The 288,358-nt window shown below is 41.9% G+C and overlaps 4 protein-coding genes and 1 non-coding gene across 6 annotated transcripts; 3 read left to right on the top strand and 2 right to left on the bottom strand.

The window, feature by feature from the left end:
• The first annotated feature begins 12,042 nt into the window (after positions 1 to 12,042).
• LOC103696541 (DEAD-box ATP-dependent RNA helicase 58, chloroplastic) lies at positions 12,043 to 64,925 on the top strand. Of its 2 annotated transcripts, none has more exons than XM_008778206.3 (10): positions 12,043 to 12,360; positions 17,519 to 17,612; positions 31,109 to 31,222; positions 31,303 to 31,422; positions 37,571 to 37,675; positions 55,543 to 55,701; positions 55,848 to 55,916; positions 56,110 to 56,199; positions 59,847 to 59,987; positions 64,380 to 64,925. In XM_008778206.3, exons 1-10 carry the CDS (start codon positions 12,110 to 12,112, stop codon positions 64,653 to 64,655), a joined length of 1,419 nt encoding a protein of 472 aa, XP_008776428.1. In that variant the 5' UTR covers positions 12,043 to 12,109; the 3' UTR covers positions 64,656 to 64,925. The 2 variants fall into 2 exon arrangements, with proteins under 2 accessions (XP_008776428.1, XP_026656738.1); XM_026800937.2 differs by having other exon boundaries at positions 12,105 to 12,360; positions 31,113 to 31,222.
• LOC120113100 lies at positions 24,016 to 27,851 on the bottom strand. The gene is made up of 4 exons (XM_039133887.1): positions 25,828 to 27,851; positions 25,621 to 25,751; positions 25,467 to 25,542; positions 24,016 to 25,368 (listed from the first exon to the last, which is right to left on the bottom strand). The coding sequence occupies exons 1-4, from the start codon at positions 27,557 to 27,559 to the stop codon at positions 24,128 to 24,130; spliced, it is 3,180 nt and encodes a 1,059-aa protein (XP_038989815.1). The 5' UTR covers positions 27,560 to 27,851; the 3' UTR covers positions 24,016 to 24,127.
• A 4,682-nt stretch (positions 64,926 to 69,607) lies between the features above and the next one.
• Positions 69,608 to 164,840, top strand: LOC103696538 (ribonuclease H2 subunit B). The gene is made up of 12 exons (XM_039133888.1): positions 69,608 to 69,804; positions 70,176 to 70,240; positions 74,575 to 74,640; positions 79,624 to 79,725; positions 88,794 to 88,870; positions 102,513 to 102,636; positions 154,559 to 154,623; positions 158,726 to 158,794; positions 161,070 to 161,075; positions 163,787 to 163,857; positions 163,922 to 164,024; positions 164,170 to 164,840. The coding sequence occupies exons 2-12, from the start codon at positions 70,192 to 70,194 to the stop codon at positions 164,290 to 164,292; spliced, it is 855 nt and encodes a 284-aa protein (XP_038989816.1). The 5' UTR covers positions 69,608 to 69,804; positions 70,176 to 70,191; the 3' UTR covers positions 164,293 to 164,840.
• Positions 164,841 to 168,133: 3,293 nt separating this feature from the next.
• Positions 168,134 to 184,929, top strand: LOC103721227 (inorganic phosphate transporter 2-1, chloroplastic). Its single transcript, XM_039133999.1, is given in 6 exon segments — positions 168,134 to 168,196; positions 174,854 to 175,405; positions 175,407 to 175,523; positions 178,718 to 178,723; positions 183,359 to 183,550; positions 183,696 to 184,929. Coding segments are annotated over 6 exon segments (1,749 nt in total). The 3' UTR covers positions 184,515 to 184,929.
• A 101,916-nt stretch (positions 184,930 to 286,845) lies between these two features.
• LOC120113203 lies at positions 286,846 to 286,954 on the bottom strand. The gene has a single exon (XR_005515005.1). It is a non-coding gene; the product is annotated as a small nucleolar RNA R71 (small nucleolar RNA).
• Between the last annotated feature and the right edge of the window lie 1,404 nt (positions 286,955 to 288,358).

Raw genomic sequence — 288,358 nt, forward strand, 5'->3', positions numbered from 1 at the left:
AAGCCCCGACCGGTCGCCTCGGCTTGCGCCAGCCTTGGCCGACCAACGAGCGGAATTTCCCGAGGCTCGGCCCTCGGATGCCAGGCTAACCCGATGATCATCCCGGGAGCAGACTAGCCTGAAGCCCCGACCGGTCGCCTCGGCTTGCGCCAGCCTTGGCCGACCAACGAGCGGAATTTCCTGAGGCCTAACCCTCGGAATGCCTGGCCTAGCGCCGGAAGAATATTTCTAGAGGCCTAAACCCTCGGATGCCTGGCTATAGCGCCGGAAAATTTCCTGAGGCCTAACCCTCGGATGCCTGGCTTAGCGCCGGAAGAATTTCCTGAGGCCTAACCCTCGGATGCCTGGCTTAGCGCCGGAAGAATTTCCTGAGGCCTAACCCTCGGATGCCTGGCTTAGCACCGGAAGAATTTCCTGAGGCCTAAACCCTCGGATGCCTGGCCTAGCGCCGGAAGAATTTCCTGAGGCCTAACCCTCGGATTGCCTGGGCTTAGTGCCGGAAGAATTTCCTGAGGCCTAACCCTCGGATGCCTGGCTAGCGCCGGAAGAATTTCCTGAGGCCTAACCCTCGGATGCCTGGCCTAGCGCCGGAAGAATTTCCTGAGGCCTAACCCTCGGATGCCTGGCTTAGTGCCGGAAGAATTTCCTGAGGCCTAACCCTCGGATGCCTGGCTTAGCGCCGGAAGAATTTTCTGAGGCCTAACCCTCGGATGTCTGGCTTAGTGCCGGAAGAATTTCCTGAGGCCTAACCCTCGGATGCCTGGCTTAGCGCCGGAAGAATTTCCTGAGGCCTAACCCTCGGATGCCTGGCTTAGTGCCGGAAGAATTTCCTGAGGCCTAACCCTCGGATGCCTGGCTTAGTGCCGGAAGAATTTCCTGAGGCCTAACCCTCAGATACCTGGCCTAGCGCCAGAAGAATTTCAAGAGTCGGGAGTCAGCGAGACGCTACCAAGAGTTAGAAAGAAGAAGGACGAAAGTGAAATGAAGAAACTCTATTTGCATTAACTTTCATTGTTTCAGGGCCGAGACCCATACAACTTGGCAAAACGCCAACACACAAAGAAAAGTACAGAGGGTCAGCTTGGAGGAACCCCCGGGTCGGGAACGCCCGGCACGTCTGCAAGGGGTAGGGAGACGGTTGGAGAATCAACAGGCAATGGCGCCGGAGGGGAGTCGAGAAGGGAGATCCCACTCAGGTCAATTTCGGGGTACTTAGCCGACACCCTTGCCAGGCCTTCCTCGAAGCCTAAGACAAAGGAGTCGGACCCCGCGTCCGACATGTCACGGACGAACTCGTCAGACTGACGATAGGCCTGTACCGCCCCCGACATGTCACGGGTGAACTCGGCGGACTGACGATAAGCCTGTACCGCCTGACGCCCGATCTCCGCACTCTTCTCGGCCAGCGCCGCCTCTGCTCGCTCCAAAATCTGAGCTTTTGCCTCCAAGACCTTCGCCACAATCCGGTCATCCGCCTCGGAGGAGACCCTCAGCAGATCAGCTTGGGCCTCCTTGTGCTTCGCCTCGGCAGCGATGCGAGCAGCCTCAGCCTCCTCCAGGCGCGAATGAAGCTCCTGGTCGCTCGCGCGGGACTTCTCCAAGGCCGACTCCAATTCGCCCAGCTTGGCTTCAAGAGACCGGGTCCGGTTGCGGGCGTTGTCGGCTGACCGCTGGGCCTTCTCCCACCTCTCCCGGTAGTCGGCAGCCTTCCGGGACTGCTTCTCGGCCCGCTCCTCCGCCTTCTTGATCTCGCCCTCGAGACCCGAGGCAACCTTGAGTTGCTCCCGAGCCTCCAACAGTTGCTTCTCGAGGGTGGTGAAGCCGAGTGCCCGCTCTTCGGCCACCTGGAGCCTTGTCTCGAGGTCCCTGGTCGTCCTCCCCGCCGCAGCCTGACCTCCCTCCTCTACTGCCTTCAGTTGGCTCTCGGCCCTCGCCAGAAGCCTCGCCTGTTCCTCGTAGCACTCCTCCAGGCGGATCATGTACTGGGCGAGCTAAGAGATAGGAAAAACGAGGGCGTCAGGCGGGGATCAACAGAGCCTATAAATGATGAAAGCGACCGAAAGAACACTCACCGACATGAGACAGACGCAGCTGGCAGCCCCAACGTCAGGAACCCTCATTTCCCGGACCTGCCTGCGGTCCTTCTCCAGCAGTACCGTCTCGATGAGGTTTCGAGCGCCGGCGAAAGTGAAGGCCGACCCCGACTTCTCCCCGGAGTCGGACGGTGGTTCCGCAGCCTTACCCTTACCCATCGCTTGGGGAAGAGTCATGCTGACCATGCTCGGGGCGGGGACCGCCCCTAGAATTGACAGGGTCCAGCTCGGCCGGGGCCTCGGCGCGTCCCTCCTCGTATCATCCGGAGCCGACCGAGTCGAAGGCTGGGCTGGGGACCGATCACGTCCGACCCGTCCATCTCGGGCGCGCCCGGGTGATGCCTCCGGAGAAACGGTAGTTTCGGCATCGGAGGGCTGATACAGCGTCAACTCCCGGTCCGCGCCCGCGGCGTCCCCCTGATCGGTGGGTCCGGACCCGTCTGTCGGCGTCGGAGTCGCCTGCCGGCGGGACTTCTTCGCCGGTGGGGCCCCGCTCGGAGGAGCTCGTTTCTTCCTCCGGACTGCTTCCAGTAGGGACGTCCTACCAACAGCCGTTGCCTTGTCCGACCGCATGACGTCGTCGATCTCTGCAAAAAGGACGAGGTGGTCGGAGGTTGAGAAACTGAAGGAAAGAACGAGACGAAAGAGGAGAAAGGAGCTAAAAAAGAAATGGTGGCGGGCTCACGGTCAGCGGGGACCGAGCTCAGACCGACGTTCACCAAGGTATCCTCGGAAATAAGGCGAGCCACCGGGGGGAGCCGGCCCTCGGCAACCAACTCCTTCAAGACGGCGACGCCATCGGATTCCTCCCTCGACAACCTCGATAGGCCAATCGGGGACTTCATCGGCGTCTCCCAGGTTGCCCTGATTCCCCAAGAGGGATCTGCGTCAACGAAAAAGAAGCGCCCCTTCCAGCCGTGAATGGAGGTAGGAGCCTCCTTGACGAGGCCGCACCCTCGCCGCGCCGCAAAGCACCACCACCCTTTATTCTGGGGGTGGCCGCTCAGGCCGTAGCATTCCCAAAAGACATTCAGGGTGGCGGGAACCTCGTGCATGCGGCAGAGAACCTGAAAGGCCGTCAGGGCGCGCCATGAGTTCGGCACCAGTTGCGTCGGCGCCACTCTTAAACCCCGAAGCACCTGAACGACTAAGTCCGAGGGGGGAAAGCGAAACCCGGCCTGAAGAATGCCCTCATTGATGGCAACCTTCCCTGGAGGAGGATGGGACATCCTCTCCTCAGGCCCCAGGAGTGTAACATTGCAGGCCTCGGGAAGGTGGTATCGAGCCACGAACCTATCTAGGTCTTCGGCGACCAACTCCGACTTAATGCGGTCTGCTCTCACTTCGCCCATCCCTAATGGCCAGTGAATCTACGGTCAGGACAGGGTCAAGAAGGGGGAAAGGACCGGAACGACTGGAGTACACTAATACAAAAGGAGAGTATGGAGAGCCCTAAATTAAAGAATGGGGCAACTCACCGGAAGAGAAGGAAGAACGGCTCCGAGAGCGTCAAAGGAGGAGCAAGCGAACAGTCCGACGGCGATGACGGCAGCGCAAAGGAGAAACTCGAAGATGTCTGTAAAGAGAAAGGCGGACGGAGGAGGACCCCCGGTTAAATAGGCGGAAAGGTGGGTGACGCCTCGGTGACGCCAGAGGACGCCTGGCTGCCGAAGGGTCGCTCGCGCCCCAAAGGCGAATTGACGCCATTAAGGAAGGATGTCCGCCGAAATCCTCAGACTGCCAGGTCAGCAACAACCGCCATACGCCATAAAGAAGGCGGGGAGCTCGAAGCGCGCGCGCCTCTCCGAGGGATGGCGGCAATCTCGAAGCATCACTTCCTTCACCCGTTCCCCTTCTGGTTCCAGGCTCGGAAGTGGGGGGCTACTGTTACGGGGGAACTCAGCCACCATGCCCCACGTGACCGGCACGCACGCCCTAGAAGACTACAGCTGCCCCTTGATCCAGTAACCCGACCCCGAGTCGGATATCTTCGGCCTCGCAGCCCGACCCCGAGTCGGCTGCCCCTTGATCCAGCAGTCCGACCCCGAGTCGGATATCTTCGGCTTCGCAGCCCGACCCCGAGTCGGCTGCCCCTTGATCCAGCAATCCGACCCCGAGTCGGCAATCTCTCGACAACGACAGGCTGTTCCCCTGGAGCACGCCGCGACCCTCTGCTCCACTACTCCCTGCAACGGTCGTATCCGGCGCTGCTCCACGATCTCCTGTAACAGCCGTACAAAGCGGAGCTCCACTACGCCCTGTCATGGCCGTACCCAGCGCTGCCCCACGACGCCCTGTAACGGCCATGTCAGTGGCAACTCCATCGTGCCACACGATGACCAACCCCCCAGAAGGACCCCCCAGCCTGGTATATATGCGGCTGGGGGGAGAAGGGGGGAGGTAAGCAAGAACTTCCAGTGCATTCTCTTACTTGCTACTATTATCTCTCCTTCTCCTCCAATCTCCTCTGACTTGATCGTCGGAGGGCCCCCACTACCCCAGTGGTGGTGCGAGGCTTGCTTGCAGGTTTCCCGGTGGAAGGTGGAGCGCAATCAACACCAACCAAGGCAACTCAGACGGAATTCCGTTCACACCGCTGTGCCAATCGTTCTCGGTTTGGACCACCAGCAACAATAGTGTATAGTTACAGTCATAGATCCTGTTGTGGATATGGGTTGACTATGGAAGGATTGGGAAGCAGGTATATATATATGTGCAGATTAGTTGTGTGCCTGTGATAATGTATTGCTATATATTGTCCAGATTTATTATGTGACAGATTATGTGATTGCTGCTCTGACAGGTAGTGTTGTTGTATGTATTGAGATAATCCTAACAGGTCAATATAGGAAGGGTGATCATTTTGTGCATGCATCATGCCAAAATTTTCAAGATTTATTGATGATTGATAGATAGTAGGGTTCTACGTGGTGGCTGGTGACCTTATGCCTACCCGCACCCTAGGACCGTCGCGGCGGCCCGCCGGAACAGGGCGGGGGTCGTGACATAAATATAATAAGCAATATAGCAAGCCGAAATTGCTTCCACCTTCCAATCATTACTAAAAAATCTCTCCTTGATAATGCATAGATACTCTTCAGCAAATAGAGGTGAAAAAGTGGCTGAATTTTGTATTGGAGCCGGTCTCCATACCAAAGATGCAACTCTATGCTGAAGAATCACAGCAGATAAAGACTCTTCAACATCTGGGTATATATTGCAGTGTCTCAAAATCTGATAACCAAGTTGATGTAATACAGCTCTGCATGGTGGTCAAATCCATACTAATTTCCACATAAATAAAGCAATCCTGAGATGAACTTCTAGCTTCCAAACCCAAGCAATGCTCTCCACTGGTTGGATTTAAAAAGAAAAAGATGGTAGAAATCAAATACCTTGGTGGTCAGACCCAAAGACAGACCCCAACCCAACCTGTCGCCAACTGGTATTGGAATCGACATAACTCTGTTTAGCAATTCCTCCAAGAAATATTGAGAAATATTGACTCCTACAAATGTTCTATTTAAAAAGCAACTTCCTTAGCTTATCTTTATTCATTTATTTCAAATAATAATCTTGTGCCGCTTCTATTCATCATGAAGGTAGCTGTCAACCTCATCTTCATCGATATCAAAAAGATTTCTGGTATTCTAACAACACCATACCCTGGTCAATAGCCGCTGAATTGATAGGCCCCATAGCTCGACATGTTTGGATGGTCAATAAATATGATTAGGCTCTCCAATGAAAATATTAATAATTTATTATTTTTATTTTTATTTTATATAATTAAATATATTTTGTATAAAATCAAGCTTGATTACAAAACAAGCAGAACTTGAATTAGGCTTGGTTCGCTTGAGCTCAACTCATTCGAACCTCTAGTTACTAGAAGAGCATCAAAACTTGCTTAAATAAAGCTAACCACAATAACGAATGGAATGGTGCTTTTCAAGGTGCTTAAGGAAAAACTTGTTAATCATCGACTATATTAAATTAAATTCATAATAATAATATACTTTCACACCTAAAATGGTTATTTTTAACCTAAGTTTAATGGAAAGGGTATCATTGCCCAAGCAGGATGATTAGAGAGGTATGGTACAAATAATGAAATTTGAAGTATAAATGTGTAATAAGCCATATTGCCAAGGATATATGTGTAAACTGTCCTTTTTGTTATCTTCATTTTTACTCCCCCGCGCTTTAATTAGGGGTGGTTCTATATACACCCCCCCTATTGCTCAGGACACCCCCCAAAAATTAAAAAAAAAATAAATACTCTCTACACCCCCCATTTGCTAAGGACACCCCTAAAAAATTAAAAATACCTAAATTACCCCCCACCCTCCCCACCCCCTCACCTAAATTGCTCTCTACACCCCCCAAACCCCCCCCCCCACCCCGCTCTTCCCCTCCAAAACACCCGTAACCCTTCCGCCCAAAAAACCTCGCCGGCGGCCAAACCCCCTCCGTCTCCCCCTTCTCCCTCTCGTCGCCGGTCGGTGCAGTGCACCTCGCCAACGCCCAAAACCCCCCCGTTCCCCCTTCTCCCTCTCGTCGCCGGCATTCTCCCGATCTCCGACCACCTCGCCGGCTTCTCCCGGAACCACCTCCCCGGCCATCTCCCGAGCAACGAGAACCTCGCCGGCGCCTCCACGACCACCTCGAGGTAGCTCCCCCCCCCCCCCCCCGCCTCCAGTGCTCCGTTCGGCACTGGATCGCCGAACAGAACCCTTCTGTTCGGCTGAACAGTGCCGAACAGAAGCCCTCTGTTCGGCAACCCTCAACCGAACAGAAGGCTTCTGTTCGGCTGCACGGTGCCGAACAGAAGCCTTCTGTTCGGCTGCACAGTGCCGAACAGAAGGGTTCTGTTCGGCACCGTGCAGCCGAACAGAAGCCTTCTATTCGGCTCTGTGCAGCCGAACAGAAGGCTTCTGGTGCCAAATCGCGTGCCGTGCTGAATTTTGTGCCGAACATTTATGTATGCAATTGAATTATTTTCTTTGATATAGCCTAACATTGAATTTCTATATTTTCAGACATGGATCCCCGTCCCGCCAGAGTTAGACCTACGGCGTCAGCTAGGAGACGTCGTGCTAGGATTGCTTCTCCCGAGCCTGCTCATATGCCATCGGACTCTCCTGAGTCAGAGCATGATGATATGCCCGCTAGGGGCGAAGACGATGAGTCCGTTGGACCATGTCCAGGAGGTCCAGAGGATGAGTCCGTCCTGATCAGTTTCAGGACGCATATAGCAGCTTCCATCTGGAGGCAACAGGTATTGTTTATACAGCACCCTCTCATTCGGATCCAGGACCCTCTCATTCGGACGTACAGCAGTACACGCGTCGACGATGGCGTCATAGGGATTGATGATGGAGCCTTTGTAATCTTTGTAAAGCCTTTGATATTAATGAAAAATATATATTTTTGGTACATTTACGTGTAATCTTTGTAAAGCCTGGCCCGTTCTATTTTACACAAGTATAACAGTGCACATAACAATCAATCTAACAATGCGAAGACAGATATTTTTTGATTTATATTGATGATGGAGTTTCAAAAATTGTACATATATAAACAATCAATCTAACTCTACTGTCGTGCCTCCACCTCCCCCTGAGGAGATGGAGTCCCGTGGGGGGTTTGACCCTGAATCTGATACGACTGATGTTCTGCCTCCACCTCCCCCTGAGGTACCTCCAAATGTTGTTCCAATCAAAGCTGACCCTGGACAAAGTTCCCCTCCAAAAAAGGCAGCAAAGCCTAAGAGGGTGCCAGTGGCAAGACCTGGCCTTGCAAGGAGAGGGCAGCCGATTAACCTCTTAACCAAGAACATCACAAAGCCCTCTTTTCCAACAAATGTGTTAATCATCTGCTCAAGCTTGTCACCGTTAAGTTCTTGTACATCAGAAAGGTCTATTAGTTCCCCTGTTTGATTTGTTTGCTCCCACCAGCTCTTAAGTATGTTTCTGTTTACATCTGAAATCTCAACGGAAACAACAGTCGTCATATGTATTCCCAGCTGATGATGGAGTTTCACAGTACATGACTCTAAGAGCCCAAAAAAATTTACAACTTTCAAAAATTGTACATATATAAATAATCAATCTAACTCTACTGTCTCGCTAATTATAACATTAGGTGAGATGCTCTCTTTGAACTGTTGAATCCGTGCTTCATATGAATTTTTCCATCCGGTAGCACAAGGAAGATGATATTTTCGCAAGTTGGTCGCTACTGGCGGAACGGGATGTCCCGGCAACAAGAACACCTTCAAAATTAGAAATAAGAAAATATTAATAGCTACAAAATTATAAATAAGCAAAATTAAATAAGCAAAATTAAATATTCGCAAGTGTTGTGAACGTAGTACCTCAACAAAATGATTTCCATTTACGAATCCGATAGCGATATCTTTGCGGGATAGAAGAGGTACTGGCACAGAACGGAGAGGTAGGAAGGTCAGACATTGTTGCAACGAGAGATGGTATAGGACAACATTATAGCAGGATGCTATAAGATGACCCATGTCCGGCATAGTCATCCATCTGTCATATGGTGGACAATCATCATAATATGATAATGCATGAGTGATCTCAGCAATCGTCCCTTCCACACCATATAATGTGCGATAGTGGTCCGAATGACATTGCAACTCTTGCAATAAATCCTTCCTAACACGCACCCAGTCATCTTCTCCAAATCCCAGTAAGTCAGCTATTGCCCTAAATCCGCAATTCCCATCAGCTTTTACATCCTTGATATGCTGGATGTATGGTCTCAAGGCAGAAGGAATAGCATCAATATAGATAATGGGCGTATGTGACTGGGCTCTAGTACGAAAAACCTGCAAATAATATCAAATGATAGAAAATATGTAACAATGGCAGAACATGTCCCGTATCGGCACATCTCGGCACGGCACATCCCGTATCGGCACATCTCGGCACGGCACATCCCGTATCGGCACATCTCGGCACGGCACATCCCGTATCGGCACATCTCGGCACGGCACGTCCCTACATGTCCCGTATCGGCACATCTCGGCACGGCACGGACCGTCCCGTAGACGTTGTGATACCTATTGTAAGGAAATAAATATTTGGTACTTACCTTTTGCTTGGGCCGCCTCTTTTGAATCTGAGTAGATGGATTGCGGATGGTAACTTTCTCAACACCAGGTGAATAACTATCCTGTCCAGATAGAACCAACTCAAACGCAGACGGGTCACGTCGAGTAGACGTATCAACCTTCATTGAAGCGCGCCCACGTGAACCGGTCTTTCGTTTTGCAGGCTCTAAAAGAGGTGTACTATCTGGACTTGCAATCTCTCGTAACTTCTTGATCATCTGCAATTGAGAAGCCCCATCTAACTTCTTGAATCGTAGCGCAATCAAATCTAACTCTGCATCACAACTCAACTGAATTGGCTGCACGGGGGGGGGGGGGGTAGGCAGAATATCAAGTTTCCTCCAATGAGGATCTATGCAGTCGAGAGGAATGGGCCGACCTTCCACCCTGTACCGCGCAATCTGGTGAGCACATGGTATACCATGTGTGCGTCGAATAGCGCACCCACAATTTGAATCATCAAACCCAACTGAATTGGCTCGTTTCGATTGGGCGAGGACATGATTTAACGCACTTATAGATATGAAACCTCGCAACTCTTTGAATTCAGCTGGCTTGAAGTTGTGCTGCACTACCAATAAACTCTTCTCCAATGAGGCTTTAACGGAGCTGTGCTGCAACTCAATCAATCCATGTATTCTAGTCCAAGATGACTCGAAACTTCCTTGGCTTGATCCAAGCTGCTTTTTGAGCTTTGCATGTGCACTCTCGACCCTAGTAAACAAATGAAAGTTAGATATAAGAACTGAGGCAAATTAAAATTAAATGAGTCTTTATTTGTGATACCTATTTGTCGTCACATTTCCGTAGTGCCTGCATGTATCCGTCCACGCCGCAACAAATCTTTCCTTGTATTTGCTCAGCCAAGTATCTGACACATACTGTAGTGCATCTGGATAGGTACCGAACTCTCTCTGCAGTGCACTCCAGCGATCATTATACTCGTCTTCCGTGGAGGACAGCACTAGTACATTCCAACTCATAATAAATTTATCCCATTTCTCCTTCAATTCGAAAAATTTTTTGCACTTGGCCAAAACATTCCTACTAATATGCCATCTACATAATAAATGTCTAGCAGTAGGAAATACTCTATGAATTGCATTCATCAAAGCCAAGTCTCTATCTGTAACAATCAACTCAGGCAAAACATCATCAGCTATGACACTGCGCAATCTCTCTAATGCCCAAGTATAGCTTTCTTCCCCCTCAGAATTTAAGTATACAAAAGCAACTGAAAATGTCATGTCAGTAGATGTCACCCCCACAATCTCTAAGAGCGGAAGACGATACCTATTCGTCTTGTACGTGCAATCCATTATCAACACACGGGGAAATGCACGGAACAAATCAATGCTGCCAGGGTGTGCCCAAAATAAGTCATGCACAACATCCGTATTAGTACAATTCCTATGCCACTCAATATATTTAGCCTCTGATAATTTACCTAATAGATGTTGCATTTCAGACCTCCCGGCTTTCTCTGCAACCTTAAACCGTTGACGTACATTGTAGATAGTCTTGATAGTCGTAACATTGAGGGCATCTCTTTCCTTCAATGTGGATAATATGTCCTTTGGACGAACCAAACTCTTCGACATATCCACTAACAATTCCGTCTCCTGCTCAGATAATCTCCCTGCATATGAGTGCCCCTCCAGATTCTCTGCAGCGGGATGATTGTGCACTCCACATACGACCAGTAATATCCAATCATCCGCAGTATCCAATTTCTTTCCTCTTAATGCAAAAGGGCATCCACACTTCTTTGTCCCACAGGCAGTCTTTATTCGCTTTTCTTTTTTGGTTCGGTACGTCCCACCCCTCTCACAACCTAACGTAATTCTGGGTTTCTTAGAAATGGTACCTGCATCAGATGATTTGATTACAACAACAAAACCATTTCGCCTCCCAGCTTCACGACACCAATTACACAAGTCCTCTCTACTCTTGAAGATCTATACATTAAACAATTTATGTAAGTACACAGTTGTAAAAATAGCTCGCTAAACTAATACAAAATTGCACAATACATTATAATACCTCGTAAGTTGTAAATTCGCTTGTGTAATCCAGTACAAATTCTGATCCAATTATACTCGATTCGGTTGTAGCATAGCCCTACATATAAAATAATTTATCACCAAGAATTAATGAATCAGAGGATCTGTTCGGCACAAAATTCAGCACGGCACGCGATTTGGCACCAGAAGCCTTCTGTTCGGCTGCACAGTGCCGAACAGAAGGCTTCTGTTCGGCTGCACAGAGCCGGACAGAACCTTTCTGTTCGGCACTGTGCAGCCGAACAGAAGGCTTCTGTTCGGCACCGTGCAGCCGAACAGAACCCTTCTGTTCGGTTGAGGGTTGCCGAACAGAAGGCTTCTGTTCGGCACTGGTCAGCCGAACAGAAGCCTTTTGTTCGGCGATCCAGTGCCGAACGGAGCACGAACCGTGAAAAAAAAAAATTTCGAAACAAGGTGGAACACGTACCTTTGCGGCCGATTCTTCGTCCCAAATCACTAGTTGCTTGTCCATGCTTCGAATGGGGCTTAAATCTCCTTCAAAGATCGCCTAAACGATGTAAATGGATCGAGGGGTTTAAGGGGGGTTTGAGGGGGGGTTTTTTTTTTCTTTTCAAAACGAAACGGAGGAGGAGGAAGGGGGGTGTATGAGAAAATCTCAAGGGCAATATGGTAATTACACTAAAGGTTAGTTTGGGTATTTTTTTTTTGGTTTTTGGGGGGTGTCCTGAGCAATAGGGGGGGGTGTATATAGAACTACCCTTTAATTAGCTACCGATTCCCTTCTAGTTTTCGAGGGCGTTCATTCTGTGTCTCGCTCGCTCTCTCTCTTTCCCCCCTTTCCCCCTAGAGCGTCCATGGTCTGTTTCTGCGGTGCTCCTGCCTGCGCTGTACCTTGCAGGCCCAGTATATCTAACATCCTCCTCTCCTCTTCCAGAAGCCTTAGTCCCGGACTCTCAAATGATGTTTCGCTTGCAAGCCCCTTTCTATTCTCTCCTCTTTCGGCACTGAGAGCCTCACCTGCCCTTTCATGCAGAGCTCACACAGCCGCGACTCCAACTATCCGTGAAATCTGCAGCGGGAGTGTGCCAGAACACATACTGCAGAGGTGCGATTTCTCTAACTTTTCTTGTAATATGGCCTCATTGAGTCCTCTTTTCTTATCATTAAAGTGTTGGAATGGTTTTATGGGAAATTATACCTTGCAATAATTACGTTTCTTTGGCTATGTTCATGGCGATTCTTGGTGGTAATGGATTTAGTCAGGTTTTATATTATTAATTACTTGTTTACTTCCTAGCCGGTATCTTGGAGTAACTTGCTTAGTTCTGTTTTACTTTGATCAAGATTTGACTTAGATGTTGATCAAAATTTGCTATAATGAGATCAGTGCAGACTGTCAGGTTGATTGATTACTGAAATCATGATCGCTGAATGAAACTTTAGTTAGTATTTGGAGTAGAAAGCTAAATACTTGTATTAGATTCGTCATGTGGCATAGTGTTGACTATGATTCATATGATGTGTAATGGAAAAAAGTAACATGATAGAGCTAGTCAAAAAGAAAGTTTTTTTTTTTTAATTGAGAATGGAGGTCTAAATGCATAATGAAATAAAAGGGGGAATGAGACTGGAGGACCTAGCCTGGAGATGTGCTCACCCAGTCAGGAGGAATCGCTAACTCCCACACAAGCCCTTTGGAATATATAACAATAGTTAAAGAACTTCTCTTGACCTTGCAATAGTATGTATAAATTAGACCCCTCATGCTTGTCATATTGAAGACAACAACCATTTGAGGTAGCTTATGTGGAGATCAAACAGGAAAACATTGTCTCGAAACTAATTTGGTGCATGTTTTGTAGGATGAAAAGAAATAAAGTAGCAGTAGGAGTACGGCAGGCTTCAATTATGAGAAGATTGATAAAACTAGAATGTGAAAGAACAATAAGTCTTGAGAGGGATCAGCCATAATTGAGGATATCCTTGTCCACTCAGAAGAATTATTCCAACTCCATAACCACTAAACAAGCTTCAAAATCCCCCAAAATATTATCATAGCGGGTAACCATCCTCTTTTTTTACCAGTAAATAATATATAAGCATATTTGGTGCATTGAAGCCAACAATTATCTTGGAAACTTATAGTTTTAAATACTATGACTTTGAACTATGGTATGTCGTACTGGCCCGAACCGAGGGGCAGTACGTAGCATACCGCACCATACCAGTTTGGTATTAGTACCTGGTACGGGTGGCGTACCGACATTTGGTATGCCAAAAAAATTTTGTACTGTACCGTACCGACACTGTGCTAGCGGTACGGGATCCGGTATCGAGACAGCGAACCTTGCTTTGAACCATACTATTTCTCATTTTGAAACTCCATCATTGTCTTCTTCTTTGATGATCCTAGAATTCATGAATGTTTGAAGGGCCATGCTCAAGGTTTGTCGTGCCAGCCGGTACCGTACCGTTTCGAATGTACTGTACCGAATTGATACGTAGTACCGTACTATACTAATACTTGGTATGCCGAATTTTACAGTATTGTACCGTGTACTAACACTGTAATAGAATGGTACTAGTACGGAGTTCCGTGCCAAGATGGCGAACCTTGGCCATACTGTTCAACATCCAATTTGGCATGGAGCTAAATTGCCAAAGGATGCATATTTATGCGTTAAATATTTACTTTGATATTTGTTGGATCACTATCAAGCGAATAACTTGATATAGGCACATATCTGGATTGGCTTGTGTTATGATATTAAAAGTTGAGGATGAAGAACATTTTTGTTGAGTCATCTGATATTGGAAAACATTGGATGAATGAAACTTGAAGATGAAGTGAAGCACTTTATATATTACGTCCCATGCAATAACAGATTGGCTTGAGACTGAATTATCCAGCTGGTACCGAAATTTTAATGGAAGATGGACTTTGAGACCAATTAATATCTGCACTAGTTTAAAATAGGGAGTTCAACATCCATAGCTTGAATAGTTATGCATAACATTATAAAAGATGGGTCATGCATCATGGCAGTGAGTAAGAGCATTTTGATTGTTGCAAAGGGTAAGTCAAGTGATCATCTTCAAAGTGGGGAAGGCCAGAAAGATTAGAATGATAGATGTATTTTATTAGTGGCACACCGGCCTGGAACTAGTATGGTACGTATCGTGCTTTGTCATGCTAATGCTTGGCATACACTATCCTAGCTTTGTGCCATGCATTGGTATATAGATGGTATTATGCTAGTGCCACATGCCACTGAGGCATTGTCATGATATGTGCCTTATCATATTTGTGTGTGTTGACTTGACAGTTTATACATGATCCAAAAAAATGTGCAAAGAAAGCAAATAAAACACAGGAGTTTGGGGAGGAAAAGAACAGCCTAGAAAACTCAGGTACCCGATAAGAGTGTTTGCCAAAAGGCTTAAAGAAAATCAAGAAAGATTCAAGGCCCCTGTTTAGTATGCACTAAAATGTATTGTAATAAAATCTTATTATTATATATGTAAAAATGTTGTAGATGTGTTATTGTAGAAACTTATTGTGATAATGAATTCCATTTTGTAATATCATATGTTGATATGCCATCTTTGTTTTATAATTTCAATCATATTCTATAAATATTAATATATAATATAACATATTACAGAAAATATTACTTCGAAATATCATAGTATATGATCATTTAGTTATCAAAATGATATTGATTACGTACAAGATAAATTATAGATATAGATATTATAACAATATTTTTTTTTAATTATTCAATACATATAATATGTTAACAATATTTCTAATATGTAAGTAATTTCAGTAATACTGTTGGTAGTTAATACATTATATCATAATTGCAATATTGATCATCATACTGTATTATGATATTTATGTAATGTAGTTGTTATAAAGTTAAAACATGGCATGATATTAAATGGACAAAAGGAATTGGCATAAAAAGTGGTCATAAGGCTATTCCAAGGTAGACATGAAATAGTTCTGTCAAGAAAAATGAGCCTAAGATAGTTTGACTAGGCATAGCCTATTCTAGGCTTATGCTTGGTTTGTGGTGTTTGGCTGGCTAAGACCCTATTCCAGGTTCTATGGCCTACCAAACACCACCAAAGTTTCAAAAAAAGAAGAAGGGGAAAACCCAAGGAGTTTTGGAATAGACTAGAGGAAGAACAAACTATGAAAATTAAGATAAATGTTTAAAGAAAACAAAAGAAACACCTGAGAAGGCTTAGGGATCAAAGGGATGAGAGAAAGGGCCATAATGGTTCTGAGATAAGAGAATCAGTTTATGAGACCCCAAAAAAGGCTTATGGATGGAAAAATTTTGGCCAAAGTCTTGATAATCCAGTTTTAGTTTATTTTAGTTCATTTGGTATGGATTAAATTTGTTTCAATTTCAGTTGTTTAAATGGTTTCAGCAATTTTGGAAAAAGTATAACCGAACACCAAAAATTAGTCAAGAAATCATATTGGACATTATCTAAAGTTTTTTTTTTTTTTGGACCTTTGAGTGTATTGTTTTGGTGGTTTGTGCTGAAACAACATACAAGCATGCGTGTGTATATGTTAATAAACTTTGTGAACACATAAAGTGTTAATAATTATATTTTCTGTTGTTTTAGAGTGTAACATATCAGTTTATCATTTAATAACAATTTAACACATAAAGATTTAAAATGTTTATTACATTTAGGCACCAAGATATCCATGTACATTTCAAAAAAAAATACTTCTCTAAATATAATTTGAACCCAATAGCACTAATATCGCTTGAACTTGCAAAATTCAAATTTGCTTTTAGGAAAATGGTTCTTGAAATCAGAAGAAATGAACACAACAATAATTTATGCTTAGTCATGTGTATGGCTGGAACCTATTAGATGGTTAGATGAGGTTAATTATGTGGGTAATCTATCCTTTAATATGTCTTGGCATTCTTAGAGCAAAAAAGTATTTGTGCAAATTACTGTTGTTTTATTGTTTATGGTATTGTTCATGCTCACTATGCATTAAAAGTTACCAGTGTCATATAAGGGTGTTTTAGGAAATAGAAAATGTTACTTTAGAATTTATATCTAATAGGGTCTTTTGCTGTGTATTTCTCAATTTTCTGGATGATGGAAAATAAGAAAAAGGAACTTCTTTTATGGCCAATTGGTGCCATCTTTCCCTTACTTTAACTTCTTGTTCTGATCAGATTGTGAGGATTGGATGGCTTAGTTTATTTTCACTTCTCTTTAGGCCTTTCTCCCTCTCTTTCCTTTTTGCAGTTTCATATTATCTTTTAGGATCATTTTGCTAACGTGTTTGAGTCCTGAATGAGCAAAATAATCGTCTAAAGGTGATGTTTGGGAAAGGATACGAGTTTACTATTTTTGCTATTTTTTATTCATCTTTATCTAGGAAATTGATCAGTTTTAATATAATGAAGTTTTAGGCTGTTTAAAAGTTCTGGTTGACTCAAACGTTACAAGTTAGAGACCTTGAATCATCATAAGCAAGTTGGGTATCCAATAACAAGGAAACATTGTTTTAGGTTTTGTAGCAAGGTAGGCCGAACCGGACCGAACCGCTTGGTTCGGCCCGTACCTGTCGACTTGGTGGGGAACTGGGTTGGTTCGTCTATTAAATTCGGTTTCGTCCCTGAACCAGCCGGAACGGATTTCGAACCGGCTGGAGAAGGCTGGAACCGTCGACCCGATTTGGAACCGGACCTGAGTCGACCCGGCTAGATCTCCACAGTTTTGACAGCACAACTTGAGTGACAATCCTAGATTTTTGGTGGAAGCAAGAATGTTGTCAAATCCACTAAATAGCATAGAAGGCTCTGCAAGTATCCAATTTACATGGCAGTTCACTAATATCTCCAAAAGTGGCATATATTGGTTGACCATCTATGTTTATTGTTATACTATTATTAGAGGGAAATTTAACCTTCTTCAATGTAATATTTAGAGTTGGAGATTTTCATTGGCATCTCATATGTGTATGCAAGGAAGATTGATCAGTTATTCTTATTTTACAGCATTTAACTGCTTGATTAATAAGGTTGAGACTGCTTTTCAAAGAATATATACTTTGTTCCCAAATGAAAATATGCTTTCTTCCAAATTAAGAGTATATGACCAAAGCAATAAACTTCAATTCTCTGTCCTTTGCATGCTAACGTTCTCTGTATTTAGCTTTTAAAATAACTTGTCTTTCATCTGTATGTGTCCATTATGTTTTAATTGTGCAGAGCTGAAGAAATTGGATATGTTTTCCCTACTGCTGTTCAACATCAATCTTTACCACTTCTACTCTCTGGACGGGATTGTGTGCTACATGCTCAGGTTTTTTAACACATATCAACTAATTGTCTTCTATCAATCTTAATAGTCAAAACTATATGGTCTTTGATTGGTAGTTATCATATTCTTTCAATTTCTATGGAAAATAATGTATTGTACAATCTGGATAAATGAATGCTCAATTCTTGTGGTTTAGTATAAAATAAAATTTTATGGTGTAACGGGCCTCCGGGAGGGGGGATGCTAACAATGGCCATGTGTGAGCTGAAAGGATTATCGAAAAATAGATAATACATTCTTCTTATGAGTGAGATCTACAAATAGTTGAATAATATGAAAGGGGATATTTAATCTTGTCAAACCTTTTTATTTGTGTATTCTGGTCAAGTGGCAATTCAAAGTGGCATCACTAAAGGACCAACATATGGTATTGACCATGGTTGGCCATACCGCCCCAACTGGCTGGTTCGGGATGTACCAAAGTGACTCAACAAGGAACTGAGATTGTTCGCCTTGTTGGCTTGGTAAATAGGCCGAACCTCTCTAATTCAATTATAAACCCTCTCAACTCTTGGTTCATTTATAAACCTCACCCCCCCCCCCTGCCGCAAGCATCACCGGTAACTGTCCTCCTCTCTTCCTCACTTTCTCTCTCTCACTCTGCTAGGGTTAGGGTTAGGGTTTCCTTCGGCCATTCCCCTTCCTCCTTCCTCCTTCCTCCCACCCTCCCTCCTCTCCCTCTCTCTCTCTCTCTTGCTCCGGTAGGGTTAAGTTTAACCCTTGGCCCTCCCCCTTCTTCCCTCGCTCCCTCTCCAACTCTTTCTCTTCCTTTCCTTTTCTCCCTCTCCCCCTCCCTCTTAATGTTTTTTGTATGCCCTAGATGGCATGGTATGGACTCATGCTGTACCAAACTGATTGTTGGCTAGTATGACCTCCAGTATTGGTAGAAATTTTGGTTTTTCATTATTTTATCTTTTTAACAGTCTAGATAGATAGGAGTCGTTGCTTGGTGTAGTGGGAAAAGGCTTGGGTTGACAAGCGCAATGGTGTGGGTTCAGTTCCTAGGGCAGCCACTTTATACAAAAAAATAGCAAAGGTAGGTTTATCCTAGGTTTTGCCCCTCCCAAGACCTTGGATTGATAGGACTATAACTAGGTAATGTACTTTTAGGAATCTAGATCCTAGTTAATGGCTGATCAAAGGGGATTTTAAAGGGATTTTGTTGCTGGTCTAATTGAGCATTTATTAGACCCCTGGATTGCCAGGATCATAACTGGGTAATGTATTTAGGAATCTAGATTGTAGTTAGTGGCTTTGATCTAGATCCTAGTTAATGGCTGATTAAAGGGGATTCTAATGGATTGTGTTGCTGGTCCAATTGAGCATTTATTCGACTTTAGATTAGGAAACAAGAATGGTGCAATTGGCCTTTCTAAAGCCAAAGAGGAGCCTGGTACCTAGATTTACATCGAAGAAATAAAAGAGCCTTGGAGATATGTTTAGGAATCTAGATAGTAGTTAATGGCTTTGATCTAGATCCTAGTTAATGGCTGATCAAAGGGGATTCTAATGGATTGTGTTGCTGGTCTAATTGAGCATTTATTCAACTTTAGATTAGGAAACGAGAATGGTGCAGTTGGCCTTTCTAAAGCCAAAGAGGAGCCTAGTACCTACATTTACATCGAAGAAATAAAAGAGCCTTGGAGATATGCTCTGCTTCCTCTTTGGTGTCCCCATCCTTTCTTCTTTCTTTTTGTCTCTTTTCTCTGTTCATTACTTAATAATTATTACATCTTTTCTTCTGTATGCTGCTTCCTAATATATATGATGATTGATTGCTTGCTGCTTTCAGCAGTCTAAATAACAATCAGTTTAATTTTCTCTTTAATTCTTCTTGTGGTATCTTATTAAATTTAAGAATAAGTATTCCTGCAGGATTTGAAATCTGCTGAGCATTTAATCTCTTTGATGTGTATCAATATCTCTATTAGTTTTTAGCATTTTGATTTTTTTGAGAAATCTGCTGCTGTCTATTTCCTCACTCTTGACTTACTATTTTTGGATTATAAGATGATTGTGGAACCTTCAATTGAATTCTAATCACCTCAGGTCCATATATACCTTCTGTTCTCCCAAACCAATAGGACCCTAGAATAGATAAATTAATCCTCTGTTTGCTTTTAAATTCAAAATTAGGTTGTTGTTGCCCCCATCTTGGATTTTGGACCACAAGCAACTACTTTGACTAAACTCTTGTCTAACCTATTCCCTGGGTCCTATTATATGCTGCAGCTATCCACAGGTGAACTTGCATTACCTTCCCACATGAGTATTCTGTTTGAGAAGAGAGTGGAAATGTTATTTGTATTTGGACTGACAGACAGGTACTTAAAGATCTGCTTACTTCTTTTCTGTTGAACAAGAAATATTACGACATGACCTATGAAGTGATATAAGATTATGAAAAAACAATATTGTATGGGGGTTATAGTGGTTATGGTATGTTCCGAGCGAATGAAACAGCTGAATCACTGTAAAAGCTGCCAATCACTTAAAATTCAGGAATTTTTAATATTTAAAAATGATGGAAAAGTCGTCAGCTTTCTTGAATCATTCTATATGATTTGCTATGCCAGGGTGGTTGGTTTCTGATGTAGATTTTAGTGAAGTCAATAGCTATTAAAGCTGAGGTCTTCTATTGGGGGCAACATGCATAAAATTCGTTCAGAACTTGCATGCATATGTGTAAAGCAACAATTTGAAATAGAACAACTTTTGTGATTGTTTTACATTTTTCTATATATTAAAAGATATCTTTTTATATAGTTTTATGCATGGCTCGCCGTATCGGCCTGAACCAGGCTGTACAGAGCGTACCATACCGTATCGGTTTGGTATTGGTATTCTGTATGGGAGGCATACCAATACTCAATATAGGAGGTGTATCGATACTCAGTATGCTAAAAAGATCCCATATCGTACCGTACTGACGTAGTGCTAGTGTGGCACTGGTATGGGGTCTGGTACCGAGACGGTGAACCTTGGTTTGATGGATATTTGTGAATTTAGATGTCTAATTTCCATACTACTTGGTACCCTTGCATGGTGAGGTTTTAGGGTTTTGAAAAGGAAAAGTCAAGAAATTTAAGATCTAGTGTTGTTTTCATAATGAAAGAAGCTGATATAGACCAGCTTACTGTAGACTTTCAATTGCTGGATGATAGATGAAAGGCGCATAAAAGGGAGAATAATGCCTTGATAAGCAAACACAATGGAAAGAGAATAAAAGGGCCTACCATGTTACCAATGTTACAAGATTGTTAAACACTATATTAACCATTCAACTAGTATTCTGCGCAAGGTCTACTGTACCGCCCCATATTGCTTGGTACGGGGCATACTGTATCGTATTGGGAGAAAATCGGTATGAAACACATCTTCAAGTTAGTAGAAGTCCCATACCAGTTCGTACTGAGGCATACCGTCCCATACCGAGGTGCGTACTGGTCCATACTAAGGCGTAACGAGATGAAAATCGAGAAAATAGGTAACAAAGCTATTTCGGCACAGAGGTGTACTGCACTGTACCATATCGAACCGATAAGGTACCGTTACGGTACCCGGTACCGAGATTGCAGATCTTGATTCTGCAAACTATCATGAAGCAATTAGAAAAAAATGACTGAATAATTTATGAACTAAGTTGCTTTGTATGATCAAATATTAGAGATGGGAAACATTGAACATAATGACTTGACTATCGGAAGATAATTTGTAGTCAATAAGGAATGTGATGTTAGTATGGAATGAAGAGTAAAAAGAGAGTAAAAACATATAAATCAAGTATAGGTATACAGAAGTTGTACTGGAAGAAGAAGATGATGTGGAAGCAGGGGCAAAAGAAAATTTTGGTTGGACCTCTGTAGATAAAAGAATAAATAAAAGATAACATACATATGAAAGTGAAGGAACTATATAGAGGGAAAATGGAGGGAAGGAGGGAAAGGGCCTGTGACTTTCTCTAGCCAGTGTTGCATGTACATGAATATGAGGATCACATTAGGATGCATATCCAAATGTCTGAATTGGCAAGAAGGAAAAAAGGAGATATGGAGATAAGTAGCGAAAATGTAATGTTAACTAAATTATATATTTATACCTCTAATTTTCTTCATTTAAACATCAAAAACAAATGTTAAGAAGATATTCTTTGTTAAGGTCTTTCAAAACTTCCTAATTAACTTAAGAGTATAAGAAAATGACATTTTCCAAACTTATTTTAATATCTACATCCTTGGACAATCACTAGGAAAAAAAAAAATCGCTTCTAACATGAAAATTGGAGGATCATGCTCGTTGTTCTCCACCAATCTTTAAAGGTAAGTATCCTAATGTTTGATACATTTCTGACTTGGATACATATCTGACACTAGTTTTTTGGAGCCGGATGCAAGTATGCAGGTAACATGGAGTCTAGCATTTGGAGGGAGGAGAGGGAGTTGTTTTTCTGAGGGGGTTTGGGAGGGAGGGGGCTGATCATAAATCACAAAAAAAAATTGTACAATGGATTGCTTAAAAGAGCTTATTTACCAAAAGCATGTGTAGATTTAGGTGTAGTTGCGGCGAAGCAGGTTTATTAATTTTTAATTTTGTATTTTCTATATAAGGAAGTTGGTGCAGGGATGGATTTATAGGGAGATTCTAAAGCAGGTGCAGCACCCTAAGCAGAAGAGTCCTGCCAGGCTAAGTGCTTATTTGCTTGTTCCAAGTTATTGCGCACCTTGATAAAAAAAAAAGCAACATTGAATAGATATATAACATAATTTAGTCTTTAAACTGTGTTGGTAATGCATTTAGATTTTGGATTTTGTTCAAAAAAGATACAAAACATGGGAGAAACGAAGTCTTCAAATTAATTTCTAGATCTTGTTTTGGATTGTTAAATGGATTATGTTTTCCTCGAACAATTAGATTATTGTTTAGACTGCATCTTAATTGCAGCTTGGAAAGTAGTTTGCCACCACATGGCCATATAAGTGGGCATTTAGGCACTTAAGCTGTTGTGTTTTGCAACATTCCTGCTTTTATTAAATGGTCTTTATGTAGCAGGAAAACTGATTTCTATTTCATCAAATGAAGGAGTGAAGGGGACAATTTGGGGCTAAGAAGACAAACTGATTGTAATGAAATTACTAAAATCAAGGTACTCAGGAGATTTGCAAATCAGAAGTCTTCTAACTATGTTTGGAGTTGAACCACATTGATGTGACCTCTTATATTATGGAATTTGGGAGTTGAACCACATAAACATGAGATTGCTTTGGATGCACAGGTGTGAATTAGATCAGAAACTATAATCTACCAGATTCAGGCATTCCAAATATTGATTTCTTTAAAGAGTGCTTGGAGCCAAGGACTCAAGTCCCAGTCGGACGTCCTGCAGGATATTGGGATGGGGTACTGTCCTGATTATCAGGACAAGACTGTCCCACTACTGTCCCATCGCCCCGATCAGCATGTCTTAGGACATCCTGTTGGGTACCCGGGGACTTGCGGTCCCGATCCCCGGCCCAATCCTCCGATTTGATGTGGCTCGGTTGCCTTGTTGCTTGGGACCGACTTGTGGGTAACGTGGCTCTTCTTGTTGTCTTTGGCCTTCACCAATGCATAGTCCACACAAGGGAAATGGCGAAGGAAATGAATCGATGATGTGGGGAAAACAAACTGAGATTCAATTCCAAGAGGACAACGAATACATGGAATGGTTGGCCAAGGGACGGGAAGTGTCCTTGCCCTATCCTAAGAACAATCTAAGGGGAGTGATATGCTCCTCCTTAGCCCAAGCCTTTCGGCCGAATGACCCCTAAGGGACCTAAGGGATGAAACCCTTTACAAGACTCTAAGTCAAAATGAAATATGATGAAATGATGCTAACTCGGCCTTAAGGGCCTCTACTTATAGGCCTAGTGCCTTATTGGCTTCATGCCTTCGGAATTCAAATTGGAGTTGGCCGACTTCATTTGAATTTGAATTCAAATGTATTCGGCCATGTGCTTCATGAGTTGCTTGGCCGGCTTGGTTTGAATTTGAATTGCATCCTTCTAAGGAAGGTCTTCAAGTGCTTGCGCCGGTTGCCATGTGCTGCAGGTTTGAATGCTGCTGCCGTTGGGCTGATGTTGTTCTTTTGTGTTTGTTGCCCCTTGACACGGATCCTTGACATGGCATGTTGCTGGCCTTTGGTTTGGCAGCCGGATGCATCTTGGCCGCCCCTGGATCTGCTCGCCGGATAGCTATGGGAAAGCCTGCAGGCAAGGTTCGCGGTACCGATGGTACCGACGTACCGGTCGGCTCCGGTATCGGTACGGTACCGTTGCCGAACCGAGCCGAACCGAGGCCGTACCGATAGGGTACATTTAGCGACCCATCGTCTTTTTTTTTTTTTTGGAGTTTTTTGGATGTTTTTACTTCCAAATGATTCAAATAATGAGATGAAGAACATAAAAAATTTTCAAATTAAGATGCAATCAATTACATACGTTTAAATCACTCTCGAATATCTAAAATCGGGTCGAATGGCGATGCTTCTCGTCAATATCTGGATCATCAGCATAATATGGAGGCAGATCAACCCATCCCTCTAACCAAGCAGCATTGTAGTCTTGTATGCTCAATCCTCGAGGAATGCGCGTTGGATCATAAGAACTCTCGGATCTCTCGCTGAAGCTCTGGCTCTGAGAGGTGTCTTGATAAGGGGCCCATCCGAATATGCCGGCACTAAAATCCGATCCGTAAGATCCTCCGGGCTGCGCAGGATAGTAGCTACCGGAAGATGACTCTGATGCACCATATCCATAGGCTGGCTGAGGCCGCGGATAATAGGAAGACTCGGAACTTGATACATCAATGGATTCGACTCCATATGGAAGGTCATCTGCAGCGGCATCCTGGCCTCTTGAACGACCTCGAGGAGCTCTTCTTCGATATGCAATGGTATCTGACCGGCCTATATCAGACGGCCTACCGTGGTCCGTATCTTGTGTAGCATGTGTAAACTGAGACTCACCGGTGTATCGAAAACCTCCCTCCGGCTGTGTCTCATAACTAGTACCATACTGTCCTCCACTTCCTCCATGGCTAGTAGATCCATCACCACCAGAATCTTCATCGCTGCTGGTCCAAGTCTCCTCGACACTCTCCATTGGGGCCCTTTCCTTTCCTTTTCTTGTTTGTTGGGATTGACGCCCTCCTGATCGAGTCGACTGGGTAGTAGAGCGTCCTCGTCCTCGTCCTCGCATGAGAGGATCATCTCTCTGAACCGGAGCATCGGACCAGTCATGCGGTGACTGGCTCCCCTCTAGCCACGTCATATCAGCTGTAGGAGTGCGTGGAATGTTGCGCTCAGCCCATTGCTGTGGATCGACCATAGCCTCGGTGGCTATGATACTGGCTGGTCGTGGAGGTGATCCCGGCTCATCAAGCTCGGGCTCCTGCTGCTGGGCCGCAAGCCAGTCGAGCATAGGATTATCATCATCATCTGTAAAAGTTCTATAGATGGGATCTGCATACTTGAGCTCCACTTCCTCTTGAATGCATTTTAGCCTCAACCGTAGATTGTAGTGCACATAAACTAAGTCGTTGAGGCGCTTTTGTGTCAAACGGTTTCTTTGTTTGCTGTGGATGAGGCCGAAGGTGGACCAGTTGCGCTCACAGCCAGTCGAGGAGACCGTTTGGGAGAGAATCCGGATAGCTATCCGCTTAAGATTTTTTGCGGATCCGCCAAAATGAATCCACCATTCAGCTGCAAAAATATTGAAGATAATTACATTTTATATATATGATGGCCTCATAGTTGAAGATAATTCAGATGCAAAAATGTCTTGCAGATTTGTATTGTACCTGGATTCATAGTTGTCTTGCTCACGACAGCTGGTCGTTGTCCAAAGCTGTGGCTACCCTCTCTAAATAATTTGGTCTGTGGAAAGAAGCTTGTTGTAGTATGTCAATAATATAAGATCTGATATATTTACATATGTTACTAAATCATAGTTACCTCTTCTATACATAACGCGGCGACTTCTGGATCAGGCTCCATCTTATAAATAACATTACGCAAAGCATGAAGAAGTTCATCATCCATACCAATTCCACTCTCGTACTGAAACCGGGGATTCAGATAGTATGCTGCACATAGATGACACCATCTTAGTATAACTATACAAATATATCAATCAGTATAATTATCAATATTATCGCTTACCTGCTAGATGCAAATCCCTACCCATTTGGGCTCCCCACCGCCGCTCAATGATGTCGATGTACTCCTGGGCATGGGCTACATCTGCCTCCATGATCTGAGCCTTTGCCTTCTCCATCATGTGATACAAAAAGCCCATCTGGGGATACCTCTCGCTATCCACGGCCCGCAGCACTTCATATAATGGTTTGATAGCCTTGACTATCGCATTGGCCCGCTGCCAGAATGACTGCCTGCTTACCAAGTCTTCCATCCTGCTTCCTTCAGTGCCGGCCTGGGCATATCTACTTTCCTGCCACTCGGGACTAACAAACATCTGACGTAGGGCTCCTTTCTTCTCGATAAGGCTATCAAGTGCAATGTAATTCGTAGCAAACCGTGTGACTCCTGGTCTAAGAATTTCTCCCCCTGCATACCTTCTCATTAATGAAAGAACCCAAGTATGGCTATAAATATACCTGGTGATGCGTTGGGCTATCTCCACCGTATGTTGCACCCTACGGATCTTTCCAATATCCATCAGGATGAGGTCGATGCAATGTGCAGCACATGGGGTCCAGAAAATTTGTGGTCGCCGCTCCATCAAGACCTGCCCGGCCAACTTATATTGCGGTCCGTTATCAGTGACGACCTGCACGATATTCTCCTCTCCAATCTGATCAATCACCTCCTCCATAAGTCTGAGGATGTATGAGGCGTTGTGCACCTTATCCGAAGCATCAACTGACTTGTGGAAGAAGGTCTTCGTATCACAGTATGTCAGAAAGTTGATGATGGCCCGCTTTGTCGGACCGGTCCAACCATCACACATCAGAGTGAGCCCATATGTGGGCCACTTGCTTTTATATGAACCAATCCAATTCTCTAGCTCTTCCTTATTGTTGTCAAGAAGCTCACCGTAGATGTCCCTCGGACCTGGAGGGTCAACACCGGGACCGGCAGTCTGTATGGCAGAAATGGCAGACTTGTAGTATGTATTGTCTGCAGCATTTGCTGGAATGTGGCTGAAGTGGAACCAGGATCCAATAGCTCGCCACATATCCTTCTTCTTTTCCTTCTTCCACATTGTGTCTACTCTTTGCGGCTTCGAATCTCTTCTGGGGAAGGCATGCGGATCTACATCATGGATTGACGCACCTGGTGGAATCCCTCCGAAAGACTTCTTTCGGCTACCAAAACCACCCAGGATAGATGCAATCCGGCTACGTCCTCTGCCCTCGCCCTCCCTGGCTGATGTTGTCCTTTGAAACTCTGGATCTTGTCTGCTTCCACCAGAACCGGCGCCCGACTCAAAAAACGAGGGCCCAAATCGAGCCCGATGCCTCGCCACCTCCTCCTGCTGCCATCGATCATCCAGACTCGCCCGCATGGCAGCCTGGATCTGTGCCTCCTCCTCATCTGGACCCTCGGCCTCCTGTGACTCCATCAAGTGATAGGAAGGTGCTTCTGCAGCTTGGCGTTCCACCTCCGCTTTCTGCTTGGCAGCCCTCTCCTTGGCTGCTTTGATCTCAGCGAGGTTTTTCCTCATCAGCTGACGGGTCGTCGGTGGGCACTCCGAGCATGCAGATATCTCACGAGAATTACCGGCTAAGTGCTGCTTTAATCTGGTTACTCCTCCTCCTTTGAAGCACTTGTGACAATAATTGCACTGAAACTGGTGACGTTCACCGAGCATCTTCCCATGCTCCCAGCCAATATTACGCTCTTGGGGTTGCCCTCTCCTTGATGGCTCCATTCCTACGACCACATTAATTTTTTTCAATTTTTATTTTTTTGTAATTAAAAATTAATTTTTAAATTTATTAATTAAATTATAAATTATATAAATTCTGTAAAAAAACAGTTAATGTCATTGAATCATTGAATCATTTCCTAATTTTTGGCAATTAAATTAAATTATATATCAACAACATATAAAAATTTCAAAACGAAATGGAATCATTGAATCATTTCCTAATTTTTGGCAATTTTTGACTTAATTTTTTTAAGCAATTTAAATGAAATATTAAAAAAACAATGTAGGGGAATTTTACCTTATTTTGTTTTTGCTGGATTTTCCTTCAAGAAAAACGATGCTCTCCGACCTTTCTAATTTTTTTTCATGCCTTTGTCTTTTCCTTTCTCTTCTTTTCCTCCTCCTTTCTCTTTGCCTTTCCTTCACTTAGTCTTAACTCTTAAGCTCATGCACTTGTGGCTTCAGCCTTCAGCATTCGGTTGGCTTTTATAGCCAACCGTTGGGTCACTGTGGCACTTTGAAAAGTGCCACTGTGAGCCACAGCGCGGCACTTTCGAAGTGCCGCGCGAAGTGCCGCACAAAGCGGCACTTTCGGCCGCATTACCGTTCTAAACAGCAATTTAAACCTCGAGTTTTCAAAGTGCCGCACAAAACGGCACTTTGAAAACTCAAAGTGCCGCACAAAACGGCACTTTGAAAGTGCCACAGTGTGGCACTTTCAAAGTGCCTGAAAGTGCCACACTGTGGCACTTTGAACCAGTGCTGTGGCACTATCATAGTGCCACAGCGCTGGCACCTCATTGCCAGCACCGAACCGGTGCGAACCGGCTCGGTTCGCATCGGTTCGATCACGTACCGGTGCGAACCGAGCGGTTCGCACCGGTATGGGCATGTACCGGTGCGAACCGCCTCGGTTCGCACCGGTACGTGATCGAAACCATCGGTTCCGACCCATATTGGGTCGGAACCGATTTCCACACTGGAACCGGACCGGTTCCAGTCGGTACCGGTCCGGTTCGGGCTGAACCGACCAGTTCAGGTCGGTTCAGCAGACCCTGCCTGCAGGCTTCCCCTTCGGTTTTGCCTTGGCGCACATGGGATTTGCTTGGGCGGAGCCTTGGGCGCCGCTGCTGGGGCTGCTGCCATGTGGCGCGGCCAGTTATGGCCGCGCGCCTGGCCGCGCGCCTGGTCGGGCGGCTCTGCTGGGCGCGCTGCCATGTGGCCCTGCTCGTGCGCTTGGTTGGGCGCTTCTGCTGGGTGCGCTGCCTTGTGGTCCTGGCTGGGCGTGATGCTGGGCGCCTTGCTTGGCTGTGCTGCCATGTGTCGTGGCTTGCTGTTTTAGGCAGGGCGCACATGTCTTGATGGCTGTATTGCTTGGTCGGGCGCCACTTGGACTTTGGCCAGATCCTTGCTAATTCTGTCGGGCGCACACATGCCATTGGTTGTGCGCTGGCTTGGCCTACCCTTGGCTGACTTGGGCGCAATGTGCGCGGGCTCGTGCCGGGTTGCCTTGCTTGACCCTTTGGCTTGGATTGTGCTCGGCCGCTTGGTTGGCTGACCGGACTGTGGACTTGTTGCGCTCGGGTCTTCTCCTCTTGTGCGCGCGTGCCTAGGTGCGCGCGCACGGGCTGGTGCCCCTGGACATCGGCCATGTCCATGCCCATCATTGGCACGCGTGTGGCAGACTGCTGCGCGTGGCCTGGTGTCCTGGCAGTGCACTGGGCCACTGCGGCTGAGGCGAGGTTCGGCTGGCAGAACCTCGCCAGGACTCTGCTGGCGCGACCGGGTCGGCCTGGCGCTTGGGCGCGGGTCGGCCCGGCTGGAAGTCGGACGCGCGCATGGGCGCGCGCTGCTGGCTGAGCGCGGGCGCGCGCAGAGGCGGGCGCGGCAGGCTGGGCGTGGGCGCGCTCGGGCGCGCGCGCTGCAAGGTGGTCGCGCTCGGGCGCGCGCGCTGCAAGGCGGGTGCGCTCGGGCGCGGGCGCTGCGGAGCTGGTGCGCGCGGGTGCGCGCGCTGCTGGGCCGGTGCGCACGGGCGTGCGCGCTGCAGGGGTGCGCGCGGAGGGCCGCGCGCCTGCTGGGGCCTGTGTGCGCGCGGTTGGCCGCGCGTGGCTGGCATGGGCGCGCCGTGGCTGGCGCGCTGCTGTGGGCGCGCGCAGGGGTCTGCGCGCGGCTGCTGTGGCCGGGGCTGATGTCCTCCTTCCAAGCAGTGAAGGTTGGCTTCTTTGGGACTTGGCTTGGCCATGGACTCCGGATTTGGGCTTGGCGGGCTGAGGTCCCCATCACATCCCCCATCCTAAGTGGCGGCATGGGGTGGGAGGGTGGTGCATCCATTAAAAAATTGGGACAGCCCCATCCCACAAGATATAAAACCTTGCTTGGAGCTTGGTCAGATTAATATATCCTCTTGTCGTTGGGCTTTTCCTGTATGCCTTTTGAAGTAATTACCAGTGTATGGTTCATACAATGCAATGCTTCTTTCAGGGTGCTAGTTGATTCCAGATGTGTGCTATGTTAGTCAGGTGTTGAGACAGATTATTTATATTCTGGCTATTGTTGTTCTTTATTTTTTTGAACAGTTTTAAGACATTTGTCGGGTTTTAAACATAGGGCTTCTTGCAGTCTTTTTAGGAATTTGATTGAATCAAATCCTTGTTTTCCAACAAAGAGCAAACTTTTATTTTCTCTACACACTACTATCATCAACTATTTGCGAAATTTGGGGTAATCATATTTACTGCATTTTTAGAGCATGAAATCACATTAACAATTCTCATCCATTTCTATAAAACTTAGATAGAGGTCATCAAAGAGGCAAACTTTACCATTGAAGAGTGTTTTTGGACAGGTGAAATGCACTCTGATAAATTAGGCAGCACCAGGTGCAGTTTGAGTTATATATACTAGGAGAAATTTATTACTTATAAAATGAACATAGGCTAGTTACATGGCTTTTACATGTCAACTTAAGCAACCATACTGTTAATATGATCCTAAGAAGATTATCTGGTGCTGATGATAATTGGATTGCATGGATACCATCATATCTTCTATTAGTGAGCATGAAGAATCTTCAAGATACAAACTGCTTGATGAGTTTAAACACAGTATTCCTGGTGCTAAATTAACTTCATTGTGCCTTAAGACAGGGTGATTCCCTTTCCTTTATACAAATGATCATCATTGACTGCAACTCTGACTGAGCTGGCTGCAGCCACAGTTGGATACTTAACCTTGCAAAATCTGATTGTTCTCCATGACAATTACCCAAGTCTGCATCCTCTTTGACTATCCATATTTTGGAATATCTGTTCAATTTTTCTGTATCTTCCAACAACAACAGTACATGCTAGAGATGTAATACATTTACAAGCTAACTGACGTGATCTATATGCACAAACTCGGATCGTTTGGCACCTTTTTTCATGAATATCGTCACTAGCATGCTTCTTACATTACTCTGGTTGTCTAAAACTTCTTTTCATTTCTCTAGAATGCTTAAAATGATCTCATCAACGATATGTTAATGCAGTAACATATTATACTGTCTAGACAGGTTCAGGCAAAACATTGGCGTACCTATTGTTGGTACTTTCAGCCATAGACTTTCATAGATCTGCTGTACAAGCGCTGATAGTGGTGCCAACTAGGGAGCTTGGTATGCAAGTAAGTATATTTCTTCTAGATTACTTTCAGTTGGTATTAATATATAATTCTTGCTTATATTTTCTCTTTCTTTTTTCAAGGTCGCAAAGGTTGCTAGAGCGCTTGCTGCAATGCCAAAGGAATATGAGGGAACCCGTACATGTACTGTCATGGCTTTGTTAGATGGTGGAATGTTGAAAAGGCATAGATGCTGGCTAAAGGTATGTTTCTCACATGGTCATGTTGAATTTCAATCTTGTGATTGTACTGTAGTTATTTCTTTGATAAATAAAAAAGGGGTGAGATGGGGAATACATATGAAGAAAGAAATTCTGAAAGGAACAAACTAAACTTAGGTTAATGAAACACAGTTGTACTTTGAGTTCTGAAATTTGTTTCTAATTTATTCCTCATTACATGATGTATGGCATATCCAAAAGATTAACTCTTCATATTCTCTTTGTATTGAATGAGGACAAATTCTCAAATTGTTGATGGCACGCGATTAAAGATTGTGTATGATGGAGAAAAAGAGAAAGCCAGTAAGGTTGCATTTGGTTGCAGAATAAATTTTGAGGGGATAAGGGTAGCTTATCCAAGTACTATTGGAGGGGTAAGATTTATTCTATGGGATAGGGCTTTCTTGGCATTTGGTTGGAGGGATAACACACACTTATCCACTCTCAAGATATAAGCTTGTCCTAGCTCCCTTTTTTAAGTGTTTGGCAGTATATTCCTCACTTCCACCATCTAGGCCGACTAATACCATCCCTATTTTCCTACCAAACATGTACTATATGCAGTAGGGTTTTTGGGCTCTAGTTAATTAGCAAATGTAATATAACATAGATCCACCTATGTTGGTTGGCCACCTAGAGCTATCCAATATCCTTTTTCAATGAAAAATCAGAGGAGGAGAAGTTGAATAGATGAAGCCCCTAACTTCTAGTTGAACTCAGATGGCCTTCGATTCTGCTGGAATTGGAAGAGGAAGAAAACTTCTAACTGGAGTCTTCTTCTCCTTCTCCTACATGCAATAGCGCATGCTTAACCTCCTAATGGGCTCCGGCCTCTCGGGTCGGCCCATTAGCCCAAACTGCTGGGCTATTACATAGAATTGGAAGAGGAGAAAGACTTCTAACTGGAGTCTTATCCTCCTACGTGCAACAGGGCACGGTCAGCCTCCTAATGGGCTCGGCCTTTCGGGCCAACCAATTAGCCCAAAGTGCTGAGCTATTACAATTGGGCTGGAGGAGCGTTTACACAACACCGGAGTTGATTTGCAACTAGAGAAACCAATCAGAGAGTCGTCGGAATGTGTCTGGCTGGGAATCCTTCAATGCTTAAGTCGAATAAAGATTCGAGAGAAAACAGGAGAGATAAAGAATGAGAGCATGACGTCCAGATTTTCTCATATCTAGGGAGTCCCTATGCTTCGTATTTATAGAGGAGAGGGTGCAGAGTCGGTTCTATTTTCAAAGCATCGTGCGTACAGGTGGGATTTTCGCCGTTGCAGCCATTCTTTTTCGCGGTTCTGACTTGTAGGAGCTAGCAATTACTGAATGCCGAGCTTATATGTGGTGGCCGATGGATGGATGATTGGACGAGTGCCGAGATCGCCACCATTTAGAGCTCTATTTAAGGGGGTGGAAGCTTGAGTTAGTTTCCCTCTACTTGGTGAGTATTTTTCCATCTCTTGGTGTTCTTCATCCAGTGGAAGTTCATTTGGTGGAAGCTTTGACTCTATTCTCTTTCCTTTCTCCGATGTCCTTCGATCGATCGCTCTCGGCAAACCTTCATAGGTTGGCCTTTTCTCCTTTCTTTCTTCTCCATCTCCTTTGGCTGCTATGGAGCTTCAATATACAATAGTGAACTCCCTACCAGTTGGTCGATTCAGCTGCTTTGTCCTAGTGTTCTGACGGCTCTAGCTGCACTAGACCGAAGACCTTCGGTCCCGACGCTGAGTGCATCCTGGACTAGGATGACTTAGACCAGTTTCGGATTGGCTATCATGTTTCGATTGGCTTCTTCTTTAGATTGCTTGGGGCTAAGGAGAGGGCGAATGCCTGCTATCATGCCCAGGTTAGCCTTTATGAGGAGCCTCTAGAGGCTGGGTTGAGGCTTCCTCTTCCTTCCTTTATAGTTCTTCTCAATAGTTTCTGATTAGTGCTTGCCTAGTTGGTTCCCAATGCATGGCGGATTATTATTGGCTTTTTGTTTCTTTTGGCTTTGCATGGTATTCAACATACGATCGAGTTGTTCCATGCATGTTACATACTCAAGGAGCACTCTACCGAGCAGGCTGGTGGTACCAAGGACCGCCGAATCGGTATCGGGATCCGTACAGGTTGACGGCCGGTAGGGCTCGGTACCGTTCGGTACCATACTATGTCGGTATGGATAGGGCATGCTAGTTTCGTACCTGCACTTTTTGGAGTTTTCAAGAATTTTTAATTGGTAGTCACTTTTTTTAAACTTTTTCAATGATTGTAAGTATAATTTGATATTTTTTATATTTTCTTGATATTTTTTGATATTTGTATGATCCTGGTTTAACCTAAATGATGCATTTTATTGCTTTAAAATAATACAAATTATAAAATTATTAGTGAGATGTTGCATGCTATAAAATATTCTCAAATCAAGTAGTGATGTGAAAATTATAAAATAATACAATCAATTACATACATTTAAAGTATAACATACATACCGATATCTAAAATTGGATCGAGTAGTGATGCCTCTCATAGAGATCCGGATCATCAGGATAGTCAAGAGGCACATCAGCTCACTCTTCTAACTAAGCAACGTTGTAGTCTTGTATGCTCATGCCATTAGAAACGCGCGTTGAGTTAGAAGCACTCTCGGATCTCTTCCTAAAGTTTTGGCTCTGAGAGGTATCCTTTGGCTAATAATACGACTGTGGAGGGACCATCCGAATATGCCGGTAGCAAAATTCGATCCATAAGATGCTCTGATTAGCATAGGATAATAGCCACCGAAAGATGCCTCAGATACACTATATGTATATCCGTATTCGTATGGGTCATAGGCTGCATGTGGCTGCGGATAATAGAATCCAATATCCGACTCAGAATCTGATACGATTATAGATCCTACTCCACGTGCGAGGTCATCTGTAGCTGTATCACATCCTCCTGAATGATCTCGAGGAGCTCATCTTCTATATGTAATCGTATCCTCGTGGGCTCTATTAGATCGTGCACCGTGGTTTCTATCACGTGTAGCATGCATAAACTAGGACTTACCGGTGAATCGAAGACCACCCTGCGGCTCTGTCTCATAAATAACTGTCTTCTGTCCTCCACTCCTGCCTAGCCAGCATATCCATGACCACCAAAGCTGCTACTTCTAGTCTCTGAATCCGAGTGAATTGACTCCTCTTGGACACTATCCATGGGGCAGCATGTGTCTTTTATTTTTTTTAGCATGCTGGGCAGCTACCTTTCCCTTCGTGCCCCTCTCTCTATTGGGGCTGCAGGTGCTTTTTATTTTTCTTTTTTGGTGTGCTGGGCAACTGCCTTCTTACCCTTCATGCTCCTCTTTGCCTGGCTATGCTTAGAGGATGTATGTCGCCCTTCTGACCGAATCGACCAGGTAGCGTAGCGGCCTTTTCTAAGCATCTCTCGATCATATCTCTGAGAGGATATCTCGAACAAGGAGTCATATGGTGACCGACTCCCTTGTGGCTGTGGTTAATCAACTGGAAGGATGAGTAGAATATTGCTCTCAACCCATTGTCCTGCATCGATCCTAGCTTCACTGGTTACGAAACTAACCGGTCGTACAGGCGAATCTCGCTTATCAAGCTCCAGCTCATGCTGCTGGCCCACAAGCTATCCAATCATAGAATCATCCTCATCATCAACGAAAGCACTATGGTCGGATCTATGTACTTGAGCTTCACTTCCTCCTGATTGCACTTTAGCCTCAATCTCAGATTGTAGTGAACATATATAAGGTCGTTGAGGCGCTTCTGTGTCAAACGGTTCCTCTGTTTGCTGTGGATGAGGGTGAAGGTGGACCGGTTGCGCTTACAGCCACTCAAGGAGACCGTCTGGGAGAGGATCCGGATAGCTATTCACTTAAGATTTTTTTGCGGACAGCCCAAAATGAATCCACCATTCATCTGCAAAAACATTGAAGAAAAAGAACCAAGCCAATCATAGGAGACCTCCTGATGCGTAACATATCTGGATTCATACTTTTCTTACTTATGACAGCTGCCGAGTCTCCAAAGCTGTCGCTGCCCTCTCTAAATATTTTGATATGTAAAAATGAATCGCGTTGTACTATGTTAATAATAGAATATACCAATTAACTTACACATGTCAGTTAAGTTAACTTAACTCTTTTAGACATAGGACTGTGACTTTTGGATTTGGCTTTATCTTGTATACTGAGCTATATTGGCGATATAAAGGCATATTGTGATAACCTGGTATGGTATTGGTATAGGTGCTTTGACTACTACAATAGTATTCCCTGTATTGGAATGGTCTCTTTAGGATTTCCAATTGATATTCCATAAATTTTAACTAAATTCTAATGTTTTCTGAGTCAAAAATAGCCAAAATATTTTGCTATAATTAAAGCTCTTAGTATTGTTAGCTAGCTAGTGGAAGGATTGGAGATGACTTTGCTATGAAATACTGTATTGTTATGGGGGACCAAACTTTTTCTCTTCACCTCCTCTTTCTCCCGATTCTTCCTTTATCTTCTCTCTCGGTATTATTCTCTTGCTGAATACTCTATGGCTTTTATATTCTCTCATGTTGCGTTGAACAACCTTAAATGCTTTAACACTTTTTGCTCACTGTCTTGGTCAGTGTTTTGAGTTCCATGCACCATTGGAGCTCTCAAACACCATACTCCAATAGAGAGAAAAATATAGGAAGCAAGAGAAATGGAGAGAGAGGGAGAGGGAAACAGAGAGGTTAAAGGAAGTGATCAAGCAAGAGAGAGGTGAGGAATGGAGGTGCCAAGTACCTATATAGGGTGAGGCAGGTCACCATGCTAGTGGCTAACTAGGTTGGGTGGCGATCTTGGTGCCTTGGCAGTGGTTAGAGGACCTATTTGTTGACAAACAAAATGGGAGAGAAAAGGGCACAATCAACATAGATCATGATGGGTGCATTGTCAAAACATGATTAAGGATGGGGTTTTATCTCGCTTTGATCATGTGTGTTCCACGTGTTTACAAGAGAACATTCGATGAACAACTATGATCACATGGAAGAAGAGGTATTTTCATGCCCAAATTAATATTCAGTCCCAATTTTATATTCTATTTTGAGATAAAGTCTTATTTACCAACAATTTTTATTATTGTCCTTTATTTTGATGTCTATTTAATTTTTAGTCTCTGGCTTGTGTAAGAAAGAGAAAGGTGGAGTAAACTAGCTACTGTAATAACAAAGATGAATATGTGAAGAAAAAGAAATATTAAGTATATCTCGGAGACTAAAAATTAACTAAAACAAGATACTTCGCTACAAGTTTAGGTGAAGTACAATATATCCACATGCAGCTATCCATTTAATGGATCCTTTTTTAGCCAGGTCTCTGAATCCTAATATTTGGGAATAAGATGGATGCAAATCTTAGATTGTTAGATTTACACCACCCAACACCCATACCCAAACCCTTGTAACATTTTGCAATATCAATAGGGATGTCATAACTATCACAATCTGCTTGTAGTAATCACACTATATTAATCTACTTTACTTATTCTTGGCCTTCCATATCATTGTTGACAGACCCTCAGTGGGACTTACATCTGGGTGCTTTGAAATTGCCTATTCAGATTATCTCCTAGCTAAGCATGTATGAGAAAACATGGGGATATAACTTAGAATGTCCCTTGACTTATTTGTTTTTATAGAATCTCCAATAGCATGGTTTGTTGTGCCAAGGTCTGCATCGGTTTGGTATGGTATGGGTCAGTATAGTAGGTATTCACCCCGTACCAAAACAGCTCTTGAGCCATTTTTCTTACTTTTTATCTTGGTACACTTTGGTATGGATAGGTACGAGGCCTGTACGGCTGTACCAACCTGAATTTGAGTTTCGTACCAATTTCGATCCAGTATGGTATGGTACACCCCCAACTGGGTGGTTTGGGGTGGTATGGCAGTCCATTTGCCGCACACTCAAGAATATATACAACTACCAGACAGCTCTCAGCTGATTCCATTTCATCTAATTTATTATAACAATTATTTTCTTATGTATAGTTATCAATGCCTTTGCTTTAGCTCTAAATTGTATTACGAGGGTATATAATTACTGCATTATCTTTCATGGTAAATATTCTGCACTCATCATCTTTTATTATTCTTCCAGGCGGAGCCCCCTCAAATAGTGGTCGCAACCATAGGGAGCTTATGCCAAATGCTTGAGAAACATTCTCTTAAACTTGAAGCAATGAGGGTTTTGGTTATTGATGAGGTGATTGGAATTACCATTTTCTTTATGCATGTTCAATTGTCACTATTCCATGATGGGTGTTGGGGGCTTGGCCGAGATGATTTTGTAGCTAACCTAACTATATAACGAGTTTCAAATGCTCCCAGCCTTTTCGAATAATGAATTTGGTCAAAGCCAAATAGTTGTTGTCATGACCCTATGTATAATAAATTGCATTCATCTTTCATTGCCATCATCATCTGAGCATTCCTACATCAAACTAAGGTTGGTCGAAAGCAGCAAGCGTAAGCCATGAAGGTTTTACAATCAAGTGAACATTTCTACATCAGAACAAGGTTGGATTAAAGAAAATCATAAGCCATGAAGGCTCCACAGAAGAGTGCAGTGCAATTCTGCATATAACATATATATTTTCAAGCCCAAATATTGTTAGTGGCATGGTCTGCCGTACCGGTCGGTATGGGTCGGTACGGGCCGGAATCGGTACGGTACAGCTATATTTTTTGATTCCGACCATTTGCAATCCGTACCGGTCGGTACCGGCCCATACCAGCTCCAAATTCTTTTTGTCATTTAGCCCGGTACAGTACCGGTTCGGTTCGGTACCGTACCCCGTACCATACCGATACTAGAGCCCACCGGTACGTCGGTACGGTCAGTACGGCAGATCTTGGTTAGTGGTTTAGTGCAAAAGCCATGATGGTTCTTTAAATTGAAAATTTGCACATGATAATTGACATTCAAAATTCTCTAAATGTGAACTTTCTTATCTATGAAATGGATAGTACTAATAAAGTTGGTCTGCCAAAGTGTATGGCAAGCCATATAATAGATGGTTGACATTGTTACGGATGATTTCTACATCTTAAACAATTACAAACCAGAATTTGGTGCACTTGGATCCTTGTAAACCATAAATTAAATGAATATGTTGTTTCATGTTGTGAAAATTGCCCATTTGGTGGCCACCTTGCAATCTTAAAAATGTTTTTTTTTCCAGTTTTTCAGCTTTATTAATGTTGTAGACTTTGTTCAGTAGTGTAGGTCTTTCATATTACATGGCCCATACAGATTGTGCATAGGCAAGACTTCGACTCAAAAATTGTCATAACATTCTAGCTCGACATCATAAGCACAAACATTTTCCACAAACATGAACTCTAACATCGGCGGAACCGATATTGGGCATCGTACCGGTTGTCACTCCCTCTCCCTCCCTCCCCTGCTCTCTCTCTCTTTTCCTTTTCTCCTTCTTCCCCTCTGGCGAGACGTCTCGGATTCAATGGCGGAACCGTCCCAGTCCGCCGCCAGTACGGCCCGGGATGCCCCTGAAAGTGAATCCTAGGTTCTTCGGTGTTTAGCATGCTGAATTTTTTTTTTTTTTTGAAAACCATGGCTGAACCTGATCGGGTCACTTATGTACCCCTTCATAAGGGGGATCAAGCCATACGTAGTTCTTTTTAAGTTTTAAAACGCAGCGGAAAAACCGAATCAAACAATTTAATTCATGCATGCTTACAAGATCAAATCTAGAAATCAGCACCTTAAGAACACATAGGATTATGCCGGAATCGTTTAAACAATTATGCTAAAACTTTTATGCGTGATTAACTATCAGATCTGAAACTTAAGAACTCTATTCCAATTAATCTCCGAATATCCATCGAATGGATTCTGGAGATATCTCCGTGAGGAGCCCCAAAAGAGGGTAAAACCTCGGGGAATTAGACCTAGACCTTGACACCATAATAAATGATTAATGCTAGATTAATACCTTTTATGATGGATGAAAGTTGTGAATCTGATTCTTGACTTCGCAGCCACGCACACGAATGGCCTCTACGAGAAGTACACGCGAAGTCCTGAAGGATCTTCTTCCGCAACAGTGCTAGCAGCTGCAGAACACTTGAAAGCTGAAATCTGCCCGCCGGGATTCAATCAACTCTTGATCAATCGTCTTGAAGCAGATAGAGATGAGGTTTGTAAGGAAAGTAGAGGACTCAGATCTGATCTTGAATCTTCTAGATATTCACCCTGAAAACCCTATCTAAAATGGAGACGAAGAGGAGGAGGAGGCGGGTGAGGAAGAAGGCTGCAATGGATGTGTTTTTGGTGCCCATGTTTGACCCCTTTTAATGGCCTCCGAATTTTTATTCAAAATTCGAAATTTATTTTCAGAAAACCTCTTTTAGTTGGCACATGCAAAGGAATAGGAACAACCCAAATCAGATCTCAACCAAATCTGATTTAAATTCAAATTTTAAACACATGTGCAAGAGGGAAGGAATTTGAAATCCATGCGGCAAGGTAAAACACTTCATAATTTCGAAATCACCTCTTGAAATTCGAATTTAATCCATTCAAAAACTCAGACGCCACCTTGGCTGATGGTTTGAGTGATTAAAATCATTTAACACATTGCTTAATGTTTGAATTTAAATTCAAATAACAAACAATGTCGCCATGTGTCAAGCAATGGGTCCATGTGCCATGCAATAATTTTGGTTTATTTAAAATTCATGAAATCCAATTCCATGTCACCAATAATTGCCACATCATTGAGCCTAATCCCCTTGGGTTGCACCTAATCAAATTTGGTCAAACCCGAATTAAAACAAAGCAATTTGGTTGAACCCAATCTAATCAGGTCAGACCCTGATTGAGCTCAAATTGAATCCAATTCAATTTTGGCTCATGCAAACTCAATCAAATTGAATTATTACTTTGCGTTGGACCTAATTCAATTAGGTCAATCCCCAATTAAGAACAAATTAATTTAAAATTAATTTGATCAGCTTAAGTCCTTTTTGGTTCTGACCTAATCCAATCAGGTCAAAACCCTGATTGAGCCCAAACTTGAATCCAATTCAATTTGGCTCATCCTTAGCACAATTACTCAATCAAATTGAGTTTATTAGTAATTTAATTACTAATTAATCCTTCAATAATTACTTTAATTATTTTATAAGATAATTTGCCAATCAAATTGACCAAATTACCCCTGAATGATTCTTAATCATTCACCAGCTTTCTTGATCAATCAGGAATCTTCTATGCGTGTGACCTCATAGGTTCGAACCTAAGCCGGTAGTATAGGAACAATTTTCTACACTAATCGATGTGACCATCTAGCAATGGTACCCGACGTCCGGATAGGTCGAATATATGCGAAGCAAATATTCTGGAACCCTGAACTATGGTTACTGTATAATTCAATCCCTTTGACTCCTAATGCCAGGATGACTTAGAGCTCACTGTCAACCCTATAATTAGTACATCCATTATGTGATTAACTTTAGATATCCCGTGACTCCTCACTGGGATTACCCTGGCCAAGGTTTTGCTAAATTAATCACAAGACATTATCTCCTGTTTTCAGGAGGGGTCAATTCCATCTTGACTCACAACTGACTACGCAAGTACTTGACTGCACCCAGTGACCTTCCGTCACTGAATTAGAAATTCAGGTAGTCCGGTACCAAAGTACAGTGAGTTGCTTGCTAGTCACAGGTTGCGGTCTCAGGTCAGAGGGCCAAACTTATACCCATATCCACTCGGAACATCTCTCGACAGTAGAGCGTTCCGGAATTGGTCACGTTTAGTGAAATGTACTTCTACACTTCACTTGTGTGGCATACCAGTGTCTCCACACTCCTTGGTTAAGAGGACAACCAACGTATATGTCACACAACGACCTAATCTCGATAATGTTGTCGTCCTAGTAACAACATATCATTTCGTCGCAAACAAGTTTAAGGACTCAAAGATAAATCCTCCTTTATCATAACATAAGTCCTAAGGACTTCATCATATAAGAGTTCATTTGAAGATGAAATGATGAATAATGCCAAATAACACTTTATTAATTTGTCAATTCATTTACAAAATTCAATCATCAATATGCTGACGATTGACATTTAGGATACAAATTCCAACAACTCCCACTTAGCCTAATGCCAATCGGCATAGTATCTAATACCCATCTTCGACTTGTGTTCGTCGAACTCTTTGATGCCGAGGACTTTGGTAAATGGGTCAGCCAGATTTTCTTTTGTGTCAATCTTCTGAAGATCAATATTACCTCGATCAATGATCTCTCGAACCAGGTGGTAGCGACGTAGAATATGCTTGGTCCGCTGATGTGCTTTGGGTTCTCTTGCTTGAGCTATGGCCCCAGTATTGTCACAAAATACAGGCACTGGACCATCAATGGAGGGTGTCACTCCAAGCTCGGTGATGAACTTCCGCAACCATACAGCTTCCTTGGCGACATCAGATGCTGCGATATATTCTGCTTCACATGTAGAATCTGCCACTGTATGCTGCTTGGAACTCTTCCAGCAGATGGCCCCACCCTTAAGAGTGAAGATATATCCTGACACGCTCTTGCTATCATCTTGATCTGACTGAAAACTTGAATCAGTATATCCCTCAAGTTTTAAGTCAGAATCACCATAGACAAGCCACTGATCTTTAGTATTTCTCAAATACTTAAGGATGGTTTTTACAACCTTCCAGTGGTTGCTACCTGGATCAGACTGGTATCTGCTCACTACTCCTAGTGAGTATGCCACGTCTAGTCTAGTACATGTCATGGCATACATTATAGATCCCACTGCCGAAGCATATGGAATTCTATCCATACTCTCTCTTTCTTGAGGGCTTGTCGGACAATCCCTTTTAGAGAGGTTAATTCCATGGCCCATCGGAAGATAGCCTTTCTTGGAATTAATCATACTGAACCTCTTCAGTATAGTATCAATGTATGTGGATTGGGATAATCCAAGCAATCTTCTAGATCTATCTCTATAGATCTTCATCCCTAGGATGTAAGATGGTTCTCCCAAATCCTTCATGGCAAATTGAGATGATAGCCAAACCTTTATTCCTTGTAATGCAGGAATGTCATTCCCGATTAAAAGAATGTCATCCACATACAAAATAAGGAATATAATAACTGAACCATTTGCCCATATATAAATGCAAGGTTCCTCTTCATTCTTAATGAAGCCATATGTTTTGATTACCTTATCAAAACGTATATTCCAACTCCGTGAAGCTTGCTTTAATCCATAAATGGATTTTTGAAGCTTGCACACTTTAGACTCATCTGCAGATGTAAAACCTTCAGGTTGTATCATATACACTTCCTCTTCTAAATCTTCATTTAGAAATGCGGTCTTTACATCCATTTGCCAGATTTTATAGTCTAAATGTGCTGCTATCGCAAGTACAATCCGAATGGACCTGAGCATTGCCACAGGAGAAAACGTCTCGTCATAGTCAATATCATAACGTTGACGATAACCCTTGGCAACCAAACGGGCTTTATAGGTCTCTACCTTTCCGTCTGCGCCCCGTTTCCTTTTGAATATCCACTTACACCCTATGGATTTAATTCCTTCGGGTGGGTCAACTAATGTCCAAACATCATTGACCTTCATGGATTCCATTTCGGATTGCATGGCTCCAAGCCATTTATCAGAGTCATACCTCTGCATTGCATCCATATATGTGATCGGATCCTCATCGTTTTCATCAAGTTCGATAGGATCCCCATCCCGGACCAAGAAACCGTAGTATCTGTCCGGCGGACGTGGTACTCTACCAGATCGCCTTAATGGTGCATCTAATATGGGTTCTGGATCTGATCTAATCAAATCCGACTCAACTGGTTCAGGAGATGGTGTTGGATCTTCTACATGTTGAACTTCTCTAAGCTCAACATTAGAGCTATTTGTTCCTTCACCAAGGAATTCCTTTTCTAAGAAAATTGCTCTATTGCTTACGAACAACTTTTGTTCTTCAGCAAAGTAGAAGTAATATCCTTTAGTTTCTTTAGGGTAACCAACAAAGAAACATTTGTCAGACTTGGGTTCAAGTTTGTCTGTCTTCAAACGTTTGACGTACGCCGGACACCCCCAAATCCTAAGGTGAGAAAGCATCGGCTTACGTCCAGTCCACATCTCATGTGGTGTTTTATTTACAGGCTTACTTGGAACCTTATTTAGAATATAGCAGGCTGACTCAAGAGCATATCCCCAAAAGGATATGGGCAGATTAGCAAACCCCATCATGGATCGAACCATGTCTAACAAAGTTCGATTTCTCCTTTCTGACACACCATTATATTGTGGTGTACCAGGAGGAGTCCATTGGGAGAGAATCCCATTTTCTCCTAGATATGTCAAAAATTCACTGGAGAGGTATTCACCTCCTCGATCTGATCGAAGAGTTTTAATACTCTTTCTAGTTTGTTTTTCTACTTCATTACGATATAATTTGAACATTTCAAATGATTCAGATTTATGTCTCATTAAATAGACATAACCATACCTAGAAAGGTCGTCTGTAAACGTAATGAAATATGAATACCCACCTCTAGCATCTGTGCTCATTGGCCCACATACATCAGAATGTACAAGGGTCAATAAATCACTGGCTCGTTCCCCTTTTCTGGTAAAAGGTGATTTGGTCATTTTACCAAGAAGACATGATTCACAGGTTGTCAATGATTCACAATCATTAACATCAAGGATTCCCTCTTTACTTAACCTGTTCATCCTATTCTTGTTAATATGACCTAGCCTATGATGCCAAAGGTAGACATCCGTGACATTATCTATTCTAGGGCGCTTATTGGATTTATACATTACATGAACAGGCTGTGACAAAATGTAAATGCCATTACTCAGAATTCCATTCATTACAACAACACCATTCCAAATGACATTGCAATAATCCTTTTTTATTGATATTTCATAACCATTTTTGGCCAAAAGGCCTACAGAAATGATATTCAATAGAAAACTTGGACAATAGTGACAATCACTAAGGACATTTACATGAGAGCTGAATTCAAGTTTAAGAATTCCTAAAGCTAGAACTGGAACTGGTCTTCCATCTCCAACATTCAGGAACCTTTCTCCTTCTTCAAACCTCTTACTGACTTGTAGCCCCTGCAACGAATTGCAAATATTAAAAGGACTACCGGTATCCAATACCCAGGTCGAATTATCACAAATAGAAAAATTACAAGGTGTTATCATATAAGTACCTTGATTGGCAACTGATTGCCCACTTTTCTTAGGCCGGTTCGGATCGAGGGATGCAATGTAAAGAGGACAGTTCCTCTTCCAATGTCCTTGCTTCTTGCAGAAGAAGCACTCCGCCTTGCTCTGATCAGCCTTTTTATTCTTTTTCTGACTAGGCTGAGCATGGTGCACCTGTTTCTTTTGGATTTTATTTTTCTTTTTTCCTTTCTTAAAGGAGCGACCCTTGGATGAACCTCCCACTAAATTCACCGTCTTCTTAAGAAGTTGGTGATCATTCTCAAACGTCTGTAGTAACCCCAACAATTGGTGATAATTCACTACAGGTTTCGTCATACGAAAATGAGTGAGAAAAGGACAGTATGATCCAGGCAATGAGTTTAGTATGGCATCCTTCCCCAATTGATCATGAAGGGGAAAGCCAAGAGAGCTTAGACGCTCGATCAACTCAATCATGTACAGTACATGATCAGTTACCGAGGTCCCATCTTTCATTCGGGCGCTGAAGATGGCACAACTAGTTTTGTGCCTCTCAACGTCGTCAGGAACCCCGAATGATTCATTCAACACTTGAATGATATCTTCCGGCTGCGTATTCTCAAAACGCCTACTAAACTCATCACTCATTGCTGCCAACATGATGCATTGAACAGTGATCCAGTCACTGAGCCACTTCTGATAAGTGTCTCTGGCCGATCTTGATGCATTAGCAGCGGGCTGCTCAGGTGCTTGATCCGTTATCACATAAAGGATCCTCTCATGCTCTAGCACTATTTTCAGTTTCCTATGCCAATTATTGAAATTTGGACCAGTCAACTTGTCATTGTCCAACAATGAGCGAAGTGATAAATTAGTGGCCATTTCTGCATAAAAAAAAATTTGGCTATTAGTATATGAATTGACTAAACACAGTAGACTTGGACTTTAGTCTAAAGATATTCCCACTATTTTATACAAATTGGTAGCCTCTACCTCTAATTCGAAAAATTACTCCTAATTCTTTAGTGGACACTAGAACCCAATAGATCCCATATAGGCCCGAGTGTGGCTCGGCCAACCCATATGCACCTATTGGTAGGTTCTTAACCAATTGCTTCACCAAGCAACTTCTAGTGATGATTTTGCCCTAGGTTTTCCGGCAGGCGTGTGGCGCCTCCACCGAATACCCTAGTCAGGTCCAACCATTAAATGATAGGGTTAAGTCTAATCAACTAATAGACGACCAAGCCCGAGTGTGGCTCGGCTCACTTGACCGCCTATTGAAGGTACACTTAACTCATCATATATTGAATGACAATTCCAATGCTTGATAAGTACCAGGCGTGTGGCGCCTCCAATAATTATCCAAACATTGGACCCATTATCACCCAACTTAATGGGAGGCTATGACCTAGTTATCTCCATAACCATTTCATTTTAAGGACCTAATAATTTTAGAGGATTTCATAATTAGGATAGATGAGAAGATCCGGTTAGTCTAATTTCTCCCACTGACTTCACCAAATCAGATTAGACTCAAACCGGTTAAGGAGACACCTAAATCAGTCATACTGATTTTCCTTAAGGCATGGGCTAACTCGAATCATTAAGTGATCCAATCAAAATGTGATTGACCATGTCGGCCAGGTAAGTGAGATCGGTGGAAGGGATATGCCATTAACTCGACAAAGACGAATCAGTGCGAGTAGCTCCCAATTAAAAACCACCGGTCAAAACTGCCAAACTTACCTTAGACACCGACTGGTTAATCAATTTCGATTTGATTACTCAAATGACTCGGGCTACACCTCTGAGCCTAAATCAAGTTCCATCTTGGTCTAATCAAAGACATGGAATTGATCAATCTACAACTATTGTATTTAACCTAGAGTTTCCTTGACCTAATCTAGTTACTACTTAATTAGATTTGATCAATTAACTCTAATTAGACCATGTTTGATTCTAACCTTAGGTCTAACCCAATCCTAAGAACTTGATTCAAGCTAACCCATATGCCCAAAGAATTATGCAATGTCAATTAATTGAGTTACAATTTTATTTCATAACACTTAATTCTCAATTAAGTTTAGACTTATGAAAGTTTTGATCATTACATATTTCTTTTTAATTACATATTAATTACAATCTTTCAGTTCTTAAAATATATTTTCAGATCTGAGTTTTTGTAATTAATCACATGTAATCAGATTTAATTCATGTTTAAGTCATTATGTTTTATGTTCATGCATCACATATACATAACAACATGAATTAATACAAACAACATACATCTTATGTATTTGTTTTTTCACTTTTATTTTCAGATCTGATTTGTTCACTAAAATCAAAGATCATATGAATCATAAACTTTATTTAGATCTAATCTAAACAATATTATGATTTCAGATTTATTCATGTTACTAATCCTAACACAAACATGCATCATATGCATCCAAAATTTCAGATCTACTTAATCATGCATAATCAGCAATTAAATCAATCATAAAAAGCACTTTAGATCTAATCTAAACATGTTAATGATTTCAGATTTAATTGCAAGAATTAAAACATAAAAGTTTAAACATAAACCTGGCTCTGATACCACTGAAAGTGAATCCTAGGTTCTTCGGTGTTTAGCATGCTTAATTTTTTTTTTTTTTTTGAAAACCATGGCTGAACCTGATCGGGTCACCTACGTACCCCTTCATAAGGGGGATCAAGCCATACGTAGTTCTTTTTAAGTTTTAAAACGCAGCGGAAAAACCGAATCAAACAATTTAATTCATGCATGCTTACAAGATCAAATCTAGAAATCAGCACCTTAAGAACACATAGGATTATGCCGGAATCGTTTAAACAATTATGCTAAAACTTTTATGCGTGATTAACTATCAGATCTGAAACTTAAGAACTCTATTCCAATTAATCTCCGAATATCCATCGAATGGATTCTGGAGATATCTCCGTGAGGAGCCCCAAAAGAGGGTAAAACCTCGGGGAATTAGACCTAGACCTTGACACCATAATAAATGATTAATGCTAGATTAATACCTTTTATGATGGATGAAAGTTGTGAATCTGATTCTTGACTTCGCAGCCACGCACACGAATGGCCTCTACGAGAAGTACACGCGAAGTCCTGAAGGATCTTCTTCCGCAACAGTGCTAGCAGCTGCAGAACACTTGAAAGCTGAAATCTGCCCGCCGGGATTCAATCAACTCTTGATCAATCGTCTTGAAGCAGATAGAGATGAGGTTTGTAAGAAAAGTAGAGGACTCAGATCTGATCTTGAATCTTCTAGATATTCACCCTGAAAACCCTATCTAAAATGGAGAAGAAGAGGAGGAGGAGGCGGGTGAGGAAGAAGGCTGCAATGGATGTGTTTTTGGTGCCCATGTTTGACCCCTTTTAATGGCCTCCGAATTTTTATTCAAAATTCGAAATTTATTTTCAGAAAACCTCTTTTAGTTGGCACATGCAAAGGAATAGGAACAACCCAAATCAGATCTCAACCAAATCTGATTTAAATTCAAATTTTAAACACATGTGCAAGAGGGAAGGAATTTGAAATCCATGCGGCAAGGTAAAACACTTCATAATTTCGAAATCACCTCTTGAAATTCGAATTTAATCCATTCAAAAACTCAGACACCACCTTGGCTGATGGTTTGAGTGATTAAAATCATTTAACACATTGCTTAATGTTTGAATTTAAATTCAAATAACAAATAATGTCGCCATGTGTCAAGCAATGGGTCCATGTGCCATGCAATAATTTTGGTTTATTTAAAATTCATGAAATCCAATTCCATGTCACCAATAATTGCCACATCATTGAGCCTAATCCCCTTGGGTTGCACCTAATCAAATTTGGTCAAACCTGAATTAAAACAAAGCAATTTGGTTGAACCCAATCTAATCAGGTCAGACCCTGATTGAGCTCAAATTGAATCCAATTCAATTTTGGCTCATGCAAACTCAATCAAATTGAATTATTACTTTGCGTTGGACCTAATTCAATTAGGTCAATCCCCAATTAAGAACAAATTAATTTAAAATTAATTTGATCAGCTTAAGTCCTTTTTGGTTCTGACCTAATCCAATCAGGTCAAAACCCTGATTGAGCCCAAACTTGAATCCAATTCAATTTGGCTCATCCTTAGCACAATTACTCAATCAAATTGAGTTTATTAGTAATTTAATTACTAATCAATCCTTCAATAATTACTTTAATTATTTTATAAGATAATTTGCCAATCAAATTGACCAAATTACCCCTGAATGATTCTTAATCATTCACCAGCTTTCTTGATCAATCAGGAATCTTCTATGCGTGTGACCTCATAGGTTCGAACCTAAGCCGGTAGTATAGGAACAATTTTCTACACTAATCGATGTGACCATCTAGCAATGGTACCCGACGTCCGGATAGGTCGAATATATGCGAAGCAAATATTCTGGAACCCTGAACTATGGTTACTGTATAATTCAATCCCTTTGACTCCTAATGCCAGGATGACTTAGAGCTCACTGTCAACCCTATAATTAGTACATCCATTATGTGATTAACTTTAGATATCCCGTGACTCCTCACTGGGATTACCCTGGCCAAGGTTTTGCTAAATTAATCACAAGACATTATCTCCTGTTTTCAGGAGGGGTCAATTCCATCTTGACTCACAACTGACTACGCAAGTACTTGACTGCACCCAGTGACCTTCCGTCACTGAATTAGAAATTCAGGTAGTCCGGTACCAAAGTACAGTGAGTTGCTTGCTAGTCACAGGTTGCGGTCTCAGGTCAGAGGGCCAAACTTATACCCATATCCACTCGGAACATCTCTCGACAGTAGAGCGTTCCGGAATTGGTCACGTTTAGTGAAATGTACTTCTACACTTCACTTGTGTGGCATACTAGTGTCTCCACACTCCTTGGTTAAGAGGACAACCAACGTATATGTCACACAACGACCTAATCTCGATAATGTTGTCGTCCTAGTAACAACATATCATTTCGTCGCAAACAAGTTTAAGGACTCAAAGATAAATCCTCCTTTATCATAACATAAGTCCTAAGGACTTCATCATATAAGAGTTCATTTGAAGATGAAATGATGAATAATGCCAAATAACACTTTATTAATTTGTCAATTCATTTACAAAATTCAATCATCAATATGCTGACGATTGACATTTAGGATACAAATTCCAACAGCCCCGAACTGGGCGGTTCGAGATGGTTCCATAGACCTTGATGAACTCACTTATTATGCTTAATCGATCATTTTTTTAGAAAATGAAAAACATACCAAGTACTTCATTTCCTTGAGGAATGAAAGAAATCTAGACAAAATTGATGTGTTTATATGTATATATATATAGCTATACATATATGTTTGCATACACATGCACATATTTTATGTAGGCATCCTTCAAACCCCCTTTCAGTTTTTAATTCTTCAATTCTAGTTAATTGTATGTGTGACCATGATCTGTGCCATGTTTAGTTAAACAAAGTGAATTATGACATGGATAATAATTGGATTTGCTTTTGCTTCATTTCACCGAGGAATAAAAAGAAAGCCATACAAAGTTGGTAAAATTTGTTATATATCTAGCCTTACAATATATTTTTATTTTTACATGATTATATTATATTATATTATATATATATATGTATATATATATATATATAAAGGGTTGGTTAGGCTGTTGTCCATAAATGACCTGCTAAAATGTTACCCAATTGGAGTGACAAATGAGCAATGATTATTTAGGACTAGAGAGGCTTCTTATAGTAATTTGGTAAATCGTTGCTAGTTGTAGTAAGCAAATGAAAGTGCATCATATAAAAATGGATATTGTACACAAGAAGAGAATTAGATTTGGTACTTGGAATGTCAGAACTTTGATCGAAAAGAATAGAGAATTAGTTGATATAGTGGCACGTAGGAAAGTCAATATTGCTTCTTTGCAAGAACTAGTTAGAAAGGTAGTAGATCCAAGGATATTGGGAGTAGTTATCAACTATTATATATAAATGTTATAAGTAGGAAGGATGGTTCGCAATATGGCTTTCCTATGGATGCCCTAGCTTGTGCTGGACTAGGGGTAGGATAGGGGGATGCTGCAGACTGTAGCTTTGTAGGAGAGAGAATAGTGTCGACCGGTTGGGGTGAGGCATACATAGAGAGAGAGGATGAGGTGGTTGATCGAGAAAGGGGATGTATAGGGGTAGAATGAGAGGGGGGGTGCGGCTGAGGAGGATCAGAGAGAGGAAGTGGAGTTGTCGATGAGTGGAGGGAGAGGGAGGAGGGAGGTAGAGGGAGAAAGATGATTTAGGGACAGAGGAGAAGAGGATGGAGAGGTGGTCATGGATAGCATGGCGATCATTATAGCCGGGTTTGTGGAGTAGCGGATTAGGAGAAATGTTATCATGAGCAGACCAGAGAGAAGGGAGAATAGGGATTATGGCTAGGGTTTCTTTCATTCCCAAATCCCAAGCCATACAATAAATCATATATATTATAAATTATATATAATTATATATTATAATCTGAAATATAAAATAAATTTTGTATATAATATATAATATATTGATTGGGTCAGGTTGGATTAAAAAAATGTAAAGCCCAAGTCTGACCTAATTTTCGTCAGGTCTGGAGAATTAAGGCCGGGCAAAAACCGAAGGACTGAAAACTCCAGTCCAAGCCTAGCCAAAATCGAGTCAGGCTGAGCTAGGCTAGGCATACTTCGCACAAGTCTACCCTAAACTCTAAGCCCTCAAAAACATCCTCAAAATCTGAAATTTTGATATCAATAAATTGTAAAAAGCCTCCAAACAACTATTAAAAACAAGCAACAAGAAAAAAAAAAGTGGTATCCTAATGAATTATCGAGATGCTAGGCTATCCTAGGTGTCAGGATGGTCAAAATTGGTTGTTGCAATCAGTTCATAGTGGTCAGCATAACCAAGATGACCCAATTTTTCATTTATAAAGGTCTTAGATCCATCCCAGGATCTAGTACTCACCGGTCGATTTGAGATGACTGAGACTTATTTAAAATATATATTTAAAATTTTAAAATATTTTTCATCTGCCCCAACTTAGGTCTTTATTGGGTTGGTGGACATGGTCCAACCTAGATTCTCAAAGCTCATTGCATTGGACATGGTGGTCTAGCTTATTGTTTTCTATGTTGAAGGCATACAAGACATACACCACTGAGATGCTATTGACACTGCCAATAAGCACAAGGGCCAATTTGAGTCTGAATGTCATCACTCTCCTTCATACACATACTCGATATGGTGGCCACACCTTCCCTCCACATTTTAGAAGGTGAGGTGCAAATTGCAGATGTCACTAGGAAATGTGGAGAACTAGAGATACTCGGTTCTTTTGGCTTGCGTGTTTGCTTGGGTGGATCGAGTGGACTTATCCCACAAGTTTGTGCATATTGCTTTTATTAGATACATTGGCCCTAGTGACTACTTGACTTAGGTAACAATATTCAGAGAATTGAAGAATCTGCAAGTAAGATTTTCTGTATAAATTGTTTATTTCACGACATTCATGAATAAATTGCAAATAGTTGCTTTGAATGTATGGGTTTTGGGAATCCATATTCTTGAAAGTCACACTATAAGTGAAATATATTAATTGTTAATTTGTGGAGTGGCGCCACAGATTGCATTCAGATTTAGCTACTATCTTTGTCATAATTTCTACAAAATCTCGTGTAAGTTTCAGCTAGTTGAATCATTGAAATTGGTTAATATTTAATTTATTTTTTGATGCCTCTAATAAGTTGATTGGTTCATTAATTGTTGAAAGTAAGGTCCGCCGAACCGGTATCGGGACTTATACCGGTCGGCAGACTGGTTGGTACGGTATCAGTTTGGTACCATACCGACACACGGTACGCTTGGGCGGCAAAACCGGCATGTCCAATTTTTTTTGAGTTTTTCAAGTTCAATTAATTGGTAATCAATCTTTTTCAATGATTTTAAGTCTAATTTGATGTATTTTGATGTTTCTATGATCTCGGTTTAACCTAAAGATATATCTTGTTGTTTTAAAGTGATACAAAACATAAAATGATTAGTGAGATGTTGCATGCTACAAGAAGCAACATGAAATATCCTAAAATCAACTAGTGAGGTAAAAAACATAAAATAACACAATTAATTACATATATTTAAAATACAACATACATACCGATATCTAAAATATCGTCGAATGGCGATGTCTTTCGTAGATATCCGAATCACTAGTATAGTCAGGAGGCATATCAGTCCACCTCTCTATCTAAGCGGTATTGTAGTCTTGTATATTCATTTTATAAGGAACGCCTCTAGGTTATAAGCACTCTAGGCAAGGTCCGCCGTACCGGTCCGGACCACTTTCTTTCCCATCAAAAAAAAAAAAAAAAACCACAGCGAGGCGCTGTGGTTCCCCCCCCCAAAAAAAAAACACCGTACCGGTGCGAACCGGCCGGTTCGCACCGGTACGAGGCCGGTACCAAGCGGTACCGGCCGGTACGGTCTCCGTACCGGCCGGTTCACAGAAGAAAACTGGAAATACCGGTTTTCATCTGTGTCCGGTACCGGTCAGGGACCGGACCGGTACGTACCGGCCCGTACCGGCCGGTACGGGCCGGTACGGCATTCCTTGATTCTAGGATCTCTCGCTGAAGCTTTATTTCTTAGAGGTATCCTCTGATTGATAAAACGGCTGTGAAGGGGCCCATCCGAATAAACCGGCAGCAAAATTTGACTTTTAAGATGTTCTGGGCGTGTAGGATAGTAGGCACCTTTCTGGTGCCTTAGACACACCATATCCATATCTGTATCTATATGGGTCATAGGCTGCCTGTGGTTTTAGGTAATAGGATCCAGCTTTTTTTTGGAGCCCAAAAAAATTAGAGGAAATAAGATGAGGAAGAGGATGCACACCTTATTTAGGCTTGGATCTTCCTTCAATCGTGCTAAATCGCTGTGATTTTGTAAATTGGGGAGAAGGGGGAGCCTTTAGAGTGTAAGTGTTATAGAGGAGTAATATTGGGAAGGCCTCGGGCCTTGCCAACTTCTTTTAACAAAAGGTGGAAAGGGCGAGGGGCCCCGGTTCCGAACGGGGCCAACTCGGTGCGAATTAGACGGTTTGCACTGAGTTCAAACGGAACTGGCCGGTTTTGAACGGCTTCGGCCGGTTTGCGACTGGTTCTGACCGGTTCGGTTCGGTTCCGACCGGCTCGGTTCGGTTCCGACTGGCTCGGGACCCATCCTGCCGGCTCGGGGCCGAACCCAATTTTATTTGAAGAACCGACCCAGTCCCTGCTTGGGTCGGCTCGGTACAAACCGAATCGGACGATTCGGTCCGGTTCGGTCGACCTTGATTGAAAGCAAGATCTGCAATGTTGGTATTGAGTACCATATTGGTAACCAGTTCTCTACAGTACAAGTCTATATGATATAGTACGCAATCCGTACTGAAACAACCCTCAAACCATTTTTATCACTTTTTATTTTAAAACACCTCGAAACGGATTAGTATGCCTCAGTGCGGGTCAATATGCACCTTGGTATAGGGTGGTATGGACCCTAACATGAGTTTCATACCAATTTTGACCTGGTATGTTACGCCCCATATCGAGCGGTTTGGGATAGTACAATGGTCCATGGTTGAAAACATAGTTGATTTTTGCGTATTGTTGTTCCCGAATCTGAGATATAGTTAAAGAACCACTTCCATTTCCCGCCAATCAACCGGCTAACCTTATTTTCTTGTCCAGTCCACCTCTGCCTATGCAGACCCTTTGTAGTTGTCCTGTGTCATGTGATCCCATTTATGTGGCATATACTATTCGATCAATATATAAGCTGTCAATTAAAGATAAATCCTGAACCTTGCATTAACTCAGTGCCTACATTGCTGAACTCTTTGTTGTGTCTTATTTTGACCAAATAGGGTTCTGAATGTGCAACTTGAAATACAATCTGGTAGAAATAAGCTATTTCCTCTTTGGAGCATGGTACCAAGAGTTAGGAAAGAGAACTGGAAAATATGTTCTGTCCGATGCAAACAGTTAGGAAGGGACCTGGGAAATATGTGCTGCCTCTGCACACAGATAGGAGGGGATGCCTAAGATTTTTCAGCTTATGAAAGAAGGGGTAGAATTGGAAAGAGAAAGTGAAGAGACAAATACAAATTACAAGCCAAATAGACAAAATTGAAAATAAATTCACAGAATATGGGTATCCAGATGCATAAATATATTGCCATAGTTCGTCAGTCAGAACTCAGAACCTTTTTTATTGATGGTGTTTGTTGTTTGTTTACTTCAACTGCAATCATCAAGCCTTGTCCCTATTATTTGGGGTTCGCTTGTAGTTTCTTGTTGTTGAAAGATAACCTTCCCCCCCCCCCTCTCTCTATAGGGAATGTTTCAATATTCACTGTAATTCCATAAATTGGGATATGTACTGTCCCTATACTACATTTTGATTCTTACAAGGGGTGATCATGACTAAAAACAACCCAAGATTCTGAAAACCCAATGCTTCCTCCTGAACGATATTGATTACTCTTAATAAGTGAAAATTTTCTCTATCTGTTATCTTTCAGAATTTGCTGAAATGTCTATGAGCTTTTGTATGGTTTCATATCACTGCTTCTATTTTTATGAGATATAAGGGGCTTATTGTGACACTGCTTATGTTACTGCTCAAGCTTGACTTTTGGACTAGATTATGAATTTTGTTTATTATTTCATTAAGTACACAAGTTCATCAATTCCCATCAGATATTTATGTAATCCGCTAACTCATAATGCATGGATTTTCTTGCTTGGCAGGTTGACTTTATGTTCAATACATCAAAACAAGTGCATTTGCTTCGAAAACTCTTGACATCATATTCAACAATTAGTAGTCGCCAAACTATTCTTGCTAGTGCAACTATCCCCCAGCATAACCGTTTTGTACATGACTGTGTACAACAGAAGTGGACTAAGGTTTTCCAATTTGTTTTCTTGTTCATCAAGCCTACATTATTTGTATTATACCTGATTATAAATAACAGATGTTTCTTAACAACACTCTTGGCTGAAGTACAATGTTAGTCATACTTACCTGAATGTTCATCTCTTTGCTGATACAGAATGATGTTGTTCACGTCCATGTCAATCCTGTGGAGCCCATGCCTTCAAACCTATGCCACAAATTTGTGGTGAGATATTTGATACAGAGAGAGATGTTTGAATTCAACTACTTTGTAGTTCAAATATTTTCCAATTCAAGTCATTTTGAAGTTACTCTCCACAAGTTCATAAAACTTCATTGCACAAAGTTATCTGTTGTTATTCAAAAGATTAACAAAATCTGATGTGATTATGGATATATGATTTCATGTTTTCTTGCAGATCTGTAGTAAGAAAGAAAGATTGCAAACTTTGGTATACTTGCTTCAGAAAGACACACCTAAATCTGGCATAGTTTTTGTCAGTGAGCAGGTTTGCGTCCTGTAACTTGGTTAATTTTGAAGCTACTTAGGTTAAAACATCATAATGCATATTCAACTGCTATGCTGTTATGAAGCTGACAATGGAAAACATTGAAAAATTCTTGAGTGATGAAATGTATGCTACATTGTGATGCCTCCTGTAGTTCTTGCAAGTATCTGGCATAGGAGGTGGACCATGTCTCATTTCAATGAGGATGTACAAAATAAATATGATCTTGAAAGTGCTGGAAAATCTCCTAGTTCCCTAAATGTGCTGGATGAAATCAATATTGCTTGGATAAATTGAGGTTTGATATAGGCGTAAAAAAATGTGTCAGGTGATCTACTTGTCATCATCAGGATTAAATGATAGACTTTCCTTTCATAAGATACCTGCTTCCATCCGTTGGCACACACGCTACCTTGTTGTTATTGAATTTGATCATGGTTGTGCAGCAGTCCCCTTGAGACATTAAGTCCCTTTTGACTTTTGTTAAAAGGAATTAATGATTGAAAGTGGATTACGTTAGAACTTAGGCCATCAGCTATTCGTCTCAAGATTAAAACTGATTTTGGAGACAACGAGATGACCAATAGATGAACATATATAGCTTAACATGCATAAGGTGTGAAAGCTTCAAAGACTTTCATAAACAAGGTATCTGCTGAATGCTTAACTTAATTATATGCATAAATTTTTAAGGTTATAAAATGAAAGATGTTACAAGGTAATCTTTATCAAGATGTTCACCTCATTTATACTTGGCTGCTGCTGCTTTTATGTTAGTGCTGACTTGTTGAAAATTGATTAACTCATATAACAATGATAATATTACTTTTTATTTCATATGTTGAAAGTGGCCAAAATTCTGTTAAAGGGTAATGCTGTTATATTTGGTAATTATAGACTTTGAAAAGTGATTATTAACATAAGTCTTCCCATTGCTACTGACATACATGTGCCTTGTTGGAACTACAAACCTAGTTCAAGTATAAAAAATAGATGACATTTCATAAAGCTTTTAATTTCTTCATCCTTAAAATACCTCAAGTATGAAGTCAAGGCCCCATCTAATTGTCATGAAATTCATCAAAGAGCTGTATCGAAGTCGGGTCTAGAATAATCCAGCACTGCAGAGGTCTTAAATATGCAATGTTCAAAACTTTGATATTTGTAGCGTATCTGATGCACATCCGATACCTGGACACAAGGTCCGTCGAACCGGTACCAGAATTCGTACCAGTCGGCGCCCGATACATTTCAGTACTGTATCGAACCGGTACGCATAGGGCATGCCAGTTCACGGACCGACACGCCCATTTTTTTTGAGCTTTCAAGAATATTTAGTTGGTAATCACTCTTTTTGGATTTTTTCAATAATTTCAAGTCTAATTTGATATTTTTTTGATGTCTCTATGATCCCAATTTAACTTAGAAGATGTATTTTATTGCTTTAAAATGATTAGTGAGATGTTACATTATACAATGAACAACATAAAATATTCTTAAATCAAGTAGTAACGTAAAAATTAAACAATAATATAATTAATTACATACATTTAAAGTCCAACATACATATCGTTATCTAAAATCGGATCGAGTAGCAATGCTTTCTGTAAATATTCAGACCATCAGCATAGTCTTGTACGTTCATCCTATAAGGAATGTGCGTCGGGTTATAAGCACTCTCAGATTTCTCACTGAAGCTCCGGCTTTGAGAAGTGTCCTCTTGCTGATAATACGGCTGTGGATTGGCCCATCCGAATATGCCGACCGCAAAATCTGACCCATAAGATACTCCAAGCTGCGTAGAATAGTAGCCACCAGAAGATGCCTCAGATGCATCATATCTATATCCGTATCCGTTTGGGCCTGTCTGTGGATGCGGCAAATAGGATCTAGTATGCTATTCGAATTTGATATATCTACGGATCCTACTCTACGTGCGAGGTCATCTGCAGCTGCATCGTGTCCTCCTGAATGACCTCGAGGAGTCCATCTTCTATATGCAATCATATCTTCGCGGGCTCTAACAGATTGTGCATTGTGGTTCCTATCCTATGTAGCATGTGTAAACTGGGATTCACCACTGAATCGAAGACCACTCTGCGGCTGTGTCTCATAAACGGTGGTCTCCTGTTCTCCACTTTCTTTCCGGCTAGCAGATTCATGACCGTCAGAACTGCTGCTTATGGTCTCTAAATCTGAGTGAACTGACTCCTCGACACTCTCCATTGAGGCTGTAGGTGCCTTTTGTTTTTTTTATTGTGCTGCGCGACGGGTAGCGTAGTCATGTGGTGACCGGCTCTCCTGTGGCTATGACTGATCAGCTGAAATGATGTGTGGAATATTGCTCTCAGCCCATTGCTCTGCATCGACCCTAGCTGGAGGCGATCCTCGCTCATCAAGCTCTGGCTCCTGTTGCTTACCCACAAGCCATATGACCATAGGATCATTCTCATCATCTACGAAAGAACTATGGATCGGATCTGTATACTTGAGCTCCACTTCTTCCTGAATGCACTTCAACCTTAATCTCAGATTGTAGTGAACATATATAAGGTTGTTGAGGTGCTTCTATATCAAACGGTTCCTCTACTTGCTACGTCAAACGGTTCCAAAAATATTTTTTTAATTTTTAAATAGTTTATATAATTCAAAAATTAAAATTTTCTATGTCATCATGTAGATCGTCCATAGATCTACAACATATAATAAAACCAAGCTCAAATCGAAAATTAAGGAAATGAGATAGGAGAGAGGAAATGCACCTGATTTAGGCTCGGAACTTTCTTCTGAGCAAGATTTGCTGTATCGTGCATATTGTACTGTATTGGTACCGAATTGGTACATAAAAAATGTTATAACTCAGTTCTTTCAGCTGAAGGCTCTGTAGGAACCACTAAGGATTTGATCCATCAATGGCCACTATTCTCTCTGGTTAATAGTTTTTTTAACTCTTTCTAAGGAAGAGGAGATTGGAGAAAATATCTGAAACTTGATAAGTAAGTTCATGTAAAGCCTCTGGAAAGCCTTTCAGGATTAGCTATTCTCCATGTGGAGAATCTCATATGTTCACCTTAAATATAAGCTTCCTTGGAGAAAAGTTTGTTTTGCTCTTTTGTAACCAGTTAAGCTAGTCTTCACTACCAGAATCTTTCTAATACCTGTAATGGTATGCTCACACCAGTTTTTTGTGGGATATAGAATCAGAACTAATAGAAGCCTAAGAAGGCTGCAGAAAAACATTTTCAAGTTTAATATTTGAACCTTTTCTCCATAAAACATACATTCTTGTGACTTTTACCATTGCTAGGATAGCGAATTCGCATGTCATTTAATTTTATGTTGCTGAATTATGGCTGTGCTGTGAAATACTCACTAGGACAGGTAGATGCTTAATAGATATTTGAATATGGAGAGAAGCACCCTTTATAAAGTAGATGGTGCTTCTTGCTACAAAATGTGTACTGGCATTTATTATTGAGATGCTGATAGTATGTTCTTTAAATGAGATTACATTATACTCTGACGTAATTAGCCCTTTATATGCTGATCTTTTTTAAAAAAATCTACAATATACTACAATTTAACAATATATTTCTTACAGTTTCAACGTTGCTTATGTAAATTTCTTGCTTATCTATTCTTATCAGTCTGAGAAATCTAAAAAGCTTGGACAGCCTCCTTCAACAACCTCTATTATTGAATTTCTTAGAGCATCTTATACGGGATGCCTTGAAGTCATTCTCCTAGAAGAAGAAATGAATTTCAATGCTCGAGCGACATCATTCTCTGTAAGTTTGCTTTAGGTGCTAAGGTTCAAAATTGACTAAATATACATCATAATCTTCCAACAGAACTGCAGGTCAAACTACAAATAGTTATTTTTCTACATATATGCTACCAAATTATATTTATCATGTTGCATATTAAACATGTTCTGCTAGACCACTGCACCATGATGAAGTAAACTGATAAACTGATGTTCATTTTTTGGCAAGGGTTATGTGATTATTTAAGTATTCTTATAGTAAGTATATTGTGTAAGCAGTTATTTTCCTTTTATTTTTTCGCTTGAAAGTTGGTTATGTCACTTTTAAAAAATATAAAAGCAACATTATCTACTACCTCACTTCCTTATTCCACTTTAGTTATGTTTTTCTCACAATAAAACCATAGCAATTACAAGTATGTTATCATCACTCATCAAAAGCCTCAAATGATGGTATTAGTGCAATAACCCTTACAGTTGTAATTTTGCAATACCTTTTATAATATCTAAGGATCTTTTAAGCAACCCAAGGAGGCTGGTGTAATCGGTTATGCCAGCCAAAGCCATATTACCAGTGAACAGTGGGCATGAGCACAGGTTTTCTTGGTTGGTCACAAGTTTTTTTTTTTCTTTTATTTTATTTATTCATATTTTGAAGCTTTTATTTTCCTTGGTGTCTAGTTAAGAGATTAGAACAGTTTTTCAAACTCCACAAATTGGATTAATTAGCAGTATCTCTGACAAAAAAATAATCGATCTGTCTAGGACTACACTGAGTTCCATAATCAAGACATCTTCCTAGGGATTTCTATGGATTATCATTTAGTGTTTATGAAGTACACTGAAGATCTCCACAACAGTATTTGGAAGGATCTGAAGTTTTCGAAAGTTAAAAGCACTAGTGAAACCAACGTGAAGGCCATTGGGATTGAGGAAGGAGAGGTGACAAGTCAAAGAACTTGGATGTGATGAAAATTCTAATAGAAAGGAGGATAAGAAGCAAACCCATACAACGCATAAAAATATTTGTGATCATTATAAATATAGTGGTTACAATGAAGAAAAGTGTTGGAAGCTTCACCCAAAGTTGTCAAAAGGAAAGAAAAATAAGGAGGGAACCAAGAAATAAAGAAAGGTGGCTCTTAACGTGATTGAAATTGAGAAGTTGCCTAAGCTCGAGCAAAACAAATTCTAAACTAAGGCCGATGTAGAGAAACCTTGAGGTAGGGACTATACACAAGCATAGGAAGAGCTCTTCTATGTGAAGATCCAGGTGAAGTAGAGCATCATTAATGTCATCGTAGATCTTGGAAGGAAGAAGAACCTCATCTCTGAAAGTCCAGTTCAGAAGCTGGGACTGAAGTCTACTTGACATCCATGTCCTTACCCTCTCGACTAGATCCAAAAGAATGTTGAGTTGATGATCACTAAGCAATGTACCTTCAAATTCGCCATAGGCATGAAATATATGGACAAAGTAACATCTGAAGTCATTCCTCTGAATGTATGTCAAGTAATCCTATGGAGCCCCTACTTATGGAACCAAAATGTAATCTTTTGTCGATGATAGTGAAGTACCGTTTTGTGAAGGACCGGAAAGAATTTTTAACAATGCTACCAGAACACAAGAAAACCTTGACTTTGTGACTATTGTGCAAGCGAAAAGACTAGTCAATGTCTGCAAGAAATTTGTTCTATCGATGCTGAAAGAGGTAGATACTTCATGGTAAAGGATGAACTTATTGACAAATCAAAAAGCCAAGAAGTTTAACCAAGGAAATCAGCATTTCCCCTTCTCCAATTTTGATTTAGTATCCCAAACAAGAGGAGACCTGATCTAGGAGGACCACCAAACCTGTTGTGCACTACTTTTGGTCATTTTGAATTGGGGTGGCAATGCTTAACCAGTTTAACCCATTTAACTTGATGTTGTAGGCCGCGTTTTGTTACCTATTTTATAAAATGGTTAGGTTCGAGTCTAGATTTTTGACCTGTTTAATAAAGGGATTGGGTTCGGGTTGACAGATTATTGACCTAACTTGTATCCCAACTTATATTTGGTCCGACCCAACCTGATTGTCACCCCTAATTTTGAGGAGGCTTGGATAGATTAGAAATTGAGTCATGTACCTAACAATGTTCAATCGAGGTGATCATTTTTTTGAAATTGTGTAACTTTTCGAGATCTTTAAAGTTACATCCATCCGTGTGGGTACGACACACCCAATAATTAGAGGCAAATCCCCTTGTTTGGACCTCTAAATTGGTTGTTCAAAGTAAAAGTTTCCTTTTAAGAAAAAAATTAACTAGGTATATCTTTCAATTCAAAAAGAATTAAGTGAAATGGTTGAAGACAGTGGATGCTGAAGCTGAGATCTACATTTGGAGGATTTTAACTTTTTCATACTTTTTCCACTATTCGTGCATATTTTAGAGGCCATTGCTTGTAAAAGGCTTGGGCTAACAAGTGCAATGGCACGGGTTCAAATCTCAGAGCAACCACTTTTCCAAAAAAAGGCCAAAGATTAGGTCTATCCCCAATCCGCTCCTTTCCCAAGGTCGTGGATTGTGAGGACCATAACTAGGTAATGGCTTTTTTTAGTCATGTCTATTTTGAGTAGGTTGTAACCTCTTCCAACTAGAAGAGGAGTCCGACCAGATTTGTTACGTGGACCTCAATAATACAAGTAGAGGTATTGTAATCAATTTTCCTACAGAGTTACTAAGAAAAAAGGGACTTGGAACCGTACTTTCAAAATTCTCTTGTTTTTCTATTATTCTTTGAGAGGTCCAGGTAGAGGTGGTTGAAAGAAATCCTTTCTTCTCCTCGATGTTTTTCCATTATTCTTCTTCATATGAGATCTTTTGGCTAAGCATGTCACTTATTCAGTGCACAATTTGTGAGAGGATTGTTTGAGAAGCTGCCAAAGCAACTTACATATCTGTATTTGGCCAGATCTTATTTATATATAACATCTTAGTGCATGTTAGATTTAGAAATGCTGACTGCTCACAGTTACTTCTTGTGGTTGACTAGGTATCATCCCTGTTGTATTACATTATGGACAAAATCTCTTCATCTTTAAGGGTTATTGTGGTTTGATATCTAATATTCAAGATTCATGGGTTTCTGGAAGCCATATCATCCAAACTTATCATGATTGTAGAAATTGGAAAAGAGACAAAGCCATAAATCAAAATGCAACTAATAATGGAATGAGGACGACAACTAGTTCTTTGAGCCCTAGGAAATTAGGATCATTTAATTTTGCGGACAGGAATCGTGATCAGTTATTTAGTTGTATAAGAGGTTGCTGTGTTTCTTCTTTTTGAGGAAAGGTTGCTGCTATGATTCACTGACTCCTGAATGCATCTTTTGCTTGGTTGGATTAATAATGAACTTAGAGTGGTAGTGAAGTTTTATTTGGCAACATAGATTATATTTGAATGTCTGTGGTCGTATATGTTTGAGTGAGATGAATGCTGGGTTGCTCATGAATTGCATTTGTAGTAATCAAGTTGCATGGCACATTCCGAGTATTTTATTACTTGGAGGACTAGGCATATTGAGCTTAACCTTTATTGGGGGATATTGAGTTTAACCTGCAGCTTTAAATGACATGTTGAAGATTATGGTTTGAAAAATGCTTTGACGTGCAAGAAAAGTTCTTTGGGGGATATTGAGTTTAACCTTCAGCTTTAAATGACGTATTAAGATCATGTTTTGAAAAATACTTTGAGGTGCCGGGTAAGTGCACAAGAAAAGTTCCTTGATTCATTTATGTTGGCTTGCAACTCAATTTTCAACCACCCTCTGGGTATCACACCAATTCCTACAAATTATACCAATCCTCTCAGGCCACATGACACAAGAACTTTCTGTGTGCATGAAATGAGCACCTGTCAGCATTCATCTTATATTATTGATCCATCACATGTACTGATATGTTGTTCTCAACACAATAGTAGGCCTGCTTTAATTTTTTTCCAATTTTTCCATTGGCCCATGGCTATTCCAAAACTATAATCACGCAATCATCAAAGGCAGGCCACCAATGAAGAGTATTTTTTTCTCCATTTTGCCATTTAAAAAAAATGTGTTTTGATGAAATCCGAAATTTATTCCATTTAGTTCCTGTCATGTTGACTGAATACAAAGGATGAAAAGGCATAATTTGCAACTACTTCTGTCAAGATTATAGTCCTCTACATCATCTTGTGCCAGTAAGTTTGTGACATTCCGATACCACACGGTTATTAGATTGCATCTGCTATTCTCTCTAGATTTGAAGTGTTAGCATGCACCACATATTTTGAAATGCTCCTGTTATGATTTTTTACTGAGAAACGAAAAACTTGTTCTCTCCAGAAGGGGGCATGTATTCTGAAACTGATGCCAGATGTAAATGTTCAGGAACTTAGAGAACGAGGTTGCCTTCTTGTGTCGACCGACATAGCAAGCAGAGGATTTGATCTGCCGCAGACAACGCACATATATAACTTTGATCTTCCGAGGAGTGCAGTTGACTATCTCCACCGTGCTGGAAGAACAGGACGAATACCATTCTCCAAAGATAAATGCAGTGTCACAAGTCTCATCACCAAGGAGGAGCGCTTTGTGCTGCAGAGGTTTGAAAATGAGTTGATGTTCCAATGTGAAGAGTTGGTTCTGGAGTCTCTTACAAATTAGCCTTTTTTTTTGTGTGTGTGTGAGAGAGTGAGAGAGAGGAGAGCCATTCTGGATCTACCGATTCTACCCCTTGGCAACATTTTCTTGTGTTTGTATAGGCCCTGCCTTATCTAGGTTTGGCATGGTCTGGACCAGTGCTTTAATTTGATGATTAATAGAATTTGATGTGCCAGTTAGTGAAAAGAAGAAAAAGTTGTGAGAACTTTGCGATGAAAGAAATTTGAAATCTCTCACCAAAAATAACATATGTTGCTGGCTTTAGCTTTTGGAGATATTTCCATCTAGGATGGAATTTTGAGAACTCAAAATCTTGGCGTGAGAAAAATATTTCACCTCTGCCTGGTTAAATAGTTTATCGACCAGAGACGAACAAATTAAGTTTATTCTGTTTTACCAATGGCAAAAACTATGATTTGTAGTATCTTTTTTTTCAGGCATATAACAGCATGTATTATCGTATATTTATGTAAAACACTGTCGGTCATATTTACAAAATGGCACCACAAGAAAATCTCTAATAACAGAGCACGCTTCCCCTAAACTCTGCTTTGTGTTGCATGGGATTTAACAAAAGACTCATGGTTAATCTTCTTTTTTTTGTGTGTACATCATGGTAAATCTTGTTAAAAAAATTAAGTGTTATACTAGCATAACTTGTGTAAAATCATATCTTGTTTTACTTATATAATATTAAACCTGTGACTAATTGTGTCGTAAGATTGCATGTCGATGTTTGCAAAGGAAATCTAACCTACAAAACTAGCCGTAAGGATGAAACCTTTTTTAGCACCCACAATAACTTAACCATGGCTTTTTGTCAAATTTCTAGTAACTTGGAGATGGAACTATAAAGGGTTTTCTTGTGTTGAATTATAAACATGCAAACATGCCAAAAGTACTTTTCTAGTACTTTTTCATAGTCAACCAAATATGCCAAAAGTACTTTCCTAGGCATCCTCTTCCTAGAAATTTGTTTCCCATGAAGGAAAATGTTTCCCATGATCCAAACGAGCCCTAAAGGAAAAGTGGGCTTTTGTTGAATTATAAAGGGTTTTCTTCTGCTGTTTAATAAATATGAAAATGGATGGGTGTTCCCAAAAAAGCACTGAATTTTGATGCTGAAAAGGTTAATAAGAACTTAGGTATTTCGTGGGAGATTTATTTCGACAACGTCTTACTGACACTTGTACAGTCAATTCTCTTTATTTTATATATTACTCATCTTACTGATCAGATGATTTCCTGAATTGACTCAATATGTCAACCAACTCCATAGAGTACTGTTATATTGGCTAATTGGGGTATGCTCTTTACTTGAATCCGTTTTGCTGAGAATTGAAATCTCAGACTTGAGGGTTATAAGCTAAGCGTTGCTAACTAACTCAAGATAGATTAGTGGAAGTGTCAATGTAGGAGATTATATAACCATTGGGAAAACTCTTACACTGTATACCTTTTGCCAATGATCACCTCAAATTTGGTGAAATGGTATTCTTCTTTTCTTTTTAACTGGACAGGAAATCCAGATTGAAAATAGGATGAGTTGGCACTTTAAGTGGATTAGTTGAATACTAGATAGGACGTTTTAGACCGGCGGTGGTATGCTTCTAGCACCTTTCCTGATGAGTTTGTCTTCACATTTCTTGATAGCCTAATGACATGGTGGTTAATCTAATAAATATACAATTTGAAATGGCTCCATTTAAGACCTGCCTTTCCACTGGCTCCTCCATGATCAGGAGTTGAACATATTAGAGATCCTCCTCAACAGGCTATGTACCCGAGAAAACCTCTCTTATGTTTTCCATACTGGAAGTAAAATAGCAAAGTGGTTTTCTTTTTGAATACATCTATTATCAATTTTGGAACCATGGAGGGTGTGGAAGTTCTGTAGCTTATGATTAACAATAAAATTGCTAAGTGGATAGAGGATGGTGGTGGACGGAGCGGCGTTTCATGCGGGGGAGGTTCCCACTGTTACTGCTAGATTCACTTATGAGAGGGTCAGGGACATCTGGGGTACTCATTCCGCTGTCATAGCATCCAGATTTGCCCTTGTTTCTTGGGTGCCCTTACCTCTTGGTAATCTCAAAGTGAACTTCAATGGACCAGTCATCGGAAGAGGTCGGATTTGTGATCAGAGACCATCTCGGCAGGTTGATAGCGGCGGGCGGTCGGCGTACGCCTGATCATACTGCAGTTGGTGTTGAGCTATGGGCAGCTTGGGAGGGTATCTCCTTTGCGAGGCGGGTACTGGGTGCTGAGTGTATATGCCTCGAGAGAAACTCTTCAGTGGTGATTGATTGGATGCAGGGAGTAGATAAATATGGTGATGGTCATCTTCTTATCCGCGACATCCGCAAACTGATTCAGGAGTTGAGCTCTTTTCAGGCGCTACATGTATTTCGGAAGGCGAACAGTGCTCCAGACTGGGTCGCCTCCTTTGCCGGGGAGATCATCTTGACTTCTTTGGGGGACATTCTCCCTTCCTTGTACTCTTTATGTTGTTTTGATCTGGGAGGATGTACTCACATAAAAGCTATATGAATTGCCGTTTTCACCAAAAAAAAATATACTAAGGGGTTATAAAAGAATCTTTCAAAGAGAGCTCGAGATGACCGATAAGGAAAAAATTGTGGCGAGGGTTTCCTCTGCCCCCTCTGCGGAAGGAAAGGAGGCTATTATGGATGTTGATTGGCCGGATTTGGTGAGGGCTTCTTTGTCGGGCATTTCTATAGTCCCAGATCTGAAGGCAAAAGGGGCGAATGGTTTGCCTCTAAGAAGCACATCGAGTCAGAATAGTGCAAGGGAGACAAAGTCTGGCAAAGCGGTAGTCACTTCTAAGGGCTTGTTTGGTTCGCGGGAAAAGGAGGGGGGAAAGTGTGGTCAACGGAAAAGTAATAAGATACCTCTTATTTGATTGGAGTTTTCAAAGGAGAGAGATGGAAAAGTTGTATTCCTATGGGAATATGATTCCTACATTTTTCATGAGGCAAAAATCACTCCATCTTTATTTTTTTCCAAAAAGACCCTTCAGCATTAAATAAGCATTAAAGACCTAACTTTTATTAAGGGTATAATAGGAATTACACATAACTTTCCCAAGAAAGTAGATGGTCAACCAAACATAAACACTCTAAAAATTTGTCACTTTTCCATGTTAAACCAAATATACCAAAAGTACATTCCCAGGCATTCTCTTCCTCGGAATCTTCTTCCCATGAATCATATTCTTAGGGGGAAAATGCTTCCCGCGAACCAAACGAGCCCTAAGGGTGACAATGTCTGGTTGTCTAAGGAGCTCGTCACTTCTAGTGCCTTTTCCCCTGTATTCTCTTATCTTTTCTAATTTTATTGGTTGCATTCACACCCGTCGTGTGTGAGCCACCGTTATACAAAAAAATAAAAACCAAAGTGAACCATTGAACTGTTAGTATATAAAATAATTAGAAAGATGATGAATCCTTTTTCAAAGAAGAGTCTCCATCTCAAATAGTTATTTTATTCAAAGGAGGAGTGAGAAAAATCCTTCTAAACTAGAACAAAGCTTGATATAACTTGGTGCAGGTAGAATGAAGTAAAAATAGGCGTGCAAATAGGTCGGGTTGGACTGGGTTATGAGTGATCCCGACCCAACCCGGTTCCTTATTCGAGTTCTAATGTTGGATCCAGATCCAATCTAATAGAAAATCGGCTCGAATTGGGTCGGGTCAATTGCTAAAAATTCTGATCCAACGAGTCATTCGAGTCGGGTCGAATCCATGTATAATTCGGTCCCAATCAAAAAAATTCGAGTTCAGATCTGGTTCAGGTCGAATCTAGTTCGGGTCTTCCTCTCTTCATTCCTTGTTTCACTTTTCTTTTTTCTCAAGTTATTTTACCTTTCAAAAGGTGCCTTCAGTCTCCTCTTAGAACCAGAAGCTACAATGGTCAGAATATCATATCCCAAAACTTCAATGCTGAGATTCATGTTAATATACCAAGCTCTTGTTTGCCTCCTTTATAGTGCTGCAAAATATTGAAAAAGTGACAGCAAGAATATAATAAAATGTTTCAACTCATATTAATTTCTATGTGAGATAACAACAACTACCATATAGAATCCAAGTAGATGTGGAATTTCATGATTGTTAGCATTAGAAAGCTCTTTTTCTATCTTGGAGATACTAAGAGAAGCTTTCAAGGAACTTTTATACTTCGGTTGCTGATTTACTGATGATGTTCAAAGCTAGCAGGTTAATTAATAAAACTTATGCTAGTTAGCATCTTTTATAGACGAACAAAGATAGGTGGGTTGTGATGTGTTTGTAAATATTGAAACAATAAATTATGATTTCACAAATGTATATGTTTGGTTCTGCAATTAGATTTAAAAGTTTTCTAATATAATGAAATTAGAAATTTCAATTCTTGTAGACCTTTCTCATATCTTATCCTCTTGTTAATTTTCATTCTATATCTTTATTTATGTGACGACCAGACGCCTCATATTAAGGGTTTCGAGTACCGGTGTTCTACTGCTGAAGTAGGCGCATCAAACAGTTTTAACCAATCCATTTAACTAATTCATATTTTAACTTGGATAGTTCAAATTTGAACGCATACGGTCAATCAACTTAATACTAACATCCAGGGTTGGAAAATCCAGAATTGTTCAAAATTCAAATAGGCTGGGGTGGGTTGGATCTGAATACAGGAAACTCAAACTTGATTCGAAAAATGGAATGGATCTAATTTTAAAATTCAACTCGGCCCTATAGCTTTCCAAAATAGGGCAGGTCGGATCTCAGCAGGGTCACGGTTTAATCTGACGCGGTCTCAAGTAAAAACTGTTTTAAACAAGGACAAAGTACTTTTTCGTATCTAAGCAGACTGGGTCACGGTTTAATCTGACGCGGTCTCAAGTAAAAACTGTTTTAAACAAGGACAAAGTACTTTTTCGTACTCAGCAAAGCGAAGGTCGGGGAAATCTCTCTGGTGACTTTCCGTTTCCCGCGTCATGGGAATTTGGGTTTAGGGTTGGGTTCCATCCAATCTTTCGACTCGGTTCGATTTCTCTCCTGTCTGCCGTAGTCTCTTTCTTCCTTAGAGGCGCTTACAGAGGACGGACGGCGGAAGTCAGCCGGGGGCGCCAGCACCGTGGCACGAAGTATTTCCTCCTCTCTCCCTCTCTCCCCTCTTCCTGCCGGCGGCAGCATAACCCCCTCTCCTCTCTCTATGTGTGTCTCGCTACCCTCCCGATCTGCGCTCACTCTCATTCCTTCTCACCGTCTCACATTCTCTTCCCCCTTTCCACCCCCCTCCCGCCTATTCACGAAGCTAGCAATTTTTGATTCTTTTTACAATTTTTCATATATTAATAATTTTAATCTATTTTTTCTATATCTAGATGTTATGTTACTACGGCATCATGATGTTACGGGTTCAATTTTAGGTGCATTTTCCGGTTCGATAAATTAAAACATTGCTTCGGACGATTTTATTTAGCATCCTTCAAACTTTGGTGTTTCATTGAAGCAGTAGGGATCCATTGGGCATGGCGTGGTTTGATGGATTGGAGGAACCGCGTCTCCTTATCAGTCCTCGTAAGTTCCTATGTGCAGCATTACTTGAGTATTTGAGTCTCGATGCTAATCTCTCTCTCTCTCCCCCTACTCTCTGTCGGCACCATTTGCTCTCCTCTTAAGCTATTTTCGTTATTTAGCATTTCGCCCGCAGTTCTTAATTTTTATTGTTTTTTTGGTTTGGATTGGCTTTTATATAGCTTGCATATTTTTTTGCCATTGAACGAAATAGAGATTAATTAGTCAGCTGAACTGTCTAATTTATCGTTCATAGAAGGTTAGAATAAACAAGGGAATTAGCAGATGTAATGAGTATCCATTGTTTGCTAAAAAGAAAAAGAGTTTCCACTAGATGTTGGTGATGATGGGAGGTAATCAGGACTTGGGAGACTTCAAAATGCTACTGGAGTTTTTTTAACAGGATGAATAAGCTCTTGAATGCTAGTGCATTGGAGCCATTTGGAAGGAACATCCTAGATAGGATGGAGGACTACATATTCAATAATTGATGCTCAATTGGCACAAACATCTATATTTATTAAGATTCATACATGAAGGTGATCATGTTGTTTGAGTCACATGGGAAATATCGTTGGGTCCATTTTATGTCTTTGAAGTCTGTGCATAACTAACTTTTCTAGGATATAAATTCACACTTCTACTCCTTAGCCTTGTGCTTTCCTGAACTAGCCCCGAGGTCATTGGAATAGGCTTTAACATTTTTTGACTTGAAGGTAATGGTGCTAATGCTTTCATACATCCATTCATATCTCAGAATATTTAATAAACAACGACAGAAGAAAAACAAAATTTTCTTGAGAGAGAGAAAGCGAACATTGTGCCACAAAGTCTTATAGCCAAGGAATGATTTGTGAAAAGGAGTTAAAAAAAAATAAAACTCTCACCTAGTATTCAAAAGATAAAATAGTAGAAGATACAAGTATTAGAAGGCTGTTTTGAAAAGAAATGTAAAAAATGGAAGTCAAGGTTGGTTGCTAACATTGAACTAACCGATACAGAATATGCTGTAAAATGTTATGATGGTTCCCCCCATAATTTAAAACAAAAAGAAACCCAAAATAATAGAATTTTGTATCACATTTACCATGTGATGTTTAAAAATACTTGTTGAGCTTTAACCTTTAATTAATAGATCCACTGCCATCAATTATAAGAAACCATGATAAACTGGAATTCTTGAGACCATACCTTTTAAGACATTTTTTTCTTCGGAACATACTCAAGGTATTTGTCTCAGAATCTACTTAGAATTACTATAAAATCCATGCACTTTATACCGAAAAAAGACCACATGCTAATATATGATATTCATGATTTTGCTTGGTTTAGCCCTAATACCTACAGAGGATGACCTATATTACCACAATCATCAAAATGAGTCCTCCAAAATTACCCTGTAATTAAGTATGTTGCAAAATTTTGCCTGTTGCTTATTTAGTCAAGTAACTTTTCCTAAAAAAAAAAACCCTACAAATAAGCACAGATCAATTAGTGCCGTAACTTTCTCAAAAAAACCTTGCAATTGACACCTAAAAAAAAGAAACAAAATCGTGCTGTAAGCATAACTCAGCTAGGGGATGGTTAGCTCAATAATTTCAAAGTTCTGGTTCTCCTAGTAGTTCAATTACTTTGATCTTACCCATTGAATCTTCGGTCAAGGTGTCTTTTAATTAGAAGTTAGGTCTCCTAATTTCTCATCTTCTTTACATGTTTGCATAAGGACTATAACAGGACTCTAAAGGCAAGTAAGACCAAATCTTGTTTACGTATAATCTAACAAAAAAGGGACCAAGGAATGCCCGTACCGGCACCGACCGGGTTGGTTTGGTCACAGAAAACGGTTTTGGCCTTGTAGGGGCCGGAACTGGCCAGTATAAGGCCGAACCGGATGGAACCGGACCGGTTCGTCCGATTCGGCCAGGATTTAATGCCACAACGCGCGTCTTTTTGGCCGGTTCGTTATCGGTTCGAACCAGACTGGACCAGTACCGAACCAGTCCGGTGGCCGACCGGTACCGGTTCGGCGATCCTTGAAAGGGGCAAACTAATAATGGGAACTTCCTAAAGAGTAAGGTATGCTGTTAGTTCCCAAGTGTCTAACCAAATCTCGGTTAGACCGAGCAAATTTCAACACCCTCTAACATATTTCTATTTAGAAGTTACCTTTCTGAATAGTTTTCAGATTTGAACTTTATCTTATATGGAGATTGTGTCTGGTGTATCAACAAATTTAGATCCAACTCAAATAAGCATTATCGAGCTTGAATTGTAGTATAAGATATTGGAATATGATTTCAGATTGGATTAGAATCAAGAGCCTTATATTACCAAAATAGCCTAGTTGTGTGCATATAGACACATCCTGTATGTAGACATACAATGCATCACGTCTTCTTACTTTAAATTTTGGAAATTAAGATGTGTGCACTTATGACTATGGGCTTATAATGGACTTGCATACAGTGAGATCCATTTCTGGTGGCCTCTACCTTTAAAACCTTATCAGACTTGAAGTTGTGCATCGGACAAATCTCAGTTTGTTTATTTCTCCAACCAAATGGATCCATCCATGTATTGTATCACTTCTCTTTTTCTAAGAAAGGGATAATGATGCAATATATACTCTGGTATTAGGCAGGCTGTTGGAAGTTTGATATCCATTTAATCATGGAACAAAAATAAGTTACACATTCACATACATGTTTTGGTTCTTTCATCAAAGAGAAAAGTAAAATACATATTGGTTGTATTAATTCATTATAATTTTGTGATGCTGCTTGTATATCTAAAAAGCAAGTTATGATTTAATGACCTTAGGGCTTTATTTTTCAAAAAAGGAATTCTAAAGCATGGCATGAGAATTTTGTACTTTAACATCCTTTAGCAACCTATTGGCCCCAGATCTAGTATAGGCATTTTAAAAGTTCATAACTCCAATTTTTCTCTTTAGCATGGAGTAGACTATCCCATGCTGCAGGTTGAAATATTTATCTCCACATCGAAGTGAGTTAGGGATGGTTTAACCCTTTTATTTTGTGCTAATATATGCTGCAAGCAAACTGGGCCATGGAGTACAGTATGTGAAGAAACCTAATCCACATAACTAAATGTGAAGAAACCTAATCGACATAACTAAGATGAAGCAACATCATCATAGATTGACGAAATAAACAAAGGTTTGATGCTTAAACGAGACTAAATTGTGGAGGGAGATGGAAATTTAAACATGCTAAATGATAATATTATTAATTTTGGTTGGTTATATTGGACTTCTGCAGTCTATAAGCTGACCATTATCAACTTGTAGTGTAGCATGTCTCTGTTATTTGTTAGTATGTGGGTTTATATGGGCTAAAATATATTCATGAATCATGTAGTGTATGGACCTGTCCTGCTATGATTTTGTGGCATGAAAAATCAAATCACATGGTATACAATGCATTCACATAGGACAACAGGGTAATAGATTGACTCTGTTCAAGAAGCATACACATTTAGCATTCTCCTTCAGACTGTGATAATTAAGACTTGACTAAGATCCACATCATTAGTTGTTATCCTATTTTTCCCACCTAAACAGTTTTAAGTTTCATAACATGTTAGAGTTTATTATTTGGATGATCTTGGTGCTTAACCAATGATTTCTGATGGAACATGAGATGCAGAAATTGATACTTGATGCTTATCTAAATGATGCACTACATTATGCTGCTCCTTCATAGAGAGCCTACTGATATTGATTCTCCAGGGTATCAAGTATGTCTAATGTCCTCCATGTGGACAAGTTTGATGAAGTGACCCTAGTTGATGTTGTTTCGACAATTGAAAGACCATGGCTGCTTTAGATGGTTCAGACATGTAATTACATTGAGAAAAGCTAATTGTGATCATAAATGTGTTAAAAAAATTCTAAAACAGATAAAGGAAGGATCAATGGATTATCTTGCATGATATTAGTGCATATTTGATGAATTTTCTGTTTATATCTACATCAATGAGTGCAAAAACTTGACACGATGAGGTGCAATATGAACCTCTAAACTAATTTAAAGGTACGTGACAGTTTCGCCATACTTTAAGTTGAAGATTATCTAGTCATTTTATCAAAATATACTTTATATTGCCTTGTCACCTCAACTTTGTTATGTACTAATGATAATATCACTTTTTTATTAATGCTTTGTCTAGTTTGATATATTTTTGTTAAATTCATAATTCTGTACTCCACAAAGTATATGTTAATCATGATGATATTTTGTAATGTAAATGTCAATGAGTTAAATTCATTGATTTTTCATTTCACTTACTTGTGATGCCTTGTATTTTGAATGCAGAGAAGGATACGACTACAAATGTAAATGCAGAAGGATGTATCCTATCTTTATGCCATCCAAAATCAGGTCTACTTATTATTTTTGGCTTTGTTTAGCGTAGTTGAAACCATGGAGGCTAAATAAGGATAAATTTGATATAATGATGCCTGATAGTGTTAATTACAACACTCTATGTTGTTGCTTTGCCTAGTAGTGATCTATTGGTATTTTGCTAATACTTGTATGATACTAATTTTGAATTTTCATTAATTGGCCTTTATTTCACTAAAAGAAAACTAAATAGAAATGACGAGCAAAAAATGTGCTGATTGTGCATGTTGAAAGTTGTTGCAAGTAACTTTGAGCACATTCTATATACAGATGTTGCGACTACAAATGTATAAGCATATAATTAAACTATACAAGTAGTATATTTGGATAATTCATTGCATGATTTGCCTAACTTTGTGAACTGGCTGGTTTGGGCATATCGAATTAGACTGGTTAGGGATTGGCATAGCCTCTTGAATCAGGATGGGGCTAGTTCGCCCACTTGTGTTCGCAGTTCACCTATTAAAATAGAACTCCCCGGTCCACACCCCTTGCATTTGTGTGGGTCGCCTATTAAAACAGACCTCCACACCCCCCCCCCCCCCCCCAAGTCCGCTTGCTTGAGAGACTGTTCAAGAGAGTGAGAGCGCTCCCTTGCCCTGCCCCTGCTCATGAACGCAACCCACGTTCGATGATTTCAGAATGTGCCCCCCATGCTTCGCCATCCTTGTTCAATGATTTTCGGTAAGTCTCTACCTCCCTCCCTCTCCCTCTCCCTCCCCCTCCCTCCCTATTTTTCTCTCTCGCTCAGGTTAGGGTTAGGGTTAGGGTTTCCCTCCCTCCCTATTTCTCTCTCTCGCTCGGGTTAGGGTTAGGGTTTCCCTCCCTCCCTCTCCCTCTTGTTCCCTCCCTTCCTCCCTTTCCATCTTCCTCCCTCTCTCTTGCCCCCTCTCCGCCCTTGGTGATGAAGAGGGCATTTGAGCCCTCTTTCTCTCTCTCAACCTCTCTCTCCCCCTTCGTCTCCTCTCTCCCTCCTTTCTCCCTCTCTCTCTCCCTCTTCGTCCCTCTCCGATTCTCTTTGTTTTGGTACGCCTCAGAATGGTGTAGTACGAACTTGTACTATATCGAACCGATCGCCAGTCGATACACCCTTCGGTGCTGCTTTTATGAACCTTGATATATTGTATAATCATAGATGGCCTATGTGCAGAACATTGTAAAATATATTTTAATAGCAGAAATGCTAACATGTAAATGTAGTAGAACCCTGCCAGAAATTGAGCTAAAGTAGAAAGATACTGGATATATGGCATTTGGTGCTTGAGATAACACTCCAGAAGCTCTCCATGGAAAGAAGATAAGACTTTTCTATAGGCTCATGAGTTAAATTTGTTGCTAGGTTAGAGTCTGTTTGTTGCAAGAAAACAACACAGGAAACCAAGAAATTGCTGCTCTTTGGAACCAATGAATATTTTTGACAGACAAATATGTGAAGGTAACTATCGGTCAGATGTTGCTTCAACTTGGTCATCTGTTGTCCTTTGAACTCGATGTTGTAGCACTTGCGCCTTTAGGATTGCCGACTCGAAAGCATGACTGGATGATCCCAATCTATATCATGCTTCGGCCCCTTATGGAATCCATTCTTACAAGTTTAACGAACACATGTTATGCATTTTACATCAATAGATAACTACTTAATTAATTATTTAAAAATTTATGAAATTACATTGTAATAAAAAATTATTGAATTAGTCCAGAAAATACTTTTACATTATCTATATGTAATTACCAATCTTTAATAATTTTTATAACCAATTATATATTTTAGTTATTTTTTATATAATACACTGATATTTAATTACAAAATACCTAGAATATTAATTTTAATTCAGATTAATGTAGAATCCTACAAGGAATGCTACATATATTTTTATCTCAATTGATTGTTATTTAATTAATTATTTATAAATTATGAATTTTCATTGTAATTCAAAATAATCAAATTATTACGTCAAAAAATACTTTTAATTTATCCATACATAATACTAACATTTCATAATTTAAATATTTTAAATTATTTTTAAGCAATACAATAACATTTAATTATAAAATATCCAAAAAATAATTTTGCTTTGAATTAGTGTAGCACATGACCAGGAGTGCTACATATGTTTTTCTTTGCCCATTGGTATGCACAAATGACCACTAAATTTTTAGTTTCATTTAAAATTGGGCCTAGATCTTTACGAGAATGATCATGATCAAATTTAAATAAATTAGTATCAAATATAGGGAGAAAGTAACATCATACCCCCAAATATGCTACCAATTTTACAAAAAAATGGATTATTTTATTTAATATTATTTTTTAATCTAAAAATATATTTCTAATGTAAACATTTATAGATTTAACAAAAATTATGATTTTGGCTGCATTGCATAGATCATCTATAGATCTACATCATATTTGAAATCATGGCAAAATTTTTTTTGGCATGATCTCTTCTCATTTTCTCCATTTTTTGCCAATTTTCGGCATGAAATATTAAAAAAAAGAGAGAGGAAAGGGGAGAGGTCTTTTTACCTATGTTGGTTTGAATCTAAACTGAAATCCATAAAAATCCTCCTTTTCTCTATTCTTCGGATGGGAAAAAAATAAGAGAATGAGGCAGAGAAGGCAGAGGAGGCTTTCTCTGCCTCCCTCTCAATTATTAAAGGTCCTTTGGGGCAGAAACACCCTATATTGAGTGGAACCGTGTGGTTCTACTTGGTTTAGGGCCGAATCGCCTGGTATTGGCTGGAATCGCCTAGTTCGGGCCCTGTTCTGAGCTGAGAAGGCATCATGTCTCAGTTCGCCCTTGATATGGTTTGATACGCCCTGAACTGGGTAGTTCGTCTAGTACTGCCGACCTTGTTGCATGTATTTAACATAGAGGCAAATACACCCTCTAAACCTTGTTGCATCTAAACCTGTATTTGGCACTCATACCAGGGTACATATGCCATAGTGGTTGATAATGAATGCTTTAGAGTGGTAAGCTGCTAAAGGAAATGGGTTGAGATAGTTCCACATGTGCAACAAAGATTCAGGAAGCTTTGATTAGGAAAGTTGATCAAATATTTACTAGGAGAGCTAAAAGGATGGGAGAACCTAAGATGACATAGATGGTTATTATTAATAAGAGGTTACGATGACTTGTTGTAACGTCTGAGGTTGCCCTTGGTGGAAGTTATTGGCCAGTCACAATGCCTGCTCAAATAGCTGGGACTTTATCATGACAAATTAAAGAGTGGTATCAATCCCTTGATCTTCCTCTGCACATTTTAGTATTTCCACCTATTTTCAAGAAGCATGTGTGTGGTGGGTGTTGTTTGAAGTTGGGCCCACTTGTCGGAGGTCTAGCATCTTTGATACATGTTTTTTAAGTTTTATATGTCTTTAGTTTCGAGTATCCATGTTGCATTTCATCATGAAAAAGTTTTAAACATTTATTCATGTTCAGAGGCTTTAACTGAAATAGCTTTTTCTTGTATGTAATCCAGCCTAGCTTTTAAGTTAAGGAACTGAATTCATGGGACCTGACATGTCAAGGATGCCTCAGTTCTACTTCAAGTCAATTAGTTAGAAGACAACTAGGAAAGAATCAAAATATAAATTAAACATTGGTTGATAGTGCCACACTAGACTGGCTTACCTATTCTGTGATATGGAGTCATCAACTTAGTCCTAGAACAAATGATTTTTATTTTTTTGACTCATTTTTCTGCATTCTTGCCAACAATTTTATTGGTTATGGTCATTGCTTTTTGATGTTAGATGAAAATATGCAAATGTTACTATTTTTTTCCCTCCACATTCCTTTTGTTATTTGCATGTGTTCACCAATCAAAGTTTGCTGGTGAGTAATATTGAACTATCCAAAACGTAGCAGCAAGAATGTCAATTTGCTTAAATAAGTAGAAAATGATAAATGTGAAAAGCATATTCTTGTGATACTATTGGGGTTGGAATTTGAGTTTGTGTTAAATAGCTGAATTCTTTTGCCACATGGAGGACATGGAACTTGTCTGATAATTTGAAGTTGTTATATGATAAATTAAAGTTGGGTGGATGAAGTGGTGAAATTTTGAGCTGCTATATGATGGGCATATGCCTTGGTAATTTATGTAAAAAGTTTTGTGATTGGTTACAAGTTCCCCAGTATTATATAATGAGTGTTGGGTAACAAATAAGCTTAAAGAAATAAAAGTTGTGGCATCAATTGAAATTTTTTTGATGGATCTGGGAAAAGTAGGAAGGATAGACCAAAGATTGAGGATATAGTGGAGGCATAAAAGCTGCAGCACTTAAAAAAGAAAATGATGTAAAATGGACGGCATGTTAGGGAAAGATGGAATTAAGATTCGAGGAGGCTCCAACAAGAAAACATGCTCTTAGCTATGTCAATTGGTCGAGAGGATTGGAATATCAAACATAATATGTATGGAAGTGCAAAAAAGGATTTAAGAAACTTCACAACAGCATTTGTCCAGCGTTAATATAAAGAAATGGCTAGCATATGATATAATGGTAATGGCAACAAACATCATGCCAATTTTGCTTTTACTAGATTTTATACTTAATGCATGTATACTTGTGCTCAAGGTTCACAGTCTTGGTATTGGACCCCATTTCGATGCCACACTAGCACAATGTCGGTACGGTACGGTACGAAATTTTTGTGGCGTATCGAGTGTCGGTACACCATCCGTACCGAGTACCGGTACTGAACTGGTACGGTATGGTATGCCTTGTACTGCTCGGTTCGGGCCGATACGGCATACTATGCTTATGTATGCACCCTAATAACTTTCTTTGGTTAATAGTTTTGTTGTGTCATTTTTTTTACCAGATAATCATGTGTTTCAGAAGAATGTGCCTTTTATTTACTCCATTGAAGTCATTCTTTGACATTCCTTAATAGCTTTTTGTTTAAAAACATTTCGATCATGTAATAGTTTTTGTTTATTTAACAGGCAAACCAACAAATTATGTCTTCTCAGCTGGAAAGTTGCAGGAACTTCATTGGTTTAAGCAATCCTGTGGATCTTGGTTCCTAGGGGACTATGTATGTGAAGGTATACTTAAATGTCTCACTATATTTTCTGGTTAATAGCATATAGTGCTGCATCAACTAGTAATGATGAAATGATGATCTTCTTGCCATTGGTTTTCCATATTCTAATCAAGTATTTACTCTCTTATTGATATTTTCACTGCATTACACTTGAATTCTAGCAATCTGAGGGGTTTTAAATATCAGTTTTGTACAAAGGTTTAAGATTTTGAGCTAGTTGATGTTTGCTTTCACAAAGAAAAAAAAGAATTAGTTGATGCTCAGGATGATATTATTTAGATATCTGTTTAGTTGTGAATGGTGAGTCCATTGAGCAAATCACTTCCCTGCCAGGCAATGTAGGAAGTAGGATCGGTAAGTTCAAGGTGCCTGTTGGTTAGTTTGATGCTGCTTCTTAGCATATGGTATGGTTTCATGAGCTGCTTGAACATAGGCTTTTCCTAATATTCAGTAAACTAAGGAATTTTAACTTTAGTGTCATATAATGTTGATTTATAAATCTGAACTAGTTGATGCTCATGTTGAGATTACGTTGAAGATTTATTTTTTAGTCCACACATGATGAGTTCAAGGAACCACATTGATGCCCAATCAAAATAGGATAGGTTAGCTAAAATGTCTTGTTTAGTTTGTATTTGCTCCACAGCATATGGTTTGCATGTGACAGATCCAAGAAAGTGGGCATATCTTTGATTCACCTTGAGGTGGATCGAATTGGTTCAGAAGGATGTTCTGAATATCTTTAGTTGCTTATGGCTTGGGAAGTTACAATCTTATCAGTGTTTTAGAAGCCAGTTGCAGTATGATGGTAGTCATGGGGCTAGATTTAGCTAGAAGACGAGTGTTTAGGCAGAAGCTTAAGTATGTTGTATAGAATATTAAAATTAGTGATAATTTTTTATGTGAATATAAAAATCAGACAGATTATAATGAAATGCCTTCGTAATTATCTAAAATTACAATTTTTCGTGCAAACTATACAGTTTGTTAGTTGATCATTCCAAAAGAATATGCCCCTCTATTCGCACAAAGTTATTCAGACAAGAAAATTATATTATATGATGAAAAACTAATACAAATATATAAAACAGATGTTGAAGAATGACTGAAACATGTAATTTGTAACTAAGCAAGGTCTGGACATCAATAAGAAATGGCGAGGAGCACGAGATTGATATTGTTCCTCCATCATGCCTAATGTATTGACCTACCTTCTCTAATGCTTAACCTGCCTCAAAATATAGTCCAAAGTTGACTTGCTTAACTAGCTAGCCAGCATGCATTTAGGTAGTTAGGCCCTAAAGTACAAGATCAAGCTTGCTAATTTCAATTAATTGAACTTGGTTAAACCTAGTTTTGAGTCAAGCCAAATGTTTTGAATGGCTTGATACCCTTAAATATAGCTGGATTCAAATCAAACTTGATTCAAGCTCATTGAGAGCTTCAAATGCAAGACCTTGTTTTAACAATGAATACCCGTGATCCATTAAAACAACAAATTGCCAAAGTCTACATCTATGTAACCGACCACATCTTAAATTATAACAATATGACAAAACCATCATATTAATTTTAGCTGTCATATTTATTTTAGTAGCTGAATACAAATAAACTTGATACATTTTAGAATATGTGTGTATTTGTACCTGAATCTGACCTGACTCGACAAATGCTCAAGTGTGGTTACTGTAGTATTTGATATTTTGTTTCCATTTTTTGCGCATTCAGACTGTGTTGACCTTGTACCATTGTATGTCCTATACTGATTGGTGATCATTATAGGTTTGTAGCTCAGTCTTTAATTCCCTCTATACATGTACTAGGGCATTAACAAATTGATGGGGGCAATTATTTGCTCAGCTCCAACTGGACCTGAAGTCTTTAATTGGCTTTGCTAAACTTAACTCTTTAATTTTCTAAGTAACAAATTGATGGGGGCAAATATTTGCTTAGCTCCAACTGGACCTGAAGTCTTTAATCGGCTTTGCTTAAACTTAACTCTTTAATTTTCTAAGCTTGGTTTTGATACTTTCTCTATTGGCTTTTTGGCTCGGATTCAACATGGCTTAGATCTATGAAGGTGAAAACATTTAACTCATTGTCAAAGAAGTTCCAACCGGGATGGCGAAATCGATAACATGATTGCCAACATAAACATTGTTAACAAGCATGTTGGGTCTAGTTCCATCAAATGCAGCCTATATGTTTTACGACCAATTCATCAGCAATGGAATCACATATTTCTATTTAACTTATAATACTAGATAATATTTAGAATGGTCGGTGATTGTCAAAACAAAGCAATCAAAAGTGGACTAGAATTTGAAAAATTTCTAGTTCTAGAGGTTAATAACCCTTGATCTTTTGTTTAGTATTTGGAAGAATATGAGATGTTACACAATGATATGCCAATCCTTGGCTATCACTAGCTAAATAGAATTATTTAAATCCTTAAAATACAATATCTCATTGTCCTCGTCAACCTTATGGATAGAGGCCAGATCCTAATGACAATTGTTAGATTGGTTTAAGGCTGGAATTATCAAGGTATAAGAGTGTATTGCTTAAAGGTGGGTAGGATATGTGCCATACGAACGATCGTGCTGACAAAGGGTATTGATCAATATGATCTTTTTGCCCTTGATATAGCTACTTTTACCCTCCAAAATCTAATTTTGCCTTTTTATTAGATTTTTTATACATTAATGCTATGCTTTTGCAAAAAAATATGGCTGAGATATTGAAATTATCCTAGTCATGATTTACTTGGTGTTGAAATCTATCAGAATCATTTGTTTAATTCTTCTCTGTAGAAACATGCAACATAAAACATTTTTCAGTTGTTTGGTAGCTAATATGCTGACCATATTAGTAAAGTACAGTTAAGTCCTTATGATGGAGTATTACATATATTACTTATCTGCCGGGCCTTCTTTGAGCTGAGCAATCTTGATCCAAGTAACTCGGTCAAGGTCCTTTCATCTAGCTTAGCTTAGTCTAAAGTTCCAGATTGGCTACTGAAACCAAAGCCCAATGTCTGCCGAACCGGGCCGAACTGCCCCGTTCGGCCTGCTCAAATTAATGTTTTATATTTAAAAATAATTTTTTTAAGTTAACAATAATTAAAAATATATGATTAATACCAAAAATTATGAAAAATTAGTAGTAAGTAATACAAATTTCAGAAGTATTTTTTGAAGTAAAAATATATTTTTTCTAAATTTATGGTATTTAAACATATTTTTTAATTTAAAAATTATTAAATTTATATAAATATATAAAAGAATATGAAAAATTAGTATTATGTATTAGATAAATCAGATATATTTTCTAAAGTAAAAATATATTTTTTTATTGTAACTTAATTTTGCTATTTTTAAATAATTGAGAAACGATAAACTTGCCGGAATGGAACAATCAAAGAAAAAGGAGCTAGAGCATGACATTGGTTGGGATCATGGGCAAATGCTCTCGGGCCGGCACCATTAGAAGTGCAACTGGTGTAACACAGTTCAAAGGAGGGGTAACCAGTTGAAGCAGCACTTAGCTGGTGGTTACCCAGATGTATCTGTGCTGAAAATGCCCATAGAAGTTCGGCAGCTGATGAAGCACTTCACTGATTTCAAAGTAGCAAAGAAGAGGATTTTCAAGAAGGCGAAGGTGGACTGCTGAGTGGCAGAGACAACTTTGTATCACTCCAAGGCAATGTTCATCGAATCGGTCGGCAGATGGGACGGTACGGTACTGACATGGTACGCTTGGGCATGCCGGTTCTACCGGCATGCCCAATTTTTTCAGAATTTTTCAAGTTAATTTAATTGTTTTTGATGTTTCTATGATCTCGGTTTAACTTAAATGATGCATTTTATTATTTTAAAATGATATAAAACATAAAATGATTAGTGAGATGTTGTATGCTACAGGAAGCAACATAAATTTAAGGGCATGCAAGCTCCTCTCCAGCTAAATTTGGTGTCCATTTATTCAAGTTTTGATACGATCATGCACATATTGGTCTAGGCCTAAATTTTGACAAAATTAAGAAGTAGCCTTTGATGCATGCTGACAAGTCTAAAAAATATATATAGCATTCATTATAGGATTCTACATGGATCTGAGCTCAAGAAGCAACATAAAATATCCTCAAATCAAATAGTAAGGTAAAAAATGTAAAATAATATAATCAATTATATATATTTAAAGTACAATATATATACTGATATCAAAAATCTCATTGAGTGGTGATGCCTCTTGTAGATATACAGATCATTAGCATAGTCAGAAGGCACAGCAATCTATCCCTTTAACCAAGCAACGTTATTGTCTTATATGTTCATTCTATAAAAAAGCGCTCTGAGTTATAAACACTCTCGAATCTCTCGCTGAAGCTCTAGTTTTGAGAGGTGTCCTCTAGCTGATAAACTGTCTGATAAAATGACTGTGAATAGGCCCATCTGAATAAGCCGGCGGCAAAATGCGATCCGTAAGATGCTCTGAGCTGCATGGGGTAGTAACCATCAGAAGATGCCTCAGACACCATATCATATATGTATTCATATGGGTTATAGGCTGCCCGTGGCTACGGATAATAGGATCCAGTATACGACTCGGAACTTGATATGTCTATATATCCTACTTTACGTGCGAGGTCATCTGCAACTACATCGTGTCCTGAATGACCTCCAGGAGCCCGTTTTCTATATGCAATCGGACCTTCGTGGGCTCTACTAGATCGTGCAATGTAGTCCTTGTGTAACATGTGTAAACGGAGACTCACCGGTGAATCAAAGACCACCCCGAGCCTATCTAATAAATAGTGGTTTCATGTCTTCTACTCTCTTCTTGGTCCGTAGATCCATGACCACCATAACTGCTTCTCCTAGAGGGGCACGAAGGCTAAGCAAGCAGTTGCTCATCATGCCAAAAAAGAAAAAAAAAGCACCTGCAGCCCCCATGGAGTGTGGAGGAGCCAGTTTACTTAGATTCAGAGACCAGGAGCAGCAACGATGACAGTTCTGGTAGTCATGGATCTGCTGGCTAGAAAGAGAGTGGAGGACATGAAACCACCGTTTATGAGACAGTTGTAGGGTGGTCTTCGATTCAACGGTGAGTCCTAGTTTACGCATGTTACAAAGAATAGGGACCACAATGCATAATTTGACAGAGCCTGTGAGGATACGATTGCATATAAGAGATAAGCTCCTCGAGGTTATTCAGGAGGATACGATGCAGCTGTAGATGACCTCATACGTGGAGTGAGATACATAGACGTATCGGCAATGACTATCGAATTGGTCCAAACTGCCCGGTTCGGGCAGTGCTGAACCGACCTGGTGCGAGACCGGGTCGGTTTGCTTGTTACATTCAGTTTTGGCCCTGTACTAGCCGGAACCCATATAGAATCGGCCAAAATTGGTCACTTATCGACCATAACCGGCTAGTAAGTACCCATTAGGAGTATCGGCAGCTGTCGTAAGTAAGAAAAGTGAATCTAGATATGTTACACATTAGGAGGACATTTATCTGGTATTAGATGGTTACTAATATGATACTATCTTATAGGTACTTTTTTTCAATATTTTTTGCAGCTGAATGGTGGATTCATTTTGGGCTGTCCACGAAAAATCTTAAGTGGCTAGCTCTTTTAAATCCTCTTTCAGACGGTTTTCTCGAGTGGCTGTGAGCGTAATTAGTCCACTTTCGTCTTCATCCATAGTAAGTAGAAGAACTGTTTGACATGAAAATGCCTTAACGATCTTGTATATGTTCACTACAATTTGAGATTGAAGCTGAAGTGCATTCAGAAGGAAGTGGAGCTCAAGTATACAGATCCATAGTGCTTTTGTTGATGATGAGAATAATCCTATGATCGGATAATTTATGGGCCAACAGCAGGATCTGGAGCTTGATGAGCGAGGTTCACTTCCACGACCAGCCAGTTCTGTAGCCAGCGAGGCTAGGGTCAATGCAGGGCAATGGGCTGAGTGCAATATTCCATGCGTTCTTCCAGCTGATCAGCCACAGCCACAAGAGACCCAATCACCACGACTCCTTGTTCGAGATATCCTTTCAGAGATATGATCGAGAGATGCTTAGAGAAGGCCACTATGATACCTGATCGACTCAGTCAGGAGAGTGACATACATCCTCCCAACATAGCTAGGCAGAGAAGGGCATGAAGAGTAAGAAAGTAGCTGCCCAACACACCAAAAAGGAAAAACAAAAGGTACCTACAACCCCAATGGAGTGTGGAGGAGTCAGTACACTAAGATTTAGAGACCAAGAGCAGCAGCGGTGACAGTTCTAGTGCTTATGGATTTGCTGGCCAGAGAGGGAATGGAGGATAGGAGACCATTGCTTGTGAGACAGCCGCAGGGTGGTATTCGATTCTCCAGTGAGTCCTAGTTTACGCATACTACGTAGGATAGAGACCATGGTGCACGATCTATTAGAGCCCGCGAGGATATGAATGCATAGAGAAGATGAGCTCCTCGAGATCATTCAGGAGGATATGATACAGCTGCAGATGACCTCGCATGTGGAGTAGGATCCATAGATGTATCAGGTTCCGAGTCGTATACTGGATTCTATTATCTGCAACCACAGGCAGCCTATGATCCATATAGATATGGGTGTTGATATGGTGCGTCTGAAGCATCTTTCGGTGGCTACTATTTTACATAGCTCGGAACATTTTACGAGAAGAATTTTGTTGCCGGCATATTCGAATGGGCCCGTCCACAGCTGTATTATCGGCAAAAGGATATTTCTCAGAGCTAGAGCTTCAGCGAGAGATTCGAGAATGTTTATAACTCGACGTGCGTTGCTTATGGGATGAACGTATAAGACTATAATGCTGCTTGATTAGAGGGGTGGGCTGATGTAAGGATGGCAATCGGGTCGGGTCAGGCATAAACAGGTCGGGTCAAATACAGGTCGGGTCAGAAAACTATAAATCTGAACCCGACCTGTTTATTAAACGGATCAGGAATTACAAACCTGAACCTGACCTGTTTATTAAACAGGTAACCCGACCCGACCCGTTTAACCTGTTTAATAAACAGGTAACCTGTTTACCCAACCCGACCCGACCTGTTTAACCTGTTTGCCCAACCTGACCCGTTTAACCTGTTTAGACCTGTTTAATCTGTCCAACCCAACCTGTTTAACCTGCCCAACCCGACCTGTTTAGACCTGTTTAGACCCGTTTAACCTGTTTAGACCTGTTTAACCCGTTTAACCTGTTTAGACCTGTTTAACCTGCCCAACAGTTAAACGGGTTAAACGGTTTAAACGGGTCAGACATCTAAAATCCGTATCCGACCCAATTAATAAACAGGTTAAACAGGTCGACCTGTTTACGACCCGAACCTGTTTAGGCCAAACCCAAACCTGTTTATGGCGGGTCGAACACGGGTCGGGTTGGCGGGTCGGGTCATATTTTGCCACCCCTAGGCTGATGTGCCTTCTATTATGCTGATGATCCTGATATCTACAAGAGTTATCACCAGTCGATCCGATTTTAGATATCAGTATCTATGTTGGACTTTAAATGTATATAATTTTTTAATTTTCACATCACTACTTGATTTGAGGATATTTTATGTTGTTCATTTTATAATTTGTATCATTTTAAAGCAATTAGATGCATCATCTAGATTAAACTGGGATCATAGAAACATTAAAAAACATCATAAAAACTTTAAGAAAACATCAGAACAATACAAATTAGACTTAAATTTATTGAAAAAGTTTAAAAAGAATGATTACCAATTAATTTTTTTTGAAAACTCCAAAAAAAATAATACCCATACCGGTTCGTTATGGTACCAAACCGGTATCGAATCCGTACCGGGCGACAACCGTTATGGGTCCCGGTACTGGTTCGACGGACTTTGCATATCAGGTTTTTAGTCTTATACTGGATTCTATTATACGCAGCCACAGGTAGCCTATGATCCATATGGATACAGATTTGGATATGGTATGTCTGAGACATTGTCTTCTGGTGGTTACTACCCTACGCTGCCTGGAGCATCTTACGGGTCGGATTTTGTTGCCAGCATATTCGAATGGGCCCCTCCACAGCCGTATTATCAGGAACACGTCTCAGAGTTAGAGCTTTAGCGAGATATCTGAGAGTACTTATAACCTAAAGCGCGTTTCTTATGGGATGAACTTGACTACAATGCCTCTTGGTTAGAAAGGTGAGCTAATATGCTTCTTGACTATATTAATGTTCCGAATATTTACAAGAAGCATCGTCACTCAATGAGATTTTAGATATCGGTATGTATGCTGTACTTTAAATATATATAATTGATTGTATTATTTTATATTTTTTACCTCATTAGTTGATTTTAGGATATTTCATGTTGCTTCTTGTAGCATGCAACATCTCACTAATCATTTTATGTTTAGTATCACTTTAAAATAACAAGATGCATCATTTAGATTAAACCGGGATCATAGAAATATCAAAAAATATCAAAAATATTAAATTATACTTAAAATCATTGCAAAAGTTGAAAAAAATTGATTACCAATTAATCAAACTAGAAAAGCTTAAAACAAAATTTGGGCATGCCGGTTCGGAATTGGCACGCTCAAGTGTACCATATGTCGGTATGGTACCGAACCGGTACCGTACTAACTCATCCACCGATCGGTATGGGTTCCGGTACTGGTTTGGTGAACCTTGCCAAAACTCATTGAGACCTTATGCTTTGATGTGTAGGGAAAAGATACACAGGTTCATTTTGATTGTGCTTTAATATGTTTCGAGCACTTAATGACATTGTAAATGGAAATTTCAAAACTGACTATAAGCTTTGAAACTATAGGATAAGTTTTTATCCTTGGGTAATAAAATGTAATTACGATTAAATGTAAGATTGTGGCCATGTATGATTGAACCCTTTTACTGAACTACATATTCAAGGTGATCTGCAAATCCAACAACTTATGCAATATTATAGAGTTAAAACTAATAGCTCCGTAGATGTTTTAAAACCTAAATAGTTATCTGAAATTATTTTTTTATTTTTCCTTGTTTTTCTGGTATAGCAGATGGCAGCTTGTATATTGCGACTCCTATTGACCCTATTTTCATCCTCTTGCCAGTTTTTGAGGCTGCCCGTATGACGGTAAATGCAATACAAACTTAGAGATCTTTAGCCAAAGTGAAAAATTATGGTGTTTCTTATGCTCTGTTGTAGGTATGCCTACTAATTGATCATTAATGAGAAACTAAACTAGGCTTTATCTTGTCTTTGAGATTTTATTCTTTACATGAATATCTTTTGCATATGATTCATAATGCTTCTATTTGCTTTAGTATGCATAATATGTTAGGTTACTAATGTAAAAACATAATCAAGCAACCGTATATGTTTTTCTTCTCAGTTAAAATTTAAATTGAAGTAATGAAATGGATTCTTATTAACAAATTCATTATTACATTCCTTACACGCAAGGTGTATTGTGTATTGTGCTAGCTGTAAGTACAAGGAGAAGGCTGGCCCCATATGATCAAATGCCATTAAAGATAGTGTCAATATTCTCTTTTCCTTATTTTCTTTACCTTGCATTCCTTTCTTTGACTAGTAAAACTAACTTGTTTATGGTGGATTTTGCATTAAAGTTTCATTTTGACTTTAAAAGTCAAAGGTCATTTTTTTGGTTCGCAGGAAAAGAAGGGGGGAGAGTGTGGTTAATGGAAAAACAAAAAATGCTTCTTGTTTGGTTGGAGTTTTAAAAGGAGAAAGATGGAAAAGTAGTATTCCCATGGGAATATGATTCCCATGTTTTATGAAAAAGAAAAATCCATGAGGGACATGGGAAAACTACTTTCTCATTTGTTAGAAATTGAGGTCCTTTTTTGTTTTCCAAAAGTACCTTTAAGCCATTAAAATTCTTGGGTAAGGTTTTTTTTCTTTATTAAGAGTATAATAGGTATCTTTGTTGCCCAAGGTGACAACCCAAGAGGGGGGGTGAATTGGATTTTCTAAAAATTATGTTCCCTAATTTTTACTTTGAATAGAATGCAGTGGAATAATAAGATGTTATTTACTTAAGCTCTAGGCAATTACAAGTAAAGCAGTGGAAAATTAAGCTAGAGCAATTATACTATGGCTTTAGGGTGCAATTGATCTAAAATTAATTTTTAGTTGTATGATCAATTTTAATCTATGTGTATGGTAAGAATGGAGTGGAAGCTAAGCAAATTCTAAACAATCACTTATAACTCTATAGAAAACAAAGCTAGAGATATTACACAATCAAGCATGAATGTAAGGCATGAAATATAAGAGATAAGGCATCACAAACACAAAGATGTATAGTGGTTCGGTGCACCCCAGCACCTACATCCACTCCCCAAGATCTTTTGGGAATTTCACTATAATCCCTCAGATTACAGTCGGTTGTTTTACAAGCTCACAACCCAACTTGTTGTTTTGCGAGATCACAACGAACTCGGTCGGTTTTCACAGGCTCACCGACTAGAACCAACCGATTGTTTTCACGGGCTCACAATCCAACCCAGTTGGTTTTTCCAAAGGCTCACCAACCACAACCTTACAACGATTGTTTTCCGGGTTCACAATCAACCCAGTTGGTTTTCCCAAAGGCTCATCAACCACAACCTTACAAAGTTGGTTTTTCCTTTGGCTCACCAACAAACCTTAACCCCTTGATTCAATCCCTTGATTGAATCAAGTTACAAGATAATAGAGCAAGAGTTTAAATCAAATACAAGCTTCTCAAATAAGCAAATATAGCAAATATAAATAAGTAAAGTAAAGAGATGAAGCCCTTAAACAAATTTGTAGATAGAGGAACTCGGCTTCTTCTTTACTTGACCCTCTTCTGATTTTGCACGAAGTAGAGGATCACCGAGGCAGCACACGGATGGAGAGGAAGCTTTGGGATTCACTTGGATGCTCTTCTTCTCTCTATTTTACTTTGAATGGCCCTTTTGTGCTTATGGGAGATTTTCCTTGTAATCTCTTTGAAATCTCTTTCCTAAATGTTCTCTCCCACTTCCATACCTTCTTCTCTAGCTCTCCTCTTGATTTTATAGCTTTAGAGAGAGTGGAAACAAAAATCTAGCCGTTAGAGACAAAAATAGAGCCGTTGGAATCGAGAAAAAACTAGCCGTTATGCCTCCCAGCGTGCTCGAGTCGACTCGGCTGAAGTAGGAGTCGACTCGGCTGAAACAGGAGTCGATCTGTGAATAGTAGTCTGCCGACACTGTAGCTGGGAGTCGGCTCCGCACTGTAGCGCTGAAGTTGGAGTCGGCTCGAGATCACTGTAGCGCTGAAAATCAACTTTCTGTCTTTTTGTTTGTTCTCAGTCGGAGTCGACTCGTAGAGTGCCGGAGTCGACTCGAGCACTGTTTCTTGAAACTCTAGAGTGCCAGAGTCGACTCTAAACTTTCCGGAGTCGACTCGAGGACTATTTTTTTGAATCTTTCTTTGAATTTGCTCCTCCAACTTAAATCCTTTGAACTTGAAACTTGGGCCATTAAATTGTAGCTTTCTTCTAACTTTTCTTGAGAGCTTTTGAGGCCTTCTTGTATTTTTCCAACTTGCTATGTTCCTTGCAAAATAAATTATCTTTTCTTCTTGCAACACAAACATTAGTAATTATACTTCAAGGTTTTGTGATCATCAAAATCAATCTTTAACTTAATCTTTGGGTCATCAGTCTCCCCCTTTTTGATGATGACAAAACTTGTAGTATGTGCAATATAAAATATATTGTGTTCTAGGACTAATGCATAGCTAAGTTGCATGAAGTAGAAAACATATATATTTAAAACATACTTCATGATAATGCTTTAGATTTAATCAGCGTAACACAATCAACATATTTCAATTTAAGCTGATTTGTATTCAATTCAAAACATAAAGCATTATGAGCATATACTTAGATATTTCTCCCCCTTTTTGACAACATTAAAAAGGTTGCAAGATAATGAAACATTAAGCACAAAGATAAGAATACTCAAATATTTCTTTTTCTTTTTGTACTCTGATTTGTATGTCAAATTATTGCAAGAATATGAATCATATAACTCAAGGCAATAATGTTAGAAAAAGATAAATAGCATAGATCAGAGCCATTTTGGATAATTTCAGAGCAAATTATGATGAGAGCACATCTAATGTGATTCCAAGGATAGTTTTCAACTCAAGTGTAGATGGAATCTTTCTTAAGTTAAATCAAGAAGTACCACAAATGATATTCAAGGAAAGCACGAATGGAAATCTAACCTCTCTTCAATAATAAGTATGAAAGCTTGTTCATTTAAGATCTTTTGCCCAATATATTAAGTATTTTATCCACATGAGAGCAATTTAATTAATTTTCAGAGTATAAGATCAAAACTTATATACTTGAAAAACATATCATCATGTTGGATCATTAATTCTTAATGACTTCAAAGTTCTTTTATGATAATAAGAGCATTGGGGCACAAATACCAAAATATGGATCCATGCAATTTTTGATACATCTTAGAGCATACATAAAATTCAAAGCTTTGAAGGTTCTATTAAAGCTCTTTTAAAGACTTTATTCCTTTAGAGAGAAACACATTTTAATATAAAAATAAATTGGCACAGGATTGAAACTCTAAAGAGCAAGCCAATAAGAACTCATTAGTGAATTCCAAAATAGATTTTCTAATAGAGACAGATGAATATATTTTTTTAAAAAAAATAATTTTCAAAACAGCTGATTTTCTGATTTTAAAAACTATAAATCTATCATATGTAGCAGCTACTTTTAAAATTGTGTTCACAAGAGATACTCAAGAAAATTCAACATTATTCTCCCCCTTTTTCATTAAGTTAGAGGCTCTTAAGATCAACTGTTTGAATTGCAATTTGGTTCATGATTTATGTATAAGATATATTAACCAAATAACAAGCCTCAAGGTGTATCATAAAGATTTTCAGATTTAAATTTCAGATGATACATATTGGAGAGTATTAGGATCACTTTTCATTTAGTATTCTTTCTCTCTCCTTTAGTTATAGATTAATGCGATTAAGTTCCATAAGATCTCTCCTTCTGAAATTTTCTTTCTCACCCTCAATTGATCATTCCATTTAAGAGTTTAGAATTTGAAGATAATGTTCTATAAAATTGTCAATCTCGAAAATATATTTTCTATAAGTTTCAGCTTATTTTCATAAGACTCAAGGTTTGAGATAAGACAACCTTTATAGAACTCATCTCAAGGTATAAACTTATTATATAATTAAAGCAAGTCTTGCAATATAAGGAGGTTCATCAAAATCAATTTATAACGTATAGAAGATATTTATCAAATGGACGTGATATTTTGCATTTAGATTGAATATCCAAAGCTCCCCCTCAAAAGATGCATTCTTCTTTAATCATTCTTTTCTTTGTTGAATTTCAGATTTTGATGATAAGCATGAATAGAACTGAAATTCTATGATATCAAGAATGTAGAGTGATCTAGAATTATTCAAAATTTATAGCAATCACTCTTTTTTAATCTTTCAAGAGCAAGTTATTCTTTGTCTTAATCTTTGAGAAGATGTAATGAAATATTAGTCACAAAATAATTCTTTTGAAGCTCAATTTCTTTCAAAAGCAATTACATTTTCTTTCTTTTAAGAGTCATTTGAGTGAGTTAAAATATTTCTAGCTTTAGGAGCATTTACTCTACTTTTTTAAAAAATAGCTTTTTCTTTTAATGATAGAAGCATAAGACTAAAACATATAGAAGATCATTCAAGTATATATATTTATAGAATTCAATGATTTTACAGCAATGTATATATATGAAACATAATAATTTTTTAATATCAAAAAAAAATCATATGTTTAGAAACATTTCTTTGCAGTCAAGATTATTGAAAATACATCATTTAGACCAATTTTAGTACACTTTAAGGATAAGAAAAGATATGTTTCGGATGCTTATCGAGACAATCAACCAAAGCGTCAAAATTAATTATATTGAGTTATTCTCCTGAATGACGCGATCATTGAAGCATATAACTAAGGTTACAAAGATGTGACGATATAAGCATTTTTAAGTTAAGTTTAAGCTTTTATACAAAATCAGATTCTGAATTTTCATAAGAATTTCCAAGAAAGCTTTCAAAATTATAATTTGAGATATGTATCTTCTACATTGTAGCTCATCTTAAATCACTAAGATTGAAAACACATATTTCAATAACATTAAAGCACTTTCAGAATCTTTGTATTTAATATTGAGTTTCGATACAAAATGGAAGATATTTTAACAAGTATTAGGACATTATGTATCAAAGTTAGGCAAGTAGAAAGATAGATCAAGATCAATTCATTTTGCCTAAATAGAAATATCCTTCTCTTCTTCTTTTTGTAAATCTATTAACTTTCAAAGATAACCGTGAATGATAAAACTGAAATTTCTTTTTTATATTACTAAAAAAAAACTTTATGTAGTATTTCAAACATTCAAGCATTGGAACACAAGTTAGTTTGAGGCAAGGGTGAAGCAAGGACTTGTGAGCAAAGTTAAAACACATTCCAAGTTATGAATATCAATTTGTTGTTGATAAAACATATTTCAATCAACTTATCCAAGCATAGAGCATTACAAAATATTGAGAACCCATAATTCAAAACATCATGCCACATGTAAAATATATTATGTGTTAAGTCATGCATTATAATATTAAGAACAAGCATGTCAAGGATCAAAATCAATTCTTTTCAAATAAACTTCCCCTATTTAAATATAATCTTCCAATAATTTCATCCTTAAGATGTGTTTCCAAGTGATTAAAACTTGACTTGATTCTTCTTATATACTTTCATTTACTTTGTCAATCATTTCCTCCTTTTTTTTGAATTTCTTTTCTTAACCAATTAACGAACATTTTGATATTGTTTTTCGTTTTTACTTTCTTATGCTCTATACTCTATTTGCTCCCTATCCGGTGGAGTTGGAAGGGGCACGAGGTACTACCACTAGCCTCCCTCTTGTGCCGTCCCTAATATACCCTACACCGAATAGTTGGGTCAAATAGTACCGGGTACTACCACTAGCTTCCCCATTGGCACCATCCCTATGATGAGCAATATAGAAATGTTAAAATGTTTACTTCAAACTCTCCCTGTTTAAGTGTAATTAATTACGGATTTTATCCCTTCCAAAAGAATGCTCACACAAGTCTCACAAATGTGCCGAATATATTATGCTTGTTTTGCTTTTCCTTAAAATTGGAGTATTTGCCTTTACTTAGATTTTACTTCTCTTGAATAATATCCATTTTCTTTTCTTTATCTCTCTCTCTTTTTGTTATTCTCAAGTAAATTACATGAAAGAGCAGAATAAAGAAATAATCTTATGTATCATATAGATGTATATCATGCAAACAACATTTTCATTGTGCTCAAGGATTCATAACTTCTCACAAGTTATTTTAAATCAAAATTTTAAGCATATACTTGTGTATTTCATGGTTATGATATAGGCAAAGAAATATTTTAGTTTGAGCAAACCATAAAACAATTTCTAAAAGCATAAGTCAATTAATGCATATATTGACATGATATCTAAAAATTAATATTTAAAGATTTTAATCATGCCACAATAAGATTTAAGTTATTGACTTTGCTTAGCTAATTTATGAGAGAGGTATCTAAAATTACCGATTCATTCTGCATTCTTCAAATCAAATACCTACTAGATTTCTTATGTATGAACTTTTGGCTGAAGAAGGTCCTCTCTCTTGTTTGCATGTGAATGTTTATTGTATCTTACATGGAGATATCCTTCAAGTTGAAATCTCTCATTTTCTTGCTCAAGGATCCTGCATTATTAACAAAATTCTTTTCTTTCTTGAAGGAAAGTCATTAGTTTCTTCAAGATACAAAACATTCATATAGCATATTTCTTAACTAGGTGACTCAATCATGACAACAATTGAATGTTGAGTCATTTTACTCAAGAGATTGCCTAAATATAAGCAAACAAATGTCACTTGAACTTAAGAGATAGTTTCATTAACCAAGAAGGTTCAAGGACAAGCATGTGAAGCAATAGGAAGATTTATCAAGGTTAAATCAATTTTTTATTTTCAGAATCAATTTAGCTTAGATTTTATTTGCTTAAGATAATTATCAATAAGACATGTTAGCTAAGTTTTAATCAATTTATCTTAAACAGTTGTTTCTATCAAAATTTAGATTATGAATCATTAGAGTTAGATTGAAGTCTTGCACAAGGGCACATAATGAGCATACAATCTGGTCTACTAGCTGTATGATAAAATAATTATTCTATCATGCTTCAATACAGCTTTAAAACAATAGATCTACTTTGCTCATCCTTTTCAAATTCTACAAGATGGGGTCATAGACATACCTTCTTCATGCCAATCTTCTATAAGAGTTTTCTTGTGGACTAACTTTGATCAATGAAGATCCCCTTTCTTGTTTGTCTTAATTTGGAGTTCGAGAGAAAATGTTAATTCATTCATTATACATATTTCAAACTCACCTTGCATGAGCTTAGTAAAATCTTCATATAAATCTTCATTAGTAGAACCAAAAATGATGTCATCAATGTATACTTTGAGCAAATAAGATATCACAAATTCTTCTTTTTGAAGCATAGATTTATCCATTACTTTCTATCAAAAAGGTGACTTAATTTTTTATATCATGCTTTTGATGCTTGTTCCAAATCATATATTGCTTTATCATATTTGTAATGGGTGTTTTCAAATATGGTGGTTATTTAACATATATCTTCTTTAATAAAATAAGCACATAGGAGTCCATTCTACGCATTCATTTGATAGAATATAAAGCTCATAAAGCAAGCAAATGATGGTGATTTTTACTTCTAATCATGCAAGAATTTCATCAAGATCTATTTCATCTTTTCTTGATTTAGTCTTTTAGTAGTCATCATTTTTTCTTCATTAAGTGCATTTCTGAAAAACTCAATTTGGTTCTAATTATTAACATGTTTTCAGATTGTTATATGTAAAAGATTAACCATATACATATATAATTTTATTTTAGTATTTTGATAATAAATCATTAGTCTCATAAAGAATAAAATGAATTGATACTTCTACACCTAGAATCTTTTCATGAATGTTCTATATGCATTGCTTGAGGAATGATATCCAAGGATAGAGATATCTTTATCAGATTTGGCATTATTTTCATAAGAACATATCAAGCATAACGTGTATGACTGAAAAATATGAAAGATATGCAATGATTCATTTTCCATTTTTCAGAAGATCAAAAGGAGTTTTCATCAAGAATAGATCTAATAGAAATCATATGTATGACAAGCAGTGATGATAGCTTTTTTTAAAAATTTAAGTAGATGACTATCATACACAATCGTCTTTTTCATTTCTTCAAGAATTCTATTAATCCTATTTTACTTAAGGTGTCCTTGGTGCTGAAATAATTAATTTCTGTACAAACTTTATCAGGATTTTGGTTTTCAACACTATGCCATGATACTCTTTATCTTCACAGTTTGGAAACCTTTATCATTTGAAACACTTTTACAAGATTTAGCAAATACAGAAAATATTTCAATTTTATTTGCCAAGAACAAATCCAATGTAAGCTTTTGAAAACTTAGTGATGGAAACAACATCTTTAGATTTAGAAATTGATTTTTGTTTGTTTCCTTAGTTAGCATGCATAGCAAACTTTGACCTTTCAGAAGATAATCTAAGTAAGCCAATGGCAAGGTCTTTTGAGATTAAGTACATACTAGCATGAGTTGATTTTATATGCCAAAGATGGTTTCTTTAATCTTGGTATTCATAGTGCATATATTCAAAAGCACACCAAGTACACATTATCATATCTATGATCAATAAACAATAATGCCATGGATAAAAACTCTCAATCAAGCATATAGAGAATTCATAGAGTTATTCTTAATAAATTGATTAATCATTTAGCAACTTATCCAATAGTGAGTAAAGTATACTATAAAATGAAGTGATTTGATTATATTCCCAAAAGTATTTTCTTCTAGTCCTTTTTTCGAGCATATCTAGAGAAAAAAATACTAAAGAAAAAATAATGATGAGATGCAAGGGTTACTGATTTCATTATTATTATTTTTTAATTACTTTTCATAAGTATATTTCAAGTTTCATTTTTTTTGATGTGTGTCTAGAACACCCATTTGTATGAAAGTTCTATTTGTTCCATAGGTATCTTGGCACACCTACATCTACATCCTCATATTTTCATTTTGGGTACCCAAGCTTGCTTGGGTCCTTGAGAGTTAGGACATATGGTTCCTTTTGGAACCCAAATTTGTTTAATTGTAATAACTTTACCACTTGATTTAATTATGTTAGAACGATAGGTAAAGTTGTTATGCCCATTTTTTTCATGTTTGAAATAAGTTATCTTATTTAATGGTTTGCTTGGTGAATTGATAACCTTTTTCTCTAGAGATTTATTGTTAAGTAAAGGAGTCAAGCCAAGTTTTGATTTATCATAAGCAACATATTGGCTTTCAAACATCATTTTTAATCTTTCTGAACTTACAGTGAATTTGTTAATAAAAGATTTTAATTGGTTAATTTCTTTACTTAAGTTTTGATTTTCTTTAATTAAACTCTGATTTTTTTGAATCAATTATTTTAAATTTAACCTTAAGCTTTCATTTTCAGAATTTAGTTTATCTTGTATCTCATCACTAGAATTTCTTTCTTTTAAAATTTTCAGATTTAGTTTCTTAAGATTTTTATTCTTTATAGCTAATTTTCTACATTCACCATACAAATCATGAAAAGCATTTAATAATTCATCATAAGGGAATTCTTCTTGAGAATCATTTGATGTAAAAGTAGATTCAGATTTTACCTTATCTTCTTGTGCCATAAAGCACAAGTTAGTTACCTTTTGTAGTTTTTTGGAGCTGAACTGCCTCGGAGTCGACTCGGATCGTTTTGGAGTCGACTCGGCTGACTTGGTCTGAAAATCTGAGTCTCTGCCTTTCAGACTGTTTTCCTCTAGGAGTCGACTCGGACAAACTGGGAGTCGACTCGGCTGATAAGGGAGATTCTGCAGTTTCACTGTTAGTATGTAATTGAAGCACATGTGAGCTAATCTGAGATTTATCATAAATATTTTCTAAAGTATCCCAGATCTCCTTAGCAGATAAGCATGCAGAAATCTTATTAAATATAGTTTCATGGATAGCACAATATAGTATGTTCATAGCATTATCATTCAATTGTGCTAAGTCTTTTTCATTAACAGTTTGAGAGAGTGTGTGAAGGTCATTTATTATGATATTCCATAAATAATAGTTTTGTGATTGAATAAAAATGCGCATGCGTGCTTTCCAATATGTGTAGTCTATGCCATTAAATAGTGGAGGTCTATCAATTAATTGTCCCTCTTCTAGAAAACTATCTATTTGAGTTGTCATGATCTTTGGCTCTGGATCGTGAGATCAACAATTAACTTTAGAGCACCTGCTCTAATACCACTTGTTGCCCAAGGTGACAACCCAAGAGGGGGGGTGAATTGGGTTTTCTAAAAATTATGTTCCCTAATTTTTACTTTGAATAGAATGCAGCGGAATAATAAGATGTTATTTACTTAAGCTCTAGGCAATTACAAGTAAAGCAGTGGAAAATTAAGCTAGAGCAATTATACCATGGCTTTAGGGTGCAATTGATCTAAAATTAATTTTTAGTTGTATGATCAATTTTAATCTATGTGTATGGTAAGAATGGAGTGGAAGCTAAGCAAATTCTAAACAATCACTTATAACTCTATAGAAAACAAAGCTAGAGATATTACACAATCAAGCATGAATGTAAGGCATGAAATACAAGAGATAAGGCATTACAAACACAAAGATGTATAGTGGTTCGGTGCACCCCAGCACCTACATCCACTCCCCAAGACCTCTTGGGAATTTCACTATAATCCCTTAGATTACAGTCGGTTGTTTTACAAGCTCACAACCCAACTTGTTGTTTTGCGAGATCACAACGAACTCGGTCGGTTTTCACAGGCTCACCGACTAGAACCAACCGATTGTTTTCACGGGCTCACAATCCAACCCAGTTGGTTTTTCCAAAGGCTCACCAACCACAATCTTACAACGATTGTTTTCCGGGTTCACAATCAACCCAGTTGGTTTTTCCAAAGGCTCACCAACCACAACCTTACAAAGTTGGTTTTTCCTTTGGCTCACCAACAAACCTTAACCCCTTGATTCAATCCCTTGATTGAATCAAGTTACAAGATAATAGAGCAAGAGTTTAAATCAAATACAAGCTTCTCAAATAAGCAAATATAGCAAATATAAATAAGTAAAGTAAAGAGATGAAGCCCTCAAACAAATTTGTAGATGGAGGAACTCGGCTTCTTCTTTACTTGACCCTCTTCTGATTTTGCACGAAGTAGAGGATCACCGAGGCAGCACACGGATGGAGAGGAAGCTTTGGGATTCACTTGGATGCTCTTCTTCTCTCTATTTTACTTTGAATGGCCCTTTTGTGCTTATGGGAGATTTTCCTTGTAATCTCTCTGAAATCTCTTCCCTAAATGTTCTCTCCCACTTCCATACCTTCTTCCCTAGCTCTCCTCTTGATTTTATAGCTTTAGAGAGAGTGGAAACAAAAATCTAGCCGTTAGAGACAAAAATAGAGCCGTTGGAATCGAGAAAAAACTAGCCGTTATGCCTCCCAGCGTGCTCGAGTCGACTAGGCTGAAGTAGGAGTCGACTCGGCTGAAACAGGAGTCGATCTGTGAATAGTAGTCTGCCGACACTGTAGCTGGGAGTCGGCTCCGCACTGTAGCGCTGAAGTTGGAGTCGGCTCGAGATCACTGTAGTGCTGAAAATCAACTTTCTGTCTTTTTGTTTGTTCTCAGTCGGAGTCGACTCGTAGAGTGCCGGAGTCGACTCGAGCACTGTTTCTTGAAACTCTAGAGTGCCAGAGTCGACTCTAAACTTTCCGGAGTCGACTCGAGGACTATTTTTTTGAATTTTTCTTTAAATTTGCTCCTCCAACTTAAATCCTTTGAACTTGAAACTTGGGCCATTAAAATTGTAGCTTTCTTCTAACTTTTCTTGAGAGCTTTTGAGGCCTTCTTGTATTTTTCCAACTTGCTATGTTCCTTGCAAAATAAATTATCTTTTCTTCTTGCAACACAAACATTAGTAATTATACTTCAAGGTTTTGTGATCATCAAAATCAATCTTTAACTCAATCTTTGGGTCATCAATCTTATACAACTTTCCTAGGAAATTAGATGCTCAACCAAACATAAGCCACTTTGGAAAGTTCCACTTTTCCATGATCAACCAAATATGCTAAAACAATTTTTTCAGGCATCATATTCTCAGGAATCATCTTTCCAAAAAAATATTTCAGTGAGAAAAAAGTCTTCCCGTGAACCAAACGAGTCCGTAGGGATTCCCAAATATTTTGCCTTGGATCTAAGTACAAGACAATTGATATACAAACAAATGTGTATCATATATTTAAAATATGTATATTAGATATTCAATAAATGTGTATTGGATGGTCACTATATGTGTATCACTCACCTCATACCTAGATCAAGGGGTAAAATCAAGGTTCGCCGTCTCGGTACCAGACCCTGCATCAGTCCCATCCTATTATAATGTCGGTACGTGGTACAGTATGAGACGGCGAGGTATGCCGAGTGTCGGTACGATATGAGACAACGTATTGGCTTGGTACCGGTACGACAAACCTTGGGTAAAATTATCTACGAACCCCAAAATATTTATCATTCTTCCAAAAAATTTAATCAATCTCTTCTTGCAAAATCAATAACTAATTAGATTTTTGTACAAGTTACACATATTGTACAGCTGTGATTTTTACCATGATTGTTCATGCTGATAAATGGTAGCAGGACATTTGTTCTTATGATTGGAAAGGAGGATATATTGAAGATTTTATGAAATGAAATATTGGCAAGTATTAGAAAAGGATGTTGAACTTCTAAAAGAGTGATAAATTGATAGAAAATGACTAATGAGCTTATGCGGTGGTTAGCTTGTTAATTCCTCATTCTGGACTGGATGGTAAGAGGAAGTAGGCTTAACCGTGGTTCTGGGGTTTGGAGAATTATTAAGGTTGTCTAAGAGTTCAGTGATTTCTCTCTTCTAGATGAGGGAAACCCTGCAACTTTCTCTTATAGCTTGCCCTGCCATCTTTTATCAACAAAAGTTTTCCTTTTCTTCTGTATATTCTTAATTTGTCTTTTGGTATCTTGCCATGTTTCCTATTATCAACATATTTTTCCATGCCCTCTTCAATTTTCTGTTTATTTCTTTTCTTTTTTCTTTTTTCCCTTTGCATGATTGCACCTTTGTATAGGCCCGAAAGACATTATTCTGGAGAACTAGGACAGACCTGTGGCAATCTAGTGTCATGTATCTGCAGTTATCTGCTTGTCCTGTAGTGGAATGTTCTTTTTTTTTTTTTGCTTCAGGCTTATAAAGTGCAATCTAGATGTGGAGGTTGGAACTAAGGTACTTCAGTTACGGATTGTCATAAAATGATTGAAATACTTTGCCTCTTTCAATTTAATATTCATGAAGATTAATTTCATTGTATTGGGCTTATCTTTACCACTTGGCTGTAGTTGATTGCTCCAGTCACTAATTTGCAATATATTGAACTTTCTAACTGTTCTTCATACATGTATTTATGACAAAATATATTTTATTATTTAATTCTCATTTTTCAAATACAGAAGGGGAATGATCAAGGAATGTTTAGGCAGTTAGATGAAATCTTATATGTTGATGGTTATCCAGGCTATCAGCACCTGATGTCTGTAGCAGAAGATTCTATGCAGCTAGTTTCTGAAGTGAAAGGTGATTGTCTTGTATCTCTTCTCAGAATATTTATTTTATAGTTTGTCTTACTTTCCTTTTTTATACTACATGTTAGTTCATTAGTGAATTTTAATTTGGTCTTTTGATGCGTTAATTTACTTGAGTAGCTCATTTAGTCCATGAATCTTGGTTGTCTATAATGTGATATATCTGGGAAACATTTATGATTGGAAAGAATAATACTGAATGTTGAGATGGTTATATGAGTTCTATTTTGTGAAATGAAATGTGCTTGTCTGTTCTCAGAATATTTATCTTATTTTTTTACTACTTTCCATTTTACACTAGATGTTAATTCACTAGTGAATTTTAATCTGGTACTTTGATGCATTATTTATTTAAGTGGCTCATTTACTCACTGAACCTTGGTCATCCATAATGTGATATATCTGGGTAACATTTGTGATTGTAAAGGGTAACCCTAGATGTTGAGATTGTTGTATGAGTCTTTTGATTCTTAAACCAGTGAAGACTGTAAATTGTGGTCTGAGCAGTTGTTTCCAGGTTATGGTAAAGCATTTACTGTTTAATTAAATAAAATATTCCCAATAGTATTATTGATATAAAACAATCTTACATTAATTCTTCAATTGAGATTTGTGTTCATGTTTAATTTTTTTTTTCTTCAGTTTCTTTATATTGTTAAGGTCAGCAGTTTTACAGTTTGTAATATGCTTCTAGTTATGATCTGTTCAATAATATACATTCTTTTTGTATGTTTCAATTTGATTATCACTTCTGATGGACTATGATAGTCAAAACTTAGGATTCAAATAAGTTCAATTTTTTGGGTTGTGACTCCAAAGATGCAGAATGTGATTGGAAGAGGCGAGAAGGATGAACTGTATACTACCTTGATCTAATTGTTTCAGATCTTTGTATCTTGCATCAGTTATGCATTCTAGCGTATTAAACTTCTTGGATGTTCTTTGTTGGTCAACCTTAAGTGTCTTGTATAGTTTTCTCAAGACTCGTGTTCCAGGAGTGTCAACTAGGAAAGCACCGTAATCTGTTTATGCTTAGAGAAGGTAGTGATTAGGAGGTCTCATTCATGTTAATCTTCTCGAATACCTGGGAGATTTGATTGATACCTACATTGGGAGGTCAGAATACTAGCAATATCTATTGCTGACTTCTTCCATTTGACATGGGTTTATCTTATGATAAGTTATCATTGTTTTAGAATTTTCATATCTTTTTTAAATTTTATATTGCTATTAAGTGACTTGGTTTGTGATTTTCAGGAATAATTTTCTTCCAGTGCTGTAAAATGATTTTTCATCAAATGTTGCATCGAGTACTCCCAAACCCAAAAGGGATAAAATTGTTAATTATAGTTCGACTTTGTAGAGAGTCTCTTTTTAGCACAGTTGATGCACAAGCAAATGACCTCAAAATATTTTTGGTTTCTATGCATTTACGATGATGTACATTGTGGAGTGATTGATCATAACCCTATTTGATTTTGATGAGCTCAAAGCATCTGAGTATATCTCTTGTTTACTAATGAATTCAATTGAGTGTTTCAGTGAAAATCTTGTCTAAAGTGTTTCTAGACTTGGTTCATAATATTTTGGATAAGTTAAGAAGTCAGTTTGAACCAAAGTCTGAGACTCGAGTCGACTCCGGAGTATTACGAGTCGACTCCAAGCGTATCAGAATCACTGGCACGGGCTCGAGTCGACTCCGGATCATTACGAGTCGACTCCGACTGAGAACAGACAGACGAACAGAAGGGCACAACTTAAAACCTGTCAGCGAGTCGACTCCTGAAGTGCGCGAGTCGACTCCAATGTTTACCGAGTCGACTCTGGAGTAGTATGAGTCGACTCCAAGGAGTTACAGACAGAAAAGTCAGAGAGCGAATTTCGACCCTGAGATTCGAGTCGACTCCTGTGGAACGCGAGTCGACTCCGATGGTTGGTAGGTCGACTCCAAAGAAAGCGAGAGTCGACTCTCAGTGGTTTACAAGGCAAAAGTCAGAGAGCAGTTTTCGGACTCTGAGATTCGAGTCGACTCCCGCAATGCGCGAGTCGACTCCGAGACAGCGCGACCCCAAAAAGACAGAAGACCGATTTACTGTCTCTGAGAGCCGAGTCGACTCCCAGACAGCTCGAGTCGACTCCAAGGCAGCGCTACACCAAAAAGGCAGAAGGCTATGTTTCGGAAACTGAGAGCCGAGTCGACTCCGGGGAAGTTCGAGTCGACTCCAAGACTGGACGAGCCAAAAGACAGAAGATCGGGAGTTCGGGCTCTGAGCGCCGAGTCGACTCCCAGGATTGTCGAGTCGACTCGAGTGGGCCAAGTTGAAAATTAGCTCCATGGATTTCATGAGATGAGCTGACTCCGAAAATGCCAAGTCAGCTCCAGAAGTTGGCGAGTCGACTCCGGGTCAAGACGAGTCGACTCCCAGTCGATGAGGCTACTTTAATTCAAACCCGGAACAGTTGTCGAGTCGACTCCAGAAAAGCATGAGTCGACTCCCGCTACAGTCGAGTCGACTCCTGATCGCGCGAGTCGACTCCGACCCCCAACGGACATATTGTCAGGTTGTGCAGAGTGTGCAGAACGGGCAGAAAAAGGTGTCTAACGGCTAGTTTCCGTGGGGGATGGCTTAAATAGCCACAGAGGACTGTAGCAAGGCAGAGAGGCACCATTCCATTCAAAGAAATCAAGCATTCATTCTCTGCATACTTGTCTTCAACGAAAAGAAGGAAGAGCGCCATTAACTCCATCCAACTTCCTCTTCCCAGCATTTTAAAGAAGCCTCCTCCTGCATTCAAGTCGACCAGACATTCCAGAGGAGACTCAAAGTTCAAGAAGCCCTACTCTACTCCAACTCAAAAGTGTTTGAGGGCTCTTAACTTCTCTCTAGTTTATATTGTAGCAAATCTGCTTTTTAAGAAGCTCAGTTTTTCTGTTTGTTTCTTATTCTTTCCATATTATCTTTGCTTGGTTCAATCGGGGGATTGAATCAAGGGTGTAGAGGTTGGTTGGTGAGCCGAGTGTAAAACCAACGTGTAAGGGTTCGATTGTGATCCCGGGAAAACAATCGGGGTGGTTCTAGTCGGTGAGCCAGGGAAAACCGACCGAGTTCGTTGTGAGCTCGTAAAACAACAAGTTTGGTTGTGAGCTTGTAAAACAACCGGCTGTAATCCGAGGGGTTATAGTGAATTCCCAAGTGAGACTTGGGGAGTGGACGTAGGAGCAAGGGTTAGCTCCGAACCACTATAAAAGCCTTGTGTTTGTGATTGTGTGTCTCTTTCTTTTACTCTCATTTCATTCACAGCACATAGCAATTAATTAATCATCTTGGTAAAGCATTAATTAGTCATCCACAACGTTTTAATTGCAAAATTATTTTAAAACCCAATTCACCCCCCCTCTTGGGTTGTCCATCTGGGCAACAAGTGGTATCAGAGCCTAAACTCTTCTACCCTAAGAGTAAAAGATCAAAATGACAACCCCATTTGGATCTTCCCACATTGAGGGTCAGTCCACCCAAAGACCCCCATTCTTTAATGGATCCGACTACTCATATTGGAAGGCTAGGATGAGAATATTCATCCAAGTCCAAGACTATGAGATGTGGACCATTGTAGTAAATGGACCATACATCCCATCCACCTATGTAGAGGGTGTCACTGTACCTAAACTAGAAAAGGATTGGGATGAACATGACATGAGAAAGGCACAACTCAATTCTAAAGCAATGAATGTGCTTTACTGTGCATTAGATAGGAATGAATTCAATAGAGTCTCTACTTGCAATTCTGCAAAAGAGATTTGGGACAGACTTGAAGTGACCCATGAGGGCACGAATCAAGTCAAAGAATCCAAAATAAATATATTAGTTCATAAGTATGAACTATTTAAGATGGATTCTAATGAGACAATCACTAGCATGTTCACTAGGTTTACTGACATTGTCAATGACCTAAAAAGCCTTGGCAAAAACTATACTAACAGTGATCTTGTCAGGAAAATTCTTCGCTGTCTACCAAGGTCATGGGAAGCCAAGGTGACGGCAATCCAAGAAGCTAAGGACTTGAACAAGCTTCCACTTGAAGAGCTCCTTGGATCCCTAATGACTCACGAGCTAACAATGAAGCAGTACAGCGAAGAAGAGTCCTCCCATAAGAAAAAGGTAATAGCTCTCAAATCTACATCATCTAACAAAGATTTGTCTTGCAGTAGCAGCAGTGAAGAAGAAGATCATGAGGGAGATGATGAGGCTCTTATTGTGCGCAAGTTCAGAAAATTCATCAACCACAAGAAGTCCTATCATCAAAGGAGAGGGCCCTCAAATTCCTATCGCAAGGATAAAGGTAAGGAAAGGGAAAATGAGGGGATTGGGTGTTATGAGTGCAAGAAGCCGGGGCACAAGTACTACAAATTCCTATCAGAGCTGAGTGTCCCTTACTAAAGAAGGGCAGCAAGTACAAGAAGAAGAAAGCCCTTGTCACCACCTTATCGGACTCCGACGCATCATCTTCATCATCGGATGAGGAACAAGAAGAAAAGGCCAATTTCTGTTTCATGGCCAATGAAAATGAGGTAACATCCAACACGCATTTCGATTTTACCTTTGATGAATTGTATGATGCATTTAATGAATTAATGATTGAATATAAGGCCATAAATCTTAAGAATAAAGAACTAAAAATAGCTAATCAATCTTACCTACATAAATACGATAAGTTAGTTAAGGATAAGGATTGTATCACCAAAGAAAATGCAGAACTTAAAACAAGCAACCAAATCTTGATACAAAAGAATAATACCTTAACTAAAGAAAATGAAAGGCTGAACAAAGAAACATTAGAACCCAAAAACTATAAACATATAAATGAGAGTATCACAAAAGAACTAAATGATCTAAAAGCAGAAAAACAGACACTAACTAAAGAACTTGAGAAATACAAACCCTTGGTTGAAAAATTTACATATAGTTCTGAAAAATTAAATATGATACTTAATAGTCAACGAGCTGTATTCAATAGAGCAGGTCTAGGATACAAACCTAAAAACAAGCAAAAACTTCTTAGTAACTTCTTTGTTAAAGCAGGAGAAAGTAAAATTAAGAAAATAACCTGTTTTTGTTGTGGAACTGTAGGACATAAAGCAAATGTATGTGACTATAGGAAAGGAAAAACTAAAAGAAAAATCAAAAGGGTATGGGTTCCAAAAGGAACCAACATGACTAACCATGAAGGACCCAAGAAAACTTGGGTACCTAAAATTATATGATCTGCTTGTGTAGGAGTGTCTTGCAGCCAAGGTCAATAAAAATTGCTGGTACTTGGATAGTGGCTGTTCAAGACACATGACGGGTGACAAGGATCAATTCTTCACCCTTGAAGCTAAGAAGGGAGGTGCTGTGACTTTTGGAGACAACAACCAAGGTCACATCATTGGTATAGGTAAAGTACAAATTACCCCTTCTACTTTTATTGATAATGTTAGATATGTTGACGGTCTTAAGCATAATTTATTAAGCATTAGTTAATTATGTGATAAAGGTTATGATGTTATGTTTAAACCATCACTATGCATCGTAACAAACCCAAATGACAATAGTTTAGTTTTTAAAGGAATAAGACGTGGAAATGTGTATGTTGTAGACCTTGAGGATCTTGCCAAACACAACCCATGCTTAGTTGTTAATGAAACTAAGGACAATGATGCTAGTTGGTTATGGCACCGTAAGTTAGGTCATGCAAGCATGGACACAATATCTAAACTAGTTAAAAGAGATTCGGTGATAGGTTTGCCAAAATTAAAGTTTGAAAAGAATAAAATATGTGAAGCATGTCAATTTGGCAAACAATCAAAGAACTCCTTTAAATCTATAAATTGTGTCTCAACCTCTAGACCTCTAGAACTACTACACATGGACCTATTCGGACCAACTAGAACCACAAGCCTAGGTGGAAATAAATATGGTCTAGTTATTGTAGATGATTATTCTAGATACACTTGGGTCATGTTCTTAGCTCATAAGGATCAAGCTTTTTCAGTTTTCAAGAAATTTCATAAAGAAGTAACCAATGCTAGAGATACTTCAGTAATAGCTATTAGAAGTGACCATGGTACCGAATTCGAAAATCATTTATTTGATGAGTTTTGTAGTAAAAAGGGGATAACTGATGCCGGACTAACTTTAAGATGAAAGCAGGAGAAGAGGAGAAGAGAAGGAGGAAGAAGAAGAGAAGAAGAAGAAGGGAGGAGAAGAGAAGAAGAGGAGACGTGGGGGGAAAGAGTTCTTTAATTCTGCATTAAATCCTAATCAGCTTACAAGTTCCCTTTAAATAGGGCCACATAAGAACAATTAAAATAAACCCCTTACATAAAATAATTCCCCACAAATAAGCCCTAAAATGAAAATAAGCCCAGAATAAAATAAACCACAAATAAATCCCTAAACACAAATAAACCCAGAAATAACAATAAGCAAATATGCAAATAAAATGGGGACCTAGCTGATGTCCCCATCAACTCCTCCCGGGTGAGAAAAACTCGACCCCGTCGAGTGTAAATCGGGGCGGCTGTCGTACTGCTCCAGAAGATCCGGGTCAAGGCGCTGCAACTCAGCTCGCGAAATCCACGACACATCTGATTCGGGTCGACCTTTCCACCGAACAAGGTAACGTTGGTAGCTTCCTCTCCTGGTAGATATAACCTGCTCATCTAATATATGTTCTATGTGTTCTCTGCGTGCATGAAACTGTGGAGGTGGAGGCTCACTAGCAGGTGCTAGAGCAGGGTGATCAACAACAGTGGATGTATCAACAAAAGGGTCAGAAGGAATGAATGTTGATTTCTTGTATGGGACTAAATCTTCAATATTAAATGTCGCACTAATCCCATAGTCTTCAGGAAGATCTACAACATACGCATTCGAACTGATTTTCTTTAGGACTTTGAATGGTCCCGCACTACGAGATTGCAACTTTTTGAACGTCCCCGAAGGAAGTCGTTCAGGTCTAATTCGTACCATGACTGAATCACCTACATTTAATTCTTTATAACGGCGGTGCAAATCAGCAAAGGATTTATATTTTAAGTTATTAGAGTGAATAAGCTTGCTGATCTCCTGATGCAATGAATGCAGGTGTGAAGCAAATGATTGTGCAGACTCAGAGACTCTATGTTGATGAGACATGGGGATCAAGTCTATGGGTTGCCTAGGTTTATAACCATTCACCACTTCAAAAGGACTCATGCCTATGGTCCTATTGACCGAACTATTATATGCAAACTCGGCAGTTGGTAACACGAGATCCCAAGTCCTAGTATGCTCACCTACCAGACATCTGAGAAGATTCCCTAGACTTCGGTTGACAACTTCGGTCTGGCCATCAGTTTGGGGATGATAGGCAGAGGAAAATTTTAATTTGGTACCCATCATGTGCCAAAGAGTTTTCCAAAAATAGCTCATAAATTTAACATCCCTATCGGACACAATAGATTTAGGGAGACCATGGAGTCTAACGACTTCATCAAAATAGAGTTTCGCAATCCTAGAAGCATCAGTAGTCTTAGAACATGGTAGAAAATGAGCCATTTTAGAGAACCGGTCCACTACTACAAAAATGGAATCATGTTTGGTCGAGGTACGTGGAAGCCCTAACACAAAATCCATGCTAACATCTTGCCATGGACAATCAGGAACTGGTAGTGGAGTGTAAAGCCCAGTGTTCTGTTTACGTTGTTTGGCTAATTGACATGTGCGACACTGAGCGACGATCTTGGCCACGTCTCTCTTGAGACTCGGCCAGAAGAAACGTCTTTCCACCATCTCAATGGTTTTGTCTCTCCCGAAATGCCCAGACAGTCCTCCAGCATGTACTTCCCATACTAGAAATTCTCTCAAAGAAGTTCGAGGAATACACAATCGGTCGGAGCGAAAGAGATAATCATCGTGTAAAAAGAAATCATCGTGCTCTCTCTCTACTCCATCTCGTAAGGTCAGGCATACATTACTAAAATCGGGACAGGTGGTATATTATTCCCTGTTCCTTTCAAAACCAATTACTTCAGTGCTCATCATGGATAGGAGGAAGATCCGTCGACTGAGCGCATCAGCAGCCTTATTCTCAACTCCAGCTTTATGTTTCAGCACAAAAGTATAGGCTTGTAGAAACTCAATCCATCGGCCATGTCGAAAGTTTAATTTCTTTTGAGAATTGAGATACTTTAAAGCCTCATGGTCTGAATACAGGACAAATTATTGCGGTAGCAAATAGTGTCGCCAATGTCGCAAAGTTTGCACTACCGCATAGAATTCCTTATCATAGGTGGAATAACGCAACCTGCCGTCACTTAACTTTTCGCTAAAGAACGCGACAGGGTGACCTTCTTGGCTTAACACACCACCTATGCCAACGCCAGAGGCATCACATGCGACCTCGAATACCTTAGTGAAATCAGGGAGCCGCAAGACAGGTGCTTCGGTCATCCTATGCTTAATATCTTTAAATGCTTGGGATGCCGACTTAGTCCAGATAAAGTCTCCTTTCTTCATGCAATCTGGGATAGGAGACATTATTGAACTAAAATTCCTAATGAAGCGACGATAGAAAGTAGCCAGACCATGAAAACTACGTACTTCGGCTAAGGTCTTGGGCTCAGGCCAATCGACTATCGCGCTTACTTTTTCTGGATCAGCGGAGACACCCTTGGAAGATACTATGAACCCTAAGAAAGTGACGTGATCAGTCAGGAAGGCACATTTCTTAGGGTTTGCAAAGAAGCTTTCTCTCTGCAAGACTTCACAAACCTGCCGTAGGTGTGAAAGATGGAGCTCTTGAGTTTGACTATAAATGAGGATGTCATCAAAGTATACAACGACAAATTTGTTCAAGAAAGGTCGAAAGATCTGTGTCATCACCCTCATAAAAGTACTTGGAGCATTTGTTAATCCGAAAGGCATTACTAACCATTCGTAGAGTCCATCTTTGGTTTTGAATGCTGTTTTCCATTCATCCCCAGGACGAATCCGAATCTGGTGGTACCCACTCTTTAGGTCGATCTTGGAAAAAACTGTAGCACCAGACATATAGTCTAAAAGGTCGTCCAGCCTAGGAATGGGAAAACGATACTTTACTGTGATTTTATTGATAGCACGGCTATCTACGCACATCCTCCAAGAGCCATCTTTCTTGGGAGTGAGGAGTGCAGGTACAGCACATGGACTCAAGCTCTCACGAATATACCCTCGAGTGACGAGTTCGTCAACTTGGCGTTTCAATTCAGTGTGCTCGTTTGGATTGAGTCTATGGTGGGGAAGATTTGGCAGTGACGCTCCAGGAATGAGATCAATTACGTGCTGGATATCACGCATTGGAGGGAGTGCCTCTGGAAGATCAGTCGGGAAGACAGATTGAAACTCCTCCAACAGAGGAACTACGGCGGCCGGGTGTTCGACATTTGACTCCACATTAATAACTATGGCCACAAGGGCGAACACAGGTGAATGGCTTTCGATATCTTTCATTACCTCTTTCGAAGTAATGATGTGGAGTGACTCTTCCTTTTGTGGTGTAGCACCCTTCTTCTCAGGTACGGGCTCTCTAGGAGGCAATGAATTCAATATAATTTTCCGACCCTGGAACATAAAACTACACGAATTTGACCGACCATGAAGTGTGACGTCCCTATCGTATAACCAAGGTCTTCCTAAGATGAGTTGACCTACGTCCATCGGAAGGCAGTCGCACCAAATCTCGTCTTTATAAGATAAGAATTGAATCGGGACAAGGCATCTTTCTGAAACCGAAATGGACGTCTTATCTACCCAGGCTACTTTATATGGATTAGGATGAGGGGTAGATTTTAGGCCAAGGCGAGAAACAACTCCAGACGCAATGGCATTGATGCAACTCCCGCTATCAAATAAGATTTTGCATGTTTTACCATTGATCTTAATGAGTGTATAAAATAGGGAGGTTCTTTGCCAGTCTTGTTCGGTCTTTGTTTGGGCTAGTGTGCACCTCACCACATGGAGCCTATGGTTTTGGTCATTCCTATCAGTGGGCTCATTTTGGTGTTCAGTCTGAACAAACTCTAACCCGGTCTTTTCGTCTCCAAAGTCATCTACAAAATCCTCAATGTTTGGTTCATAGACTTCTTCAACACATTCAGTATCCTGGGTTCCTGCTTCCAGTTCAGTCATTAAATAAGTCTTGGCATTACATTGGGACGCAATATGGCCAAACTTTTGGCACCTGAAACACTGGGTTTGGTTTCGTAAGGGCGGGTTGGACCCTAATATGCCTTTTCCTTTATCAGTTGATGTACTTTGAACAGGCACCGGGAACGTCCTAGTCGGTGTTTGGCTAGAACCGGGCTGTGAAGGATGGTTGGAGAGTGGTCTGGGTTGTGGGAGATGGCTTTGATTAGGTCGGGCTCCTGGGGGTACGAACCGAGAGTCGGTACGTCTCACCACAGGGACTCGTAAAAAACTATCCACATCTTGAGCCAATTGGTATGCCTGGCCAAGGGTAGTAATCTCTCGGAGGATCAATTCTTTCTGGATCTCCTCGCGGAGTCCTGCCCGAAACCTAGAAAGAGTAACAGTCTCCTCTTCGATTACACCACACCTCATGTGAAACTCCTCAAATTGTGCAATGTAATCGGCAACAGTTGAAGTTCCTTGAGTTAGTTTCTGCCACCTATCCATAAGGCGTTGTCGGTAAGAGAATGGCAGATACTTCTCATTCAGTTTCTCTTTCATATCCTCCCACGTGGTGATGCGTGGAAGCCTCTGGGTCTCACGCCGATGTTCAACGTTATGCCAGTACCAGTGAGCTTGCCCAATAAGCTTCATTTTGGCAAACCGTACTTTTCTATCTTCAGTCATATCGTACCACTCAAAATAATTATCCATGGCTGCTCTCCAATCAAGGTACACGCTCGGCTCTAATTGACCAGCAAATGTGGGGGCTTCTACTCGCACGGTACGAAGTAGTCTCTCGTCAAGATCGCGCTGGTGATCAGGATGATGTTGGTTCCTAAGGGGATGGGGAAAAGCTGTAGGCGGTGTGGTCAAACCAAACTCGGGGTAAGCTGCGATTGGGGATGATGGTTCCGGAGTCCTAGGGTGTTGTACTAGGGCACGGATCTCACGTTTGAATTCGTCGTTATCAGCTCGTATTGCAGCTAATTGTTCCAGGATATCTTGTATGACTCTGGGGTCCATGGTGGATGAAGGGGTCTGAGAGTCAGTGAGGAGGTACTCCCTACCACTACGGGTGGGCATACAGGAGCTACTCTAGTTGGTGATATGATATGCAATACTACTAATGAACCCTAATTGTCTAAAGGTAATGCAGGACAACCTACTGATGCAACCCACTAATGCAACCTACTATGAATTCGGAAATCAGCAACTTTTCACAAAAATAACTTAAAATTAAATGTTACTAATTTGTACCTTGGTTATTTCAGAATTAAAGTAGAAAATTAGTCACTATAAGAGGTTAGGTTGCAAACACGTTTTACGGTTATTCAAAGTCTGAAAGTAATCTGATCTATGGATGTTGATGATGTCCTGACACTAAGGTGTGCTAATTTAATATTTAGATTTAATTGGTAGGTAGGACGGGTGTGGTGGAAAATGTTCTAGATTTTGCAGTTTGACAAGAAAATAAGTTTCAAAATAAGGCTGTCATGCAAGAGAACTAGAACATATTTAGATAAGCAAGCCCCAAAGTAGGAAGAACCTATTACCTGTGGTGAATGCAGTTGACCAGAATCGTCTGCTCGTGGAGTCTCGGACACGAAGTTGGCGCCGGGTAGAGCTAGCTGGAGTTATGGACCTGCATTTACAGTACAAGGCTTCCTGGGCTGTTGAAATGGGCTGATGAGCAATCTGGTTTGGGCCTGAGATCGGACCTGCAGCCGCTTGGGCCTGGACCGCGCTCAAATGATGGCGCACGGGCTTGGGCCAAGACGGGAGCAAAAGCTGCTGGGGTGGAGCTGAGTCGGTGGGATTGGAGCTGCTGGCCTTGGTTCGTGTAGGAAGGATGGAGGGCCGGGGGGGGGAAGGCAGAGTGGGAGAGAAGATGAGGGAGGCGACGGTTGGGATGGCGGCCGAAGTCGGGGAGGTGCTGTGGTGGTGCTCGGGATGGCGGTGGCGAGGATGGCGTGGGTCCGGTGCCGTTCACGGGAGACGTCTTCGAGTCGCAGTGAAGGCGGACACGACGGCAGTGACGGCGGACACGGCGGCGGCGGCGGACGAGGCTCGGTGGAGGCGGAGCCCGGCGGAGGTGGCACGGCTCGGCAACGGCGGCGGCGACTCGGCGATGGTCGCTGTGGCTGACCGTGAGAGGGAGGCGGCCGAATGGACGGTGGTGGCAATCAGGCGGTCGCGGGAGCGGCGCGGACGGCGGCGGCGAGGCGGCGCGGCTCGGTTGACGGAGGAGAAGGCGTCGGTGGCAGAGATGGCACGGTAGGGGCGGCGGCAGTGGCGTCGGCGGCGGAAACCCTAGGGTTTTCGTTCGACAGAAACAGAGGTAAGTTTTTTTTTTTTTTTTTTTGGAAACACGTGCAGGTCACGTGATCCTACGGGATTTTTTTTTTTTTTTTTTTTTTGAACCCTAACGGGTTCGGGTTATCGGTTTCGGGTTTCGAATGAAACCCGCTCCGATAACGGTAAAACTCAGCACGTGCGGGTCACGTGCCAATTTTTTTTTTTACTTACTGGATGTGAACCCGGGTTAACGGGTTTGGGGCAACAGGTTTAGAACTTACCCGTTACCACCCGTATCCTTCTTCAACCTCCCGAACGATTCGGGAGGGCGTTCCGGCCGCTTCGGTGGTGGTTGCGGAACGGCCGAACGGCAATGTGACGGTGGCTCCGTTGTCGGCGGCGACAGGCGGCGGCTGGTCGTGGTGGCAGCCGGAATCTTGCGCGCGGTGGTCGGCGGGTGCGTCGACAGTGCCGAGGGACAAGGTGGCCAACAGATCGGCGACACTCTTCCTCTTTCCGGCAGCGGGAGTCACACGCGGTCCTTCAACGCGCTCCAGTGTCCGTGGTCGACGTACGGCGTAATACTCGTGCGGCCACAGAAATCCAGGAATCCGGCGACGCTCGGCCATACACCGGTGGTGGCACGATGGTGAAGACGCGGCAGAGGTGGTGGTGGCGTCGGTTGCAGGCTCCGGTGGAGGGCCAGAGGCGGCGCTGCAGGGAGGCCTCCGGGGAATCTGAAGGAAAGAAGTGGTTGCGGCAGGGAGGGGCACAGTGGAACTGCTCGGCCACGGGGGAGCTTCCTTTTTTTTTTTTTTTTTTTGCTCTGGTGAAAACACAGACCGAGAGAGAGGAAGGTTTGGATGCGGGTGGCTGTCGATCTGGGTCTTCATAGACTCGGCAGTGACCCCCTTTTTTTTTTTTTTTTTGAACAGACTGACAGAGGGAAAGAGGCCTGTTCTTGTTGTTGATGGTAACCGAGGGAAAGAAAAAAAAACTGTTGATGGATCGCGGCTTTGGCAATAGAAGCAAAACCGATAGCTCTGATACCAAGTTGATGCCGGACTAACTTTAAGATGAAAGCAGGAGAAGAGGAGAAGAGAAGGAGGAAGAAGAAGAGAAGAAGAAGGAGGAGAAGAGAAGAAGAGGAGACGTGGGGGGAAAGAGTTCTTTAATTCTGCATTAAACCCTAATCAGCTTACAAGTTCCCTTTAAATAGGGCCACATAAGAACAATTAAAATAAACCCCTTACATAAAATAATTCCCCACAAATAAGCCCTAAAATGAAAATAAGCCCAGAATAAAATAAACCACAAATAAATCCCTAAACACAAATAAACCCAGAAATAACAATAAGCAAATATGCAAATAAAATGGGGACCTAGCTGATGTCCCCATCAATAACACACAATTTTTCTGCACCTAGGACACCACAACAAAATGGAGTTGTGGAGAGGAAAAACAGAACTCTAGAGGAAATGGCTAGAACTATGTTATGTGAAAGTAACCTCCCTAAGTACTTTTGGGGAGAAGCCATTAATACTTCTTGTCATATATTAAATAGAGTTTTATTGAGACCTATTATAAAGAAAACACCTTATGAACTTTGGAAAAACAGAAAACCAAAGGTAAACTATTTTCATATCTTTGGATGTAGGTGTTTTGTTCATAATAATGGGAAAGATAATCTAGGAAAATTTGATTCTAAATCTGATGAGGGCATATTCTTAGGGTACTCTACAACTAGTAAAGCATATAGAGTCTTTAATAAAAGAACCCTAGTTATAGAAGAATCCATACATGTTGTCTTCGATGATTCTAGTGATATCTCTTCTAGTAAGAGAGTTAATTTTGATGATGATACGGAAATTCTTGAAGAAAAGATTGACGAGATGACATTACAAGATAACAGTCAAAAATTAATTGAAGATGCATCATCAAGCCAAGAGACTATAGTAGATCATGGGCTAACTAAAGCTTGGAGGTATGCTCACGGGCATCCTAAGGAATTAATTCTAGATGATCCGTCTCAACCTATTAGGACTAGAGCATCCCTTAGGAACTTAAACAATCATCTAGCTTTCGTTTCACATTTTGAGCCTAAACGCATAGAAGAAGCTGAAAAAGATGTAAATTGGATAAATGCAATGCAAGAAGAATTAAACCAATTTACTAGAAACAAAGTATGAAATCTAGTTGAAAGACCTTCTGAATATCCAATTATAGGTACCAAATGGATTTATAAAAATAAACTTGATGAAAATGGAATTGTCATAAGGAATAAGGCTAGACTAGTAGCAAAGGGCTATAATCAAGAAGAATGTATAGATTTTGATGAAACCTTTGCTCCTGTAGCTAGACTTGAGGCTATTAGATTATTATTAGCATATGCATGCTCTAAGGACTTCAAACTATTTCAAATGGATGTAAAAAGTGCATTTTTAAATGGGTATATTAATGAGGAGGTATATGTAGAACAACCCCCTGGTTTTGAAAATCATCAATACCCTAATCATGTTTATAAATTGAACAAAGCACTTTATGGTTTGAAACAAGCACCTAGAGCATGGTATGAAAGACTTAGCAAATTTCTATTAGAACATGAGTTCTCTAGGGGTAATGTAGATACAACACTATTTCTGAAAAAGCAAAACAAAGATATGTTATTAGTGCAGATTTACGTTGATATTATTTTCGGTGCTACTAACAATCGCCTCTGCGAAGAATTTGCTGATTTGATGCAGAGTGAATTTGAGATGAGCATGATGGGAGAGCTGAACTACTTCCTCGGGCTTCAAATCAAACAGTCTGAAGGAGGCATCTTCATCAATCAAGCCAAATATATCAAGGAGATGCTTAAAAAGTTTGATATGGAGGGGAACAAGTCAATCAGCACCCCCATGAGCTCATCATGCAAATTAGACCAAGATGAATCAGGTAAATCTGTAGATCAGAAACTATATAGAGGTATGATAGGATCTTTATTGTATCTTACTGCAAGTAGACCTGATATCATGTTTAGTGTTTGCATGTGTGCTAGATATCAGTCTAATCCTAAGGAATCACATCTAATTGCAGTTAAGAGAATCTTTAAATACCTAATAGGAACTAAGAATATAGGTTTATGGTATTCTAAAGAATCTAGCCTAAAATTAATAGGATACACAGATTCAGACTTTGCTGGATGTAAACTTGATAGAAAAAGTACCAGCGGGTCTTGTCAATTTCTAGGAGAAAACTTAATCTCATGGTTTAGCAAGAAACAAAACTCGGTTGCATTATCTACTGCTGAAGCTGAATATGTTGCAGCCGGGAGTTGTTGTGCTCAAATCTTATGGATCAAACAACAATTAGAAGATTATGGCATTAAACAAGATAAAATACCCATTAATTGTGATAATACAAGTGCCATTAATCTAACTAAGAATCCAATTCAGCATTCAAGAACTAAACATATTGAGATAAGACATCACTTCATAAGAGATCATGTACTGAATGGTGATGTGACACTACAATTTGTTTGTACTGATGATCAATTAGCTGACATTTTTACAAAACCCCTAAGTGAAGAGAGATTTAGGGTGCTTAGGAGGGGATTAGGAGTGATTGATCCATGCTAGTGGTGTTTTCCACTAGTTCATTGATTTTGATGATTAGATTGTGGTTAATTTAGAGTTTCTTTACAATGATCATCAAATCAGATCATAACTTAGTGATTTTTCCTCATTCGGCACGAACATAGCATGATTTTTAGGTGCGTGCCAGAGTTCGAGACGACTCGAGTAAGTTTCAGAGTCGGCTCGTAAGGGGGAGTCGACTCGCACATTTACGGGAGTCGACTCGAAAACAATGGCAGCAGAGGGGGAGTCGACTCGCATACAGACGGGAGTCGACTCGAGGTTAACAGGCACATAAGGAGAGTCGACTCGCGCCTATTTTGGAGTCGACTCGAGGACGAGTCGACTCGCGACTCAGAGGAGTCGACTCGCAGTCGGGATCCGACTTTTTAACCCTAACTCCATCGTTTAGAAAACACTTATTTTCACCGCCGCCACTGTTCAAAACCCTAGAGCCGACTCCTAGATCGTCTCCGGCCGTCCCTAAGCTTTTTTCCGTCGACCTTTCACCGTCCATTAGCGTTTTACTCCATTCTAGGTCGACCATGCCTCGTAAAACCGTTGTCCCAAGCCGGAAGAGGCCCCAACCCGCAACCGGCACCGAGCGACGTTCCAAGGCTCGGAATGATCCCGCGAGGCCACAACCTCCGGCTCGTTCCCCGCCGAGGGCGGTTCCCTCGAGGCCGTGCGCCGGGAAGGCGGTCTCCACCGGGAGATACGTCGATTTCGACTATCTCTCTCGGGAGGGCTTTACGATAGGAGAGAGACTTAGGGCCCAGGGCTTAGAGTATTTCCTCACCTTAGATCTCCCCACATACCCTGGACTAGTTAGGGAGTTCTACGGTACCGTCCATAGGGGCGATGGGGGTATAGAGGGCACGGTAGCCGGTGTCCCATTATTCATTTCGGAGGATATCATTGCTCAGGTCCTCCATCTTCCCCAAGTTGGGGTGGCACCCGCACACCCTGAGGATAGGACTGAGGCCCTTACGGCCATTCTAGGGCATCCACCCCAGTCCCCCTTGGATGAGGTATCCGCTAGCTCACTTACAGTTGAGGTGCGGATCCTCCTGAGCATCCTGTCTAGGTCCCTCTTCCCGAAGACTGGGCACTTCGACTTTGTTTCTGAGAGGGACCTCGCCCTTATGTTCTATATTCTCCAGGACACCCCAGTCAACTTCCCAAAACTTATTTATAGATATCTATGTGAGCCACTAGATAGACCTAGGCTCACCCTCCCCTACGGCATGATGTTCACCCTTTTGTTTAGGGAGGCCGAGATTCCCATTCCTGAGGGGGAACCCTCTCGCGCATTGCGATGGACAGATCGCATGCGTCCAGGGACCCTACACAGGATGGGGTTTCGGAAGGTAGAGGGGACCTGGGTTAGGAAGTCTTCCACCTCCACACATACCACCAGACATTCCCCTAGTCCTGAGCCAGACTCAGATTATCCTGACTTTCCCTCCACTTCTGCTCCTACCACCTCAGCCGGACCCTCCTCCTCAGCTCCTCAGGTCATGGAGGTCCGGATCGCTCCTGAGCAACTCCGGGAGTTGCGGCAGGAGATTGTCCGAGATCTGCGAGATGATCTACTTCGGGAGCTCCGGGGTTCAGTGCCTGCTCCCACTCCTGCACCTTCGTCAGCGTTGGTCCCTTCCTTGACAGCCGTGACTGAGATGACGGCCCATGTGCGGGAAGAGATTTACAACGTCCGGAGCCTGATCCAGGCTCAATTCTCCAGTATGAGTGAGGTCACGGGCATCACTCGGAAGATGCGCGATGACATCCGGAAGGACATGAGCACCACTACTCAGGGGGCCGAGCGCTTGTCGAACGTGCTCATCGACAAGCGGGACGCACTTCAGAAGTCGGTGACCGAGCTCTCCACTACACATAGCAGGGCCACTTCGTCCATTATCTCTCAGCTCGGGCATGTTACAGATGCGGTCACCCTCCTCATGGAGCAGAACAGATTGAGAGGAGGAGCCACATCCTCGAGGAGACCTTAGCTGCTTTTTGCTTTATTTTGACATGTATTCCTTTTTTTTTGCTTTACTTATTATATTCTCAAATGTATTTACATACACATCAATACAATGAGTAGACATATTCTCTTCAATTGTGTGCAATTTGATCTCTAAGTGATTGTTTGTTCTGCTTACCTCCTTTTTGATATGATGACAAAAAGGGGGAGAAATACTTAATAGATAACTGTTATGGGGGAATTGAGCCGCCATGCCCCACGTGATCGGCACGCGTATCCAGGAAAGCTACAGCTGCCCTATGATCCAGCACTCCGACCCCGAGTCGGACCTCCTCGGCTCCGCAGCCCGACCCCGGGTCGGCTGCCCTATGATCCAGCACTCCGACCCCGAGTCGGACCTCCTCGGCTTCGCAGCCCGACCCCGGGTCGGCTGCCCTATGATCCAGCATTCCGACCCCGAGTCGGAGATCTTTTGATAACGACAGGCTATTCTCCAGAGGCACGCCGCGGCCTCCTGCTCCACTACTCCCTGCAACGGCTGTACCCGATGCTGCCCACGATCTCCTGTATCAACCGTACAAAGCGGAGCTCCACTACGCCCTGCCATGACCGTACCCAGCGCTGCTCCACGACGCCCCGTAACGGCCATGTCAGTGGCCATTCTATCGTGCCCCACGACGACAAACCCCCCTGAGAGACCTCCCAGCCAGGTATATATGCGGCTGGGGGAAGAAGGGGGGGGTAAGCAATACCTCCCAGAGCACTCTCTCCCACTTGTGATTATCATCTCTCGTCCTCCAATCTCCTCTGACTTGACCGTCGGAGGGCCATCACCACCCTGGTGGTGGTGCAAGGCTTGTTTGCAGGTTCCTTGGCGGAAGGTGGAGCGCAACCAGCACCAACCAAGACAACTCAGGCGGAACCCCGTTCACACCGTCGTGTCAATCGTTCTCGGTTTGGACCACCAGCAACAGTTGGCGCTAGAGGAAGGGACGAATCTCAGAACGATCGTAATGGCACGGCGAGGTGGTCGCGGAGCTTCCAATGCTTCCGGTCGCGGAGCCTCTCGCGCCTCTGGCTGGGAGGCTGCTGCGTCCCCAACACACTCTCAGCAGCATTCCACCGCTTCTCCTCCCATTCAGACGGTCGAACCTGCTCAGTTCGACCAGCTAGCCCAGCAGGTTCGCACCCTCGCGGAGGCAGTGCAGAATCTGCAGGGTGTGATCTCTCGGGTGCCGCAGCGGGCTCAGGAGCCGCCGCTCCCCGAGCACTCGCCTCTTCCTCACAACCCGCGCTCCTTCCTCTCCCATGGAGAGGAGCGCCGGCGCGGGGAGGATTCTCGAGTGCGGTCCATTCTGCCAGGACCTTCTCATCGGAGCTGCGCGGGGTACGAGAGGCGGACCCGGGCGCGTTCTCAGACACCCCAGTCCTCGAGGGGCCCGCACTCCAGTCGGTCCCCCTCGCGCCGCTCCTTGTCTCCCACCCATCGGTCGCGCTCCCTGGACCGGCGGGTGGACGATCTCCACAGACAGCTCCAGGTCCTGAAGGGCCACTCCAAAGATCCCTTCGCCGACTTGGAAATCTCCTCCCAGCCGGCGCTTGCCTCAAGGATCCTGCGAACCCTAAACCCGCCGGGGTTCAAAATGCCGGCGATCGAACCCTACGACGGGGCGGCGGACCCACGGGACCACGTGGAGAGTTTCAGGACTCTTATGCTCCTCCATGGAGCATCGGATCCTCTCCTCTGCAAGGCCTTCCCGGCGACCCTCCGCGGCCCGGCAAGGGCGTGGTTCGCCGGCCTGGAGGCTAATTCCATCCAGTCCTTCCACCAGTTCACCCGTCTCTTCATCAGCCATTTCGCCGTCAGTAGCCGGCGAAGACTGGTCTCCGACTCCCTCTTCGATGTCCGGCAGAACGAGGGAGAGAGCCTGCGGGATTATCTCACCCGCTTCAACAAGGCAACACTGGAGGTCCGGAATTTGAGCCAGGAGGTGGCTCTCTCAGCCCTGAAGCGAGGCTTCCGGAAGGGCAGACTCACCTTCTCCCTGGACAAACGCCTGCCGCGGAGCTTCCCGGAGCTGTTGTCTCGGGCAAACCAGTATGCAGACGCCGAGGAGGCAGCCTCCCACCGGAACAAGGAGGCCGCCGAGGCCCCTCTAAAGCCCGGGAAGAAAAGGCGAAAAGAGGCACCCCAGAGGAGGAGCCCGACGCCTCAACGCCGGCGCAGAAGCCCGTCACCAGCAAGGAACCACGGCGCCACACGCCCTCGTTCTCCGCACCGACGCTTCAACCGGTACACCCCACTCCTGGCCCCCCGGGCCCAGATCCTCATGGAGGTCAAGGGGCGGGAGGACCTCCCGGTCCCGAGGCAGATGAAGAAGATCCCTGGGAGGAAGCCTTCTCGGGCGTACTGTGAGTACCACCGAGACCACGGCCACGATACCGAAGACTGCTTCCAGCTTCGGGACGAGATCGAGGCTCTCATTCGCCGAGGGCGTCTCGGTCGATATGTAAACGACCGACGTCCCCCCGCAGACCCGCGTCCAGCCGACCCGGCCCCTCAGGAGCCTCGGGAGCAGAATCGACCCGTTGCGGGAGTGATCCACACCATCACTGGGGGCTGCTCTCGGCCCGTGAGGAACGCAGGGGGCTCGGCGGAAGTATCAGGAGTGGCCGTCGCGAAGAGGCAGCGGGTCGGAAATGTAATCACTTTTTGTGATGAAGATGTAAAGGGGGTTCAGACTCCCCACGATGACGCCATGGTGATCTCTCTCACTATGGCGGACTATGATGTAAGGCGTGTTCTTGTGGATAGTGGAAGCTCAGCTGATATTTTGTATTACGAGGCCTTCCAAAAGATGGGCTTTTCCCGACAATTGTTGCACAAAACATCCACCCCCCTCATAGGATTCACTGGAGACGCTATCTCGGCCGAAGGTGTCATCGAGCTGCCTGTGACTGCGGGCATTGCACCCGCAGAAGCCACGGTGCGGCTCGGGTTCTTGGTCGTCCGTGTCCCCTCGGCCTACAACGCTATCCTCGGACGACCCGGACTGAACGCCCTTCGCGCGGTGGTTTCTACCTACCATTTGCTCATGCGGTTCCCCACAGCGGCCGGGATTGGAGAGGTCCGAGGTGACCAGCCGACCGCACGGCAGTGTTTCCTAGCAACTCTCAAAGGGAAGAAGCCCATGGAGGCCCTAAGCGTCGAGTCACTTGACGCCAGAGACGAAGTGGCCTTGCGGCACGGGGAGCCGGCCGAGGGCGTAATCGAAGTTCCCCTCGAAGAAGGCCGCCCGGACCGCACGGTCCGGGTCGGTGCCAACCTCGACTTGGAAGCTCGGCTCCGGTTAGTGGAATTCCTCCGAGCCAATGCAGATGTGTTTGCCTGGTCGGCGGCCGATGTACCTGGGATCGACCCGGAGGTCGTTTCTCACGCCCTCAACGTCGACCCGACCCACCGACCAGTAAAGCAAAAGAAGAGACACTGTGCCCCGGATCGGATCCGGGTGGTCGACCAGGAGGTAGACAAACTCTTGGAGGCAGGTTTCATAAGAGAGGTGAGCTACCCCGAGTGGCTGGCAAACGTCGTACTTGTCCGGAAGGCGAGCGGGAAGTGGAGGATGTGCGTCGACTACACCGACCTGAACAAGGCGTGCCCCAAGGATAGCTTTCCGCTTCCACGGATAGACCAACTGGTCGACGCGACTTCCGGATATCAGCTACTGTCTTTTATGGACGCCTTCTCCGGCTACAACCAAATAATGATGGCTCCACAGGACGAGGAGAAAACTGCCTTCATAACAGACCGGGGGCTGTACTGTTACAAGGTAATGCCCTTCGGTCTGAAGAACGCTGGCGCCACTTACCAGCGCCTCGTCAATAAAATCTTCAAGGAGCAGATCGGCCGGAATATGGAGGTGTACGTGGACGATATGCTGGTAAAAAGCCGCCATGCAGACCAGCACATTGCAGATCTGGAGGAGACTTTCACCACCTTGCGAAAGTTTCGCATGAAGCTAAACCCAGCGAAGTGCGCTTTTGGTGCTTCGGCCGGGAGGTTCCTCGGTTTCATTGTCAACCAGCGCGGGATCGAGGCCAACCCGGACAAGATCAAAGCCATCCAAGATATGTCCCCTCCGACCAAAGTGAAGGAGGTTCAGGAGCTCGCTGGAAGGGTCGCCGCGCTCGGACGATTTGTGGCAAAGTCGGCCGAACGCTGCCAACCATTCTTCAAGGTGTTGAAGCGCCCAAAAGACTTCCTCTGGACGGCCGAATGTCATGCGGCGTTCGACCAGCTCAAGGAGTACATGGCGTCTCCTCCCCTGCTGTCCAAGCCGCAAGAGGGGGAGATGCTCTACCTTTACCTGGCGGTCTCCCCAACCGCAGTCAGCGCAGTACTGGTTCGGGAAGAGGCAAGACTTCAGAAGCCTGTATACTACATCAGCCGAGTCCTCCGGGATGCCGAGACGCGGTACACGAAGGCTGAGAAGATCGCCTTCGCGCTGCTGACTGCGACCAGGAGGCTTCGCCCCTATTTCCAGGCTCATTCTGTCACCCTTTTGACCGATCAACCACTGCGGCAGATTCTCAGCAATCCAGAGAATGCGGGACGGCTGGTGAAGTGGGCAGTAGAACTTGGTGAGTTCGACATCCGCTACCAGCCCCGACCAGCCATCAAGGCCCAGGTGCTCGCGGACTTTCTCGCTGAGTGCACTGTGCAGGAGGCGGAACCTAAGCCGCCGGAGACACCCAGCCTCGATCTCCCGATCTGGACGCTCCACATTGACGGGTCGTCGAACCCTGAAGGTGGAGGGGCTGGGCTGGTCCTCACCAATCCCGATGGAGTGATAGCCGAGTATGCCTTGAGGTTCGGATTTCCAGTGACCAACAATGAGGCGGAGTACGAGGCCCTAGTCGCGGGACTCAAACTCGCCAAGGAGCTCGGCATCCGGCGTCTGAAAGTCTTCACCGACTCCCAGCTGGTGGTCGGGCAGGTTCGAGGGGAGTTCGAGGCGCGAAGCCCGACCATGCAGAGCTACGTCCGGAAGGTGCAAACACTCATTCCCGACCTCGGCAGTGTTGACATTCAGCAGGTCCCGAGGAGCGAAAATGCCAGGGCCGACAGGTTGTCCCGCCTAGTGGACGCAGACGCGCACAACTTGTCGAGGGCAATCTACCTGGAGACCTTGGATGCCCCGAGCATTGACGGGGCTGGAGCGGTGATGGCAATTGATCCGGAGCCGTCTTGGATGGACCCGCTCGTCGCCTACCTCGCCGAAGGAATCCTCCCTGAAGACGAAGATCAGGCCCGGCGGCTTGTAAAGAAGTCCGCCCACTACGTACTTTATGAAGGGAGGCTGTATCGGACCTCGTTTACCGCCCCCCTCTTAAGGTGCCTCCGCCCCGCGGAAGCGGCCTACGCCCTCGGCGAAGTCCACGAAGGCATCTGCGGATCGCACTTGGGGGCTAGGTCCTTGGCGCATAAGATCATGAGGCAAGGCTACTATTGGCCGACCTTGTTGGAGGACTCGAAGGACCACGTGCGGAAATGCGACGCCTGCCAGCGCCACGCCAACGTCCAGAGAGTCCCCTCTGTCCCTTTGGCGCCAATCACCGCGCCCTGGCCCTTCGCACAGTGGGGAATGGATATCCTCGGACCATTCCCCGTCGCTTCGGCCCAGCGGAAATTTTTGATTGTCGCCATCGACTACTTCACCAAGTGGGTGGAGGCAGAGCCACTGGCCACCATCACGGAGGCACAAGTCCGGAAGTTCGTGAAGAAGAACATCATTGTCCGATTTGGAGTACCTCGGGTCCTCATCTCGGATAACGGTCGACAGTTTGATAACAAGCACTTCCGGGACTTCTGCGAGAAATTCGGGATCGAGCATCGGTTCACATCCGTGTCGCATCTCCAAACCAACGGCGAGGCCGAGGTCACAAATCGGACAATCCTCCAAGGTATCAAAGCGCGGATCGGCCGGACGGGGCAAGCTTGGGTCGAGGAACTCGAGAATGTCCTTTGGGCGTATCGGACCACACAACGGACTCCTACTGGAGAGACGCCTTTCAGCCTAACCTATGGCACGGAAGCCGTTGCCCCCGTGGAGCTCGGACTCCCCTCGCCTCGGGTGGCCGCGCACCGACCCGAGGCCAATTCAGAGCAACTCCGAGGGAACTTGGATCTCTTGGAAGAGGCAAGGGAAATGGCTCAGGTACGGATGGCAATGTATCAGCAGAGGGTGGCCCGATATTACAACTCCAAAGTCCGACCGAAGCTTTTCAGAATTGGAGATCTGGTGCTGAGGCGAGCTAAGGCATCTCAACCTACGGAAGGTGGGAAGCTAGCGCCAAATTGGGAAGGCCCGTATAAAGTTCGTTGGGTAAACCGACCTGGCTCCTACCAGTTGGAAGCCCTAGATGGCCGAGAAATTCCAAGGGGCTGGAATTCCGCTAACCTGCGGATGTATTACCAGTAGAACAACAAGGCCAGAAAGACAATTTAAAAAGGTGCAATACTTTTCATTTCAATAATTTCTGGTTACAGTGGCGTGCTCGTGTGATTACAAGGAATTCCCAGAGGGGAATTAGGGAGTAAAGAAAGTAAAGAAGAGGTGGGGACCCAAACCCTCAACCCAGGGCGGCTGCAGTCCCACCAGAAGTGGGTGCTTCTAACCGGAGGCGCCATCCAGCACCTCACCAAAAAGAGGAGGAGCCGCCGCAGAAGAAGCTCCCGCTGCCCCCAGGGGAACGCCGCCTCCAAAGGATATTCCCATCTTCCCCAGTGGTAGGGAAGAGAAGGGATTCAAGGGGGAAGAGTATATGGAGGCGCGGTCCCGGATTGAGCGTCCGGCGCAGAGCTCAACCGGGAGGCTGAACTTCAAGGAGGGGAGATGTGATCCCGGATGAAACGCCTAGAGCGGAGTTCCGCCAGGGAGACCCTCCTTGTTGATCCCAGATGAAACGGCTAGTTGGCTGAAGTTGTAAGGGGAGCGCCTCCCCTTTCCTTCGACAGGAGTCTCTCAGTCATATGCCAAGGAGGAGGTCCGCGATCCATGGCAACCTGCAGCTCCGGCTTGGCAAATTCCATCGTACCTGCACCTGTATTTATAGCCAAGCTGCGGCCCCCTGGTAGTTCCGATACGGGTGGCTCCAATAAATGCAGGCGCACTGAATCCGGAGCCGTTCCGGCTCCCGAGGCGTATCTCCCCGCGATTTCCTAAGCGTCATTCTCCTTAAATCGCATTCTTTGTGCAGGACGATCCGGGTGACGTATACCCCTAGGTCCACGTGTCTCCGCTCGCGCCCAGGCCGCATCCTCCTCGAAGAACCCGCGTATCGCGGCCGCTCAACTAACACTCCTCACCAGCAGCAACTGGCGATCCGATTTCCCAGGTAACGCATTGTTGCTGGTGGTCCAAACCGAGAACGATTGACACGACGGTGTGAACGGGGTTCCGCCTGAGTTGTCTTGGTTGGTGCTGGTTGCGCTCCACCTTCCGCCAAGGAACCTGCAAACAAGCCTTGCACCACCACCAGGGTGGTGATGGCCCTCCGACGGTCAAGTCAGAGGAGATTGGAGGAGGAGAGATGATAATCACAAGTGGGAGAGAGTGCTCTGGGAGGTATTGCTTACCCCCCCCTTCTCCCCCCAGCCGCATATATACCTGGCTGGGAGGTCTCTCAGGGGGGTTTGTCGTCGTGGGGCACGATAGAATGGCCACTGACATGGCCGTTACGGGGCGTCGTGGAGCAGCGCTGGGTACGGTCATGGCAGGGCGTAGTGGAGCTCCGCTTTGTACGGTTGATACAGGAGATCGTGGGCAGCATCGGGTACAGCCGTTGCAGGGAGTAGTGGAGCAGGAGGCCGCGGCGTGCCTCTGGAGAATAGCCTGTCGTTATCAAAAGATCTCCGACTCGGGGTCGGAATGCTGGATCATAGGGCAGCCGACCCGGGGTCGGGCTGCGAAGCCGAGGAGGTCCGACTCGGGGTCGGAGTGCTGGATCATAGGGCAGCCGACCCGGGGTCGGGCTGCGGAGCCGAGGAGGTCCGACTCGGGGTCGGAGTGCTGGATCATAGGGCAGCTGTAGCTTTCCTGGATACGCGTGCCGATCACGTGGGGCATGGCGGCTCAATTCCCCCATAACAGTAGCCCCCCACTTCCGAGCCTGGAACCAGAAGGGGAACAGGTGAAGGGAGTGATGTTTCGAGATTGCCGCCATCCTTCGGAGAGGCGCGCGCGCTTCAAGCTTCCCGCCTTCTTTATGGCGTATGGCGGTTGCTGCTGACCTGGCAACCTGAGGATTTCGGCGGACATCCTTCCTTAATGGTGTCGATTCGCCTTTGGGGTGCGAGCGACCCTTCGGCGGCCAGGCGTCTTCTGGCGTCATCGAGGTGTCACTTGCCCTTTCGCCTATTTAATCGGGGGCCCTCCCCCGTCCGTCTTCTTCTTTACGGACATTTTCGAGTTTCTCCTTTGCGCTACCATTGTTGCCGCCGAAACGTTCGCTTGCTTTTCCTTTGACGCTCTCGGAGCCGTTCTTCCTCCTCTTCAAGTGAGTTTCCCACTCTTCTACTTTGAGCTCTTCATACTTTTTCTTTTTGTACTAGTGCACCCCAGTCGTTCCGGCCTTTCCCTCCTTCTTGACCCCGTCCTGACCGTAGATTGGCCATTAGGGATGGGCGAAGTGGGAGCAGATAGCATCAAGTCAAAACTGGTCGCCGAGGACTTAGACGGATTTGTGGCTCGGTACCACCTTCCCGAGGCCTGCAATGTCACGCTCCCAGGGCCTGAGGAGAGGATGTCTCATCCTCCTCGAGGGAAGATCGCCATCAATGAGGGCATCCTCCAGGCCGGGTTCCGCTTTCCCCCTTCAGACCTAGTCTTACAGGTGCTCCGGGGTTTAGGAATGGCACCGACGCAACTGGTGCCGAACTCGTGGCGTGCTCTGACGGTCTTCCAGGTTCTCTGTCGCTTGCATGCGATTCCCGCCACCTTGAACGTTTTCTGGGAGCTCTACGGCCTGAGCGGCCACCCCCAGGACAAAGGGTGGTGGTGCTTTGCAGCGCGGCGAGGGTGCGGCCTTGTCAAGGAGGGTCCTACCTCCATTCACCACTGGAAGGAGCGCTTCTTTTTCGTTGATGCAGACCCCTCCTGGGAAATCAGGGCAATCTGGGGGACGCCGGTGAAGTCCCCAATTGGCCTGTCGAAGTTGTCGAGGGAGGAATCCGAGGGCGTCGCCGCCTTGAAGGGGTTGGTCGCCGAGGGCCAGCTTCCCCCGGTGGGCCGCCTTATTTCTGAGGATACCTTGGTGAACGTCGGTTTGAGCTCGGTCCCCACCGACCGTGAGTCCGCCATCGTTTCTTTAGCTCTTTTCTTCTCTTTCGTTCCTTCTTCCTTTCGGTTTCTCAGTCCCTGACCATCCCGTCCTTCTTGCAGAGGTCGACGACGTCATGCGGTCGGTGAAGTCGAAGGCTGTTGGTAGGGCGTCCCTGCTGGAAGCAGTCCGGAGGAGGAAACGAGCTCTTCCGAGCGGGGCCCCACCGGCGAAGAAGTCCCGTAAGGAGATACCTCCGATGCCGACCGACGAGTCCGGGCCCACCGGTCAGGGAGATGTCGTGGGCACCGACCGGCAGCTGACGCTGTATCAGCCCTCCGGTGGTAAGGTTGCCGCTACTCCGGAGGTGCCACCTGAGCCTGCTCAAGACGGACGGGTCGGACGTGATCGGTCCCCGACCCGGCCTTCGACTCGGTCGGCTCCTGATGACTCGAGGAGGGACGCGCCGAGGCCCCGGCCGAGCGGGACCCTATCAATTCCTGGGGCGACCCCCGCCCCGAGCGCGATCAGCCGGACTCTTCCCCAGGCGATGGATAAGGGTAAGGCTGCAGAACCACCATCCGGCTCCGGGGAGAAATCGGGGTCTGCCTTCACTACCGATGGCGCCCGAAATCTCATCGAAACAGTGTTGCTGGAGAAGGACCGTCGGCGGGTCCGGGAGTTGGATGTCTCTGACGTTGGGGCCGCCAGCTGCGTCTGTCTCATGTCGGTGAGTGTTCTTCTGGCCGTCTTTCACCATTTATTGGCTCTGTTGTTCTCCGCCTGACTCCCTTATTTTTCCTATTTCTTAGCTCGCCCAGTACATGATCCGTCTGGAGGAGTGCTACAAGGAACAGGCGGGGCTTTTGGCGAAGGCCGAGGACCGGCTGAAAGCAATGGAAGAGGGAGGCCGGGCTGCGGCAGGCAGGATGACCGGGGACCTCGAGGCGAGGCTCCGGGAGGCCGAAGAGCGGGCACTCGGCTTCGCCGCCCTGGAGGAGCAACTGTCAGAGGCTCGGGAGCAACTCAAAGCCGCCTCGGGCCTCGAAAGCAGGGTCAAGAAGGCGGAGGAACGGGCTGAAAAGCAGTCCCGGAAGATCGCGGACTATCGAGAGCGGTGGGAGAAGGCCCAGCGGTCTGCCGACAACGCCTGCGACCGAATCCGCTCTTTTGAAGCCAAACTAGGCGAACTGGAGTCGGCCCTGGAGAAGTCATGCACGGACGTCCAAGAGCTCCGTTCGCGCCTGAAGGAAGCCGAGGCCGCTCGGGTTGCTACCGAGGCGAAGCATAAAGAGGCTCAGGCTGATCTGCTGAGGGTCTCCTCTGAGGCCGAAGGCCGGATTGTGGCGAAGGTCTTGGAGGCCAAGGCTCAGATTATGGAGCGAGCTGAGGCGGAGCTGGCCGAGAAGAGGGCGGAAATCGGGCGTCAGGCGGTAGAGGCTTATCGCCAGTCCGCCGAGTTCGCCCATGATATGTCGGAGGCAGTGCGGACCTATCGCCAGTCTGACGAGTTTGTCCATGACGCGTCGGACGCGGGGGCCGAAGCCTTCACCTTGGGCTTCGAGGAGGGCCTGGCAAGGGTGTCGGCTAAGTATCCCGAAGTTGACCTGAGCGAGATCTCCCTCCTGGACTCCTCTCCGGCGCCATCGCCTGCTGGTTCTCCTGCTGCTTCCCTACCTCCCGCGGACGAGCCCGGCGTTCCCGACCCGGGAGTTCCTCCAAGCTGACCTCTTGTACCTTTCATTGTCTTTTTTATTTTTGTATGTCGGCGTTTTGCCCAATTGTATGGGCCTCGGCCCTGAAAATTAATGCACGTTGAATATTTCTTCATCTCGCCCTCGTCCTCTTTTTTTTTTTTTTTTTTTTTTTTTTTTTTAGCTCTTGGTTGCTTCTTGCTGACTTTTGATTCCCGAAGTTCTTCCGGCGCTAGGCCAGGCATCCGAGGGTTAGGCCTCAGGAAATTCTTCCGGCGCTAAGCCAGGCATCCGAGGGTTAGGCCTCAGGAAATTCTTCCGGCGCTAAGCCAGGCATCCGAGGGTTAGGCCTCAGGAAACTCTTCCGGCGCTGAGCCAGGCATCCGAGGGTTAGGCCTCAGGAAACTCTTCCGGCGCTAGGCCAGGCATCCGAGGGTTAGGCCTCAGGAAACTCTTCCGGCGCTAAGCCAGGCATCCGAGGGTTAGGCCTCAGGAAATTCTTCCGGCGCTAAGCCAGGCATCCGAGGGTTTGGCCTCAGGAAACTCTTCCGGCGCTGAGCCAGGCATCCGAGGGTTAGGCCTCAGGAAACTCTTCCGGCGCTAGGCCAGGCATCCGAGGGTTAAACCTCAGGAAACTCTTCCGGCGCTAAGCCAGGCATCCGAGGGTTAGGCCTCAGGAAATTCTTCCGGCGCTAAGCCAGGCATCCGAGGGTTAGGCCTCAGGAAATTCTTCCGGCGCTAAGCCAGGCATCCGAGGGTTAGGCCTCAGGAAACTCTTCCGGCGCTGAGCCAGGCATCCGAGGGTTAGGCCTCAGGAAACTCTTCCGGCGCTAGGCCAGGCATCCGAGGGTTAGGCCTCAGGAAACTCTTCCGGCGCTAAGCCAGGCATCCGAGGGTTAGGCCTCAGGAAATTCTTCCGGCGCTAAGCCAGGCATCCGAGGGTTAGGCCTCAGGAAACTCTTCCGGCGCTGAGCCAGGCATCCGAGGGTTAGGCCTCAGGAAATTCTTCCGGCGCTAGGCCAGGCATCCGAGGGTTAGTCCTCAGGAAATTCTTCCGGCGCTAAGCCAGGCATCCGAGGGTTAGGCCTCAGGAAATTCTTCCGGCGCTAGGCCAGGCATCCGAGGGTTAGGCCTCAGGAAATTCTTCCGGCGCTAAGCCAGGCATCCGAGGGTTAGGCCTCAGGAAATTCTTCCGGCGCTAAGCCAGGCATCCGAGGGTTAGGCCTCAGGAAATTCTTCCGCTCGCTGGTCGGCCAAGGCTGGCGCAAGCCGAAGCGACCGGTCGGGGCTTCCGGCTAGTCTGCTCCCGGGATGATCATCGGGTTAGCCAGGCATCTGAGGGTTGTCAAGCCTCAGGGAAATTCCGCTCGTTGGTCGGCCAAGGCTGGCGCAAGCCGAGGCGACCGGTCGGGGCTTCCGGCTAGTCTGCTCCCGGGATGATCATCGGGTTAGCCAGGCATCCGAGGGCCGAGCCTCGGGAGATTCCACTCGTTGGTCGGCCTAGGCTGGCGCAAACCGAGGCGACCGGTCGGGGCTTCCGGCTAGTCTGCTCCCGGGATGATCATCGGGTTAGCCAGGCATCTGAGGGTTGTCAAGCCTCAGGGAAATTCCGCTCGTTGGTCGGCCAAGGCTGGCGCAAGCCGAGGCGACCGGTCGGGGCTTCCGGCTAGTCTGCTCCCGGGATGATCATCGGGTTAGCCAGGCATCTGAGGGTTGTCAAGCCTCAGGGAAATTCCGCTCGTTGGTCGGCCAAGGCTGGCGCAAGCCGAGGCGACCGGTCGGGGCTTCCGGCTAGTCTGCTCCCGGGATGATCATCGGGTTAGCCAGGCATCCGAGGGCCGAGCCTCGGGAGATTCCACTCGTTGGTCGGCCTAGGCATCCGAGGGCCGAGCCTCGGGAGATTCCACTCGTTGGTCGGCCTAGGCTGGCGCAAGCCGAGGCGACCGGTCGGGGCTTCCGGCTAGTCTGCTCCCGGGATGATCATCGGGTTAGCCAGGCATCCGAGGGCCGAGCCTCGGGAGATTCCACTCGTTGGTCGGCCTAGGCTGGCGCAAGCCGAGGCGACCGGTCGGAGCTTCCGGCTAGTCTGCTCCCGGGATGATCATCGGGTTAGCCAGGCATCTGAGGGTTGTCAAGCCTCAGGGAAATTCCGCTCGTTGGTCGGCCAAGGCTGGCGCAAGCCGAGGCGACCGGTCGGGGCTTCCGGCTAGTCTGCTCCCGGGATGATCATCGGGTTAGCCAGGCATCTGAGGGTTGTCAAGCCTCAGGGAAATTCCGCTCGTTGGTCGGCCAAGGCTGGCGCAAGCCGAGGCGACCGGTCGGGGCTTCCGGCTAGTTTGCTCCCGGGATGATCATCGGGTTAGCCAGGCATCCGAGGGCCGAGCCTCGGGACATTCCACTCGTTGGTCGGCCACTTGTCGCTCGCCGCCCATCGGGGTTTCTCTGTGCCCAGCCGCGACCGTGTTTCTCCTCTCCTCCAAGCGTTGCCTGGGGGGAACACGAGAAGGGTATTAAACGCTAATTAATGCGTTACCTGGGAAATCGGATCGCCAGTTGCTGCTGGTGAGGAGTGTTAGTTGAGCGGCCGCGATACGCGGGTTCTTCGAGGAGGATGCGGCCTGGGCGCGAGCGGAGACACGTGGACCTAGGGGTATACGTCACCCGGATCGTCCTGCACAAAGAATGCGATTTAAGGAGAATGACGCTTAGGAAATCGCGGGGAGATACGCCTCGGGAGCCGGAACGGCTCCGGATTCAGTGCGCCAGCATTTATTGGAGCCACCCGTATCGGAACTACCAGGGGGCCGCAGCTTGGCTATAAATACAGGTGCAGGTACGATGGAATTTGCCAAGCCGGAGCTGCAGGTTGCCATGGATCGCGGACCTCCTCCTTGGCATATGACTGAGAGACTCCTGTCGAAGGAAAGGGGAGGCGCTCCCCTTACAACTTCAGCCAACTAGCCGTTTCATCTGGGATCAACAAGGAGGGTCTCCCCGGCGGAACTCCGCTCTAGGCGTTTCATCCGGGATCACATCTCCCCTCCTTGAAGTTCAGCCTCCCGGTTGAGCTCTGCGCCGGACGCTCAATCCGGGACCGCGCCTCCATATACTCTTCCCCCTTGAATCCCTTCTCTTCCCTACCACTGGGGAAGATGGGAATATCCTTTGGAGGCGGCGTTCCCCTGGGGGCAGCGGGAGCTTCTTCTGCGGCGGCTCCTCCTCTTTTTGGTGAGGTGCTGGATGGCGCCTCCGGTTAGAAGCACCCACTTCTGGTGGGACTGCAGCCGCCCTGGGTTGAGGGTTTGGGTCCCCACCTCTTCTTTACTTTCTTTACTCCCTAATTCCCCTCTGGGAATTCCTTGTAATCACACGAGCACGCCACTGTAACCAGAAATTATTGAAATGAAAAGTATTGCACCTTTTTAAATTGTCTTTCTGGCCTTGTTGTTCTACTGGTAATACATCCGCAGGTTAGCGGAATTCCAGCCCCTTGGAATTTCTCGGCCATCTAGGGCTTCCAACTGGTAGGAGCCAGGTCGGTTTACCCAACGAACTTTATACGGGCCTTCCCAATTTGGCGCTAGCTTCCCACCTTCCGTAGGTTGAGATGCCTTAGCTCGCCTCAGCACCAGATCTCCAATTCTGAAAAGCTTCGGTCGGACTTTGGAGTTGTAATATCGGGCCACCCTCTGCTGATACATTGCCATCCGTACCTGAGCCATTTCCCTTGCCTCTTCCAAGAGATCCAAGTTTCCTCGGAGTTGCTCTGAATTGGCCTCGGGTCGGTGCGCGGCCACCCGAGGCGAGGGGAGCCCGAGCTCCACGGGGGCAACGGCTTCCGTGCCATAGGTTAGGCTGAAAGGCGTCTCTCCAGTAGGAGTCCGTTGTGTGGTCCGATACGCCCAAAGGACATTCTCGAGTTCCTCGACCCAAGCTTGCCCCGTCCGGCCGATCCGCGCTTTGATACCTTGGAGGATTGTCCGATTTGTGACCTCGGCCTCGCCGTTGGTTTGGGGATGCGACACGGATGTGAACCGATGCTCGATCCCGAATTCCTCGCAGAAGTCCCGGAAGTGCTTGTTATCAAACTGTCGACCGTTATCCGAGATGAGGACCCGAGGTACTCCAAATCGGACAATGATGTTCTTCTTCACGAACTTCCGGACTTGTGCCTCCGTGATGGTGGCCAGTGGCTCTGCCTCCACCCACTTGGTGAAGTAGTCGATGGCGACAATCAAAAATTTCCGCTGGGCCGAAGCGACGGGGAATGGTCCGAGGATATCCATTCCCCACTGTGCGAAGGGCCAGGGCGCGGTGATTGGCGCCAAGGGGACAGAGGGGACTCTCTGGACGTTGGCGTGGCGCTGGCAGGCGTCGCATTTCCGCACGTGGTCCTTCGAGTCCTCCAACAAGGTCGGCCAATAGTAACCTTGCCTCATGATCTTATGCGCCAAGGACCTAGCCCCCAAGTGCGATCCGCAGATGCCTTCGTGGACTTCGCCGAGGGCGTAGGCCGCTTCCGCGGGGCGGAGGCACCTTAAGAGGGGGGCGGTAAACGAGGTCCGATACAGCCTCCCTTCATAAAGTACGTAGTGGGCGGACTTCTTTACAAGCCGCCGGGCCTGATCTTCGTCTTCAGGGAGGATTCTTTCGGCGAGGTAGGCGACGAGCGGGTCCATCCAAGACGGCTCCGGATCAATTGCCATCACCGCTCCAGCCCCGTCAATGCTCGGGGCATCCAGGGTCTCCAGGTAGATTGCCCTCGACAAGTTGTGCGCGTCTGCGTCCACTAGGCGGGACAACCTGTCGGCCCTGGCATTTTCGCTCCTCGGGACCTGCTGAATGTCAACACTGCCGAGGTCGGGAATGAGTGTTTGCACCTTCCGGACGTAGCTCTGCATGGTCGGGCTCCGCGCCTCGAACTCCCCTCGAACCTGCCCGACCACCAGCTGGGAGTCGGTGAAGACTTTCAGACGCCGGATGCCGAGCTCCTTGGCGAGTTTGAGTCCCGCGACTAGGGCCTCGTACTCCGCCTCATTGTTGGTCACTGGAAATCCGAACCTCAAGGCATACTCGGCTATCACTCCATCGGGATTGGTGAGGACCAGCCCAGCCCCTCCACCTTCAGGGTTCGACGACCCGTCAATGTGGAGCGTCCAGATCGGGAGATCGAGGCTGGGTGTCTCCGGCGGCTTAGGTTCCGCCTCCTGCACAGTGCACTCAGCGAGAAAGTCCGCGAGCACCTGGGCCTTGATGGCTGGTCGGGGCTGGTAGCGGATGTCGAACTCACCAAGTTCTACTGCCCACTTCACCAGCCGTCCCGCATTCTCTGGATTGCTGAGAATCTGCCGCAGTGGTTGATCGGTCAAAAGGGTGACAGAATGAGCCTGGAAATAGGGGCGAAGCCTCCTGGTCGCAGTCAGCAGCGCGAAGGCGATCTTCTCAGCCTTCGTGTACCGCGTCTCGGCATCCCGGAGGACTCGGCTGATGTAGTATACAGGCTTCTGAAGTCTTGCCTCTTCCCGAACCAGTACTGCGCTGACTGCGGTTGGGGAGACCGCCAGGTAAAGGTAGAGCATCTCCCCCTCTTGCGGCTTGGACAGCAGGGGAGGAGACGCCATGTACTCCTTGAGCTGGTCGAACGCCGCATGACATTCGGCCGTCCAGAGGAAGTCTTTTGGGCGCTTCAACACCTTGAAGAATGGTTGGCAGCGTTCGGCCGACTTTGCCACAAATCGTCCGAGCACGGCGACCCTTCCAGCGAGCTCCTGAACCTCCTTCACTTTGGTCGGAGGGGACATATCTTGGATGGCTTTGATCTTGTCCGGGTTGGCCTCGATCCCGCGCTGGTTGACAATGAAACCGAGGAACCTCCCGGCCGAAGCACCAAAAGCGCACTTCGCTGGGTTTAGCTTCATGCGAAACTTTCGCAAGGTGGTGAAAGTCTCCTCCAGATCTGCAATGTGCTGGTCTGCATGGCGGCTTTTTACCAGCATATCGTCCACGTACACCTCCATATTCCGGCCGATTTGCTCCTTGAAGATTTTATTGACGAGGCGCTGGTAAGTGGCGCCAGCGTTCTTCAGACCGAAGGGCATTACCTTGTAACAGTACAGCCCCCGGTCTGTTATGAAGGCAGTTTTCTCCTCGTCCTGTGGAGCCATTATTATTTGGTTGTAGCCGGAGAAGGCGTCCATAAAAGACAGTAGCTGATATCCGGAAGTCGCGTCGACCAGTTGGTCTATCCGTGGAAGCGGAAAGCTATCCTTGGGGCACGCCTTGTTCAGGTCGGTGTAGTCGACGCACATCCTCCACTTCCCGCTCGCCTTCCGGACAAGTACGACGTTTGCCAGCCACTCGGGGTAGCTCACCTCTCTTATGAAACCTGCCTCCAAGAGTTTGTCTACCTCCTGGTCGACCACCCGGATCCGATCCGGGGCACAGTGTCTCTTCTTTTGCTTTACTGGTCGGTGGGTCGGGTCGACGTTGAGGGCGTGAGAAACGACCTCCGGGTCGATCCCAGGTACATCGGCCGCCGACCAGGCAAAACACATCTGCATTGGCTCGGAGGAATTCCACTAACCGGAGCCGAGCTTCCAAGTCGAGGTTGGCACCGACCCGGACCGTGCGGTCCGGGCGGCCTTCTTCGAGGGGAACTTCGATTACGCCCTCGGCCGGCTCCCCGTGCCGCAAGGCCACTTCGTCTCTGGCGTCAAGTGACTCGACGCTTAGGGCCTCCATGGGCTTCTTCCCTTTGAGAGTTGCTAGGAAACACTGCCGTGCGGTCGGCTGGTCACCTCGGACCTCTCCAATCCCGGCCGCTGTGGGGAACCGCATGAGCAAATGGTAGGTAGAAACCACCGCGCGAAGGGCGTTCAGTCCGGGTCGTCCGAGGATAGCGTTGTAGGCCGAGGGGACACGGACGACCAAGAACCCGAGCCGCACCGTGGCTTCTGCGGGTGCAATGCCCGTAGTCACAGGCAGCTCGATGACACCTTCGGCCGAGATAGCGTCTCCAGTGAATCCTATGAGGGGGGTGGATGTTTTGTGCAACAATTGTCGGGAAAAGCCCATCTTTTGGAAGGCCTCGTAATACAAAATATCAGCTGAGCTTCCACTATCCACAAGAACACGCCTTACATCATAGTCCGCCATAGTGAGAGAGATCACCATGGCGTCATCGTGGGGAGTCTGAACCCCCTTTACATCTTCATCACAAAAAGTGATTACATTTCCGACCCGCTGCCTCTTCGCGACGGCCACTCCTGATACTTCCGCCGAGCCCCCTGCGTTCCTCACGGGCCGAGAGCAGCCCCCAGTGATGGTGTGGATCACTCCCGCAACGGGTCGATTCTGCTCCCGAGGCTCCTGAGGGGCCGGGTCGGCTGGACGCGGGTCTGCGGGGGGACGTCGGTCGTTTACATATCGACCGAGACGCCCTCGGCGAATGAGAGTCTCGATCTCGTCCCGAAGCTGGAAGCAGTCTTCGGTATCGTGGCCGTGGTCTCGGTGGTACTCACAGTACGCCCGAGAAGGCTTCCTCCCAGGGATCTTCTTCATCTGCCTCGGGACCGGGAGGTCCTCCCGCCCCTTGACCTCCATGAGGATCTGGGCCCGGGGGGCCAGGAGTGGGGTGTACCGGTTGAAGCGTCGGTGCGGAGAACGAGGGCGTGTGGCGCCGTGGTTCCTTGCTGGTGACGGGCTTCTGCGCCGGCGTTGAGGCGTCGGGCTCCTCCTCTGGGGTGCCTCTTTTCGCCTTTTCTTCCCGGGCTTTAGAGGGGCCTCGGCGGCCTCCTTGTTCCGGTGGGAGGCTGCCTCCTCGGCGTCTGCATACTGGTTTGCCCGAGACAACAGCTCCGGGAAGCTCCGCGGCAGGCGTTTGTCCAGGGAGAAGGTGAGTCTGCCCTTCCGGAAGCCTCGCTTCAGGGCTGAGAGAGCCACCTCCTGGCTCAAATTCCGGACCTCCAGTGTTGCCTTGTTGAAGCGGGTGAGATAATCCCGCAGGCTCTCTCCCTCGTTCTGCCGGACATCGAAGAGGGAGTCGGAGACCAGTCTTCGCCGGCTACTGACGGCGAAATGGCTGATGAAGAGACGGGTGAACTGGTGGAAGGACTGGATGGAATTAGCCTCCAGGTCGGCGAACCACGCCCTTGCCGGGCCGCGGAGGGTCGCCGGGAAGGCCTTGCAGAGGAGAGGATCCGATGCTCCATGGAGGAGCATAAGAGTCCTGAAACTCTCCACGTGGTCCCGTGGGTCCGCCGCCCCGTCGTAGGGTTCGATCGCCGGCATTTTGAACCCCGGCGGGTTTAGGGTTCGCAGGATCCTTGAGGCAAGCGCCGGCTGGGAGGAGATTTCCAAGTCGGCGAAGGGATCTTTGGAGTGGCCCTTCAGGACCTGGAGCTGTCTGTGGAGATCGTCCACCCGCCGGTCCAGGGAGCGCGACCGGTGGGTGGGAGACAAGGAGCGGCGCGAGGGGGACCGACTGGAGTGCGGGCCCCTCGAGGACTGGGGTGTCTGAGAACGCGCCCGGGTCCGCCTCTCGTACCCCGCGCAGCTCCGATGAGAAGGTCCTGGCAGAATGGACCGCACTCGAGAATCCTCCCCGCGCCGGCGCTCCTCTCCATGGGAGAGGAAGGAGCGCGGGTTGTGAGGAAGAGGCGAGTGCTCGGGGAGCAGCGGCTCCTGAGCCCGCTGCGGCACCCGAGAGATCACACCCTGCAGATTCTGCACTGCCTCCGCGAGGGTGCGAACCTGCTGGGCTAGCTGGTCGAACTGAGCAGGTTCGACCGTCTGAATGGGAGGAGAAGCGGTGGAATGCTGCTGAGAGTGTGTTGGGGACGCAGCAGCCTCCCGGCCAGAGGCGCGAGAGGCTCCGCGACCGGAAGCATTGGAAGCTCCGCGACCACCTCGCCGTGCCATTACGATCGTTCTGAGATTCGGCCCTTCCTCTAGCGCCAACTGTTGCTGGTGGTCCAAACCGAGAACGATTGACACGACGGTGTGAACGGGGTTCCGCCTGAGTTGTCTTGGTTGGTGCTGGTTGCGCTCCACCTTCCGCCAAGGAACCTGCAAACAAGCCTTGCACCACCACCAGGGTGGTGATGGCCCTCCGACGGTCAAGTCAGAGGAGATTGGAGGAGGAGAGATGATAATCACAAGTGGGAGAGAGTGCTCTGGGAGGTATTGCTTACCCCCCCTTCTCCCCCAGCCGCATATATACCTGGCTGGGAGGTCTCTCAGGGGGGTTTGTCGTCGTGGGGCACGATAGAATGGCCACTGACATGGCCGTTACGGGGCGTCGTGGAGCAGCGCTGGGTACGGTCATGGCAGGGCGTAGTGGAGCTCCGCTTTGTACGGTTGATACAGGAGATCGTGGGCAGCATCGGGTACAGCCGTTGCAGGGAGTAGTGGAGCAGGAGGCCGCGGCGTGCCTCTGGAGAATAGCCTGTCGTTATCAAAAGATCTCCGACTCGGGGTCGGAATGCTGGATCATAGGGCAGCCGACCCGGGGTCGGGCTGCGAAGCCGAGGAGGTCCGACTCGGGGTCGGAGTGCTGGATCATAGGGCAGCCGACCCGGGGTCGGGCTGCGGAGCCGAGGAGGTCCGACTCGGGGTCGGAGTGCTGGATCATAGGGCAGCTGTAGCTTTCCTGGATACGCGTGCCGATCACGTGGCGCCATGGCGGCTCAATTCCCCCATAACACGCATTAATTAGCGTTTAATACCCTTCTCGTGTTCCCCCCAGGCAACGCTTGGAGGAGAGGAGAAACACGGTCGCGGCTGGGCACAGAGAAACCCCGATGGGCGGCGAGCGACAAGTGGCCGACCAACGAGTGGAATGTCCCGAGGCTCGGCCCTCGGATGCCTGGCTAACCCGATGATCATCCCGGGAGCAGACTAGCCGGAAGCCCCGACCGGTCGCCTCGGCTTGCGCCAGCCTAGGCCGACCAACGAGTGGAATCTCCCGAGGCTCGGCCCTCGGATGCCTGGCTAACCCGATGATCATCCCGGGAGCAGACTAGCCGGAAGCCCCGACCGGTCGCCTCGGCTTGCGCCAGCCTTGGCCGACCAACGAGCGGAATTTCCCTGAGGCTTGACAACCCTCAGATGCCTGGCTAACCCGATGATCATCCCGGGAGCAGACTAGCCGGAAGCCCCGACCGGTCGCCTCGGCTTGCGCCAGCCTTGGCCGACCAACGAGCGGAATTTCCCTGAGGCTTGACAACCCTCAGATGCCTGGCTAACCCGATGATCATCCCGGGAGCAGACTAGCCGGAAGCCCCGACCGGTCGCCTCGGCTTGCGCCAGCCTAGGCCGACCAACGAGTGGAATCTCCCGAGGCTCGGCCCTCGGATGCCTGGCTAACCCGATGATCATCCCGGGAGCAGACTAGCCGGAAGCCCCGACCGGTCGCCTCGGCTTGCGCCAGCCTAGGCCGACCAAACGAGTGGAATCTCCCGAGGCTCGGCCCTCGGATGCCTGGCTAACCCGATGATCATCCCGGGAGCAGACTAGCCGGAAGCCCCGACCGGTCGCCTCGGCTTGCGCCAGCCTAGGCCGACCAACGAGTGGAATTTCCCTGAGGCTTGACAACCCTCAGATGCCTGGCTAACCCGATGATCATCCCGGGAGCAGACTAGCCGGAAGCCCCGACCGGTCGCCTCGGCTTGCGCCAGCCTTGGCCGACCAACGAGCGGAATTTCCCTGAGGCTTGACAACCCTCAGATGCCTGGCTAACCCGATGATCATCCCGGGAGCAGACTAGCCGGAAGCCCCGACCGGTCGCCTCGGCTTGCGCCAGCCTAGGCCGACCAACGAGTGGAATCTCCCGAGGCTCGGCCCTCGGATGCCTGGCTAACCCGATGATCATCCCGGGAGCAGACTAGCCGGAAGCCCCGACCGGTCGCCTCGGCTTGCGCCAGCCTTGGCCGACCAACGAGCGGAATTTCCCTGAGGCTTGACAACCCTCAGATGCCTGGCTAACCCGATGATCATCCCGGGAGCAGACTAGCCGGAAGCCCCGACCGGTCGCCTCGGCTTGCGCCAGCCTTGGCCGACCAACGAGCGGAATTTCCCTGAGGCTTGACAACCCTCAGATGCCTGGCTAACCCGATGATCATCCCGGGAGCAGACTAGCCGGAAGCCCCGACTGGTCGCCTCGGCTTGCGCCAGCCTAGGCCGACCAACGAGTGGAATCTCCCGAGGCTCGGCCCTCGGATGCCTGGCTAACCCGATGATCATCCCGGGAGCAGACTAGCCGGAAGCCCCGACCGGTCGCCTCGGCTTGCGCCAGCCTTGGCCGACCAACGAGCGGAATTTCCCTGAGGCTTGACAACCCTCAGATGCCTGGCTAACCCGATGATCATCCCGGGAGCAGACTAGCCGGAAGCCCCGACCGGTCGCTTCGGCTTGCGCCAGCCTTGGCCGACCAGCGAGCGGAAGAATTTCCTGAGGCCTAACCCTCGGATGCCTGGCTTAGCGCCGGAAGAATTTCCTGAGGCCTAACCCTCGGATGCCTGGCCTAGCGCCGGAAGAATTTCCTGAGGCCTAACCCTCGGATGCCTGGCCTAGCGCCGGAAGAATTTCCTGAGGCCTAACCCTCGGATGCCTGGCTTAGCGCCGGAAGAATTTCCTGAGGACTAACCCTCGGATGCCTGGCTTAGCGCCGGAAGAATTTCCTGAGGCCTAACCCTCGGATGCCTGGCCTAGCGCCGGAAGAATTTCCTGAGGCCTAACCCTCGGATGCCTGGCTTAGCGCCGGAAGAATTTCCTGAGGACTAACCCTCGGATGCCTGGCCTAGCGCCGGAAGAGTTTCCTGAGGCCTAACCCTCGGATGCCTGGCTCAGCGCCGGAAGAGTTTCCTGAGGCCTAACCCTCGGATGCCTGGCTTAGCGCCGGAAGAATTTCCTGAGGCCCTAACCCTCGGATGCCTGGCTTAGCGCCGGAAGAGTTTCCTGAGGCCTAACCCTCGGATGCCTGGCCTAGCGCCGGAAGAGTTTCCTGAGGCCTAACCCTCGGATGCCTGGCTCAGCGCCGGAAGAGTTTCCTGAGGCCTAACCCTCGGATGCCTGGCTTAGCGCCGGAAGAATTTCCTGAGGCCTAACCTCGGATGCCTGGCTTAGCGCCGGAAGAATTTCCTGAGGCCTAACCCTCGGATGCCTGGCCTAGCCGCCGGGAAGAACTTCGGGAATCAAAAGTCAGCAAGAAGCAACCAAGAGCTAAAAAAAAAAAAAAAAAAAAAAAAAAAAAGAGGACGAGGGCGAGATGAAGAAATATTCAACGTGCATTAATTTTCAGGGCCGAGGCCCATACAATTGGGCAAAACGCCGACATACAAAAATAAAAAAGACAATGAAAGGTACAAGAGGTCAGCTTGGAGGAACTCCCGGGTCGGGAACGCCGGGCTCGTCCGCGGGAGGTAGGGAAGCAGCAGGAGAACCAGCAGGCGATGGCGCCGGAGAGGAGTCCAGGAGGGAGATCTCGCTCAGGTCAACTTCGGGATACTTAGCCGACACCCTTGCCAGGCCCTCCTCGAAGCCCAAGGTGAAGGCTTCGGCCCCCGCGTCCGACGCGTCATGGACAAACTCGTCAGACTGGCGATAGGTCCGCACTGCCTCCGACATATCATGGGCGAACTCGGCGGACTGGCGATAAGCCTCTACCGCCTGACGCCCGATTTCCGCCCTCTTCTCGGCCAGCTCCGCCTCAGCTCGCTCCATAATCTGAGCCTTGGCCTCCAAGACCTTCGCCACAATCCGGCCTTCGGCCTCAGAGGAGACCCTCAGCAGATCAGCCTGAGCCTCTTTATGCTTCGCCTCGGTAGCAACCCGAGCGGCCTCGGCTTCCTTCAGGCGCGAACGGAGCTCTTGGACGTCCGTGCATGACTTCTCCAGGGCCGACTCCAGTTCGCCTAGTTTGGCTTCAAAAGAGCGGATTCGGTCGCAGGCGTTGTCGGCAGACCGCTGGGCCTTCTCCCACCGCTCTCGATAGTCCGCGATCTTCCGGGACTGCTTTTCAGCCCGTTCCTCCGCCTTCTTGACCCTGCTTTCGAGGCCCGAGGCGGCTTTGAGTTGCTCCCGAGCCTCTGACAGTTGCTCCTCCAGGGCGGCGAAGCCGAGTGCCCCGCTCTTCGGCCTCCCGGAGCCTCGCCTCGAGGTCCCCGGTCGTCCTGCTGCCGCAGCCCGGCCTCCCTCTTCCATTGCTTTCAGCCGGTCCTCGGCCTTCGCCAAAAGCCCCGCCTGTTCCTTGTAGCACTCCTCCAGACGGATCATGTACTGGGCGAGCTAAGAAATAGGAAAAATAAGGGAGTCAGGCGGAGAACAACAGAGCCAATAAATGGTGAAAGACGGCCAGAAGAACACTCACCGACATGAGACAGACGCAGCTGGCGGCCCCCAACGTCAGAGACATCCAACTCCCGGACCCGCCGACGGTCCTTCTCCAGCAACACTGTTTCGATGAGATTTCGGGCGCCATCGTAGTGAAGGCAGACCCCGATTTCTCCCCGGAGCCGGATGGTGGTTCTGCAGCCTTACCCTTATCCATCGCCTGGGGAAGAGTCCGGCTGATCGCGCTCGGGGCGGGGGTCGCCCCAGGAATTGATAGGGTCCCGCTCGGCCGGGGCCTCGGCGCGTCCCTCCTCGAGTCATCAGGAGCCGACCGAGTCGAAGGCCGGGTCGGGGACCGATCACGTCCGACCCGTCCGTCTTGAGCAGGCTCAGGTGGCACCTCCGGAGTAGCGGCAACCTTACCACCGGAGGGCTGATACAGCGTCAGCTGCCGGTCGGTGCCCACGACATCTCCCTGACCGGTGGGCCCGGACTCGTCGGTCGGCATCGGAGGTATCTCCTTACGGGACTTCTTCGCCGGTGGGGCCCCGCTCGGAAGAGCTCGTTTCCTCCTCCGGACTGCTTCCAGCAGGGACGCCCTACCAACAGCCTTCGACTTCACCGACCGCATGACGTCGTCGACCTCTGCAAGAAGGACGGGATGGTCAGGGACTGAGAAACCGAAAGGAAGAAGGAACGAAAGAGAAGAAAAGAGCTAAAGAAACGATGGCGGACTCACGGTCGGTGGGGACCGAGCTCAAACCGACGTTCACCAAGGTATCCTCAGAAATAAGGCGGCCCACCGGGGGAAGCTGGCCCTCGGCGACCAACCCCTTCAAGGCGGCGACGCCCTCGGATTCCTCCCTCGACAACTTCGACAGGCCAATTGGGGACTTCACCGGCGTCCCCCAGATTGCCCTGATTTCCCAGGAGGGGTCTGCATCAACGAAAAAGAAGCGCTCCTTCCAGTGGTGAATGGAGGTAGGACCCTCCTTGACAAGGCCGCACCCTCGCCGCGCTGCGAAGCACCACCACCCTTTGTCCTGGGGGTGGCCGCTCAGGCCGTAGAGCTCCCAGAAAACGTTCAAGGTGGCGGGAATCGCATGCAAGCGACAGAGAACCTGGAAGACCGTCAGAGCACGCCACGAGTTCGGCACCAGTTGCGTCGGTGCCATTCCTAAACCCGGAGCACCTGTAAGACTAGGTCTGAAGGGGGAAAGCGGAACCCGGCCTGGAGGATGCCCTCATTGATGGCGATCTTCCCTCGAGGAGGATGAGACATCCTCTCCTCAGGCCCTGGGAGCGTGACATTGCAGGCCTCGGGAAGGTGGTACCGAGCCACAAATCCGTCTAAGTCCTCGGCGACCAGTTTTGACTTGATGCTATCTGCTCCCACTTCGCCCATCCCTAATGGCCAATCTACGGTCAGGACGGGGTCAAGAAGGAGGGAAAGGCCGGAACGACTGGGGTGCACTAGTACAAAAAGAAAAAGTATGAAGAGCTCAAAGTAGAAGAGTGGGAAACTCACTTGAAGAGGAGGAAGAACGGCTCCGAGAGCGTCAAAGGAAAAGCAAGCGAACGTTTCGGCGGCAACAATGGTAGCGCAAAGGAGAAACTCGAAAATGTCCCGTAAAGAAGAAGACGGACGGGGGAGGGCCCCCGATTAAATAGGCGAAAGGGCAAGTGACACCTCGATGACGCCAGAAGACGCCTGGCCGCCGAAGGGTCGCTCGCACCCCAAAGGCGAATCGACACCATTAAGGAAGGATGTCCGCCGAAATCCTCAGGTTGCCAGGTCAGCAGCAACCGCCATACGCCATAAAGAAGGCGGGAAGCTTGAAGCGCGCGCCCTCTCCGAAGGATGGCGGCAATCTCGAAACATCACTCCCTTCACCTGTTCCCCTTCTGGTTCCAGGCTCGGAAGTGGGGGGCTACTGTTATGGGGGAATTGAGCCGCCATGCCCCACGTGATCGGCACGCGTATCCAGGAAAGCTACAGCGCCTATGATCCAGCACTCCGACCCCGAGTCGGACCTCCTCGGCTCCGCAGCCCGACCCCGGGTCGGCTGCCCTTATGATCCAGCACTCCGACCCCGAGTCGACCTCCTCGGCTTCGCAGCCCGACCCGGGTCGGCTGCCCTAATGATCCAGCATTCCGACCCAGAGTCGGAGATCTTTGATAACGACAGGCTATTCTCCAGAGGCACGCCCGGGCCTCTCCTGCTCCACTACTCCCTGCAACGGCTGTACCCGATGCTGCCCACGATCTCCTGTATCAACCGTACAAAGCGGAGCTCCACTACGCCCTGCCATGGACCGTACCCAGCGCTGCTCCACGACGCCCCGTAACGGCCATGTCAGTGGCCATTCTATCGTGCCCCCACGACGACAAACCCCCCCTGAGAGACCTCCCAGCCAGGTATAATGCGGCTGGGGGGAGAAGGGGGGGGTAAGCAATACTCCCAGAGCACTCTTCTCCCACTTGTGAATTATCATCTCTCCTCCTCCAATCTCCTCTGACTTGACCGTCGGAGGGCCATCACCACCCTGGTGGTGGTGCAAGGCTTGTTTGCAGGTTCCTTGGCGGAAGGTGGAGCGCAACCAGCACCAACCAAGACAACTCAGGCGGAACCCCGTTCACACCGTCGTGTCAATCGTTCTCGGTTTGGACCACCAGCAACAATATGTAAATGGAATCAACATAAAAGGAATCAAAATGAGAATTAAAACATAATTTGTTCTTAGTGGATTTGTACCTTGAGGCTCATGTATCTCTCTGTTGGGGCTCCTAATGGAGTAATCTCCAGAATCTATTCAAGGGATATCGGAGATTAGCTGAATCCTACTCAAGAACAAATTGACAGATTTTCCCTCTAAAAACCAAAAAATTTCAGTTCAAAACTGCCATGCATTAAAAGGAAATTCAGAGAATCAAAACAAAGTTGAATGCATATGTTGAGGGGGAGAATCTGAATTCTTAAGAAAGCTAAATCATTAAAATATATATAAGCCAAAACAATTGATTGCATGATATGAAGGCTTATATAATTCCAAATGAAAGGGGGAGCTTTAACTCAAAAATTTATTGTTTCACACCTTTCAAGATTGGATAAATCAAATAACCAGACACTTGAATTCATTTATGGATTTTATCTCCTTGTTTATTGAGCAATTCACTTTACATATACTCAATGTTTTGTCATCACATAAAAAGGGGGGAGTTGTGGAGTGATTGATCATAACCCTATTTGATTTTGATGAGCTCAAAGCATCTGAGTATATCTCTTGTTTACTAATGAATTCAATTGAGTGTTCAGTGAAAATCTTGTCTAAAGTGTTCTAGACTTGGTTCATAATATTTTGGATAAGTTAAGAAGTCAGTTTTGAACCAAAAGTCTGAGACTCGAGTCGACTCCGGAGTATTACGAGTCGACTCCAAGCGTATCAGATCACTGGCACGGCTCGAGTCGACTCCGGATCATTACGAGTCGACTCCGACTGAGAACAGACAGACGAACAGAAGGGCACAACTAAAAACCTGTCAGCGAGTCGACTCCTGAAGTGCGCGAGTCGACTCCGATGTTACCGAGTCGACTCCGGAGTAGGATGAGTCGACTCCAAGGAGTTACAGACAGAAAAGTCAGAGAGCGAATTTCGACCCTGAGATTCGAGTCGACTCCTGTGGAACGCGAGTCGACTCCGATGGTTGTAGTCGACTCCAAAGAAAGCGAGAGTCGACTCTCAGTGGCTCACAAGGCAAAAGTCAGAGAGCAGTTTTCGGACTCTGAGATTCGAGTCGACTCCCGCAATGCGCGAGTCGACTCCGAGACAGCCGCGACCCAAAAAGACAGAAGACCGATTTAACTGTCTCTGAGAGCCGAGTCGACTCCCAGACAGCTCGAGTCGACTCCAATGCCAGCGCTACAGCCCAAAAAAGGCAGAAGGCTATGTTTTCGGAAACTGAGAGCCGAGTCGACTCAGGGAAGTTCGAGTCGACTCCAAGACTGGACGAGCCAAAAGACAGAAGATCGGGAGTTCGGGCTCTGAGCGCCGAGTCGACTCCAGGATTGTCGAGTCGACTCGAGTGGGCCAAGTTGAAAATTAGCTCCATGGATTTCATGAGATGAGCCGACTCCGAAAATGGCCAAGTCAGCTCCAGAAGTTGGCGAGTCGACTCCGGGTCAAGACGAGTCGACTCCCAGTCGATGAGGCTACTTTAATCAAACCCGGAACAGTTGCCGAGTCGACTCCAGAAAAGCATGAGTCGACTCCCGCTACAGCCGAGTCGACTCCTGATCGCGCGAGTCGACTCCGACCCCCAACGGACATATTGTCAGGTTGTGCAGAGTGTGCAGAACGGGCAGAAAAAGGTGTCTAATGGCTAGTTTCCGTGGGGGATGGCTTAAATAGCCACAGAGGACTGTAGCAAGGCAGAGAGGCACCATTCCATTCAAAGAAATCAAGCATTCATTCTCTGCATACTTGTCTTCAATGAAAAGAAGGAAGAGCGCCATTAATTCCATCCAACTTCCTCTTTCCAGCATTTTAAAGAAGCCTCCTCCTGCATTCAAGTCGACCAGACATTCCAGAGAAGACTCAAAGTTCAAGAAGCCCTACTCTACTCCAACTCAAAAGTGTTTGAGGGCTCTTAACTTCTCTCTAGTTTATATTGTAGCAAATCTGCTTTTTAAGAAGCTCAGTTTTTCTGTTTGTTTCTTATTCTTTCCATATTATCTTTGCTTGGTTCAATCGGGGGATTGAATCAAGGGTGTAGAGGTTGGTTGGTGAGCCGAGTGTAAAACCAACGTGTAAGGGTTCGATTGTGATCCCGGGAAAAACAATCGGGGTGGTTCTAGTTGGTGAGCCAGGGAAAACCGACCGAGTTCGTTGTGAGCTCGTAAAACAACAAGTTTGGTTGTGAGCTTGTAAAACAACCGGCTGTAATCCGAGGGGTTATAGTGAATTCCCAAGTGAGACTTGGGGAGTGGACGTAGGAGCAAGGGTTAGCTCCGAACCACTATAAAAGCCTTGTGTTTCTGATTGTGTGTCTCTTTCTTTACTCTCATTTCATTCACAGCACATAGCAATTAATTAATCATCTTGGTAAAGCATTAATTAGTCATCCACAACGTTTTAATTGCAAAATTATTTTAAAACCCATTTCACCCCCCCCCCCCCCCCCCCCCCCCCCTCTTGAGTTGTCTATCTGGGCAACATACATCATATTGAAAGTGTGCATCTGGCCACTAAGAATGTCAAACTGATTTGTAGAAGTCTATCTTTCTCTCTCTCCATAAAAAGAGACATGCACATTCATACATACATTTTCATTTTCCTTGTACTAGCATACTCATACATGTTCAATGCTGCAAGAAATCTCTATTATATTACAAATGAAAGTTTTGAAATCTGGAAATATTCCATAGAATCTGTCATGCTTTATTCCGAAAATACCCGGGCTCTTCGTATAATGCTTAAAATGCCCTACTTGCTGATATTTTGAACTTTGTTGCAAATCCCACCCGCTAATAACATTGTTGAAAACAGTCATATTGGAATTTATTCGAAATCAAATAATTTTAGAAAATCGATATTTGGAAGGACTTTGGAAATCAAATTGAGGCGAGAAAACCTTCCAGATTTTTAATTAAAATAGAGTCGGAAAACTCCATATCTCTGATGAGGTGAATTAGGAGTTAGAAAAATTTGTCAGTTGTTAAAAGTTCTATAAATCTTCCATATTTTGGATTAGGAGAGTAATTTTAGGAAAGTTGAGGCCTAAGTGATATTAGGAAGGAGACGTTAGGAAACGAAATGGTTTCATAAACAGTCAGCTACTAAAAAAATGTTAAAGAGATTTTATAGAAAATTCATTGAAAATCAAATAATTTTAGAACCTGTTGAAATTCTATAAACTAGTGATATTTGGAATGATGCGAAAGAAGGAAATTTTTTAGGGAAAATCTTTCCGAAACCTTAATTCTTCAATACCCTTTCATTGGAAAGCAAAATCTTTATTAATTGAAATCTGGGATTATTTGATTCAGATTCTGTATCTCATTGCATCCCCTGATATTTTGTATTATATGAAATCCCACCTCTCTTAAAATTCCAAAAACCAGCCATACTTGGAATCTTTTCAAAATCAAATAATTAGTGAATGCTGATATTTGAAGGCATTTTGGAAATCAAATATAGGCGAGGAAAATTCCAGATTTTTCATTATGATAAAGTTAGATAACTTCTAGATTTCCGATCAAATGAACAATTTTTGGAAATTTTATGTTGGTTGATAAAATTGTAACCTTCCAAATTTCTGATTAGGCGAATTATTTAGGAAGCTTTACGTAGTCTTCTAGAGTTTATAAATAAATTATTTTAGTAATTTGGTTGAAAATTGGATAACTTAGGCCGATTGTCAACATTCTATAAACCAATGATATTTGGAAAGATGCCTGAAGAAAAATCTAATGCCTTAATTGGCACGTAAAATATTTTACTCAAAATAAAATAATTTTGGTGTGTACATGAAGGAATTTTAAAGGTTTTAATTTTTCCCAAATTTTATTTCAGCTATTAAAAGACAAGATTTGATCAGTAAATATCAATAAAAAATATCGAATTTATTTCAGTAATTGCGTGACTGGTATGCTAGTTTTAATTTAAAAAAAGTTTTGATGACAAAAAGCACGTCATAACATTTGTAATAAGAAAAATAATTTCTCGCTGTTTTTAAACTTACATATTTGGAGAGTCTATTATGAAAATGGAATTGGATTTGAAAGAACAACGTTATGCTCTGGCATCCCCCCTCCTCCCCCCCCAAAAAAAGAAGAAAATCTTTTATAGTTTACACCAAGATCCGCCGTACCGGTACCGGTCGGCGTACCGGTGCGAAACTGGTCCCCGTACCAGTGGCGTACCGGTGGCGTACCAGTCCGAACCGGTCCCGTACCGGTTCGTATCGGTCCGAACCGGTCCCGTACCGGTTCTTCAACAATAAACTACCGGTACCGGATTCCACGTTGATCCGGTACCGGTCCCAGGCCGAACCGGTACGTACCGGCCGGTACGGACCGGTACGGCAAACCATGGTTTACACATTTCATCTCATGACACAATGTACATATGAGTAATATCGACAATCATGCAGGAACTTATGTAATTGTCTATAGACTCTATATACTTATTGGTATTTTTTAGAAAATCTCGATATTAGAAACAAGATTGCAAGCAATGAACATATTATGAAAAATGAAATTACTCAAAAGTCAAAAATAGATGAGAGACGTGTCGAAATGTACTATATACAAAATTAATTTATCTTAAGAACCTTTCAATGCAATGGAAATTGCACTTTTATGGCCTTGCAATCAATTGATCCGTATTCTGATAAAAAAAATATAATATGAACTAGCAAGGTCAGTAATTTTTGTATGATAGTGCACAATAAATAAAGTTTAAAAAATGACTGAGCACAATGATGCAATATGAATGAGTTGGCTAAATATTTATTGTGGAGATAGCTTAATACTAAATACCTAAGAGGAAGTGAGAGACCAATTTGTGAAAAAGTAGGAAAGAATTTCTATTTATTAAGTTTCAAAGTAAAATTTAGAAAAGAAGATTTAGTAATTTTTTCCATTTAGAAATAGTTTAAGTAGCTATATTATTAAAAGTTCTTTCCTCAATAAAGGGATTGAAGAGAAACAGATAATTGGTGAGGAAAAATCCATTCCGTTTTATTTTAGTAGCTGAAATAAAATTTGGAGGTAAAAAACTTTCTTGGACACACTCCAAAATTATTTGATTTCACGTAAAAATATTCCCTATTAATGGATATTATTATACTTGCAAATAAATGAATTGAAGGAAAAAAAAGGTTTTTGGAAATTTTTTCCTAAAAAGTGTCCTCTCTTCTAACATTCTTCTATCACTTGTTTATAGAATTTTAACAGTGGCCAAAAATCACTATTTTGAATAGACAACCTAAAAATTTATCATTCCAGATATCACTAGTTTAAGTTATTTTGATAGCTGGCCTAAAGTTTTCAAAAATTGTTCTCCTCGTTAAAGAAATATGGAAGTTTTATTGCAATACTAACAGTCAGCCTAAAGCTCCTGAAAGTTATTCACCTGATTAGCAATGAAGAAGTTGTGCAACTCTTATAGTTAGAAATTTGGAAGTCTTAGTCACCTAAATTTTTTTTGGTTTCCAAAATCCTTGCCAAATCATTTAGTTTTTGAAAAATTTCGAATAAATTCAAAGTTGATTGATTTTAATGGAACTTCTAAGCCTCTTTGGATTTGTGATAGATTCAAATCTATCAAATATCTGACAAATGGAATATGTTTCATATATTTTCACCATTAGACCAGGAGTGTATTTTGTGGGATACAATATGATCGAATCTCTATGGAACTTGTTCCCTTCAAAAGTCCTCATTTTTAAGATAGTAGAGGTTTTATCTTATCTCTGGAAGGATTTAATTATGTCTTTCCTTTTTTGGACTATCCTTCCAAGTTGTACTGTCCTTTTAGGCGCCTAAAATTATTTGATTTTGAATAAGTTTCCTAGAGAATTTTCTTGAACAAATTTTAACAACCGACTGTTATATCCTCCCAAATTTTACTGGTTTAAAGAATTTTAACACTGAATCCAACATTTGTTAAAATTATTCACCTCATCAAAAATCTGGAAGGTTTATTCAATAGTCGATATATATTTCCTAAAATTGTTCATGTATTCAGAAATTAGAAGTTTTCCACCTCTCATAATTAGAAATCTGAAAGCTTTGCTTAGCTAAATTTGATTTCCACACCTTCGAAATAATTCCAATAATTCCAAATAAAACGGATTTTTGGAATTTGAAGAGTTGTTGAGATTTCAAATAAATTTGAATTTTGAGGTATTAGAAAAAATCCGAGGATACTTTTGAGATTGAAATTGATAGATGAAATCAAGATGGGATATTCCCATATTCCATAACTTTTATTTTTAATGTTGTAGGGTTATATGTTCACTTGATCATAGTGGTAACTCCAAATATGCATCATTTTGGAAGGAGATGAATGATTTGTAGATCTTGAATTAAAATAAAATGTACAAAATCTATAAGGTGAGTTCATAAATGATAGATATCCAATTTACACTGGCTTATAGAGATGCTATAACATCCATTTCTTCAAATAACTATTCGTGAAAATACATTCTCCCTTGCTACTGGAATGAGCCAATTGCTTTGGCTGAATAGATTGTATGGTTATTTAATGCTCCCTAGCGGTATGACATGTGATGGAGTAAAGATGCTGTATTATTTTGTTGATTTCCTTATTGTTTGCCCTAGTATATTGAGATGCAGGTAAGCCTGCGTAATATGACAATCACTAAATATTAATAGAACATGGAAGAAAAAATTATTTATCACTAATATAATAAGGTGATGACTGTCTTGACTTTTTTGGTATTTATTGCAGAGATTGGATCGGCAAAGTTTTTCAGGCTTAATGATTCCCAGGTGCTAGCTTGGTTGTGTCATAAGGTGTGCCTTTTTTATTTATTTGTCTCCTTTTTCCTTTTTCTTAGTTGATGTAAATCAGCCTCTATCCAGGTTAGGCTTAGGTAAACGCCTAGCAGTTTATAGAAGTAAAGGAATGCAACCTGATGGGAATTATAGTCATCCAATAGAGCCCTTAATATGGCTATAGAAATATTTTTTAAGAAAAAGACTAGAACTTTAAAATGAAGAAACCAAATACTTTGTATAACAAAAAAGAATTCTTTCTTAATAGGTTTTATTGATTCATACTTTATATTGATTCGTCTCAATTGCTGATGTGAGTACCGTCTTCGCCTGTTTGTTATGTATAATTATGTGCACAATAGTTGCAAAAGTTTAAAAGGGGAGTAATCATGAATGGCCGAATTGGATGTACTGAATTGGATCGGTCAGGGATCAACATAGTTAGCTTATAAATTCGAGATGAATCAGCCATTTCTTAAGCCCCCTTCCTTCCACTCCCCACCCGCTAGTGTGGTTTGAGTCTCCTGCTCGCGTGATTTGTGATGAACCAACCATTTCTTAAGCCCCTGTTTGTGCTGTTCGAGTGCCCCTTTCCCAACTCGCAACCCCCGAGTGGTTTCTCACGATGGTCCTTGAAGATTCTTTCCAATAAGTCCTCCCTCCATCCCTCCCTCACTCTCCCTCCTCTCTATCTCTCTCTCGCTTTGAGGGTTAGCGTTAGGGTTTCCCCCAACTCTTCCCTTTCCTCCCTCCCTCTGCCTTCCCCCCTCTCTCTCACTTCGAAGTTTAGGGTTCGGGTTTCCCTCAGCCTTCCCTCTTCCTCCTTTGTCCCTTCATTTCCCTCTCCTTCCTCTCTTTTTCTCCCCTTCCGTTTTCTTTTCCTGTTTTTGGTATATCCCTGAATGGTATGGTACAAACTCGTACCGTACCGAATTGGTCATTGATTAGTACGACCTCTGGTGTTGGTGCGAGGAACTTTTGGAGTAATTGTTAATGTGGAACTCAATTAGTGAAGTTCCGTTTGCAATGAAGAGCATTGAATTACCAAAGTGCAAAATAAGTTTACTATAAACATTTGTCAAGGTTGTGAAAAGCCGTAGGCGAGCTTGGTTGATGGACCTCTTGTATGGCCTTGCTTTGGCAGCAACCTAGGAAGATCCTAAAAGGTTGCCAAAGATCTATGGTGTGCTTATATAGTGTAAATCCTCTACAATCCATGGATTGTCGAACTATATCGAACCAGTTGGTTTGGGGTGTACTGAATTGGAACAGTCGGTTGCCGGCATTGCTCAGTGCATCTCTTTGAAATATTAAAAGCTACACCTTTTGGTCCTTCGAAACCTCCTCCATGTTGTCGCCCTTTGGACTTTGCCCCTTCGAAACCCTCCCTACGTGTTGTTAACTCCTTCGATCCCTCGGCCTCCTCCTCCAGCTCCTCCCTCTCTCTCTCTCCCCCTTGTGCGGAAACCCCTGTTTCTTTCCCATCTCCTTCGGTCCTTCTCTCCTCCCTCCCCCCTCTCCCTCATTGTGGAAACCCTCACCTCTCTCCCACCACCTTTGACCTCTGTCTCCCCCTTATAGTTTTCCTTCAAATCCCTCTGGAGCTAGACAATGACCCCGATCTTCTTCTTGGACGCTCATTCTACAGGTCCCTTCTCTCTCTGTCTCTCCCCTCCCTCTCTCTCCCTCTACCCTCTCTTTCCTCTCCCCCTCTCCCTTTCCCTCCCTCTCCTTCTTCCTCTTCGGCCCTCTCCCTCTCCCTCATGGTGGTTTCGATATATTGCGGTACGGTATGGATCATCATAGTATCATACCAATTGTCGCCTGCATGCCTGTCAGTACCGGTTCTATCATCCTTACTCTATATACCTTAGTTATCATGTATGGCACACTATATTTGCTGTTCACATTCAAAAAAGTCCAAATATCATCAAATTTCAGAAAAATTATAACAAATTATTGATAAAAATATTGATAACATGATTACATTGGAGAGGAAGAGCGGCAAGTAGGAAAGAAAATAAAAAAGACAAGAAAAGAACGAGGGAAATGTAGAAATTGAGCAATAGGAAGGGCATCAGCACAATAAGGGAAAGAGGTGCAAGAAGATGGGCTGGCTGCTTGTTAAAAAAATAGAGGAAAGGGACAAAGACAAAAGCAGGACATGGAGAACTAGGGCACTTAAGAGTTAGAATGAGGAGGAAGAATCAGAAGAAGGGGAAGGAGAGCAAGGAAGAGAAAGAAGAAATGGAAGAATACACAACATAACTGGTTGCTGCTATCAAGTCACCACCATTCGTCACTACCGATGGCACCACTTGTGGCTAATGATCACCTCTCCATCACTTGTTTATAAGGTTTACCATCTCAGTACTAGATTCTATATTGGTACCATGTTGGTATAGTGTTGATACACCCAGTACAGTGGTTGATTTGATATTCCAATACTCAGTACACCCCTCATATGGAGTATTGATTTGGTATTTATACGGTACGGTATGTCCAGTACAGGCTGTATGCGTTGGTATGGCAAACCTTGGTTGCTTGGGTCACTCTACTTGGGTTGGTGACTGAAGTAGGGGAATAGAGTCAAATTACCAAATAATGGAGAACACACAACATTAGGTGGTTGAAAAGATGGGGAGTACTAAACGCCTTGGGCCTAGGCATCCCAGCCAGTTAAAGTGTCCTAGATATGTGCTTTAACAACACTATGATTCCTCTTTAGAACATTGGCATTCATTGAAAAGGAAAAAGATAGAAAGAAAGAGCATAATGTTATTTTTGCTTATTGTTGATGGTATTGGGTGACTATGTTAAACATATTTGAGAAGTATTTGAAGCCATTTCTAAATTTTAGAAATAGGTTACTGATCATTGGATATCTGTCCTAGAAGCATTCAATAAGTATTGGTATCCGTTACGTATCATTAATAGACACATCATGCAATTTGAAGTATTCATGCTTCGTAGGTGTTTCTATGTTGTATGACAAGGACAAGGACTGTAGTTTAACTGGTTGGATATAACTTTTTGATGATAAAACAACAAAGAGCCTCTGTCCTATCAATATATGCCTAACCATGAAGCACTACTTGGATGCTTCAAAAAAAAGTTTTAATAAGGCTATTACTCACAATCAACCTGACATCAATCCCTCCATTGGTTACGCCAACATTTCTAAATAAGTTACTGGCAGTAAAGAGGTGAGCTCCCGAAGGGATGGGGAGGAGCACGAGAGAGAGAGAGAGAGAGAGAGAGAGGGTATGGGGATTATGATGGTAATGAGAAATAACATACAGGCTATGAATACGTATTGAAAACATGAAACACTTGAAGTTAATAAAATATTGGTTGTTCATGCATGTATATAGATGCACTTCTGGGTATATGGATGGAAAATTAAAATTGGAAAATTGCTGTTATTAGTTGGTTGCCATGTTAATATAAACTTGTCAGCACATCAACTACAGTGCCATCACTAATGTCCATATACTTGTTTCCAAAATAAGCAATGACATTAACACATTCTTCAATATACCATAATCAAGGTTAGCCGAGCCAGTATTGGGACACATGTTGGCTGGCTACTGGTTTGGTATGGCGTGTTCACCCTGGTTCGACCAGATCATGATTCAAGTTGTTTGAGATATTGAAAGAGAGGGAGGGGAGCCAAACCTATTCAAACCAATACGAACCGAGTGGTTCACACAGGTTTGGCTCCAAACCGTCCCGTTCAGAACGGTTCATGCTATTTTTCCAAAAACAGAACTGTGCTGCTTTTGTGCCGGTTCTGCGCTGGTTCGGTTCGGTACAGGGTGAATCGGGCAGTTCGGCCCGGTTCAACAGAGCATACCATAATACATACATAGGTATATAAAAGACGTCTCTCATCAAACATTGTTTGGGTTTAACCTAGATAAGATGATTGTTAGGAATTCCATCTCTCAAATAGAAATTATATCATAATATGAGTCCCACTGTTTAAAAAGTATTCTTTGTTAAGATATATGTTTTCAAATATTGTGGCTCATTAGCTTGTCATTTTAAAGTGCAAGCATGTAGTAACATGTATATGGGAAACTTAAGCAATGGATTCTCATGTTTTATGTTTATACAGGTTCAACGCTTAAAAGCAACATTACCAAAACTAGACAAAAATTATGCTGCTCAAGAGAAAATGCTACATGTATGGACCTACTTTCTTTCATGCAATTCAAATATTTTTTATTATCATTACTAGGTAGATGTATTACCATAAACTATTTTTTAACTTATTTGATTCTTGTTGTATGAAAAGGGTGTTTATGCATGATCATTCTGTTGCATTAAAATCAAATAGCAAGGCATATAATATCAGAATTTAATATCAGTGAAAAAAGACCTGTTTGCACAATTTTGAAAGAGGTGCTGTGTCTTAACGGGCCAAAGATAACAAGTAGAATAATGTGAACAAAATCCATCTTGAAGCTATACTGCAAAATCCGGTTATGTATATGTAGTTTTCTCTAGTTACCTAGTTAGGGAGTGGAGAGAAATTTTTTCTCTTCATCCTGAAAAGTAAAGGAAGAAAATACTATTCTCTCAAAAAGAATGAAGAAAAACACTAGAAGTCTAAAACACATTCGTAAGCTCCTTTGTAAGCCATTAGTTAAATGTTATTTCCCCTTCATAAAAAAAGTAAAAACAGCTAATATACCATCCATGTACTACTTACACTTCTCTCTGTATGCTTGCCACATATGCTGATTGTTCAAATTTACAGTTAAGATACTTTTTTGTTATGCTCTTTTCTCTTAATTCCAGTGTTTCATTTTGGTTTTCTTACTAGTCATGTTTGCTTTCTCCCATTATTCCTACCTTAGCTCCATTCCAAGGTTCCTTTTGTACAAATAGATCATTAATCATCGAAGACTTTTCTTATAAAAATAGCATGAGAAGGCTCCATGGAAGGATTAAGAAAATCATTATGTATCAACCTATCCTTTCATGGATATAGATTGATAGCCACATTGGAGATGACAATAACAATTTTAATCCCAGTCAGAGAAGTCCTCATTGAGATTGGACACTTGGTATTCTAATAGATATGGAATGTGCAAACCCTCTATTAGGGGCATACATGGCCTACTTGGCCAACAACTGTATTCGCACCTAGTGGAATATTTACTCATAAAGGGAATAGATCGACACCCTAAATCTCTCTTGCAAATCTGTAATGGTCCATCCAAAACTGAAATGAGGCATGCATATTTGGAGATGTCTCACAATAGAGAGAAAACATGGTATAACTCCATCTAGTTGACCGTGGCGGTTCTACTCTGGTTTGTCTTGAAACCATGTATCATACTTGAAACAATGCAAGCAACAAAGTCTTACAGGCTCAATGCATGTATTAAACAACCTGTCATAAGAGCTAATTTAGCAGAAGAAAACATTCTCTTTGAGAAATTTTTGTTTTGATTTGCTAAACCTTGGTGAAACAAATATTGGATCCAGCAAGTGTCAAAACTTGGATACAGATCTAATATAATCGTGGATTGTTCTTATCCAGTTCATGTCAAAAAAGCATCAAATTGGCTGCTTTCCAAAAGGTCTGACCTGATTGTTTTATGATCATGACGATGGGATTGTAAATCAAAGTAGCGCTACCAACTTAATGATGCTCCATCAATTGGGACCCATCCAACCATCATATATCAGACTCAGACCAAAGGCTATGCATTTCTCTGACTCTTCCTTATTATTTTCCAGCAGCCCACCTATATATATCCTTTGGCCTATGAAGATCTACACACCTGCTTGGCTCTCTGAATGGAGTTGATAACTGATCGATAGTACATGTTTGTCTGTCGCATTTGTAGGGATATGGCTAAAGTGAAACCATGATGCAATAACCCTCTATGCCCCTTTTTCTTATGTTTTACAAACATATTATCAATCTTCTGCTGCTTCAAATCTCCGTTGGGAAAAATGTATGGATCTACATCGTGAATGATGGCCCCTACTAGTACATCTCTAAACTGACCTTTCTTACTACCAAAGGTCTCAAACATAGTCTATCTGGTCACTGCCTTGACCAGCAACCTCTTTAACTAACAAGGTCTGTTTGTAGCTTGGATTTAGCACCTGCCTCCCAAATTTAGCCCTGTACTTGACACCCTCTTTCCTCTGCCACTGCTCTTTGAGAATGGCAGCCTGAATCTGTGCCTCATCTATGTCATTGGGATTCGATGCCTCATAGCGCTCTGGATCACTGAGTGACATCCTCCTCCCTCTGCCATTGCTCATTAGAATGGCAGCCTGAATCTGTGCCTCATCCATGTCATTTGGATCTGACGTCTCATAGCCCTTCGGATCGCTTAAGTTGTATGAAAGTGGCTTAGCTTCCCATATTCGATCTTTGCCTTTGCTCAACACTTATTTGCTCTCTTGCTTTAAAATCGCAAAGTACTTTTCATTAGCTAGTGGTAGCTAGTGGACGTCCTGTGGGCATTTCTTACAAGCTGATACGTCAAGAAACCACTACCAAATGTTGCTTTAACCTAGTTATCCCCTCCCCTCCTAAACTCCACGTCACATCGTTTGCATCTCAAGTGGTGCCACCTAAAAGCATCACACCATGATCCCAACCTATGTCATGGTCCGACTTTCTTTCCCTAAATCCATTTATGCAAATTTGATGAATACATGTCATGTATTTTTACATAAATTCATAATTATTCAATTATTTAAAAATTATTGAATTTATATTGCAATGTAAAAAATTGTTGAATTATTTCAGAAATTACTTCTATATTATATATTGCATGTTACTAATTTAATATTTTTATAATTTTAAAATATTTTTAATTATTTTTTATTATTAAATTAAGTTTAATTATAAATTATCTAGAAATTAATTTCAATTCAGATTAGTGTATAACCTTACCAAGGGTGCTATGTATATTTTTTGCCCAAGGGTATGCACTAATCACCACTTAATTTGGAAATTTATTTGAATTTAGGCTTAGCTTTGTGTGGCCCAAATTTAAATAAATTGTTACCAAATTTAGTTAGCAAGTATCATACATACCACCAAACATACTACCAATTTAAAAATTTTTAATATTATTTTTTATAATTATTTTTAATCCAAATATATATTTTTAATCTAAAAAATTATACAATTAAAGAAAAATCATAATTTCTTTGGCACTCGTCGTAGATCATTTGATCTACAATATATCATGAAATCGTGCCAAATAACAAATTTGGCATGATCTCTCATTTTTTCCATTTTTGGCCTTTTTATCTCTCAAAATGAAAAAAAAAGAGGGAGGGACAGAGGAAGAGGGAAGGAGAGGGATCATACTCGATTTTGGCTTGAATCTAGTGAGAATATTGTGGTTTTTCTCCTCTTCTTGCTGAAATTTAAAGAATAGATAGGAAGGCGTGGGGCGGGATGGGCACGGAATTGTCCATTCCTCCTCTAATTGAGTAAAATCGAGCGATTCTGCTCAAGTCGGGTTGGTTCAGCTGGTTTGAGGCTTGTACCAAGTTGACATAACGTCTTATCCTGGTTTGACTCGATACGGTTTGATATGCCCTACATTGGACCAAGGTTTGTTGTACCGGTACTGGACCCTGTATTGATGCTACACTAGCATATTGTCGGTATGTACGGTATGAATTTTTTTGGCGTATTGAGGGTCAGTACGTCCCTAGTACTGAGCTGGTACGGTATGGTACACCTGGTACCGTTCAGTACGGTGTACGGCATACCATGCACTGAATCATTCGGGGCGAAATGGCCAATTTTGCCACCTATCTAATATCAATTGGCTACCGACATGGTATAGTACACCTAGCATGAGGAGGTCTAGTTTGGCATGACAAAACATACTTACGAAGTATTTCAACATAATCCATGAGTATTGATGAACATTCATTAAGTAGATAGCAATTTGCCATATAACATTGCTACAACATGGTAAATATAATCAATCATTCTTAATTATACTCCAAGCAAGTGCATGTTATTAATTACTCGATTAAGAGCCGAAAGAGGGGCATAGCATCGGTCACCCTAATTTTAGAGCCTAGACTTGTAATCCGACGAATCTTTATTGACCAACACAAAATCCATATAAGCAAGACCTGTTAATTCTCTTTTTTCTATTGATAAGAAATAATAATAAGAAAAGTGACTTACTCATGTGATTTGGTCGAGGCTAAGATGTTTCTGATACCGATTTTAGTTCTCACAAACTCACAAGATAGAATCATTAGCGTTCAATCACAATAATGGTCCAAGACAGTAGCAAAAAGCAAGGAGGGAAATCTCCAATGCACGCATACAACATGAGAAGTGCAGAAAACTCGTTCATCCCTCAAACCGAGCCTGGTGATGAATGAGTAATGGCACCAACAAGGATTAGGAAAGAGAGTGAGGGTGGTCATATCTGTCCCAATCCATCATGGCCTGTATATATAGAGTGATGGCTACATTGGAGCCACAAGGATTTTAAGTGTTATGTATCACATTGGTGGTTTTAATCCTTTAAGATGCAAGTTTGATCCTTGGAACTAAATCTTGTCCCATGAATAATTTTGGATATGCGATATTGACTTTCAAACTTCTTTGGAAACCACAGACCAGTGTTAAATCAAGCACACCTAGTTGACAAGAAAATTGCTGTAAACTAGAAAATGTCATCCAATTGACATGTTTAGGAAAACAAATCATACAGAGAGGCACTATTTCAGAAGGTTTAGGTTTGACTTTGAAATATATTGTTGACTCTTCAAATCGACTGTGTATTGTGACATATTTATAGAGATTATGTGTAACTTGTATCAAATGTAAGATGCTAGGTTGCATCAAAACATGATACCTCTGGATGCACAAGTTTGCATGAGGCCATTGAAGCCAAAATACGCAACCTGTCCGATACAAGACAACACTGTGTTAATTCATAACTCTTGGAAATAACACAAAAAAGAGATCTTGAGCATCTTAAAACTCATCAATGACTATAATTTTGGATAATTCTTTCTCCTCCGATGTGCTTGTCAATTGATTCATAACAAAGAGATGTGCTTGTTTATCAGGTATTCACTTCTAAAATTCAACATTTAGTGGAATATTGTTAATTATAACTAATTTTCTATATGATTTCATTTCTACGTCTCAGTAAAGGACATTGTCTCCATATTGGGCGAATACGTAAAAGATGAGCCTTGGTTGACATGCTTGTGTAGCCATTTACAGTAAGACCCCCAACCATGGATAAAATTGCAATTTATAGATGCTTGAACTTATTTAATTAGCTAGAACTTTCAGCTTGGATATACAAGAAATGCATACCAAAGTACAGAAGAATGAAACAGATTCAACTTTTCTAGACAACACTCCAGTCTCTTCTCGCCCCTTACAGGTATGTTACTGGTATAATTTTTGCTTGCATCTCCATCTTTTCTGTGAACTTGCTCTATGTTTTTTTTTTGTTTTTTGGAGAAAGGAGGAATTCTTGATTCTTGTTTTTCTCAGTTATGAGTTATATTTAAAATGTATCTTTTCAGGGTAAAGTTGGAAATGGAAAGAGCAACTTAAGCAATGGAAGACAATCAAAGAAGCTAAAGACTCCAACGGATTCACAAAACATAAAAGACATGTTCTACAGGGCCACAAGAAAGGGAACCTGAGTGAACCTAGATGAAGAGGTAATCTAGTGTTGATCCCATAACAAAAAGATTGTATCCTAAATCTTATGACGGCATATAGATCTCAGATGTTCCATGTTGAACCTTGTCTAGGTATGAGACCCCTTAACCTTGTCTTGGTTTGGAACCTTGTCCCCAGCTAGTGTGTGATGCACATTGGGTTTTGTATCTCATTTGGAACTTGCACTGAGCTGGGCCATTAAGGCCTACAATCAGGATCCAGCTTGACAAATATTCGGTTTGATGAGCTCTTCTGAAGAAACTGTCCCATGAATTGGACAGCAGAGTTAAGTCCTGCTGGAAATTATATGATCTTGGATCAACCAATTTAACAATGAAAGATGTCTAAAAGCATGGCACCTAGGAGCTAGCCTTGCAGTTTCTAATGCCTACGAGAATTACTTATGTCTGGGGTAATCATTCTGAAAGTAGTTTCTTTATTTATTATAACTGTTACCTGAACAACTGTTAAGACTTCAATGAATGTTCTTCGGATCTGCCAGAGCAAGTGCTGCACTTCAAATAAAAGGCTTGCCTTGCAATTCACAATTCACAATTCACAATTCACAATTCACAACTCGTAGTTGCCTATTCCACTTGTAAATTGTCGACCTCATAAAAGGCTTGCCTTGCAAGAGGTTTGCCTCATTGTACGCGCCGCCACCATTGTCAAGCCAAAGACATTTCAAAAGCAATGTCGGACCATGACTAACTTTTGAGAAAAAATTTTTATAATAGACTTTTCTAGTTTTTCTTTTGTCTATATAAAGCAATTGATATGCCATATTTAATAGGTCTAGTTAATTTAATTAAAATTTGCTCGTCCCTGTGAATTTTTCTACTTTATTTCAAAGGTAATTAAATCTACTTGTTCAACATGTGTGAGGAAGCCAAATAGGGTTTCATTTTGTAATTATGTTCCGCTAATGGTTGCTAACTTATCTTCTATTAGCTATTGTAGATATGATTGTTCTTTCTTTGAAATTTTGAAGGGAAAACGAGGCCAAAAGGCAGGACCTGATGATTAATAGGAGTACTAAGAGAATTACAAGGGAGATGGTAAAAGAAAGTGAAAATAAACCGCTCGTAGCTACAGAAAGGTAGAGAGTTGCGTTTTCTTGTAGGATAGTAATGACGCTGATCTCTGATTAAGGCCCGCTGTTTGAGGAAGCTTGTTGGTCCTTCAAAAGTACTTTTAGTTATAAATAGGAATATTTGGTAACAATATTTTGGAAGCTATGTTTAACTTTGGTAGTGGAAGAAGCTTCATTTGAAAGTTTTTTGCAAAAGTATTGTTTAGACTTCGTCGGAAAGCTATTTTTTTGACCAAGAATATTTGTGATAGAAATATAATAATTTATACAAAATGTTTCTTTATAATGTCTAAAAATCTACAGGAGGATAAAAAATTAATTGTATACTATAATGTATAATATTGTTATATTTGTTATTATTATATCTTTTACTATAAAATATAATATTATATTACATTATGTTGCTGGTGGTCCAAACGAGGAGACGATTGACACGACGGTGTGAACGGGGTTTCCGCCTGAGTTGTCTTGGTTGGTGCTGGTTGCGCTCCACCTTTCCGCCAAGGAACCTGCAAACAAGCCTTGCACCACCACCAGGGTGGTGAGGCCCTCCGACGGTCAAGTCAGAGGAGATTGAGGAGGAGAGAGATATAATCACAAGTGGGAGAGAGTGCTCTGGGAGGTATTGCTTACCCCCCCCTTCTCCCCCCAGCCGCATATATACCTGGCTGGGAGGTCTCTCAGGGGGTTTGTCGTCGTGGGGCACGATAGAATGGCCACTGACATGGCCGTTACGGGGCGTCGTGGAGCAGCGCTGGGTACGGTCATGGCAGGGCGTAGTGGAGCTCCGCTTTGTACGGTTGATACAGGAGATCGTGGGCAGCATCGGGTACAGCCGTTGCAGGGAGTAGTGGAGCAGGAGGCCGCGGCGTGCCTCTGGAGAATAGCCTGTCGTTATCAAAAGATCTCCGACTCGGGGTCGGAATGCTGGATCATAGGGCAGCCGACCCGGGTCGGGCTGCGAAGCCGAGGAGGTCCGACTCGGGGTCGGAGTGCTGGATCATAGGGCAGCCGACCCGGGGTCGGGCTGCGGAGCCGAGGAGTCCGACTCGGGGTCGGAGTGCTGGATCATAGGGCAGCTGTAGCTTTCCTGGATACGCGTGCCGATCACGTGGGGCATGGCGGCTCAATTCCCCCATAACACATTATATTACAATACATTAATATATTATATTAAATAATTTAATATTATAATATATTTAAAAAATTAATTTACGCTAATAATTATAATATTTTATACCTTTGTTATTGTATTATACTATTAATATAATATTATATTACATTATATCATAATACATTGATATGTTATGTTAAGTAATTTAATATTATATTGAATTATTATGCTATAGTATACAATATTATATTACTCTATTATAATAATATATATTACATTATAGTAATGTTATACTATATCATATATTTTTATTAATATATAATATATTTTATTATGCTCTGTTGTATAATACTATGCAGTGTCTTTTATGTGGTCATTTTGTCATACCAAAAGTACTTTTTCAATTTGTTTACCAAACACATGTTAAAGTGTACTTTAGAAATATAGTTATCAAATAACAAACAACTTTTTATAAAATTTCTACTTCTCAAAACTCTATTTTCAAAAACTCTACTGGCAACAGCTCTCCCAAACGGAGTTTAAGTCTATGGCGGCATTAGGAATAATCGCAGCCGAAGACTCTGTTTAACAAGATATCAACATGTCTAAAGCATAGCAGCGAGTCAGAAGTGTCATATAGTGTTCAGATGCTCGGAAACGGGATGCATTACCTCTCCTTGATTTCACAGGCCGATCTCCAATTAACTAAACAAGCTAATCCGCTATTAGATGTGATCTTGACCAAATATTGTAGCCAGCTTGGCTGCTACAAGTCAAAGCATGAAAGAAGCCATCTCTATAACTTGGATCTGACATTGTCTAGACTTGGCCACGAAATTTCAGGTAGCTGTAGGCCATGCTTTGCAGAAGCTGGCTAGTTTGCACAACTTACAAATATTCTCCAAGAATCAAGGTTAGGGTCTGTGCAATTGTGGTCAGGATGCATGCCACTGTTGATAGAATTTTCAGGATATTGAAGAATGTTTGTATTAGCATTATTTTTGGTTTTAGCAATTGCTCTTTGAAACAAGTACAGTGGGTGAAGATCGAAAATTATCATTATGGTGGTTACCGCATGCCTTAGTAAGGGTGGGGTGCGATTGTGCTTTTTGGGGGTTGGGCTGACTTGTGGTGGCATGCGTCACGGAGCCACCATTGAAAGAAAAATAGGTATTTTCGAAGGAATCAAAAACAACTTGAACTGTTAGCATGAAGGGGAACCTAATTTTCTGGACATTGATCACTCTATTCTTTGTAAATTTTAGCTTTTTTATTTTTATTTTTTCATTTAATTAACCATCCTGGAAAAAATATTATAAGTCGAAAATATAGAGATGATTGGCGAGTGATTGGGGATATTAATTATCTTCAAACCTCGTTTAACTGTGTGTTATGTTTACTTAACTGTGTGCCAAGATGACTTAACTGTATGCTAGACTATATTAATTATGCCAGGGTGATTTAACTGTGTGCCAGGATGACTTAACTGTGTATCAGGTTATATTAACTGTACTTCAAGTTGACTTAACTATGTACCAGATTGACTTAACTGGTGCCAGGTTATATTAACTATATTCTAAGCTTACTTAACCGTGGTACTAAGCTAAATTCGAACATGGACGACGAGAACGCATCACATTTGAATATAAAGTCTGATAAACTTTTCAATATCAGACTGGTACCACAAAATATTCGAGCATGCTAGTGGAATAGTTAACTCCATATTTACTTCAATAACATCAATGTACTTACAAGTACATGGTAAACAGAAACTTAAAATGTGTACTTGTTGAGATGTGAGTTAGCATAACATATTATGGACAAAATCTATGTAATTCTCATCTGAAAATTTAGTAATTGTTTAACTAATTTGATCACCTAGCTAGAGAGATTTTTACAAAGCCAATGCAATTTTTTTAAGCACAGTCCAGCGATATAAGACAAGAACATCTGTAGACAGCACATCCACAACAAACAGATTTATGATCCGTGAAGGTATGGATGGTCGTGGCTTGCTCCATCTTGAACTTATAATGCGAAGCACATGACTAGGAGAAAATTAAAAGATGGATTTCAGATCTTCATATATTATAAATAATTTCTATATTATTTAGTCGACGGCCTCATTATAAGTTCTTCTGTTGTCGCCAAGCTTCGGGCATCGTCCTCATTTCATATGACGTATGACTCTACTTGCGAAGGTCTTCTTTTATTTTTAGGCCTGTCTAGACGTGTCTTTGTAACAAAGGATAAAATATGAATCTCATCTGAAGCACTCTAGGGCTCCTCGATATTAGTAATTGGATTAATAGCTTCGGCATATGTTGTTTTTTGTACAATTCAGCTTGGAAATAAATTATCAGTGAAGTGGTACAACGATCTATCGACCTTCAAAATGTATGCACATTAATGCTTATATGGCATACGGAAGATTTGCCACTCGCCACAAGAGTAGGTGCAATTTCTGGAGGTCAACTTTGCCAGGAGTAGTTTGTATCCTTTACATCATATATCATTATGTTTGACGTAAATACAGATAATCTCCGCCTATCTTCTGCATTTTTATGCAAGACTTTCTCAGGATCGAAACATAGATGGGTTTGAATACTGTAAGCTCGATTACGTCGTTAATGCATCAATTGCATTATTTGAAGCATGATGTGGTCAACCATTTGAGGCACGGGCAGATGCCAAGGCCTCCATGATCCAACTATTAAAATATTCTATCATGTTAGATGCCAATAATACCCCAACACAGACATAAAAATACTGCATTTGCCCAGTGCTCTAGGTTAGCATGCCAGGAGACAGGTTCTTGTCCCTAGGGCTTCTGATGTAAGCTTGCTAATTAGCTTCTGGAAAACATTCAACCTTGAGTATGGGCAGTAGCATTTAGTAAATCAAGCATCCTCTTTCTCTTAGTTGCACGATAATGGACAGCACCTGCATTGATAATTATCCAAAAGCATTTCTAGGGCCGTCAAAAAATTAGTTATTAAACTTCTAGGTTGAAATTTCAAAAAATGATGTTGGCAAACCTGATTCTTGAAGTTGTCTTTCACGTGACGAATACAATATAAGTGGTAACTACTAGAAATGTACTTTGGCACTGATTTAATAACTTTTTGATGTCTATCTGTCATAAATCATGAACTGCCGACTATGATAGTTACTGCAAGTATGAATTGCTTTTTTCCAAAATTCGACAAAATCATTCCTAATTGTCATCAGACTTTGTATCGACCACAGCACAAGCTCTGGAAAACTTATCATCATTAGCATCTTGGAAGTCGCGCCAAGTAGTACACCCTTCGTCCCTTATACTTTATAAATATTCCATCCATAAAAATTAGCGGTCTCCATCCTTTTATGAAACTCATTATTGAAGCATGAAATGAAATAAATAGGCGTGTGGATCGACCTTGACTTGTTTCATACTCCGCTATGCTACCAGGGTTGGTCTAAAGAATGGCATCACAATACCAGCGTATCCAGTCATAGATAGTGATCTATGACCATAAAGCTCCTTTATAGCTACCTCCTTTATATGCCAAGCTAGATGATATGGCAATTTAACACTATATTCTCAATGAAATATCCTTTACGATATCACCTCGACTTATATAACGGACATAATCTTGAAGTTTTTCTTTAACAATGCTCGAAACCCCAATGTTTCGTAGCTTTAGGATGAGACCGAACTTTCAACCCTCCTCTGCATGTATGTTTACTATTTAATTTTTTAATTGAAAACCTTTCATGATTCCCAAGTCTAGAGGCATGAATATGCCATTCACATTCTTCATATGCACATTTCTACGGTCACTCGTTGACGATCATTCTTTACAAACAAAAAATCTATACAATTTGCGATGTAGAAGTTGCGAATTATGTCACAAAGAGTTTCTATATTCTTGAACTCCTAACCAAGATCCTCTATAGAGATTTTTCAATCATCCAAAAAATTTCTTTGACTAAGTTCCTCTTCAATTGCGGCTCTCATTTCTTCAACAACTCGACCGAAATTACTTGATATGTCAAAAAGGTAAAATGTGAGGAGCTACTATTTGAATCATTTTTGCAGCTCCATCTACACTCAACATTCTAGGATGGGCCAGTATCCCTACAATAATTTATAGAAAAATTCAGCACATTGACTATTAATTTTGCGCTTAAGTTGCATAAACTAAGAAGTTATATATGCAATACAACACTAATTAAGACTAAGAATACCATAACAAAAAGGAATACAAATATCTTGTGCATTACCTCATATCGATTACCATATCAATAGCTTCGGTCAAGCATAGAGAATGACTAACAACTGTTTCGATCACCAGCATATTTAAGGTTGACGTGTATTTGCTGTATATTTTGAACATCTTTATCACTCATAAGTGTAACAAACATCTGAACTTGTTCGGGAACATAAATTTTACTTCAACCATTGTAGCCAGATAGATTCTCTATGTTTCCACTATTTCGTTGCAAATTCGATCGAGACTTGTGTCCTCAGATATGGAAATAATATGAGCTTCACTACTATAACAACCAATGGCCATGAAACTGGGGTTATCTGTGTTCTATGAAGCTATGACAACTGAAAAATGAGGAAGGGATGAAGAGATACTGGCAAAATGCTATTTCAACAATTGCTATGAAGAAAATGATGACCTAGAGTAGGGAGGATTATTTTTATGGATCTTTTTTACATATTAATAGACTAAGAATTGAGATTGTTTTTAGTTAATATTTTGTAGAGAGATACAACTAAATGAAAAAGAAAAGATTTGGCAAACAGAGAAGAACAGAATTTGCCCACTTCAATTGTTGAAGTAAGTTTCCATAAAAACCGCTATTGACCATTAATTCTGTTCTTTGAATCGCAATCGGCCATGATATCGGGGATCTGGCAATCCACATTTCAACTTGGGGAAGAATACATCAGAAGCGAATTCAATTGTCGAAATAAGTTTTCATAAAAACTGCTATTGGATCGGAAATTTTTTGAATCGCAATCAGCCAGGGATTTCGAAATCTCGGCCAATCCGAATTTCAGCCATTTTGGTTGGGTCGTGGGGGCATCTTTGGAATTTTAATATATGGAAATCACTAATAGGGGATCAGGAATTAGGATTAGGAGTATTTGTAGACCGAAAATGGGCAATTCTGGCCAATAAGGATTTTTTGTTATACATAGTCATTAGGAGGATAGGGAATTAATTTCCACTATTTCCTCAGCATGGAGGATTAAAATTGCATTGATAATATGGAAACTTCCGATGCGTGAAAGGCCAAAATTTTTTAGCTTGCTATGTTGCCACAACAAGATCCTCACTCATAGACGATTTAGCAAAGAACATGATACAAGGCCCGCCTTAGACAAAAAAAATGGAAAAGAAAAAAGAAAGGATACCAGGCCCGTATGCATGTCTGTTATGTGGAAACTCAGCCGGAATCAGTTGATCTTATATTAGTCTCCTGCCAATTGTCATCGACGATCTAGGGAAATATATTTTGCTGCATGTAAGCACCATCGCCTGCCTTCCAGCCATAACCTTTGGTGTGATTGGAGGCAATCTCTCTCGAAGAACTATGCAAACAACAGCCATTGATTTCCAGCTAGTTATTTTCTGCTGGAAACTGTGAAAGGAACAATAGAGTCTTCCAAGTTTCATGAATTTTATATTTTCAATTTTCTAAAGATTTTTATTCATCATATATATATATATATATATATATAATGTTGAGACACAATATATGGAAAATTTGAAAAAAATAAAAAAATATAGGTAGTTTCAATAAAAATAACTTATCGGATCATAACGTGAACAAAAAAAATGATACACACTGTCCATGTGCCCTAAGAAGACCTTGGCGATCGCTAATCTTGAAGTAAATGAGAAAGAGCTAGAGCTGGAGGATGAACAAGAACTATAATTGTCTTTGATGAAGATAAGGCTTGATTATTCTTTTTTGTCCTCAAACTAATGCTCCCTATCCCTAAAGAAGAAGCATCGATATTGCAAGAGGAACTATACTGCAACAACAAACTGATTAATATTTTTGCAGACAGTGATAGCAGCGAAAGCTTGGGTTTCACAAGAATTGTTTGACAGCTAGGCGCCTTAAAACTGTCAAAATTATGAACCCGCTATGAAGTGGCATGGGTTGCGACCGAAAGCCACGCGTGCCTGATTAATTTTCTTGAGGGAAAAGGACAGTGAAGACAAGCATGTTTTGATTTTCTACCATTGAATTTGTGCCATCTTCTACTTCGAATGACTGTAGCTGCTTTGAGCCATAATGTCATGTACAGGGGACATGGACCATTATGTCATGTACAGGGGAACGCCTTGAATGTTCAAAGGACTACTCTCATGTTGAGGCTATTCAAAGGAGAAGAAAGCTACCAAGCCATCCTAGCACATTTATCAGGAGCCATATTTTCAAGCTGAGGAGGATTGACTTTCATATCTAGACATTGACTTTGCTATTTTTTCGGTCTTTTTTTTCATTTTTGATCTTTTTTAAATATTTTATTTTTATGTAAAATAATATGGAGATAGATGAAGTCCTATAATAGAATTAGAGCTAGCTGGGTAAAATAGAGAGATGCATCTAAAATATTATATAATAGGTATATACTTTAGAGACTTAAAGAAAAATATATAAAGTAAGAGTAAAGCTAGTGTTATTGTATGATGTTTCAATGCTGAGTATAGAAAAAGTACATAAAACAAATTTAGTATATCAAAAATGAGAATAAAGATAAAATAATAGAAAATTAATTGAGATGGTATGGGCATATACACTATAGATCTGATGATCTTTTGTAAGGTACTTTATTTTGTATTAAAAGTTTGTAAAAAAAAAATCTAAATTAATATGGAGGAAGATCGTAGGAAAAGATATAATAAAACTTAGAACAACATTAGAATTATGATCATCCATAGGTACGAGTACTTGACGAATAAGAATTCATAAATTGACAAGAAATAGTTGGAAAAAGACGGGATGATTATAATTATTATTATGAATTCTCTGTTTTTAATTATTGATTCAATCTAAAAATAAAAATATTTCAAGAACAAATATTAGATCAATGCTATAGTTTGTATCATGAGATCATGTTAAGGGGAAATTTCCCTCATTTCTTTTTAATTTTCAATCTTCCTTTAAAAAAATAATTAAGGAGGAAGGAATGATGTTTTATCTTAATACATGGCAATTTTCAGTGGATTTGGAAAAAATAGAACTCCTATGCTTCCCACTTAGTGCCTTTCTACAGTATTGATTGAAAATTATTATAGAATTCATGAATTTGACCGTCTATTTAAGCATTAATTATGTGTAGAGTTTTCTTTTCTTTTCCTGCAGTCTAAAAGTTAGGATCTGGATTAGGTTTGATAGGCTCTTAGAAATACAGAAGGGCCAAAAGGCTTGAGTCCTATATAATTTTTAGACCAATCTTATAGAAGTATCTTGTTCGGCACCAATCTTGTTTGGTACCAATTAGCAGACACAAGTGCTAGTCTACATACCATTCAGTATTGATTTGTATCAAATGGTTCGAATTGTTTCTATCCAATTTGGTCGGGAGCCGAATAGTGAACCCAAATTTCCTAGTGGCACCTCAATGCATCGGTAACTTATCCTTATGTCCCTCTACAGCCATCTATCCATGTAGGTTCAGATTGCATCTATCAGGCAAAAAAATGATTAATCTTCTTTTCGCGATGTGCGCCGTTGGGATAGCCGTTATAAGATCCATAAAAGAGAGCACAAAGTGCTTTTGGACCAGTGTAAGATATGATTCAACGGTTGATGTCATGAAATTCTTTAGTGCGAAGGATACAACCGAACCCTATCCATACGGTTTTCATCACAATCCAGTGCCTTAAACGTGAGACCCGTAAATTGTTTCGGCCCTGCGACCAACTCATATTTCTGGTCTCTCTCCCCAAAGCAAATTAGGCCAAAAAAATAAAAACGAAAAAAATCTAGCCGTTTTACCAAAAAAAGAAAAGCGAAAAAAATCTAGCCGTTACTCCAGTTATAAACTTGTCGGAGAGCAGTAGATTAGGAGGGGAATCTGGTACAAACACTCTCTCACCACTCATTCTCGGTCGCAACGTCGAATCCACTCGCCACCAAACAACAAACCAAAGTCGTCAAGCCCACAATCTCTTCCGGCTCCCATGGCCAACTACTTTCCCACCATAACCAAAGCCACAACCTCTCCTCCCCTCCACTCTCCCTCCCTCCCTCCCTCCTACCGGCGTCATGGTGCCCTCCTCTCCCTACTTCTCCCTGGCAAGATACACTAGAGTAGGAGCTGCTGCTGCTGCTGCTTTCCGGCTTCACAACCCACTTCTCCCACCTCCCAACTCACTCCTCTCCTCTTCTTTCCTATAAGAACACCTTCCCTTTAACTCCGCTCAATAAAATCAACCCTCCAAAACCTCTCTTCCATCGCCTCCACCTTCCTTCAGCCACTCTTTCCTCGTTCGCCAGCGCCGATGACGAGCCGAAGGCCGACGCCGGTGCCCAATCAGAGGAGAAGTCGCAAGCAGGGGAGCTGGAGCTGCCCGAGATGGCCAAGGCCTTCCACATCTCGTCCCGGACGGCCTCCGCCGTCTGCATCCTCATCGTCTTCGCCGCGCTTGCCTTGCCCCTCGCCATGCGGTCCCTGGCGCAGGGGGCGGGCCTGAAGACGAAGGCGCTGTCGTACGTGACGCTCCTCTTGGGGTTCTACATGGCCTGGAACATTGGAGCTAATGACGTCGCCAATGCCATGGGGACGTCGGTGGGATCGGGGGCGCTCACGCTGCGGCAGGCTGTGCTGATCGCCGCCGTGCTCGAGTTCTCGGGGGCCTTCCTCATGGGGGACCCATGTCACCAGCACGATGCAGAAGGGAATTCTGGTCGCTTCGGTGTTCCAGGGAAAGGATTCCATGCTCTTTGCCGGGTTGCTCTCTTCTCTTGCAGCAGCTGGTACCTGGGTTGCAGGTCTAATTCCTTCACATACAGTCTCCTAGCATTCCTAAATTTGGAGTTTTTGAAGTATAGGCTCATGTTCATCTTGCTGTTGCTCTTTTGATCATGCCACATAGATGATTGTCCTAATGTCTACTTGTTAAAACCACTAGCAATGTGATGTGAGGAGCGGCTTATTGTTTTTAGTTTTATAATGGGGTAGCTGAGAACTGGATGACTCAGGGGTTGCCATTAGAAACAAGGGGAATTCAACCATAATATCTGTTTCAAAAACCTTTTGGTGCTTAGCTTCAATTATGTTTGTCAGATATTTATTTGTAATCTTGCATAAATCTGATATATTATGTAGCTTGGATACCAGTCCTATCAAGAATCCGTATGGACTAAAGTTTTGTTGTTTTAGAGGATTGAATGGCAGAAATTTCTTACAAGAAGCCTAATTATCAGCTAATGCATGTAGTATGTGAATTCAATTAGCTCTGTCAATGGTTTGTATGTTCTGAAGTTTTGATGGAAAAGAAAGACTGTTATGGATAGTAGTATAACTTAGCAACGCATGTGAGACCAGTTTAACTTAATGTGATCTACATGCCTCAAACTTTTCTTCACTCTGGAACAAACTTTTCTTCACTCTTCCAGGAAGATATATACCCTTAAACAAGGCCCTCTCTTTAATTTGATTTAAATTCCAAGGATGCAGAGCATATTTTTCATTAAATTTTCTGACATTCTTAATTGCAGTATGGAGTTGGAGAGGCATAGAGTACAATACCCCTTATTCTATGCAATAACTGTATTCAAGTTTGTTCTAGGTATATTATCGAATCTAGAAAATGTTAATTGTAATCATTCAACCATCATATTTTACTGATTATATCCATCTTATTTTGCTTAAAATTTATTCATTTTGATGTTTCCTTTGTAATCAAGTTTAATTCCTTGGTGAATTCTTCCTCACCATTGTGAATGAGAAATTTTGTTTCAGAGGAGTTTAGTCAACTTGTACTGTGTCAATGCACTCTATCTTTGAAATTAAGCATTGGATTCTTAGAGGTGATGAGAGATCAAGATGCATGACTTTACTTGGAATTTGTTTTTTTTTTTCTTTTCATATTTTTGTATAGTTTCCAAGTTCTACTATTTCCTCTGCAGATAAATAACGTTATACAAATAAAAGGCTAAAATACAGTTACTGGATATTCAATTCTTAAACTGATCTAATTAATCTAATTAAGCATGTTTAATTAATCTTAAGCTTGTCTAGTTCTATGGTTTGCTTGACATAGCCAAGCACAGGACCGGGACATTTTCAATTTTGAACATTAATGATTGAAGTTGAAGTTGAGATCGTATGACAAATTGTAGTGTTAAACAATTAATAAATGGCGCATATTACTCTAAATTCTTAATAAAAGTCCTTTCAAGTGCAGTAGCTTGTGGCGGACAAGTAGAATAATTCTCATTCTCCGCATCATGAATGTTGAAATTTTGTTTTGTTATCTAACATCAAACTTGAAAAGCACTTGTAAACTTTCATAAAGCAATTTATTCTATGTAATAAGAAGAATGTTCAACAAGTGAAAGCCACAGCATGCATCGTCAGATGTTCATTCTTGATTTTTTTCTTACAGATATATTTCAGGTGTTATGGATATTCACTAAATTCTTCTAAAACCATCATGTAGATTATTAAAGAAACCATGATGTGGATCATTTCTTATAAGAGTTTTTTGATGTTGAACAAATAAATGTTATGCTGCACTATCCATACTCTATAATGACTTCCTTCTTCTATTTTATATAACATAAAACCTTTGCTTATACTGGCTAGCAGAATCATGCATACACAACTTGTACTTGATAGATTTTCTCATCACATATTATCATATTGATACTATAAATAACAATTTCGTAAGTTTTGTTCTTGTAAAGAAACTATAAATTCTTTGTAAACCACTACTCTTTGTCAAGAAAAACTTAGAAATATGAATTTCATTTTTTGCATTTACTGTTGGTATTTATTTGGTGAATATGTTTTTGTACATAATACTTGTCTTATATGAGAGTGTTAAATGCAAGGAGCTAGAGCTTATGGTTGGTATATAACTTGGGTTATGCCCTCATTGCTAGATTTAAAAGATTACTACTTTACATGATACAAAGCAATTTGCACTTCGACATAAAAAAAAGAAAAAAAAAGGCAAATCAATGGATTTGCATCCTGATCTTTGTGATAAATTCTTGACTTAAGGAGATTCATGAATAATCTCTACCTGCCGTTTTCCAACATCATATTTGACAATCTTGACAATCTGTTTACAGTTTCATCTGATTTCAGCATCAACTGTCACTTGAGGCAAGCTAGATATCAAAGGTGGGTCAACTAAACCATTCCATAATCTACCAATCAATATGGCGTTGTTGTGTTCATCAAGGATCATATTCATGCCATATGATCACCAAACTTCTCCTAAATCTGATGTTTCCAAACTAGTGAACAGCATGAGAATTTTAACAAATTTCTTGTCTTTCCTTCTTTAAGAACCTTAAAGTCAGGAATGTGGAAAGGCTGTCTAAGTCTTGTTTTATTGTTTTTACTCCTTGTTGCAATCTATTTCAATCAATTAAAAATCCAAATCTTCCTAAAACTCAGTCCAAGTCCTCCTTTTTCTTTTCTTTTGGTTGTTTTGCTCAAAAAATTGCTGAACATTTTCTTTTGTCTCTTCCTTCTATATTTCATTTTCATCTAGAGTTTTATATTACAAAACTGCACCTCTTAGAACTGTTTACTTGTCCGAACCATTCTAATTTGGATCTCTTGCCTTCTGCTATACCTTTTTACTTTTACATGCTTTTCAAGCCTTACTTTATGGTGATTTTTGTTTTCCTCTACAATTTTATTTGAACTAGTGTACTTCTTTTGTTTCTCTTATCTTTTAGTTTATTCAAACTAGGCATAGTATCTTGGCTAGTTAGGAACATCAATTTTCTTAATCACGTCACATCCACCTTATTGCAAATTCCATATTTTAGGTTTTTGATAACCTGCAGCTATATTAGATTAGTTTTGATGATTATTATGATTAATTTTGGCTTACAATCTCCAACTTTATAATATTATTACCTGTTACAATCTCCAATTTGTGCTTGTTCAATTTGTTTGAATCTAGCTGACACTCGAACCAGGGGGAATGCCGAGTTAAAGGTAAGGAGGTAGCACAAGTGGAACACACTTCTCCCACAAGGAATCCACCAAGGGAGTAAGAGCAAAAGACAAACAAGATGAACTCCAAGGCAAAGGCTAAATTCTCGCTCAAAATATCAAAAATTCTTCACCATACATCCTTTCACTGTTACATACGTGGTTATATAGATGCATGATGAACTTACATATCCTAATCCATTAATGCTAACAAATCTCTAAAGGACAAATAGAATAAATTCTTCTATTAAAATGTAAGGAGGTAGCACAAGTGGAACTAGATAAACACACTTCTCCCATGAGGGAATCTACCAAGGGCATAAGAGCAAATAACAAACACGGTGAACTCCAAAGCAAAGGCTAAATTCTCAATCAAATTATCAAATTCTTCACTATACATCCATTCTCTATTACATACATGGTATTATAGATACATGATGAACTTACATATGATAATGCATTAATGTTGACAACTCTATAACGGACAAATAGAATAAATACTTCTATCAACTCTAAAAGAAGCTATGCATGAATTGTATTTAATAAAACCTATAAACTTTAAAAGACATCTGCATGTATGAGCACACAAGTAAAGCCTATAACTAGCAACATTTAATAACCAATAAATACTTGATTAGACTTTGACTTTGAATAAACTATAGGCTACTCCAACATGGCTGATTTAAAATATGCTGACTCGACTTGATTGGCTCAGCTGCATCATTGCATGGCAACTCGTCCTCGAGTTTGAAGCTTTATGTATAAGCCTATAAATGTCTTTCATTGTGTTGTCCTCAATCTTTTCTTTTTGCATCTTCCCTTCTATATAATTTTTCTTGGTTCAAACAAAAGTTGAGTAATCACACACAATGATCACAATTCCTTTCTTCACGAATAAGGATCTTAATATTCTTTGAATAAGTAAAGGGAAAGCAAGACCATCTACTAAATATGCTGTCTCTTTTTGATCAGAATCTTTAAGGAATCAAATTGTAAATTCACATGTGATCAATCTTAGATTTATTTTCGCAGATGTCTATGTGACTGACCATCTTGATTAAGAGCCAACTCTTCATTCAGTACTCTTAAAAAACATTGGAATTAAGGCTTGGATATCATTTTCATCAAGCTCGTCAACCTTATCAACTATGATGGGCATATCTTTGCGAAGAGTTGAATCATTACAATGATAGTTTAACATGCATCATAAAGATTTTTATGCTGATAAGCATCATAGATAGGACACGAATCAAAATGTATATTTTGTGAAACTTTGAGTCTGAATATTGTAGAAAATATTACCCTCCCTTTTATCATGATATGGAAAAGCCTCTTCACTCAATGCCATTTCGCTTTCATGCTAAAAGTGGGTGACCTTATCCTCACATCCTGGAGGCTTATAGAAAGTAAGATGCTTTTGAAGGTGTGATATGCTATTGAAGATCTCTCACTTGTCTTCTCTTGTGTTTATGAATCTTTAAATATTTTGTTTCCAAGTTTTATTCTCTTTCCTTTTTTTTTAGTTTATATATTCTGGTTAAGCTTTTCAGTTGATCCAATCAAGGAGAAAGAAGCAATTTTCTCAGCAAGGTATACAATCTTGGTACTAGGCCCTGTATCGGTGTCACACTATCACTGTGTTGATATAGTACGATACAAGGCCCTCCATGCTATGTACTAGTACCGAACTGGTACGGAATGCCTTGTACTATCTGGTTCGGTACGGTATAACGAGGCTTGTTCCTTAGTCTACTCCACTCGAATCTCTCAAAAAAAATTAGGAAAAAGTAGAAAATATGGTGAAGAAGGGTTTGGGTCTCCTTTTCTTTCATTAATGAATAACAAACTGAATACATAACCTCTATTTATATAAGTGAAGTCCATCCTTGCACAATTTGAATTAGATTTCTCTTCTAGCTCAAACAAGACAACAAGAGGTAGATCTCAACTTCTACATCGAGTTTGCCTCAGCTACTCGACTTAATTCTTTCCAGATTGGAAGATACACCCAATCAAGGTATTTTCTGAAAAGAAAAGTTTCATTTTGATTTGCTCGTTTGAGGTACAAATAAGGAATTTGGTCCCAATCGCTTAATAGACTGCATCCTTAAGAAAGGTGCCATATCATAGAGCTGAAAAAGTTACTCAATTTTAGAAAAAAAAAGAAGATCACATCAATATGATATTGTACGACCAAGTTATGGCCTTCGGAAGTTTGGCACATGATTCGGCTTCCCTATATGGTGGATATTGCTTTTGGACCTTGCCCAGTCCTCCCTATAGTGACCAAAGTGGTTCATATCAAGCCTGATGATCCTCCAGATCATTGGTTCAATAAGCCAATTGGTTAGTGCAAAGCTAAGCCTATCAATTGTGCATTGTATCCTAAAGATAGGATTTTTGGTAGCCAACCTGAGTCTGTGGTATGGAGGAATTTACTCTGTAAGACAACACTTTGATTAGCATGCCTTTCCCATAGCATTTTAATTCATCTTTTTCTCTTTCATACTTCCCTCTATTTTCTTTTTATTTCTTCCACCAATTTCTGACAGCACCAACTAGAGCTGAGCACGAAATTATTTTCTTTAAATCACTATTTTGTTCTATCTTTTGTTCTCTACTTATTTCATTTTGTCATCAAATTAATTTATGGATAGTCCACATCTTCTCAAAAAGTGAAAAGGTAATGAAAAGATAAGGATATCTGAACCTCCTTGCTAAGATGGATTAAGTACACTGTAAATTGTAGATGCAAGATGTCCAAGACAATCATAGGATATTTAAGAATGTGATTTTAGCTTCTGAGCAGAAAAAAATAGTTGAAAAGCATGAAGAAGAACCATGTTTAATTCTGACAATAGTGCATTGAAGATGGATTATACCTCATGCGTTGTTTCTTCAAAAGAACAATTACTTTAATCCTTAACTCTAAGAAAAAAAAAGAAGAGAGAAAGGATAAAGAAAAAACTTCAATCCATTGTTTATCTAGTAAGAATATTCACAGTAGCTGCTCCTCGATTGCACAAACTTGTAGAAAAATAATAGGATCAAGCCCAAACTGAGAACTATAGATAATAGATTTGCTTTACCTGGTTACTGCAGTCCTACTCTTACACCAAATAATGTAATAGCCTTGATGCTCAGGTAATAAAAAAATACAGAAATAAAGTAAGGAAAAGGGAGAGAAAGAAAAGATCCTTCTCTGAGAGCTGGGAACAGTACCTAAAGGCATAATAGATGAAGAGAAAAGGAATTTCAAAAAGAAATCATCCAAAAATCAAAGAATATTCAGCTATCTACATTTGATTCCTCATAAAGACTTGATATATGATTTTCTATAGAGAACACAAGCAAAGTAAAAGCCAATATAATTATCTAATGATTATAAGAATTTTGGAAGCCCCAAATTGCCATCCAGTAATCCTAGCTAGGCTTTATCTCCAAACCCTGAGAGTGGCTCTGATTCAAAAATCTTCGGAAATAAGACAAAAAATAACTTTATGCCCAAATCTTGTACTAGGAGTAAAATTTTGGTTCTGGTACTTTAGGTCTTTAACTACTCTTCCATGAAATCATTATAACTTACAAGAACTGGTTAACATTATTCTTGAGTTGTTGGAGATTTTTTTGGATGTTTGATTAATTGGCACTATCCTTAACTTCAAGCTCTTACAACCTGACTACAATAAAACTCACTTCCACCTGTGCAGTTTCACTGCTACTTGTGTGTTTGCAATGACTTGCTCTTAGCCACAGAGACTGCAGATAAAGTAATGCATACATTTTAATAAGAGAGGATCACACTTTAAATATACTGATGATTTACCATAGAGGCTGCATTGACATAACAAGTATTCAACAAAGTGATCAAGCCCAAGTCCCCTCAAGTTTGTCACCGACTTCCACATATGGGTATTCTACAACAATTCACTTTTCATAGTGACTAGACCATAATAACTGGTAGGCTTTTCTGCAAACAAGCTTATCACCAAAGGATTTAATTCTGGTATTTGTGTAATTAGACCTGGTTGGTGACTGTATACCATTCTAATGTAAGTGCGAAGTATATGGAATAAATGCAAATTAGCCAGTTTGTAAATCTAAGAAATGAAAAAATTATGAGTGACAAATTATAAACAGATGTTTGAAGATCATCAAAATACCAGCTTTAACTAGAAAAGGTCTTAATAGTTCATCTTGATAAATATATGTTTCTAGAAATTTATTGATTTTTCTGAAGATCCGGGCTTTTTATTCTTAACCAGAAATCAAAGGTTTTAAACCTCATGTGATATGTCCACCAATTCTTTTTTCATTATTTTACACCTAAAAATAAATTCCTAGTTGATCCATTGAATTTGATTGGAAGGGCAAGAACTTAAGCCCTGTTTATATTTTCTGCAACTCTCTGGGAACTTATAAATATTTGATAGGAGTAAAATTATAGAGATGTATATCCATTTCGTGTTGCTTTGATTGTACTATGTTTAAACTGCTTTAGAAAGTAATGATGAAAATTTCTAACAAGCCTTATTTTACTAATTCTTTTCATGGTTCCATGCTAGATTCACGAATCAATGCCTATACTTTTGTCATCATCTGTATCTGTAAACTAATTAATTGGTTTTCCTCATTCAGGTAGCTTCTTTTTATGGCTGGCCTGTTTCCACTACACATTGTATAGTAGGAGCCATGGTTGGCTTTGGACTAGTCTATGGAGGAATTGGGGCAGTTTTCTGGAGTTCATTGGCCAGGGTAACTTCATCTTGGGTCATCTCTCCAATCATGGGAGCAGCGGTCTCATTTGTTGTCTACAAATGCATACGTAGGGTATGTTTTCACTTCTATAAGGAGTTACACCATCAACAAGCCTTAGACCATCTACAAAAACATAATGACGATCACCTTTATGCACAATTTACTGAAAATATTACTTAAAACTTTCTTTAGTTTTTATTACCTTGTTTTTCTTTAGTTTGTGTACAGTGCTCCGAACCCAGGGCAGGCTGCAGCTGCTGCTGCACCAATTGCTGTATTTTTGGGTGTTACAGGAATCTCCTTCGCTGCTTTTCCCCTTAGCAAGGTCTTTCCAATTGCACTAGCTCAGGCTTTAGCCTGTGGGACTGCTGGTGCGGTTGTTGTTACCAGAGTCATACGAAAACAGCTCGGCCACCTCCTCACTTCTGAAGCAGAAAAACCAGCACCAATTGACAAGCCACATTCTCGAAATATGGGACTTCTGTCTGATATTGCAGGCCCTACAGGAGCTCAGTTAGAGATTGTATATGGTGTCTTTGGTTACATGCAGGTCTTGTCAGCTTGTTTCATGTCGTTCGCCCATGGAGGCAATGATGTCTCTAATGCAATTGGGCCATTGGCAGCTGCAATATCTATTCTCCATGGTAGTGCAAGTGGCACGGAAATAGTCATTCCCACTGATGTTCTTGCTTGGGGTGGATTTGGAATTGTCGCAGGGCTTATGGTGTGGGGATATAGAGTTATAGCAACCATTGGGAAGAAAATAACTGAGCTTACCCCAACTAGAGGATTTGCTGCTGAATTTGCAGCCGCCTCCGTGGTTCTCGTGGCTTCGAAGCTTGGCCTACCAATTTCTGCAACCCATACTCTTGTTGGTGCAGTAATGGGCGTAGGCTTTGCTCGGGGACTCAAAAGCGTAAGAACAGAGACTGTGCGTGAAATCGTTGCTTCTTGGGTGGTCACCATTCCAGTTGGTGCAGTTTTATCTGTTTTCTACACATTGATCTTAACCAAGCTATTGGCTAATGCAATATGAAATCAGAGACAACGTGAGTTTTTTATGTTTAATTTGATTGATAAGGAAAGAAATGATCATTTCTTCTCATATTGAGTTAATTCATTGAAAAGATGGTGTCATTTACATCAGAGCAAGACTAGAGGAAAAGGTAAGAAGCAAAGGAGGTCTATCGCTAGCTGATGAGTAGCTCATTATCAGAGAACATGTGGTCGTATCAGTTCTGCAACAACAACAGCTCTTCAGTGGCAGAAGTATGCTCTTTTTCATATCATTCCATTCCTTCTGCAATGTGGTGTTAATTTTTATCTTTCTTTACAGTGGACAGATACTCATGTAGAGATATATTGGTTATCATCATGTGTCCTCTTATTTCGTTCTCCGGATAATTCTGATTTGGAAGAGTGTGATAGTGTTTAACAAATTATTGCCTTAATCAAGTTCTAGAATTTGGCTTGGTCTGAAACAAATGGTGACAAATTTGCCTACTAACCCACCAACTGGCGTTAAACCAACGGATACCTTGTTTTCCTTCCTATGTTCTCCCCTTCTCTCCATCTTCTTGTTTTGTAAGCCAATGAAACGACCATGTTGGAAATTGGGCTTTAGGATGCCTGCCCATGATGGGGTGACGCAACTAGGCCCAAAGAAGATAAGGGAGATTTGAAAGAGGGATGGAACCGTTGGCTTGGTTTCCAGTGGTTCCCCTCCCATTCAAATTGATAGGGAGTAAACTCCCCCTCAGAGTTAACTCCCCCTCAAAGGGATCAACTACTCTCTCTCACTTATGGCAGTATCTTGTTTCCTCTTTCTTTGTTCTTTCTACAGAAAAACCCGCACCAGCTCAGGCTTCTTCTTTCCAAGTCGGAGAAGTCAGCCAACTCATTCAAACTCGGATGGCAAGGCTCGACTTTCCTCGATTCGGTGGAGAGGATCCAGCGTGGTGGTTGTACAGGGCAGAACAGTGCTTCCTCTCCCAGCAAACCTCCAACACTCAGAAGGTCCTGCTTGCTTCTTTCAATCTTGAAGGGAAAGCCCTCCGGTGGTTTAGGATGGTGGAGAAGGCAGGAGCCATCAACAACTGGTAGAATTTTTCCAAGGGACTTCTTTCTCGCTTCGGCATCAATCAGTATGAAGATCCCACCGCCTTGCTGTGTAAACTCCAACAAACCTCATATGTCGAGCAATATCAGGCCCGATTCGAAGAGCTCTACAACCGTGTTGATGGTCTCAACGAAGCCTTCATGGTGAGCTGTTTCGTGGGCAGATTACGGGAGGATATCCATATGGATGTCATGATGCTAGAACCACAAATGCTGTCACGAGCCATCAGCCTCGCCCGGATGCAGGAGGTGAAGATTAACTCCCATAAGAAGCCACTCCAATCATATCAAGGAAGGTCGATCTTTAACTCTTCTCCTAAACCTTCCACTCTCATTATTAAGAGACTCACCCAATGGAGATGAAAGAGAGAAGAGACAAGGGTCTCTGCTATAACTGTGATGACAAATTTTCTCTTGGCCATAAGTGTCGTTTATAGAAACTCTATCTTATAGAGGGAAGTTGGCCTAAGAAAGAAGAGCAAGACCTCGAGCTTCTAGAGTCGGATGAGATTGAAGGAAAGGAGGAGATGGATGAGCCGGCAATGGCGATCTCACTTCATGCCATTATGGGGAGCCTCTCTCCCCAAACAATGCGAGTATGGGGGTGGCTCCATCGCGTTTCTGTGGTGGTGCTCATCGACTCAGGAAGTACTCACAACTTCTTGAGTCCCCATGTTGCAGCCAAGGCAGGACTCTTAATACGCAAAGAGACCTAGTTCAAGGTTTCTGTTGCTAACGGAGATCGTGTCACGTGCCAAGGCATGAGCGAGGGGGTGAAGTTGCAACTACAAGGAATCTCCTTGGTGGTGGATATCTACTTGCTCGAGTTGGGAGGTTATGAAGCCATTTTGGGAGCTCAGTGGTTGCAAAGGCTGGGACCCATTACTTGGGACTTTGCCAACCTTACCATGGACTTCCAATTGGGAAAGACAAGGTGCACCCTAAAAGGGGAAGCAGAGAGAAACATGGAGTTCTTTTCCGGCAAGGATGTGAGTAAATCTCTAGTAATTCTTGCTTTTTAATACAAATCCAATCCATGAGTACAGAGCCTCAAAAGAGGCAGACCCAAGAGTCTATTGAGGAGCTACTAACCCACTATACAGACATCTTTGAAGAGACACATGGCCTGCCCCCATCGCGTGCATGGGATCACCAGATTCCTCTTATTTCTGGCACTAAGCCAGTGAACTCCCGACCATATAGATACCCCCACTATCAAAAGTCGAAAATTGAGAGATTGGTGGGCGAGTTACTGCAGCAAGGGGTCGTGCGACCCAGCCAAAGCTCTTTCGCCTCTCCTGTGTTGCCGGTGCGCAAGAATGATGGAACTTGGTGGCTTTGTGTGGACTATCGTGCCCTTAATCAAGCAACGGTCAAAGATAAATTTTCCATCCCAATCATCGAAGAGTTACTTGACGAGTTGCATGGTGCACTGGACTTTTCGAAGCTTGACTTACGTTCGGGCTATCACCAAATCCGGGTGAAGCCAGAGGATGCCCTAAAAACAGCTTTCCGTACACATGAAGGGCATTACAAATTTCTGGTGATACCATTTGGCCTTATCAATGTTCCGACCCTTTTTAAGAAAGTTTGTTTTAGTTTTCTTCGATGATATCCTTGTATATAGTCAAAACTTGGAGGATCATTTGTAGCATTTAAGAACTGTATTAAACCTCCTCCGTTCTAATAAACTATATGCCAAGAGAAGCAAATGTATCTTTGGAAGTGCTTCAATTGAATACTTAGGTCACATCATATCCAAGGAGGGAGTTGCTGCAGATCCGAAGAAAATCCAATGCATGGTCGACTGGCCACAACCTAAGAACCTTAAGAGCTTGCGGGGATTTTTAGGGCTCACTGGATACTATCATCGCTTCAGACAAGATTATGGGAAGATTGCAAAGCCCTTGACAGAGATGCTGAAGAAGAACTCATTCTTGTGGATAGAAGACTCTCTTCGAGCTTTTAATCGACTGAAGGAAGCCATGACCAGGCCACCTGTACTAGCCCTCCCGGACTTGGATGCTGAATTTCAAGTGGAATGCGACGCTTCTGAGACTGAAATTGGAGCTGTGCTTTCACAAGGCATACGCCCCATTGCCTTCTTTAGCAAGGCTCTCAAAGGCAAACAACTCTTCTTGGCCACCTATGAGAAAGAGCTATTAGCGTTGGTCTTGGCTGTAAGGAAGTGGAGGCATTACCTGTTCGGGCAAAAGTTCTTGATGAGAACCGATCAACAGAGCCTCAAGTTCTTATTTGATCAGAGGATGGGGACACGCATGCAACAACAGTGGGTGTCCAAACTCATTAGGTTTGATTTCACCGTGGAGTATAGAAGCGGAGCTTCTAATCGAGTGGCTGATGCGCTCTCCAGAAGAGTTAAAGCTGAAGTTGTTACTATCTCTGTGCCGATAACTAATTGGCTGGAGAAGTTAAAGAACGAGCAGACCCAAGACCCACATGTCATTGATCTCCTCCAAAAGCTTTAGGCTAGGCAGGTCGACTCCATCAAGTATTCCACCAAGAACGGGTTTTTATTTTACAAGGGAAGGTTCTATCTATCTCCTCAATCTCCCTTTAAAGCTAAAATTCTTTCATTCTTTCACAACAGTCCTATTGGAGGCTATAGTGGCTATCACAAAACATATCAGAAGGTGAAACGAAAATTCTTCTAGCCACATCTGAAGGAAGAACGCAACTACATCCGTGAATGTGATCCGTGCCAGCATACTAAGGTAGAGAATGTGCATCCGACTGGTCTTCTACAGCAGTTGGAGACACCTGCCCATATTTGGACTTCTATGTCGATGGATTTCATCGACGGCTTACCAAATTCACAAGGCAAAACAACTGTGTTAGTGGTGGTGGACCGGCTATCAAAGTATGCTCACATTATAGCCATAGCTCACCCTTATACGGCAGTGACGGTAGCACGGCAATTCCTCGATCATATTTTTAAGCTACATGGAATGCCGACTTCCATTGTCAGTGATCATGATGCGGTGTTTCTCAGCAACTTTTGGAAGGAGTTCTTTAAGTTGCATGGCACTAAGCTTAACATGTCATCGGCTTACCACCACCAATCCGATGGCCAGACGGAAGTGGTTAACAAATGCTTAGAGCAATATTTAAAGCCCAAGGAGTGGGTCAAATGGCTATCAATGGCTGAATTTTAGTATAATACGAATCATCACTCTTCAGCAGGCATGACTCCTTATCAGATAGTGTATGGCATTCCTCCTCCAAGGCTTTTATCATATGTCCAAGGCACTACCAAGGTAGAGGCAGTGGAAGAAGCACTCCGCAGCAAGGAGGAGATCATACGGACTCTCAAGGGCACAAGATCGAATGAAATCTATGGCAGATAGGCATCGAACAGAGCATAAGTTCAACGTCGGGGATTGGGTATTCTTGCGTCTTCAATCATACAAGCAACAATCAGTTAACTTCAGGGCTAATCTCAAGATAGTTCACGGGTATTTTGGGCCATACAAAATATTGCAAAGGCCTATCGCCTGGAGCTCCCTCCTTAATCCAAAGTTCATCCAGTCTTTCATGTTTCCTATCTCAAGAGAAAACTAGGTGAGAATACCATTGTCCAGACCAATTTGCCTAATACAGATCAAGGGGCTCTCTACATCTTGAACCGGAAGCAATCCTGCAACGAAAGATGGTGAAGCGACAGAACTATGATGTAACACAAGTCTTAGTCTGCTGGAAGGGGTTAGGTGAGGAGAACGCCACATGGGAGGACTACCATAGACTCCGAGAGAGGTTGCCAAATCATCGGCTCGAGGACAAGCCGGATTCTGAGCGGGAGGGAATGTGACATGCCCACGTTACGTTACTGTGCCCTAACATGCTACGCCATGCATGGCGAGTGGTCATCTACGTGTCTTATATTTGTTTACAGTTCCCTACATAAGTGCAATGACTAGCGCCCACTTAGGCGAGAGTTCATTACAAGGTCTAGGATAGTTTGTTTGCATTTTCCGTACGTGTCATCTACTGCTGTATTCATGAGAGTAGTGGTGTTAGTTTTCTAGTTTGCTTGGTCTTGATCTTGAGTTAGTTGTAACCCCTTCCTCCTTCTACGGGAGCAAGAGATCTATTTATTTCAGTAATAGGAAGTGGGCTGGGGAACAAAAAAATCCAAAACACTTGTTAAGAAAGGAGGTAGGAGCTTCCTCGAACTAGCTCCAGTCTTTGTTGTCTCTCAAACCACATGCATTCACCTTCACCACTTCACTTCTACTCTCTCTACCACACCACCCTTCTGATGTAGCTCTTAGGCCCGTACCAATTTATTAATTTGAATGTTTATGTGAAAGCTTTAATATATTAATGGCATCTTTGCATAGAGGCAACCATAGCGCTTGAATTTTATAGATGTTGTATCCCTTGATGAGTAGTACTTTCACTTTGCAAAGATAGCCACTATATTTTCACTTTGTAGGATAAGAACAGTTTTTGTTTGTATCTACAGGAATGGCCGCTTTTGTTTTTTCTTAGACCAAAATGCCCCTCACAATGTCATCCCAATTCAGCTTGCGTAGAAAGAGAAAAAGGTAGGCAACGGATAGTGGGAACTAGGTTGTTTGAAATATAGTGGTTCAAATTTTGAAAGTTTGGAAAATCAAAGAAAAACCACTGAAAAATAGTTCATACCTCCAAGAATAAAGAGATTTAGGTTTACTCAATTTGTCCCATGTGGTCTGTTGATCTAGTGAGTTTGAGTCCTATCTTCTCCCTTTAGTCACCTAGATCTAGAGACAAGTAAGAGGATCTAGATTCTTGCTCAGTTGCACATGTATTCTCCACTTGGAATTTGCACTTTCTATTCAAGTGAGCCACAAAATTGTTCAAGAAGATGCCTAGCATGTAAATCTCAGCCTATGTTCTGTTCCTTAGGATTTTGGGTTATCATAGTCTTTTTAGTTTGATGCTCTTATTTTCTTTGACTAATTCACAAGTCACAGGCCATGGAACACTGTCGTTGTAGTTCCACATGTTTTTTTAATAGCTCCCCCCGCCCACCTCCTTTACTTTGCCAGGCTTGGGGCTCAGATGCCCAATATTTGCCAATTGTCAACATCATTGTTTGTGCATGGGTCTTATCTCAAATTGTTTATGAATCGATGCACAATTTCAGAACAATCGACATCATCTGCGGACGTTTTCGAATTTTGTACAAATCACTGCCCTAACTAATTACTGTTTTTCGATTAGTTTCAATTGATGTGATTTATAGGCTATGAGTAATTCTTCCTATTGTTTGTTGCCACACATCTTATTAAGTTCGCATCCGTCATGTACTATGTTGCACATTCTTGTAGGGTCTAATGCGTCAACCTATAGGATTTGACACACTATCACGGTGTTTCTCTTCACATAAACATTTTCTCATTCTCCGATATAGGATGATTTTTTTTAGCTATTGCAGAACAGTGAGATGCGCATTTTTTGTAGGCTTGATTCATACTTTAAACACCTTCATACCCATCAATATCTATTTAGGCACTTTAATGCAATAGCTTCTTCTTTCAAAGATGATTGATGGCATCCAAAAATCTGGTTGCAGGTAGCAAATAGTTGTCTAAAGAGTAGGGCTTTGCAAGCCCTAACCCCTTGTTCACTAGAGTTGGCATCTAGCAGAGAAGATCGGTGTGGAGAAGGTGGGTATGAAGACCAAGGTGCCTATAACCAAGCCAGCAAGGATGACAATAATGGTTGTATTACCGACTTAGTTAAGGAGTGCAGATAGGCTGGTGGGAAGAATGAGGTGCAAAAAGATGGAACAGAGGCAGTGGGTAAGTAGGGAAAGGATGCTTGGAAGGAGGGGAAGAAGGAAACTAGAAAGTAGGGGAAGAAGGGGCCAAGAAATGAAGGGAAGAAGAAGGCAGAAAAGGATGGAATGAAGGGGCTAAGAAAGGAGGGTAAGGAGTGGCAAGAAATGATGAGAGCATCACTACGTCTAACAAGGATCCAACCCATACCCATCCACAAAAAATGATGGGTCTAACTCATCCACATCCAACAAGGAAGGTTCCCACACATCCTCCTCTACTTTGGCAGCCGTCGGCCCTCCCCCTCAGACATGAGAAATTATACCCTACGCCCAGTATACCAACTCAATGGTACATTGGGCCAATTCATTTCCGCCATTTGGACATTCTGGCCACCTCATCATAAGAAAAAAAAAGGAAGTGAGCATTCTACCCCCTCTCCCAAGCAAATGGAACCCTCGTCGAGCACTCCGCCCCTTCTCTCTTGAGTGAACAAAATACTCCTCCCAGCTAGCACTACTTGTGTCCTGATCTTGATCTTCCCTTGAGCATCCTCTGCCCTCCGAGCGCCACTCTTCTACGCCCTCCACTTCTCAAGAGTCACTCTACTCTATTCTCTATCACAAGCGTCGCTCTGTCCACTCGACCCATCTTCCCCTTTTCCAAAACCTGGGGTCCTAATCTTCACATTTGTTTGCTTAACAAATGTGGATCTTGGAGCTAGCCAATGTTGGAAGGAAGAGGATAGCAGTGGTGAAGCGAGAGTGAAGAGTCGAACCCATCTCTGACCTAAGTGTTGCAACGAAACCTAGTAGGTGCTGGCTCGCTCGTGGTACGCAAGGAAGCTTACAATGAAAAAGAGTAGCATGGGGCAAACTGGGTGCATACCTTAGTGGGAGGGGGATAGAGGGAGTAGCTAGCATGATCCTAGTTGAAGGAGAGGAGGGAGACAACAATGAGTAGAGTTACGAGGCTGTGGATCCGATGGCCATGGCAGGTAGAGTAGGGGCCAGTGAAGGAGAGGGATTTAGCAATGAGGGCACTGGCGAGGTATGTGAGAATGGAGGTGCTAGCTCTGCAATAGCGAAGGGCATGGAAGCAAAGGATGAAGATGAGGGTGAGGAGGGTGGACTTGGCAATGTGGGGATGAAGGAGGGAGGGGGAAGAGTGGGGGTAGGGTTAGCATTTTGAGAGAGAGGAGGTGGAGTTGGGATGGGGGAGAGGTAGTGAAGGAAAGAAGGCAAGGGAAAGGAGGGAGAGGGCGAAGGAAAGCACTCACTTCCTTTTTCTTCCGTAGGAGAAATGAATTGGCCCGGTGTATCGCTAAGCTAGTACACCATGCATAGGATACAATATCTCCCCGTACACTCTAATCATAAGAGCTATGGAGCTCTTCGAGCTCCAATGTCTCACATCATTGCATTTTTTGGTCTCTTATGTTTTGGGTTAGGAAACTTTTGAAGCTATAATCTATTATTCGTAAGAAGTTTTTTATTGTGTCAAATGTTATGTAAACATAAAGTTAATGAAGGAGATTTTATCTACATGTACACATTTTATTTACCTTTCTATGTTGCTATGTTAAAAGTGTTCAATATGTGTAAAGAACATGTATTCAAATTGACTAAGAATGTTGCATCTACATGTCACGCCCCCGATATGAATTCATGAGCTAGGGGTCGCGGTAGCCGCCACATGCTCATTAGGAACTCTCACCATAATCATGCAAGGAAACTCATCATGATATCATAAACAAGCAATGGAATAAAGTTAATTGATTAATATTTAATTTTTTAATTTAAATAACTAAATCAAAGTTAAATATCTCTTAAAATTAATAATATTTTAAAGTCTTTCATCAACTCTAATAAAAATCTAATCTAAATAAAGATGTCAAAATTTTATCTCTAGTTGCTCTCTCATAACAAATCCCCAGGTCAAGCTAATTCCTCGAGTCTGTAAAAATAATAGAAATATAGAATAATAAGCTAGATAACCCAATAAGTAATGAATATTTTAGCTAGATAAGTCAAGCAATAAATATACTAAATCTAAATATACAATACTATTATAAACAATAAGTATACATAGTATAAAGATAATATACTAAAAATAAGTATGCAAAATACATCAATTCAAAACTAAATCTAAATATATAATACTATTATAAACAATATACATGCGAACCTAGTCATTTCAAATTTCAAATTTTGTGCATAAATTAATTTATTACAAAACATCGAGTTCATCTTGATAAGTAGGAACTACGACCATATTTATACCTTATGCCTATGCCTGAACATTAGCTCAATACTAATCAACATGTCACTACATAACCTCTAATGGAAGGGTATCAAAGTACCAACATATAACCCCCATTGGTAGAATATTAAAAGGTGACAACATACGATCCCTACTACTAGAGTATTGAAGTAATAATTACCACTCGAAAGGTATCGAAATGCCAACATACGATCTCTATTAGCAGAGTATCAAAGTAATAACCACCACTAGCAAGATATCAAAATGTCAACATACTATCCCTACTAGCAAAGTATCGAAGTAATAACCGCTACTAGCAAAGTATCGAAATGCTAATATATAATTCTTACTATCAATGTATCAAAATGCCAATGTACAATCCCCACTGGTAGGGTATAGAAACATAACAATGTTATAAGTCGAAATTCGTCTTGAATTAAAATTCTTTTCTCAAAAACATCTTTCATGTTGAAAATCAAAAGATTCATAGAACTATGGAAGATCGAAATAAATGGAACATAATCCATATCAAAATCAATACATTTGATCAAGAATTATATATTATTATAGAAAAAGCCATATTCCATAATAGAAAACAATGCATCAAGTTTATAAATCATGAATAATTTGATTAAGAAAATATTTTATAATTTGCTAATAAATTTAAAACAAAAGCTACATTACTTATCTTACGAGTGAAACCAACCAACAAATCCAATTAATTCTAAAAATCTCTCTCAGATCCTAATATTTAAAAATTATATTTTTATAAAAATTTCACTATAATTATTTTTAAGAATAAAATATCTAAGTTCCAACATCCTCACAAGGTTGGCTAAGCAGTAGCGCCCGATATCCAGGTCTGTTTGATCTAGGCCATCCAATTGATCAAGTATAATTCAAGAGTCATGCTAGCATGCAAATAACACTACACAAAATATTAATGATGCAATCTAGCTAGTGATGCTTGGCTTGGTTGGGTAAGGACTATCCGACGGCTATGGGTTAGGTACCTCTTCACCAGGGTTGATCGATGGCATTGAGAAGGGCCCCTTTTTTTTTTTTTTCTGAATCCAATGTCCCTGGAGAGAGAGTAGAGAGAAAAATGAAACTCCCCCCTCTTTCTCTCTCTTTTCTGTTTTTTGTCTTCCTTTCCATTGTTTCCTTTCCTTGGCTTATTGGCGAAATAGGGGACTCATGCTCGTCCCTTCTCTAAAACAGGGCAGGGATCGGCGGTGGCCGTGGCCGGCAATGATGCTGGCCGTGGCGCCGCCGCCTGAGATCCTACAACCAACGATCGGCGGTGGAAAGAAAAAAAGAACAGGGGATCGAGCTTAAGGAAAATGGAGCTTCCATCGAGCTCAACCCATACGCCGGCGATTAATGCTCCAGCAAAAACCAGGAGCCAATGTAGGAGGCCGGTCAAAAACTCTAGCAACAAGCACCGACAGTGGGAAAGGCCGAGAAAAAGAGAAACAAGGCTAGAAATCAGATATAAAAACTAGGAGGTAGGGAGTAGCTTACCATTCGAAATCTGGCGATCCCATGATGAGATCTCCGCCAGCAATAGTGGCTTGACAAAGGGTGAGGTTGGGTGAGGGTGGCGGCACCTCTAACTTACTCCGGCGAGGCCCCGGTGATGCCGGTCGATCAAGAAAAATCCACAAAACAAGGATAGTGTCACTTGGAAGAAAATAAAAGGAAGAAAGGGACTCGGCGGCATGTTTGGCGGTGATGACCTTAAAAGGGAGGGGACGATCTTTAACTACAGTGGAAGGTGTCATCAGGAATCCGCATCGGCGTTGGATTTCCCTTCGGCGAGGATGGTGGGATTCTCCTTCCTCTGTTTCATGTGTCGTGCATGCGCGGCTTCTGTTTTTTTTTTCTTTTTTAAGGGGGAATTGATGGCCGGCCCAGCGTTGGACTGGAACGTGTGGAAAGTCCTTGTTAGACCGAAGATTTTAGTTATGGTCAATGAAATTTTTTTTGAAAGGGTAAAAAATTATTTATTTATTTTTTTATTTTGAACTATTTTTTAAATTTGGGTCAGTCAAGTGGACTGGGCCCAACTAATTTAAAATAGGGTTATCAGACTGGTGGAGAGATTGAGCGCCGAAAATTAGGGCAATGAGTGAATGAGAGATGTGCATCCGTAATAGCATCAACAACCCACCATCCACCGGCATGTTTAGAGGTAACCTATATGTAATATAATTAGCGATTAAAACTCGGGAACCATCATTGGATAAAAACATACATCCACGTAATTAGAAGGACGTAAACAAATGTATTCATCTCATGTGTGCATCAACTAAAATCTATACTTCGGCAAACATTAATTGTTAGAATGATTTGTCCATCTAATCGTAAAGTGTGACATTTAACACAATAAAAATAACCATTATAGACAATATATATGAAAAGGAATCACTCAAACATATGCAAATTAAAATTCAGTACAAACATTAGTGCATTCTGCGATACATTATCTTCCATAACGACTAATTTTGTGTATATATATCACAATATTAGAGTCGTATATACCCTAAAAGTCATGTTTATGCAATTATAAACATTAATTGGACTAATGCATATATTTTCCTTTCCTATAATCATGAACAATATAGGATATGTGTCAAGCATTAGTCTTAGAGCCCGAAAAAAATCCACGAGTACTCCAAAAGGTTTACCCTACTGGGCGGAGTGTTTTTATAGAAGGGATTGGATTGACCAAGGTAATCAAAATTTATCACCGCTATGAATGAGGTTAGGCACCATACCTAGAAAGCTGCTGAGATGGACTGTGAATTCATGGAGTTTCTCCTTTATTAAGGTGATACCTTACATTGACACCCGGGTGTGCCATAATCCCTTAACCTAAAGGATAGAATATCTTACTATATTCTAGGAATCCATAAATTTTTGGCTAAATGTATGTATTGACTATGATATCCTGAACTATATCCTTGATAAGGACCATAGTGGTTTACTGGGTCCAGATGTGAGTTTGGAACAAAGACAGGGTTAGATATATTATCGAGGACTTAGTAACTTGAAATATTTTTGGAAATAATTGTTTTTATAAAAATATTATTAATAATTGAAATATCTTTAAAAGCATTTCGTGCAAACAGTTTTCACATAAGTATGTTTAATATGATTCAATATTCTAATGGCCTATAATATCGTATGACTAAGTGTTTGACAATGGTATGCTCAACAGTCATGTTGTGGTTCAAATTTGGCCTGAGGGTGACCACACCGGTGGAGTCGAGGGAGCCGCCGGTAGTTGGAAGGAGAAGACGGGAGCCACCTCCTGCGCGACAGCCGTAGACCTGCACAAAGTCTCACCGGTATTTTCTGTGAGGGCCCTCCGACAATGAAGTTAGAGTGGGGTAAATTTGGTCCAGCCAAAAGTTCCTTATAAGTGACATGACTGAGTTATTTATAGTCCTGGTGGATAAGCCCAGGTGGCAGAGGCACTGTCAGCCCTTATCATAAGAGGGTGTGGCTCTGAGCCGGATGGTGCGTAGCTTAGACTGGTTGGTGGCGTGTAGTACTACCCATTCTTGAGAACGGTAGGGTGTTGACAGTCACAGCAGGATATGGCCGGAGTAGTTAAAGTACCGTTTGACTGTTGAAGGCCGGCTATGGAGATGTGGCACGGTAGTGTTATAATGTATGGCCATGTAGGTGGGCGTAGGCGTGCACATGGGTGTGGTCGTTGGTAAGGCCGAGCTCATTGGAAGGTCGCATCATACGTTTGACAAGGTCGGCTTGATGAGTGCTGAGAGTAACTCGGCTTTCCGAATTTCGAGGTGTGCTCAGTGGAGCGCCCCGAGCTCAAGGATCGGAGCGTACTAATGGGGTAGGCGCCTCGAGCTTGGTCGGGGTCGGTCGGTGAATACTGGAGGCACCCCAAACTTGGTCGGGGGGTCAGCAAATACCTGAAGTTGGTGGAGCTTTTGGGGGAGTTCGAAGTCGAGTTGATTTTGGGCCGAAGTGAGGATTCAATCGATTGGCGTTGATGTTTATTGGACCGAAACCAGGCGGCCTTTTAGCTGTGGGTTGGACAATCCATTTTGTCCCCCATCATTTGACCCCCACTTTCGAGGTCGTGCTGTCCTTCAGATTGGGCGAAGGGAGTAGCCGGGTTTATGATCGCTCGGTCCTTGGCCAGACAATTATGTAGATATGTGTACCGAACTGGGTATGCATGTCAAGGGCCGGTCTCTTCCGGTCGCACTTTGTGAAGTGAATTTGGGTGGATTAGGTTGCCACGTTAGCTGAAGAGGAAGGGGCTACTAGAGTTCTTTTAATGCCTTGCGTGCGTGCTTCCTTTTGAAGTGTCGTTGGGTGGAATACGAGGGGCTTCATCAATGCCTAGCTTTCAAAAGTGCCCGCTATGATGACCGGCCTTTAGTATGACAATCTGGGGGAAAGATTTGTTATGGCGGCTCCGGAGGTTGCCGCGTGGTGAGATCTGGTCATCCTGCCGTTTCGGAAAGTCGATCGGGGTCGTTAAAGCAGGCTATATAAAGCCTTGAGAGGGAGACCTCCAAGATCTCTATTTTTCTTCTTTTCTTTACCTACCGTCGCTTCTTTTTCGAACCTTTTTGGAGGTTTGTGGAGCATTCTGGAGTTTTCTGGCGAACCTTTCGGTGGCTTTCCTTTGTCTCTTTTCTTCGGTGAGTCCCTTAGTAGGTGTTCTCATCCCTTGTTGGTCGCTCGGAGGGACTTTCTCTTGTTTTCTCTCTTTCTTTGCTGTGGGCGAGGCAATGGGGTCACCCTCGAGGGCCCTTGTGCTTGGTGCGGGCCCATCTCAAGCTCGGGTTTCTTCGTCGTCGGAGGAAGCCGAGCTCGATGGGAGCCCCGACCCATATGGGCTTAGCTCACTCGTGGTTGGGGAAGAGCTGTCCCAGACTCAGGCACAGTTTTTTATTCTATCAGGGTTCACCTTGGAACTCCCTAGGCCTGGTGCTCGGGTTGACGATCCTCCTGAGGGTCGGATAGGGGTGTACGTGGATGCACTTCGAGCGGGACTGAGGTTTCCCTTGCATGGGTTCGTGAACGAGCTCCTGGCGACTTACTACTTAGTCCCAGCGTAGCTCATTCCAAACTCATGGAGGATGATAGTGGGCTTCCTCGTCCTGTGCCTTGCACATAGCCTACCTCCCTCAGTCAATGTCTTCTGGAGGTGCTTCATGTTGAAAGCTAACTCCGCAGGCAAAGGGTGATGGTATTTTTCTCCCTGGGGAGGCTGCTCACTCTTCCGAGGTGTGCCTTCCTCCATTCATTTTCTCCGAGTAGCCGTAGGAGTTTGAGTCAACCTGGGATACGACACGGGTTACCGTTAATAACAGGCTGCCCAAGTTGTCGCAGCTCGAGCAGGCAACCTTAGATACGCTGCTTTGTTTGGAGGAAACTCCAGGACTCCCTGACTTACTTACTAAGGAGGTCCTGTAAACGTTGGCTTGAGCTCGGCCCATCCTGGGGGTAAGGGCGAAACACTTACTTTGCTTTCTTCTTTTTCTCTTTTTATGTTGAATTGTTACAGAGTTTTCCTTGCCAGAAATTGTAGGGATGCGCCTCGATTCCAAGATTTTAATGGCCAAATACCGCAATAAGGCGGTCGCCTCTGATGGAGTTCGGTCTGAGCCGAAGAAGAATGCCCGAGCTGCTTCAGGACCCGGCGCCAAGCGGCACCGGCTTGGGATCGTCATTTCTGAACCTACTCGGCCTGAGCCCGAGCAGGTTACCCCAATCGAAGTAAGGCCACCTCCGCAGGTGGCGGGGAAGGGCGCAGGAAAGCGGACGGTCACGTCACCCGCCAAAGCTCGTAGCGCCAAGAGAGTTGCCCGGTCACCCTCACCGGGTCCCGAGCTTGGAGATAGGCCTAAGGCTCGAGCCTCTTCCATGGTTGCAGCTCCGCCCAGAGTTCGGCCCGCTCCCTCAGAGTCCGAAAGGAGACCGTTCCATCCTGATTGCCAGCTGTTCAAAGATGATGCAGCGCTGCAATCAAGCAAGGTTGCACGTGAGGTCGTGCGTTGGGCCTCGCTCCCGTGCGATTGGGCCAAGTTGGTGAGCTCGGACTACCCAAGGTCGTCTACGATGCATATACTACCGTTGTCTCGGTAAGCGATGCTACTTTTGCGTAGATACTTGACCTCGGCTTACTCTTGTCTTCTTGTGCCAGATGATGCATTTGGTCGATAAACTGGGGATCGCCACGACCAACTCCCGAAAAAAGATTCGGGATTTGCGGTCGAACGTAGCCTTCAAGAAGCAGCAGAGAGAAGAGGCCGAGGCCCGCGTCGAGACTGAGCTCGTCCGAATCAGGGAGATGGAGGCCGAGCTCCTCCAGGTGCGATCGACCGTCGAGGGTCGCATTTTGGAGCTGGAGTCTGCACTAGCCGACCAGGTGTGCAAAGTCGAAGCTCTGGAGCAGAAGGCTGAGGAGCTTGGCCGACTTGCAAAGGAGCAGGTTTCGGTGGCTATCCAGAACTTCCATGAGTCCGGAGAGTATTTGGACGAGTTGGCGGAGGCGGCGTTGGATGCCATGGTTTGGGGTTTTGACAATTGTCAGGACCAAGCTCAGAAATTATGTCCCGAAGTTGATCTCAGCGGTTTATGCTCGTGTTTGGACGATGACGCCGAGGCGGGCGAGTCAGCAGAAATGCATAGATCCGTTATTGGGACAGCATACCTTGTCGAAGCCGCTGCAAAGGTCACGATGACGGCCGCTATCGAGGCCAAGAGTGAAAACCTCTCCCGAAGTTGAGCCCAAGGCGGAACAGGCCGGTTAAGCCTTTGGCTTATCACTTTTTCTTTTTTCTTTGTAAAGTCGGCCACCTAGGGGCCCTTTGTATTTTGTCTAACCTTGAGGTTGGCTTTCTTTGTACTCGGCCCTAGCCCTTTTGATATTAATGATGTCAGCTTTTTCTTCTTCAATTCCTTGTGTCTTTTGTTAAGTTTTTGAACTCACGTTGCCTTGCCTTAGCTATGTACTCAAGTTTGCTCCGTCTCATGTCCGGTTATCAAAAACTGAACCATGATGCTTAGGTTTGTGCCTGGCCTACACAGGAGGAACCACGTAGAATATCCGCCAAAGTTTTTGTGATCGACATTTGCTTTTGATTTTGTAGTCCACCATTCCCGAGTTCGTCTGCTGGCGCGCCCTAGGCGCCCGGATCGAGTTTTAGCCCTATTTTAGCTCTCGTATTGTAGCTTAGGGCACTTTTGACATAGACGACTATTGCGAGCGTTGACGATTCCCAACTTTGGAAACTTTCATAAGTTTAAAAGGGGTACTTAGAATCAAGTTAGGCCGCACTCGAACTTTCCACCCCCCGCTCAGATCGGGAATGATTTATGGAAAACCTGCAGACACCGCCTTTCCTCGGCTTTCTGTTGACGCCGCAGGGCATCCCAAGCCAAGCTCAAGGGATGACTTTGTAGATGCCCCCCCACTCGGATTAGGGGCTCACTTATAGATTCCTCCGGAGGGGGGTGCTCTTCCTCGGCTCCTCGTTGACGCCGCAGGGTATCCCGAGCCGAGCTCAAGGGACGACTTTGTAGACGCCCCCCACTCAGATCAAGGGCTCACTTGTAGATTCCTGCGGAGGGGGGTGCTCTTTCTCGGCTTTCCGTTGACGCCACAGGGCATCCCGAGCCGAGCTCAAGGGATGATTTTGTAGATGCCCCCATTCAGATCAGAGGCTCACTTGAAGATTTCTGCGGAGGGGGGTGCTCTTTCTCGGCTCCCCATTGACACTACAGGGCATTCCAAGCCGAGCTCAAGGGATGCTTTGTAGATGCCCTCCACTCAGATCAGGGGCTCACTTGTAGATTCCTGCAGAGGGGGTTCTCTTCCTCGGCTCTCCGTTGATGCCGCAGGGAATCCCGAGCTGAGCTCAAAGGTTGATCTTGTAAACGCCCTCCACTCAGATCAGGGGCTCACTTGTAGACTCTTGCGGAGGGGGGTGCTTTTCCTCGGCTCCCCGTTGACGCCGCAGGGCATCTCAAGCCGAGCTTAAGGGATGACTTTGTAGATGCCCCCACTCAGATTAGGAGCTCACATGTAGATTCCTACGGAGGGGGGTGCTCTTCTTCGGCTCCCCATTGACACCGCAGGGCATCCCGAGCCGAGCTCAAGGGATGACTTGGTAGACACCCCCCACTCAGATCCGGGTCTCACTTCGCTTCCGCAGTTGATGGGGCCTCTCTGGCTCTTAGTCGACTTTGGGGGAGCGTCCTGGTCCGTTTTTGTATTATGATTATGAATTTGCCATGAAGATGGCTATAATACGCCGAACTAGTGTTAGAAGTATGCCCTAGAAGCCAATTTGGCTGACACATTATTAATTCTAGGATATAATTTTGTACTTGACTATTTATTATTGAATAAATAAAAGGCATCCTTTTCATTCATATTGTTTATGTGTTTATGAATCGTCCAAGGAATTAATAAGATGATGATGCATATTCTCAAGAGTTGAAAATTTGAGCTATGTATCATTGGTGATTAATTTCTAAATGCTCCTGATCGATGGATCATCACGAGGATGGTGATTGATCCGATCAGTGCACACATCACTTTCCTTACGGATGGACGAAACTCGAGTCCACAGTGTAGGGACACTGAAGTGATAATGCAGGTGCTTGTTAGAGAACAAGGGTACTGAGCGTGACCAAGACAAGAAGTCACTTGGATGTCTATCCACTCGTCAGTGACTTGCTTGATGTTGCAGTAGTGTGACTGGTCCTTTGACCTGCGGTGCTTCGGCTACTCACAGTGAGGTTATTGTAGTTTGACTGCACACATACATGGTCTCTAGCCATATGGGACCATGCAGTGTAGATTGGCTGCAGTAGGTTCACTGTAGGAGTAGGGTATGCACCTATATGGAATCTATCGATCTTGGTAGATAAGGAGAGATCCTATGTGATTTATAAGACTGAGTTCGAAAGACCTCGGCCGGGGCAGTATGCACAGTGGAGAAAGAGTTTTCCACTCTCGAACTTAAATCGAATAAATCTTCACATACGACAGACGATGGGGTTTGACGAGTTGTCCATGACCTCCGTCCTGTAGGAATCCACGATAGTAGGACTGTATCATATGATAACTGTACCTAGAGGTTCATCATTCCATTCTGCTGGGTAGCCACTACATGCTGCTAGGTGTCACTGGTGGATGGTGAGACTCACAGGGAATATCATGATGATCGATAAACCCTAATGAGTTGAGTTGGAACTGTTCCAACCCATTGAAAGGAGTTTTCAATGATGTTGTAATAGAGATCGCAATACATCTCACTACCAGTCAGAATAGAACCAATGGGGTCACACACACTATAAATATTGACTGATCCGATGGTTGAAATGTGATTATGAATCACGAGTAATCAATCCGATTGATAATCAATTGAAGAAGGAACAATGGAAATTAATTAATTGGACTTAAATACAAATCCTACTTGAAGTAGGATTCCTAGAGTCCTAATTGGATTAGAACTGGGAGTCCTACTTGGAGTAGGACTGGGATTCCTACTTGGAGTAGGATTCCTACAATCCTAATTAGATTAGGAGTTTTGAATTAAATTTGAATTCCTACTTAGAGTAGGATTCCCAGAGTCCTAATCGGATTAGGACTTCGGATTCAAATTAGAGTCCTAATTGGATTAGGACTAAATTAAATAAGTCCTAATTGGATTAGGGTTTCTTAAGTCCTAATTAATTATTAATCTAATGAATTATGATGACTCCTAATTTGATTAGGATTGAAGGATTCAATTGAGTCATGGTTCAATCAAATCCTAATTAGATTAGGATTTGAAGGGAAAGCAAATAGGTGCACCTAATCCTTTTTGGAAGAGGACTAGACCACCTTACATTAGACCCTACGCCCTAGTTGATTGGATCAACTAGGGCATGCGTGATGAGGAGAACCCCCTCCCTTGGCCGAAATCAAAGAGAAAAGAAGAGGGGCGTGCGCCCCTCTTCATGGCTCCAAAAGGAAAAACATGAAGCTCCTAACATGTAGGAGCTCCATGTGTCTTTATAAGGAGGTAAAGGGCCAACCCCTAGGGCATTCTTTTTCCTCCTCTTCCAGCCGTGAGCCACCTCTTTCTCTTGGTTTTTCAGCCGCCATCAGCAAAGGAAAAAAGAAGAAGAGGCGTGTACCTCTTCTTGGCCTCCTTTCTTGGTTCCAACGCAGGGAAGAAAAAGAAGGCTGCAGGGGCTTCGTTCCTCTTTCTCTATCCCTCCTTCTTCTTCCTCCTTTCAAGCACATTCAAGAGTTGAAAGAAAGAGAGGAGATCAGCCATTAAAGTTGTCTCTGCAAGGGAGCTAGCACCCCGGGGAGACAAAGAAGCTAGGATCGGTTTTTGCTTCGTGTGGATACCGTAGAGGCCGGATACTTGAACGGCTTCAAGCGAACCTTCTTTCAAAACCACGATCATTAGTTTGCGGTGATCATCTACCTGCACAAAGGTGAAGATCTGATCTTCCTAAAGTTTTTAAAGTTTTTAATCCTTATCTAACTACGAACGGTTTTTGAACAACGTTCATGCGATGAACGGTTGATCCCGTGCATGCCCCTTCCGCTGCATCTGATTTTTTTTAAAATTTTCTGCGGCATGGGCAGGTCTCCAACAGTGGTATCAGAGCCTAGGCCTCGTAGATTACGATTAGGATTATTAGGATTAAGGCATATTAGATCTAAAAATTGAATGATTATGCCTGCTGATTTTTATGCATGCAGATTTTCAGGTTGCAGAATTTTTCTGCATGTTGAATTTTGGTATGCATTGATTAATGATTCTGTTAAGTAATTAATATGATTAAAATTATTTAGAATCATCCCTTACATGATCAGCGACTCATGAGATGAGGTAATCAATTAAGTTTCAGATCTGTAAATTATAATGCATGTGATACGAATGGTGATGATCATGGATGACCCTTTGTGAATGTGCTGATATGATCTGCGATGTAATCTGTGATGTTATGTGATGACATGTAAATCAATTTTTCAGATGCCTGCGAGCATCTCAAATTCATGTATTAGAGACCTACGTGTCTCATGAAAAAGGGTTGTAATTATTCTTTTATTTTTGAATTTTATCTGGGATGTAATCTGTGATGTATGTTGCACGTCGATGGTTGATCGATGTATGCCTCCTACAAGCTAGCCTTGCGCGGATTGAGATCATAGGTTGATTGAAGATGGATCAAGGAGTTGATTACAATTGAACCTAATGAATCAAGATTGAGTCAAGAGTTGAAGACGATCAAACCAATTGACGTACATGTGCTTGTACTATGACCCATCCTGGATCCATGATCATCACCAGTTACATTTACTTTTTATATATATGCCTGGATGTTTAATGTTTATGCCTATGCATAGCGGGTAGATGGATGTGTGCATGAGATGCGAGTTGCCAATCGAAAGAGACCTAAACTAAAACCTCCTCAATCAAGTCGAGAGTGAACCAACATGAGCGGGTCATATTAGATTAATTGATCTAATTGGTGTCTAGGAAAGCATGAAAGATGGTTACTTAATTAGGACCTTACTCTCTGAGTAAGGGGAGCCTCCCACCTGCTTACCTGGCCAATTGTTTGATTACCTCTTATGAAGAGCTCAAGTTGCAAACACTAAGACCTGATTAACCAATATTAAGTCAATAGGTCTTCCACTGTAGTAGAGCTGCTAAGGTCTTTCTGATGTTGATTTGTCTCAGCTGGACACAGTGGGCAAGTTGCATCGGAGGGCTGGACCTCTCTATAGACATGAGATGTTGTAGGATAAAGGTGGGGTTGGGCACCAATAACTGTTAGGTGAGGACCCAATGACGATTTTATTTCTACGGTTATACGGTGGGTCTGACTTAACTAAGGAATGGGACCAATAACTGTTAGGTGAGGTCTTCATGACTTAGAGACTAAGTAGCACTGCAACATGCTTGAGAAGCATTGTACAAGAGTTGTACACTCATCTATTCATGTGTCACCAATAACTGTTAGGTGAGGTGGCATGTAAATCGGTGGGACCACAGTACCCACTAGAAACCCTAGTCGTGTAGGATTTCCGTTTTCCTACCAGGGGAGTGTGAGGAATTCGAGAAAATAGTGGGAGGTACATTTGTTCTAAAAGATCCTAGAACAAATTAAGATCAAGTAGAAAATTCTAACCAGAATCTTTACTCTCTGAGGATTATGAGGTCAGCTTCTAGACTTTTAACTCATATCCTATAGAACAACCGTTTGACCAAACCCAATTATAAAGACTGGCTCAGCAAATTTCAAAATAGTTTTGAATTGTGAGAAATTAGGGTATGTGCTAGACCATAGAATTCCTGTATTACCAATCTATCCTATCACTGATCAGCGTAAGACGCATGCTAAGTGGACGAACGATGACAATAAAGTTAGGTGCTACATAATGGCATCCATGTCCAATAAATTATAATGCCAGCATGAGAACATGTAGATTGCCAAGGACACATTAAATCACCTGCAAGAGTTGTATGGTGATCAGAGTCAAGCAGCTTGGTTTGAAGTGTCCAAGAGGCTCTTCAAGGCCAAGATGCGCGATGGGCAGTTTGTCCATAATCATGGTTTGACCATGATAAAGGACTTAGAGAAGCTTGAGAAGCTCGGCATGACCATGCACAAGGAATTGCAAACGGATTTGATCCCACAATCCCTTCTAGCTTCATATGAACAGTTTATAGTAAATTACCATATGAACAAGATTGTATGCACCAAAACAGAATTGTTAAATAAATTGGTAACTACCTTAGAAACCTTGAAGAGTTCAAGGGGCATCGTTCTCACTGTCGAGTTGGTTTCTACTTCCAAGAAAGAGTTTATCTGAAAAAAGAAGAAGCCTGCGAAGAAGCAGAAGAACAAGAAAATGCCAAGTAAGAAAGTTCCAAGAAAAAGGCCAATTGCAAGAAAAAGTGTTTCCATTGCATCATAGACGGCCATTGGAAGAGAAACTGTCCTACATACATGGGAAGCATAAAAAACATGAAGGGTGACAGACCTTCAGAAGGTATGTCAGATATGCTCAGGATACTTAGGAATTGTTATCTATTGCTAGCAGAAATTTGATTTCTGTATCTTGTTTAGCACAGAAAGATGTTTATAAGACTACTGTTCCATTTATTTGAGAAATAAATTGGTTTAACGTAGTTTTATGATTGACAGTCTCTATCACATACATATGGATGTATCTGTGAATGTATCTGAGCAAACAGTAAATACCATAGGATCTAATAGATCCAGAAATGAGATAAATCTAAAGTATTTATGGCACCTCAGGCTTGGCCATATAGGAGAAGACAGAATAAACAAAATGGAGAAACATGAGTTTTTTGGCTCATTGACTTTCGAGTCATATTCGATTTGTAAATTCTGTCTTCAAGGAAAGATGGCCAAATTATCCTTTGTAGGACACAGGAAGGTCCACTGAAATACTTACCCTAGTACACACTGATGTGTGTGGCCCATTCGATGTACAGGCTAGGGGTTGTAATTTTTTTTTACTTCATTTATCGATGATTACTCACGGTATGGATATGTGTATGATACACAAATCTGAAACTTTTTGAAAGGTTTAAAGAGTTGAGATATGAAGTAGAAAAATAAACAGAAAAAACTCATTAAGGTTTTCCGATCAGATCGAGGAAGTGAATACCTTAGTGGAGAGTTCCGTGATTATCTCAAGAAGAATGATATAGTTTCATAATGGACTCCTCCTGGTATACCTCAGCTCAACGGAGTGTCAGAGAGGAGGAATCAGACTCTATTGGATATGGTCCGGTCCATGATGAGCTTCACTGATTTACTCTTGTTTCTTTAGGCAGATGCCCTATTTTCAACTATTTACTTATTGAATAGAGTTCCCTCTAAAGTCCGTTCCTACCACACCATATGAGATATAACATGGTAAGAAGCTGAGTTTTGGTTATCTCAAAATTTGGGAATGTCCAGCTCAACTCAAGCGACAACAGGCAGACAAGTTAGAGGATAGGACAATTAATGCTCATTTTATAGGATATCCTAAAGAGTCATTAGGATACGACTTTTCGTCCCAAAGGATCACAAAGTGTTTGTGAGCCTAGATGTTATCTTCATGGAAAATAGTTTATCCTTGACAGAAACAGTGGGAGAAAAATTGAGCTTGAAGAGAAAGTCTCTAAAACAGCAACGAGCCATTGTGCCTATAGAACCTATTTATATTAAGCCAGTACACGTAGTACCTCCTCCACCTTGTAAATCTAGTAGGATCTTCCGTCCGCCTGAAAGGTACTTAGGTATGCTTACAGAGGATGTAGAGGAAGTGTTCCTCATGGGAGATAGGGATCAAGGTAAGGATCTTAATACCTACAACGAGGCGATGTTAGACATCAATTCCGAGAGACGGCTGGAAGCGATGAAGTCAGAGATGGACTCCACCCATTCCAACCAAGTTTGGACCTTAGTAGATCCACCAGAAGGTATAGTACCTATTGGGTATAAATGGATCTACAAGAGAAAATTAAGTTCGGATGATTAGGTAAAGACCTATAAGGCAAGGCTAGTGGCGAAAGGTTATAGTCAGTGCGAAAGTACTGCTTATAAGGATACTTTTCACCCTGTAGCCATGCTGAAGTCCATTCAAATATTGCTTGCTATTGCAGCATAATATGATTATGAGATATTGTGATAGTGATCACAAGGTCTGTAAACTGCAAAGGTCATTCTATGGACTAAAGCAAGCATCTCGGAGTTGGAACACTCGTTTCAACGATATAATCAAATCGTTTGATTTCATCAATAATGAAAAGGAACCATGTGTTTATAAGAAAGTTAGTGGGAGGGCTATTGCATTCTTCGTATTGTACATAGATTATATCCTTCAAATTGAGAATGATATTCCCATACTAACTTAGGTCAAGGTTTCGTTGTGTAAGGAATTCTCCATGATAGATCTTGGAAAAGCATCCTATATCTTGAATTAAGGTCTCTAGAGATAGATCTAAAAAGATGCTTGTCCTATCACAGAATATGTATATATAGAGGAAGTGCTGAAGAGGTTCGGCATGGAAACCTCTAAAAGGGGATTATTACCCCTTAGGCATGGGATAAATCTCTCCAAGAAGATGTGCCCCAACACATCTGAAGAGATTCAGCGGATGAGCAAGATCCCTTATGCTTCGGCTATAGGGAGCCTCATATATACCATGTTATGTACGTGATATGATATAGTATATGCTGTGAGTGTCACGAGCATATATCAGTCAAATCCAGGCAAGAAGCACTGGATAACTATAAAGAATATTCTTAAGTACTTAAGAAGAACTAAAGATTTATTCTTGGTCTTTGGAAGAATATCAGAGTTGAAGGTAGAAGGATGCACACATATTGATGATAGAAAGTCTACATCAGAATATGTGCAATAATGGTTTAGTAAATTGGAAGAGTTCCAAACAACCGATCATTGTAGATTCTACCTTAGAAGCTGAATGTTAAGCCGTATCTAAGGGTGCAGTGGAAACCTTCTGGTTTAAGAAGTTCATTGCTGAGTTAGGTGTAATGTCATCAGATGCCATAACACTCAACTGCGATAACAAAGGCACCATAGCACTAGCTAAAGAGTCAAGGTCTCACCAGAAGCCGAAGCACATAGAGCAGCGGTTTAACCTAATAAGCGACCACCTCGAAAAGAAATAAGTAGAGGATCAGAGAGTAGACTCCACAGAAAATGTGGTGAACCCATTGACTAAGCAGCTAAGTCGGCAGAAAACTGAAGCACATCTTGAGAAGATGGGGCTTTAGGTTTATAGCTGATTGGCTTTAGTGCAAGTGGGAGATTGTTAGAAGTATGCCCTAGAAGCCAATTTGGCTGACACATTATTAATTCTGGGATATAATTTTGTACTTGACTATTTATTATTGAATAAATAAAAGGCATCCTTTTCATTCATATTGTTTATGTGTCTATGAATCGTCCAAGGAATTAATAAGATGATGCATATTCTCAAGAGTTGAAAATTTGAGCTATGTATCATTGGTGATTAATTTCTAAACGCTCCTGATCGATGGATCATCACGAGGATGGTGATTGATCCGATCAGTGCACACATCACTTTTCTTATGGATGGACGAAACTCGAGTCCACAGTGTAGGAACACTGAAGTGATAATGAAGGTGCTTGTTAGAGAACAAGGGTACTGAGCGTGACCAAGACAAGAAGTCACTTGGATGTCTATCCACTCGTCAGTGACTTGCTTGATGTTGCAGTAGTGTGACTGGTCCTTTGAAATGCAGTGCTTCGGCTACTCACAGTGAGGTTATTGTAGTTTGACTGCACACATACATGATCTCTAGCCATATGGGACCATGCAGTGTAGATTGGCCGCAGTAGGTTCACTGTAGGAGTAGGGTATGCACCTATATGGAATCTATCGACCTTGGTAGATAAGGAGAGATCCTATGTGATTTATAAGACTGAGTTCGAAAGACCTCGGCCAGGGCAGTATGCACAGTGGAGAAAGAGTTTTTCACTCTCGAACTTAAGTCGAATAAATCTTCACATATGACAGACGATGGGGTTTGATGAGTTGTCCATGACCTCCGTCCTGTAGGGCTCCACGATAGTAGGACTGTATCATACGATAACTGCACCTAGAGGTTCATCATTCCATTCTGCTGGGTAGCCACTACATGCTGCTAGGTGTCACTGGTGGATGGTGAGACTCACAGGGAATATCATGATGATCGATAAACCCTAATGAGTTGAGTTGGAACTGTTCCAACCCATTGAAAGGAGTTTTCAATGATGTTGTGATAGAGATCATAATATATCTCACTACCAGTCAGAATAGAACCTATGGGGTCATGTTCGTCCTTTTCTTGTTTAACTAAAAATATACTAGACAGATCGTTGTTAGAACCGACGAGCAAAAGTTAAATTTAAATTTTTACTCTTACCTTTCCTACTCGAAGAATAGTGGTTGTAAGAGGTCGATCCACAGGGAGGCGATTGGAGTTGCATAAAAATTAGAACATTCACTCGGATTCAAAATCGACTTTTGAATGATGGAAGAAAAACATTATTTTGAGGATGTGGAATGATTCTCTAGTCTATTAGAGAATTATTTTTAATTGAAATTAACTAGAAGGCATGTACTTAGATTTAAAGAGTATTTATATTTTTGACTAATCAAAGAAAAGCTTTGGCATAAATTAAACTGGATAAAAACGGTGCTAAGAAGATCAAAAGCCTAGAACATAAATTTCATAAAGGAAAATTAGATGTATTGCATAAAAAGAAAAATTAAATGATTGCATAAAGAAAACAGAAATTTAACTAAACCTAGAACAAGGATTTCATAAAAGAAAATTGATTACAAATAAAAATGGCAAATAGAGACCTAATGCTCCTTCTATTTTGCAAATAAAATAAAAAAATAAAACCAAAACAAATCTCTTCTCTCTCTTTCTCCCACGGTAGAAAATACTAATTCCCTCTTTTTTTTTTTCTTCTTCTTCCCAAATGCAACATAGTACTCCCACTCCCCTATTTCTTCTTCTCTCCCCACCGAACTGAGCTCTCCTCTTCTTTTCCTTGGACCAGTCGACCACCTCCCCTGTTTCTTGGCCCCAACCCCAAAACCGAGCACACCCCTCTTTCTCTTCCTCCTTCTCCTCTTATAGCCGCGGACGGACGCCTGATGCGGAAGGGAGGCGCGGAGGATGCGGACGGCCTGGCACGGTGAGGACGCGGGATGAGCTGTAATGGGGATGCGCTGAAGACGTGTTTGGGCTGATCGCGAGATCTCTGGGATGCGATCATTGCTGGCACGCTGAAGAAGAAGATCACGGACGGTGAACAGCTGGGGCACTGCAGATTGGGAAGAGGGGAACGCATGGAGGACGCCATTCACGGATGCGGTGCTAGCACGGAAGCGGAAGGTGGGGACGCGCAAGAGGCGGAGCGTGATCGCCGGAGATTGGAAGGAGCTGGATTGTTGCAGCTTTGCTGGGAGGCACGTGATGAGAGCATAAAAGTGCGACCTACATGTTACCTAAATTAGTATTATTGCTAACCGATAATGATAAATTCACTGGATTAATATTATATTTGGGTTTGGCACAGATTTTCATAAATTAGAGATAAAATGCACATTGAGTACAAATTTGACTAAAGAAGGATCCCTTCCCAGATCCGACCCGGTTGAAGATCGGGTCAGGTCCGAGTCGGGTTCGGGTCCGAATCGGGTCCAATTTCCTTATGCTTTTAGGAAAGAATTTTGGGCAAATCTAAATTGACCATATCATAACTATGAGGTGCTGGGTGACCCATGACTTGAAATTGCAATTGACCTCCAGTCAGAACAGATGACCCTACAAGCCAAATTTCATATCATACTATTTTTTTATATGACTAATTGAACGGAACTTGGTGTCTCCCAGCTCCCTCTTAGGAGGGCAAAGAAAGGCCCAGACCTTCTTCCAAAATTCAATTCCATTGCAGAAACTGGCACATGACCCAAGCCATCTTCAAGCATCCACCGCATCCCCAGCTCCTTCCAAATCCTCCACGCCATCAACACGAACGCAGCCAAGCTCCATGTCGGCTCCTCCCCGGCGATCCCGCGTCCGTGAAGGAAACCCGAGCCTCCCAAATCAGCAGCCATCAAGGAGCCACCTCACAGATCGCGTCCAAACCTCGGATCCCGCCATCATTCTGCCCGGATTCCTCCGCATCCAAGCATCCGTGCCAGCTCGTCCGTGATCCAAGCCGGATGATCCCACGGCAGCTCGTCCCAGCTTCTCAGCCGTGCGCCCATTCCGGATTCCCAGCGAGCCCGTGATCCTTCTTCTGCATTCAACGCCCAGCTCCTTCCCAAATCAAGCGTCCACACATCAACCTCCCGTGATCCCAGCAGCGCTCGAAGAAGGAACTCCGCGCCTCCCTTCCGCATCAGGCGTCCGGCGATCTCGCGTCCGTGGCCAAAGAGGGAAGCCGTCCGGAGCACGCCCACCATTTCCTCGTCCATCCCAGCATCCCGGACGACCCATGATTCCATTTCAAGTGCATCCGCGGCTATAAGAGGGGAAGGAGGAAGAGGAAGAAGGTGTGCTGGGTTTTGGGTGGGAACCAAGAGAGTAGAGAGCTTGGAGGGGGTGGTGACCGGCGGGTCCTAGAAAGAGGGTAGTGGCCGGCTGGTCCAAAGGAAGAAGAAGGGTGCTCGGTTGGGGTTGAAGCCAAGAACCAGAAAAACAGGGGAGTGCTCTGTTTCTCTTGGAAAGAAGAAAAAAAAGAAGAGAAAAGAGTGTTTTATGTGAAAGTCCACCGTGGGAGAGAAAAGAAAGTAATTTGTTTTTGTTTTCTTTTCTTTATTTTATTTGCAAAATAGAAGGAGTATTAGGCCTCTAATCTCCATTTTTATTTGTAATCAATTTTCTTTTTATAAAATCTAGCAAACTTTCTTTCATGCAATCCCTGTTCTAGGTTCAAGTTAATTTCTGTTTTTTTTTTAATGCAATCTTTTAATTCTTCTTTGATGCAATATATTAAATTTTCTTTGATGCAATTTATGTTCTAAGCTTTTGATCTTCTTAGCACTTGTTTTCATCCATTTTAATTTATGCAAAAATTTTTCTTTGAATAGTTAAACATTTCATGAATTCATAAACACTCTTTGATTTCTAAGTACTTGTCTTTTTATTATTTTTTTTAAAAAAATATTCTCCGATAGACTAAAGAATCCATCAACATCCTCAAAATAATGTTTTTTTCTTTTATCATTCAAAAATTGATTTCAAATCCGAGTGAACGTTCTAATTTTTATGCAACTCCAATCGCCTCCCTGTGGATCGACCTCTTACAACCGCTATTCTTTGAGTAGAACAGGTAAGAGTAAAAATTTAAATTTAACTTTTGTTCGTCGGTTCTAACAACGATCTGTTTAGCATATGTTTAGTTAGACAGGAAAGGACGAACAAAATTTTGGCGCCGTTGCCGGAGAGGCAAATCGAGAAGCAAGAACGATCACAAAGATCAAATCAAATTTTGGATGCCCGGAGTGACGTACTTCGGTAGTAAGTTTTTATTTTTATTTTTATTAATTTTCCTTATTTTGATAATTTCTAGTTAATAATTTCGTAGTTATTAAATTCTGAAATTTGAAATTCGAAATTTAAAATTCAAAAAAAAAAATTAAAATAAAATTTTTTTTCAAAAATTCAAAAATTTTCTAAATTCAAAATTTGAATTTTGAGATTCGAAATTTGAAGTTTAAAAACAAAAAAAAATTAATTAAATCAAAAAAAATATATAAAAAAAAAATTATTATTTTTGCTAGTAATTGATAGGGTGCAATCCCCCGAGGTTATCATACCTCTATTGGGACTCCTCATGGAGTAATCTCCAGAGCTTATTCAACGGGCATTCGGAGATTGACTGACGTATAAGGATTAGTTTTAGTTTACATTCAAGTTATTCCTATATAAAAATTTAAATATAAAAAAAATTAAGAAAATAGTAAATATATAAAAAAATAAAAAATAATAATAAAAAAATTTGCTTGCTCATTTAATCAATACAACCTAATGACATTGCATAAACTTTAAAAAATATATTGATTATTTGCTGCATTTAGTATTAAGCATTTGCATAAAGTAATTAAGGGCAAAACCCACTAAAAAGATAAGGTCGGAAAGTCAATACCTGTCCTTAGCTCAAAAATCACCACCTTGCATACTTATCCTAAGCCAAATTAAATTAAAATCAAATTAGACGTTGGCCTTAGGGTTTTCGAGCTCAATTAGGCTCTTGGAAAGAAGCGGCTGAAAGCCACTCCAGTGAGAATTTAGTAATTGGTGATGTCTAGGAAAGTTTTACAACAGTGAGAACCGTTACGGGTATTGTGGTATCGGTGTATCCCTTCTGGCACTACCACACACCCCGGGACTTTCCTGGTCACTGATTACTGGATTGCTTAACTGGTAAGCTCAAGCTTAATCTGAAAGGGAGATTAGGAGCTGTCTAATCTAGGAGAGAATTTCAAGAACTTTTTAACCTGATACATCTCTGTGCAACTAGATTTAAGAAGCTACTAAATCTCACTTAGTTCTAAGACTAATAGGGTCAAATTGTTGTGTGGTGTTGGTTGTGGTCATCTGTGTCTAGCCCTTCTCTTCTTTTAGGATTTCGTTCATTGTAGGAGTCAAATCTAATTAAGTTGTGATAATGTATGCATGGTAGAAGGTCATTAAGGGATAAGTTAACCCCATTTGATCCTGAGATTGATAGAACTTTTCATCACAACCTGCGAACTATAAACCAACCGTCGATCTCTACAATGGGTGAACATATTAGAACCCTGAATGAATTGTTTGCACCCGCATCTGCTAGTCCCCCTACGTGCATAGTATTACTAATTAATAACGCAGCCCAATTCGAGATTCGGGCTGCAACAATAAACATGTTACCCAAGTTCCATGGGTTCGAGAGTGAACAACCCTACATTCATCTAAACAAATTTTTGACAATCTGTCAAACGTTTAGAAATCAAAATTTAGATGAAGAGGGTATTAAATTAAGGTTATTTCCCATGACTTTAGAGGATCGTGCTGCTGCATGGCTGTATTCCCTAGCTTCAAATTCCATCACATCATGGGAACAACTATCTAGGAAGTTCATGGCTAAGTTCTATCCCATGGTAAAAACTGAAAAAATTAAGGATGCAATCAGAACATTTAGAGAAAAATCTGAGGAGGAATTTTCCCAACTTTGGAAAAGATTCCATGATCTTTTGGTCAAGTGCCCCCACCATGGGCTTGACAAGGCTGATCTAGTACATTTCTTTTACAAAGGACTACCTCCGGCACATAGAAACATGATCGAGTCCATGCACAAAGGTAGGTTCATGGACCAAACCCCGGATCAAGCCTATGAATTTCTTGTTGACTTAGCCGAGAACGCCCAAAATTGGAGTAGCTATGGTGAGGAAGTAAATAGAGATGAGTTCGGGTCTAGAAAACCAGGTAATTATGAAATGAAAGCAAACCCAGCACTCAAAAATATCATGTCCAATCTGGTGACTGGAATGAACAACTTAAGCAAAAAGTTTGATGCTTTCACTATTTCCACTAGCTCGAGTTCATACAAAGAGTTAAATCCCATCATGAAAGTGGATCACGAGTCACATAGTTTATGTATCTTGTGTAATAGTTCTGAGCATCTAGTGGAGTGTTGTCCTAGTTTACCCAACATTAAGGCTGAGCAGGCAAATGCTCTAAACTCATATAGTGCCTTCAAGAAGCCCACTCCCAATTCATTCAGCCCAGTCTACCACCCTGATAATAGGTTCCACCCAAATTTCTCATACAAGCAGAATGAACCTATTCAGCATCAAGGTGGTCCACCAGGTTTTCAGAAAAATTTTTCCAGGATAGGTCCATCACAAATAAACCAATCATTGGCTCCACCTATTCCTAATTATAGTGCCCCTATCCCTCAGCAAACTACATCATTGGAAGCCATGATGGCTAACATGATGAAGCAGCAACAAGACTTCATCCAACAGCAACAACAGACCAACATGGCTCAAACCTAGACTAACCAATTCCATGCGCAAGCGATTGCAAAAATTGAGGTTAGTCTGAGCCAAATAGCTAACTCTCTAGGGGATAGGAAGAGAGGTGAATTGCCAAGTCAGCCAATACCTAACCCTAGTAGGCAACAGAATCAAGGACCGAGAGGCCAGTTTCAGATTGATTCTAATGGAAACCCTAACCATGAAGTCCAGACAATTACCACTTTACGGTCTGGCAAGCAAGTGGAAAACAAAGTCCAACTTCCTGTGCAAGAAAAAGAAGAAAAGCATGAGCCAAACCCCACCCAGAAAAAGACACAAGAACAGGGAACACAAGGAATAGAGGAGAAACCAATAGGAACTTACACACCTAAGGCTCCCTTTCCTAGTAGACTACAAGACTCAAAGAAAAAATCTCAGTACGATGAAATCATGGAAGTCTTTATAAATGTTCAAATAAATTTACCCTTCTTAGATGCCATCAGACAGATCCCCTCCTATACAAAATTCTTAAAAGACCTAACCACGGTGAAAAGGAAAACCAGTATTCCTAGGCAAGCTATGATGGCGGCACAAGCCTCATCTCTTATTCAACAACAGATTGCCCCAAAATACAAGGACCCTGGTTGCCCCACTGTTGAAATTAAAATAGGAGAAACCATCATTCGGAGAGCCCTATTAGACTTAGGAGCAAGTGTAAACCTATTACCCTATTCTGTCTACACCGAACTAGGTTTGGGGAAATTAAAACCCACAAACATTACTTTGTCATTAGCAGATAGGACTGTGAAGTATCCTAAGGGAATTGTAGAGGATGTAATTGTAAAGGTAAATGAGTTTTATTACCCTGTGGATTTTGTAATCCTTGAAACTGAACCAGTAAAAAATCCAGAAAGTCACATCCTGGTGATCCTAGGTAGACCATTTTTGGCCACTTCAAATGCTGTGATTAGTTGCCGAAATGGAATATTGACTCTAGCCTTTGGGAACATGACTGTCCAGCTCAATATTTTTCATAGTAGTAGTCAGTCAACTGAGATGGACGATTTAGAAGAAATTCACATGATTGAGAATATAATTAGCAGTTCTTTTGAAGAATCGAGTTATTCTGACCCATTAGAAAGATGTTTGGCTAATTTTGGTCAAGATTGTGAGTCAAGTCAAGAGGTTAATGCATTATTAGATTCCATTCCTGTGATGGATACTAGCAGATGGGCCACCAAGTTTGAATCATTGCCTATTTCGAAATCTCAGCTAGTGTCATCCAATGTCAAACCTCCACAACTAGAACTCAAAGACCTTCCCGAAAACTTGAAGTATGCATTTCTTGGAGAAAACAAGACCTTACCTGTTATAATTGCATCGAATCTAACTAAAGAACAGGAAGAGAAGCTGTTAAGTATCCTTCGGAAGAATCAGGAAGCTATCGGTTGGTCTATAGCTGATATTAAGGGGATTAGTCCTTCTGTGGTCCAACATAAAATCTATCTAGAAGAAGATGCAAAAATTTCTAGAAGGCGACTTAATCCAATCATGAAGGACGTAGTTCGAGCCGAGGTCATCAAGCTTTTAGATGCAGGGATTATATATCCTATTTCTGATAGTCAGTGGGTAAGCCCAGTTCAAGTCGTACCTAAAAAGTCTGGCATCACTGTGGTGAAAAATGATCACAATGAGTTAGTCCCTACTCGAGTCCAAACGGGATGGCGAGTATGCATCGACTATAGGAAGCTTAATGCCATGACTAGGAAAGACCACTTTTCTCTACCCTTCATCGATCAAATGCTAGAACGTCTAGCTGGCCACTCCCATTACTCTTTCCTCGATGGTTATTCTGGATATAACCAAGTCCCTATCACACGTGAGGATCAAGAGAAAACCACATTCACCTGTCCTTATGGCACTTTTGCCTATCGTCGCATGCCTTTTGGGCTATGCAATGCACCAGCTACATTCCAACGGTGTATGATGAGTATTTTCTCCGACATGGTGGAGAAATTTTTAGAAGTTTTCATGGATGATTTTTCTGTATTTGGATCCAATTTTGAGGAATGCCTACACCACTTGACACTTGTCGTAGAACGCTGTAAACAGAAAAACTTAGTTCTTAACTGGGAGAAGTGTCATTTCATGGTAGAATCAGGTATTGTTTTAGGACATATTGTGTCACAAAGGAAAATTGAGGTGGATAAAGCCAAAGTAGAATTAATTGCTAAATTGCCACCTCCCAAAACTGTTAGGGAAGTCAGATCCTTTTTAGGGCATGCGGGTTTTTACCGCCGCTTTATCAAGGATTTCAGTAAATTGTCGAAACCCTTATGCGATTTGTTGGCGAAAGATGCTACTTTTAATTTTTCGCCAATTTGTATAACTGCTTTCGAAAGACTAAAGTCTGAACTAACTTCAGCACCCATCATAAGGAGTCCTGATTGGAGTCGTCCTTTTGAAATCATGTGTGATGCATCCGATTATGCCATAGGTGCTGTCTTAGGACAGCGAGTAGAGAAGCTTCCCCATGTTATTCATTATGCAAGCAAAACTCTAAATGACGCCCAACTCAACTATTCCACCACTGAAAAAGAATTGTTGGCAGTTGTTTTTGCTCTAGATAAATTTCGCCCCTACTTGATAGGATCTAAGGTTCTTATTTATTCTGATCATGCCGCCCTTAAGTACCTTCTCACAAAGAAGGATGCTAAGGCAAGGCTCATTCGTTGGATCCTATTGCTCCAGGAATTTGATCTCGAAATTCGAGATAAAAAGGGATCTGAAAATGTAGTAGCTGACCACTTGTCCAGATTGATTGTTGAGTCATCTGCAGAATCTTTACCTGTATCCGAAACTTTTCCAGATGAACAACTAATGATGATTTTCCATACCAATGTCCCATGGTATGCTGACATAGTCAACTACCTCGTTACTGAACAAATGCCCAGCTCTTGGACCAAACAGGAGCAATTTCGCTTCCTAGCTCGTGTGAAGTGGTATTTCTGGGATGAACCATACCTATTTAAATATTGCCCTGATCAGATCATCCGACGGTGTATCCCTGAATACGAACAAAGGAAAGTCCTTTCCTTTTGTCATGACCACGCTTGTGGTGGTCATTTTTGTGGTAAAAAGATGGCTGCAAAGATTTTGCAGTGCGGATTCTATTGGCCTACACTATTTCATGACTCACATGAGTATTGTAAAGCATGTGACCGATGTCAAAGACTAGGAAAAATTTCAAGAAAAAATGAGATGCCCCTGAACCCGATCTTAATTGTAGAAATCTTTGATGTTTGGGGTATTGATTTTATGGGTCCTTTTCCCATGTCATTTGGGCACCAGTACATACTCCTAGCTGTTGACTATGTGTCCAAGTGGATTGAGGTTGTCGCATGTAAGACCAATGATCACAAAGTAGTGATCAAGTTTCTTAAGGAGTCTGTCTTCGCTCGCTTTGGCACCCCTCGTGCTATCATTAGTGATGGGGGGAAACATTTTTGCAATAGAATTTTTAAAGCCCTTGCTAGAAAGTACAACATCACCCACAAGGTCGGTACACCATATCATCCACAAACGAGTGGACAAGTTGAGATTTCCAACAGAGAAATCAAGACCATCCTTGAAAAAACTGTCAATCCATCTCGAAAAGATTGGTCCCTTAGGTTAACAGATGCATTGTGGGCATATCGTACAGCCTACAAAACACCAATTGGAATGTCCCCATATAGGATTGTCTATGGCAAGGCTTGCCATTTACCTGTCGAGTTAGAACACAAGGCCTATTGGGCAATCAAACGCCTAAATTTCGATCTCGACAAGGCAGGAGAACATAGAAAGCTTCAGCTCGACGAGCTTGAAGAAATTAGGAACGATGCTTACGAGTGTGTTAAGAAGTACAAGGATCGCATGAAAGTCATGCATGATAAAATGATTACTCGTAAAGAGTTTTACCAAGGACAAAAAGTTCTCCTATATGATTCTCGATTATATCTATTCCCTGGGAAACTTAAATCTCGCTGGACTGGCCCATACACAGTAGAGAAAGTGCACCCACATGGTGCAGTAGTAATATGCAATACCAAGGATGGTAGGTCCTTTCAAGTCAATGGACATCGTTTAAAACCATACCTTGAGTATCTGAGTCCAGAAGTCGAGGAGACACTTCTGACCGACCCTATCTATTATGAGTAAATCGGAATTGTCTGGCTGAAAACATAAAACTTAGCGCTCTTAGGGAGGCAACCCAACATGTAAGTTTCTTTTATAAAAAAAAAAAATCATCAATAAATTACTAACATGCAGGTTTGGGAGATTTTGCCCCAACTTTCAATTAACCCACCCATATCAGGTACTTCTCCTCTGTCCTCTTACTGCTTTAAATTTTCTTTAACATTGAGGACAATGTTAGATTTAGGTTTGGAGGTATTTTTACGCATTTGAAATTTTTTATAAAAAAAAGAGTTTTTAGGTAAAATTTTTTTGAAAAAAAAAATTACAACACACAAGGTATATAAAATCTAAGAGCCCAATGACTAGTTGGAAGTAGTGCAAAGTGAGTTCTTTTTATTAAGTTCCTTTTAGTGAGTTGTAAGCTAATTAGTGCTTTAAATTTCACAACACATCTGGCCTGCACTTTCTAAGGTATATGTTCGACATTGTGTTGAGAATATGGTAGCAACTTCGAATCCTGATGAACCATCTTTTTCTGATCCAAAAAAAAAAAAAAAGAAGAAGAAAAAAAGGGATTTAGTCAGGTACATCGAAAAGGGCTACCTATTGTCAAAGGTCAGCGGGCTTGTGATGAGGAATCCGAGCATAGGTCCGTAGGGGAGTCTTGATGCCCGACACCTCATGCCAACTGGTGTGAGAATTGTCGACTAATTGCTCGCTACATGGAGGAATCATCACAGGAGTAAAAGTGCACAATATATACATTATCATTTCTCTTTAATACCAAAAAAAAAACAAAACAAAAAAAAAACAAAAAAAAATGAAAAAAAAATGTATATTGACCTTAAGAAAGACAATAGTGTGAAAGCCGTCGTTGTAAAAATTCGAGTAAACTGGAATATTACAGATAAAGCCCATGAGGTATTAAAGTAAACATCCACAGCTCTCGAGGTCGAGGGAGGAGAAGATTGAGGGGGGAGAGAGAGAGAGAGAGAGAGAGAGAGGGTCTTCTTGTCCGACCAATTCTTGGAAACTACTAATATTAGCGATATTTTGGAGATCCGAAACCTTAGCTGGTGCATGGTCTAGACTTCACTAAGCACTCAAGTATAAATAAGTATTACAACTCCCTAACGGAAAACTTAATGACTTCAACTTAAATTGCATACTAACCTAGAAATTGGGCTACTTAGTAATTAAAACCTTGTGTGCTTTTGAAATTCTTATCAGTTATGTACTTGAAATTAGACTTTCATTTCACAAACCAAATTTTATTTTGGGATTGAAGTTTGTGGGTAACTTCACTGCAAACCCTCACGAGACAACACTCGTCCACTAGGGTAACCTAGAGGTTTAAAGGCTTGTTGCACGTGCTAAGTGCAATCGTAATGCTCTACGAAAGTGAGTATTTATCTTAGTATATTTATATAATAAATAACATTTTTTGCACTCTTATGTTATCATTTTCGCACTAAATTGCTAGAGACTAGCAATAAGCTAGTTGAGGGGTGTGATGAGAGCACAAAAGTGCGACCTACATGTCACCTAAATTAGTATTATTGCTAACCGATAATGATAAATTCACTGGATTAATATTATATTTGGGTTTGGCACAGATTTTCATAAATTAGAGATAAAATGCACATTGAGTACAAATTTGACTAAAGAAGGATCCCTTCCTAGATCCGACCCGGTTGAAGATCGGGTCAGGTCCGAGTCGGGTTCGGGTCCGAATCGGGTCCAATTTCCTTATGCTTTTAGGAAAGAATTTTGGGCAAATCTAAATTGACTATATCATAACTATAAGGTGCTGGGTGACCCATGACTTGAAATTGCAATTGACCTCCAGTCAGAACAGATGACCCTACAAGCCAAATTTCATATCATACTATTTTTTTATATGACTAATTGAACGGAATTTGGTGTCTCCCAGCTCCCTCTCAGGAGGGCAAAGAAAGGCCCAGACCTTCTTCCAAAATTCAATTCCATTGCAGAAACTGGCACATGACCCAAGCCATCTTCAAGCATCCACCGCATCCCCAGCTCCTTCCAAATCCTCCACGCCATCAACACGAATGCAGCCAAGCTCCATGTCGGCTCCTCCCCGGCGATCCCGTGTCCGTGAAGGAAACCCGAGCCTCCCAAATCAGCAGCCATCAAGGAGCCACCTCACAGATCGCGTCCAAACCTCGGATCCCGCCATCATTCCGCCCGGATTCCTTCTCATCCAAGCATCCGTGCCAGCTCGTCCGTGATCCAAGCCGGATGATCCCATGGCAGCTCGTCCCAGCTTCTCAGCCGTGCGCCCATTTCGGATTCCCAGCGATCCCGTGATCCTTCTTCCGCATTCAACGCCCAGCTCCTTCCCAAATCAAGCGTCCACACATCAACCTCCCGTGATCCCAGCAGCGCCCAAAGAAGGAACTCCGCGCCTCCCTTCCGCATCAGGCGTCCGGCGATCTCGCGTCCGTGGCCAAAGAGGGAAGCCGTCCGGAGCACGCCCACCATTTCCTCGTCCATCCCAGCATTCCGGACGACCCATGATTCCATTTCAAGTGCATCCGCGGCTATAAGAGGGGAAGGAGGAAGAGGAAGAAGGTGTGCTGGGTTTTGGGTGGGAACCAAGAGAGGAGAGAGCTTGGAGGGGATGGTGACCGGCGGGTCCTAGAAAGAGGGTAGTGGCCGGTTGGTCCAAAGGAAGAAGAAGGGTGCTTGGTTGGGGTTGAAGCCAAGAACCAGAAAAATAGGGGAGTGCTCTGTTTCTCTTGGGAAGAAGAGAAAAAAAAGAGAAAAGAGTGTTTTATGTGAAAGTCCACCGTGGGAGAGAAAAGAAAGTAATTTGTTTTTGTTTTCTTTTCTTTATTTTATTTGCAAAATAGAAGGAGTATTAGGCCTCTAATCTCCATTTTTATTTGTAATCAATTTTCTTTTTATAAAATCTAGCAAACTTTCTTTCATGCAATCCCTGTTCTAGGTTCAAGTTAATTTCTGTTTTTTTTTTAATGCAATCTTTTAATTCTTCTTTGATGCAATATATTAAATTTTCTTTGATGCAATTTATGTTCTAAGCTTTTGATCTTCTTAGCACTTGTTTTCATCCATTTTAATTTATGCAAAAATTTCCCTTTGAATAGTTAAACATTTCATGAATTCATAAACACTCTTTGATTTCTAAGTACTTGTCTTTTTATTATTTTTTTTTAAAAAAAAATATTCTCCGGTAGACTAGAGAATCCATCAACATCCTCAAAATAATGTTTTTTTCTTTTATCATTCAAAAATCGATTTCAAATCCGAGTGAACGTTCTAATTTTTATGCAACTCCAATCGCCTCCCTGTGGATCGACCTCTTACAACCGCTATTCTTCGAGTAGAGCAGGTAAGAGTAAAAATTTAAATTTAACTTTTGTTCGTCGGTTCTAACAACGATCTGTTTAGCATATTTTTAGTTAGACAGGAAAGGACGAACAGCACGGATGCGGGATTCCTTCTTTGGGTGCCGGATTTGGGGCGTTCATGGCATGGGAGAGCTGGCAGCGACGGGAGAAGAGGAATAATGCTGGGATTCCGATTCGGAGGAAGGGCTGAAGCCAGAAGAGCTGAGATGCTACGATTGCGGAGGATCTTCTCTGTTTCGGTTGGGCTTGATCGTCGGGATCACACGCGGAAGAGGAAGGATGCTGGCTTCGGAGGCTGGGATTCCGGCTCGGGATTCCTTCTTTGGACCTTGGTTGAGAGGCGGGCTGGTGCGAGGAGCCGGACGCGATCGCTGGGAGCTTGGATCACGGCTTGAATAGGGAAGGAGGATAGCTGCGTTGGAAGGAGCTGGGAGACACCAAGTTCCATCCAATTAGTCATATAGAAAAAAAAATAGTGTGATATGAAATTTGGCTTGTAGACGGGTCATCTATTCTGGCTGGAGGTCAAGTGCAATTCTTTCAAGTCATGGGTCACCCAGCACCTTATAGTTATGATATAGCCGATTTAGATTTGCCCAAAATTATTTTCCAAAAGCACAAAAGAAATGGACCCGGTTCGGACCCAAACCCGACACGGATCCGAACCAGACTCGGACCCGATTTGAAGTCAAATTTGTACTCAATGTGCATTTTATCTCTAATTTATACTAATCTATGTTAAACCCAAATATAATATTAATCCAGTGAATTTATCATTATCGGTTAACAATAACACTAATTTTAGTAATATGTAGGTCGCACTTTTGTGCTCTCATCACAACCCCCAACTAGCTTATTGCTAGTCTCTATCAATTCAGTGCGAAAATGATAAAATGAGAGAGCAAAAGTGTTATTTATTATATAAATATCCTAAGATAAATACTCACTTTCGTAGAGCATTACGATTGCACTTAGCATGTGCAACAAGCCGTTAAACCCCTAGGTTACCCTAGTGAACGAGTGTTGTCTCGTGAGGGTTTGCAGTGAAGTTACCCACAAACTTCAATCCCAAAATAAAATTTGGTTTGTGAAATGAAAGTCTTATTTCAAGTACATAACTAATAAGAATCACACGAGGTTTTAATTACTAAGTAGCCCAATTTTTAGGTTAGTATGCAATTTAAGTTGAAGTTATTAAGTTTTCCGTTAGGAAGTTGGAAGACTTATTTATACTTGAGTGCTCAGTGAAGTTTGGACCATGCACAAGCTAAGGTTTTGGATCTCCAAAATATTGCTAATATTAGTAGTTTCCAAGAATTGGTCGGACAAGACCTATTTGCTGATTCAAAATCATCTTTTCTGCAGGATTTCGAGAGCTGTGGATGTTTACTTTAATACCTCATGGGCTTTATCTGTAATATTCCAGTTTACTCGAATTTTTACAACGACGGCTTTCACACTATTGTCTTTCTTAGGGTCAATATACCTTTTTTTTAATTTTTTTTTGATTTTTTTTTGCATTAAAAAGAAATGATAATGTATATATTGTGCACTTTTACTCCTGTGATGATTCCTCCATGTAGCGAGCAATTAGTCGACAATTCTCACACCAGTTGGCATGAGGTGTCGGAAATCAAGACTCTCCTACGGACCTATGCTCGGGTTCCTCATCACAAGCCCGCTGACCTTTGACAATAGGTAGCCCTTTTCGATGTACCTGACTAAATCCACTATTTTTTTTTTTGGATCAGAAAAAGATGGTTCATCAGGATTCGAGGTTGCTACCATATTCTCAACACAATGTCGAACCTATACCTTAGAAAATGCAGGCCAGATGTGTTGTGAAATTCAAAGCACTAATTAGCTTACAACTCACTAAAAGGAACTTAATAAAAGGGACTCACTTTGCACTACTTCCAACTAGTCATTGGGCTCTTAGATTTTATATACCTTATGTGTTGTATATATATATATATATATTTTCAAAAATTTTAACTAAAAACTTTTTTTTTAATAAAATTTCAAATGCGTAGAAATATCCCAAACCTAAATCTAACATTGTCCTCAATGTTAAAGAAAATTTAAAGCAGTAAGAGGACAGAGGAGAAGTACCTGATATGGGTGGGTTAATTGAAAGTTGGGGCAAAATCTCCCAAACCTGCATGTTAGTAATTTATTGATGATTTTTTTTTTTTTTTTATAAAAGAAACTTACATGTTGGGTTGCCTCCCAAAGAGTGCTAAGTTTTATGTCTTCAGCCAGACAATTTCGATTTACTCATAATAGATAGGGTCGGTCAGAAGTGTCTCCTCGACTTCTGGACTCAGATACTCAAGGTATGGTTTTAAACGATGTCCATTGACTTGAAAGGACCTACCATCCTTGGTATTGCATATTACTACTGCACCATATGGGTGCACTTTCTCTACTGTGTATGGGCCAGTCCAGCGAGATTTAAGTTTTCCAGGGAATAGATGTAATCGAGAATCATATAGAAGGACTTTTTATCCTTGGTGAAATTCCTTACGAATGATCATTTTATCATGCATGATCTTCATGCGATCTTTGTACTTCTTAACACACTCGTAAGCATCGTTCCTAATTTCTTCAAGCTCGTCGAGCTGAAGCTTTCTATGTTCTCCTACCTTGTCGAGATCGAAATTTAGGCGTTTGATTGCCCAATAGGCCTTGTGTTCTTACTCGATAGGTAAATGGAAAGCCTTGCCATAGACAATCCTATATGGGGACATTCCAATTGGTGTTTTGTAGGCCGTTCGATATGCCCACAATGCATCTGTTAACCTAAGGGACCAATCCTTTCGAGATGGATTGACAGTTTTTTCAAGGATGGTCTTGATTTCTCTGTTGGAAATCTCAACTTGTCCACTTGTTTGTGGATGATATGGTGTACCGACCTTATGGGTGCTGTTGTACTTCCTAGCAAGGGCTTTAAAAATTCTATTGCAAAAATGTTTCCCCCCATCACTAATGATAGCACGAGGGGTGCCAAAGCGAGCGAAGACAGACTCCTTAAGAAACTTGATCACTACTTTGTGATCATTGGTCTTACATGCGACAGCCTCAATCCACTTGGACACATAGTCAACAGCTAGGAGTATGTACTGGTGCCCAAATGACATAGGAAAAGGACCCATAAAATCAATACCCCAAACATCAAAGATTTCTACAATTAAGATCGGGTTCAGGGGCATCTCATTTTTTCTTGAAATTTTTCCTAGTCTTTGACATCGGTCACATGATTTGCAATACTCGTGTGAGTCATGAAATAGTGTGGGCCAATAGAATCTGCACTGCAAAACCTTTGCAGCCGTCTTTTTACCACTGAAATGACCACCACAGGCATGGTCATGACAAAAGGAAAGGACTTTCCTTTGTTCGTATTCAGGAATACACCGTCGGATGATCTGATCAGGGCAATATTTAAATAGGTATGGTTCATCCCAAAAATACCACTTCACACGAGCTAGGAAGCGACATTGCTCCTGTTTGGTCCAAGAGCTAGGCATTTGTTCAGTAACGAGGTAGTTGACTATGTCAGCATACCATGTAACATTGGTATGGAAAATCATCATTAGTTGTTCATCCGGAAAAGTTTCGGATACAGATAATGATTCTGCAGATGACTCAACAATTAGTCTGGACAAGTGGTCAGCTACTACATTTTCAGATCTCTTTTTGTCTCGAATTTCGAGATCAAATTCCTGGAGCAATAGGATCCAATGAATGAGCCTTGCCTTAGCATCCTTCTTTGTGAGAAGGTACTTAAGGGCGACATGATCAGAATAAATAAGAACCTTAGATCCTATCAGGTAGTGGCGGAATTTATCTAGAGCAAAAACAACTGCCAACAATTCTTTTTCAGTGGTGGAATAGTTGAGTTGGGCATCATTTAGAGTTTTGCTTGCATAATGAATAACATGGGGAAGCTTCTCTACTCGTTGACCTAAGACATCACCTATTGCATAATCAGATGCATCACACATGATTTCAAATGGCAGATTCCAATCAGGGGACCTTATGATGGGTGCTGAGGTTAGTTCAGACTTTAGTCTTTCGAAAGCAGTTATACAAATTGGCGAAAAATTAAAAGTAGCATCTTTCGCCAACAAATCACATAAGGGTTTCGACAATTTACTGAAATCCTTGATAAAGCGGCGGTAAAAACCCGTATGCCCTAAAAAGGATCTGACTTCCCTAACAGTTTTGGAAGGTGGTAACTTGGCAATTAATTCTACTTTGGCCTTATCCACTTCAATTCCCCTTTGTGACACAATGTGTCCTAAAACAATACCTGATTCTACCATGAAGTGACACTTCTCCCAGTTAAGAACTAAGTTTTTCTGTTTACAGCATTCTACAACAAGTGTCAAGTGGTGTAGACATTCCTCAAAATTGGATCCAAATACAGAAAAATCATCCATGAAAACTTCTAAAAATTTCTCCACCATGTCGGAGAAAATACTCATCATACATCGCTGGAATGTAGCCGGTGCATTGCATAACCCAAAAGGCATGCGACGATAGGCAAAAGTGCCATAAGGACAGGTGAAGTGGTTTTCTCTTGATCTTCACGTGCAATTGGAACTTAGTTATATCCAGAATAACCATCAAGAAAACAGTAATGAGAGTGGCCAGCTAGACGTTCTAGCATTTGATCGATGAAGGGTAGAGGAAAGTGGTCTTTCCTAGTCATGGCATTAAGCTTCCTATAGTCGATGCATACTCGCCATCCCGTTTGGACTCGAGTAGGGACTAACTCATTGTGATCATTTTTCACCACAGTGATGCCAGACTTTTTAGGTACGACTTGAACTGGGCTTACCCACTGACTATCAGAAATAGGATATATAATCCCTGCATCTAAAAGCTTGATGACCTCGGCTCGAACTACGTCCTTCATGATTGGATTAAGTCGCCTTTGTGGTTCTCTAGAAATTTTTGCATCTTCTTCTAGATGGATTTTATGTTGGACCACAGAAGGACTAATCCCCTTAATATCAGCTATAGACCAACCGATAGCTTTCTGATTCTTCCGAAGGATACTTAACAGCTTCTCTTCCTGTTCTTTAGTTAGATTCGATGCAATTATAACAGGTAAGGTCTTGTTTTCTCCAAGAAATGCATACTTCAAGTTTTCGGAAAGGTCTTTGAGTTCTAGTTGTGGAGGTTTGACATTGGATGACACTAGCTGAGATTCCAAAATAGGCAATGATTCAAACTTGGTGGCCCATCTGCTAGTATCCATCACAGGAATGGAATCTAACAATGCATTAACCTCTTGACTTGACTCGCAATCTTGACCAAAATTAGCCAAACATCTTTCTAATGGGTCAGAATAACTCGACTCTTCAAAAGAATTGCTAATTATATTCTCAATCATGTGAATTTCTTCCAAATCGTCCATCTCAGTTGACTGACTACTACTATGAAAAACATTGAGCTGGACAGTCATGTTCCCAAAGGCTAGAGTCATTATTCCATTTTGGCAACTAATCACAGCATTTGAAGTGGCCAAAAATGGTCTACCTAGGATCACCGGAATGTGACTTTCTGGATTTTTTACTGGTTCAGTTTCAAAGACTACAAAATCCACAGGGTAGTAGAATTCATTAACTTTTACAATCACATCCTCCACAATTCCTTTGGGATGCTTCACAGTTCTATCTGCTAATGACAAGGTAATGTTTGTGGGTTTTAATTCCTCCAAACCTAGTTCGGTGTAGACAGAATAGGGTAATAGGTTTACACTTGCTCCTAAGTCTAATAGGGCTCTCCGAATGATGGTGTCTCCTATTTTAATTTCAACAGTGGGGCAACCAGGATCCTTGTATTTTGGGGCAATCTGTTGTTGAATAAGAGATGAGGCTTGTGCCGCCATCATAGCTTGCCTAGGAATACTGGTTTTCCTTTTCACCGTGGTTAGGTCTTTTAAGAATTTTGTATAGGAGGGGATCTGTCTAATGGCATCTAGGAAGGGTAAATTTATTTGAACATTTTTAAAGACTTCCATGATTTCATCGTACTGAGATTTTTTCTTTGAGTCTTGTAGTCTACTAGGAAAGAGAGCCTTAGGTGTGTAAGTTTCTATTGGTTTCTCCTCTATTCCTTGTGTTCCCTGTTCTTGTGCCTTTTTCTGGGTGGGGTTTGGTTCATGCTTTCCTTCTTTTTCTTGCACAGAAAGTTGGACTTTGTTGTCCACTTGCTTGCCAGACCGAAAAGTGGTAATTGCCTGGACTTCATGGGTAGGGTTTCCATTAGAATCAATCTGAAACTGGCCTCTCGGCCCTTAATTCTGTTGCCTACTAGGGTTAGGCACTGGCTGACTAGGTAATTCACCTCTCTTCCTATCCCCTAGAGAGTTAGCTATTTGGCTCAGACTAACCTCAAGTTTTGCAATCGCTTGCGCATGGAATTGGTTAGTCTGGGTTTGAGCTATGTTGGTCTGTTGTTGTTGTTGGATGAAGTCTTGTTGCTGCTTCATCATGTTAGCCATCATGGCTTCTAATGATGTAGTTTGCTGAGGGATAGGGGCACTATAAGTAGGAATAGGTGGAGCCAATGATTGGTTTATTTGTGATGGACCTATCCTGGGAAAATTCTTCTGAAAACCTGGTGGACCACCTTGATGCTGAATAGGTTCATTTTGCTTGTATGAAAAATTTGGGTGGAACCTATTATCAGGGTAGTAGACTGGGCTGAATGAATTGGGAGTGGGCTTCTTGAAGGCACTATATGAGTTAAGAGCATTTGCCTGCTCAGCCTTAATGTTGGGTAAACTAGGGCAACACTCCACTAGATGCTCAGAACTATTACACAAGATACATAAACTATGTGACTCGTGATCCACTTTCATGATGGGATTTAACTCTTTATATGAACTCGAGCTAGTGGAAACAGTGAAAGCATCAAACTTTTTGCTTAAGTTGTTCATTCCAGTCACCAGATTGGACATGACATTTTTGAGTTCTGGGTCTGCTTTCATTTCATAATTACCTGGTTTTCTAGACCCGAACTCATCTCTATTTACTTCATCACCATAGCTACTCCAATTTTGGGCATTCTCGGCTAAGTCAACAAGAAATTCATAGGCTTGATCCGGGGTTTGGTCCATGAACCTACCTTTGTGCATGGACTCGATCATGTTTCTATGTGCCGGAGGTAGTCCTTTGTAAAAGAAATGTACTAGATCAGCCTTGTCAAGCCCATGGTGGGGGCACTTGACCAAAAGATCATGGAATCTTTTCCATAGTTGGGAAAATCCCTCCTCAGATTTTCCTCTAAAAGTTCTGATTGCATCCTTAATTTTTTCAGTTTTTACCATGGGATAGAACTTAGCCATTAACTTCCTAGATAGTTATTCCCATGATGTGATGGAATTTGAAGCTAGGGAATACAGCCATGCAGCAGCACGATCCTCTAAAGTCATGGAAAATAACCTTAATTTAATACCCTCTTCATCTAAATTTTGATTTCTAAACGTTTGACAGATTGTCAAAAATTTGTTTAGATGAATGTAGGGTTGTTCACTCTCGAACCCATGAAACTTGGGTAACATGTTTATTGTTGCAGCCCGAATCTCGAATTGGGCTGCATTATTAATTGGTAATACTATGCAAGTAGGGGGACTAGCGGATGCGGGTGCGAATAACTCATTTATAGTTCTAATGTGTTCACCCATTGTAGAGATTGACAGTTGGTTTACAGTTCGCAAGTTGTGATGAAAAGTTCTGTCAATCTCAGGATCAAATGGGGTTAACTTATCCCTTAATGACCTTCTACCATGCATACATTATCAACACTTCATTAGATTTGACTCCTACAATGAACGAAATCCTGAAAGAAGGGAAGGGCTAGACACAGATAACCACAACCAACACCACACAACAATTTGACCCTATTAGTCTCAGAACTAAGTGAGGTTTAGTAGCTTCTTAAATCTAGTTGCATAGAGATGTATCAGGTTAAAAAGTTTCTGAAATTCTCTCCTAGATTAGACAGCTCCTAATCTCCCTTTCAGATTAAGCTTGAGCTTACCAGTTAAGCAATCCAGTAATCAGTGACCAGGAAAGTCCTGGGGTGTGTGGTGGTGCCAGAAGGGATACACCGATACCACAATACCCGTAACAGTTCTCACTGTTGTAAAACTTTTCTAGACATCACCAATTACTAAATTCTCACTGGAGTGGCTTTCAGCTGCTTCTTTCCAAGAGCCTAATTGAGCTCGAAAACCCTAAGGCCAACGTCTAATTTGATTTTAATTTAATTTGGCTTAGGATAAGTATGCAAGGTGGTGATTTTTGGGCTAAGGACAGGTAATGACTTCCCAACCTTATCTTTTTAATGGATTTTGCCCTTAATTACTTTATGCAAATGTTTAATACTAAATGCAGCAAATAATCAATATTTTTTTTTTAAAAGTTTATGCAATGTCATTAGGTTGTATTGATTAAATGAGCAAGCAAATTTTTTTTTTATTTTATTTTTATTTTTATTTTTATTTTTTTTATTTTTATTTTTATTTTTTTTTATAGCAATAACTTGAATGTAAACTAAACACAATTCTTATGCGTCAGTCAATCTCCGAATGCCCGTTGAATAAGCTCTGGGGATTACTCCGTGAGGAGTCCCAATAGAGGTATGATAACCTCGGGGGATTGCACCCTATCAATTACTAGCAAAAATTTTTATATATATTTTGATTTAATTAAAATTTTTTTCTTTTTAAACTTCAAATTTTGAATCTCAGAATTCAAATTTTGAATTTAAAAATTTTTGAAATTTTTTTAAAAAAAATTTAAATTTTTTTTTTGAATTTTAAATTTCAAATTTCAAATTTTAGAATTTAATAACTATGAAATTATTAACTAGAAATTATCAAAATAAGAAAAATTAATAAAAATAAAAATAAAACTTACTACCGGAGTACGTTCACTCCGGGCATCCAAAATTTGATTTGATCTTTGTGATCGTTCTTGCTTCTCGATTTGCCTCCCCGGCAACGGCGCCAAAATTTTGTTCGTCCTTTTTCTTTTTAACTAAAAATATGCTAGACAGATCGTTGTTAGAACCGACGAACAAAAGTTAAATTTAAATTTTTACTCTTACCTTTCCTACTCGAAGAATAGTGGTTGTAAGAGGTCGATCCACAGGGAGGCGATTGGAGTTGCATAAAAATTAGAACATTCACTCGGATTCAAAATCGACTTTTGAATGATGGAAGAAAAATATTATTTTGAGGATGTGGAATGATTCTCTAGTCTATTAGAGAATTATTTTTAATTGAAATTAACTAGAAGACATGTACTTAGATTTAAAGAGTATTTATATTTTTGACTAATCAAAGAAAAGCTTTGGCATAAATTAAACTGGATAAAAACGGTGCTAAGAAGATCAAAAGCCTAGAACATAAATTTCATAAAGGAAAATTAGATGTATTGCATAAAAAGAAAAATTAAATGATTGCATAAAGAAAACAGAAATTTAACTAAACCTAGAACAAGGATTTCATAAAAGAAAATTGATTACAAATAAAAATGGCAAATAGAGACCTAATGCTCCTTCTATTTTGCAAATAAAATAAAAAAATAAAACCAAAATAAATCTCTTCTCTCTCTTTCTCCCACGGTAGAAAATACTAATTCCCTCTTTTTTTTTTTTCTTCTTCTTCCCAAATGAAACAGAATACTCCCACTCCCCTGTTTCTTCTTCTCTCCCCACCGAACTTAGCTCTCCTCTTCTTTTCCTTGGACCAGTCGACCACCTCCCCTGTTTCTTGGCCCCAACCCCAAAACCGAGCACACCCCTCTTCTCTTCCTCCTTCTCCTCTTATAGCCGCGGACGGACGCCTGATGCGGAAGGGAGGCGCAGAGGATGCAGACGGCCTGGCACGGTGAGGACGCGGGATGAGCTGTAATGGGGATGCGCTTGTTGCCCAGATAGACAACCCAAGAGGGGGGGGGGGTGAATTGGGTTTTAAAATAATTATTGCAATTAAATGGTTTGTGAATAACTAATTAATACTTTTTGCAAGTTGATTAATTAGATGCTATGTGCAGTGAATGAAATGAAAGTAAGAGACAACAAAGCAATCACAAACACAATGATTTTATAGTGGTTCGGAGCTAACCCTTGCTCCTACGTCCACTCCCCAAGCCTCACTTGGAAATTCACTATAACCCCTCGGATTACAGCCGGTTGTTTTACAAGCTCACAACCTAACTTGTTGTTTCACGAGATCACAATGAACTCGGTCGGTTTTCCAGGCTCACCGACTAGAACCACCCGATTGTTTTTCCGGGATCACAATCAAACCCTTACACGTTGGTTTCAACCTAGGCTCACCAACAAACCTTTACACCCTTGATTCAATCCCCTGATTGAATCAAGTAAGGACCAAATGGATTGAAAAACAAATAAAAAATACAGCTTCTAAATAAGCAGATATTCAGCGATATAAATAAGAGAGAAGTTAAGAGCCCTCAAACAAATTTATGAAGATGTAGAGGAGGGCTTCTCGAACTCGGGGTCTCCTCTTGAGTGTCTCGAAGACTTGATGACTGAAGGAGACTTCTTTAATGCTGGAAAGAGTTAGTTGGATGGAGTTTAATGCCCCTCTTCCTTCTTTTCCTTTGAAATCCTTTGGTAGGTGAAGATTCTTTGTTTTCTTTGAATGGAATGTCACTTTTCTACCTTGCTACAGTTCTCTGTGGCTATTTAAGCCATTCCCTACGGAAACTAGCCGTTAGACACAATCTCCTAGCCGTTCTGCACATTCTGCACATCCTGACAATGTTTCCGTTGGGATCGGAGTCGACTTGCGCGATCTGGAGTCGACTCGGTCGCTGCAAGAGTCGACTCGTGCTTTTCTGGAGACGGCTCGGCAACTGTTCCAGATTTGAATTAAAGTGCTGTCTCGACTGGGAGTCGACTCGACTTAACCCGGAGTCGACTCCCCAAAGTCTGGAGCTGACCTGGCACTTTTGGAGACGACTCGATGTTAGGAAACCAGGGATGCATTTTTCAAGTTTGCTCACTCGAGTCGACTCGGCGCTCAGAGTCCGAACTTCCGATCTTCTGTCTTTTGACTCATGCCGTCCTGGAGTCGACTCGAACTATTTCGGAGTCGACTCGGCTCTCAGTATCCGAAGAACAGTCTTTTGTCTTTTTGGGGTAGCGCTGTCTTGGAGTCGACTCGAACTGTCTTAGAGTCGACTCGCCTCTCAGAGACGAAAATACTGTCTTCTGTCTTTTTGGGGTCGCGCTGTCTTGGAGTCGACTCGGACTTTGCGGGAGTCGACTCGGCTCTCAGTGTCCGAAAGTTGCTCTCTGACTTTTGTCTTGTATCACACTGGGAGTCGACTCTCGCTTCCTTTGGAGTCGACCTGCCAACCATCGGAGTCGACTCGAGTTCCTCAGGAGTCGACTCGGCTCTCAGGGTCCAAAATAACTTCTCTGTCTTTCTGTCTGTAACTCCCTGGAGTCGACTCGTACTACCCTGGAGTCGACTCGGCAGTATCGGAGTCGACTCGTTGACAGGTTTTGAGTTGGATCTTTCTGTCTGTCTGTCTGTTCTTAGTCGGAGTCGACTCGTAATGTACAGGAGTCGACTCGAGCCTGTGCCAGTGCTTCTGATATGCTTGGAGTCGACTCGTAATCTTCCGGAGTCGACTCGAGTCTCAGACTTTGGTTCAAATTGAGTTCTTTACTTATCCAAAATGTATTGAACCAAATCTAGAGACACTTAACCATAAATTTACAAGTATTTGACTGAAACACTAGATTGAATTCATTAGTACAACATAAGATATACTCAAATACTTTGAGCTCATCAAAATTAAATAGGGTTATAATCAATCACTCCATAATCTCCCCCTTTTTGATGATGACAAAACATTGAGTATGTGTAAAGTGAATTGCTCAACAAACAAGGAGATTTATAGTAAAATTTTAAAATGAATTCAAGTGTCTAGTTATTTTAATTTATCCAAAACTGAAAGGTGTGAAACAGTAAATTTTGAAGTTAAAGCTCGCCCTTTCATTTGGAATTATATAAGCCTTCATGTCATGCAATCGATTGTTTGGCTTATATATGTTTAATGAGTTTGTTTTTCTGAAATTTCAGATTCTCCCCCTCAACACATGCATTCAACTTTGTTTTGATTCTCTGAAATTTTTTTTAGTGTATTGAAGCTTTTGAACTTAAATTTTTAATTTTTAGAGAGAAAATCTGCCAATTTGTTCTTGAGTATGATTCAACTAATCTCCGAATATCTCTTGAATAGATTCTGGAGATTACTCCGTTAGGAGCTCCAACAGAGAGATAATGAGCCTCGAGGTATCGAATCCACTAAGAACAAATTATTGTGTGTTTTAAAATTTTGCTTTTTATTGATTTTTTCATGAATTCCCTTTACATGTCTATTCAATATATTTTCTCCCCCTTTTTGTCATCATAGCAAAAAGGAAGAAAGCACATCACACAAGCAATTAGAGATTAAATGTGCACAATATTGAAGAAAATTGTCTACTCATTGTCTTGATGTAGATATAGGTACAAAGAGTAAAGCAATAAATACATGTCAAAATGAAAAAGCAGGCTAGGGTTTCTTCGAGGAGGATGTGGCTTCCTTGCTCAGTCTTGATTGTTCCATAAGTAGACTGACCCCATCTGTGACGTTCCCTAGCTGCGTGATGATCGCCGAGGTGGCCCTACTGTGGATCGAGGAGAGCTCAGTCAGACTCGCCTGGAGTGTGTCCAACTTGGCGATCAACACATTCGCCAGACGCTCGGCCCCCTGACTCTGGCTGCCCATGTCGTGTCGGATGTCATCTCGCATCTTTCGTGTGTTGCTTGTGACATTGCTCATGTTTGAGAATTGGGCTTGTATAAGGCTTCTGACATTGTAGATCTCCTTCCTCAGATGAGCCGTCATCTCGGTCACGACTGACAATGAGGGAACTAATGCAGAAGAGGGGGCAGTGGCTGGACCTCGGAGCTCCCTCAGTAGGTCGTCCCGAAGATCCCGTACGATCTCCTGCCGCAACTTCCGGAGCTGCTCAGGAGAGATCCGGACCTCTATCGGCTGAGTGGGTGGTGCTGAAGAGGAGGGTCCGGCTGAGGTGGATGGTGCTGAGGTGGAGGGATAGGTGGGAAGGTCAGAATCATGATCAGGACTGGGGGAGTGTCGAGTGGTAGGTGTGGAAGAGGATGATTTTCTGACCCAGACTCCCTCTACCTTATCAAATCCCATCCTGTGAAGGGTTCCCTCACCCATGCGATCTGTGTATCGCAGTGCGCGAGAGGGTTCCCTCTCAGGAATGGGGATCTCAGACTCCCTAAAAATCAGGGTATACATCATCCCATATGGAAAGGTGAGCCTAGGTTTGTCTAGTGGCTCACATAGGTATTTGTAGATCAGCTTAGGAAAGTTAATTGGGGTATCTTGGAGAATGTAATACATGAGGGCTAGGTCCCTCTTGGATACAAAGTCAAAGCGGCCGGTCTTAGGAAACAGGGTCCTAGAAATAATACTCAAGAGGAGCCGCATTTCAACTGATAGTGAACTAGCGGACACCTCATCTAGTGGGGACTGGGTGGACTCCCTAATATGGCCGTAAGGGCCTCAGTCCTATCAGCCGGGTGAGTAGGAAATACCCCTACTTGGGGGAAGATGTAGGATTTGTGCTATAAAATCCTCTGAAATGAATAAAGGGACACCCGCTACGGTTCCCTGTATTCCACCATTACCCCTAGACACTGTCCCATAAAACTCCCTAACTAGCCCTGGGTAAGTGGGGAGATCTAGGGAGCAAAAGAACTCTAGTCCTTGGGCCTTCAACCTATGCCCTATAGTGAAGCCTTCCCGGGAGAGATAGTCGAAGTTGACATATCTCCCGGTGGAGACCGCCTTTCCGGCACACGGACGCGAGGGAACCGGCCTCGGCGGGGAACGTACCGGAGGTTGTGGCCTCACGGGATCATTCCGAGCCTTAGACCGTCGCTCGGCGCCGCTCGCGGATTGGGGCCTCTTCTGGCTTGGGACAACCATCTTACGAGGCATGCTTGACCTAGAGATGGGGAAAAACCCTAATGGTCCGAAGAAGCTCGACGGAAAAAAACCTAATGGAGGTCGGAGACGAGGTCGGAGACGGCTCTAGGGTTTGTGAACAGTGGAGGCGGTGAATAGAAGTGTTGATTAAACGCTTCGATTAGGGTTAAAACATCGGATTCCCGACCGCGAGTCGACTCCAGTAAGTCGCGAGTCGACTCGACCTCGAGTCGACTCCAAAATATGCGCGAGTCGACTCCCCCTATGTTGCCATCGACCTCGAGTCGACTCCCATCTGTGTGCGAGTCGACTCCCCCTCATGAGCCGACTCTGAAACTTATCCGAGTCGACTCGAACTCTGGCATTCACCTAAAAATCATGTTATTGTCGTGCCAAACAAGGGATAATCACTAAGTTTATGATCTGATTTGATGATCATAGATGATAAACTCTATCTTTAACACAAGCTAATCATCAAAATCAATGAACTAGAGGAGAACATCACTAGGATGGATCAATCACTCCTAATCCTCTCCTAAGCACACTAAATCGCTCTTCACTCAAGGGTTTTGTGAAGATGTTAGCTAGTTGATCATTAGTGCAAATAAATTGAAGTGTAACATCACCATTCAGTACATGATCTCTTATGAAGTGATGTCTTATTTCAATGTGTTTGGTTCTTGAGTGCTGAATTGGATTCTTAGTTAAGTTAATAGCACTTGTGTTGTCACAATTAATGGGAATTTTATCTTGTTTAATTCCATAATCTTCCAGTTGTTGTTTGATCTACATGATTTGAGCACAACAACTCCCGGCAGCAACATATTCAGCTTCAACAGTAGATAATGCAACCGAGTTTTGTTTCTTGCTAAACCATGAGATTAAATTTTTTCCTAAGAATTGACATGACCCGCTGGTGCTTTTTCTATCAAGTTTACAACCAGCAAAGTCTGAATCTGTGTATCCTATTAAGTTCAGGCTAGATTCTTTAGAATACCACAAACCTATATTTTTTGTTCCTATTAGGTATTTAAAGATTCTCTTGACTGCAATTAGATGAGATTCCTTAGGATTAGACTGATATCTAGCACACATGCATACACTAAACATGATATCAGGTCTACTTGCAGTGAGATATAATAAAGATCCTATCATACCTCTATACATCTTTTGATCTACAGATTTACCTGATTCATCTTGGTCTAGTTTGCATGATGAGCTCATGGGTGTGCTAATTGACTTGTTTCCCTCCATATCAAACTTCTTAAGCATCTCCTTGATATATTTAGCTTGATTTCAAACTCAGGTCTACTTGCCCGAGGAAATAGTTCAGCTCTCCCATCATGCTCATTTCAAACTCACTCTGCATCACGTCAGCAAATTCTTCGCAGAGGCGATTGTTAGTAGCACCGAAAATAATATCGTCAACATAAATCTGCACTACCAACATATCTTTGTTTTTCTTCTTTAGAAACTGTGTTGTATCTACATTTCCCCTAGAGAACTCATGATCTAGTAGAAATTTGCTAAGTCTTTCATACCATGCTCTAGGTGCTTGTTTCAAACCATAAAGTGCTTTGTTCAATTTATACACATGATTAGGGTATTGATGATTTTCAAAACCAGGAGGTTATTCTACATACACCTCCTCATTAATATACCCATTTAAAAATGCACTTTTTACATCCATTTGAAATAATTTGAAATCCTTAGAGCATGCAAATGCTAGTAACAGTCTAATTGCCTCAAGTCTAGCTACAGGAGCAAAGGTTTCATCAAAATCTATACCTTCTTCTTGATTATACCCCTTTGCTACTAGTCTAGCCTTATTCCTAATTACAATTCCATTTTCATCAAGTTTATTTTTATATATCCATTTGGTACCTATAATTGAATATTCAGAGGGTCGTTCAACTAGGTTCCATACCTTGTTTCTAGTAAATTGGTTTAGTTCTTCTTGCATTGCATTTATCCAATTTACATCTTTTTCAGCTTCTTCTATGTGTTTGGGTTCAAAATGTGAGACAAAAGCTAGATGGTTATTTAAGTTCCTAAGAGATGCTCTAGTCCTAACAGGTTGAGATGGATCATCTAAAATTAATTCCTTAGGATGCCCATGAGCATACCTCCAAGCCTTAGTCAGCCCATGATCCACAATAGCCTTTTGGCTTGATGATGCATTTCCAATTAATTTTTGTTCATCATCTTGTAATGTCATCTCATCAATCTTTTCTTCAAGAATTTCAGCATCATCATCAAGATCAACTCTCTTGCTAGAAGAGATATCACTAGAATCATCAAAAACAACATGTATAGATTCTTCTATAACTAGGGTTCTTTTATTAAAAACTCTATAGGCTTTACTAGTTGTAGAATACCCCAAAAATATACCTTCATCAGATTTAGAGTCAAATTTACCTAGATTGTCTTTCCCATTATTATGAACAAAACACCTACATCCAAAGACATGAAAATAGTTTACTTTTGGTTTTCTGTTTTTCCAAAGTTCATAAGGTGTTTTCTTTATAATGGGTCTCAATAAAACTCTATTTAATATATGACATGAGGTATTAATGGCTTCTCCCCAAAAGTACTTAGGGAGGTTACTTTCACATTGCATGGTTCTAGCCATTTCCTCTAGGGTTCTATTTTTCCTTTCTACAACTCCATTTTGTTGTGGTGTCCTAGGTGCAGAAAAATTATGAGTTATTCCTTTTTTACTACAAAACTCATCAAATAAATGATTTTCAAATTCGGTTCCATGGTCACTTCTAATAGCTATGACTGAAGTATCTCTAGCATTTGTTACTTCCTTATGAAATTTCTTAAAAATTGAAAATGCTTGATCTTTATGAGCTAAGAACATGACCCAAGTATATCTAGAAAAGTCATCTACAATAACTAGACCATATTTATTTCCTCCTAGACTTGTGGTTCTAGTTGGTCCGAATAGATCCATGTGTAGTAGTTCTAGAGGTCTAGAGGTAGAGACACAATTTATGGATTTAAAGGAGTTCCTTGATTGTTTGCCATATTGACAAGCTTCACATATTTTATTCTTTTCAAACTTTAGTTTTGGCAAACCTATCACAGAATCTCTTTTAACTAGTTTTGATATTGTGTCCATACTTGCATGACCTAACTTACGGTGCCATAACCAACTAGCATCATTATCCTTAGTTTCATTAACAACTAAACATGGGTTATGTTTGGCAAGATCCTCAAGGTCTACTACATACACATTCCCACGTCTTATTCTTTTAAAAACTAAACTATTGTCATTTGAGTTGGTTATGATGCATAAGGATGGTTTGAACAGAACATCAAAACCTCTATCATACAATTGACTAATGCTAAGTAGATTATGCTTAAGACCATCAACATATCGAACATTATCAATAAAGGTTGAAGGGGTGATTTGTACTTTACCTATACCAATGATGTGACCTTGGTTATTGTCTCCAAAAGTCACAGCACCTCCCTTCTTAGCCTCAAGGGTGAAGAATTGGTCTTTGTCACTCGTCATGTGTCTTGAGCAGCCACTATCCAAGTACCAACAATTTTTGTCGACCTTGGCTGCAAGACACTCCTACACAAGCAAATCATACAATTTTAGGTACCCAAGTTTTCTTGGGTCCTTCATGGTTAGTAATGTTGGTTCCTTTTGGAACCCAAACCCTTTTAATTTTTCTTTTAGTTTTTTCTTTTCTATAATCATACACATTTGCTTTATGTCCTAATGTTCCACAGCAAAAACATGTTATTTTCTTAGATTTACTTTTTCCTGCTTTAACAAAGAAATTACTAAGGAGTTTTTGCTTATTTTTAGGTTTATACCCTAAGCCAGCTCTATTGAACACAGCTCGTTGACTATTAAGTATCATTTCTAATTTTTCTGAGCTATATGTAAATTTTTCTACAAAAGGCTTGTACTTTTCAAGTTCTAGTGTCAATTTTTGTTTTTCTGTTTTTAGTCCATTTAGGTCTTTTGTGAGACTCTCTTTTAAGATTTGTTTATTGTTTTTAAGTTCTAATATTTCTTTGGTCAGCCTTTCATTATCTTTAATTAAGGTATTAGTCTTTTGAATTAAGATTTGGTTGCTTGTCTTAAGTTCTGAATTTTCTTTAATAATAACATCTTTATCCTTAACTAATGTATCATACTTACGGAGGTGAGTATGGTTAGTTAATTTCAATTCTTTGTTTTTAAGATTTATTGTCTTATACTCGTCCATTAATTCATTGAAGGCATCATATAATTCATCGAAAGTAAAGTTTAAATGTGTTCCGGATGTTACCTCATTGTCGTTAGCCATAAAACATAGGTTGGCCTTTTCTTCTTGTTCCTCATCCGATGATGATGATGATGTGTCGGAGTCCGATAGGGTGGAGACGAGGACTTTCTTTTTCTTGTACTTGCTCCCCTTCTTCAGCAAAGGACACTCAGCTCTGAAGTGCCCCGGCTTCTTACACTCATAACATCCGATCCCCTCATTTTTCCTTTCCTTACCTTTATCCTTGTGATAGGAACTTGAGGGGCCTCTCCTTTGATGTGAGGACTTCTTCCGGTTGATGAATCTACGGAATTTTCTTACAAGGAGAGCCTCATCATCATCTCCCTCATTATCTTCCTCTTCACTGCTACTGCTGCAAGACAAATCTTTGTTAGTAGAAACAGATTTAAGTGCTATTACCTTTTTCTTGTGAGAGGACTCTTCTTCATTGTGTTGTTTCATCGTTAGCTCATGCGTCATGAGGGATCCAAGTAGCTCCTCTAGTGGAAACTTGTTTAAATCCTTGGCTTCTTGGATTGCCGTCACCTTGGCTTCCCATGACCTTGGTAGACAACGAAGAATCTTCCTGACAAGCTCACTGTTAGTATAATTTTTGCCAAGGCTTTTTAGGCCATTGACAATGTCAGTAAATCTAGTGAACATGCAAGTGATTGTTTCATTAAAATCCATCTTAAATAATTCATACTTATGAACTAATATATTTATTTTAGATTCTTTTACTTGATTTGTGCCCTCTTGGGTCACTTCAAGTCTATCCCAAATCTCTTTTGCAGAAATGCAAGTAGAGACTCTATTGAATTCATTTCTATCTAATGCACAATAAGGCACATTCATTGCTTTGGCATTTAGTTGTGCCTTCCTTATGTCATTGTCATCCCAATCCTTTTCAAGCTTGGGTATAGTGACACCCTCTACAAAAATGGATGGGATGTATGGTCCATTTAGAATGTTGGTCCACATCTCATAGTCTTGGGCTTGGATAAATATTCTCATCCTAGCCTTCCAATATGAGTAGTCGGATCCATTAAAGAATGGAGGTCTATGTGTGGACTGTTGGAATTTGTATCCTAAATGTCAATCGTCAGCATATTGATGATTGAATTTTGTAAATGAATTGACAAATTAATAAAGTGTTATTTGGCATTATTCATCATTTCATCTTCAAATGAACTCTTATATGATGAAGTCCTTAGGACTTATGTTATGATAAAGGAGGATTTATCTTTGAGTCCTTAAACTTGTTTGCGACGAAATGATATGTTGTTACTAGGACGACAACATTATCGAGATTAGGTCGTTGTGTGACATATACATTGGTTGTCCTCTTAACCAAGGAGTATGGAGACACTGGTATGCCACACAAGTGAAGTGTAGAAGTACATTTCACTAAACGTGACCAATTCTGGAACGCTCTACTGTCGAGCGATGTTCCGAGTGGATATGGGTATAAGTTTGGCCCTCTGACCTGAGACCGCAACCTGTGACTAGCAAGCAACTCACTGTACTTTGGTACCGGACTACCTGAATTTCTAATTCAGTGACGGAAGGTCACTGGGTGCAGTCAAGTACTTGCGTAGTCAGTTGTGAGTCAAGATGGAATTGACCCCTCCTGAAAACAGGAGATAATGTCTTGTGATTAATTTTGCAAAACCTTGGCCAGGGTAATCCCAGTGAGGAGTCACGGGATATCTAAAGTTAATCACATAATGGATGTACTAATTATAGGGTTGACAGTGAGCTCTAAGTCATCTTGGCATTAGGAGTCAAAGGGATTGAATTATACAGTAACCATAGTTCAGGGTTCCAGAATATTTGCTTCGCATATATTCGACCTATCCGGACGTCGGGTACCATTGCTAGATGGTCACATCGATTAGTGTAGAAAATTGTTTCTATACTACCGGCTTAGGTTCGAACCTATGAGGTCACACGCATAGAAGATTCCTGATTGATCAAGAAAGCTGATGAATGATTAAGAATCATTCAGGGGTAATTTGGTCAATTTGATTGGCAAATTATCTTATAAAATAATTAAAGTAATTATTGAAGGATTAATTAGTAATTAAATTACTAATAAACTCAATTTGATTGAGTAATTGTGCTAAGGATGAGCCAAATTGAATTGGATTCAAGTTTGGGCTCAATCAGGGTTTTGACCTGATTGGATTAGGTCAGAACCAAAAAGGACTTAAGCTGATCAAATTAATTTTAAATTAATTTGTTCTTAATTGGGGATTGACCTAATTGAATTAGGTCCAACACAAAGTAATAATTCAATTTGATTGAGTTTGCATGAGCCAAAATTGAATTGGATTCAATTTGAGCTCAATCAGGGTCTGACCTGATTAGATTGGGTTCAACCAAATTGCTTTGTTTTAATTCGGGTTTGACCAAATTTGATTAGGTGCAACCCAAGGGGATTAGGCTCAGATGATGTGGCAATTATTGGTGACATGGAATTGGATTTCATGAATTTTAAATAAACCAAAATTATTGCATGGCACATGGACCCATTGCTTGACACATGGCGACATTATTTGTTATTTGAATTTAAATTCAAACATTAAGCAATGTGTTAAATGATTTTAATCACTCAAACCATCAGCCAAGGTGGCGTCTGAGTTTTTGAATGGATTAAATTCGAATTTCAAGAGGTGATTTCGAAATTATGAAGTGTTTTACCTTGCCGCATGGATTTCAAATTCCTTCCCTCTTGCACATGTGTTTAAAATTTGAATTTAAATCAGATTTGGTTGAGATCTGATTTGGGTTGTTCCTATTCCTTTGCATGTGCCAACTAAAAGAGGTTTTCTGAAAATAAATTTCGAATTTTGAATGAAAATTCGGAGGCCATTAAAAGGGGTCAAACATGGGCACCAAAAACACATCCATTGCAGCCTTCTTCCTCACCCACCTCTTCCTCCTCTTCTTCTCCATTTTAGATAGGGTTTTCAAGGTGAATATCTAGAAGATTCAAGATCAGATCTGAGTCCTCTACTTTTCTTACAAACCTCATCTCTATCTGCTTCAAGACGATTGATCAAGAGTTGATTGAATCCCGGCGGGCAGATTTCAGCTTTCAAGTGTTCTGCAGCTGCTAGCACTGTTGCGGAAGAAGATCCTTCAGGACTTCGCGTGTACTTCTCGTAGAGGCCATTCGTGTGTGTAGCTGCGAAGTCAAGAATCAGATTCACAACTTTCATCCATCATAAAAGGTATTAATCTAGCATTAATCATTTATTATGGTGTCAAGGTCTAGGTCCAATTCCCCGAGGTTTTACCCTCTTTTGGGGCTCCTCACGGAGATATCTCCAGAATCCATTCAATGGATATTCGGAGATTAATTGGAATAGAGTTCTTAAGTTTCAGATCTGATAGTTAATCATGCATAAAAGTTTTAGCATAATTGTTTAAACGATTCTGGGATAATCCTATGTGTTCTTAAGGTGCTGATTTCTAGATTTGATCTTGTAAGCATGCATGAATTAAATTGTTTGATTCGGTTTTTCCGCTGCGTTTTAAAACTAAAAAAGAACTACGTATGGCTTGATCCCCCTTATGAAGGGGTACGTAGGCAACCCGATCAGGTTCAGCCATAGTTTTCAAAAAAAAAAAAAAAAAAATCAGCATGCTAAACACCGAAGAACCTAGGATTCACTTTCAGTGGTATCAGAGCCAGGTTTATGTTTAAACTTTTATGTTTTAATTCTTGCAATTAAATCTGAAATCATTAACATATTTAGATTAGATCTAAAGTGCTTTTTATGATTGATTTAATTGCTGATTATGCATGATTAAGTAGATCTGAAATTTTGGATGCATATAATGCATGTTTGTGTTAGGATTAGTAACATGAATAAATCTGAAATCATAATATTGTTTAGATTAGATCTAAATAAAGTTTATGATTCATATTATCTCTGATTTTAATGAACAAATCAGATCTGAAAATAAAAGTAAAAAAATAAATACATAAGATGTATGTTGTTTGTATTAATTCATGTTGTTATGTATATGTGATGCATGAACATAAAACATAATGACTTAAACATGAATTAAATCTGATTACATGTGATTAATTACAAAAACTCAGATCTAAAAATGTGGTTTAAGAACTGAAAGATTGTAATTAATATGTAATTAAAAAGAAATATGCAATGATCAAAACTTTCATAAGTCTAAACTTAATTGAGAATTAAGTGTTATGAAATAGAATTGTAACTCAATTAATTGACATTGTATAATTCTTTGGGCATATGGGTTAGCTTGAATCAAGTTCTTAGGATTGGGTTAGACCTAAGGTTAGAATCAAACATGGTCTAATTAGAGTTAATTGATCAAATCTAATTAAGTAGTAACTAGATTAGGTCAAGAAAACTCTAGGTTAAAAACAATAGTTGTAGATTGATCAATTCCATGTCTTTGATTAGACCAAGATGGAACCTGATTTAGGCTCAGAGGTGTAGCCCGAGTTATTTGAGTAATCAAATCGAAATTGATTAACCAGTCGGTGTCTAAGGTAAGTTTGGCAGTTTTGACCGGTGGTTTTTAATTGGGAGCTACTCGCACTGATTCGTCTTTGTCGAGTTAATGGCATATCCCTTCCACCGATCTCACTTACCTGGCCGACATGGTCAATCACATTTTGATTGGATCACTTAATGATTCGAGTTAGCCCATGCCTTAAGGAAAATCAATATGACTGATTTAGGTGTCTCCTTAACCGGTTTGAGTCTAATCTGATTTGGTGAAGTCAGTGGGAGAAATTAGACTAACCGGATCTTCTCATCTATCCTAATTATGAAATTCTTTAAAATTATTAGGTCCTTAAAATGAAATGGTTATGGAGATAACTAGGTCATAGCCTCCCATTAAGTTGGGTGATAATGGGTCCAATGTTTTGATAATTATTGGAGGCGCCACACGCCTGGTACTTATCAAGCATTGGAATTGTCATTCAATATATGATGAGTTAAGTGTACCTTCAATAGGCGGTCAGGTGAGCCGAGCCACACTCGGGCTTGGTCGTCTATTAGTTGATTAGACTTAACCCTATCATTTAATGGTTGGATCTGACTAGGGTATTCAGTGGAGGCGCCACACGCCTGCCGGAAAACCTAGGGCAAAATCATCACTAGAAGTTGCTTGGTGAAGCAATTGGTTAAGAACCTACCAATAGGTGCATATGGGTTGGCCGAGCCACACTCGGGCCTATATCGGATCTATTGGGTTCTAGTGCCCACTAAAGAATTAGGAGTAATTTTTCGAATTAGAGGTAGAGGCTACCAATTTGTATAAAATAGTGGAAATATCTTTAGACTAAAGTCCAAGTCTACTGTGTTTAGTCAATTCATATACTAATAGCCAAATTTTCTTTTTATGCAGAAATGGCCACTAATTTATCACTTCGCTCATTGTTGGACAATGACAAGTTGACTGGTCCAAATTTCAATAATTGGCATAGAAAACTGAAAATAGTGCTAGAGCATGAGAGGATCCTTTATGTGATAACGGATCAAGCACCTGAGCAGCCCGCTGCTAATGCATCAAGATCGGCCAGAGACACTTATCAGAAGTGGCTCAGTGACCGGATCACTGTTCGATGCATCATGTTGGCAGCAATGAGTGATGAGTTTAGTAGGCGTTTTGAGAATACGCAGCCGGAAGATATCATTCAAGTGTTGAATGAATCATTCGGCGTTCCTGACAACGTTGAGAGGCACAAAACTAGTTGTGCCATCTTCAGCGCCCGAATGAAAGATGGGACCTCGGTAACTGATCATGTACTGTACATGATTGAGTTGATCGAGCGTCTAAGCTCTCTTGGCTTTTCCCTTCATGATCAATTGGGGAAGGATGCCATACTAAACTCATTGCCTGGATCATACCGTCCTTTTCTCACTCATTTTCGTATGACGAAACCTGTAGTGAATTATCACCAATTGTTGGGGTTACTACAGACGTTTGAGAATGATCACCAACTTCTTAAGAAGACGGTGAATTTAGTGGGAGGTTCATCCAAGGGTCGCTCCTTTAAGAAAGGGAAAAAGAAAAATAAAATCCAAAAGAAACAGGTGCACCATGCTCAGCCTAGTCAGAAAAAGAATAAAAAGGCTGATCAGAGCAAGGCGGAGTGCTTCTTCTGCAAGAAGCAAGGACATTGGAAGAGGAACTGTCCTCTTTACATTGCATCCCTCGATCCGAACCGGCCTAAGAAAAGTGGGCAATCAGTTGCCAATCAAGGTACTTATATGATAACACCTTGCAATTTTTCTATTTGTGATAATTCGACCTGGGTATTGGATACCGGTAGTCCTTTTAATATTTGCAATTCGTTGCAGGGGCTACAAGTCAGTAAGAGGTTTGAAGAAGGAGAAAGGTTCCTGAATGTTGGAGATGGAAGACCAGTTCCAGTTCTAGCTTTAGGAATTCTTAAACTTGAATTCAGCTCTCATGTAAATGTCCTTAGTGATTGTCACTATTGTCCAAGTTTTCTATTGAATATCATTTCTGTAGGCCTTTTGGCCAAAAATGGTTATGAAATATCAATAAAAAAGGATTATTGCAATGTCATTTGGAATGGTGTTGTTGTAATGAATGAAATTCTGAGTAATGGCATTTACATTTTGTCACAGCCTGTTCATGTAATGTATAAATCCAATAAGCGCCCTAGAATAGATAATGTCACGGATGTCTACCTTTGGCATCATAGGCTAGGTCATATTAACAAGAATAGGATGAACATGTTAAGTAAAGAGGGAATCCTTGATGTTAATGATTGTGAATCATTGACAACCTGTGAATCATGTCTTCTTGGTAAAATGACCAAATCACTTTTTACCGAAAAAGGTGAACGAGCCAGTGATTTATTGACCCTTGTACATTCTGATGTATGTGGGCCAATGAGCACAGATGCTAGAGGTGGGTATTCATATTTCATTACGTTTACAGACGACCTTTTTAGGTATGGTTATGTCTATTTAATGAGACATAAATCTGAATCATTTGAAATGTTCAAATTATATCGTAATGAAGTAGAAAAACAAACTGGAAAGAGTATTAAAACTCTTCGATCAGATCGAGGAGGTGAATACCTCTCCAGTGAATTTTTGACATATCTAGGAGAAAATGGGATTCTCTCCCAATGGACTCCTCCTGGTACACCACAATATAATGGTGTGTCAGAAAGGAGAAATTGAACTCTGTTAGACATGGTTCGATCCATGATGGGGTTTGCTAATCTGCCCATATCCTTTTGGGGATATGCTCTTGAGTCAGCCTGCTATATTCTAAATAAGGTTCCAAGTAAGTCTGTAAATAAAACACCACATGAGATGTGGACTGGACGTAAGCCGATGCTCTCTCACCTTAGGATTTGGGGGTGTCCGGCGTACGTCAAACGTTTGAAGACAGACAAACTTGAACCCAAGTCTGACAAATGTTTCTTTGTTGGTTACCCTAAAGAAACTAAAGGATATTACTTCTACTTTGCTGAAGAACAAAAGTTGTTCGTAAGCAATAGAGCAATTTTCTTAGAAAAGGAATTCCTTGGTGAAGGAACAAATAGCTCTAATGTTGAGCTTAGAGAAGTTCAACATGTAGAAGATCCGACACCATCTACTGAACCAGTTGAGTCGGATTTGATTAGATCAGATCCAGAACCCATATTAGATGCACCATTTAGGCGATCGGGTAGAGTACCACGTCAGCTGGACAGATACTACGGTTTCTTGGTCCGGGATGGGGATCCTATCGAACTTGATGAAAACGATGAGGATCCGATCACATATATGGATGCAATGCAGAGGTATGACTCTGATAAATTGCTTGGAGCCATGCAATCCGAAATGGAATCCATGAAGGTCAATGATGTTTGGACATTAGTTGACCCACCCGAAGGAATTAAATCCATAGGGTGTAAGTGGATATTCAAAAGGAAACGGGGCGCAGACGGAAAGGTAGAGACCTATAAAGCCCGTTTGGTTGCCAAGGGTTATCGTCAACGTTATGGTATGGACTATGACGAGACGTTTTCTCCTGTGGCAATGCTCAAGTCCATTCGGATTGTGCTTGCGATAGCAGCACATTTAGACTATGAAATCTGGCAAATGGATGTAAAGACCGCATTTCTAAATGGAGATTTAGAAGAGGAAGTGTATATGATACAACCTGAAGGTTTTACATCTGCAGATGAGTCTAAAGTGTGCAAGCTTCAAAAATCCATTTATGGATTAAAGCAAGCTTCACGGAGTTGGAATATACGTTTTGATAAGGTAATCAAAACATATGGCTTCATTAAGAATGAAGAGGAACCTTGCATTTATAAATGGGCAAATGGTTCAGTTATTATATTCCTTATTTTGTATGTGGATGACATTCTTTTAATCGGGAATGACATTCCTGCATTACAAGGAATAAAGGTTTGGCTATCATCTCAATTTGCCATAAAGGATTTGGGAGAAGCATCTTACATCCTAGGGATGAAGATCTATAGAGATAGATCTAGAAGATTGCTTGGATTATCCCAATCCACATACGTTGATACTATACTGAAGAGGTTCAGTATGATTAATTCCAAGAAAGGCTATCTTCCGATGGGCCATGGAATTAACCTCTCTAAAAAGGATTGTCCGACAACCCCTCAAGAAAGAGAGAGTATGGATAGAATCCATATGCTTCGGCAGTGGGATCTATAATGTATGCCATGACATGTACTAGACCAGACGTGGCATACTCACTAGGAGTAGTGAGCAGATACCAGTCTGATCCAGGTAGCAACCACTGGAAGGTTGTAAAAACCATCCTTAAGTATTTGAGAAATACTAAAGATTAGTGGCTTGTCTATGATGATTCTGACTTAAAACTTGAGGGATATACTGATTCAAGTTTTCAGTCAGATCAAGATGATAGCAAGAGCGTGTCAGGATATATCTTCACTCTTAAGGGTGGGGCCATCTGCTGGAAGAGTTCCAAGCAGCATACAGTGGCAGATTCTATATGTGAAGCAGAATATATCGCAGCATCTGATGCCGCCAAGGAAGCTGTATGGTTGCGGAAGTTCATCACCGAGCTTGGAGTGACACCCTCCATTGATGGTCCAGTGCCTGTATTTTGTGACAATACTGGGGCCATAGCTCAAGCAAGAGAACCCAAAGCACATCAGCGGACCAAGCATATTCTACGTCGCTACCACCTGGTTCGAGCGATCATCGATCGAGGTGATATTGATCTTCAGAAGATTGACACAAAAGAAAATCTGGCTGACCCATTTACCAAAGTCCTCGGCATCAAAGAGTTCGACGAACACAAGTCGAAGATGGGTATTAGATACTGTGCCGATTGGCATTAGGCTAAGTGGGAGTTGTTGGAATTTGTATCCTAAATGTCAATCTTCAGCATATTGATGATTGAATTTTGTAAATGAATTGACAAATTAATAAAGTATTATTTGGCATTATTCATCATTTCATCTTCAAATGAACTCTTATATGATGAAGTCCTTAGGACTTATGTTATGATAAAGGAGGATTTATCTTTGAGTTCTTAAACTTGTTTGCAACGAAATGATATGTTGTTACTAGGACGACAACATTATCGAGATTAGGTCGTTGTGTGACATATACGTTGGTTGTCCTCTTAACCAAGGAGTATGGAGACACTGGTATGCCACACAAGTGAAGTGTAGAAGTACATTTCACTAAACGTGACCAATTCCGGAACGCTCTACTGTCGAGAGATGTTCCGAGTGGATATGGGTATAAGTTTGGCCCTCTGATCTGAGACCGCAATTTGTGACTAGCAAGCAACTCACTGTACTTTGGTACCGGACTACCTGAATTTCTAATTCAGTGACGGAAGGTCACTGGGTGCAGTCAAGTACTTGCGTAGTCAGTTGTGAGTCAAGATGGAATTGACCCCTCCTGAAAACAGGAGATAATGTCTTGTGATTAATTTAGCAAAACCTTGGCCAGGGTAATCCCAGTGAGGAGTCACGGGATATCTAAAGTTAATCACATAATGGATGTACTAATTATAGGGTTGACAGTGAGCTCTAAGTCATCCTGGCATTAGGAGTCAAAGGGATTGAATTATACAGTAACCATAGTTCAGGGTTCCAGAATATTTGCTTCGCATATATTCGACCTATCCGGACGTCGGGTACCATTGCTAGATGGTCACATCGATTAGTGTAGAAAATTGTTTCTATACTACCGGCTTAGGTTCGAACCTATGAGGTCACACGCATAGAAGATTCCTGATTGATCAAGAAAGCTGATGAATGATTAAGAATCATTCAGGAATAATTTGGTCAATTTGATTGGCAAATTATCTTATAAAATAATTAAAGTAATTATTGAAGGATTAATTAGTAATTAAATTACTAATAAACTCAATTTGATTGAGTAATTGTGCTAAGGATGAGCCAAATTGAATTGGATTCAAGTTTGGGCTCAATCAGGGTTTTGACCTGATTGGATTAGGTCAGAACCAAAAAGGACTTAAGCTGATCAAATTAATTTTAATTAATTTGTTCTTAATTGGGGATTGACCTAATTGAATTAGGTCCAACACAAAGTAATAATTCAATTTGATTGAGTTTGCATGAGCCAAAATTGAATTGGATTCAATTTGAGCTCAATCAGGGTCTGACCTGATTAGATTGGGTTCAACCAAATTGCTTTGTTTTAATTCGGGTTTGACCAAATTTGATTAGGTGCAACCCAAGGGGATTAGGCTCAGATGATGTGGCAATTATTGGTGACATGGAATTGGATTTCATGAATTTTAAATAAACCAAAATTATTGCATGGCACATGGACCCATTGCTTGACACATGGCGACATTGTTTGTTATTTGAATTTAAATTCAAACATTAAGCAATGTGTTAAATGATTTTAATCACTCAAACCATCAGCCAAGGTGGCGTCTGAGTTTTTGAATGGATTAAATTCGAATTTCAAGAGGTGATTTCGAAATTATGAAGTGTTTTACCTTGCCGCATGGATTTCAAATTCCTTCCCTCTTGCACATGTGTTTAAAATTTGAATTTAAATCAGATTTGGTTGAGATCTGATTTGGGTTGTTCCTATTTCTTTGCATGTGCCAACTAAAAGAGGTTTTCTAAAAATAAATTTCTAATTTTGAATGAAAATTCGGAGGCCATTAAAAGGGGTCAAACATGGGCACCAAAAACACATCCATTGCAGCCTTCTTCCTCACCCGCCTCCTCCTCCTCTTCTTCTCCATTTTAGATAGGGTTTTCAGGGTGAATATCTAGAAGATTCAAGATCAGATCTGAGTCCTCTACTTTCCTTACAAACCTCATCTCTATCTGCTTCAAGACGATTGATCAAGAGTTGATTGAATCCCGGCGGGCAGATTTCAGCTTTCAAGTGTTCTGCAGTTGCTAGCACTGTTGCGGAAGAAGATCCTTCAGGACTTCGCGTGTACTTCTCGTAGAGGCCATTCGTGTGTGTGACTGCGAAGTCAAGAATCAGATTCACAACTTTCATCCATCATAAAAGGTATTAATCTAGCATTAATCATTTATTATGGTGTCAAGGTCTAGGTCCAATTTCCCGAGGTTTTACCCTCTTTTGGGGCTCCTCACGAAGATATCTCCAGAATCCATTCGATGGATATTCGGAGATTAATTGGAATAGAGTTCTTAAGTTTCAGATCTGATAGTTAATCATGCATAAAAATTTTAGCATAATTGTTTAAACGATTCCGGCATAATCCTATGTGTTCTTAAGGTGCTGATTTCTAGATTTGATCTTGTAAGCATGCATGAATTAAATTGTTTGATTCGGTTTTTCCGCTGCATTTTAAAACTTAAAAAGAACTACGTATGGCTTGATCCCCCTTATGAAGGGGTACGTAGGCAACCCGATCAGGTTCAGCCATGGTTTTCAAAAAAAAAAAAAAAAATTCACCATGCTAAACACCGAAGAACCTAGGATTCACTTTCATGGACTGGCCCTCAATGTGAGAAGATCCAAATGGGGTTGTCATTTTGATCTTTTACTCTTTGGGTAATAGAGTTCCGGCTCTGATACCACTTGTTGCCCAGATAGACAACCCAAGAGGGGGGGGTGAATTGGGTTTTAAAATAATTATTGCAATTAAATGGTTTGTGAATAACTAATTAATACTTTTTGCAAGATGATTAATTAGATGCTATGTGCAGTGAATGAAATGAAAGTAAGAGACAACAAAGCAATCACAAACACAATGATTTTATAGTGGTTCGGAGCTAACCCTTGCTCCTACGTCCACTCCCCAAGCCTCACTTGGGAATTCACTATAACCCCTCGGATTACAGCCGGTTGTTTTACAAGCTCACAACCTAACTTGTTGTTTCACGAGATCACAACGAACTCGGTCGGTTTTCCCAGGCTCACCGACTAGAACCACCCGATTGTTTTCCCGGGATCACAATCAAACTCTTACACGTTGGTTTCAACCTAGGCTCACCAACAAACCTTTACACCCTTGATTCAATCCCCTGATTGAATCAAGTAAGGACCAAATGGATTGAAAAACAAACAGAAAAATACAGCTTCTAAATAAGCAGATATTCAGCGATATAAATAAGAGAGAAGTTAAGAGCCCTCAAACAAATTTATGAAGATGTAGAGGAGGGCTTCTCGAACTCGGGGTCTCCTCTTGAGTGTCTCGAAGACTTGATGACTGAAGGAGACTTCTTTAATGCTGGAAAGAGTTGGTTGGATGGAGTTTAATGCCCCTCTTCCTTCTTTTCCTTTGAAATCCTTTGGTAGGTGAAGATTCTTTGTTTTCTTTGAATGGAATGTCACTTCTCTACCTTGCTACAGTTCTCTGTGGCTATTTAAGGCATTCCCCATGGAAACTAGCCGTTAGACACAATCTCCTAGCCGTTCTGCACATTCTGCACATCCTGACAATGTTTTCGTTGGGATCGGAGTCGACTCGCGCGATCTGGAGTCGACTCGATTGCTGCAAGAGTCGACTCGTGCTTTTCTGGAGATGGCTCGGCAACTGTTCCGGATTTGAATTAAAGTGCTATCTCGATTGGGAGTCGACTCAACTTAACCCGGAGTCGACTCCCCAAAGTCTGGAGCTGACCTGGCACTTTTGAAGACGACTCGACGTTAGGAAACCAGGGATGCATTTTTCAAGTTTGCTCACTCGAGTCGACTCGGAAATTCTGGGAGTCGACTCGGCGCTCAGAGTCCGAACTTCCGATCTTCTGTCTTTTGACTCGTGCCGTCCTGGAGTCGGCTCGAACTGTTTCAGAGTCGACTCGGCTCTTAGTATCCGAAGAACAGTCTTCTGTCTTTTTGGGGGTAGCGCTGTCTTGGAGTCGACTCGAACTGTCTTGGAGTTGACTCGCCTCTCAGAGACGAAAATACTGTCTTCTGTCTTTTTGGGGTCGCGCTGTCTTGGAGTCGACTCGGACTTTGCGGGAGTCGACTCGGCTCTCAGTGTCCGAAAGTTGCTCTCTGACTTTTGCCTTGTATCACACTGGGAGTCGACTCTCGCTTCCTTTGGAGTCGACCTGCCAACCATCGGAGTCGACTCGAGTTCCTCAGGAGTCGACTCGGCTCTCAGGGTCCAAAATAACTTCTCTGTCTTTCTGTCTGTAACTCCCTGGAGTCGACTCGTACTACCCTGGAGTCGACTCGGCAGTATCGGAGTCGACTCATTGACAGGTTTTGAGTTGGATCTTTCTGTCTGTCTGTCTGTTCTCAGTCGGAGTCGACTCGTAATGTACAGGAGTCGACTCGAGCCTGTGCCAGTGCTTCTGATACGCTTGGAGTCGACTCGTAATCTCCCGGAGCCGACTCGAGTCTCAGACTTTGGTTCAAATTGAGTTCTTTACTTATCCAAAATGTATTGAACCAAATCTAGAGACACTTAACCATAAATTTACAAGTATTTGACTGAAACACTAGATTAAATTCATTAGTACAACATAAGATATACTCAAATGCTTTGAGCTCATCAAAATCAAATAGGGTTATAATCAATCACTCCACAGCGCTGAAGACGCGTTTGGGCTGATCGCGAGATCTCTGGGATGCGATCATTGCTGGCACGCTGAAGAAGAAGATCACGGACGGTGAACAGCTGGGGCACTGTGGATTGGGAAGAGGGGAACGCATGGAGGACACCATTCACGGATGCGGTGCTAGCACGGAAGCGAAAGGTGGGGACGCGCAAGAGGCGGAGCGGGATCGCCGGAGATTGGAAGGAGCTGGATTGTTGCAGCTTTGCTGGGAGGCACGGATGCGGGATTCCTTCTTTGGGCGCCGGATTTGGGGCGTTCATGGCATGGGAGAGCTGGCAGCGACGGGAGAAGAGGAATAATGCTGGGATTCCGGTTCGGAGGAAGGGCTGAAGCCGGAAGAGCTGAGATGCTACGATTGCGAAGGATCTTCTCTGCTTCGGTTGGGCTTGATCATCGGGATCACACGCGGAAGAGGAAGGATGCTGGCTTCGGAGGCTGGGATTCCGGCTCGAGATTCCTTCTTTGGACCTTGGTTGAGAGGCGGGCTGGTGCGAGGAGCCGGACGCGATCGCTGGGAGCTTGGATCACAGCTTGAATAGGGAAGGAGGATAGCTGCGTTGGAAGGAGCTGGGAGACACCAAGTTCCATCCAATTAGTCATATAAAAAAAAAATAGTGTGATATGAAATTTGGCTTGTAGACGGGTCATCTATTCTAGCTGGAGGTCAAGTGCAATTCTTTCAAGTCATGGGTCACCCAGCACCTTATAGTTATGATATAGCCGATTTAGATTTGCCCAAAATTATTTTTCAAAAGCACAAAAGAAATGGACCCGATTCGGACCCAAACCCTACTCGGATCCGAACCCGACTCGGACCCGATTTGAAGTCAAATTTGTACTCAATGTGTATTTTATCTCTAATTTATACTAATCTATGTTAAACCCAAATATAATATTAATCCAGTGAATTTATCATTATCGGTTAACAATAACACTAATTTGCCATATCGACTTTCTCTTGGCATTGGCATAGACTTGTCGACTCCTTTTCTGGTACCGAACATTTAGTAATATGTAAGTCGCACTTTTGTGCTCTTATCAGGTCACCCACACTATAAGTATTGACCGATCCGATGGTTGAAATGTGATTATGAATTACAAGTAATCAATCCGATTGATAATCAGTTGAAGAAGGAACAATGGAAATTAATTAATTGGACTTAAACACAAATCCTACTTGGAGTAGGATTCCTAGAGTCCTAATTGGATTAGGACTGGGAGTCCTACTTAGAGTAGGACTGGGATTCCTACTTGGAGTAGGATTCCTACAATTCTAATTATTTTAGGAGTTTTGAATTAAATTTGAATTCCTACTTAGAGTAGGATTCCCAGAGTCCTAATCGGATTAGGACTTCGGATTCAAATTAGAGTCCTAATTGGATTAGGACTAAAATTAAATAAGTCCTAATTGGATTAGAATTTCTTAAGTCCTAATTAATTATTAATCTAATGAATTATGATGACTCCTAATTTGATTAGGATTGAAGGATTCAATTGAGTCATGGTTCAATCAAATCCTAATTAGATTAGGATTTGAAGGGAAAGCAAATAGGTGCACCTAATCCTTTTTGGAAGAGGACTAGACCACCTTACATTAGACCCCATGCCCTAGTTGATTGGATCAACTAGGGCATGCGTGATGAGGAGAACCCCCTCCCTTGGCCGAAATCAAAGAGAAAAGAAGAGGAGCGTGTGCCCCTCTTCATGGCTCCAAAAGGAAAAACATGAAGCTCCTAACATGTAGGAGCTCCATGTGTCTTTATAAGGAGGTAAAGGGCCAACCCCTAGGGCATTCTTTTTCCTCCTCTTCCAGCCGTGAGCCACCTCTTTCTCTTGGTTTTTCAGCCGCCATCAGCAAAGGGAAAAAGAAGAAGAGGCGTGTACCTCTTCTTGGCCTCCTTTCTTGGTTCCAATGCAGGGAAGAAAAAGAAGGCTGCAGGGGCTTCGTTCCTCTTTCTCTATCCCTCCTTCTTCTTCCTCCTTTCGAGCACATTCAAGAGTTGAAAGAAAGAGAGGAGATCAGCCATTAAAGTTGTCTCTGCAAGGGAGCTAGCACCCCGGGAAGACAAAGAAGCTAGGATCGATTTTTGTTTCGTGTGGATACCCGTAGAGGCCGGACACTTGAACGGCTTCAAGCGAACCTTCTTTCAAAACCACGATCATCAGTTTGCGGTGATCATCTACCCGCACAAAGGTGAAGATCTGATCTTTCTAAAGTTTTTAAAGTTTTTAATTCTTATCTAACTACGAACGGTTTTTGAACAACGTTCATGCGATGAACGGTTGATCCCGGGCATGCCTCTTCTGCTGCATTTGAATTTTTTTAAAATTTTTTGCGGCATGGGCGGGTCTCCAACAACTAGTTGGGGCGTTTTGAAAATGCTCGGCAACTTTTAAAAGCCCCCTTTATTAATAATATATCCAGAGGTTTTCAGAATGCCAAGTCTAAGAAATCGGATTGTCGTCTAGGAATTCCAGCTTGTAAGCTCCCGGCCACTAGATTCGGATGACCCGGTATGGCCCTTCCTAGTTTGGGGCGAGTTTTTCTTGTTCCAGAGGTCGGGAGGCTACGGCCTACCTCAAGATGAGGTCGCCGACCTTGAAAGTCTTGGGCTTGACCCTGAAGTTGTAATATTGCGCCACTTTTCGCTGGTATCTCGCCATGCGAATCTGGGCGGCTTCCCTTGTTTCCTCAAGTAGGTCTGGGTTGCCTCAAAGTCGCGCCGAGTTTGTGGTGGCATCAAAGCTTTCGACACGATGGGAGGGCAACCCGACCTCGAGGGGAATGACTGCCTCCTTACCATAAGACAAGTTAAAGGGGGTCTCTCCAGTAGGAACTCGGAAGGTTGTTCGGTACACCCAGAGGACATTGTAAAGATCCTTTGCCCGCTGCCCCTTTGCCCGATCCAACCTGGCTTGGAGCCCTTGTAGGATGGTCCAGTTGATAACTTCTGCTTCCCCGTTGGCTTGTGGATGGGCCACCAACGTGTAGCGGTGATTGATATCGAGCTCGGAGCAGAACTCGTCGAATTTTGTCGAATTGGCGGCTATTGTCAGATATGATAACTTGGAGAAGTTCGAACCGGCAGATGATCATCTTCCAGATGAAATCTTGCACTTTCGGTTCGGTGATTTGGGCGACGGGTTCCGCCTCGACCCACTTGGTGAAAGACTCGATGGCGACAATGAGGAATTTTCGTTGCCCCGTGGCCGGAGGGAAGGATCCCAAGATGTCAATCCCCTACTGGGCAAAAGGACAAGGGGCGCTGATCGATATTAGTGGCACCACCGGTCTGCGTTGGATGCTGGTGTAGCGTTGGCACCAGTCGCACTTTCGGGCGAACTCCACCGTGTCTTTCCATATAGTGGGCCAGTAATTTTCTTGCCGCAAAATCTTGTGTGATAAGGCTCGGCCGCCTTGGAACTTCTACAAATTCCCTCGTGTACCTCCTGCATTGCTGTTGCCCAAGAAGACAACCCAAGAGGGGGGTGTGAATTGGGTTTTAATTAATTATTGCTCAATTAAAAATAAGGTGAGTGATTAACTAAATATATTGCAAGTGAATTAGTTAGATCACTAGATGCAATGAGTGAAGAGAGTGAAAGAGACAAGGTGCAATACAAACACAGAAAGATTTATAGTGTTTCGGAGCCAACTCTTGCTCCTACGTCCACTTTCCAAGCCGCATTTGGAAGTTCACTATAATTCCTAGGATTACAGCCGGTTATTTTACAAGCTCACAACCCAACTTGTTGTTTTCACGAGGTCACAACAAACTCGGTCGGTTTTGACAAGCTCACCGACTAGAACCATCCGATTATTTTTTCGGATTCACAATCAAACCCAGTTGGTTTTTTTCAGTTCACCAACCACAACCTTACACTGTTGGTTTTATCTTTGGCTCACCAACAAATCTTACAACCCTTGATTCAATCCCCTGATTGAATCAAGTATACAAAATAAGAGTTTAAAAGTTCTCAAAGAAAGCTTCTAAAAAGCAAGTGCGAGACAATATAAACAAAGTTGAGTTAGAAGCCCTCAAACATATTTTAGATGAGAAATGGGGGCTTCTCGATTTCTGAGTCTCCTCTTGAATGTGCCGAAGGATGGAGGACAGTAGTAGAGCCTTGAATGCGAAGGAAGCACTTTTTGGTTTGAGTTGAATGCACTTCTTCCTTCTTTTTCTTGAATTTACTCTACGGAAGCTCTTGGCGGTTGAAATATTTTAATGCTCAGATGGAATAGCTCTCTTGTTGTCTACTACTGTTTACTCTGGCTATTAAAGTAGTTCCTTTCAAAAACTAGCCGTTAGAGAGAGATTTGGAGCCGTTCTGTCCCGTCTGCACATTCTGACAATGTATTCGTTGGGATCGAAGTCAACTCGTGCGATCTGAAGTCGACTCGCGCTTTATTGGAGATGACTCGCCCGCTGTTCCAGATTTGAATTAAAGTGCATGCCTCATCCTGGAGTCGACTCGGACCAAATTGGAGTCAACTCTCCAACAGCTGGAGACGACTCGGGCACTTAGGGGTCGGCTCGTTCTTAGGGTTCCAAAAACTCAACTTTCTGTTTTTCTTCCTCAAGTCGACTCGGGTTTACTTGGAGTCGACTCGGCTGACTTGAGAGTCAACTTGATATTTTTGAAAGACGACTCGTTCTCAGAGACTGAAAAATCGATTCTCTGTCTTTTGAACATTTCTGCCTTGGAGTCGACTCGGATCTTACTGGAGTCGACTCGACTATCTTGGGGGTCGACTCTGCAATACTTGGAGTCGACTCGTTCTCAGGGACTCCGAAAGCTGATTCTCTGCCTTTTCATACTGCTTTCCTCTGGGAGTCGACTCGGACATACTGGAAGTCGACTCGCCAAGAATCGGAGTCAACTCGCAACCTTTTGGAGTCGACTCGGTAACAGGGTCTAAAATCCATCGTTCTATCTTTCTGTCTATTACCCTTTGGAGTCGACTCGAGAACATCTGGAGTCGACTTGGCAAGCATCGAAATCGACTCGAAACCTTTTTGGAGTCGACTCGTTAATAGGGTTTAAAATCCATCGTTCTGTCTTTCTGTCTGTTCTCAGTCGGAGTCGATTCAAGGAGTTCCGGAGTCGACTTGAGGAGTTCCGGAGTCGACTCGAGCTTGTGCCAGAAACATCAAACCACCTGGAGTCGACTCGCAAAGTTTCGGAGTCGACTCATGATGCAGACTTTGGTTCAAATTGAGTCCAACACTTAGCCAAATTACTTTGGACCAAAGCTCGAGGCACTTAAACAGAAATTCACACATATTTGCCTGAAACACTAGATTGAATTCATTAGTACAACATAAGATATACTCAAAATGCTTTGTGCTCATCAAAATCAATTAGGGAATAGTCAATTACTCCATAATCTCCCCCTTTTTGATGATGACAAAACATTGAGTATTTGTAAAGGGAATTACCCATTCAAAGAATGATTCATAGATAAAGTTTTGAAATGAATTCAAATGTCTAGTCATTTAGTGTATCCAAAATTGAAAGGTATGAGTCAGTATACTTTGAAATTAAAGCTCCCCCTTTCATTTGGAATTATATAAGCCTTCAAATCATGCAATCAATTGTTTGGCTTATATGTCTTTAATGAATTTGCTTTCTTAGAATTTTAGATTCTTCTCCTCAGCATGTGCATTCAATTTTATTTGAATTTTGCTCGAATTTTCTGAATTTTCTTTTAATATTTTAAACTTGAGCTTAAGTTCTTAATTATAGAAGAAAAAATCTGACGATTTGTTCTTGAATATGATTCAACTAATCTCCGAATATTTCTTGAATAGATTTTGGAGATTATTCCTTGAGGAGCCCCAACAGAGAGATAACGAGCCTCGAGGTATCGAATCCATGAAGAACAAATCACATTTTGCTTAAAAAATTTTCTTGTTTAGTGATTCCCTTTACATACAATGTATCATATTTTCTTCCCCTTTTTGTCATCATAGCAAAAAGGTGAAGTATCAAAGAATCAATGTAGACAATGCTCATAACACAATACTCATAACACAGAAGGCACAATGTACTCAAGTTTTTAGAAAAAGACTTCATTTCATTGTAAGTATTACAAAATTTGAGTACAATGATTGAAAGTCCCAAAAGGGCTTTAAATGATAATAAAAATAAAATACAAGTCTAAGGACGTCTAGAAGAAGAGGATGAAGCTCCTAGATTTATTCGCTGACACTGCAAAACCAAGCTAACTCCTTCAGAGAGATTCCCCAATTGCGCAATTATTTCTGAAGTAGTCGTAGCTTGAGTCTGGGTCAGTTGGGTTACGCTTTCGTTGATTGTATCAAGCTTGTCTATCACTGCGTTTGCAACCCTTTCTGCTCCTTGATTCAGGCCTAGTAACTCGGACCTCACCGAGTCTTGCATTTGTTTGGTAGCTTCCTGAATTTCGGAGAATCTCATATACTGACCCTGAACTAGACTCCTCAGACTGGACAGCTCCTCCTTGACTTCAGCTACCATGACAGACACTGCTACTGTGGAAGGGGTCAACTCAGTGGAGGGTTATACTGGTGGTACCTCTGAGTTCCCTCATAATGTCATCCCTCAAAGCTCTAAACTGCTCAGGACAAATTCTGACCTCTAGAGGCTGCTGAGGTAGTGGCACTGCGGATGAAGGTCCAGCAGAGGATGAAGGGCCGGCAGTGGATGAGGGACCAGCTGTGGATGGGAAGGTGGGAGGATCTGCCGAGATGTCCTGGTCATGGTCAGAGGTAGGAGAGTAAGGAGCAGTGGGGTCAGATGGTATGGATGTAGAGGACTTCCTAACCCATGTACCCTCAACCTTGTGGAAATCCATTCGGTGGAGAGTCCCTTCACCCATGTGGTCAGTGAAACGTAGTGAACGAGAGGGTTCCCCCTCAGGGATAGGAATCTCTAACTCCCTAAATATCAGTGTGAAGAGCATACCGTAGGGGAGACTCAATCTAGGTTTATCTAAGGGTTCACTAATATAACTATAAATGAGTTTTGGAAAGTTGAGAGGAACGTCATGTAAGATATAGAACATTAAAGCTAGATCTTTTTTCTGAAATGAAATCAAATCTACCGGTTTTGGAAAAAAGGGTGCGAGAGATGATACTAAGGAGGAGGCGCATTTCAGCGGAGAGCTGATTTGTAAAAACCTCTTCAATGGGCGATTGGGGTACTCTACCTAGGATGGCCGTAAGGGCCTCAGACCTATCGGTGGGGTGAGTGGGAGCAATCCCCCCTCGAGAGAGGTGGAGGACTCGTGCAATGAGGTCCTCCAAAATGCAAATAGGAGTGTTGGCTACCCTCCCTTGAATACCACAGCCACCCCGTGTGACGGTGCCATAGAATTCCTGGACTAACCCGAGATAGGTAGGAAGGTCAAGGGAACAAAAATACTCTAGGCCCTGAACCCTAAGACGATGCCCTAGAGTGAACCCTTCACGAAAGTGGAAGTCAAAATCGACCTTCCTCCCGGAAGAGACTGTTGAATTAAATCAAATAATTTAAAATTTGAAAACCAAAATTGGTTAACGGCCAAGTGGCAAGCATTCGTGCACAAGCAAGGGAGCAAACATGGAAGAATTTCTAATGAAAGCAAACCATGACAAGTGTCATGTATCCAGCGCAGGAGCAAACATGGAAAGGCCCCTCGAAGAAGGAAGGAAGCATGAACGGCCAAGATGCAATAAGCCGAAGAATCAAAGGAGCACAAGAAGACACGTCATCAATCCGCGGGAGGGGAATCTTCTTCTTTTGACGTGTCTGAGCCTATATAAAGGGCTCTAGGGATCATTTCAAAGAACAATCAAAATTTTCTCTTCTTCCTATTCCAAGAGTCTAGATAAAAAAAGGCTCTAGGGATCATTGGGGAGAAAAGAAATAAAGAAAATTTTTCTTCTCCTCATAATTTTTCTAAGTTTCTTTTGAGCTATCTGCAAGCGTGAACGTGCTCTTCTTTCTTCCCTGGAGGCGCACTGACGGGAAAGACGTGGTTCTGTATTGGGTCGTCGTATCTCTAGGAGATCTGTGCCAGCAGACCCGTGCGTGGGGGGCATAAACTTTTCTGCGACAGCGCATCAGCGTGCTTCGATCCACAGGCCATCTTCTCTCTCTTTCTTCATTTTATTATTATATTGTCAAGTTAGTTATTTGCTAGTTTATTCTTCTTATTTATTATTTTTGAATATTAGAAATATTTAATTATATTTGTGCATCTAGGCTAACAATCCAGGAAAGTTTATGTACGGTTAGCACTAGATTTTAGATTGCAATATTTATTAAATATTTTGCTGCATAATTATAAATTGTTCTATTTTAGCTGTTACACATTTATGCTAGCTTTACTTTAGTACTTAATTTTTCAAGCAAAATATTAGATTGCTTAACCTCCAAGAGGTTTATTAATACCTCCATTTGGACTCCTTACGGAGTAATTTCCAGATTCCATTCAAACGGAAATTCGGAAATTGGTTAATTCATAGGAGCTAGCTTAATATTGCACTTAGGATAAAATTGAACGATATCTAGTGAAATTATCTATTGAATAATGGTGTCTAAGAAAAGCTTGTCAAAAAGGCATACGTGCCTAAGAAAGGCTGGTACTTAAGTGAGCCAAGTGCTCCACCACCGATCTGGAGCTGATCTGGCTGTTATTCTTTGGATTTTTCAATTAGACATCTAAAGTTCAAATTAAATATCAGTGCAATAATTTGACATAAACCTTCTCATTTCCACATGTGTCAAAATTGTGTTAAGCTACAAACTAATGGCTTCCCACGCATCTGAAAATCTTAGTGCTAAACTTGAAAAATTTGATGGTCAAAACTTTAGAAGGTGGCAGAATCAAATGCGGTTCTGGCTCACCACCTTAGGCTTGATCTCCGCCATTGGTGGGTCTAACCCATCTGCTTCACGACCTTCTACTCGCAACAACCCAAACCTTGCTCCTTCTGATGATGCATCCTCCACTAGGACTCCAGAAGAAACCAACTACCACTGTCTTCATAGAATTCTAGGAGCCCTTTCTGATAGGCTTTATGATATTTATTATATAGCTAAGAGTGCCAAAGATCTCTGGGATACCTTAGAAAATAAATATGGACTTGATGATGCCGGGGTAAAGAGATTCAAAGCTTCTGACTTTAGCAAGTTTAAATTTGTTGATTCCAAATCTATGAATGATCAAATTCATGAATATGAAACATTGATTCTTCAACTCCAGGCAAATGGAACCCACTTAGATGAGTCTTTCCAAGTTGCCTGTATTATAGACAAACTTCTCTCTACCTGGTCAGACTTTGCCAAGACTTTGAGCCACAACCAAGGTGATCTGTCTCTAACCCAAGTCCTAAATTCTATTAGGATTGAAGAACAACATCGCCTTAGAGAAAAATCTCACTCCTCCAATCCTTTGCCCAAAGTCAACAATGTTGAATCCAAGCCCAAATCCAAAAATCAGAATCATTTTTTCCGTCCCAACCACAACAAGTCCTTCAAGAAGAAATCATTCAACCATAGGAACTCCTTTCAGCCCAACAACAGAAAACCCAACTTCTCTCAGAACCAAAAGAAAGAGAAAGAAGGAGAATCTGTTCGTTGCTGTTTTGTCTGTGGTCGGACCAACCATATGGCCAACCAATGCTTCTACAAGATCACTACTCCTCGTCAACCTAGAAGTAAGGGTCCTACCACTTCTGGTGCCCAGGCCAACATGGTGACCTGCGGGGCTAACTCCTTTGAGACTGCTATCAGGTCTGTTTCCTTCATACCTGAAGTTAACATGACACAATTAGCACTTGACTGGTGGATTGATACCGGAGCTAGTATACATGTTTGTTCTGATCGCTCCTGATTTTCATCTTATCAGATCTCATGTAGAGGAACTGTGACCATGGGTAATAATGCTGTGGCGCGCGTGCTTGGAGCGGGACGAGTGGATCTGACACTTACCTCTGGGAAGATCCTTACTCTGCAAGGCGTGCACCACGTTCCAGACATCCGTAGAAATCTAGTTAGTGGATCCTTGCTTGTCCAGCAAGGATACCGAATTGTTTTTGAATCAAATAAAGTTGTTGTAACCCATGGTGTCTCTTTCATCGGAAAAGGTTTTCTTTGTGATGGATTGTTTAAACTCAATGTAATTATTCCATCTATGAATGAAAATTCTATTGTTCTTCATATTGACTCTCCTGTTGTCTGGCATAGTAGGCTGGGACATGTAAACTATAGTTCAATTAAAAGATTAATGCACTTGAATTTAATCCCAAAATCAGAAATTAAGAATAATGATAAATGTGAGATATGTGTAGAGGCCAAATTACCTAAAAAAACCCTTTCACTCTGTAAGTAGAGATTCTGATCTCCTTGAACTCATACATAGTGATGTATGTGACTCAGGGAGAACCTCAAGGGGTGGAAACAAATATTTTGTAACTTTCATAGATGACTTTTCTAGATACTGTCACCTCTATCTTATCAAAGCTAAAAATAAGGTCTTAAATAAATTCAAAGTCTATAAAGCAGAGGCTGAAAACCAACTAGATAAAAAGATTACCTCTTAAGGTCTGATAGAGGAGGTGAATATACCTCTTTTGAGCTGACCCAGTTCTGTGAAGAACATGGGATAATTCATGAAGTGACAGCTCCTTATTCACCCCAATCTAATGGAGTAGCTGAGAGAAAGAATAGAACCTTAATGGATATGGTTAACTCTATGTTAATTAGTTCAGGTGCACCAGAAAATCTTTGGGGGGAAGCACTAGTAACTGCATCTTATATCTTGAATAGAATTCCATTCAAACATAATAATAAAACTCCATATGAAATCTGGAAACATAGAAAACATAACTTAAAATATTTAAAAGTGTGGGGGTGCTTAGCTAAAGTAAAAATTCCAGAAAATAAAAGAAAAAAAATTGGACCCAAAATAATAGATGCAATATTTATAGGATATGCAATTGAGAGTAATGCTAATAGATTTTTAGTGTTTAACTCTCAAATAAATAAAATTAATAACAACACTATAATGGAAGCAAGAGATGCAATCTACTTTGAAAGTATATTTCCTTTTAAAACAAGGATAAATGATCAAATAAATACCAATAATAACTTAGGGACTAGTTCTAGCAGAACCAGATTTAGAGAAGAAGAAGAAGAAACTGAACCTAGAAGAAGTAAAAGAACTAGAGTTGAAAAGAACTTTGGAGAAGACTACTACACATTCCTAATAGAAGACTCTCCTACTTCTTTAGAGGATGCCTTGAAATCTCTAGATGCCCCCTTCTGGAAAGAAGCAATAGATAATGAAATGCAATCTATAATCCAAAACTATACTTGGGAATTGGGAGACCTACCCCCAGGAAGTAAACCCATAGGGTGTAAATGGATCTTTAAGAAGAAACTTAGGCCAGATGGAACTATAGACAAATATAAGGCTAGGTTAGTAGCCAAAGGTTTTACTCAAAAATCTGGGATTGACTTCTTTGATGTTTATGCCCCTGTAGCTAGAATCACTACTACTTGGATTCTTGTTGCCTTGGCTTCCATTCATAAGCTGGTTATACATCAAATGGATGTTAAAACTGCTTTCTTGAATGGGGACCTAGATGAAGAGATCTACATGAACCAACCCGAAGGTTTCATTGTCCCAGGTCAAGAGAAAAAGGTATGTAGGTTGATTAGATCTCTTTATGGTCTAAAACAAGCCCCCAAACAATGGCACTTTAAATTTGATGAAATAATTCTAACTAATAGATTTAAAATTAATAACACAGATGAATGTGTATATTATAAAAAGAAGAATAACAAAATTATAATTTTATGTTTATATGTAGATGATATCCTAATTTTTGGATCAGACTTAGAAATTATTAATGAAGTAAAACAATTTTTATCTCTAAAATTTGACATGAAAGATTTAGGACAAGCTGACCTAATCCTTAATACTAAAATCATAAGGAATGAAAATGGAATAACTTTGTCCCAAAGCCACTATGTGGAGAAAATTCTTAAAAAGTTTCACTACTCTGATTGTCATCCTGTATCTACTCCCTATAATCCATCTCTTCATCTAAAGAAAAACTTAGGTGATCCAGTCAATCAAAGCTTGTATGCCCAGATCATTGGTTCTTTAGGATTTCTTGCAAATTATACCAGACCTGATATTGCATACTCTGTGAACCGACTAAGTAGATATACTCACAATCCTAATAATGATCATTGGACTGCTCTAGAAAGAATTCTCAGGTACCTTAAGGGTACCATATTTCTAGGATTACACTATTGTGGTTATCCTGCTGTTCTGGAAGGCTATAGTGATGCCAACTGGATCAGTGATACAGTTGACACCAAATCCACCACTGGTTTTGTCTTTCTTTTAGGAGGTGCAGTTGTATCATGGAAGTCTATCAAACAAACTGTAGTGGCTAAGAGCACCATGGAATCTGAAATGATTGCCCTAGATACCACTAGCATTGAAGCCGAGTGGCTTAGAGATCTACTGATAGATTTGCCTATTGAGACTTCACCATTACCTTCTATATCTATTCATTGTGACTGCAGATCTGCTATAGATAAATGCAATCAAGAAAATGCAAATGTGAAAATGAATAGGCACTTGAAAGTGCGCCATAAATCATTGAGATACAAATTAAAGAATAACTTGATTGCACTAAATTTTGTAAGATCCGAAAGGAATCTAGCTGATCAGCTTACCAAAGGATTGTCTAGAACAGTGGTTCTAGAGTTGTCGAGGGGGATGGGGCTAAGCCCATAAGTAAAGTCACCACGGTGGTAACCCAACCTGAAAAGGTTCAATGGGTAGAAACAAGCTAGATAGGTGACTAATGAGGAGCACTATTTATTTTTCCCATCCCTAGGGCAACAGTGCTCATAAAAAGCAAGGGTTAGGTTGAGTTTTTACTCTTAATGAATCCGAGACCCATGAGGCAGGGTACCTACTTGCTCGTACCCTTTTTCAGGATTCACCTATATGCGTGTAGTCGTGAGGCCGCGATTGTGGGAAGTGGGCTGTTCCCTAATAACACACATGAAGAGATACCTGCGCATGGCCGTAAAGCGCAAACCCGCTTCGAGCATGTTCACGCTATATTATGTGTGCTGTTGATGAAATCTGAGCCATGGACCAAGGTTCAAGGCATAGTCCACCTTGGCTCTACAGAGGTAATCAATTGTCACTAAGTGAAGGTTCAAACCGAAAGGTACCTACACCTATTACATAATATAAGATACTCAGTATTTTATTTTGATTTTTTTTTTAATTTTATTTTGATTTTAAATTTTTTAAATATTTAATTTATGTGGGGGATTGTTGAATTAAATCAAATAATTTAAAATTTGAAAACCAAAATTGGTTAACGGCCAAGTGGCAAGCATCCGTGCACAAGCAAGGGAGCAAACATGGAAGAATTTCTAATGAAAGCAAACCATGACAAGTGTCATGTATCCAACGCAGGAGAAAACATGGAAAGGCCCCTCGAAGAATGAAGGAAGCATGAACGACCAAGATACAATAAGCCGAAGAATCAAAGGAGCACAAGAAGACACGTCATCAATCCGCGGAAGGGGAATCTTCTTCTTTTGACGTGCCTGAGCCTATATAAAGGGCTCTAGGGATCATTTCAAAGAACAATCAAAATTTTCTCTTCTCCCTATTCCAAGAGTCTAGATAAAAAAAGGCTTTAGGGATCATTGGGGAGAAAAGAAATAAAGAAAATTTTTCTTCTCCTCATAATTTTTCTAAGTTTCTTTTGAGCTATCTGCAAGCGTGAACGTGCTCTTCTTTCTTCCCTGGAGGCGTACTGACGGGGAAGACGTGGTTCTGTATTGGGTCGTCGTATCTCTAGGAGATCTGTGCCAGCAGACCCGTGCTTGGGGGCATAAACTTTCCTGGGACAGCGCATCAGCGTGCTTCGATCCACAGGCCATCTTCTCTCTCTTTCTTCATTTTATTATTATATTGTCAAGTTAGTTATTTGCTAGTTTATTCTTCTTATTTATTATTTTTGAATATTAGAAATATTTAATTATATTTGTGCATCTAGGCTAACAGAGACGACCCTCCCGGCGCACGAACGCGAGGGAACGACCTAGGCTGAGAGGGAACCGGAGGTGGTGACCTCACCGGTTCATTCCGCGCCTTGGACCGTCTCTCGGCGCCGCTCGCTGCAAGGGGTCTCTTCCGGCTAGGGACAACGACTTTTCTAGGCATCTTGACCTACCCTAGGACAGAGAGACGTGAAAAGGGAGGAAAAACTGAAGGAGAAAGGGAGAAATAGGGCGGAGACGATCGGGGGAGACGACTCGAGGGTTTTGGAACAGTGACGGTCGAAAAGAAAGATTGGGAAAAATCATTTTATTTAGGGTTAAAAGACGGATTTCCGACCTCGAGTCGACTCCAGTAAGTTCGCGAGTCGACTCGACCACGAGTCGACTCTCAGAATCATTCGAGTCGACTCCTCTACGAGTCGACTCTTAGAAATATTCGAGTCGACTCGAGCTCTGGCACACACCAAAATCTAAGTTAGAACTATGCCAAAGGAGAGAGAGGTAGTAATATTTAGATCTTAAAGAATGATTTGATGATCATAAACGTGGAATACTATATCAAATATAACTTAATGATCAAGATCTATGAATGAGAGACAAGAATCAAAGAAATGGATCAATTACTCCTAAACCTCTTCTAAGAACACAAAATCGATCTTCACTTAATGGTTTTGTAAAGATGTTAGCAAGTTGATCATCAGTACAAACAAATTCAAGCATCACATCACCATTTAACACATGATCTCTTATGAAGTGATGTCTTATCTCAATATGTTTAGTTCTTGAGTGCTGAATTGGATTTTTAGTTAGATTTATGGCACTTGTATTATCACAATTTATGAGAATCTTATCTTATTTAATGCCATAATCTTCAAGTTGTTGCTTGATCCATAAAATTTGAGCACAACAACTTCCGGCAGCAACATATTCGGCTTCTGCCGTAGATAGTGCAACCGAGTTTTGTTTTCTTCTAAAAATTGACATGACCCGCTGGTGCTTTTTCTATCAAGTTTACAACCAGCAAAGTCAGAATCAGTGTACCCTAATAAGTCTATGCTTGATTCTTTAGAGTACCATAACCCTATGTCTTTTGTTTCTATTAGATACTTAAAGATTCTTTTAACTGCAATTAGGTGTGATTCCTTAGGATTAGATTGATATCTAGCACACATGCATACACTAAACATGATATCAGGTCTACTTGCTGTAAGATATAATAACGATCCGATCATACCTCTATACAGCTTTTGATCTACTGACTTACCTGATTCATCTTTGTCTAGTTTGCATGATGAGCTCATGGGAGTGCCAATTAACTTGTTTCCATCCATATCAAATTTCTTTAGCATTTTCTTGATGTACTTAGCTTGATTGATGAAAATTCCTTCCTTAGATTGTTTGATTTGAAGTCTGAGAAAGTAGTTCAATTCTTCCGTCATGCTCATCTCAAATTCACTCTGCATTAATTCAGCAAATTTTTCGCAAAGACGATTGTTAGTAGCACCAAAAATAATATCATCTACATAAATCTGCACTACTTGTTGGGAACCCGCCCATGCCGCTGATATTTCAAAAAATTTTCAGATGGCAGCGGAATCGGCATGCACGGGTTCGACGTTCATCGCATGAACGCTTGTTTCGAGACCTTTCGTAATTAGGTAAGAATTAAAACTTTTAGAACTAATAGGAAGATCAAATCTTCACCTTGCGCGGGTAGATGATCACCGCGAATCTGAATTCGTGGTTTTGGAAGAGGGTTCGTTTGAAGCCGTTCAAACGTCCGGCCTCTACGGGTATCCACACGAAGTAGAGAACCGATCAAAGCTTTCTTGTCTTCCCGGGGTGCTAGCTCCCTTGCAAAGACTCCTTTGATGGCTGATCTCTTCTCTTTCTTTCAACTCTTGAAAGTGCTTGAGAGGAGGAAGAAGAAGAAAGGAACTCAAGGAAGAAGAACACAGCTTCTGCAGCCTTCTTTCTTTTCCCTGCGTTGGAAGAAGGATTGGAGGAAGAGGAAGACGCCAACGCTTGGACCTTGCTCTTCCTTTGCTTGCGGCTGAACCAACAGAGGAGAGGGGAGGGTGGCGGCAGCAAGAGGAGGATGGCTCCAATACCTAGGGCGCCGGCCTCATGGTGCTTCTTATAGCCATCAAGGGCTCCTCCAAAGTAGGAGCCCTAGATGGTTTTCCAAAGAAAGAAAGGGGGGGTGCACCGGCCCCTCTCTCTCCTTCAATCCGCACCATCCAAGATGAGAGGGGCTGATGCCCCTCTTACTTGGTTAACCTAATCCTCTTCCAAAGAGGATTAGGTGCCTCTCTCATGGTTTAATCCTAATCTAATTAGGATTGGCCAAATTGGGTTCAATCTATACTAGTCCTAATCCAATTAGGACTTGAATGAACCATGACTCAATTGAACTCTTCAATCCTAATCCAATTAGGAGTCATGTTGATTCATTAGATTAATAATTAATTTGGACTTAAGGAATCCTAATCCAATTAGGATTTGTTTAATTTTAGTCCTGATCCAATTAGGACTCTACTTGAATCCGAAGTCCTAATCCAATTAGGATTTCTAGGAATCCTACTCCAAGTAGGAATCCAATTTTTAATTCAAAACTCCTAATCTCATTAGGATTGAGGAATCCTATTCCAAGTAGGAATCCCAGTCCTAATCCAATTAGAACTCTAGTTATCCTACCCGAAGTAGGATTCTTGTTTCAAGTCTAATTAATTAATTCCTTTTTCCTTCTTCAACTTCTTATCAATCAAATTGATTTCTTGTGATTCCTAATCACGATTTCAACCATCGGATCGGTCAATACTTCTAGTGTGTGTGACCCCATAGGTTCTATTCTGACTGGTAGTGAGATATATTGTGATCTCTATCACTATATCATTGAAAACTCCTTTCAATGGGTTGGAACGATTCCAACTCAACTCATTAGGGTTTATCGATCATCAAGATAATCCCTATGAGTCCCACCATCCACCAGTGACACCTAGCAGCATGTAGTGGCTACCCAGCAGAATGGAATGATGAACCTCTAGGTACAGTTAACATGTGATACAGTCCTACTATCGTGGATCCCTACAGGACGGAGGTCATGGACAACTCGTCAAACCCCATCGTCTGTCATATGTCAAGATTTATTCGACTCGAGTTCGATAGTGAAAAACTCTTTCTCCACTGTGCATACTGCCCCGGCCGAGGTCTTACGAACTCAGTCTTATAAATCACATAGGATCTCTCCTTATCTATCAAGGTCGATAGATTCCATATAGGTGCATACCCTACTCCTACAGTGAACTTACTGCAGCCAATCTACACTGCATGGACCCATATGGCTAGAGACCATGTATGTGTGCAGTCAAACTACAATAACCTCACTGTGAGTAGCCGAAGCGCCGCAGGTCAAAGGACCAGTCACACTACTGCAACATCAAGCAAGTCACTGACGAGTGGATAGACATCCAAGTGACTTCTTGTATTGGTCACGCTCAGTACCCTTGTTCTCTAACAAGCACCTGCACTATCACTTCAGTGTCCCTACACTGTGGACTCAAGTCTCGTCCATCCAGAAGGAGAGTGATCTGTGCACTGATCGGATCGATCACCGTCCTCGTGATGATCCTTTGATCAGGAGCATTTAGAAATTAATCACCAATGATACATGGCTCAAATTCTCAACTCTTGAGAATATGTATCATCATCTTATTAATTTCTTGGACGATTCATAGGCACATAAACAATATGAATGAAAAAGATGCCTTTTATTTATTCAATAATAAATAGTCAAGTACAAAATTATGTCCCTAGAATCAACAATGTGTCAGCCAAATTGGCTTCTAGGGCATACATCTAACAATCTCCCACTTGCACTAAAGCCAATTGGTCATATATCTTAGGCCCATCTTCTCAAGGTGGGCTTCAGTCTTTTGCTGACTCAGCTGCTTAGTGAAAGGGTCTGCCACGTTATCCGCGGAGTCTACTCTCTGCACCTCTACATATTTCTTCTCCACATAGTCGCGTATGAGGTGAAAGCGCCGCTCTATATGCTTAGACTTCTGATGAGACCTTGGCTCCTTAGCAAGGGCTATGGCGCCATTGTTATCGCAGTAGAGTGTTATGGCATCTGATGTCATCACATCCAGCTCTGCAATGAATTTCTTGAACCAGAAGCCTTCCTTAGCAGCTTCAGAGGCGGCGATGTATTCGGCTTCCATAGTCGAATCAGCAATGATCGGTTGTTTAGAACTCTTCCAATTCACCGTACCACCATTGCACAAGAACACGTATCCAGATGTTGACTTCCTGTCATCGACATCAGTCATGAAGTCTGAATCTGTGTACCCTTCTACCTTTAACTCTGATGATCCTCCAAAAACCAAGAATAAATCTTTAGTTCTTCTCAAGTACTTAAGAATATTCTTCACAGCTGTCCAGTGTTCTTCACCTGGATTCGACTGATATCTGCTTGTGACACTCACAGCAAGAGCTATATCAGGTCGTGTACATAGCATGGCATACATGAGGCTTCCTATTGCCGATGCATAAGGAATCTTGCTCATGCGTTGAATCTCCTCAGATGTGTTGGGGCACATCTTCTTGGAGAGATGAATTCCATGCCTTAGGGGTAAGAGACCCCTCTTGGAGTTTTCCATGCTGAACCTCTTCAGCACCTCCTCTATGTACATTTTCTGTGACAGGCCAAGCATCCTTTTAGATCTATCTCTATAGACCTTTATTCCCAAAATATAGGATGCTTCCCCAAGGTCTTTCATGGAGAATTCTTTTGACAACCAGACCTTGACCGAGGTTAGCATGGGAATATCATTCCCAATCAGGAGAATGTCATCTACGTACAGTACGAGAAAAACGACAGCACTCCCACTAACCTTTTTATAAACACATGGTTCCTCCTCGTTTTTGATGAAATCAAACGTTTTGATTGCATCATCGAAACGAGTGTTCCAACTCCGAGAGGCTTGCTTTAGTCCATAGATGGATCTTTGCAGCTTGCAGACCTTGTGATCTCCATCACTGGAAGTGAAACCCAAAGGCTGTTCCATATAGATATCTTCATCAAGATATCCATTCAGGAAAGCTGTTTTCACATCCATCTGCCAGATTTCATAATCATGAAATGCTGCAATGGCAAGCAATGTTCGGATGGATTTTAGCATGGCTACAGGTGAAAAGGTCTCCTGATAGTCAATGCCTTCGCGCTGACTATACCCTTTCGCCACAAGCCTTGCCTTATAGGTATCTACCTCTCCATCCGAACCTATCTTCCTTTTGTAGATCCATTTACATCCAATAGGTACAATACCTTCTGGTGGATCTACTAAGGTCCAGACTTGGTTGGAATGCATGGAGTCTATCTCTGACTTCATAGCTTCCAGCCATTTCTCGGAATCGATATCAGATATCGCCTCGTTGTATGTTTTGGGATCCTGTATGTGATCCCTATCTCCCACTAGGAACATTTCCTCAGTATCCTCTTCAAGTATACCTAAGTATCTATCGGGAGGATGGGAGACTCTACTAGATCTACGAGGTGGTTGAGGGACATCGTGTACTGGCTCCTTATGAATAGGTTCTATAGGATCCATGACTCGTTGCTTTTCAGAGACTTTCTCTTCAAGCTCAATTTTCCTCCCACTGCCTCTATCAAGGATAAACTGATTTTCCAAGAAGATGGCATGACGGCTCACAAACACATTGTGATCCTCTGAGACGTAAAAATTGTATCCTAATGACTCTTTAGGATATCCTATAAAACGAGCACTTATGGTCCTAGCCTCTAACTTGTCCGCCTGTAGTCGCTTGACGTGGGCCGGACATCCCCAAATCTTGAGATGACCCAGACTTGGTTTCTTACCATGCCATATCTCATACGGTGTGGTAGGAACGGATTTAGAGGGAACTCTATTCAATAAATAAATCGCTGTGAGTAAGGCATCTCCCCAAAGGAACATAGGTAAATCAGTGAAGCTCATCATGGACCTGACCATATCCAATAGGGTCCGATTTCTCCTCTCTGACACCCCGTTGAGTTGAGGTGTTCCCGGAGGTGTCCATTGTGAGACTATGCCGTTTTCTTTGAGATAGTCCCGGAATTCCCCACTAAGGTATTCTCCTCCTCGATCTGATCGAAGAGCCTTAAGAGGTTTTCCAGTTTGTTTTTCTACTTCATTCTTGAACTCTTTGAACTTTTCAAAGGATTCAGACTTGTGTCTCATAAGATACACATACCCATACCGTGAATAATCATCGGTAAAGGTAATGAGTAAGAATAACGTCCCCTGGCTAGCACATCGAATGGGCCACACACATCTGTATGTACTAGGGTAAGTATTTCAGTGGTCCTCTCCCCATGTCCTACAAAGGGTAGTCTGGCCATCTTTCCTTGAAGACAGGACTCGCAAACTGGATATGACTCGAAAGTCAATGAGCCTAAGAGCCCATCTTTATCCATTTTGTTCATTCTATCTTCTCCAATATGGCCAAGTCTGAGGTGCCACAAATATCTTTGGTTTATCTCATCTCTGGATCTTTTGGATCCTTTGGCACTCACATCTTGCTCGGTAACATTCACAGATACATCCATATGTAAATGGTAGAGACTGTCAATCATAAAACCACGTGCGACTATTTTATTTCTCAAATAAATAGAACAGCAGTCTTTGTCAAATGTAAAAACATGACCTTCCTGTGCTAGACATGAAACAGAAATCAAATTTCTGCTAGCAACAGGTACATAATAGCAGTCTCTAAGTATTAAACTAAATCCAGACGGTAGTCACAGATGGTAGGTGCCCACAGCCACAGCAGCAACTTTTGCCCCGTTGCCAACCCGAAGGGTTACCGCACCTTCCGCCAGCCTTCTACTTTCCTTTAGACCCTGCATGGTAGTGCACAAATGAGCACTAGAACCAGAATCTATAACCCAACTAGAAGTAGAAGAAACCGTTAGATTAGTTTCAATTATGAGCAAGTCTATACCTTCTGAAGGTGTGTCACCTTTCTTGTTCTTTAGGCTCTCGAGGTATGAAGGACAGTTTCTCTTCCAGTGGCCTTCGACATTGCAGTGGAAACATTTTCCTTTGTCGTTAGCCTTTTTCTTTTGAACTTCCTTCTTTGGCTTCTTGTCTTTCTTCTGCTTCTTAGCAGGCTTCTTTTTCTTCCAAGTAGACTTTCTCTTGGAACCAGAAGTCAACTCAGCAGCGAGGACATTGCCCCTTGAACCTTTCAAGGCTCCCTCAGCAGTTACCAACATGTTGATTAGTTCAGTCTTAGTGCATTCAATCTTATTCATGTGGTAGTTTACTATAAACTGACCAAATGAATCAGGAAGTGACTGTAGGATCAAATCCACTTGCAATTCCTTGTGCATGTCCATACCGAGCTTCTCAAGCTCCTCTAGGTCCTTGATCATGGTCAGACCGTGATCATGGACAGACTGCCCTTCGCGCATCTTCGCTTTGAAAAGCCTCTTGGACACTTCAAAACGAGCTGTGCGACTCTGCTCACCATACAACTCTTGTAGGTGTGCCAGTATGTCCCTAGCAGTCTTTATATTTTCATGCTGGCATTGGAGTTCATTAGACATAGATGCCATCATATAGCATTTTACTCTAATGTCATCGTCCAACCACTTTTTATGCATCTCACGCTGAACATCAGTGGGACGTGCTGGTAATGTGGGGATATCTGAATCAAGTATATAGCCTATCTTCTCACAGTCCAAAACTATTTTGAGATTTCTAAGCCAGTCCTTGTAATTGGTTCCGGTCAGTCGGTTGGTCTCAAGAATACGGGTCAAAGGGTTTGAAGCCGACATTGTATCTGCAGAGAGTAAAGATTCTAGTTAGACTTTTGTACTTGATCCTAATCTGTCCTAAGGTCTTTTAGAACAAATGTGACTCCCACTATTTTCTCGAATTCCTCACACTCCCCTGGTAGGAAAACGGAAATCCCACACGACTAGGATTTCTAGTGGGTACTGCGGTCCCACCAATTTACATGCCACCTCACCTAACAGTTATTGGTGACACATAGATGGATGAGTGTACAACTCTTGTACAATGCTTCTCAAGCATGTTGCAGTGCAACTTGGTCTCTAAGCCATGAAGACCTCACCTAACAGTTATTGGTCTCATTTCTTAGTTAAGTCAGACCCACCGTATAACCGTAGGAATAAAGTCGTCATTGGGTCCTCACCTAACAGTTATTGGTGCCCAACCCCACCTTTACCCTACAACATCTCATGTCTATAGAGAGGTCCAGCCCCCCAATGCAACTTGACCACTGTGTCCAGCCGAGACAAGTCAACATCAGAAAGGCCTTAGCAGCTCTACTACAGTGGAAGACCTATTGACTTAATATTGGTTAATCAGGTCTTAGTGTTTGCAACTTGAGCCTTTCATAAGAGGTAATCGAACAATTGGCCAGGTAAGCAGGTGGGAGGCTCCCCTTACTCAGAGAGTAAGGTCCTAATTAAGTAACCACCTTTCATGCTTTCCTAGACACCAATTAGATCAATTAATCTAATATGACTTGCTCATGTCGGTTCACTCTCGGCTTGATTGAGGAGGTTTTGATTTAGGTCTCAATTGGGTTTGCTACATCACATGTAGACCTATCTACCCGACTCTCATTCACATCACATGCAAACGGCGCATTGCAGGCAGTTATAATCGCGGCAATAAGTAAAGCTAAACTTTAACTAGGTGATGATCATGGATTCTAATTAGGTCGTATTACAAGCACATGCACATCAATCGATCAAGTGGTCTTCAACTCTTGAATTGGATCCAAGCTTCCTTGATTCGATCCTTGATCAACTCTTGATCCCATCGCCATCAACCGCTTAGATCACCTTTCATCTCATGCCTTTGCTTCAACTTGATCGTTGATGTACATCACATCACAGAAATACAACCAGATGTAAAATAAAAATAAAAATAATTTACATCTCCTTTTAGGAGGCACGCAGGCCTCTCAAAACATCAAATAAGATGCATGCAAGCATCTGAAAAATTACATGACATCGCAGATCACATCGCAGGTCATTACATTTGATACCAAAAGGGGTTGAATCCTATGATCATCACCGTATGCTACAATTATAATTTTCAGATCTGAAACTTAACTGATTATATCATGACATAGGTCGCTGATCATGCTAATCATGATTCTAAACTTTGTAATCCCATTAACAATGCAATTAGAATCATCTTTTTATCACATAAAAATCAGCATGTAAAAATCAGCACCCCTGAAAAATCTGCATGCAGAATTTTTCAGCATGCATGATCATTTAATTTTCAGATCTAATATGCCTTTAGATATTTAATTCTTACCTTAATCTACGAAGCCTAGGCTCTGATACCACTGTTGGGAACCCGCCCATGCCGCTGATATTTCAAAAAATTTTCAGATGGCAGCGGAATCGGCATGCACGGGTTCGACGTTCATCGCATGAACGCTTGTTTCGAGACCTTTCGTAATTAGGTAAGAATTAAAACTTTTAGAACTAATAGGAAGATCAAATCTTCACCTTGCGCGGGTAGATGATCACCGCGAATCTGAATTCGTGGTTTTGGAAGAGGGTTCGTTTGAAGCCGTTCAAACGTCCGGCCTCTACGGGTATCCACACGAAGTAGAGAACCGATCAAAGCTTTCTTGTCTTCCCGGGGTGCTAGCTCCCTTGCAAAGACTCCTTTGATGGCTGATCTCTTCTCTTTCTTTCAACTCTTGAAAGTGCTTGAGAGGAGGAAGAAGAAGAAAGGAACTCAAGGAAGAAGAACACAACTTCTGCAGCCTTCTTTCTTTTCCCTGCGTTGGAAGAAGGATTGGAGGAAAAGGAAGACGCCAATGCTTGGACCTTGCTCTTCCTTTGCTTGCGGCTGAACCAAGAGAGGAGAGGGGAGGGTGGCGGCAGCAAGAGGAGGATGGCTCCAATACCTAGGGCGCCGGCCTCATGGTGCTTCTTATAGCCATCAAGGGCTCCTCCAAAGTAGGAGCCCTAGATGGTTTTCCAAAGAAAGAAAGGGGGGGTGCGCCGGCCCCTCTCTCTCCTTCAATCCGCACCATCCAAGATGAGAGGGGCTGATGCCCCTCTTACTTGGTTAACCTAATCCTCTTCCAAAGAGGATTAGGTGCCTCTCTCATGGTTTAATCCTAATCTAATTAGGATTGGCCAAATTGGGTTCAATCTATACTAGTCCTAATCCAATTAGGACTTGAATGAACCATGACTCAATTGAACTCTTCAATCCTAATCCAATTAGGAGTCATGTTGATTCATTAGATTAATAATTAATTTGGACTTAAGGAATCCTAATCCAATTAGGATTTGTTTAATTTTAGTCCTGATCCAATTAGGACTCTACTTGAATCCGAAGTCCTAATCCAATTAGGATTTCTAGGAATCCTACTCCAAGTAGGAATCCAATTTTTAATTCAAAACTCCTAATCTCATTAGGATTGAGAAATCCTATTCCAAGTAGGAATCCCAGTCCTAATCCAATTAGAACTCTAGTTATCCTACCCGAAGTAGGATTCTTGTTTCAAGTCCAATTAATTAATTCCTTTTTCCTTCTTCAACTTCTTATCAATCAAATTGATTTCTTGTGATTCCTAATCACGATTTCAACCATCGGATCGGTCAATACTTCTAGTGTGTGTGACCCCATAGGTTCTATTCTGACTGGTAGTGAGATATATTGTGATCTCTATCACTATATCATTGAAAACTCCTTTCAATGGGTTGGAACGATTCCAACTCAACTCATTAGGGTTTATCGATCATCAAGATAATCCCTATGAGTCCCACCATCCACCAGTGACACCTAGCAGCATGTAGTGGCTACCCAGCAGAATGGAATGATGAACCTCTAGGTGCAGTTAACATGTGATACAGTCCTACTATCGTGGATCCCTACAGGACGGAGGTCATGGACAACTCGTCAAACCCCATCGTCTGTCATATGTCAAGATTTATTCGACTCGAATTCGATAGTGAAAAACTCTTTCTCCACTGTGCATACTGCCCCGGCCGAGGTCTTACGAACTCAGTCTTATAAATCACATAGGATCTCTCCTTATCTATCAAGGTCGATAGATTCCATATAGGTGCATACCCTACTCCTACAGTGAACTTACTGCAGCCAATCTACACTGCATGGACCCATATGGCTAGAGACCATGTATGTGTGCAGTCAAACTACAATAACCTCACTGTGAGTAGCCGAAGCGCCGCAGGTCAAAGGACCAGTCACACTACTGCAACATCAAGCAAGTCACTGACGAGTGGATAGACATCCAAGTGACTTCTTGTATTGGTCACGCTCAGTACCCTTGTTCTCTAACAAGCACCTGCACTATCACTTCAGTGTCCCTACACTGTGGACTCAAGTCTCGTCCATCCAGAAGGAGAGTGATCTGTGCACTAATCGGATCGATCACCGTCCTCGTGATGATCCTTTGATCAGGAGCATTTAGAAATTAATCACCAATGATACATGGCTCAAATTCTCAACTCTTGAGAATATGTATCATCATCTTATTAATTTCTTGGACGATTCATAGACACATAAACAATATGAATGAAAAAGATGCCTTTTATTTATTCAATAATAAATAGTCAAGTACAAAATTATGTCCCTAGAATCAACAATGTGTCAGCCAAATTGGCTTCTAGGGCATACATCTAACACTACTAACATATCTTTGTTTTCCTTTTTCAAAAACAAGGTTGTATCAATATTCCCTCTAGAAAATTTATGATCTAATAAAAATTTGCTAAGTCTTTCATACCATTTTCTAGGGGCTTGTTTTAGACCATAAAGTGCTTTATTTAATTTGTAAACATGGTTGGGGTATTGATGATTTTCAAAATCAGGAGGTTGTTCTACATAAACCTCCTCATTAATATACCCATTCAAGAAAGCACTTTTTACATCCATTTGAAATAATTTGAAATCTTTAAAACATGCAAATGCTAGTAACAATCTAATTGCCTCAAGTCTAGCCACAGGAGCAAAGATTTCATCAAAATCTATACCTTCTTCTTGATTATAGCCCTTTGCTACTAGTCTAGCCTTCTTCCTAACCATAACTCCATTTTCATCAAGTTTATTTTTGTACACCCATTTAGTTCCAATTATTGAGTATTCAGAGGATCTTTCAACTAAGTTTCATACTTTGTTTCTTGTAAATTGGTTAAGTTCCTCTTGCATAGCATTTATCCAATTTACATCACTTTCAGTTTCTTCAATATTTTTATGTTCTAAATGTGAAACAAATGCAATATGATTATTTAAGTTTCTAAAAGAGGCTCTAGTTCTAACAGGTTGAGATGGATCATCTAAGATTAACTCTTTAGGATGACCGTGAGCATACCTCCAAGCCTTTGTAAGCCCATGTTCAGCAATTACCTCTTGGCTTGTTGAAGTCTCTTCAATTTGCTTCGGTTCATCCTCTTGTAAGGTCATGTCATCCATCTTTTCTTCAAGTATCCCTGCATCATCATCAAAAACTACTCTCTTGCTAGAGGAAGCATCATTAGACTCATCAAAAATAACATAAATTGATTCTTCAATAACAAGGGTTCTTTTGTTGAAGACTCTATATGCCTTACTTGATGTAGAATATCCCCAAAAAGATACCTTCATCAGATTTGGAATCAAATTTACCTAAGTTATCTTTGCCATTATTATGAATGAAACACCTACAACCAAAAACATGAAAGTAGTTTACTTGGGCTTTCTATCTCTCCAAAGTTCATAAGGTGTTTTCATTATAATTGGTCTCAATAGAACTCTATTTAGAATATAACATGATGTGTTAATAGCTTTACCCCAAAAATACTTTGGGAGATCACTTTCACACAACATGGTCCTAGCCATCTCCTCTAGGGTTCTATTCTTTCTTTCCACCACTTCATTTTGTTGTGGAGTCCTAGGTGCAGAAAAATTATGAGTTATTCCCTTTTTACTATAAAATTTTTCAAATAGATGATTTTCAAAATTCCGTTCCATGATCACTCCTAATAGCTATAACTAAAGTATTTTTTGCGTTTGTTACTTCTTATGGAATTTCTTAAATACTGAAAATGCTTCATCTTTATGAGCTAAAAATATGACCCATGTGTATCTAGAAAAATCATCTACTATGACAAGACCATACTTATTTCCACCAAGACTTGTGGTCCTAGTTGGTCCAAAAAGGTCCATGTGAAGTAGCTCAAGAGGTATTGATGAGAGCACAAAAGTGCGATCTACACGCAGCTTAAATTAATATTATTGTTAATAAATAATGATAAAAGTGTTGCATTAATATTATATTTTGTGGGGTGCAGGTGATCGTAAATCAAAGAAAAAAATACGCAATAGGTCCAAAAAGATGCATCACCGCAGGTGACTAGCCAACTGTATGGGTCAATCCCAGTTGCACGCTAGAAGAAGGTTGAGTTAGCCGTCCAATTCACTGCAACCAATTTTTAGTAATTTGTGCATCTCATTTTGATGGAGCCCGCATCCAACCCATCTTCCCGCAAGTGAGTCAGCGTTTCCCACGCGTCCGACCGCTTCCTCCACACGCGAAGCAATTCTTCCGTGATCAAAGCTCTTATTCTTCAGCCGTCCGTGCGATCCACCGCCTCCACCACAGCATCCGCCCGAGCCCGAGCATCCCAGTCATCCCGTCCGCTCAATCCGCCTCCTCCAGCGATGCAACCATTTCCATCTCCAGCATCCCGATCAACGCCCCTTCTTCCGCCCGTTTCACACGCCTCCCAGCTTCCTCCATCTTCGTTCTTCAGCATATGATCCCGCCTACAGCTGTCCGTGAGCAGCGTCCCAGGATCCCAGCATCCGAAAATCCTGCCGCAGCTCTCATCCATTTGAATCTCCCAGCCATCTGCCTCCTCTTCTTCCACGAGCTTGCCTCACGCGCCGGACCAGCATCAGACCGCGAGCAATCTGCCGTGATCATCCCGCAATCTCCTCCACAGCGACCGCCCCGAGCCGAAGACCCCAGCATCCCGTGAAGCGTCGCACCCATCAGCGCCGGATCCGCTCCGTTGTCACCTCCTCCTCCACGCGCGATCAGGGGAATCCTAGCTTGTCCATGGGCTCTGGGGGCGATCTATATGAAGAGGGCCTTCTCGACTGCCAGGGGCTCTCAGACGGGAAGGGAAAAACAGAGGAGCCGGGGCTGCTGCAGTGAAAGAAAAAAAAAGAGAAGAGGGAAACAGGGTATGCCCTGTTTCCGAAAAGGAAAAGAAAAAATATAAAAGAGGTGATTGTTGTAATGGAAAGCTAACTTCTTTGGCAAAGGGTGATGGATGAATCCTTGTCATATTGCTTTCATCAAGTATACTCTAATCTTTTAATCTAATTGTTTTATATCTATCGGTATGTTTTGAATTCTTGAATATTTATTTATTGATAGATCTTTTATGTTTATATATATATTGATGCATGGATTGTTTCGATTTTGATTTGTCGTAGACGTAACCGGCACGATAAATACTTAGATGTTGAATTCATGTTTTTCAGATTGTATACTCCATGATTAGAACTACTCTATCTTATTAATCTTTAATCAAGAATCGCCGAGTTATTTATTGAAAGTAATATTATTAAGGAAGATTCCGGATCCCTAGCCTTCTCTATATTCTTGAACTTTGTTTAATTATTTATTAATCCTCTGCTTTTAAATTTTGAAAATCAACTGAAACATTACATCTAAAAATTACGCTAATAATCTATAGATCGTTCCTGAGGAATCAACCTCGACTTGCCGAGTTTATTACTTGTGCGATTCTCCTGCACTTGGGAGAGCAATTTTTCGAAAGCACCAAGTTTTTGGCGCCCGTTGCCGGGGAACGGCTGAGTTATTAGTATAATTTTAGATTTAATTTTTACCTTAGTAGTTAGTATTTTTTCTTTTAAAAAAAAAATTAAATCTTTACTACTATTTTTAAATTCCCTGCATAGTCTGCATCAAACTCTGATATCATAGAAATAGCCGTCTGATTTAACTCAAATTTGGTAGCTAGTGCAAGACATATTGTTCGATAATCTGAACGGTCTGATTGACATTTTGACATTTTTAAGACCATCAGATTAATACGAAACCTTGCTGCTTTCTTCTTTGAATTTTCTGCATTTAATTTTTTTTAGAATAAGAATTTATTGTTTCATATCTTATTAACCCTTGTTGATAATTGAAAATTGAAAAAAAAAAATAACTTTAAGAAAAGATCAAGTATGATCATTCAAAATTAGAAAAAAGAGGGAAAACCTAAAATTTTAAAAATTTTAAATTTCAAATTTCAAATTTCAGACTTCAACTCATAAAATTAAAAAATAATAAATAATTTGCTGGATCACCTATTCAATGAAATTTAATGTCATGTCATAAAACATTAAAAAAAAATCTCTTGATTGTTGCATATAGTATAAGGCATCAGCATAAAATATTCTAAGGCTGAACCCATTTAAAAAGATAAGGTCGGGATTTCATCACTCGTCCTTAGCCCAAAAATCACCCCAGTGCATAAATATCCTAAACTTAACTAAAATCAACTAGACGTTGGCCCCTAAGGACATTGAGCTCAATAGGACGAAGACCACCGAAAGTTGCACCAATTTCGCTCTGTGGCTTAGTTGATGTCTAGGCAAGCTTTTGTCCCTATAAGGGAGACAGTTCATCTGTTCGAGGCAAGTGGGTTTTAAGTGGGACCTTTGCGAATGCATCGTGACCCCTCCACTTACTTGGGAGCTTACCTGGTCAACTCGGTTCATTAGACCGGATTGGAGGCTTAGGTTCCTCTTCAAACCAGTTAGGAGGTGTCTAGAAATTTAAGAAAAACATTAGAAATTGAGGTATAAAGTTTTGTTGCATTTTGATTGTGAATAGATTTTTGTTTTAGGGTGTTGTTTTAGGGTATCTTTAGTTGGTGCTTATATTTTTAAAAAACAAAGAAAAAAAGAGAGGGAAATATTTTGCATGTTAAAGTGGAATAGGACGATACCTGGTCGATTAAGTCGTACAACTTTAGATCATCCCTTAGGACATACCCCTGAAATTCCTTCGCAATATCTCACACCTTGTGAGATGACTGATCTAAATGAAGATGCGGTGGGTGCACCACGATCGAGAACGTGAACCCCCATGTTATGACTCTAAGACAATACCTACAACCGGCTAGACTAGTCAGCCTTCATGCATAATTTTTCTGATAATGTGGGACATTTTGACATCAAAATCGAGGGGTAATTCAATTGCTGCCCAAGTTTCACGGGTTAGAATCGGAGAGTCCGTATCTTCATTTAAAAGTTTGAAGAATTGAGCATTACATTTAGGAGTGCCAAACGTCACCGAGGATGTCCTCAAGCTGACATTGTTCCTTTTCTCTCTAAAGGATAAGGCCAAAACATGGCTAAACTCTTTGCGACCTAGATCAATAAGACTTGGCAAGATATGCAGAGAGAATTTTAAAGAAGTTCTTTCCCACACAAAGGACCAACTTTTTGAAAAGACATATCAGCAATTTCCAACAAAAAGATAATGAAACATTTTATGAATGTTGGGAAAGATTTAAAGACCTTCTTCTCTCATGCCCTCATCACGGGATTCGAAACTTGGAGAACCATTAGTTCTTTTATGAAGGTTTATCTCCACAGTTGAAACAGTTCGTAGAGACCATGGTAATGGTAGATTTTTAGAAAAACATCCTGATGAAGCTGGGAGTATTTGGATTCCCCTTGCTGAGACTGCCCAACTTTGGGATAACGGGGATAGAAACAAAAGTCTTTGCCTAAGCCTACTAGCTCTGTACAGGGAGGCCTTTACAACCTCAGAACTGAGAGATGATCTTCATGCTAAAATGGCAGCCCTCACTAGGAAGGTAGAAGAAATTGAGCTTAGGAAGATTGAGCCTGTCAAGACCTATAGAGCTTAGAAACGAGTGTTGTGGTATCTGCGATATGTCGGGTCATACTACTACAGATTGTCCCACCATACCGGCATTCAAAGAAGTCTTGCACGATCAAGCAAATGCTATGAACTCCTACCAAAAGCCTTATAACGATCCATACTCGAATACCTATAACCCTGGTTGGAAGAATCATCCAAACTTTAGGTGGAGAAACGATCATCCTCAACAGTCACACCATTCAGCTCCTCCACCTGCACATCCTACTTATGCACCACCACCTTCTCAAAAGCCAAATATGAGGATACCTTGCAATCATACAAACTTTTCTACAAGGTCAAGCTAATATCAATGCTCAAAATACTCGAAATTTTGAAGACATAAGGAACCAATTGTCAATGTTGACTACCGTCCTAAGTACCCAAGAGAAGGGTAAGCTTCCAGCTCAACCCCAACCTAACCCACAAATGCACGGTAGTAATAATACGGCTCCTTCTAGTTCGCATACAGAGCATGCAAAGAGCATCATGACTTTGCGTAATGGGAAAGTCATTGATCAAACCGTCCCATTGAGACCGCAGAGTCACTTCTAATTCTGATGCTCCCAAAGTCGATGAAAGGGACAAAGAAGAAGTTGAGGTCCCAACTTCTACCAGAAAGTTGAATGTCCTTTTCTCCACCTTTTCCACACGGTTAAAGCCGTTGCAAAAGCTCGAACCTAATTCTGAATTCTTGAGCTTTTTAAGCAAGTAAAATCAACATACCTCTTCTTGATGCAATCAAACAAGTACCCTCATATGCCAAATTTTTGAAGGACTTGTGTACTGTAAGCGCGATTAAATGTTAGAAGAAGGCATTTTTAACTAAATGTGAGTGCTATTTGCAGCACAACATTCTCCCTAAATATAAAGATCAGGTTGCCCAACCATTCATGCATCATAGGCACTTTAGGATAAGCGGCATTGTTAGATTTAGGGCGAGTGTGAATTTGTTGCCATATTCTGTCTATGAGCACTTGGTTTAGGTGAGTGAAGCCAACCTCCGTCACTTTGCAATTAGCTGACAGGTCAGTAAAATTCCAAGGGGATTATCGAGGATGTATAG

This window comes from Phoenix dactylifera, chromosome 14 (genome assembly GCF_009389715.1).
Source record: "Phoenix dactylifera cultivar Barhee BC4 chromosome 14, palm_55x_up_171113_PBpolish2nd_filt_p, whole genome shotgun sequence".
NCBI lineage: Eukaryota > Viridiplantae > Streptophyta > Magnoliopsida > Arecales > Arecaceae > Phoenix > Phoenix dactylifera.

Bases quoted from the DNA above. Each gene is read 5' to 3' on its own strand.
- LOC103696538 (XM_039133888.1), top strand. From the start codon at position 70,192: ATGGCGTGGTTTGATGGATTGGAGGAACCGCGTCTCCTTATCAGTCCT. The intron at 163,858-163,921 runs GTAAGACCCCCA...TTAATTAGCTAG, and splicing joins TGCTTGTGTAGCCATTTACA to AACTTTCAGCTTGGATATAC. The intron at 164,025-164,169 runs GTATGTTACTGG...GTATCTTTTCAG, and splicing joins TCTCTTCTCGCCCCTTACAG to GGTAAAGTTGGAAATGGAAA.
- LOC103696541 (XM_008778206.3), top strand. From the start codon at position 12,110: ATGGTCTGTTTCTGCGGTGCTCCTGCCTGCGCTGTACCTTGCAGGCCC. The intron at 31,223-31,302 runs GTAAGTATATTT...TCTTTTTTCAAG, and splicing joins CTAGGGAGCTTGGTATGCAA to GTCGCAAAGGTTGCTAGAGC. The intron at 56,200-59,846 runs GTTTGCGTCCTG...TATTCTTATCAG, and splicing joins TAGTTTTTGTCAGTGAGCAG to TCTGAGAAATCTAAAAAGCT.
- LOC120113100 (XM_039133887.1), bottom strand. From the start codon at position 27,559: ATGGAGCCATCAAGGAGAGGGCAACCCCAAGAGCGTAATATTGGCTGG. The intron at 25,543-25,620 runs GTAACTATGATT...TTCTTTCCACAG, and splicing joins CCGCGTTATGTATAGAAGAG to ACCAAATTATTTAGAGAGGG. The intron at 25,369-25,466 runs GTACAATACAAA...ATATTTTTGCAG, and splicing joins CAAGACAACTATGAATCCAG to CTGAATGGTGGATTCATTTT.